This window comes from Lethenteron reissneri, chromosome 46 (genome assembly GCF_015708825.2).
Source record: "Lethenteron reissneri isolate LAM-NWPU_2019-01 chromosome 46, ASM1570882v1, whole genome shotgun sequence".
In the NCBI taxonomy this organism is placed as follows: domain Eukaryota; kingdom Metazoa; phylum Chordata; class Hyperoartia; order Petromyzontiformes; family Petromyzontidae; genus Lethenteron; species Lethenteron reissneri.
In genome coordinates, this window is record NC_083824.1 from 11,554,433 (window position 1) to 11,779,161 (window position 224,729).

Sequence of the window (224,729 nt, forward strand, 5' to 3'; positions counted from 1 at the left end):
GGGAGAGCTAATTTAGAGAGGGAGGGAGAGCTAAATTAGAGAGACAGGGAGAGCTAAATTTAGAGAGACGGGGAGAGCTAAATTAGAGGGGCAGGGGAGAGCTAATTTAGAGAGGACGGGGAGAGCTAAATTAGAGAGAACAGGGAGAGCTAAATTAGAGAGACGGGGAGAGCTAAATTAGAGAGGCAGGGAGAGCTAATTTAGAGAGGCAGGGAGAGCTAATTTAGAGAGGGAGGGAGAGCTAATTTAGAGAGACAGGGAGAGCTAATTTAGAGAGGGAGGGAGAGCTAAATTAGAGAGACAGGGAGAGCTAAATTAGAGAGACGGGGAGAGCTAAATTAGAGGGGCAGGGAGAGCTAATTTAGAGAGACGGGGAGAGCTAAATTAGAGAGACAGGGAGAGCTAAATTAGAGAGACGGGGAGAGCTAAATTAGAGAGGCAGGGAGAGCTAATTTAGAGAGACGGGGAGAGCTAAATTAGAGAGGCAGGGAGAGCTAAATTAGAGAGGCAGGGAGAGCTAATTTAGAGAGACGGGGAGAGCTAAATTAGAGAGACAGGGAGAGCTAATTTAGAGAGGCAGGGAGAGCTAATTTAGAGAGACGGGGAGAGCTAAATTAGAGAGGCAGGGAGAGCTAATTTAGAGAGGCAGGGAGAGCTAATTTAGAGAGACGGGGAGAGCTAAATTAGAGAGGCAGGGAGAGCTAAATTAGAGTGACAGGGAGAGCTAAATTAGAGAGGCAGGGAGAGCTAATTTAGAGAGGGAGGGAGAGCTAAATTAGAGAGGCAGGGAGAGCTAATTTAGAGAGGCAGGGAGAGCTAATTTAGAGAGGCAGGGAGAGCTAATTTAGAGAGGCAGGGAGAGCTAATTTAGAGAGGCAGGGAGAGCTAAATTAGAGAGGCAGGGAGAGCTAATTTAGAGAGGCAGGGAGAGCTAATTTAGAGAGGCAGGGAGAGCTAAATTAGAGAGGCAGGGAGAGCTAATTTAGAGAGGCAGGGAGAGCTAATTTAGAGAGGGAGGGAGAGCTAAATTAGAGAGGCAGGGAGAGCTCACGAGACAGAGAGAGGGCGAATAGAAGCTGGGGTCAGACAGAGAGTGCGGCAGGGGGAGTGAAAGGGGGGGTAGGGGGGGGTAAGGGGGGGAGTGAAAGGGGGGGTAGAGGGGGTAAGGGGGGGCATCATTAGGGGAGCAGGGAGAGTGCAGCTGAGAGTGCAGCTCGCGTGGAGAGTCCCTGGGGGGGGGGGGGCTGCTGCTGCTGCTGCTGCCTCGAGAACGCCACAAAGACAAAGATCCCCGTATAGCCTTTGTCAGGGTGTTAGGACAAGTGCTGTTAGAGAGCTCGGCTATGCAGGGCTGGAAGGGAGGATATGTGATAGTGGTGGGGGTGGCCAGCACCACACCCGGCTCTGCTGCATCGACCCACACCCTCACCCTCACCACACCCTCACCAGATCCTCACCACACCCTCACCCTCACCACACCCTCACCACACCCTCACCCTCACCACACCCTCACCACACTCTCACCCTCACCACACCCTCACCAGACCCTCACCAGATCCTCACCACACCCTCACCACACCCTAACCCTCACCACACCCTCACCCTCACCACACCCTCACCAGACGCTCACCCTCATCACACCCTCACCACACCCTCACCACACCCTCACCCTCACCACACCCTCACCAGACCCTAACCCTAACCCTCACCACACTCTCACCCTCACCACACCCTCACCACAGCCTCACCCTCACCACACCCTCACCAGACCCTAACCCTCACCACACCCTCACCAGACCCTAACCCTCACCCTCACCACACCCTCACCACAGCCTCACCCTCACCACACCCTCACCAGACCCTAACCCTCACCACACCCTCACCACACCCTCACCACACCCTAACCCTCACCCTCACCACACTCTCACCCTCACCACACCCTCACCACACCCTAACCCTCACCACACCCTCACCAGACCCTAACCCTCACCACACCCTAACCCTCACCACACCCTCACCCTCACCACACCCTCACCAGACCCACTCCCAATCACACCCGCCGAGCACGGCCATTCCTCTCTCCCCCTCGTCTCCCTCTCGCCTCCCCCGTGTCCGTGCGGCGGGCGGGCGCCGTGGCCTTCCCCCCGTAGGCCTTCTCCCCCCGTGGCCTTCCCCCCCCCCCACCCCCCCGTGGCCTTCCCCCCCCCCCCACCCCCCGTGGCCTTCCCCCCCCCCACCCCCACGTGGCCTTCCCCCCCCCCCACCCCCCCGTGGCCTTCCCCCACGGGCGAGCGCTTCCCGCGGGCCGGCGGCCACTGTGGGTGTGGGGGGGGGCTCGTCTCGCAGAGATGCCAGCGGCGGGCAAGTGAGCGTGAGAGAGCGTGTGTGTGCGTGTGTGTCTGTGTGTGTCTGTGTGTGTGTGTGTCTGTGTGTGTGTGTCTGTGTGTGTCTGTGTGTGTGTCTGTGTGTGTGTCTGTGTGTGTGTGTCTGTGTGTGTGTGTGTCTGTGTGTGTGTGTCTGTCTGTGTGTGTCTGTGTGTGTGTGTGTCTGTGTGTGTGTGTCTGTGTGTGTCTGTGTGTGCGTGTGTGTCTGTGTGTGTGTCTGTGTGTGTCTGTGTGTGTGTGTGTGTCTGTGTGTGTGTGTGTGTGTCTGTGTGTGTGTGTCTGTGTGTGTCTCTGTGTGTGTGTGTGTCTGTGTGTGTGTGTCTGTGTGTGTGTCTGTGTGTGCGTGTGTGTCTGTGCGTGTGTCTGTGTCTGTCCTGTGTCTGTGCGTGTGTGTGTGTCTGTGTGTGTGTCTGGTGTGCGTGTGTCTGTGCTGTGTGCGTGTGTGTGTGTCTGTGTGTGTGTCTGTGTGTGTGTGTCTGTGTGTGTGTCTGTGTGTGTGTGTGCGGTGTAGCGGTTAGCGCGCTGCGCTACGAACCCCGCGAGACCCGAGTTCCATCCCGCTCGCGCCCCTCATTTCAGCGGCGAATATCTGAACCCGCCGCGCTCCGAGATGTCAAACACACATCAGCGCCGCTGGGGACACAAAGGTGGCCGGGCGTTGTACTATCCGCCCCACCGACCCATCGGTGCAACTCGCTCACCGGCACTTGCCCCAGCAGTCCGTTAAGGGCTATACGGGTGACCTCTGTCTTTACGTTCGCATCTTTGCAGAGCGCCTCCTCGTGTGCACGTGGGTGACCCACTGAGGCTGCCCGCACTGCGCGTGCCGATCTCGCCGCCTGACGCCGACGTCTCGCGACTCGTCGTCGTCGTCGTCCGCTCTCTTCTGGCCGTAGCGAGGCTCGCGTGGTCGCCCCGTGGCTCATTACCGGAGGGGAAACAGCGGCAGCAGCAGCAGCATCTCGGGTGTCCCTGACAGATGCCTCCCTTCTGACCTCCCCCTTCCTCCTCCCTCCTCCTCCTCCTGCTCCTCCCCGTCGTTATTTTGTTTGAAACCATTCGCACATCTGCCGCGCACTCCTGGGCGGTGTGGCCTTGCGGCTCCCGCGCCGACCCATTGCGGCAGCAGCAGCAGCGCGGCCACAGCTCCCCGCCCCGCGGCTCTCGGTCTTGAGGACGCCGCCGTGCGAGGCGTGAGCCCTGACCCCACCTCCCCCCCTCGGGGGCGAGCCCCGCGGCGGGAGCGGAGCGAGAGATCGGAGCGAGAGATCGGAGCGGAGGTCCCCGTCGGGCGAGGGGCGGCCACACCCTCGCTCCCTCGGAGCGGGGAGGAGGAGAATCCCCGCGTCCGCCGACATCGCAGCCGCTGCTGGACTCAGGGACCTGCGCGGATTCCAGGGCGCGCTCGGCAGCCCGGCGGGCTGGGCACACCGGCAGGGGACGGGACCGAGCGTGAGTTTGGACGGCGGGAGAGGTGGACGCTTTTGCCGGGTTGGAGCGGTGGGATCGGGATTTTTTCTGTTCGGTGGGTCGGCACCTCTCGGTCGGGCGGTGAGCGAGACGCGGTGAGGATCGGGGTCCGGTTTCGTCGTCGTGCCCGATGCGGATCGCCACCTCTCCGCCCGTCTGAGCGCTGGGGTGCAGAGAGGTCCCGCGGAGGGCGGTGAACGCGATCGATCTACGCGCGGATAAAAGAAAATTATCTGAAGCCAAGAGATGTTGAAGAAGGGCCGGCCTCTGAATTGATGTTGCATGTTCAGCCGCGAGTTCAAACTGGCGTTCAAGTGTAAAGGGGCCTGCTTGTGCACCCGTGGGCCGTGTTTGTGCCGATTTGAGATCCATATAACGACCCTGACGATCTCGGAGACCTGCGAGCGGCTTAGTGACCAATTAAAGAGACGAGCAAGACCACCGGGAGCCTCTCTGGGCAGGGCAAGAGGCCACCTGGGTTTAAATAATCATCCGGCACGGCGATCGTGACGTCTCGGCTGCCCGTACGCTCTTGGGAACTCGTCCTTGTGGCTTGTGGAGAAGGAACTCCGTCGTCGCAGTCACCGCCGCTCACGCTGCGCCCTTCAAGGTGGCAACGCGCGCGTGACGGCCGCGGTCGGACGGCTTCACGGTCCCGCACGCTTGGCCGTCCGTGCCGAGTGCTCTCTGACGAAGGCGGCCGTGGGAAAATATTAAGATTTTCAAATTTTCTGAAATTTCCGGCCATCGGTTTTACGGGACCGAGTGCGACGACGTCCGTCACGCGTCGCGCGGGAAAAAATATCGACGAGCCGAGCGGGAAGATTCTTCGACTCCAACGAAAAGCATCTCGTGGCCGTCCTGCGTCTCGCTGAGATAAACACCGCGGGTTTCTGGGCACTCCGGCCCCGCGATGCGCTCGTCCAGCTTCCCACGCGGCGCGAGCGGAGGCCGCGTCGTTTAGGCCACGTGCGGACCCCGCAATCGTCGCCGCGAGCGCAAAGCCCCCGCCCGGGCGACGGTCATTGCCACCGCTCCGGCTCCAAATGCTCCACCGGCCCAAGTACAGCCGCTTCCGTAACGACTCCGTGACCTCGGCGGACGAGCGGACGAGCGGCGGTTCCGCCCGCGACGGCCCCGCGCCGCTCGCCGCTTGCCCAGAGATGGACGGCGGCGGCGGCGCCTCCGCCGGCCCCGGTCCAGGACCGTTACCCGGACACGGCGCCGCCCCCACGATCGTGGCCGCTCCGGCCTCCTTCCCGGATCGCTCGCCTCCGCCCATCGCGGTCCACGCCGGCGGCACCGACAAAGGTTTCGACGCCGCCAACGACGACGAAGAAGAAGACTCGGAAAGCTTCAAGGACAACGGCGACTACCTGACGCAGTGCAGCGACACGGACGAGGACGGCGAGGAGGCCGCCGGCGCCGGTGGCGGTGGCGCCGCGGGCCAACTCTGCGGCCTCCTGCCGCGCGTCAAGCTCCCCGGTTCGGCCGTGCTCTCCGAGGCGGCGGCGGGCGGCCGTGGCGGCGCGCCGGCGGGGGCCTCGCCGGGTGGGGGAGGGGAGGTGGGGGCGAGCGCGGGCCCCAGGGGGAACGATGACGGAGCGACGCGACCCACGGACGCGGTAACACCACCTCTACCACCTCCACCACACCCACCCCACCCACTCTCCCTTGACGCGGCCGCGCCGGCCACTCTCCGCGCTCGTCCACAAGCGGCACACGATCTGAGGGACGACGGTCGAATCGGTGGTAGGGGCAAATCTTAGTCTCAGGCCGCCCAGTCTCCAACTCCCATCGTCCACTCCATCTCTATAATTGACCTCTGTTTATGTGCCATGAAAAAGGTTAATTTCCCAAAACATCACTGATTTTAAATAAAGGGTGCTTCAAAAAAATGATAACATTTACATGGGAATATCGTATTTTAATGGAAAAATAACGGATAATGCACTGTAACATGATAACAAATGTATGTTAATAGCTTCAAAAAGTCAAAGAGTCTCCACTTGTTCGCAATAATTGTCAACACGTGCCTGGAATCTTCTCCAGGTGGTCTCCAAAGCCAGAGGCACATTTCTCGTGGTCTTGTTGCAAATTCTCAGAAGTGTTCACATTTTTTTGAAGCACCCTGCGTATATGTTTTTTTTAAGCTCACGGTGTTGACGAGTGCGTTGGATTTTTGTTCCATCTCAAGTGAGAGCTGGATATCGTGCTTGGGTTAGGGTTATGGTTGGGGTTAGACTTCATGACTATTCACAAGTATAACTCTCCTCCTCCGTGGTCGAAAAGTCCAAACGCCTTCTCTGACACCGCTGGGATTTTCGATCCGAACTCTGAGAAGTTTGACCCCAAAAAAACGAGTGAACAACGAAATCCCATGATGTGACCTCACGAACTTTAACAACACAAAACTGCTCCCCCCCGCTTCCACTCTTTGTGATTGTGGTGTTGGGGGTTGCGGTGATGGTAATTGTGGTGTTTGTGGTGCCAATTTTGGACCAAATTGGCAAAAATTTCAAAAACATAACCCACAGAATTACTCAATGGAAATGTGCATGGCAAATCATCGCCTGCCACCCCCTCCAATTCCGCAAAACTTTACCGCGCGCAAAACTTGCCAGGACGCTCGTGAGAGAAAAGTGTCGGGACGCGGTGAGACTCTCCCTTGGGTAGCTGGGTAGACGAGCACGCCATTTGAAAAATTCCAACTCCCCTGCCCCTCGGATCAAATCGTCGCGAGCGAGGGTGCGCGAATGTCCGTGGCAGTCAAGTCATGGCGACGCGTGTAACATCGGCAGCGTTCGTGAAAATTTTGAGAGAAAATATTGCGAGAAAATTAAAGACAATTGGATTCAAGTTGCGCGATTAAAGGTCACGTCGTTGAGACGAGCAAATTTCCACTTCCAACTTTCACCTCCGCGCGGAAGGGAACGACCGTGGAAGTTGTCATCACGGAACTACTTCTGGGGTCACCTCAATCGGGCGATGTGCATTTTGTCACGCGCCCTTCTAGGCCGCGGGCGTGTTGGGTCGGGTCATGTGGCTATCGAACCTCTGTTTTTGTGGCTATTGGAGCCGAAATTAAAATGCTAAAAAGTATATACATATATAACAGTTGACGTTTCGGGCAATGACCCCTTGTTCCTGGATGACGGGGGATCGGTGGACGGGCCGAGACCATAAATCCGCTCGACTCGAGATCCGGGTCTAATCGCGGGCAGCGGTTGTCATCCGATTTTCGAGCCTCGCGGTCCAAGCGGTGCCGGCTCAGCGACCCCCGGCGAGATATTAACTCGGCTAAGACTTCCGGGCCACCGTCCCCCCCATAATCTCCTGATCATGGTGATGATTCTCTGAGATGCCCCGCCGTGGTAGGTGGGCAATTCCGTTACGAATTATTGGGTGGTGGGGTGGTGGCACCGCAGCGGTGATGCGCGTGTGACCTCGCACCAAGCAGGGTCTGGGTTTGATTTCTGACTCGGGCCCTTTTCTGCGTGTGGAGTTTGTACGTTCTACTCCTGATCTGCAGAGAGTGTGAGTGTTGGTGAGAGCGTCAGCGTGAGTGAGAGTGTGGAGTTCGTATGTTTTCTCTCCCCATATTCCCCGTGGGTTTCCTCTGGGTACTCTGGAGGTTTCCTCCCGTAGCTAGAAAACCCCACACACGGTGTGACCGCTGTTGGCCCAAAAAACATCCCAATGCTGAAAAATTACCGGCAAATTACTCAGAATCTGAATATTTATTTTATACTGGAGGAATCCGATGAGCTATTAAGCTCTTTTTTGCAGATGTCTAGTAAGGGCGGGAAAGAACGTCACAACAACAAACAGGGCAAGAACACGATAGTAGCGCAAAGTACAAGAAAGTTAAACAAATTACCCAAACACAAACAAATAAAACTAAACCATCCCCGTCCGAGTAGGCAAAACCCACTTAGGTGTTAACTTAATTTTCAGAAGCGACCTGGCCACAAATGATAGCTCAACAAAGTGGAAGCCATCATTTGGACATTCATAGCAGCAAAATTATCTAACTAATCTCAATGCGTGTTTCAATTGGGCTGCCACTGCAGCAGCAGCAGCAACAGCAGTAGTAGCATCGTGGCCCCGACTGCAGGACCCCTCCTGAACAAGCGTCTTGAGGCTTGGCGATGCCCTCTCGGCTGAACGAGTGGAATAATAATAATCATAATCACGGTTATAATAAGCACCGCGACAATTGTACCGTCCACTTTTCGTCAGCATCGGTATATATCGCGATGCTTACATACCGATCCTGGCTGTCCGCCTGATGAAGTTAGTTGTAATTACTGGCGAAACGTCGTCCTCGGATTGTAAATGTCGTGGATTTTCTCTCCAACACACAGCCGGTTTTGTGCTGTACTAGTAACGAATTGGCACGTTCTGTTGACGTGACAAACCTTACTAGTTGGCTGTGTCGGGTGGTGGCAGGTTTAATGACACATTTATATATTTACGGCATCTGAACCCCAACAAACCCTCTTTATTATCGCAATAACCATTGCTTCGTTTTTTTCGTCCCCTAAAATATTTTCCGTACCGAGCTGTAAATAAATAATCGGCTCCCACCGATTAAATTCGTGCTTTGCTAAAGGCCTTTAGGAGTAATTGACTGCGGCAATTACATGGCAAATAGTTTTAGTAATCGGATTATTTATTTTCGTGTAACCGCCAGCACGTGTATTGTTAGCATGATATGTAATACGTATGTCAAAATCAGCTCAAAGCCTCCCGTAAGTCACTTGACTGAACCCCTCCCCTCTCCCCGCTGCCCGCTGTGAAAACAAACTCTGCCGCTCCTTCTCTCTCCCTCTCTTCCCTCCCCTCTCAGCATCATCATCATCACTCTCTCATCCCCCGGGCATTCATTCTCTGCCTCCTCCTCCTCCCCTTGCTGCACCGTCACTCCTCCTCCTGCTGCTCATCTTGAGCCGTGCCCTCCTCTTCGACCATCTCGGGCACCTCCAACCGGGCATCGTCCCCTTCCCTCTCCCACGCATCTCACACCCCCCCCCCCCCCCCCCGCCTGCTGCCCGCTTCTCCTTTCCCAGACATTCTATCCTCGACTCTGCTGCCACGTCCCGTGGTGCACCGTGGTTACGCGGCGTCGTTGCGATGATCATGAAGGGGCTCACGGCAGGAGGCCGATGTTGAGTGAACTGCAGTTGGTGAAACTCCGCTGCAGGTCGCCGGCCACTCGGAGCGAACATGGACGACGTTTCGAAATGTCGGCCTTTTTGTTCGAAGCGTTACCGATTGTACGCTTGTTCCATGTCGGGCCACACACAATGGTGTGTCATGGTGGCAAGGTGTTAACTACCTCGCCTGGTATGCAGGAGGTCGTGGGTTCAATCACGACCATGACGCCTGCTGCATATTTGGAGTTTGCGTGTCTCTCTCCCCGTGGTCATGTGGATTTTCTGCAGGTCCTCCGCTTTTTCCCTCCACATTTAAAATCAACATCAGGCGTTTTGAGTATTTGGCCGCTTTACATTTCCACACGATGATGAGCCACTTAATTGGGCTATCATTTGTGATAACCAGGTCGCTTCTGGGCCTTACCTGGCAGAATACAAAAATAGTTTAGTTTAATAGAATGTGTTGCATTTTATGAGTTGTGCTTTGTGCACCACTGCCAACACAGTATCACATACATTTTCTTACTCATTAATTTAACGGTACAGACAAATGTTGCGATTGTCAAGTTCCGTGGCTCAAGTCGTGATCCCGTCGCAGAGAAACTGATCGAGCGATCTCCACCGCCAACTCCCAGGATCCTCCGCCGTCAGACATGGACCTCCGTGCCGCGCTGGCCTCCAGGGAGACGGAGGCCGCCGCGGTCGCCGCCACGACCACGGCGCTGGGCGGGCGGCCCGGGCCCTACGGGGCCGACCCGGGGCCCGCCGCGGGGACGGCGGCGAGCAAGGCCGCGGCCGGGTGGCCTCACCCCGTGGAGCGGATCACCGGAGCCGGAGTGTCCTACCTCGTCAAGGTGAGAGTCCCCGCTGCGCCATGGGGCAACTCCGTCTACGGGGGCATGCTGCTTTTATTATTATTACTGATACTACTACTGCGCCTCGTACTGCGCGACGAACCCAGCGACCCAAGTTCGCTTCTCGCTCGCGGCCAACACCGGTGACGAATATCTGAACCGGTCCCGTACCTCCACTAGGTCGACTCATCCTCAAATGACTACCCGGTGCAGTGTCGTGTAAACATCATCATTGGGGAGACTAAGGAGGCTGGGCATAATGTTGGCCGGCCACCCCCTCGTGTGCCCTGCCGGCGTTCATAGGTGGCCGTTAACAACCCCTCGTCCTAACGATGCGTTAAAGGCCACGCGGCGGGGGACCTTTGTCTTTGTGCGCAGTATCTGGGCTGCATGGAGGTGCTGCAGTCCATGCGGGCGTTGCCGTTCAGCACTCGCACTCAGCTGACCCGGTGAGTCTCCACGGCAACCGCGCCTCGCCGCCACGGCAACCGGCCAGGGGATCCTGCGCGAGAGACGTTAGCGGCTCGCGATCCATGCGGCCGCGGTGCGGACGGAGCGGCGGCCGAGGTGGAGTGGGGGGCGGGTGGGGTGGGGTGGGGGGGCTCGCGAGTGGGAGGTGAAACTCCAAGGATTCCACCGGTGCAAAGTTCCTTCAGTTCGTTTCCCGTGCCAGATTCGCGAACCAGAGGTCGCCGGTTCGATTCTGGCGGAAGTTGCAACAGTGGATGCGAGTTTTCTCGAATTCCAAATTCTCCTCCCTCCCCACACCTCCCTCACCACATCTGTCTACCCAGCCAGCATAGAAAATGGGTAACACCACGGTTTGATCGGCAGGGTCACGGGCGGTGGGGTCGAGAGTGGGTACGCCCATCTCTTCCAAGATGTGTCTGACCATAAGGTTGCCACCTGTCCCGGGTTTGACCGGGTACAGTCCGGAAAGTTGGCATTCGTGTTGGGGCAGCAGCGGTAAATTGGTTTTGTACCGAGATCTGTCACCGTTCTTGTTGTGTTGAACTGTTGTGGCAGTGTTGATGGACCTCGGGATTTAGTCTGTGGAAAAAACCCTAACCCTAACCCTATCTAGCCAGCGTCGGACGAGTAGGCCAAATACACTCTAGAGAAGCCTTCTTGAGCTCCCTCGAGTTAGGAGCTGTTCCGCGAGCGTCAGCACCGCACCAGTGATTGCGTGGCTGCGCCTTTAGGTCGGAGCAAGTTGAGGGCGATTGTTTTGCCGGGGACCACCACACATCGTCGCCGCGCCGTTTCCCTTTTATTTTATTTTCCGTTCAACAGCGAAGACGAACCGTGCCTACGCGCGGTTGCTGTCATGCTTTCCCACGCGCCCCGGGGAGTGCCGTAGGCCACTGTGGGACCTTGGGGCTCGCATAGCGGCTCTGCCCGGGAGGGGGGGCGTTTTGACCGGTAGGGTCGGGGCCGCCGAGGCGGGGTCCTTTAGCGCTCCTTTGAGTCTCCGCGCGATCAATGTAGCCGGCTTTCGATGGGTAACATTCCCTATATCAACGCAACTTTATACTGCACTACAGTTTGGTTCGTATTGGATCTGTACGTGGAGCCGCCCCTCGGAGTACGGCGAGTTGGGGCGACCGCCCCGGGCCCCGCGGTTTGGGGGGCCCCGCACTTTGACATCACGGTGTCTGATCTAATTCTTCCAGTTTAGTTTGAAGTCATTGGAGTGGGGGAGGGAGGTCCACTCGCTGTGGGTTGCCCCGGGCCCCGCACTAACCACGGGAGGGGTCCCGTGGTCAGTCTTGTCTGTACGGCAGTTATTGTGACGATCCGTTTACAGGCGGACGGAGCCGAGACGTTGCCGCTTTCAGCCAGAGGGGGAGGCCAGACGGTGTCAATGAGACTGCAGGAGAGGTCTGTGAAGGGCGTGCGTGTTGACTCCCGCACAGTAGCAACGCAGTACGCCAAACAGAGTCTCAAGGCTACATTGGGATGTTTTAAAAAAATATTTAGCGATGGGAGGAGAAACTGGAGAACCCGGAAGAAACCCAAGTAAAACAGGGGGGAGGACAAAACTCCACGCACACAATCAAGGAAAGCCTCACTGAGTCTCAAGGCTCATTTTCAGGAGGGTCCTACCTAGTGTTTGCAGTAGAAGGGGCGATGCTGCTGCTGTACATAACCCCAATTGAGAAATTTGCAGGTAATTTTAATAATTGGGATGTTATGGCCAATAGCAGTTACATTGTTTAGCTATGGGAAAAAAAGAACCCAGAGGAAACCCTTGCAGAATAGGAGGAGAACGTGCAAACTCCACTCCGAGTCGGGAATCGAACCTATGTCCTTCTTGCGGCAAGGCGCCCTGCCGCCCGACGAGCAGACCGCGTAGTTCGTGCGACGTCCACGGCGCCGGGCAGAAGGAAGGGAGCGAGGGCGCTGCGGACAGTATCCTGCGTGCCGAGCGTGGCACCGCCAGCGGCAGTGGCCCTGACGACCTCGCGACCCCGTGACCTTGGCAGGGTCACCCCTTAACAGCGCCGACATGAGTCACCCCACTGGCAGACCGGTGGACGCAGAGAGGCGGCGAGAGGAGCCCACCCTCCTCCACCCTCCTCCTCCGCCCTCCTCCGCCCGTCATTGTTCTCCTCCGCACCCCACTCAGCCTCCCTCCCTCCCGTGGAGCCTCCATCGATCTCGTCGTCCATTAGCCGGCCTCGTCCTCCCCCCGGCGACCGTTAATGGCCGCAAGCGAAGCCGGTGGGTCGATGAAATCGGAGAGAAAGCCGAGCCGCCGAGCCGCGGCGCCATGGCTCCGTGCCACCCGGCCGCGCGGCCCTCGGAGGAGGGGACGTGGGTGGCAAGGGCGATGGGAGCGCGGCGGTGACGCTCGCGCCGGGCAGCGTGGAGGGGCCCGAGTTCCATTCCAGACTCGGGCACCTTTCGACAACAACAACAACCTCGCTCAACTCTAGAAACGTTTAGACGATTCTTATCTGTGACAGCTTTGACCGTGCTGCCTTGCTGCTGGACGCGTGGCGTTATGGGGCTTTTGGAATTCCCTCCCGTCGTCTCTTTCCCGAAGATTATTCGGTTAATTCTAGAAACCTTACCGAGCCCCTAGTTTCTTTGTTTCTGCAGTAGGAGGCGATGATGCTTCTGCTGCCGTTGCTCCTGTGTGTGTGTGATCCCAACTAAGTAACGCGCTGGTGATTTTTCAGCGATTGCACGTTTGGCCGAACACAGTCACAATGATTGGTGTGGCCATGGTAGGAAACCGGAGAAGGCCAAGGAAACCCATGCAGAGCAGAGGGAGACAACACACAAACTGCACACAAGAAAGGCCGATGCCAGTTGCATTGCATTCTTTTTCCAGCTAGAACTTCGATGGTGCTGTTCGTGTGACGTTTTTGGCCCGTTTTGCGCCTGTGCTCAACAACTCTGTTACATAGTACACCATTGAGACACAGACGTTATTTTCGTGATGCTGCTCAGTGCCGGATTAAGCAAAGTGTGGGTCCTGTAGCATATGTTATAAAGGGGCCCTAAATAAATAAGAAACAAATATAAAAAAAACAATTTTACTCGCATAGTAAAGTAATTGTATTTTTTCATTTGCTATACAGCCAGATAATATGACAAATCGCTAACCTTAATCACCCAGTCGTTCATAAAAGTTGAATGCAGTATAGTACTATAGTAACAGAGCAAGTGCAGAATCACTGAACCGGAATTGATAGCTTGAAAGCCCTTGAAAGTGCGGGGCCCGTAGCTACTACACATGGAGTTGTACTGCTGCTGCAGCATTGGCAGTGGCGGTGCCCCAAGCGCAATTTACGACAAGAAACCCCGACAACGTTTCTCGCACACGGGTTTTGTTATCTCAGCTGGCGAAGCCCCGCTGAGCCACGCAGATCTGTGGCAAGGTCGGCCACCAGTCCAGAACCATCGCCGATGGCTGCGGTTACAGGACATTGCAGCTACACAAGAGTTACAGAGAGACCCATAGAGTAATATAGAGACCCATAGAGTTACAGAGGGAACCATCGCGTTACATGAAGACCCACAAAATTACATAGAGACACAGAGAGTTACATAGAGACCCAAAGAGTTACATAGAGACCCATAGAGTTACATAGAGATCCATGGAGTGTGGAGGGAACGTGCAAACTAACGCGATCTTAAACAATAAATTATCCACAGGGAACCCCTGCTAAAACTTGACACTCGTCAAAAAACAGTGGCCTTAGAAGGAAAACAATATATAATATATATAATAGGCGACGTTTCGGGCAATGGCCAATACTTCATGGCATGTAAACGGAAAGGTCAGAAAAGGTTTAAAACGACTGGATGCACAGAGAACGGTGCGGGGGCGTGATAAAGCCGCACGAATATCCAGGAAATACGAACAACGCTGCTGCTGATGCCGCTGCTGCTGATGCCACTGCTGCTGCTGCCCCTAATCCCATGCATTATTTACGTGCCCCTGTTGTGCATCTCACGTGACAGAACCTTCCCGAAGCTGGTAGCTTGCAAGGACCATGTCCGTCCGTATTCATCATCGCCCGTTCGTATTAATCGCCCCAGTTGTTTGCTCTGCGGCGAGATTGTGAATGGCCTGGGCCGCGTCATGGGAACGTGACATTTCCACCGCTGCCTGTTCAGGGCTGGAAACGTGAGATGAGAAACCAACGCCTTGATGGTCATGTAGGCAGAACATAACTTTTTACTTTTTGTGTGTGTACGTGTGTATCTTTGTGTATCTGTGCCTTGTGTGTATCTTTGTGTATGTGGCGAGCGGCGGTGTCGCGGTTCTCACGCTGCACTACGAAGCCGGCGACCCGAGTTCGATTCCCGCTCACGGCCAACACCAGTGACGATTATCTTAACCGGTCGTGGACCTCCTCCCCTAGGTCGACTCAGCCTTAAAATTAGTATCTGTGCGATATGTGAACATCACCGTTTGGGAGACAAAGGCGGCTGGGCGTGGTTGCTGGCAACATCGCCCCCTCGTGCGCCGTACCGGCCTTCATAGGTGCTCGCAAACAGCACTCGCCCCAGCCGCCTGTGTAGACTACACGAGAGATCTTTTGCCTTTGCGTGTGCGTGTGTGCGTGTCCCAGGGAGGTGATCGCGCGTGTGAGCGACGTGTGTCCCTCTACCAAACCCGGCCTCAAGAAGCGCAAGGCGAGTATACTGACCGAGTCCAGCATCATGCAGCAACACGAAGCCTCTTTCCCTAAACCTGCTCAAGCCTCCCGTGCAAGCTCCCTTCTGTTCGCTCCTCTCTGCCTCTCTCATCATCGTCGTCATCATAATTTCCCTCTCATGGCCAGCATGTACGTTGAACTTCTTTCGCACCGTACGTAGCTAACCACGCTAATCGGAGGTGCGGGGGAAGGACAACAAACTAAACACAAAAAGCAGTTCTAGAGAAATTAGTTTTCAAACAACATTTAAAAGTGCCTACTAGCTCCAGTGGATTCCTAATGTCGGAAGGAAGAGCGTTCCAGACGGCCGCAGAAGCGCACGATGCGCTTTCAGATGATCAGCATCGCCACCTACTGCAAAAATAAAGAAACTAGGCAGGACCCTCTTCAAAAGGATCTTGAGACTCAGTGAGGCTGTAGTGTAAACAAGCGACATTATAACAATAATCATCCACGTGTGGTTTGGACTGTTTGTGTGTGCGGCGCCCCCTGCAGCCTGTGGACAAGGCCGTGGAGGAGGCCCTGGGGCCCACCAACCAGAGCTTCTCAGGCCGCAGCATCACCCTCACCATCAGCCTGGGCAACGTGAGCCTCACCACCGTGGACGGAAAGCAGGTTCGGGCCACACACCGCCAGCCTCACCACCACCGGCCTCACCTCTCCGGCCTCACCCGCAGTCGCCTGCCAACACAATCAGCCACACCGCCAGCCAGAGACATCGGCAGCTCACCTCCGGCCTCACGGCCAACTCATCGTCAGGCAGCCATATCGGCAGTTCGCCTTCAGCCACGCTTCCAGCCACACCGCCAGCCTTCCACGAGCACACCACCAGCCAGCCACACTTCCAGCCACACCTCCAGCCTCTCACCGCCAGCGTCGCCGCCCTTCGGCCATGCCGGAATTTTGCCGCCAACCGCACCGACAGCCAGAACCGTCCCTAGGGGTACCGGCGAATCGGCGGCAATCATCGCTCCCTGCTGCTAGACCGAGTCGCCTTGCGCCACTGGCCGTGCCCTCGTCGCTGCTCGTGCGTCACGTGACCCACCCCCGTCGGAAGCCGTGGTGTGCGGTTTGCTATCGCCCGTCGCCGGGATTGCACGAGGAAGCCGGGACGTACGGCCGTGGGACCCTCAATCGGCCCTTTTGTGTTTGACGCCTGCGCTGCCACCCCATTGGTGCTGCCGCCGTTCCTCCGGTGCGACGTCCCGTCCCAGCAGGGCCCTCCGCTGCTGTCGTCCTCCACGACGGTCGGCGTGTCATCTTAGCCGAGCCGGTGGTCGGTGCGATCGAGCCCGAGCGCCGGTTCGTGTACCAGTGTCCACGGCCTCGCGCGCCTCCGGTTAGCGGTGGGGCTGTAATAGGTGACGCGATCTTCCCAAGAGTGTTCATCACCTCTGCCCGTTCTGTTCGCAGATCATCGCCACCCATCACATGCAGTCCATCTCGTTCGCGTCGGGAGGCGACATGGTGAGGACGAGGAGGCTCGTGTAAGGCAGCGGCTGCCGATGGTTCTCTCTCGCGGAGTGCTCGGGTCCCGTTGTGGAGGAGCCGAGAGGCCACCGCTGGCCGTGGAGGCAGCTGAGGGTTGGCGGATCACACATTTGCGAAAGTCGATACCAGCGGGAGTCGGGGCCGCTGTTTCTCCCGGCTTGCAAGGGTGCGATGGTAGTCCAGCAAGCGGGTTAATTCCCAGCTGTACGGGGATCGAGGGTTACCCCCCTCCCACTTACGGGGTTTTCTCCGGGTTGCTCCGGTTTCCTCCCGCATGTATAAACACTCATTCATTGAGGGCCCAAAAATCTCAATATAGGATTCAATCCCAGCTGTACGGGGATTGAGTGTTGCCCCCTCGCACACGTGGGTTTCTCCGGCTACTCAGGTTTTCTCCCACGTGTATGACCACTCATTACAAATGAAATTGGCCAAACATACCAATATAGGATCACGCAGCTTGGGCAATTGTTGCCACTAACATTCTGGCTGCCTTCCCGACACTTGCCCGTGATTTTCCACATCTCTGAATCAGTCTTTTCTCTCTCTCCCGCTCTCTCTCGTTCACTCTGAGAGTGAACGAGCGTCGCGCGCGACACAGCTCGCGAGTGCCTTTGACGCGCGAACGATCTCGCGCCAACCGCCCGCGTTTTCTGTTGCCGCAGGACATGGCCGACTACGTGGCGTACGTGGCCAAGGACCCGGTCAACCAGAGAGGTGAGTCCAAGGCCGGGCCCCACGCCCGCTGTCTCCCCGGCACCACCTCGGTGCCGGGCCGCCGCGCCACCCGAAATCCTCCTTGGGAATAAATGTTTTTATCTTAAACGTGGTAGATTTAGAATTGATACGGTGAGTCCTATTTACGTGGAGATGCTCCCCGCAAAAACGAGATTTTTGGCGAAACGACATAAATTGAAACCTGCTTTACCGTTGACTTAATGGTTAAAATTTTAGGATGTGTTCCAGGGTGGGTATTTTTTTCGTTGTTAAAATTTTGCTGACAAAAAATATTAAATTAACACCGAAATCAATATAACAAATATTACCCAAAAATATGTAATATGAGAAGTTGAAATAAATAATATAACGTTTTATGGAGTACAGCGACTCCTCTACTTATGAACGAGTTAGGTTCTAGAGATCTGTTCGTTAGTCGATTTGTTCGTAAGTACAACTTTACTCCTGTCGATGCCAAACGTGTAGTTCGGCATGTACACTAAACACGGGGAATGGATTTAAACGTTATATCATCTCCTGCAGATGTAGATGCCACTGGTTCCTCACGTTCTGCAGATGTAGATGCCAGCACCGCCAACTATTGCGCGGTGGTTGAACTTATGAATATTGTTCCAAACAGGGCATTGGACATACGGACCAGGTTGTTTGTATCTCTGAAAGTTCGTAAGCAGAGGAGTCTCTATCATCACCGGGACATGGCAGCGGAGATGACATTCAGAGAAGGGGGAGCAGTGTTCCAGTGTGGCGATGTTGTCACCGCTGAGTCCGAAATGCCCGCTTGGGGGCGCTGTAGCATTGTCCGTCACCGCACGCCACCCAAACACACCGCGTTATTTTCTTTCACATTTTAAACGCAGCGAGTCCAACGCATTGCGAATCGAATTGCGTTCCCTAATTCGTTGGCGACGTTGTCGTGAAGCAACGTAAATGGGAGCAACGTAAACGGAGAACTTACTGCGATAGTTACTCTTTGGTTTTTTTGGTAAAGTCACGTAGGTGAAAATAAAATAAACTTCAAATCTAGAATTACTGCGATAGGTTTTAAAAAGAAATTGCGCTGGTCATTCGGTGACCAGGCTGGCACCACCACCAAGACGCTGCGCTAGGCCCAGCGGTATAAAGAGACGCTGCGTTTCCTTCACGTACAATCCGTGAGTCCACGTAAAAAATAAAAGCCTTTCTCACACAAGCCATCAGCCACGCGGCCTTCGGGGAGTGCAGAATTTCAGCAGCATCGATTCAAGATAAGCAAACACTGGACCACCGATTTTAACACTTGGTGTTTCATCAGCAGAGTCGGGCTTGGCTTGAAGCAACGCTCGTGAACTGCCGATCTTAGAGCCGAGTAGCCTCTGTTTACGCCATGTGCCCTAGTCCTGGTTACAGGACTAGGCTTCGGGCCAAGCGGAGCGAGTTAATGCTCCCTCCTTCTCTCACACTTGGACATCGCCCTGCGTCTCCTCCTCCCCTCCCCCCAATCTCGTCTTCCTCTGACCGCGGACACGGTCTCCTCGCCCCCCGTTTATCACCCGTCTGCCCGCCCGCTCGTCAGCGTGCCACGTGCTGGAGTGCGGGGAGGGCATCGCCCAGCAGGTGATCGGCACCATCGGCCAGGCGTTCGAGCTGCGCTTCCGGCAGTTCCTGCAGAGCCCCGGCCCCATGCGCACCGGTCACGACAGGTGGGCGGCCGCACCGCCACGAGAGAACGTCGGTACGGTGTAGCAACTGCGCGGCACGTCGCAGCGCCGGTTTCACCTGCGTTGTGCGCGGCAGGGGCTCGGAGGACGAGCGGGACCCTCGCTGCAACTACTACAACAGCGTGCTGGGCAAGGAGCCTCCGGCAGGGGGCCTGCTCGACACTCGCCTGCAGGTCCGTCCGTGCGCCGTCTATTTCACAGATGTCCGGTAGTTCACCCATGCAGCACAGGGGCGAACACACAAACGCCACACAAAGATCCCCCGTATAGCCTTAGCATACTGTTGGGGAAAGTGCTGTGCTGGCACAGCACACGACGGGGTGGGTGGCCAGCACCACGCCCGACTGCCTTTGTCTCCCCAGTGGTGATGTTTACACACAGCACGAGGTACTCATTTGAGGCTGAGTCGACCTCGGAGAGGCCCAGATATTCATCACTGGTGTTGGCCGTGAGCGGGAATTGAACTCGGGTTGCCGAGCGCAGTGCGCTAACCACTGCACTACCGATCAACCCACTCCGCACACGCATACATTCTCACTCCACAAACACCCCCACTCCACACACGCACACTCCCTCACTCCACACACGCACACACTCCACACACGCACACACTCTCACTCCACACACGCACACTCACTCCACACACGCACACACCCCCACTCCACACACGCACACATTCTCACTCCACACACACACAGACCCTCACTCCACACACGCACACTCTCTCACTCCACACACACACAGACCCTCACTCCACACACGCACACTCTCTCACTCCACACACACTCACTCCACACACACACACACACCCTCACTCCACACACCAAAACCCACCGCGCGTTCGCAACAACAATAAGCAAGCATCACAGGAGCTGTGCGTGTGCCTGTTTCTTCTTCCTCGGTCCGCGTGGACGCAGCTGAGTGTGGTGCACACGGAGGGGCTTCCCTTGCTCGAGATTCCGGTCAGCTGCAGCCCGGGCAGGAGGAAAGGCAAGTAGTAGTCAATGCTAAGATTTACTATCCCAGTTATTGTTGCGTTTTTTTTAATTCTCATGGGTCCCCCTGAGTTATGATCCCCGTTGCGCGATCGGCACCGTGGTGTCGTGAGACCGAGATGGAATCGGAAGCCGCAGTGAGCAGTGTATCACCCCGTTTCTGAGGAATATCCCTAGAAAAACGATGTCACGGAATTCCTTCTGGGGCTCATCGCCGATATCAAAATATGTTTGTAATTTGTAACGTGTGCAGTGTCGCGCTCGCTCTCAAAGAGACAAGGAGAGAGAGAATGATTCGGAGGCGTAGGACACCACAGACTGACGCTGCCAATAATTGCCCAAGCTCTCTGGCCCTACATTGGGACGTTTGTCCAACTCCACGAGGGAGCGTTTGTACAGCGACAGGCCTCCTTATCTCGACAAGGGCCGTGGCCCTGTACACGCCCCGTGAGGAGTGCCTGCCGCGTGCCGGTTTAAACCGCTTTACATCTCGTGCGGCTGGAATTTGGCCTTTTGAGTGAAAGAAAAAATGTTTGCGCTTAAACTTGCACGATTCTATCCCCCGTCGCGCCGTCGGTGCTACATTGTGGGGTGAGAAGGGTTTCCTCCCGTACAAGAATTGGTTGACACCTCAATAACACGTGTATTTATTTACCAAGTGAAGCCCACTGAGCTATTGGCTACATAAAGGACCACAGAGGTTGGGCAACTGTTGGCAGCGAAAAATCCGCGGTGGCGCGTTCGTGTCGTCACTCTTACGATAACGGGGGCTACACGGGGGGGTGGGGGAACCTCCGTGTTTGTGAGTGCGCGCAGGCGTGGGCCTCGTGTCGTGGGACCGCCCGACCATCCCCGAGCCCCCGGCGGCCGAGCCTGGAGGCCGCTGCTACGTGAACACGAGGCTCGGCGGTGGGGCCGCGGCAGGGGACGCCGCCCAGCGGCGCCCGTTCGCCGCCACCGCCGCGTCCCCCCGCGACGCCTTCGACATGCGTGAGTGGCGCCGCAGCAGCAGCAGCAGCAACATCGGTTGGCAGCTCGCTGGTTGCTCATCGTGTTTCTGAAGGCACGGGGTGCTGATGGCACGCCCCTGTCTCTCTCGACGCCGACGACTAACGCAAAACCCGGCGGCGTCCTGTCCCGGCAGGGCCGTTCCACGACGCGCTGGCGCCACCGCAGGGGGTCCCGGCGAGCGGCGGCGGCGTGGACGCCGCCCTGCGCGCTGAGACTTGGTACCACGGCCCCATCGCCCGCAAGGACGCCGAGACGCTGGTGCGACGCGACGGGGAGTTCCTGGTGCGCGCCAGCACCAGCAGCCGCGGACAGTTCGTGCTCACGGGGTCGCAGGGAGGCCTGGCGCGGCACGTGCTGCTCGTGGACCCGACGGGCGTGGTGAGCGCCGGTGCCGCTTGGCGGAACCCCGATTGAGTTTTAGAACGACAGCTCGGGACGGTGCGGAGAGAGACGCGGCGCGTGCGGGTTGCCGGAGCAGCCCTGGAGGCTACGGCGGGGCAGCAGCGTGGAGGCAGCGACTCCAGTGCCTCTCTGTGGAGTGCTCTGTGTTCTCTGTCTCCCCCTGTTCCGCATGGGTTCCTCCGTGGTTCCCCGGTTTCCTCCCATGGCTAAAAAACATCCAATATCATTCGTGTTGGCCAAATATCCCAATGTTGCAGGAATCTCCTGAAAGTCTTCTGGACTCAATGGTGGCTTTCGTCGCTTGATGGTTGGTGAGCCACATGTTCCTGGGAGGCTCAGAATTGTGAGCGCTGGGCTGGCAACCACTGAAATGGTGGATTCCAACCTCGATAGCCACCTTGGATTCCAACAGAGCAGCAGCGACTCTTATGATTTTATTTGTATAAATCGTGTGGTGTTTCACGACTGTGGGTGTTGCGTGCGTGTGTCTGCGTGCGTCGGCGTGCAGGTCCGCACTAAAGATCACCGCTTCGACAGCGTGAGCCACCTGATCCGCTACCACCGTGACTTCCGACTGCCCATCATCTCGGCCGGCAGTGAGCTGTGCCTCGTGTGGCCCGTGGAGAGAAGGCAGCCGCTGCCATAGCGCCCGCCCGCCACCAGCCAGCCTGCCAGCCAGACCAGCCACCCTCTCGCCAGCCCATCCCCCTGCAAGCCCACCTGCCCGCCCGCCTGCCCACACACATTATCGCGACCTTGCCTGTCTGGCCAAACACACGAGCACACCACACACACACGCGTGCGCGCGCACATGCACCGGCAAGTATGGCCGTGCACATTTCGAAGGGCCTCACAACGTGGCCTGTTTTTGTCGTTCACCGATGAATAAGGGAGGGGTGGGGGGGGGCACTGAGTGGCATCCCGTCTCAGGATCCTCTGGGCAGCCCCGCTGGCAAGGGAGGTGTGCGTCAGGGGCAAGCTGATGATGGCAGTCACGACACGGCCACGCTGCAGCATGCACAGTTGGGGGCAGTCGCCGCTAGCGAGCGCCTATTAACGTCTGCACGGCACGCGCGAGGTGACGGCGTGGCCGAGGTCGTACCACACGCCCCCCCCCCCTTCGTCTTCCCAATTGCGATGTTTACACGCCACCAACAGGGGCGCCCTTTTTAAGGTCGAATCGACCTGGGGGAGGTCGACCAGCGATTCCGATATCGATCACCGCCGACGAACTCGGACTACCAATATCAGGGATATCGCCCTGCTGTCGCTTAAAGGCCCCGCCTCTACCTTACAGGCCCCGCCTCTACCTTACAGGCCCCGCCTCTACCTTATAGGCCCCGCCTCTACCTTACAGGCCCCGCCTCTACCTTAAAGGCCCCGCCTCTATTTTATAGGCCCCGCCTCTACCTTACAGGCCCCACCTCTACCTTACAGGCCCCGCCTGTATTTTATAGGCCCCGCCTCTACCTTACAGGCCCCGCCTCTACCTTAAAGGCCCGCCTCTATTTATAGGCACCGCCTCTACCTTAAGGGCCCCACCTATACCTTACAGCCCGCCTGTTTTTTATAGGCCCCGCCTCTACCTTAACAGCCCGCTCTACCCTTAAAGACCGCTTACCTATAGGCCCCACCTCTACCTTATAGGCCCCACCTCTACCTTACAGGCCCCGCCTCTACCTTACAGGCCCCACCTCTACCTTACAGGCCCCGCCTCTACCTTATAGGCCCCACCTCTACCTTACAGGCCCCGCCTCTATTTTATAGGCCCCGCCTCTACCTTTAAGGCCCCGCCTCGACCTTATAGGCCCCACCTCTACCTTAAAGGCCCCGCCTCGACCTTACAGGCCCCGCCTTTTTCGCCTGGCCTTTGAGCGACACCGAGCTTGGCTCCACGCATCAGACTCGCCGTCTGCGAAATGTATCGTGCGTGTTACAGAATTGCATTATCATTGTTATAAAAAGGTCACTTGGACTTTCCGTCACCATATAAAGAAGATAACGTGGCGTCGATTACAGGGACTCCTCGACTTATGAACACTTGACTTAGGAACTTTCGAGGGTCGTAAGTTCAACCGCCGTGGAATAGATGGCGGTGGTGGCATCTACATCTTCAGAACGTGAATAACCGTGTGGGATCTACACCTACAAGAGATTATGCAAATTTTAAAGACATTCCCCGTGTTTATTGTACACGCTGTCCAACATTTTTGGAATCGACAAGAGTAAAGTTGGACTTACGAACAGACCTCTGGAACCTAACTCGTAAGTAGAGGAGTCCCTGTCCTCATCGAAATCCATTCCGAGTCTCGCCCGTCTGTGCGTGGTGAAAAAAAAAATATCGTTTAAAATGTATGCCATTTATATGCGAGCGCTATGCTAACGCAACCCCGAGGCTAATGGGGCAAATCGATTTGTACATACGAGACGGAACGAATGGGAAAACGATGCAGACAGTACGGTAAAAATTTCACGAAGATTGTCGTTGCTTGAATGAAAATTGCGACCCTCTATTTATCTCTATCTAGATTAGCTCAAGCCTCCCATAAATCACGTGGCTTCTGTGTGGCCACCCCCACTCTGAATCGCCCCCCTCTCCTCCCCGCCCACTGTGAAAACAGACGCCGCTCGTCCATGCAGTAGTGACACGGACCTTGTGTAGCCTCTTCCGATCATATTTCCTGATCCTTTCTTCCCATGTCTCTGTTCCTTTTCCATCTTTTTCCTCTTATTTGCCATTATTTCAATTATCTCTTCCCCTTGCCTTGAATTTCCTCTCCTCGCATGCATTGCATCATCGACTCTATGAAAACAGAGTCGATAGTCACGACAATTTGTCTAAATGCCAGAGTTTTTGTTTTCATTCATCCCTCGGGATGTGGGCGTCACTGGCAATCCAGAAATTATTGCCCATCCCGAGTTGCGCTGAGAAGGCGGCGGTGGTGGTGATGGATCTCAGTCTTCTCCTTGAACTGCCCTTGTGTGGAGGGATGCCACCCCCACAATTCCGCTTGTGCCTGGGAGCTACAGGATTATGACCGAGCCTATGATGGAGAGGCCACAGATGTAATTTCGTGACTCTCACAAAAGCAGCCGCACTAAGGACAGTATTATACACACGTTCTTCGCTTTAAAATTCGGCCGATTATTAATGAGCAGCAGCAGCCAGCCTTTGGACTCAGATAACAAGGGGGGCATGTCGTAGGAAGAGAGGGGAACCACATCAGGTGCGGTGAGCGTAGAATAGGTGTGCCACCTTTCCCACTCGACCAACCCCGCACATGTTTCTCAGATGGCACGAGGCCCATCAACAACTGTGCAGGGTAACTGCAATAAAGTTCACCACAATACCGGTATCAGATCTCATTACAAATCAATTCCTTCCGCCCGAACTCTCTCTGTGTGAGCCGTGACCTTTCTCAAAGACGTCAGCGATCATGGCCTTTCCACCATTTATCTCTGTCCGTGATGCTCATCCAAGGACTTGGCATTCGATCCTCCCAGTTGCATCCAATTATTCAAATTGCTTACGTAACTGAACTCGCTGTCTTTCCTGGCTTCTTGCGGGACCTCTGATGTTAACCGTCAAAACCACATTTACATTCATTCTCTTGTTCTCACATTAAACATCCAACTTTGCCTTTCTATCATCAATTTTTATTTGCTATTTTTGTACGTTGCTGCTATCTGTATTATGGACACGGATGCCAATTCCAGAACTGTCCCCGGTCAAACCCAGACAGGTGGCAACCCTGTGATGGAAGGACCAGGGGCAGGTGACCGAGGGGCAGAACGAGAGAGGGGTGGTGGGGAGTGGTGAACCGGTCTACGGGGGGTTGTGGAGGGGACGTGGGGATGTTGACACAGGACAGGAGTAGAGAAAGAGGATGAGGGAGACAGATCCCACAAGCATGGGGGTAATGCCATCAAGAATGGCCAGCCCTGTCGACTGCAAGTGCAGTCGCGTGGCGGGGTCGACATCGGCCCTGGTGCAACCAATTAAACTGCCCCCTGTCCAATTTCTCCCTTCGTAGCCCGGTGCCTGGGACCCCTGCGGTGGCCGCGTGTGCCCCGGTGCAGTTGCACCGCCTGCACACTCGATAGCCACGCCAACTGCCGCAGCGCAGTGCCGCATTTCCCTGCGGAGCCGCTCGCTGCCAGGGAGGCAATCTGACGATGTGCTTGGGCAGGGTATTCACCTGCCACGACAGCCCCCCCTCCTCCTCCTCGATATCCTCTCTCTCTCTGCCATCATAGGCCACCACCGCAAACCCGATCACCGGGCACCCGAGACACGTTTACACCCTCGTCAATCCGGAGCGGTCGGGAGTGGAAATTAAATATTTAGCAACCGGACCAGACCTCGTTATTTAAACCTCGATACGAAGTGTTCCGGCTCAAAAGCACAAAACTCCTCGAGCCGCTATTCTTTTGACAAAAAAGAATTACGTAGGAGAAACGGGCCGCTCGCGAACGCGGTACTTTGAGTTTCCAGCTGGTTACGGCCACTGCGGCCAGCGATGGGGCCAGCTCACAGCACTAGTAAGTGCCTTGGTTCTGTGAATATGAAAGAGAGAAGGGAAAAAATTCCGAGTCAAGCTTTTGTACAAAGGTTCGAAACGGTCGATTTTTTTGGGCTGTGTTGGAGGTCAAATTCCCACCAGCCTGGGCCTCAGCTGGTCATCGTGCTCGCCTTTAAAACCTGGAATAGTAAACGTTTAAACTGGACAATGTACTTACACGGACATGTATGAATTTCTTAAATAAAATTACTCGTGGAATGTTTTGTGAACGCGCGTGCGTGCGTGCACGAGTTGTTGATTTGTTTTCTTAGTGCGTACGAAAAGGAAACCCCCAAAGCGTTCTCGTGGAGGACTTGGCACGTGCGGCCCCCGTGTCAATCCACTGCTGGATGAGGGCCTCCTTCCCCACGCCGTGCGCGTTGTCCTTGAGCAGAGAGCAAGTTTCACGGTGAAACTCTTCACCGGTGGTTTCACACCACTGCCACTCTTGCTGCCCAACCCATGGCATCGGCAGCTGCCCTCTAGCAGACCGGTACGTGCATGGCGGTTGCCCTAGAATGGTGTCGCTGGTAGTTTTCCACAGCGTACGGGGATGTATTTAAGTCGTAGGGCGTACGCCAATGTGATCGGTTTAGCCGGTGGGTTCTTAACCTTTACTGCAGCCTTGCACCCCCTTTGGTTCTCAATCTTAAAACAAAATGTATAATGTTCATAACTACACGGGGTTTGATGAAACAGAGTAGTTGTATTTACATACCCCGTGTTTAATTTGTGTTTAGATGATGTACCTTCTTAAACAAATCTGGCCATGTCACGCACCCCCAGAAAGAGCATCTCGCACCCCAGGTCAAGAACCTCTGGGTTACACAATCGGGCTTCAAAATTTGTTCCATTTTGGAAATTTCAGGTAATGGTTATAATCATTGCTTTTTTGTTATTTGAAAATTGAACCTGACCTAAATAGTGCAGTTTACCGAGCGGTCGCCTTCCATCATTTAAAATGTCAAGGTTTATTGAAACGTAACATAGAATACCAAACTGGGCAGCACAGCATAAGACACAGTGGCCTTGGACACTGCCAGCGCCCCCAAGCTTATCGCGTTCCCCACCGACATGGAATCAGAATCTTTATTTTATTCATACCAGAGGAATCTGATGAGCTATAAAGCTATTTTCACACACGTCTTGTAAGCCCCCTTAAGGCGTGCCACCTGTGCAGCAAGGCCACTCGGGAGATAACCACTCCCAATGGACTCAATCTCCCAATTATTTAGTATCATTCTAGCGGGCGCAGGTTATCAATGCGTGCCACGACGCGTCTCCAACAAAGTACACGCAGCACAAATTGTCGACTTAACCCGTGATTGTATGTGCATAATCCGCACGTGTGGCGAGAAATGCATCAAACGTCTACAACCGTATTACCGTGACGGCATCGATGGTGGCGGGCAACGTTGCACGTGGCTGTAAGTCACCGCTGTGTTGTGGAACAGCAGCAGCGAGGGGTTGGTGAATCACATGCAGATGTTACGAAACGCCCTGGCTCGCCAGAAGGCGGGGCAAGTGTAGTGACATCGCTGGATGTCACCAGACTGTGGGTGCAGTGCCAGCCCTACAGGTCAGGGTGTGTGGGTGCCCACCAAAGGGGAAGGTCAGGTGAGGCCATGGCACTCTGGTTGACCCGGGAGGACACGTGACCGGTTAAGTCTACAAAGAGGCCCCAAGAGGGGGCTAGGGGGGTCACGTGATTGGGGCCCAGGGTGCTAGAAGGTGGGCGTGGCCAAGGGCGGAGCCGGCCACGCCCACAGAGAATATCAGCCGGGTCCCGAGAGGGACCGCCGGGGTTGTTGTTCATCCCGGGAAAGAAACCCTTCGTCTGCGATCTCCGTTCTACGAGTCTTCCAGCACGTGGACCCGGGCAGATGCTGTTGGTCCCGGGTCCGTAATAACAGTTACGTGGTAACTAGTGTAGTAACTAGTGTAGTTAGCCAGGTGGTCACCACCCGAGGTTGTTATTCTGTTAAGGGGAAGTTACCCTGTGTGTTGGAACTAAATAAAATGCGTTACCTCCAAAGTCTACGTCTGCGACTCTCACAAGCAACAATGTGGACTCCATCTGTTCCATCTGGAAGGGGATACAGCGTTTCCCCCTCGCACGAGTGGGGTTTTCTCCGGGTGCTCCGATTTCCTAACACGTGTATAGCCGACCGATAATTGGGTTAAGAACTACGGCACAAGGGGCTGTATGATGTCCCTCAAAGTCCACATCCTTGATGCTCCTCTTGATAAATTCAAGGAGAACATGGGATCGTACTCGGAGGAGCAAGGCGAGCGCTTCCACCAGGATAGACTGGACTTTGAACGCCGCTACCAAGGACAGTATCACGAGAACATGATGGGAGACTACATTTTGGCGTTGATTCGTGAATTTTATTTACAGTATAATCGGAATTCTCGAAAAACAACTCAACTTCTAAATCTTTAGTAGTATTGTTTGTATTACTTTTGTATAAATACGTGTTAATTTTGATTCATATCTAGTTTTTTCTGACTTTATGTGAACGAAAAGAAACAAATTCGCCCGTTTTCTCATTGAAAATAGGTAAATTTCAAACTGTTCTTTGCTTTTGTGTCCTGGTCACAAAAGCAAACTTTGTGGGGAATAATAGTCATTTTATATACCTTTTATGCATAAGCGATTACGAAATAACACTTATTGCCCAGGAACAAGACGAGATCCGTGGCTGTTGCGAGGGTTGGAGGTGGTGGGGGTGAGAGGTGGGGGGGGATGGGTGGGGGGGGAAGGGGTGGGGGTGAGAGGTGGGGGGGGATGGGTGGGGGGGGAAGGGGTGGGGGGGAAGGGGGGGGGGGGTGGGGAGGGGTGGGGGGGGGAAGGGGAGGGGGGGAAGGGGTGGAGGTGCCCCCGCGACTGCCGCCACCACCACGCGCTGCGCGTGTGCTGCAGTAAGCGCTGCTGCTATTGGCTGAGACGGAGGGAGAAAGAGAGGCGGGGGGAGTGGGAGGGTGGCGCTGGACCAATCGGCGCGCGCGTCTCTATCCGCGCGGACCCGGCGAGTGGTGGTGGTGGTGGGCCGCGGCGTCTCCCCCGCGAAGCGAGGCCACAACAACAACCACCACCACCACAACAACCACAACAACAACCACCACCACAACAACCACCACCACAACAACCACAACAACAACCACCACAACAACCACCCTCACCCTCTCATCCATCTCACGCGAAGACGACCAAATCCTCCGGGTAACAGTCGCTACAACCATCGTGCCGCTCGCGTTACACTCGGACGCGTCGTCGTGGTGGCGGCGGTGTTGTGTTGTGTGTGAAGTGGTGGTGTTGTGTGTGTGTGAAGTGGTGGTGTAGGGTTGGGTGTGAGGTGGTGGTGTAGGGTTGGGTGTGAGGTGGTGATGGTGTAGTGTTGTGTGTGGTGGTGGTGGTGGTGTTGGGTTGTGTGTGGTGGTGGTGGTGTTGGGTTGTGTGTGGTGGTGGTGGTGTAGTGTTGTGTGTGGTGGTGGTGGTGTAGTGTTGTGTGTGGTGGTGGTGGTGTTGGGTTGTGTGTGAGGTGGTGGTGTTGGGTTGTGTGAAGTGGTGGTGTAGTGTTGTGTGTGAAGTGGTGGTGTTGGGTTGTGTGTGAGGTGGTGGTGGTGGTGGTGTTGGGTTGTGTGAAGTGGTGGTGTAGTGTTGTGTGAAGTGGTGGTGGTGTTGTGTGAAGTGGTGGTGTAGTGTTGTGTGAAGTGGTGGTGTAGTGTTGTGTGAAGTGGTGGTGGTGTTGTGTGAAGTGGTGGTGTAGTGTTGTGTGAAGTGGTGGTGGTGTAGGGTTGTGTGAAGTGGTGGTGGTGGTGTAGTGTTGTGTGTGAGGTGGTGGTGGTGGTGTAGTGTTGTGTGTGAAGTGGTGGTGGTGTAGGGTTGTGTGTGAAGTGGTGGTGTAGTGTTGTGTGAAGTGGTGGTGGTGTAGTGGTGTGTGTGTGGTGGTGGTGTAGGGTTGTGTGAAGTGGTGTTGTGTGTGTGGTGGTGGTGGTGTAGGGTTGTGTGTGAAGTGGTGTTGTGTGTGAGGGGATGGTGTAGGGTTGTGTGTGAAGTGGTCAGAATCAGAAAGGGTTTTATTCGCCATGAAAGTTCGCACAGACAAGGAATTTACTTTGGCAGGAAGGTGCATACATTCAACATATAGGAATCTTAAATAAGTGGTGTACAAGTCTAACCATACTTAAGGTACAAATTCTAACTAATACTAAGGGGTTAAAGTATGTAAAAACGTTGATTAAAATAAAATATAAAATGTCTATAATATACAATATAAAAATGCAAATAGGGTAACATAGTGCAAATATGGCAAGGTGTCATTGCGCAGCCTCAAAGCAGTAACCCGGTGCAGCTGTGTGTAGTAGACATCGCGACTAGCGGGAGACTAAGGCGGCCGTGCGTGGGCTGGCCACCCACCCCCTCGTGTGCCACAGTGCCGGCCCTCACAGGTGCCACTCGCTAACAGCACTGGCCCCCCACAGTCTGCTAGAGGCCACACGAGACGGGGGGGGGGGTCTTTGGTTATTGGAGTCGGCGCTGTGGGGGATCGTGGCGTGTCCCGTGTCAGCGGTGTGGTTTGGGGTTAGGGTCGTGTCGGGACCAGGGTTTGGGTGGTGGGTTGGGGTTGTCAGGTGTCGGGATCGTGATTGTGGGCCCCCTGGGGTCCAGGCGTGCTGACTTGTGCTTCGTGTAAGCGTTATGGTTTGGCGGTCGGGAGTTCAGGCGATATGGTGAGATTCGGATGAGTAGTTTGGTTGATGTTAGTAAGGATCTGGGTGACGGTTGATGTCAGTGTGGGTTAGATTCGGGTGAGTAGTTTGGTTGATGTCTGTAGGGATCTGCGTGAGGGTGAATGTAAGTGTGGGCTAGATTGGGGTGAGTGGTTTGGTTGATGGTAGTAAGGATCTGGGTGTGGGTTCGGGGATTAAGGTTGAGTTGATGTTAGGGGTCAGGGTTTGCGTTGAGGGTTATGGTTCGGCTAACGTTTTGGATCTTGGACGAAGGTTGAGGCTGGGAGCGACGTTTATTGTTGGTTTCGAGTTGTGTTCGGGATTAGTCGGGATTAGGGTCGAGGTTTCGGTGCGACGTTTGTGTTACGGTGGGAATCCGGACTCGGATTGAGGTCGGGATTAGGGTAGAGACTTCGTCGGTACCGTGAGTTGTGATTGAGGCTGGCTTACTGTATATTGGAGGCGAGTTCAGGGCCGTTATGTGGAGAAAAGTGTGGTTCCAGTCGAGGTTTTGAGGTCGTGCTTGAAGACTGGATTTGGGATCGGAGTTAATGTTTGGAGTTGGATTCGAGGTGAGGGGTGGAGGTTGCCATTGTTGAGTTCTCCATTGAAATTAAGTTTGGGTTTTTGGGTCAGTGTAGAGTTGAGCTTGGAGCATGCTTGGATGGGTGGATCTCCGTGCATTTCAGTTGTTGTTGGCTGCCCGGGCTATGTTGTGAGCAGTGGTGGGCAGTGCAGCCACATACAAAGGTGGACTTATATTTGTTTTTGCCCTCCTCTTTAAATTCAACACTCACGTCTGCGCAACCTGCACTTAACCAGCGTGGTGAATATTGGTCACGGAAACCCCCCCCCACCCCCCGACACGACCCGGAGGGCGTGGGGAGGTCCTCCTCCAGTAGCGAGCCGATACAAACACTTGGTGACCGCGCACACAGATGTTTGAGGTCTGCATTGCTATTGAGGTTATCGTTGTTTTGTAGATCGCCGTTTGCTCCCGGAGAGTCCTCTGCACGCCCCGCGCACCCACCCAGTCGTCTCTAAAACTCAACGTCGAGCGATCCTCTCCTTCACGCGCGTGAACACATCGCCGTGCGCTGCTCGTCACCTCCGATCGCGTCGTCCACCGCCGGCAGCAGCGGACGAGCGACCCCCCCCCCCCCCCCCCAACGCGCCATGGACAGCGACGGGGAACGCGCGGTCGATGATCGGGGAGGCAGCCCCGGCGAGCGGGGGAGCCCTGACAGGGACCGCGACGAGAGGATCAAGACCGGTGAGAGGGCCGCCCCCTGCCCACCGCGCAGGGTGGCACGCGGCTACAGGCGAACAAAACCTGCACGGGCCCTGGTGAGGTGTTGCCGTGGGTAGAGGAGGGTAAAGGGTGAAGTTTGGGTTTCAGGGTACGGTGCGGGTCAGCGGGGAGAGGGCTTTTACCAGCGGCAGGTTTAGGGTCAGGGATAGAGTTGCTACTCATGCTTGGTTGAGGTCATTGAGAGGACAAGTCGAAGTGGTTGTTGTTGGTTCGTGTTTGGGGTAATGCTCGTACTGTGGTCACGTTTGTTGGGTTCGGTGAGAGGGCTGATAATAGTGGCTGGTTGGCCTCTTGGCTCAAGGTAGGCCTATTGGGAGTGGCTGGTTGGCTAGGGCTCGTACCATCAGGTTAATATCTCTTCAAGTGAATAAGTGGCAGTGCTATCCTGGTGGTCCTGAGCCAGAAGGAGAAACTCCACATTCCTATGCCTGGGGTCAGTCTATCCATAGATAACTACTGATGGTATCTATAAAAGTGGTAACCATATAATTGACTCCACAGAGATGATTTGCTGAGTTGTGCCAGCTCAGGAATTGATCTCGCAACCTTCCGATTGTGACACACGCCAAACCAACACACGCAATGTAATTGGCCAAGCACCCCAATGCAGTACTCCGACTGAACAATTATATTGCGCCTCAGTGAGGACGGTGATGTGGCCTAGCAGTAGCGCGCGCATTCTCCCCTTATGTCTGGAACAAGCGGTGAATACGCACCCGCTGTACCACAGTTCGAATCCAGCGCACGGTTCGATTTCCTGATCAATACTGCAGATGTGTTTATGACGACAAACACGCGCAGTCCCATTCACAGTGGGCCGGTAAAGAACCCGTGACGTTATTCGCGAGAGTAAGGTCACCGTATGCCCGAGTCGCGGTCCGTCCAAATTTGCCAAAAAATAAAAAAAATGCACCACGAATTACTCAACCGGAGCTATATGGGAATCATCGACCCACTCATGCAAACACTTGGCAGGGAAAGTAGTCACGTGACTGAGAGGGAGGCTTTCCCAGGTAAACAAGCATAATAATCATGATGATTGAGGCTTTCCTGAATCAATGTGACATATTACGGTCATAACCAAAGCACCCCCCTCCTCCTGCAGCCTATAACACCTGGTATGCTTGGTGGTCGCCCATAGAGCAGTGCGGCAAAAGTCATCATCGTGTCCTCACTGGCCTGCGCGGTGTAGTATGGTCAAACGACCACCACAACCCGCTCAGCATGTGGAGGCCCCCTCATCCAGCAGTGGATTGACAAAACGAACTGTGCACATAGAACCCCAGCGCTTCCAAGCCAGATTAAATAGTAATTATAGACGATCGTAAGTCACCGCTTTACTAATCTGTGCCCACGAGTGTTCGTTGCAAGGATGGGGGAAGCACGAATGTCTTTTTGAAGCCACGTTTACAAACAAGAACTCATGGCTTCGAACACAAAAAGAAATAATCGAAAACCGTCTTTGAAAGGCCGTGCGAGTGGCTTTGAAAGAAAATCGGCGCAATGTTTTAAAATGTGAAAAAAAAAAAAGTTGGAGGTCACGGAAGGAATGTTTTCCGAGACTGATCCGGCCACCTCCTGGGGCTGCGCGACCCGGGACAGTGGTTAAGGTCACGCTGCCCTTGGGCCATGCGGGATTACTGTGCCGCTGTCGCTGATTCCTGTTTTAAGTGGCGTTTCCCCCCCCCCCCCACTTCTCTCTGGTGCTGCTCAGTACGGGCGGATTAGTGTGCAGCTCGCTCTGCTTTGTGGTTTTATTGGAGTTGGGTTTTTTTTCTGCTCTTTGTGTTTGGTTTTGGGGGTTGGCGTGCGTGCGTGGAAGATGAATGCCACGTCGGTTTACGCCGCCGTGCCTTTGCACGCGTGGGTGTGGGCGTGAGTGGATTTTCTTTTCTTCAAGGCTTGTGCAGCCAAAGTAATGGGCCCAGACCTTGAGTCACTTTTCATCATCACTTGGCAGCTTTGGCGACCAGACCAGACTGCCGGATAATATTAAAGCAGTAGCTGCAGTAGCCATAATTATGGCTGCTGCTTTTTATAATCATAAGGCCTTGCCAAGCCGCCACTGTTGCCACCTTCCACGACATTGCCGCATTAAATTACAGCAGTCGCATAATATTAGTATGATTTATTATTGATAAGCCGTTATCAAGCCTTTTCTTTTTAGAAGGGGCCCTACTTTGAGATGCTTGGCCAATCTCTTTGTTTGAACACGTCCTGAAATAAAACCGAAAGAGCCTGGAGTAAACCCACTTTCACGAGAGGTTGCCATGTAAAACACTGCAACGAATGCCACGGCTTTTCCACTTGCTCCACTACCTCCTTAAGGCACCTCGTGGTTTTCCACTCCAGTTACAACCACATAAATTATCAATCGGGAATTGACCAAACGTTCCACTGCAGGCCGCTAGTCCCGGCTCTAAGTGAGGCTTATTCCTGTCTTGATGGGCTGCTGTTTGCAAATGTATTGGGTGCCACAATGGCGAGATGTTAACTCCCTCGCCTGGTATGCAGGAGTTCATGGGTTCGATCCCGACCCTGACGCCTGGTGTATATGTAGTGCCGTAGATGGGCCACGCTTACTGGCAGTGGGAGACGAGGTGCATCTGCAAGGGTACCCCGTACCGCCAAGGGGGGGGCTGTGGGGGGTCTACGATCCCACGCAACGCCACCCCTCGATGGGCAAAGGGGCATAAAAGGGGACCTCCCCAGCCGATCGGGGCCAGTCGCAGCTCAAGACCTAAGACCAGACAGCTTAGGACCCTGGACAATCTCGCCCCGCTTGTCCTTGTAAGGGCCGGGATGCTGTGCGGGCCAGTGGTGTGACTCTGGGACTCCCGGCTCTACACCCTTGTAAGGGCGAGGTCCGAGGAAGCCAGAGTCTAGACCCGTACCTTGGCTGGGTCGGGTCAGGTAGCCTCCCCAGGGTAATTGTAGCCGGAGGACCCGAGAGCGTAGCCAGTGTCAGGCACGCTAGAAGTAGGCTGTGTATCTAGGCTGTAACAGTGTATCAGGACTGTTGGAGTGGTGTGTTGTAATAAAGAAGTTGCATCTACAAAGTGTCTCCGGAACCCATTACATATATTTGGAGTTTACGTGTCTCTTATCTCCCCGTGAATGCGTGGATTTATCTCCGTGTCCTCCGTTTTTTTTACTCCACATTTAGAAATATGAATTTAGAGTATTTGGCTGATGTAAATTTCCACGTGATGATAACCCACTTCATTGAGCTATCGTTTGTGGCAGGTCACTTCTGAAAAAGAGCTGCGTAGCTCATTGAGCCTTTACCTGGTAAAATAAAAATAGTAGTTTTTAAAAATAGCTTTAACATTGCCCGGGTCTGCGCCGCCATTGACAATTGTGAAGAATTGCAACCGCCAGCTGAACGATGCCAACCTGAGGCGAAATAAATTTCTGCGCTTTCTGCGATGCCTTTTAACCCGCCAAGTCGTGCTCTCTGGGCCCGCGACATTTTGGCCACCGTGCCAGAGGGGGGAAGGAGGGCGTCGTCTCAGCCTCGTTGTGAGGAAGGGCAGCGTTGCATTGTGACCGGAACCATCCGGGAAAAGCAAAGTGTGAGGTTTTTCTATTTTTTTTTATCTACATACTCAGAAGCACAGGTGATCGGGATCTAAAATTTGGTCTAAAGGGATCAAAACAAACATACAATGGAACTCTTTTGATGAGAAAGAACGGCACCCAAATCCTCGTTGGAACATTTGCTTCCAACTTGAGAGAAAACCCTACGAGATAGATAAAAAAAACCTTCTGAAAACTCTCGATTGCTCACGTGCCTGCAGTGTGAGCCAGAGGTCACCTGAAGAGATCTCGGAGGCAGCTCGGTGATATCTGCTTCCTTTGGCCGTTCTCTTATAAGAACAATGGCCACACTGCTCTTCGGGAGTTCTGAATTGATACTTTGTCTTGTGAAACGATGCCGAAAGCACAATCGGGGATAAAATAACAATGCCAATCTTCCATTCCCCCAGAGACAAAGATCCCTCGTATAGCCTTAACAGACTGTTGGGGCAACTCCTGTTAGCGAGCACCTTCGAAGGCCGGCACGGCACACGAGGGGTTGGGTGGCCAGCACGACGCCCGGTCGCATTTGTCTCCCCATTGGCAAAGTTTACACACCGCAACGGGCACTCATTTGAAGCTGAGTCGACCTAGGGGGAAGCCCAGGTTGATAATCATTACTGGGTGTTGGTGGCCCTGAGCAGGAATCGATCTCTGGTCGCCGGCTTTCGTGGCGCAGCGCGCTAACCACTACCCCACCTCCACACCCAGAGCCCGAGGATGAATGGACGGAGGCGCCGCTGATCGAGGAGTCTCGCGGCGGCGGCGATGACGATAGCTTGGCTGCGCTCGATGGAGCGTCGACGTCGCCTGGGACTGGCGAGGGCCCCGCCGGGGACGGCGGCCGCGGCACGCCGGGTCCCGGTGACGGGGCCGGCGCCGCTGCTTCACAGGCGCAGGCCAGCACCAGCTGGTCCGGCCTCGTCGACTACCTCATCAAGTCAGGTGCGCGTGCGCAACGATTCGTGTTGTGTATTTTTGTTGTTGTTGTGTGAGGTTGTGTTTAACCAGGAAAGAGTCTTTTTCAGGAGGGTCCTGATAAGTGTTCGCAGTCACGTGCTATCGATTGCTTAGGCATTTCATAATCAAGTCGTTGCGAGCATTTTTTTAAATTGGGCAAATGTGGCCCACGGTGCCGGTACACGACGTCCCCCTTCTCTGGACGAGGGAACAGGATCTCAAACGTCCGCGGCGAGAGTTTAATAAACCCGCAGGACTAACCAGGGCGGCCTGCTGGAGTGAAACCATTCACTTCTGCAACGTGCAGTGATTAATTGATTGATATAAATACTTTCCGCTCACCACGCGTCCATGAAATCATGCATGCAAGAATCTACTATTTCCGAATGATATCTTCAATATCGCACGTGCACGGTGGAGTCTACATATCCAAGAAAATGCTTTTTTGCTTTTATGACTCTAAAAATTATGACCTCCATTGGTTTCACCCGTAGGGCAGAGTCCTTCTTCCGGTTCCGTTGCTTAAGTCTCGTGCTGAACTCTTAAAATTGTGACCCGTGTCATTAGCGAACCGAGTAACTTGTCTCCTGCAGAGTGGGAGGCAGCGAGAGGCGACAGGTGTGCGGGAAAAGTCCACGAGCAGCTGCAAGAGTGTTTACAATTTTTACACAGTATTACATACCTCGGAGGTGTACAATTTTTAATTGTACAGATGCATAACTTCTTAGTCAAAAGTGAATTCCTGTGCTCGCACGAGCATTGGCGCATTGGTGCTCATCGCCTGTTTACAGCACTGAACCAGTGGTGGGAATTCCACATTCCTATGGTGGGGGTGGGGTAACTTCACAGGGCAACCATTGTTGACTTCCCCCACAAAGTGGTGGTATCTATTTTATTGACCCCGGAGGGATGATGGGCCAAGTCAACCCCCGGCCACGATTTGAACTCGCAATCTTATAATTGCAAGCCGCTCGTTCTACCGCTGAGCCACCTAAAACACATGGACACCCTCTCGACATTTTCAGTCCCTTGTAAATTGCCCCTGTTCAGGCCACTGTAGCTTATATACGTTCAAACCATGATAGATCACGCAGAGTCCTTAACTCTCAAATTTTCAGATGCTGCGAATTATTAGGAAGGTTTTAGCCCTGGCACAAACACAAAGAAGGGGCGTAGAGTCAATGATACAGTGTGTGAAGAAAGAGAAAGGAGCGGGAGAGGGACGAGCGAAAGAATAGGGAAACAAGGGATGGAAAAGGAGCGGAGAAATGAGAGCACGGGGGCCAGGAGAGATGAGGAGAGGGAGGAGGAGGCTGCGTGAGGACCTCGACGCTGCTGCTGCTGCTGCTGCTGCACGGAGGAGCGACGTTGGTTTTTACAGCGGGCGGCGTGGACGGGGGGAGAGGGTTCAAGAGTGGAGGTGGCCACGCAGAAGCCACGCGAAGCCACACGGGAAGCTTGAGCTAATTTAGATACTTTGGCAGTGCAGTTCACACAGTTATGTATTCTGCAGAGTTATTACTTTAAGATTACATTCCACTGCAGATCCTGCACATTCACCATCGAGTGCAGGCAGCCGTGGATAGTTCTGCGACGGCTAATATGTCGGCATGCCCTCGTGCTTGGCCATTTCATTATTCATGAGATTTTTGGCACCAGAGTAAAAAACACTCGCGTTGGAAGGGAATACCGCTCCAAGCGCGTAATTTACCGGGAAACGGCTCGTGTCCGTGGCAAGTTATTTCTCGAGTGGTCCTGAGCCCCATGGACGACACAGCGTGGGGGGTGCCCTAATTCAGCAATGGTGCGACGAAGAACCGTGAATAACTGTCCACCTACAGACGTTTCGTCAATCCACTGCTGGATGAGGGTCTCCCGTCCGGGTCGTCAGGGCTGTTTCACCATACTTCCCCGCACCGGGCAGCGTGGGTTTGCGTGAATGCGGGAAGCGTAGGCTTTTGGAGGATGGTACGGTCCACCGATGGATTTACTTGTGTGATGACGTGAGTTGTCGTTGCTCGGCCCGTGCAGAGCTGCAGAAGTGGCATGGATCGCCGTCGAGCTCGCCGGGGCTGTGCGTGCCCTCCGGCCCGAGTCCGTCTTCCCGTCACTTCTCCCCCTCGCTGGGCGGCGGAGGTGCCGGCGGGAGTGGTGGAGGCGGAGGTGGCGGCGGAGGCGGTGGAGGCGGCGGAGGTGGCGGCAGCGGTGGGCACCGCGGCGCGGGTACCGGCACGCTGCTGCTGTGTGAGGTGTGCGGAGACCTGGCGTCGGGCATCCACTACGGAGTGTACGCCTGCGAGGGATGCAAGGTATGGAGGGAGGGATGCAGGGAGGGTGTGAGGGAGGGAGGGGGAGGGATTCAGGGAGGGATGCAGAGAGGGAGGGAGGGATGCAGGGAGGCAGGGAGGGAGGGATGCAGGGAGGCAATGTCTAAGAAGGGTTCTGGCTAACACGTGCACGTCATTTTAAGGGGATCTCATTCCAGGTTTTCACCGTGCCTCTGCCACCCGGTCTGCCGTCGGCGTAAGATTCATCTTTGTTGTAATTTGCACTGGCGCCGTTCTAATAGTATACGTGGGGTGTCCATTTAAACTTCCGCACTCAGATCACTTATTGCCTTCTTGTGGATAAGGCGTGTGCTTTGACACAGGCACGGACCTGAACACGCAGTCGCCATCCCAGCGTGGGTGAAAATGTCACGTTGCCCCACTCCCCTTGTGCCCCCCCGCACCCTCTCTCTCCGCTCGGCAGGGGTTTTTCCGGCGCACGGTGAGCACGCAGGTGCAGTACGAGACGTGTCAGATGAACTGCGTCATCCAGAAGACCAACCGCAACCGCTGCCAGTTCTGCCGCTTCCAGAAGTGCCTCTCCGTCGGCATGTCCCGCGACCGTGAGTGCCGCACGCACACCACAAAGGTTTCCACGTGTAACCTTAACAGAATATCGGGGCAAGGGCACCTATGAAGGCCGGCACGTTGGCACACGGCGGCGTGGGTGGCCAGCACCACGCCCCGCCGCCTTTGTCTCACCAGTGACTATGTTTTTACGCATTGCACGAGGTACTCATTTGAGGCCGAGTCGAAATAGGGAAGGCCTTGGACCGGTTCAGATAATCGTCACTGTTATTGGTCGTGAGCGGGAATCGATCTCAGGTCCGCCGGGTTCGTAGCGCAGTGCGCTAACCATTGCGCCACTGCTCCACACTCACGCAGCACCAAGCCCCCCATTCGCCACTAAGCAACGGTGATGTCACCACGGTGCTTGTCTTATCTCATTTTATATTTGCAGAGCGCCTGAGCTCAAGGCGCTTAACATAGTTCAATACAAAGTAACCAAATAGAATGAGATCGATGGCAGGGGCGTGCATGGGCTTAGGAATTGGTGACACCGAGAGACGGTGCCTAGGGGTCTCGAAAGGGTCGGGGAGGGACGGGAAGGAGTGGAGGGAAGAGGAAGGGAATGGCGATAGAGAAGAGGTGGGTCTTGAAGAGAGGAAGGAGGTTAAGGAGGGGGGAACCGCTTCATGTACAGGCGAGGTTCACTTTGAGCCTCTTACGTGAAGTGGCATTGAAGGCTCGCTGGCAGAGGGTCACGGGACAGCTCCAGGTGCTGTGAAACGACTGGCAGACGCGCCACCTGCGCACCCTCACTGCGCCACCTTGGTGTGTTTTAGCCGCCCGGCGCTCTGCTCGCATCGCTCCGCCGCCCTACATTGTTTGAGGGCGGCAGCTCGCACCTGCCCAGCAGCGTCCTTAACGAGTCTCCTGCACAGAGGCGCGTGGCAAAGTCTCGGCTTCATTAGGCAACCGCTCTTGGTCTTTAATGCATTCGTACTTGGGGCCCCCCCTTACACCTCATCTTCCGCCCCCCGCCCCGCAGCTTCTCGCCGGGGTCGGGCCCCCCAAGCGGCCAAGGTGCGTCCGCTAACGCGGCCTTCGAGCAGGAGCCCCCACCGGCCCCTCGCTGGGCAGGCCCTGGGAGAGGAGATCACAGGTACCGCACCCTCACCCCCCGTGCGGCATCCTCCGCCGCTGGCACTCGGAATTCAACTCTGCCCGCTTGGGGCTCGTGCTGCTGCAGGTCCTGTGACGTCGGTTCGAAGGAGGGTGGGTGATGTGGGGGTGGACCTTGTGTGCCGGCATCACGGTGCAAATTTGCCAATTTTTTTTATTTTCCGTAATTGAGTGATATCGCGTGGCTACAACGCCCCCTTCCTGCGACCCGACTCCGATGAGCACGGTTGGCTACGTACGGTGCGAAAGAAGTCATGACATATGTTGCGTGGTAGAAAGGACGCTGAAGCCGGTCGTGTCGGGGCTGACGCCAAACTGTTTATTCAGGGCTTACACCTAACTCGGGAGAAGGGGTTAACACAAGAGTTCTTAACTAATCTCCCCAGGGGAAGGGTACTGGGAGTTCCCTACACCCTACCAGGCTATCAGGCTCTTCCCACAGCACTGACCGAGGTTTCAGCCGGGTAAAGCAGCCCTTTAGCCTGGCTCTCAACCCTCTATCCCGGAGCCCCCTACTCTCCTAACGCTCACTCCTCTGACTCCCGGCGAAGACCTCGTCTATGTCACGGGTCTTCCCTCAAATTCCCCGGGGGGCATGACATCACTTTACCTTGACGGCATTCCCCCCGAGGCGAGTGTGACCTGACGTCAGCACTCCTCAACATATACATACACTGCAGGATGCATCGGTGGAAAACTCAATCGCTCTTCTGAGTGAGACTTAACTACAAACACGAGACCATAGAGAACATGACTTCTTCCGGTCTCAAATATACAAGTGAAGGTGGTTGGTGAGCGAATGAGTGAGTGGGTGAGTGAGTTGGGAGCAGTTGAGTTGTGGTTAGCCCGCTGCGCTAAGAACCCGACGATGACCCGAGTTCGATTCCCACTCGTGGTCGACACCAGTGACGATTATCTGAATTGGTTCTCAGCCCTCCTCAAGGTCGATTCAGTCTAAAACGAGTACCTGGTTTTGTTTTATTTGGATTAACCCAGACTTGCTAATCAATGGAAATTTGAAATGCAGATTCTTTGGGATTGGCTGGATATGTGAATATGTGAGCCAGTGAGAGGCTGGAGACACCAGGATGCCGAAGGCACAAACTCGACAAGGACAATGCAGCATCGCTCCGTAATGTCTCTTGAGAAGCAATCGTATCCAGGCTCGGTGTAAATCAACGGACGCTGCGTCACAGCCATTGATCGCTGTTAATGGTCCCTCTCCTCCTCCTGCCTACCGCTGTGGCTGCTCTGGCTGCTGCCGCTGCTGCGCTTGCTGCTGCAGAGTTCGGGACCTATGAGACCAAACCCTTGCCGCTGTTGACGGCACGTTCGACGCTGGCCGACATGCTCACCTCGTCCACGCTCTCCACCTCGTCGGGAGGAAACCGCACAGCCGCCTCCTCGTCGCCGGCACCCATGTGGGATGGGCCCCGTTCCGCCTCCGTACGTCGCCCACCACCCCCTGCGCGTTGCCGCCCCCCTCCCCCCGTCCGTACCGATCGGAGTCGAGGTTGAGTTGCATTGCTGTGGCCGCCGAGGCCGTGCGGCCAAATGTCCTTGGGACGCCGCAGGGCGGATGTGAGATCTGTCCTAGCCGCAACATTTGGGAAGTATATCCGGCATACCGCAACTAAATAAAATGGCGCAAAACCACAGACTTTTTCAAACATTTACACGCAATTGAGGATAGGGGTTGGCGCTTTGACCCGTTAGCGGCGGTCGAACGCCGCGTGGACGATGCGAGGGTGACGTGTTGACGGGCGTCGCTCTCGTCGCGCCGCGCCTTCTCCGCAGCCCGTGTGCCTCGACCTGCGGCAGCACCTCCCAGCGCCGCGCCGCTCTCCTCCGCGCCCGTGGGACGGCCGCTCGTGCGGCCCAGCCGCCGACGCCCCGTCGCGCTGCCGTGCCTTCGACCTGCACCCGCACCGCGACCTGCACGACGCCTACGACGGCCTGGAGCCGGCGGACGACGACGGCGGCGACGACGACGACCTCGACGTCGGGGGGGTCGGCAGCGGCGGCGGGGTCAACGCTCGCGAGGAAGTGGACGCTTGCGGCAGGGCCGGCCCCGGCGGGCTGCGCGCCGCGGAGGCCCTGCGCGTGCTGGCGCGGCACACGCAGGAGGTGTGGCCCGTGTCGCGAGGGTCCGCGCCGGCAGAGGCTCGCGCACGCCCGCCCGGCGCCGCTCAGCACGCGGTACGTCGCGGAGGGACGGACGCGCCGTCGCGTGCCTCGCGGGGTTTGGTTCGCAGCCGAGTCGGGCGCCAAATGGAAGAGTAGAACTCGGTTTCAAGGTTATTTTGTTTTTAACAGGGTAAGAACTCCAGAGAGCAGTACAACGATAAAGTGATTAGAAATCGAGAGTACAAGAGAAAGCGGAAATGTTGCAAGTGTCGGAATATTGCAAGGGGGGACCATACCTTGCAGGTCAGGCATCGGCTTTGAATTTCACAGAAGGGAAGGGAGCCGCGTCATGGCGCGGCATCGACCGTCGTAACCCTCGGCTGACCGTTTGGCGCGGTCCCCCACAGCCCAACGCTCGCGACGAGCTGCGGCGCGCGGCCCGCGATCTGCAGCGCTTCGCGAGCCAGCAGGACGTGCTGCTCAAGGGCGCGCTCTACGACTGCAGCCAGGGCCAGCCGGCCGACGCGGCCCGCCTGGTGCACGAGGCCCGGGACCTCCTGCGCTGCGTCCGCGATGGCCTTCGTGCGCGCCTCGACGCGGTCGCCGACGGCCTGGACGCAGCGACGGCCGGGCCGCATGGCGGCGGAGCGGAGGGGGCGGCGGAGGGGTCCGCGCCGGCCTGCGCCAGCCCCGCGTCGCCCGAGTGGAGGCTCTCTTCCGAGCTGGGCGCGGCCGAGAGGGGGCGCATGCTCTAGCGGTGCCGGGCGTGCCATTCGTTGACGAGCGACCGGATAAATAGCCGGTGGTGGCCCAGCGGCAGCAAAGAGTCGACGTTTGTCAAATGGATCGAGCCGATGTTGTTAAGTGAAAGGCACGACAAGCAAAAAATATTAATTATAATCGAGGATTATAGGATTTTTTTTTTACTGCCAACGTGAAAGTTGTTGACATACCTGGCTGCCGCATCCTGAAGAGGTTGAAGCACGTGTTTTTTTTGGTTAAATCGCGGTGCTTGGCATCAACGATGTTTGTCGACATTTGTTCGACGTTGGCAAGCGAGTGACCCCGGCGAGTTCCCTGCCGCTGCCGTGTTTGCTCCCCCATTCCCCCCCGCCCCCCCCCCCCCCCCACCTCGCTGATTTGATGGTCGTGGCTTCGCAGTCCTTTTGGCCGCGATGGCCGGTACGCAGGGTGCTAAGCGATGTGGGGATGAAAGATATCCTTGGCTCTCGTTGTTTTTTTTATATCCCTGGGACTGCAGTTGTCTTCCCCGGGAAGGATAAATGTATCCTTCGCTGGATAAGAGATGTTGCCTAGAAGGGTAAAACACCAATTATCATGTTGCGTAAGAATTGTTATAATTATTTTTATTCCTCCGACCTCGGCATCTCTGGTACCCCCAGCCCTCTCGGCTCAAGTCTTACCTTCTCACGCATCTCCGTATCCTCTCCCTCCCCCTTTCACTGGCGGTGTTTCGCAGGGGTTGGTTCAGGGCCCCTAACTATTCCTTCTGTGTATTTCGCCCCTTGAATCTAATATCTCCTCTTTCTGCTTTACTCGCCAAATTATTTGCTGATGACACCCAAATCTTCTCCTTTTCCCTCTTGTATCCCTGACCTTTCCTCTCGTATCTCCAACCTCTTGCCTGGCTGCCATCCAATCCTGGACGCCGCTTCACTCTCAATCCGTTCAAAACATAAATCGTTTTCCCACCGGCCTCTCCCTCTCCTCCTCCCGTCCCTACTATCTCCTTCCCTGCTCTCTCCTGCCTCCTCTCTCCTCACCCTCCGTGTCGTCTTCCCTCGCCTCCTCCACCCACTGCCCCCTTCGTCCGTTCAACGTCAGGAAAAGCTGCCCTCGTTTCACTTTCTGCCGCCAAACTCCGGGCTCGCGCTCCGATCTTTACCCGGTCCGGATGACTGCAATTCCCTTCTTCTCCGTCTCACTGTCTCGTCCCTCACTAACCCCTCCAACAATTCAAAATCCTTCTGCGCAAAGTTATTTTCAATCTCCCCTTTTTTAATTATCACACTTCGTTTCTCCGTCATACCCAGTGGCTTCCCATTTACTACACCGCTGTCTTTTTAAATACCTGATACAGGTAGTCCTCTACTTACGATGGAGATGCGTTATGACGACCCCATCGTAAGTCAAAAATATCGTAAGTCGAGATGGAGTCTTAAAGAATGGTGATAATTTAGCAAAACAGAGCAATTTACAGTACCGTACTGTATAAACTATATACTGTAAGTATTTATTCATTACAATACTGTATTGCACAGTAAAATTAAAGTAAAAAAAGTTAAATTCTTAGCCTACCTATATGAACTGCAATTTAATAGAAAGTTTTTTCAGGAAACAATCCTACCTGCTATAAAAGGTGGGAGATGCGTACATCCTGGCAGCGTCCCAACGTACAGTATTGTACCTCGTACGCTGCTGCGTGTTCCTGCCGCGTGAAATGTTAAATATTTTACAATTTTGTATCGCCATCGTAAGATCTAAATATCGTAAGTCGGACCATCGTAACTCGGGGACTATCTGTAGTTAGGAAACACAAATATGATCTGATCATGAGTTTGATACACGATGAGCTGCACTGGCTACCTATGAAATACAGGATTGCGTATAAATTATGCCTACTCGTTTTTAAGAGTCTCCAATTTGCTCCATCCTCTCTCGCCGATCAGTGCGTATCAGCTTCAACGGACCCAAATCCACTCCGACTACAATCCGCGGTTCGCGGCGACCTGCTGCTGTACCCCACCGCGCGATGCGGCCGGCGCAGTGTCCCTGGCCCAGCGACGCTGAAACACGCTGCAGCTCACGCTCGGGATCCAGCCCCGAGTCTGAGCCAGTTCTGCAAGAGACTCAAAACGGTGTTGCTGCTGTTGTTTCAGAGACGACTTCAATGTGTGATCAATGTGTGATCAGTATGTGATGGAAGTGTGATCGATGCGCATTCGTGATGGACTGAACTCATAAGAGTGCGCGATAACAAATGTTCTTACTTTAAATCTCTCCATGGCCTTGCCCCACCTCATCTCGCCTCTCTCATCTTCTTCCATGTGTAATGTTCTTGTATGGAGACGGAGTCGTCGTAGAGGCAACACGGTTTATTTATAATATAACAAGGTACACAATCCCTAACACAAAGGGGTAGTGGTCCTTTTCACCCACAACCTGGGGAGGTACAGCCTCCGGGCTATCGTACCTAGTCACTCTGACTTCTCTAGCCCTCCGGCTGGCTAGAACTAGGGGAGGCTGACCCACCGCTGGTCCGGTGGGTCCCTGACCACTGGCCTGTCCCGACCTGGCCCTCAGAAGGACATCAGGCCGAGGGAACCTCAGGGTCCTAACCTCCGACCACTGGCACCGCACTGAGCCCCGGCCCTTAAAAGGACGTCGGTGGCTTGGGGTCCAGGATCTTGTTTTCAGGCGGGCTTCTGACTTCGGCTTGAGGCAAACTGCCCAGCGCTCTCAAGAACCCGCTTTATATACCGTTTCCCACTGAGGGGCGGGGCTCTGTGGGATCGCACGCATCCCCCAGCCCCCTCCCCTGAGAGGGGTCCTGGCCAACCGTTGGCCCAACCGGTCCGGACCGGTTTCTACCGCTTCCCACCGAGGGGCGGGGGTTCTGTGGGATCGCAGACGCTGCCCACAGCCCCCTCCCCCCGGCGGGTCCCGGCCAAGAGTACACAACCTCCCCGTACCGGTAAGTACCCTGGTTCTGGCGCGCGTGTGTGTCAACATGACCACCCCCCCCCATACAGCACGCAGCCGTCCCAGCTGCAACAACAACCAACAACACCAACAACAACAAAAAAACCAATGTGAACCAGAAAATCCTCAACGCAACAACAACACAACCCAACAACACCCGCAATAATTTACCCCAACCCACCTGAAAATATGTTACACTGATTGGTGTGGCCATGGTAGTAAATCGGAGAAGGCCGAGGAACCCCATGTGGAGCAGGGGGAGACAACACACAAACTGCACACAAGAAAGGCCGATGCCAGTTGCATTGCATTCTTTCTCCAGCTAGAACTTTCGTGTGACGTTTTTGGCCCGTTTTGCGCCTGTGCTCAACAACTCTGTTACATATTACACCATTGAGACACAGACGTTATTTTCGTGATGCTGGTCAGTGTCAGATTAAGCTAGTGCAGGGCCTGTAGCATATGTTATAAATGGGCCCTAAATTTAAAAAAACACGTAAATATAAAAATACTAATTGTTTTAACTCCCGTAGTAAGTAATTGTATTTTTCATTTGCTATACGGCGAGATAATACAACAAATCGCTAACCTTAAACACCCAGTCGTTCATAAAAGTCGAAGGCGGTATAGTACTATAGTAATAGAGCAAGTGCAGAATCACTGAACTGGAATTGATAGCTTGAAAGCATTTAGCGCGGGGCCCCTGAAAGTGCGGGGCCCGTAGCTACACGTGTAGCTACTCGTGCTGCTGGGATAATCCGGCACTGGTGCTGCTGCTGCAGCATTGGCAGTGGCGGTGCCCCAAGCGCAATTCACGACAAGAAACCCCGACAACGTTTCTCGCACGCAGGCTTTGTTATCTCAGCTGGTGAAGCGCTGGTGAAGCCCCGCTGAGCCACGCAGCTCTGTGGCAAGGTCGGCCACCAGCCCAGAACCATCGCCGATGGCGGCGGTTACAGGACATTGTAGCTACATAAGAGTTACAGAGAGACCCATAGAGTAACATAGAGATCCATAGAGTTACAGAGGGAACCATCGAGTTAAATAGAGATACATAGAGTTGCATAGAGACCCATAGAGTTACATAGAGTTGTAGAGGTGCTAGACACTCTATTCGGTAACCTGCGGGTCCACTATGTATCAGAGGGGCAATGCAGTGTTACTGCGCTGGGATCAACGGCCGGGATCAGGGAGAGGTGAGAGCGGATCATAAACACAGATTCCCGCCAGACCAACGGCCAGCGGTCAGATGAGGTAAAAGAGGATCGAAACGACGGATTGTAAAGAACCAATCAGAGGGTCCCACGAGGGAGCGTGTGATTGGATAAGGACCGTTACAAACGGGTATAAAAGGGCGAGCGCGGGGAGCGCGCGGGAGTTCTCCACACACGAAGACCGAAGCCCGGGCTGAAGAAGATAGGACCCTGGCTCCCCAGCCTTCCAGCTCTTCTAAGAGCTAAGGCTCTGCGCGACCAGTGGTCAGGGAACACACCGAGCCAGCGGTGGGTCAAGCTAGCCTCCCCTAGGTCCCAGCCAGAGGACGCTAGGGTAGCGGGTAGACTGGGAATAGCTCCCGCCAGTTCGGAGGCTGTACCTCCCTAGGCCAGCAGTCAGACCCGTCTATACGTCCCGCCAGTTCGGAGGCTGTACCTCCTTCGGCTACGGGTGAAGAACCGTATATCCCTCCGTGTGTGTAGGGACTGTGTCGAAAGAAAGACAAACCAGTGTGTGCCTTAAGGAGTTTATTCATCTGTTATTTACAACACTACAGAGTTACAGAAAGACCCATATAGTTACATATAGATCCATAACGTTACATAGAGATCCATAACGTTACATAGAGATCCAGAGAGTTACATGTAGGCCCAGAAAATTCCATAGAGACCCATAGAGTTACATAGAGACCCATAGAGTTACATAGAGATCCATAGAGTGTGGAGAGAACGTGCAAACTAACGCGAGCTAAAACATAAATTATACACACGGAACCCCTGCTAAAACTTGACACTCGTCAAAAAATAGTGGCCTTAGAAGGAAAACTATATAATATATATAATAGGCGACATTTAGAGAGGTCCGAAAAGGTTTAAAATGACTGGATGCACAGAGAACGGTGCGGGCGTGATAAAGCCGCACGAATATCCAGGAAATACGAACAACGCTGCTGCTGATGCCGCTGCTGCTGCCCCTAATCCCTTGCATTATTCACGTGCCCCTGTTGTGCATCTCACGTGACAGAACCTTCCCGAAGCAGGTAGCTTGCAAGGACCATGTCCGTTCGTATTAATCATCGTCCCAGCAGGGCCCTCCGCTGCTGTCGTCCTCCACGACGGTCGGCGTGTCATCTTAGCCGAGCCGGTGGTCGGTGTGATCGAGCCCGAGTGCCGGTCCGTGTACCAGCGTACACGGCCTCGCGCGCCCCCGGTTAGCGGTGGGGCTATAATAGGTGACGCGATCTTCCCAAGAGGGTTCATCACCTCTGCCCGTTTTGTTCGCAGATCATCGCCACCCATCACATGCAGTCCATCTCGTTTGCGTCGGGAGGCGACATGGTGAGGACGAGGAGGCTCGTGTAAGGCAGCGGCTGCCGATGGTTCTCTCTCGCGGGGTGCTTGGGTCCTGTTGTGGAGGAGCCGAGAGGCCACCGCTGGCCATGCAGGCAGCTGAAGGTTGGCGGATCACACATTTGCGAAAGTCGATACCAGCGGGAGTCGGGGCCACTGTCTCCCAGCTTGCAAGGGTGCGATGGTAGTCCAGCAAGCGGGTTAATTCCCAGCTGTACGGGGATCGAGGGTTACCCCCCTCCCACTTACAGGGTTTTCTCCGAGTTGCTCCGGTTCCCACATGTATAAACACTCATTCATTGAGTTGCCAAAAATCTCATTATAGGATTCATTTACAGCTGTACGGGGATTGAGGGTTGCCCCCTCGCACACGTGGGTTTCTCTGGCTACTCAGGTTTTCTCCCACGTGTATGACCACTCATTATAAATGAAATTGGCCAAACATACCAATATAGGACCACACAGCTTGGGCAATTTTTGCCACTAACATTCTGGCTGCCTTCCCGACACTTGCCCGTGATTTTCCGCATCTCTGAATCAGTCTTTTCTCTCTCTCCCGCTCTCTCTCGTTCACTTTGAGAGTGAACGAGCGTCGCACGCGACACAGCTCACGAGTGCCAATTCGTCACGGCACCTTTGACGCGCAAACGATCTCGCGCCAACCGCCCCCGTTTTCTGTCGCCGCAGAACATGGCCGACTACGTGGCGTACGTGGCCAAGGACCCGGTCAACCAGAGAGGTGAGTCCAAGGCCGGACCCCGCACCCGCTGTCTCCGCGGCACCACTGTTCTGCCTCACGGCAGGTGTTGTGCTCCGTTGGAGGAGTGGGGTGTTCGCATACAGGAATTTCCTGTTTTGATGCTGAGTTTGGTCACGTAACCAGGAAGTTCCGATTTGACAGTCTTTCAGCCACGAGGCTGGAGGCAGCCATTACACAGAATTCAAGATGGCGGCACAAATCGCGTCTCAGTGAAGACAGCTGTAATTGTCCATTGTGGGACTTTAAGAAGCATTGTCTGTAAGTTCGTTTATGTTCTTATAATACTGGGAAAGCTGTTATAATGTTAGAACGACCGTTATAATGCTGTAAATGCCTTTATAATGCTATTAAATTGTTATGATAAATACGAGGCCTAGTTAATAACGAAGCCTGCAACTTTTCTTATTGTGAATGTTACTTGTAATCGAATAAGTCGAGTCAAACTTGTACCCAAGTAACTATATTGCGATCTTGAGAGCAAGGATGACAAAATGTTTCATCCACAGTTAAGTGTTATATGTAGTGCGGTACATTTGGGGTGCAGTGTGATGAATACACGATGTGCCTTTATGTAACACAGTAGCTTATGCTCTTGTATAGCTATTGAGTGGTAATGTAGGTGTCTGGTCCTTCCAGGATCTATTGTTGAGAAACATGTTATCTAAGACAATGTTATGATGCTGTGGTGTTCATTCATTGTGTTGGTGTTTCCGGGTATTAACAGATGCTGAATCTGTGCTGTTTTCTTACCAGTTTTACCTCGTTCAATTCAATAAATGACGTTTGGAGTTGGATGTTCACCCTGGCTCTGAGGGTTTATTGGATGCGAGGTTAACTACTCAGCTAGCGGTGCAATGCAGCGCACAGTGAGGCCGAGACAACCACCTCGGTGTCGGACCGCCACGCCGCCAAAAATCCTTTTTGGGAATAAATGTTTTTGTCTTAAACGTGGTAGATTTAGAATTGATACGGTGAGTCCTATTTACGTTGGGGATGCTGCCCGGAAAAACGAGATTTTTGGCGACGGGGCCGACGCTGCTCTTCCCTCACCACCCCCCGCATGAACACACACACACACCCCCACATAGAGCCCCGAGGGGAGGTCACCTGGCCGACAGGTTTTCATCCAGAAGCCCTCTCACGGGACTAATCTTCACGGTTTCCTGCGGCCAGGGAATTGGGCGATCTCCCCCGATGCGAACTCACACCTTGGCGCCGTGACTTGGGTTGTAATTACATGGTCACGACGGGGTTGCCCAGCCACCGCGGTTAAGACACACACCACACACACGGGTCGGCATGCAGGTAGGGGGCGGAACCACGAACGACGGGAAAACAGGGCAGGCCCTCTGATTGGTCGGGAGCTTAGCGGCAAACCTAGACGCGGACGTCGCTGAAAGCAATGGTCCGTGGCGGGAAATCCGAGCGATCTGATTGGCCGGGAAGTCCAGCGGATCAGCGGCGAATTCTCTTTGAAGTCGGTAACAATAAAAGGCGAGAGAAGGTAGAGATAAGGCAACCGTGTTCTTCTGAAGTCGGGGATCGGAGTAGTCACCTTGTCGGCCACTGGATCGTCCGTGAGACGCGTCTCAGCGCAGCCAGGCCCCAGGAGAACTTTGTCCACGGCTTCCCGCACCTCCGAGCCGAACCCGCCGAGCTATGCCCCTGAAGCAGGAGTCGAGGACTCGAGGGGCCGGAGGGCGGCAGCCCTTCTCCCGCGGACGAGGAGTTCAGCAGCAGCGGCTCTCACACGAGTGAGGGGTCTGGAGACGGCGGCCCCCCTCTGGCCGGCCCCACGCCCGGGGAGGACCAGGGGGCCAGCGGCCTCAACAGTGTTGTATTACTTTAGTTTCATTACATGTTCATTTTGATTCATATGCAGTTTTTTCTGACTTTACGTGAAGACACAAATTCGCCCGTTTTCTCATTGAAAATAGGTAAATTTAAAACTGTCCTTTGCTTTTGTGTCCTGGTCACAAAAGCAAAGTTTGTGGGGAATAATAGCCATTTTATATACCTTTTAGGCATAAACGATGACGAAATAACACTTATTGCCCAGGAACAAGAATTGTGTTACAGAGTGCGACCCGTGGTTGTTGCGAGGGTTGGAGGTGGTGGGGGTGAGAGGTGGGGGTAAGGGTGGGGAGGGGTGGGGGGGAAGGGGAGGGGGGGAAGGGGTGGGGGTGCCCCCCGCGACCTCCGCCACCACCACCACGCGCTGCTCGTGTGCTGCAGTAAGCGCTGCTGCTATTGGCCGAGACGGAGAGAGAAAGAGAGGCGGGGGGAGTGGGAGGGTGGCGCTGGACCAATCGGCGCGCGCGTCTCTATCCGCGCGGACCCGGCGAGTGGTGGTGGTGGTGGGCCGCGGCGTCTTCCCGCGAAGCGAGGCCACACCACAACCACAACAACCACAACCAACACCACAACCACCACAACAACCACAACCAACATCACAACCACCACCACCACCCTCTCATCCATCTCTCGCGAAGACGACCAAATCCTCCGGGTAACAGTCGCTACAATCATCGTGCCGCTCGCACGCGTCGTGGTGGTGTGTATGAGGTGGTGGTGGTGGTGTAGTGTTGTGTGTGAAGTGATGGTGTAGTGTTGTGTGTGAGGTGGTGGTGGTGTAGTGTTGTGTGTGAAGTGGTGGTGGTGGTGGTGTAGGGTTGTGTGTGAGGTGGTGGTGGTGGTGTAGGGTTGTGTGTGAGGTGGTGGTGGTGGTGTAGGGTTGTGTGTGAGGTGGTGGTGGTGTAGGGTTGTGTGTGAAGTGGTGGTGGTGGTGGTGTAGGGTTGTGTGTGAGGTGGTGGTGGTGGTGTAGGGTTGTGTGTGAGGTGGTGGTGGTGTAGGGTTGTGTGTGAGGTGGTGGTGGTGGTGTAGGGTTGTGTGTGAGGCGGTGTAGTGTTGTGTGTGAAGTAGTGGTGGTGTAGGGTTGTGTGTGAGGTGGTGGTGGTGTAGTGTTGTGTGTGTGGTGGTGGTGGTGTAGGGTTGTGTGTGAGGTGGTGGTGGTGTAGGGTTGTGTGTGAGGCGGTGTAGTGTTGTGTGTGAAGTAGTGGTGGTGTAGGGTTGTGTGTGAGGTGGTGGTGGTGGTGTAGTGTTGTGTGTGTGGTGGCGGTGGTGTAGGGTTGTGTGTGAGGTGGTGGTGGTGTAGTGTTGTGTGAAGTGGTGGTGTAGTGTTGTGTGAAGTGGTGGTGGTGGTGTAGGGTTGTGTGTGAGGTGGTGGTGGTGTAGTGTTGTGTGTGTGGTGGTGGTGGTGTAGGGTTGTGTGTGAGGTGGTGGTGGTGTAGGGTTGTGTGTGAGGCGGTGTAGTGTTGTGTGTGAAGTAGTGGTGGTGTAGGGTTGTGTGTGAGGTGGTGGTGGTGGTGTAGTGTTGTGTGTGTGGTGGCGGTGGTGTAGGGTTGTGTGTGAGGTGGTGGTGGTGTAGTGTTGTGTGAAGTGGTGGTGTAGTGTTGTGTGAAGTGGTGGTGGTGGTGTAGTGTTGTGTGTGTGGTGGTGGTGGTGTAGTGTTGTGTGTGAGGTGGTGGTGGTGTAGTGTTGTGTGAAGTGGTGGTGTAGTGTTGTGTGAAGTGGTGGTGGTGGTGTAGGGTTGTGTGTGTAGTGTTGTGGTGGTGTAGTGTTGTGTGTGAGGTGGTGGTGGTGTAGTGTTGTGTGTGAGGTGGTGTAGTGTTGTGTGTGAGGTGGTGGTGGTGTAGTGTTGTGTGTGAGGTGGTGGTGGTGTAGGGTTGTGTGTGAAGTGGTGGTGGTGGTGGTGTAGGGTTGTGTGTGAGGTGGTGGTGGTGGTGTAGGGTTGTGTGAGGCGGTGTAGTGTTGTGTGTGAAGTAGTGGTGGTGTAGGGTTGTGTGTGAGGTGGTGGTGGTGTAGTGTTGTGTGTGTGGTGGTGGTGGTGTAGGGTTGTGTTTGAGGTGGTGTAGTGTTGTGTGTGTGGTGGTGGTGGTGTAGGGTTGTGTGTGTAGTGTTGTGGTGGTGTAGTGTTGTGTGTGAGGTGGTGGTGGTGTAGTGTTGTGTGTGAGGTGGTGTAGTGTTGTGTGTGAGGTGGTGGTGGTGTAGTGTTGTGTGTGAGGTGGTGGTGGTGTAGTGTTGTGTGTGAAGTGGTGGTGGTGTAGTGTTGTGTGTAGTGTTGTGGTGGTGTAGGGTGATGTGTGAAGTGGTGGTGGTGGTGGTGATTGCAGCCGACTTGGCCGCCTGTGTGTGTCTCTTGTGCGAGTGGGGAGCGGTGGTGTCGCTGTTTGCGCTAAGAACAGCGACGATGATCTGTGCCTGGGCCTCCTCCCCTCGGTCGTGACCCGGTGCAGCTGTGTGTAGTAGACATCGCGACTCGCGGGAGACTAAGGCGGTCGTGCGTGGTGCTGGCCACCCACCTCCTCGTGTGCCACAGTGCCGGCCCTCACAGGTGCCACTCGCTAACAGCACTGGCCCCCACAGTCTGCTAGAGGCTACACGAGACGAGAGGGGGGGGGGGTCTTCGGTTATTGGAGTCGGCGCTGTGGGGGGTCATGGCGTGTCCCGTGTCAGCGGTGTGGTTTGGGGTTAGGGTCGTGTCGGGACCAGGGTTTGGGTGGTGGGTTGGGGTTGTCAGGTGTCGGGATCGTGATTGTGGGCCCCTTGGGGTCCAGGCGTACTGACTTGTGCTTCGTGTAAGCGTTATGGTTTGGCGGTCGGGAGTTCGGGCGATATGGTGAGATTCAGGTGAGTAGTTTGGTTGATGTTAGTAAGGATCTGGGTGTGGGTTGATGTTAGTGTGGGTTAGATTCAGGTGAGTAGTTTGGTTGATGTTAGTAAGGATCTGGGTGTGGGTTGATGTCAGTCTGAGTTATATTCAGGTGAGTAGTTTGGTTGATGTCAGTAAGGATCTGGGTGTGGGTTGATGTCAGTCTGAGTTAGATTCAGGTGAGTAGTTTGGTTGATGTTAGTAAGGCTCTGGGTGAGGGTTGATGCTAGTGTGGGTTACATTCTGGTGAGTAGTTTGGTTGATGTCAGTAAGGCTCTGGGTGAGGGTTGATGTCAGTGTGGGTTAGATTCTGGTGAGTGGTTTGGTTGATGTTAGTAAGGATCTGGGTGTGGGTTCGGGGGTTGAGTTGATGTTAGGGGTCAGGGTTTGCGTTGAGGGTTATGGTTCGGGTAACGTTTTGGATCTTGGACGAAGGTTTCGGCTGGGAGCGATGTTTATTGTTGGGTTCGAGGTGTGTTCGGGATTAGTCGGGATTAGGGTCAGGGTTTAGGTGCGACGTTTGTGTTAGGGTGGAAATCCGGACTTGGATTGAGGTCGGGGTTAGGGTTGAGACTTCGTCGGTGCCGTGAGTTGTGATTGAGGCTGGCTTACTGTATATTGGAGGCGAGTTCAGGGCCGTTATGTGGAGCAAAGTGAGGTTTTGAGGTGGTGCTTGAAGACTGGATTTGGGATCGGAGTTAATGTTTGGAGTTGGATTCGAGGTGAGGGGTGGAGGTTGCCATGGTTGAGTTCTCCATTGAAATTAAGTTTGGGTTTTTGGGTCAGTGTAGAGTTGAGCTTGGAGCGTGCTTGGATGGGCGGATCTCCGTGCATTACAGTTGTTGTTGGCTGCCCAGGCTATGTTGTGAGCAGTGGTGGGCAGTGCAGCCACATACAAAGGTGGACTTATATCTGTTTTTGTCCTCCTCTTTAAATTCAACACTCACGTCTGCGCAACCTGCACTTAACCAGCGTGGCGAAGTATGGTCACGTAACAGGACCCGGAGGGCGTGGGGAGGTCCTCCTCCTCCAGTAGCGGGCCGACACAAACACAAGGTGACTGCGCACACAGATGTTTGAGGTCTGCATTGCTATTGAGGTTATCGTTGTTTTGTAGATCACCGTTTGCTCCCGGGCAGTCCTCTGCACGCCCCGCGCACCCACCCAGTCGTCTCTAAAACTCAACGTCGCGCGATCCTCTCCTCCACGCGCGTGAACACATCGCCCTGCGCCGCTCGTCACCTCCGATCGCGTCATCCACCGCCGGCAGCAGCGGGCGAGCGACCCCCCCCCAACGCGCCATGGACAGCGACAGGGAACGCGCGGCCGAGGATCGGGGAGGCAGCCCCGGCGAGCGGGGGAGCCCTGACAGGGACCGCGACGAGAGGATCAAGACCGGTGAGAGGGCCGCCCCCTGCCCACCGCGCAGGGTGGCACGCGGCTACAGGCGAACAAAACCTGCACGGGCCCTGGTGAGGTGTTGCCGTGGGTAGAGGAGAGTAAAGGGTGAAGTTTGGGTTTCAGGGTACGGTGCGGGTCAGCGGGGGGAGGGCTTTTACCAGCGGCAGGTTTAGGGTCAGGGGTAGAGTTGCTACTCGTGCTTGTTTGAGGTCATTGAGAGGACAAGTCGAAGTGGTTGTTGTTGGTTCGTGTTTGGGGTAATGCTCGTACTGTGGTCCCGTTTGTTGGGTCCGGTGAGAGGGCTGATAATAGTGGCTGGTTGGCTTCTTGGCCCAAGGTAGGCCTATTGGGAGTGGCTGGTTGGCTAGGGCTCGTACCATCAGGCTAATATCTCTTCAAGTGAATAAGTGGCAGTGCTATCCTGGTGGTCCTGAGCCAGAAGGAGAAATTCCACATTCCTATGCCTGGGGTCAGTCTAGCCATACATACTGCTGATGGTATCTGTAAAAGTGGTAACCATATAATTGACTCCACAGAGATGATTTGCTGAGCTGTGCCAGCTCAGGAATTGATCTCGCAACCTTCCGATTGTGACACAGGCCAAACCAACACACGCAATGTAATTGGCCAAGCACCCCAATGCAGTACTCCGACTGAAAAATTATCTTGCGCCTCAGTGAGGATGGTGATTTAGCCTAGCAGTAGCGCACGCATTTTCCCCTTATGTCTGGAACAAGCGGTGAATACGCACCCGCTGTACCACGGTTCGAATCCAGCGCACGTTTCGATTTCCTGATCAATACTGCGGATGTGTTGATGACGACAAACACGCGCAGTCCCATTCACAGTGGGCCGGTAAAGAACCCGTGACGTTATTCGCGAGAGTAAGGTCACCGTATGCCCGAGTCGCGGTCCGTCCAAATTTGCCCAAAATAGAAAAATGCACCGTGAATTACTCAACCAGAATCTATGTGGGAATCATCGGCCCACTCCTGCAAACACTTGGCAGGGAAAGTAGTCACGTGACTGAGAGGGAGGCTTTCCTGGGTAAACAAGCATAATAATGATGATAATTGAGGCTTTCCTGAATAAATGTGACATATTACGGCCATAATCAAAGCACCCCCCTCCTCCCGCAGCCTATAACACCTGGTATGCTTGGTGGTCACCCATAGAGCAGTGCGGCAAAAGTCATTATCGTGTCCTCAAACATCGATGCTCTCCACTTTCGCCAAGCCCGCACTGGCCTGCGCGGTGTAGTATGGTCAAACGACCACCACAACCCGCTCAGCATGTGGAGGCCCCCTCATCCAGCAGTGGATTGACAAAAGGAACTGTACACGTGGAACCCCAGCGCTTCCAAGCCAGATTAAATAGTAATTATAGACGATCGTAAGTCACCGCTTTACTAATCTGTGCCCACGAGTGGTTCGGTGCAAGGATGGGGGAAGCGCGAATGTCTATTTTTGAAGCCACGTTTACAAACAAGAACAAAAAAATCGCTACGATCCGACGTTTTGCACGCAGCACAACAGTGGCCCGGGTGGTCGTGCCTTAGCGCCTCGCGTCATGGCTTCGAACAAAAAAATAAATAATCGAAAACCGTCTTCGGAAGGCCGTTCGAGTGGCTTTGAAAGAAAATCGGCGCAGTGTTTTAAAATGTGAAAAAAAAAAGTTGGAGGTCACGGAAGGAATGTTTTCCGAGACTGATCCGGCCACCTCCTGGGGCTGCACGACCCGGGACAGTGGTTAAGGTCACGCTGCCCTTGGGCCATGCGGGATTACTGTGCCGCTGTCGCTGATTCCTGTTTTAAGTGGCGTTTCCCCCCCCCCACTTCTCTCTGGTGCTGCTCAGTACGGGTGGATTAGTGTGCAGCTCGCTCTGCTTTGTGGTTTTATTGGAGTTGGGTTTTTTTCTGCTCTTTGTGTTTGGTTTTGGGGGTTGGCGTGCGTGCGTGGAAGATGAATGCCACGTCGGTTTACGCCGCCGTGCCTTTGCGTGCGTGGGTGTGGGCGTGAGTGGATTTTCTTTTCATCAAGACTTGTGCAGCCAAAGTCACTTTTCATCATCGCTTGGCAGCTTTGGCGACCAGACCAGACTACCAGATATTAAAGCAGTAGCTGCAGTAGCCATAATTATGGCTGCTGCTTTTTATAATCATAAGGCCTCGCCAAGCCGCCACTTTTGCCACCTTCCACGATATTGCATTAAATTACAGCAGTCGCATAATATTAGTATGATTTATTATTGATAAGCCGTTATCAAGCCTTTTCTTTTTAGAAGGGGCCCTACTTTGAGATGCTTGGCCAATCTCTTTGTTTGAACACGTCCTGAAATAAAACCCAAAGAGCCTGGAGTAAACCCACTTTCACGAGAAGTTGCCATGTAAAACACTGCAACGAATGCCACGGCTTTTCCACTTGCTGCACTACCTCCTTAAGGCACCTCGTGGTTTTCCACTCCATTTGCAACCACATAAATTATCGATCGGGAATTAACCAAACGTTCCACTGCAGGCCGCTAGTCTCGGCGCTAAGTGAGGCTTATTCCTGTCTTGGTGGGCTGCTGTTTGCAAATGTATTGAGTGCCACAATGGCGAGACTCCCTCGCCTGGTATGCAGGAGTTTGTGGGTTCGATCCCGACCTTGACGCCTGCTGCATATTTGGAGTTTCCCCCTGATCGCGGGGATTTTTCTCCGTGTCCTCCGTTTTTTTTACTCAACGTTTATAAATATGAATTTAGAGTATTTACTGGGTGTTGGTGGCCCTGAGCAGGAATCGATCTCTGGTCGCCGGCTTTCGTGGCGCAGCGCGCTAACCACTACCCCCCCCACCTCCACACCCAGAGCCCGAGGATGAATGGACGGAGGCGCCGCTGATAGAGGAGTCTCGCGGCGGCGGCGGCGATGACGATAGCATGGCCGCGCTCGACGGAGTGTCGACGTCGCCTGGGACTGGCGAGGGTCCCGCCGGGGACGGCGGCCGCGGCACGCCGGGTCCCGGTGACGGGGCCGGCGCCGCTGCTTCACAGGCGCAGGCCAGCACCAGCTGGTCCGGCCTCGTCGACTACCTCATCAAATCAGGTGCGCGAGTACGCAACAATTCATGTTGTTGCTTAATTTTTTATTTTGTTGTTGTGTGAGCTTGTTTTTACCCAGGAAAGAGTTTTTTTCAGGAGGGTCCTGATAAGTGTTCGCAGTCGCGTGCAATCGATTGCTTAGGCATTTCCCAATCAAGTCGTTGCGAGCATTTTTATTTTTTATTGGGCAAATGTGGCCCACGGTGCCGGTACACGGCGTCCTCCTTCTCTGGACGAGGGTTCAAGAGTGGGGGTGGCCACGCAGAAGCCACTCGAAGCCACACGGGAAGCTTGAGCTGAATTAGATATTTTGGCAGTGCAGTTCACACCGTTATGTATTCTGCAGAGTTATTACTCTAAGATTACATTCCACTGCAGATCCTGCACATTCACCATCGAGTGCAGGCAGCCATTGATAGTTCTGCGACGGCTAATATGTCGGCATGCCCTCGTGAAGGTATCCGTCCTTGTGTTCGCGTGTCCTCGAGTGTCAAGGGTACAGCCTCCAGTGAAGGTTGCTTCCGATTAAAAGTGCAGCGTCATTGCTGTCGGCGCCGCCGCCGCTGTGCCCCTGGCACCGCCGCCCGGCGATGATGGCCACCGCCGCAGCTGTGCTTCTCTCTCTGGCGCGATTTACCGAATGGGGAAAAATAATTGGCGAAAACTTGTCGCCAGTTTATCCCCCGAGAAGGCCTCGCCGAGACTCTCGGCAGAGAACCCGACACGGTCGTCAACAATCCTGTGTCGCCGTATAAGATCAACAAAAAAAGAAAAGTTAAGGCAAAGTTTCGGGCAACGGTCCTTCTTCATGGCACACCTTTGAGTTTGGAACTTAAATAATATGTTTTTAAACCTTTGCAACAAAACAAATAAACGCAGCTCGATTCTTGCGCACGATGGCAGCTGTACGCTCAGGAGCTCGGTGTTGGGCCATTGTTGAGGTCTGCTGCCGCTGGGCACGACGAGAGGGCTTCGGGAGAGAGAGTTTGCGTCGTTTTGCTGTTCCTCCTGCGTTGGAGGAGCGCAGACCATAGTGGTTTTTACTTACGCGGGCCATAGTTTGGGTTTCTTGGCCGCAATCGCACTGTGGCTTGTCTTTAATGTGTCTCTATGTATCTCTATCTTCTTGCGTGTGGAACTATGTCCTTGGGCTGGATGCCAATGTCGGGGTCCGCTCGCCATGACGAGAGGTCTTCGGGAGAGAGATGTAGCGTATCGTCGGACCTTTTGTTTGCCAGTATCAAAGTATGAAAATTAAGAATAGGTTTTAAAATCTATTCTTATTTTTCTGATTTTGCGTAGTTTTTGTTTGTTCCTCCTCCGTTGAAGGAGCACAGACTACAGCGGTTTACTTATACGGCCCCTACAGGAGTTTTATATTTGGTGGGAGATGGGAGGTAGCCTTCCTGCTGCGTTCCCACTTGTTTCGCGTCTTAGCGCTACCTTCAACGCAACCAGTTACCATCATCCAGGCGAGATGAACGCCGTCGAATTCGGACATGATCAGTGGAGCTAAATGAATGCAATCAAAACATCGCGGAGTCCCGTGTCGATATTGTGGGGGCGGGGGGGTTTGGGTGAGTTTGCTGGGTGTGGGGGGGGGGAAGAGGGCGGTGATGGGGGGGTCTGCCTGTCCGTGCACTCTTGGGTCGAAGAGGGCCCTGCATTGCCGTGCTTGGCCATTTCATTATTCATGAGATTTTTGGCACGAGAGTAAAAAACACTCTCGCGTTGGAAGGGAATACCGCTCCAAGCGCACTGCGCGTAATTTACCGGGAAACGGCTCGTGTCCGTGGCTAGTTATTTCTCGAGTGGTCCTGACCCACGCCCCCCCTCCCCCCCCTGACTTCGCCAGCTCATTGGCCGGTGTGGTGAAGTATGATCAAATAAGCCCCATGGACGACACCGCGTGGGGGGTGGCCCTAATTCGGCAGTGGTGCGACGAAGAACCGTGAATAACTGTCCACCTACAGACGTTTCGTCAATCCACTGCTGGATGAGGGTCTCCCGTCCTGGTCGTCAGGGCTGTTTCACCATACTTCCCCGCACCGGGCAGCGTGGGTTTGCGTGAATGCGGGAAGCGTAGGCTTTTGGAGGTTGGTACGGTCCACCGATGGATTTACTTTTGGGATGACGTGAGTTGTCGTTGCTCGGCCCGTGCAGAGCTGCAGAAGTGGCATGGATCGCCGTCGAGCTCGCCGGGGCTGTGCGTGCCCTCCGGCCCGAGTCCGTCTTCCCGTCACTTCTCCCCCTCGCTGGGCGGCGGAGGCGGCGGTGGAGGCGGCGGTAGCGGTGGGCACCGCGGCGCGGGTACCGGCACGCTGCTGCTGTGTGAGGTGTGCGGAGACCTGGCGTCGGGCATCCACTACGGAGTGTACGCCTGCGAGGGATGCAAGGTATGGAGGGAGGCAGGGAGGGAGGGATGCAGGGAGGCAAACACGTGCACGTCATTTTAAGGGGATCTCATTCCAGGTTCTCACCGTGCCTCTGCCGCCCGTTCTGCCGTCGGCGAAGGATTCATCGTTGTTGTAATTTGCACTGCCGCCGTTCCCCAGAGTGGGCGACCTCACAATCAAAGTCGTCGTTTAATTAATTGTTCCAATAGTATACGTGGGGTGTCCGTTTAAACTTCCGCACTCAGATCACTTATTGCCTTCTTGTGGATGAGGCGGGTGCTTTGACACAGGCACGGACCTGAACACGCAGTCGCCATCCCAGCGTGGGTGAAAATGTCACGTTGCCCCACTCCCCTTGTGCCCCCCCGCACCCTCTCTCTCCACCCGGCAGGGGTTTTTCCGGCGCACGGTGAGCACTCAAGTGCAGTACGAGACGTGTCAGATGAACTGCGTCATCCAGAAGAGCAACCGCAACCGCTGCCAGTTCTGCCGCTTCCAGAAGTGCCTCTCCGTCGGCATGTCCCGCGACTGTGAGTGCCGCACGCACACCACAAAGGTTTCCCCGTGTAGCCTTAACAGAATGTCGGGGCAAGGGCTGTTGGTGAGTAGCACATATGAAGGCCGGCACGTTTGCACACGGCGGCGTGGGTGGCCAGCACCACTCCCCGCCGCCTTTGCCTCACCAGTGGCAACGTTTTTTACACACTGCACCAGGTACTCATTTGAGGCCGAGTCGACCTAGGGGAGGCCCGGAACCGGTTCAGATAATCTTCACTGTTATTGGTCGTGAGCGGGAATCGAACAAGGCGCTTCACATAGTTCAATACAAAGGTAACCAAATAGAATGAGATCGATGGCAGGGGCGTGCATGGGCTTAGGAATGGGTGACACAGAGAGAGGGTGCCTAGGGGTCTCGAAAGGGTCGGGGAGGGACGGGAAGGAGTGGAGGGAAGAGGAAGGGAATGGCGATAGAGAAGAGGTGGGTCTTGAAGAGAGGAAGGAGGTTAAGGAGGGGGGAACTGCTTCATGTACAGGAAAGGTCCACTTTGAGCCTCTTACTTGAAGTGGCATTGAAGGCTCGCTGGCAGAGGGTCACGCGACAGCCCCAGGTGCTGTGAAATGACTGGCAGACGCGCCACCTGCGCACCCTCACTGCGCCGCCTTGGTGTGTTTTAGCCGCCCGGCGCTCTTCTCGCATCGCTCCGCCGCCCTACATTGTTTGAGGGCGGCAGCTCGCACCTGCCCAGCAGCGTCCTTAACGAGTCTCCTGCACAGAGGCGCGTAGCAAAGTCCCGGCTTCGTTAAGCAACCGCTCTTGGTCTTTAATGCATTCGTACTTTGGGCCCCCCCTTACACCTCATCTCCCGCCCTCCGCCCCGCAGCTTCTCGCCGGGGTCGGACCCCCCAAGCGGCCAAGGTGCGTCCGCTAACGCGGCCTTCGAGCAGGAGCCCCCACCGGCCCCTCGCTGGACAGGCCCTGGGAGAGGAGATCACAGGTACCGCACCCGCACCCCCTTGTGCGGCATCCTCCGCCGCTGGCACTAGGATTTCAACTCTGCCCGTTCGGGGCCCGTGCTGCTGCAGATCATCACTGGTGCAAATTTGCCAATTTTTTTATTACTCGCGTATTCCGCAATTGAGTGACATCGCGTGGCTACATCGCCCCGTTCCTGCGACCCGACTCCGATGAGCACGGTTGGCTACGTACGGTGCGAAAGAAGTCATACATACACACACTGCAGGATGCATCGGTGGAAAACTCAATCGCTCTTCTGAGTGAGACTTAACTACAAACACGAGACCATAGAGAACATGACTTCTTCCGGTCTCAAATATACAAGTGAAGGTGGTTGGTGAGAGAATGAGTGTGTGGGTGAGTGAGTGGGGAGCGGTTGTGTCGTGGTTAGCCCGCTGCGCTAAGAACCCGACTATGACCCGAGTTCGATTCCCACTCGTGGTCGACACCAGTGACGATTATCTGAAATTGGTTCTCAGCCCTCCTCAAGGTCGACTCAGCCTAAAACGAGTACCTGGTGGAGTGTGTAAACATTGCAACTGGGGAGACAAAGGAGGCCGGGCGTGGTGCTGGCCACCCTTCCACCCCCTTGTGTGCTGTTCCGGCCTTTATAGGTGCTTCTGGCTAACACCACTGACCCCTACAGTCTATTGAGGATATATGGCGGGGGTCTTTGTGTTTGTTGGGGTAAGTATATCTGCAAAGTCGACACGGACAATGCAGCATCGCTCCGTAATGTCTCTTGAGAAGCGATCGTATCCAGGCTCCGTGTAAATCGACGGACGCTGCGTCACAGCCATTGATCGCCGTTAATGGTCCCTCTCCTCCTCCTGCCTACCGCTGTGGCTGCTCTGGCTGCTGCCGCTGCTGCGCTTGCTGTTGCAGAGTTCGGGACCTATGAGACCAAACCCTTGCCGCTGTTGACGGCACGTTCGACGCTGGCCGACATGCTCACCTCGTCCACGCTCTCCACCTCGTCGGGAGGAAACCGCACAGCCGCCTCCTCGTCGCCGGCACCCATGTGGGATGGGCCCCGTTCCGCCTCCGTACGTCGCCCACCGCCCCCTGCGCGTTGCCGCCCCCCTCCCCCCGTCCGTACCGATCGCAGTCGAGGTTGAGTTGCATTGCTGTGGCCGCCGAGGCCGTGCGGCCCAATGTCCTTTGGACGCCGCAGGGCGGATGTGAGACCTGTCCTAGCCGCAACGTTTGGGAAGTATATCCGGCATACCGTAACTAAATTAAATGGTGCAAAACCACAGACTTTTTCAAACATTTACACGCAATTGAGGATAGGGGTTGGCGCTTCGACCCGTTAGTGGCGGTTGAACGCCGCGTGGACGATGCGACGGTAACGTGTTGACGGGCGTCGCTCTCGTCGCGCCGCGCCTTCTCCGCAGCCCGTGTGCCTCGACCTGCGGCAGCACCTCCCGGCGCCGCGCCGCTCTCCTCCGCGCCCGTGGGACGGCCGCTCGTGCGGCCCAGCCGCCGACGCCCCGTCGCGCTGCCGCGCCTTCGACCTGCACCCGCACCGCGACCTGCACGACGCCTACGACGGCCTGGAGCCGGCGGACGAGGACGGCGGCGACGACGACCTCGACGTCGGGGGGGTCGGCGTTGGCGGGGTCGGCGCTCGCGAGGAAGCGGACGCCTGCGGCAGGGCCGGCCCCGGTGGGCTGCGCGCGGCGGAGGCCCTGCGCGTGCTGGCGCGGCACACGCAGGAGGTGTGGCCCGTGGCACGAGGGTCCGCGCCGGCAGAGGCTCGCGCACGCCCGCCCGGCGCCGCTCAGCACGCGGTACGTCGCGGAGGGACGGACGCGCCGTCGCGTGCCTCGCGAGGTTTGGTTCGCAGCCGAGTCGGGCGCCAAAGGGAAGAGTAGAACTCGGTTTCAAGGTTATTTTGTTTTTAACGGGGTAAGAACTCCAGAGAGCAGGGCGCATCTCATTTGCCGGAGTGACCAAAAAGGCAATACATTGAATAAAGTACAACGATAAAGTGATTAGAAATCGAGAGTACAGGAGAAAGCGGAAATGTTGCAAGTGTCGGAATATTGCAAGGGGGGACCATACCTTAGCAGGTCGGGCATCGGCTTTGAATTTCACAGAAGGGAAGGGAGCCGCGTCATGGCGCGGCTTCGACCGTCGTAACCCTCGGCTGACCGTTTGGCGCGGTCCCCCACAGCCCAACGCTCGCGACGAGCTGCGGCGCGCGGCCCGCGATCTGCAGCGCTTCGCGAGCCAGCAGGACGTGCTGCTCAAGGGCGCGCTCTACGACTGCAGCCAGGGCCAGCCGGCCGACGCGGCCCGCCTGGTGCACGAGGCCCGGGACCTCCTGCGCTGCGTCCGCGAGGGCCTGCGTGCGCGCCTCGACGCGGTCGCCGACGGCCTGGACGCAGCGACGGCCGGGCCGCATGGCGGAGCGGAGGGGGCGGCGGAGGGGTCCGCGCCGGCCTGCGCCAGCCCCGCGTCGCCCGAGTGGAGGCTCTCTTCCGAGCTGGGCGCGGCCGAGAGGGGGCGCATGCTCTAGGGGTGCCGGGCGCGCGCCGTTCGTCTCGAGCGATCGGATAAATAGCCGGTGGTGGCCCGGCGGCAGCAAAGAGTCGACGTTTGTCAAAGGGATCGAGCCGATGTTAAGTGACTGATACGACAAGCAAAAAATAAAAATTATAGGATTATTTTTTTCCTGCCAACGTGAAAGTTGTTGACGTACCTGGCTGCCGCATCCAGAAGAGGCTGAAGCACGTGTTTTTTTTGTTAAATCGCGGCACTTGGCATCAACGATGTTTGTGTCGACGTTTGTTCGATGTTGCGAGTGACCCCGCGAATTATCTGCCGCTGACGTGTTTGCTCCCCCATTCCCCCCCACCCCCCACCTCGCTGATTTGATGGTCGTGGCTTCGCAGTGCTTTGCGCCGCGATGGCCGGTACGCAGGGTGCTAAGCGATGTGGGGATGAAAGATATCCTTGGCTCTCGGTTTTTTTTTATATCCCTGGGACTGCAGTTGTCTTCCCCGGGAAGGATAAATGTATCCTTCGCTGTATAAAAGATGTTGCGTAAAAGGGTAAAAAAACAATTATCATGTTGCGTAAGAATTGTTATAATTATTTTTATTCCTCCGACCTCGGCATCTCTGGTACCCCCACCCCTCTCTTGGCTCAAGTCTCACCTTCTCACGCATCTCCGTATCCTCTCCCTCCCCCTTTCACTGTCGGTGTTTCGCAGGGGTCGGTTCAGGGCCCCTTACCATTCCTTCTGTGTATTTCGCCCCTTGAATCTATTATCTCCTCTTTCTGCTTTCCTCGCCAAATTATTTGCTGATGACACCCAAATCTTCTCCTTTCCCTCTTGTATCCCTGACCTTTCCTCTCGTATCTCCAACCTCTTGCCTACCTATATGAACTGCAATTTAATAGAAAGTTTTTTCAGGAAACAATCCTACCTGCTATAAAAGGCAGGAGATGCGTACATCCCGGCAGCGTCCCAACGTACAGTATCGTACCTCGTACGCTGCTGCGTTTGCCTGCCGCGCGAAATTTTTAATATTTTACAATTTTGTCGTATCGCCATCGTAAGATCTAAATATCGTAAGTTGGACCATTGTAACTCGGGGACTATCTGTAGTTAGGAAACACAAATATGATCCGATCATGAGTTTGATACACGATGAGCTGCACTGGCTACCTATGAAATGCAGGATTGCGTATAAATTATGCCTACTCGTTTTTAAGAGTCTCCAATTTGCTCCATCCTCTCTCGCCGATCAGTGCGTATCAGCTTCAACGGACCCAAATCCACTCCGACTACAATCCGCGGCTCGCGGCGACCTGCTGCTGTACCCCACCGCGCGATGCGGCCGGCGCAGTGTCCCCGGCCCAGCGACGCTGAAACACGCTGCAGCTCACGCTCGGGATCCATCCCCGAGTCTGAGCCAGTTCTGCAAGAGACTCAAAACGGTGTTGCTGCTGTTGTTTCAGAGGCGACTTCAATGTGTGATCAGTATGTGATCGATGCGCACTCGTGATGGACTGAACTCATAAGAGTGCGCGCTAACAAATGTTCTTACTGAAAATCTTTCCATGGCCGTGCCCCACCTCATCTCTTCTCTCTCATCTTTTTCCATGTCCCCCCCCTCTTCATTCCCAATTCTCTTTCCGTCTCTCTCTGTCCCTCCTCCCCGTGCCCAATCCCGTGTTCGGCCCTTCTCCCTCCCTGTACCCTTCCCACTCGCATCAACTCCCCCTGGTACATTGAGCAGCAACCCCCCCCTATAGACTCAACACTACTCACAGACTCAACACTGCACATAGACTCAACACTGCACCATAGACTCAACATTGCCCATAGACTCAACACTGCACATAGACTCAACACTGCACCATAGACTCAACACTGCCCATAGACTCAACACTGCCCATGGACACTTCCCATCGACTCAACACTGCCCATAGACTCAACACTGCCCATAGACTCAACACTGCACCATAGACTCAACACTGCACCATAGACTCAACACTGCCCATAGACTCAACACTGCACCATAGACTCAACACTGCACCATAGACTCAACACTTTCCCTGCATATGAAGCAGTCCACCTCCTTAACTTCCTTCTATTCCTCTCTTAAAGCGTCACCTCTTCTCTATTTCCCATTCCCTCCCCTCGCCCCTCCACTCCTGCCCGTTCCTCCCCTGGCCTTTCATGATCCCTAAGTGCCCCTATATCGCTGCTACTCATTCCTCAACCCTTGCACCTTGCCCGCCCCTGCCATTGAAATCCTCCTATTCCGTCGCCGTTTTTGAAAACCATGTCAAGCGCCTTGAGTGAAGGCGTTCTATAAATATAGATGAGACGAATATTATAAATAAATAAATAAATACTGATGACATTAGATGATCCAGGAAAGCCATGCCGGGTCCAACGATTTTTCCAGGAGACTGCTACGTTGGGTTCTCATTTTAAGATTTTTTTTCAGGCAATTAACGATGAAATGTGTGTACTTGCGGGAGAAAACCGGGGCAGGGGGGTGGTTCAACAACCGTCGCCGTACAGATGGGAACAGACGGAGACATTTGCCATCCCACATTCCCCTGGCACCTCCGACGCCCGCAGCAAGGGAGTGTTCACAGCGTATTGCGCGATCCCAGCAACCCTCGCCTCCGATGGCACGTACGGAGCCACCGCCGAGTTGATGCCGCGGTTGAGCCTGGGTAGCGCTTGGAATGCATGAGAGGAGACCGCAATGCGTGCCGGGTTGTCTGCAGATTCTCCGGTTTTCTTCCCACAAGAAGCCAAACGCTCGTTATTAGAATCCCTACGCAGCAGCATCAGCATCTTCCTGCAGAAGTGTTTTGAGACTCTGAGGCTTCACATGGTAAGCATGTAAAATTATTATTTCCAAGTACATATTAATCATTTGCACTTAGGCGCCTTTTATTAAATGCTGTAAGGTGCCGTGCATGAAAGACGAAGGATAACGAGGCTGGAGCAGGGGCGGAGCTAAGATTTTGACTTCAATATTCTGAGATATACAGTGTATGTTTTCCAATGGGCGCCACAAATGAATAAAACACATTTTTTTTGTATTGAGCGCGGCGAGCTGACATGCTCATGAACTGCTGGACAATATCGGAGAGATCGAGGGACTTCGCGATAGCCTTCTCGATGTATTTCACCATCACGTCGTCGCCCCTGCTGGTGCGCAGCCGCGTCTTCAAGATTTTCATGGCGGAGAATGTTTCGCTCGGTGGTGGCCGTAGAGATCGGGAGAGTCAGGATCAGTCGAATGAGCTTATACAACTGAGGAAATACGCTTACAAGTTTGTGCTTGCAGAAAACGATGCTCAGTTGCTTCAGATTAGATTTGACTGGCGTTCTCCTCGTCACCGGTGAACATGACAAACTCAACAAGTTCCTGTTTAAGCGAAGTCAGATCCAGCTCTCGAAACCGGCCTTGTACATAGCCGCCAACTCAATGATCTGCTCTTGATTTAACTGGTACGATTGGAAGTTGTCAACTGGGTCGAGGTAAAGGATCGTACTGAGCAGTTCACAGGCATCGGGAGAAAAGCCATGGTTGAGTTCAGCTAATGTGGAGTCAAGAACAGCATTAAACAAGTCAATGCGGTAATGATCTTTGATGGTTCGCGGCACATGACCAGGAGGAAGGTGACGAGGACGACCTCGCGCTAGCGAGATGTCAGTTTATTAATAGGTCGGAGCCGCTGATGTGGCTAATAAGTTTGAAAGGCCGCCGCTCAAGCAGCCAGCATTTTGCAGCAGCTGGATATCCGGTTATCCCGATTATCGACTTTCCCAAAATTTCAGGGGGGGCTGAGCCCCCCCTGTGGCTCCGCTCCTGGGCTGGAGGCAGAATAGGAGCAGAAGAGGAACCACGCTGAACCAGGGCAAACGGATTATCACTTTCATAACAGGACTTGAAGGTGCCACCATTTATCTGCAAGCCTGGTCTCCATGTGTAAAGGAGAGCGGGCCATCAGTCGGGAGTGGCGGAACGTTTTAGCTCCATTCCACTAACGAGCCGTCGTGATGTCGGGAGGCCACTGGAGTGCACCCTGGTACGACCCCACGCGTCCCAGAGAGGAATGCTCGAACCTTGCGAAATCATCCTGGTTTTTTGTTTTTTAACCCCATCCCCCCCCCCCCCCCCCCCCCCCCCCCACTGGAACGTTGAATCATTACACCGCTGCGATCGTGTGGCATTTGGCTGCATTGCTGCCGCTGGATCCGTGACAACGACATTGAATAATGGACAAGAGCGGCGTTAGGTTTCAGCTGGGGGGGTGGGCCCAGCTGGGTGGGGGTCTGGGAGGGTACGATACGAAACATCTTGTCGATCTTGCTCGGATTCAAAGAACGTTGAATACATATTGTGGGTTCATTCTCCAATACACCGGTATGCGGAGCTAGCAACGAATTGGCATGTTCTGTTTACGTGACAAACCTTACTAATTGGCTGTGTCGGGTGGTGGCGGGTTTAACGACACGTTTATATTTACGCGATCTAACCCCCAAAAAAAACCCTCTTATGGATCCAAAGACGATGGACAACATCGACTGGGATCCAGAATGCGCACCGCGGGAATTCCGCGAAGCGAGGAAGCGGGCGAGAAAGGAGCGCTCAGTGGCCCGCAGGAACACGGCCCGCCCGTGTTTCCTCCGGAGGAAGCCAAAGGGCCGTCTTTGAGGCGTTCGTGCGGTGGTCGCGACGTTTTAATTTGTGTTCAGTTTTCGTCCGGGGCGACTTGGCCGCATACGTATCCCCGACCGCGCGATCCGTATTGTTGTCCAGCGCCCGAAGGGCAAATGTTTTTGTAATTGCTCGTTGAGCTCCCGCGCGTTATTCCTCTCCGGCGAATGGCACGGAAACTAAAAGTTTTGCGAGCGGCCGGGGCTCGACACGAGACGACCTCTGCGTACCAGCGAGGCCCCGGAGGGGGTCGCGGACGATTCCAGCCTGATCGCCGGGGCCGCTGTTTTGATGCCCCAGCTGAAGGCCGCGTCTCGGCAGGTGTCATTCCGTGCGCTTGGAACTCCGCGGCACGCAGAGCCACGGCGGCGCCGCTGCGGCCGCCCGGGCCTTGGCCACGTCGCAGCGTTGCTCCAAAGCTGCGCTGCGTCCAACTCGTCCCGCAGAGGAAAAAAATGGACAATGCGTCATTGTTGGCTGAGAGCCATCAGGCTGCGAGAACTTGGTGGGATTTGGTTGTTCTCTGCCTGTCGCCACAAGACTGCTGGGTGGCAGGGGGAGATAATTTTGTTTTGCGCCGGGAGAGACGTCACCACCTCCTGGCCTTGTTTTCTAGACTTCGCGGGTGACTATTGCGCCACGGCTATAAGACCAAAGGGCTGGTGTGGGGTCGCGTTCCGAGCGAGCGTGCGAGCAATTGACCGATGTCTAACCACAACCCGCTGTCTTGCGAATGGAACGCCCCTGATGCTTCGATGCAGCGCCGCAACCATCGGAGCGAAATGGTACATCCAGAGCGGGCGGCATATTGGACCAGTGGTGATTCTACTGGGGGCCTAAGAGGGACTTGTGTCCCACTAATGAACAGCTGTGATTCCCCCCCCCCCCCGAACCTTCCCACCGCCCCCCTCCCCCATGAACAACGATTCAGAGGCACTATGAGTGATTGGGGAGGCAGTCGACTTGAAGTGGTGGAAGAGTTCATCTTTGCCGAAGTGGTCGACCGCACTTCGCCATTGCTCCCTTCCAGTTGCAGTCAACACCTGACCTCTCAGGACCGCTGTCAGTCTCCCACTGGTGGAGTGTCGTGCCGTGGATGTTGTTTGCCTCTCCCCCCCGCATGTCCCCCCGCATCTCCCCCTCCTAGGGGCCCCTCCATTTACCGTGCCCCGAGGATCGCCACTGTGACGCCACTGTGACGTCACTGTGACGACGTGACGTCACTGTGACGCCACTGTGACGACGTGACGTCACTGTGACGCCACTGTGACGTCACTGTGACGACGTGTGTCTGTGCGGTCGAGGCCGCCGAGTTCGCCGCCCGCTGTTGAATGGGAACGAGGCCGCAGCGCGAACCGTCGCGTCCCTGCGCTCCGCTACTCGCTTCTAACGGGAAACATATTTTGTTTGTCTCCCTTGAAGGCGATTCCTCGCTTATTCCTCAAGGCAATTCGACGCACAAGCGAGTTTTTTTTTAATATCCCTAAAGCAAGATGTGTGATGCGTCCTTACCCAGAAGGGGGAGACGCGCGGCGTCATCGTCGTCCCCTGTTTGCTTGTAAATTGAAGGGTGGCGTCGATTGACCCCCCCCCCTCCTGTTCAATGTGAAGAGTAGAGGCCATATCCGGGGAAGTATGGACCTTTGCCGGCGACCGCCTGGCTTGGCTTGGCCGCCGACCTCTCGGATCGCGCTTTCGTGGCCTCGAGTTTTCTCTTAATTTTTGTTAAATGGTCCGAGGGGTTTTAGTCCACGAAACGTCGCATCTGCGAACCAGAGAGCAGCGTCTGGTGCGCTGCTCAGTGGCCGCGAACGACCTCTCGCGGCCTGCGGAAGAGCCGGTCGTTCTTCTCGTGACCGTGGCCGCACTTTGGCTCAAAAAAACCTTTAAACAAAAGATGTTTCTCGTTCGCGGCCCCTTTTGACCTCGGCGAGCAGCAGTGGCGAGGCGCGAGCCGCAGCGCGAACGAGTTCAAGAGTTGTCGAGAGACGCACCCCCCCCCCCATCGCTCCCACACAGGGTCATAGGCAGCGTATTTGTTTGTGAGCTCGGAAGCGGGGGGCTGGTGGCTCCTCTCTGCGTGGCTCCGTGCGGAGCTCGGAGAGGAAATCGCCGGCAAGCTTTGCGAGGCCAGTCCACTGTGGCGGCGGCGGTGCTGGTGGCGCCACAACTGTGCTGCTAAACCGGCGACCCGAGTTCGATTCCCGCTCGTGTCCAACAGCTGATGAATACGTGACACACGTGTTCTGGCTTTCCTCCGAGACCGACAATGGCCTTCGATGAGCGCCTGGCGCTGGGGGGGGGGGGGTTGAGGCGGCCTGCCGGGCGTGGTGTTCGCTAACGGCGCCAACACGAACAGCCTGCTCAGGCTGTCAGGGGGAAGAGGAGGAGGAGGGCATCCCCTTAGTCTGTGTGTTTGTCTCGGCGGGTTTCAATAGAAGATGGGCGTCTGCTAATCCGATCCGGCTGAAAGCCTGGAGCCCTTGAGGACCACGCTGCACGGCGCGGCGTTAGCCGGCAGCCACGTGCGAGTCCACGAGGGCTGGAGTTGAGCGGACACCATCGCGCCAGCGTGCATCTCGGCTTCAGGGTTCGGAAGGCGTGATTGCGTCCACATGCCCAGCGTCACACGGGCGGGTATCGCGTGTGCATCGCCTAATTACACGCGCGTTCGTTGTTTGTAGATGTTTTGGTTAATAAAATGAAGAGCCTCAAGGTTAAATGGGTGTCGCGTGCGCGCCTTGTTGTTGTTGTCGCGATGGTCGTTCGCTCTGCTGGATTCCCCGACGGCCGGCACGGAACGACCCCCTCCAGTTCCGAGAGTTCGTCGGTTCGAGGCCCAGCTCCGTCATCGACCGTCACGCTGGCCACAGCCTCGCGTCGACAGCGCCACGGGTTGTCGATTCGTCGTCATCACAACCCACGTGGGCACGTGTCCACTGCACACATTTCGTAATTTTTTGTCGCCAATTCGAAGTCCCCCCCCCCCCCGCCATGTACGGCCCGCGACGTCTCACGTGGCTCGCAGCCCTTCCAGGTCTCTGAACTCGATCAGCGCGCGTTCGTTTTCGCATTTTGATTCTTGGACAATGCCAAGCCGTGTTCACCGTGGCCCACCGAAAGACTGCAGTGTTTGGAAGTCCTATTCGGCCCGTAGGTTCCACCGCCTGTGTGCTGCTTTAGATGATGTTCGGGTCTCCGCAGCGCACCACACGCACCGCGGTCACACGGCGAGGTCCCAACATCGCGACCGCCCGGCAACAGGACCCGAACCTTCACCCCGCACACTGACCGTCCATGCCACCCGGCACACACTCAACAACAACAACAACAACCAAACTACAGCGGTCGTGGCAGGTGCGCACGTCTCGTCATTCCGTGCCCCCCCCACCGCTCGCCAGCCCGAGACGATCATCGCGTCCGCCGTCTTTCTTGTCGTGCGGTGACGCCAGCAGCCGCCCGCTCCTTTGATGGTGGTGGTGGTGGACGGTGCCTGTGATGGGTGGACCCCGTGCGTGTGCGTGTGTCCGTGTGTTTGTTCCGCACTTAAAAGCCGAGGCGGGTTCGAGGCTGTGCCACACGGACGCGTGAGCGCGAAGAGGTCGCGGTACAGCGCGGCACGGGTCGGAGCTGTGGACAGTCGTCCGTGCTGACCCGGCATGAAGGGGCAGAGCTAACGGCAGCAACAGCACAGGTATAGATACACACACACACACGCGCGCGCGTATACACACAGGCATGTAAAGATCACAAAGCTCACCCGTGTAGCCTTAACCGTCTGTAGGGACAGGCGCTGTTAGCGAGCACCTGTCAAGGCCGGCACGGTACACGAGGTTTTGGGTGGCCAACACCACGCCCGGCCGCATTTGTCTCCCTTGTGGCGATGTTTAGACACCGTACCAGGTACTCATTTGAGGCCGTGTTGACCTAGGGGAAGCCCAGAGCTGGTTCAGGTAATCGTCACTGGTGTTGACCGTGAGTGGGAATCGAACCCGGTTGACACGCATGTACACATGGCTATGTACTCAGATGTATGTGTTACGGGTGCACATGTAGTAATGACACGCATTTCGTGTACAACAGCACATTTTAAGAAGAGTGGCTTTTATGTTTTCATGCAGCAAAACAGGTAATGTTTTTATATACGTAGGTTATAGTTATTGAAATGAAATAGAGTTTTGAGATTCAACGATAGAATTCAAACGGACATTAGATATTGAACCATTGAAAATAATCAGCTTTACCAATTTGCCCGACTGGTGATGACTAATACATTGGCAGAATATGACCAAATATCTAAACCGGACCATTTCGCCCACACGGGAATCCCTGATAAAAAAAAATATATTTATATTTGTTCCTGATGCTCAAAGGAGCGGTGGGACAGCAGTCGTCGCTGTTGGCAACCCGGAGCCGGTGTTGGAAATGCCACGTTCCTATGACGGGGGAAGGGTGTGTGGGAAGAGGCGAGTCCATAGAAGGAAGATTTCTCAAACGCACGCGCCTTGAATGCGTATAACGGGACCCTGAGTTCAATGGCGCGTGGATTTGGAAGCGACGTCTCGGTGTGTCCGCAATCTCAAGAGGCCGCGACAACGGAGTATGAATATTGCGGAATTCCTGCGAGAAAGTTGTCGGAAGTTTATTTTGTTTGCGTGTAGGCGGGGTGAGTCTCGCTTGCGCGACCTCGTAAACGTACAAAGAGCAAATAGCGTCAACATACATTACAATTAAACTGCAAATAATACAGTTACAATGAAATGTATGAAGAGAAAATAGCGTCAACATACATTACAATTAAACTGCAAATAATACAGTTACAATGAAATGTATGAAGAGAAAATAGCGTTAACATACATTAAATTACTACTAAATTACAATTGATTAAAATTACAAAGAGAAAATTGCGTTAACAGATATTTGTTTAATTAAATTACAATTAATAAAAAAATCATTTATACAGAAAATAGCGCTAACATACATCAAATCACAATTAAATTATAGTTAATTAAAACGTAGAGCAAGCGAGCAAATGTCAAGCGGAGCAACAACAACAACAAAAACAACAACAACAACAAAAACAACAACAACAACAACAACCAATCGCTTTGCCGAAAGACGTTGGAAACGGTTCACAAAACAGGATTCCGATATTCACATTTAACAACAACAATTTGCTTTTTCCTGTAACGAGAAGTCGGCTCGGACACGTCGCCTGGGAGAGAGCGATCGGAGTTGAGTTCAACACATTCGCAATATTTTGGCGATGCCGCTTTGGCAGTGATGGTCAAAAAATATAAACACAGCGTGGTACTTCAAAAATTGTTTAACACTTCTGAGAATTTGCAACAACACCGCAAAAAATGTGCCGCCTCCGGGCTCTGGAGACCACCTGGAGAAGGTTCCAGGCACACGTTGGCAACGATGGCGAACAAAGTGGAGACTACATTTTGATTTAAATCAAAATGTAGGGATTCATATTCTTGGTTCTTTCGGTAAAGTCACGTAGAGGGGAAATAATAAAATAATAAAGAAACTTTGATTTACTTATATTATGACCTTTTGAATCCATGAACACTACATTTGTGATCACGTTACAGTCTATTGTTCTTTTTGCCATTAAAAACGAAGGTCCCGTATAAGTGTTACCATCATTCTGAAGCACTCTGTGTCTACACAGTGTATATATAATCGGGAGATTGGCCCTTCTGCATCGCAGTGGGATTTGGAGCGATCGTTGCGCCGGGCTGCACACAGACAGGGGCGGTGGAAGTGATGCACTCTTCTCTCTTCCTTGCAGAGCGGCGGGCGGGTCGCGTCCCGCCGCTGAATCGGACATGGAGCTCAACTCGTCCCAGCTGTGGGAGCGGAACGGCAGCGGAGACGGATTTGACGTGGCGCGCACGGACACCGCCCAGGTGAGGCGCCACGGTGGCTAGTAGACGTTACCGACCTCGCCTGGGTATGCAGGAGGCCGGCCCTGACGCCTGCTGCTGTGTATTTGGAGTCTGCGTGTGTCTCTCTCTCTTCCTCGCTCCCCCGTGGTCGCGTGGATTTTTCTCTGGGTCCTCCGGTTTTCCCCCTCCACATTTAGAATCAACGTCACCACGCGTTTAGAGTGTTTGGCCGCCGCTATACATTTCCACGCGATAGGCCACTTGGTTGAGCTATCATTTGTGGCCAGATCGCTTCTGGGGAAAAAAAAGAGAGCGACATCGCTCAGTGTTTTGCTGCCTTGCCCAAGTTTGCATTTAACGTTGGAAAAAATCTGTAAATTTGTCTGTACAGTACTTGTGCAATTTCTACTTATAAACTTCATATGTATTTGTGTTGCTCATGTTCAATGCCTCGCTTTGCATTTTTATCTACTTTGCACTCCTGTGGTTGTTTCGTATTGTTTGTTGTTGTCGTAATTTATTTACCCACCCCGACTGGACAAGCGTTAAATAAGAGCTTCATGGCTCATCGGATTCCTCCAACAGTCGAAGCTTAGATCCTGATCCCCCCTCTCTTCTCGAGCGAGCGACATCATCAATGAAGGACATTGCATCATCATCATGATGGTGCAACGTCCTTCATTATTCGAATCAAAATAATGATTTATGCTGGAGCAGTACAAAGCTCTTTTTTTCACAGATGCCCAGTAGCTTTTCACAGATGTCCACCTCCGATGAGCACGGTTGGCTCCGCACGGTGCGAAAGAATTTCAACAAACACACACGTGACAGCTGAGCAGGCGCTCCAAGCTTGACAATCACGATTATGATGACTTTGCAAAAAATCCTTCAATTCTTCACTCCGCTTTGCACTCCCCCACACCCCTCCCCTCGCCCCCCCCCGCCCCCCAACCTGCCCCGTTGCGTGCAGGCGGTGACCTACGACCGCAGCAGCCGCATCGCCACGCTGGCCACGATCTTCGCGCTCTCCGTGCTGGGCAACGCGTGCGTCCTCGCCAAGATCGCGTGCGGCGCGGCGCGCGGCCGCCGCAGGGCCCGCCGCGTGGACGTCCTCTTCAGCAACCTGGCAGCCGCCGACCTCTGCGTGGCCCTGCTCACGCTGCTCTCGCAGATGGTCTGGGAGGCGCTGGAGGACGCGTGGCTCGGAGGCGACGCGTCGTGCCGCGTGCTCAAGGTGCGTGCGGCACGAGTGGCGGCGGGGTGGGTCGGTGGTGGTGGTGCCGGTCACCTCGGTCAGTCAAGCCGTGGCTCCCGAGTCTGTCCCGTGACCTCCGGCCGGCAGCGAGTCTTCGACATTTCACGTGACCTCGATGTGCACCTAGCCTGGCGCAAGCGTTGTGGTGACGTCACCACCACTGAGTGGCGAGCGGTGGCAGGTTGGGTGTTGGTAGTGTGGAGCGGCGGCGCAGCGGTTAGCGGATTGCGCTATGAACCCGGCGGTGACCCGAGTTCGAATCCCGCTCACAGCCACCTCCGGTGACGATTATCTGAACCGGTCCTGGGCCTCCCCTAGATCGACACAACCTCAAAATGAGTACCTGGTGCGGTGTGTAAAAAAACTTCGCCACTAGGGAGACAAAGGCGGCCGGGCGTGGTGCTGGCCACCCAATCCCATCGTGTCTCTTGGCGGCCTTCATAGGCGCTCACTAACAGCACTTGCTCCAGCGGCCCGTTAAAGCTATACGGAGGAACTTTACCTTTGCGGTGTGGTTAGTATGGTGTTGTGTGTGTGGCAAGTGCGGTGTGGTTAGTATGGTGTTGTGTGTGTGGCGAGTGCGGTGTGGCGAGTGCGGTGAGTTCCGTGTCATTGCCGCTGTCGCCGCTTCCGCCGCCCCCCTCGCCGCCTCCGCCCTCCACCCCGCAACAGGTGGCCCAGATCTTCGGTCTCATGGCCTCGTCCAACATGATCGTGGTGATCGCGCTGGAGCGCCACCGCGTCATCCTCTACCCGCTGGAGCCTCCGCTGCCGGCGCGCCGCCTCTGCCTGTCGGCGTGGCTGTGCGCGCTGCTCTTCTCCGCGCCGCAGGCTCTCGTGTTCCGCGCCGTCCACCCGGACCCCGCGCAGTTCTCGCTCTCGTTGTCGTCACCGTCGTCGTCGCCGCCGCCGTCGCCCTCGCCGGCCGCGTCCGGCCGCTGCGTCAGCACTTTCTCCGAGCTGCCCCGCTGGCACTTCCAGGCGTACATCATCTACGGCGCCACGGCCGTGTTCATCGTGCCCTTCTGCGTGCTCTGCGTCGCATACACGCGCATCCTCTACACCGTCTGGAGCAAGGAGCGCTACGCCTCGCCGGCGCGCGCCGTGCCCGGCACCCCGGCCGACTCGCGCCGGAGGCCCAGCAACGGCGGCCGCGCGGCCAAGGGCCCGGCGGCGGCGGCGGGGCCGCTGCGTGTGAAGCCGGCCAACAGCGCGCTCCCCCGCGCCAAGGTGAAGACGCTGAAGATGACGCTCGTCATCATCCTGCTGTTCATCGTGTGTGGGCTGCCCTACTTCGTGCTCGAGATGAAGTTCGCGTTCGGCAGCGCGTCGCGCGCGGACGAGCAAGTCACGGCCGTGCTCGGCATCTTCGTGGCCTCCAACTGCGCCGTCGACCCCTTCGTCTACCTCTTCTTCAGCTCCGACAACCGCTATGTGCGCTACTTGGAGACCAGCCTGTGCTTCGCGTGCCTCCAGGCCAGGGGCCGCGGCCGTCGCGGTGGAGCCGCCGGCCTCGGCGGCGGCAGCGCGGCGCTCGCCGACGGCCGCCGCCAGAGCCGGCAGCAGGGGCACGCGAATGGGCGCGCCGGGCTGCGCCGGGACCGGCAACGGGACCGCCTGCGCTGCGCGAGCCGGCAGCCCGGCGCCGCCGCCGGTTGGACGCTGGGGCCCGCGCTCTGGGGCTGGGGCGGCGGCGCCGCCTACTCGGAGGCGGAGCGTGGAGCGCCGGCGGGCCGGTGGAGCCGAGGGCGCCGCGGGGAGCCGTCCAGCTCGTCGTCCGAGCTGGAGAGCGCGGCGTGGTACGGCACGTCCTTCTCGCTGGGCCACAGCGAGGGGCGATCCGCGAGCGACTACTCGGTGTGCGAGAGCAGCTTCTGAGCTTCGCTCGCACTCGGGCACGTGTGGCCGGGCCACTTTGCGCGCGTGCCCAGCCACCGCATGCCCAGCCACCGCATGCCCAGCCACCGCATGCCCAGCCACCGCATGCCCAGCCACCGCATGCCCAGCCACCGCATGCCCAGCCACCGCATGCCCAGCCACCGCATGCCCAGCCACCGCATGCCCAGCCACCGCATGCCCAGCCCACCGCATGCCCAGCCACCGCATGCTAAAACAGCTTCTGTTTGGCCAGATAGAGGGGGCTAAAGGAGCGCAGCACAGGCTGGAGAAAGCAAATACTGATGCGGTACAGGAGGATGTGGAGCTGAGTGGACTTGTCGATGACCGGTACTGGCAGTGTTAAGATCAGCCTCTGTGGAGGAGGCTCCTGAAAGACGCTACTCTGGTGAATTGGAGGCAGTGGCTCTCCAACAACGAGCTGAGCGTCCGGGCATATTAACAAGCAAGTTGGCAACCCATGGCACCTGCGTCTGTCCCGGGACCTCCTGCCAGCGAGCCTTCGACACTTCACGTGGCCTCAAAGTGCACCTGGCCATGCCCCGGTGGCTTTACAGAGTGATCGCATTCGTGCTGCCAGTATGCCGCAGTGGCCTGTGGAACGCTGCGATGGTGCAGGTTTCCCTCGCCCTATGCGGGTTCGGTGTGTGGGGAAGTATTCAATAGGCGACGTTGCGGGAAAATGGCCTTTCTACACATGGGCCCCCTTGACCACTCCACACGTGTCCCCTTGGTCCCTGTGCTACGGGTGACCCAGTGGTGTTTGTTTCAGAGGCCACGTCTCCTTCTCCTCTGCTGCGCCCACAGTCTTCTCCTCCCTTCTCACAGCCGCTCCCCGTGCCGTTGACTCCCTGCCGCTGTGACTCATGCATGCTGCATAACGTGTACGGCTTTCAGGCGTTTTGTGTCTACGTGGCTTGTTTATGATTCCCGCTCACGGCCAACACCATTGACGGTTATCTGAGCCGCTCCTGGGTACTCAACTAGGTCGACTCAGCCTCAAATGAGTACCCTGGTGCGATGTGTAAACATCGCCACTCGGGAGGCAAAGGCGACGGGGGCGTGGTGCTGGCCACCCACCCCCTCGTGTGCCGTGCCGGCATTTATAGGTGCTTGCTAACAGCACCCACAGGCTTATATATGGGAAGGGGGGGGGGGATCTTTGTATTTGTGTCACTGGACACCGCTGGGACGGCCTCGCAGGTGACACGTTTGAGTGAGAAATGCTCTTCAGTGCGGCTGCTCCGTCGGGACAGCCGTGGCGACGTTTCACCTCGCACCTTGGAGGCATCTTCAGGCATTGTGAATACACCCGAGGCTTTGCCACTGCTCATGGGAGGCCATTCATTTGTACCATAGACTCATAGATTCATAGGATCCATAGATTAATGGGTTCCATAAATGTATCGATACCATAGATTCATAGGTACCATAGATTAATCGATGCCATAGATTAATCGATCACATAGATCCATGGGTACCATAGATTTGTCGATACCATAGATGTATCGGTACCATAGATTAATTGGGACCATATATTCATCGATACCATAGATTAATCGGTACAATAGATCCATGGGTACCATAGATTCATCGGGACCATAGATCCATGGGTCTCGTAGATTAATGAGTACCAAAGATTAATCGGTATCACCGGTACTTATGAATCATTGTGCAGTTTCCGGTCACTAAATTATCGGGTGCATGTGTAGACTGTTTTTTTTGTTTGCTGTGGAACAAGATGTGATTGTAGATCGATTAAAATGAGATGTCGACGTTTGTTGCACGTCTGTGTAGGTTTCGTTTATTTTCAAAACACCTGTCCATACCATGCATGAATGATGACAGCACACAGTGCAGTCAACGTGACGTTACAACACCACTCATGCAGAGCATATGATCAACTCACAAACTCATCGTCGGCCACGATGAAGGCCTCAGCTCGAGGACTGGACTGGTGTCACGCCTGATGATGCCGGATGTAACGCGCCTGCGAAACGTCGGACGAAAATCGTCAAAACGATGCTTTGGCTTTTGGACATCCCTCCCCTCGAGTATTGCTGATGAACTAAATCGATCGGAATATCGTCCGTAGATCACGTGACAACTTGATGAGATTGGCACTGCCGGTGTTGGAGGGTTAGAGTGACACATCGAGATTGCAGCGACACGGCGATCTAGCCCGAAATGAACTCGCGATGAAGCGTAAATCCACCGCTGGACGTGGTCTGTCCCCTAGGCACCATCTCTCACAAGCCCGGTGTTGGTGTTGTTGAGTTTTGTTTACACGTTTGCTGGACACAGAACCCAAAACGTCCAGCAGTGTCAGCAACAAGCAGCACGAAGTATCAGAGTTGTAATGTAACACGGGGCCACCACGCGTGTCTTCAAGTGAGCAGGCCGCTCACAAGAGATCGGGGGAGAGGAGAGGCCGCGCGCGCCTGTGTTTGTGAACTCGCTGCCAAAGCAGCAGCGGCGGCAGCTCACGTGGCAGGCGCCATTCACGGCTTCAACCGAGCCCCGAGTGTGGGTCAGGCCACGTGCTCCATTCATGCACCACCCCCATCAACCCCTGCACCCCAAAACATCCCAACCCAAGCCCCCCCCCCAACCAAGCCCCTCCCCCCAACACAAGCCCCTCCCCCAACCAAGCCCCTCCCCCCAACCCAAGCCCCTCCCCCCAACCCAAGCCCCTCCCCCAACCAAGCCCCTCCCCCCAACACAAGCCCCTCCCCCAACCCAAGCCCCTCCCCCCAACACAAGCCCCAACCCAAGCCCCTCCCCCAACCAAGCCCCGCCCCCCCCCAAGCCCAAGGCCCCGCCTGCCCCGCCCCCTCAGCGTCGCGCGCGCCGCATCCGGCACCTGGAGCCGGCGTCACGTGACTGCTGCCGGAAGTGTCGAGGGGAGAGGCGGCCACGCGTGGCCCGCGCGCGCCACACTCGAGGTACAGACGTGGACATTGGCCACCGGCTCGCGGACGGGCGAGAATAATGAAACAAAACCTCAATACAGATTATTGTCATCATTACTATCGTCGTCGTCGTCGTGCTCGTGTTGCCGCAGCTGTCGCGCGTAAATGAGCACGAGCAGACGGACGGCAGCAGCAGCAGCAGCACTGTCATTCACGGCACATCGGGTCAGTCCCCCGCTGCTGTGTGAGTGCTTCGTGGGGTTGTGTGGCCATACTTCACCTCGCTGGTCAGTGCAGCTTGGTGAATGCATGGCCGGGTGGTGGTGGTGGGGGGGGGGGGGCTGGGTGGGGGTGGAGGCCCCACGACCCGTTCAGATTCAGTTCCTCTCGCCACTGATGTTCGCCGTGGCGGGGAATTGATTGCAGGCCACGAGATGTGTTGCGCAGTGCGCTCGCCACTGCCTCGACAGCCACGCGACGCAGCGTCACGCGATGGTTGATGACAGAGACTATATATACTGTATATACAGTAGTGTATATACAGTAGCACAGTACGGTGTCCGTGGTGCACAGCGCTGACCAGCGCGGTGAAGTATGGCCAGACAAGCCTCGTGCCTGACGCGGCGTGGGGAGGCCTCATCCAGCAGTGGATTGACAGGGCCCCCTACACTGCCGCAGCATTGTCAGTGCGTGCAGCTGACGTGCCCATGCTTAAGCAGTGTAGGCTTTACAAAGCCGCCTTGCACACTTGGCAATGTGTCCCCGCGGTCTGGAGAGCGGCCTGAGTTTGCATTTGTTAGCGCAGATGAGCACCACTGAGCTAGTGCCAATGCACTTGCACTCTTACAATGTATCTTGCGTTGCTCATTTGAATGTGAACCCGAGTCTTTATTAAATGAAACGATTTCAATTTAAAGCTTTCGTGACTGCAGGGATTCATCTTTTTGGTTCTTTCGGTAAAGTTACGTAGAAGGGAAGTAATAAAATAATAAAAATAAAACATAATAAAATAATTCTTACAACGTTTCGGCCACAACGCAAACAGCCGTCCTCACCTTTACCGAAAGAACCAAGAAGATAAATGAAACGACTTAAACAAATACATAATTTAATTATGAGCGCATTGACAAATATAGTCTAGGCCGAGAGCCGTATTTGTCACTCCACTGCTGGATGATGATGGCCCCCTCCCTACGCAGTATTTGACAAAACCTCATCACAATGGTCACTTGTGGGTTGGTGGAAAACGAGGGGGGGGGGGGGGGGCATAGAAGTACTGTACTACTCCACAAGGCTGGACGTTACTGCGCTGCCCTCTGCTGCCCACCACGCAGGCGTGCAGCAGCAGCAGCAGCCTATACCACCTTGTTGTGCACGGCGGTGGTCGTGCGCTATCCGAGCGCTATCGGGGCCCGAACAGCGAGGGATTTGAACCGATGCTTTGGCCCACACGACATGAGCCGGGTACAAAATGGGACATTTTTGCCGGTATGAAAGTGTCAAGACGACTTGCCACACTTCTCTTGAGATGGCACTTTATTGAAGACACGTTCACTTGACACAGGCGGAGACCCCCACCGCAACAGCCCCGAGTCTCCCGCGTATCTCCCCCTTTTATACCGACACGAGGCCACGCCCCCCTTCTCGATCATTCTCGCCGACTCTGGACGCTCGCAGACTCCACCGTCCTCTTCCGTCGCTTCACCACGCTCCCTTCTCGATCATTCCCACAGCCACCAGTCCCTTCGCACTCGCGACTGACTCCCCTGTCATTACCTCCCGTGGCCACTAGTGCACTCAGCGCATGTAGACTCTCCTGTCATTGCAAAAAAATAAGAATCGGTTTTACCCTTTATGGCAATAAAACAGGTGTCAAGATGTTCAAACACCAAAGAGATACCTTTTGCAAGGAATCAAACCTGCATTAACCACACGTTAGTGCAGGCTTGGTTCCTCTTCGAATTCAAAGTGGGTGGGGGAACATTTTTGAATCAATCCGCAATCAAATTGTGGACCAACGTCTGCCCAATGTGAAATGTTTCCTTCACAAAAATTATGGAGTTTGCTCCACAAGGTAAGTTACTGTGCTGCCCCCTTCCCCTGTTCCTGCTCACAGTCCCCCCTCTCCGTGAACCAAACTCAGTTTACATTCCCTCCGTGTGGCGGTCTATAATCTCGGGAACAACCAAGTGAGGATGTTTTGGGATCACAACCTCACCATCCTTGTGCTGCTTGAAATCACTTTTGCACCTCAAATTTCTTTCCAAGCGTGTACTTAGAATTGAACGCTCTGCTTTGCAGACTTTTAAGTTATGAATGGGTTTTTTTTGGTATGTGATGCGTTGTTAGCCTGATATTTTTACGTGCAAGTACCATGTTGTTAAATCTTGATTTGAAGCTTTCGTGACTGCAGGAATCCATAATCTCTGGTTCTTTCGGTAAAGTCACATTGTTGATGTGCGACCTTGCCATTCGGAACGTGACGATTAACACAGTTGTGTTCATGTGTTTGCGTTGCTGTAACCAGGTTTCTGTCACCAGGTCCCTATAGAAAATGAGCATTTATTTTCCACTGGGTTTCATCCTTGCTAAAATAAACCCAAATAAACCTCAAGTAAACATTGTCCCCTCCTACTGGCAGACTGGGTGCTGGTGTTCACCTTGTACCGCACAGGGACAGCTGCCATTGGGAAGAAGGGTCCCCTTTAGAAAAATAACGAGAATAAAAAACCTGTGCTCTGAGATGTTTCGTTACGAAATGGACGCAATACAAGTGTAAGTCGCGTGAGGGGTCATGTGACTTTGTTGTTGTTGTTATTGTTGCTGTTACGGTGAGGGGTGAAGAGGCCGCGAGATGGCGAGCAAGGAGGTGAAGGTGGCCCTGAAGGCGGCGCGTGAGGCCATCAATGGCAAGGACTTCAAGGAGGTGCTCAAGCACTGCAAGGTTTGGCGCTCACTCACGGGGGACTCAACGCAAAATCTGACGTCCGCCGTTTCAATTACATATTCTTAATCAACTCGAGCCTCCTGTAAATCTTATTGGTTCTTTCGGTAAAGTCACGTAAAAGGGAAATAATAAAATAATAAAAATAAAACATAAAATAAAATTCTCACGACGTTTCGGCCACAACGCAAGCAGCCGTCCTCAGGTGAAGAACTGTAAATCACGTGACTTCTGTGTGGCCGCTATGGTGTGGACCGGAGGCCACTTGAAGGGATCTAAGTGGTAGCTCTGTGATGTCCGCTTCCGTGAGCCGTACTGCTCTGCATGAGACCCCAAACAGATCTCATGACACTACACCGATAGGACAATTTGGGAAAAAATTGGTGGAAAAGACAACAAAAAAAATCTAACAACTTTTTTTCCTGTACTTGCAAAACTGGTAGCTCATCTCCGAAACGCCATCTTATCGGGGTCGTGAGTTCACATTGTGAGTTCAAATTCTGGCCAGGGTTGATGGACATAGTGCCAAAATGACAACCCAAAAAACACATCGCTAAAGGTTTACTTGTTTTGTTTTTATTTTGCGTGATATGGCACAGCCGGATCGTGAGCGCGCGTGTGCGCGCGCGTTTGCCATCAAACGGCGCGTGCGTCGCATGTCGCGTCGCGAGCGCCCTCGCGCCCACGTCGCGGCCGTGATGTCACGGCCCCATGCCGGGCGTTTGAAGCGCGGGGATGCAACACCCGGCAGTCGAGCTGTCGCAAAAGGGCGACCACCGCCACACTTGAAGTTCCGCACATCAAACAAAACCCTCAGTCGCCCGCCCGCCCCGCTCACCCGCCCGCTCACCCGCCCACCCGCCTCCATAGGATGTATACAAATAACGACAGCGTGACTCGTAGCCTCTTGACTCCGCGACGCTCGTGGAATTTTGCTGGCGACCAAATTAAGCCGGATGGGTGTTTACTAGCGTTTCAATCAATGAACGCAGCTGCAGTCCGGCGCCGGTTTTATTTTCGGAAAGCGCCGTGCGTTCGAGTTGAGGTTTTGCCCCTCGTGCCGGCAGAGTCTTTCCGCCGGGTAAAAAAAAAAATGTGTACTCTCTTGCCATTTCGCTGTCTGTTTTCCGCTCGGTGTGCGAGCGATTGAACTCGGCGATTTGTCCGATTCAAACGAACTTGAGTCATTTTGACGTGCGGTGCGTGAAGGTGCGCACATCACAAGGTTAGGGTTCCTTTCACCGCGGCACATGCGTTTGTGTGTGTGTGCCTGTGGGGAGTGGTGGCGCTGCGATTAACGTGCTATGAACCCGGCGACCCGAGTTCGATTCCCGCTCACGGCCACCAACACCAGTGACGATTTTCTGAACCGGTCCATGGCCTCCCCTCCATCAACTCAGCCTAGAATGAGTACCTGGTGCGATGTGTAAACATCACCACTGGGAAGACAAAGGCGGCCGGGTTTGGTGCTTGCCACCCACCGCCTCTTTTGCCATGCCAGCCTTCATAGGCGCTACACACTAACAGAAGCACACGAGTTGGATTGACGTTTTTTGTTTATTTTGCTGTGCGAATTTGTAAAATGAAGCATGGTGAGCATGAATCAGGACAAGTTCCCACATACATACAGTTCCTCTTCACAAACACGGCCCTGAATCAACACCCTAAATCAGCATGCTCCACATGTTGAAGTGAGTAACAGCAATTCTCCCGGTCAACAAGTCAAGCGAAGGCCTTACACTAACACCCCTCACCCGCAGTCTAACCTGAGCTTCAACAACTTGACCAGCCTTCGTGCTCTTAGCGAGCGTCGATCTCTGTCGGTGATCCTGAGCCAGTGGTGAAAATTGTACATTTCCATGACGAGAACGGGTCCATCCATAACAAAGCCAGCCTAACGTGGTGGTGCTCATGGGACGGAGGCAGGAGAGATTGATGAGGATTGATGATGGTTGGTGATTGTGATGAGGATTATGCGGATGACGTTGATCGTGTCTGTTGTGGTCATGATGATGGTAATGATGGTGGTGACGATGGCCGTGATGGCGATGGTAAAGGTGATAGTGTTGGTGGTGACGGTGGTAGCGGTGGTGATGGTGACGATGGTTATAATAATGATGGCGGTGACAATGGTAATGGTGGTGGTGCGTAAATGGCAGCGAGAATGGTAATGATGGCGATGGTAATGATGGTAATGGTGGCGGTGCGGCGATGGGTGTGGCGACGGTAATGGTGGCGCCAATAACAATGGTAACGACGGTGGTGGTGGTGGTGTGGTGTGGCGCTCAAGGCGGTGTTGCAGGCCGACAAGGAGAACTACACGGCGTGGGTGTTCATCGGCGTGGCGGCCGGGGAGCTGGACCAGCCTGAGAAGGCCGAGGACTCATTCCGCAGGGCCGCGCACATCGACCCAGCGCAGCCACTCGCGTGGCAGGTGTGTGCGAGCGTGTGCCTGCGTGTACCTGCGTGTGCATGCGTGTGCATGCGTGTGCATGCGTGTGCATGCGTGTGCATGCGTGTGCATGCGTGTGCATGCGTGTGCATGCGTGTGCATGCGTGTGCATGCGTGTGCATGCGTGTGCATGCGTGTGCATGCGTGTGCATGCGTGTGCATGCATGCGTGTGCATGCGTGTGCATGCGTGTGCATGCGTGTGCATGCGTGTGCATGCGTGTGCATGCGTGTGCATGCGTGTGCAAGCGTACGTGTGCATGCGTGTGCATGCGTGTGCATGCGTGTGCATGCGTGTGCATGCGTGTGCATGCGTGTGCATGCGTGTGCATGCGTGTGCATGCGTGTGCATGCGTGTGCATGCGTGTGCATGCGTGCGTGTGCGAGTGAGAGCTTTCCCCCGACTCGCGTGCGTTGTTGCTGCTGCTGCCGTGTCCAGGGACTGGCGAGTCTGTGTGAGAAGTTGGAGCAGCCGCGCTTCAAGCAGGCCCTCCCGGATGTCTACGAGAAGCTGCTGGGCATCTTCGAGAGGTGAGGGTGAAGCGATGCTACGTGGGAGTAAGTGACGGTGCTGTGTGGGGGTGGGTGACGGTGCTGTGTGGGGGTGAGTGAAGGTGCTGTGGGGGTGAGTGACGGTGCTGTGTGGGGGTGGGTGACGGTGCTGTGTGGGGGTGGGTGACGGTGCTTGAGTGGGGTGGGTGACGGTGCTGTGTGGGGGTGAGGTGACGGTGCTGAGTGGGGGTGGGTGACGGTGCTGAGTGGGGGTGGGTGACGGTGCTGTGTGGGGGTGAGTGACGGTTGCTGTGTGGGGGTGAGTGACGGTGCTGTGTGGGGTGGGTGACGGTGCTGAGTGGGGGTGGGTGACGGTGCTGTGTGGGGTGGGTGACGGTGCTGAGTGGGGGTGGGTGACGGTGCTGAGTGGGGGTGGGTGACGGTGCTGAGTGGGGGTGGGTGACGGTGCTGAGTGGGGGTGGGTGACGGTGCTGTGTGGGGGTGTGTGACGGTGCTGAGTGGGGGTGGGTGACGGTGCTGAGTGGGGGTGAGTGACGGTGCTGAGTGGGGGGTGGGTGACGGTGCTGAGTGGGGGTGGGTGACGGTGCTGGTGGGGGGTGATGAGTGGGGGTGAGTGACGGTGCTGTGTGGGGGTGGTGACGGTGCTGTGTGGGGGTGGAGTGACGGTGCTGAGTGGGGGTGGGTGACGGTGCTGAGTGGGGGTGGGTGACGGTGCTGATGTGGGGGTGGGTGACGGTGCTGAGTGGGGGTGGGTGACGGTGCTGAGTGGGGGTGGGTGACGGTGCTGAGTGGGGGTGGGTGACGGTGCTGAGTGGGGGTGGTGACGGTGCTGAGTGGGGGTGGGTGACGGTGCTGAGTGGGGGTGGGTGACGGTGCTGAGTGGGGGTGGGTGACGGTGCTGAGTGGGGGTGGGTGACGGTGCTGAGTGGGGGTGGGTGACGGTGCTGAGTGGGGGTGGGTGACGGTGCTGAGTGGGGGTGGGTGACGGTGCTGAGTGGGGGTGGAGTGACGGTGCTGAGTGGGGGTGAGTGACGGTGCTGAGTGGGGGTGGGTGACGGTGCTGTGTGGGGGTGGGTGACGGTCGGTGCTGTGTGGGGGTGGGTGACGGTGCTGTGTGGGGGTGGGTGACGGTGCTGTGTGGGGGTGGGTGACGGTGCTGTGTGGGGGTGGGTGACGGTGCTGAGTGGGGGTGGGTGACGGTGCTGTGTGGGAGTAAGTGACGGTGCTGAGTGTGGGTGGGTGACGGTGCTGTGTGGGGGTGGGTGACGGTGCTACGTGGTGGTTGGTGCCGTTGCAGCAGCGACCGCGTGAAATGGTGCGACATCTGCAAGAAGCTGGCGGAGACGCAGGAGGCTCAGCAGCGAGTGGACGAGGTGACGCCACCGTGCCGCTAACGGAGCGCCGTGCGTGAGGCCGGGCACGCGACGACGGCGCGGTTGCACACGAGCATGCGCGCGAGCATTTTATTACAAAAACCCGAGCCCGATACGGCATGCCGCGTGGCTCGCGTGACCAGGGTATCGCATTGTAGCCCATGTGAAGGAGTGGGGATTGAGCAGCTGTTTTATATTTCAACTCGCGGCCCGACGGCCTGTGACGCAAGGCTGATCGCTTGGCGTGCCCAACGCGCACAACGTTAACAACATCGGTGCGTCCGCGATAAAATTACAAATACATGAGAGGCGACGTTTCGGGCCAGTGGCCCTTTTTCATTTGCCCGCTGCGAGGGAGGGCCATCATCCGAAACGTCGTCTGTCCACGGTTTTCCTTTTTACGGCCACGAACGCAGCGTTGTTGACGGACCCCTTGAGTTGATTGTAACGCAAAGCGGGCGGCAACCAAGAGGCCTTGTGGTCCCGCAGGAGACGGGAACCCCAGCGTGTTTCGTGCACGATGAGCCTGGAGATGGAAAGGTGGGAAAAGAGATGGTGGGACAGAGTTCCAAAGCCAGCGACGGGGAACACGATTTTCTTCCTCGTCGCCGCTGTGTCTCCCGTCCAACCTTTTATTGGTCTTTGCCCAATATTCTGCACTGGCCACTGCTTCTGGTGTTGGCGTTGCCGAATCTTGAGGAGTGCATTGCGGTGCTGCAGGGCATCTCAGGAGATGATCCATGTGCTTTGCTTCTCCTGACAAGCACACTGGGGAACGTCATGATATCAGAGCAGATTGGTGCTTGCACGATCCGCTCCGTTGATAACTCAACGAATTTGTAAATCGCTTCCAACGTTGGACCCGTGCCTCAACCACGGGAAGCGGGGGGAGCCGTCGAGGATGTTGACGTGCAGAGAGAGAGAGCGGAACGGGTAGAGAGGGAAAAGATGGAGAAGCAGCGGAGAAACGGGAGCAGAGGGCTCAGGAGAGGGAGGAGAGGGAGGAGGCTGCGCGAGAGCCTCGTCGCTGCTGCACGGCGGAGCGTCGGTTTTTCACGGGGCGGCGACAGGTGGAGGGGTTCAGAGTGAGGGTGGCCACACAGAAGTGACGTGATGTACGGGAGCCTGCAGCTGGTTTTGAGGCGTGGACATAACCTCACTTGAGTTGTCTTTCAGCTCGACTCCGTACTCCTCCGATTCCACAGTTTTTCCGTCGACTCTGCCGTGCCGGCCTTCATAGAGGCGCTGGCTCACGGCAATTGCCCCAACAGCTCGCTAACGGCTACGGGGGCGGTGGGGTTCTTCACCTGTGCGTGCGTGCAGGCCGTGCGAGCTTGGGCACGTCTCTACGAGTGGAAGCGCCGGCAAGACGGGGCCGACGGGGTGGAGCTGCGCGTGCTGTGGGGCCGCGCGACGTCCGCGTTGGCACGCGCCGACGCCGCCGGCCCGGCCGCCGACGGCGGGGTAAGGATCGGGTTGTCGGTCAGTGCCACTGCCGGTGACTGCGCCGCTGGTGGCCATGCCGCACCGCGCGGTACCGGGGGCCGGGCGCGGTGCTGGCCACCCACCTTCTTGTGTGCCGTGCCGGCCTTAATAGGTGTTCGCGAACAGCACTTGACCCAAAAGTCTGTTAAGGCTATACGGGGGATCTTTGTCATTGTGTGCAGCTGGAGTGTGCATACGAGCGGCTGTTGGAGTTGGGTTCGGAGGACGTTGCTGGGCTGGAAGAGGAGAAGCTCCTGGTGAACTACATCACTTTCCTGTCCAAGGTGACGGTGATGACGATGACGATGATGACGATGATAATGAGGACGATGATGACGATGACGACGATGACGAAGACGATGACGACGATGATGACGACGATGACGAGGATGACGACGATGATGACGATGATGACGACAATGACGATGATGATGACGACGACGATGATGCCGACGATGATGACGATGATGACGACGACAATGACGACGATGATAACGACGCCTCCTGGAACGCGACCGTGCTGATCGACGGGTTGTGGCTCCGAGGGCCGCGATGACCCTCGGAGCTCCTAACCGCGCGTCGAGACACTCCACCAAACCCCATCGCTCTCTCGCTCCAGTGGGACGAGCTGCACACTCAATCCCGCAGTGCGTTTGTCACCCCGCAAACCGCCGGAGGCTTCGATGCACGGTTCCGCGATTTTGAACGTCCACTTCAGACGTGTTAAACATGCGGGTGATCGGAACCGTGATCGCAAAGTGGCTTCTTTACTTGGGGCGCAGAGTGCCAACCGATGAGCGCGCCGGCCAAATAGCGCCGTGATGCTGCATTGGGGCAGACGAGGTGCGACTTGGTGTCGTGCCGACCACCCGGCCCCTCCCCCGACGGCCTTGTTGGAGGCTACACGGGGGATCTTTGTCTTTGTGCGTGGTCTTGGCGCGCGGTGCAGCGTGCCGGCGCCGAGGAGCGTCTACGTGCCACCTGCGCCGCGGCCCTGGCGAGGGACGGCGCCGGCCGGGCCCTGCTGGAGCGCGTCGCCTCCGTCTACGTCGGCGCCGGTAACCGCACCGCCGCCACCGCCGCCGCCGCATCACCGCCGCCCATTGCAGCAACGTGAATGACGCACGGCGTCGACGCTCTACGCGCAACGACGGGTGAAGACTGGCGTGTGTGTGCGCGTGTGTGCGCGTGCGTGTGTGCGTGCGTGCCGCAGGCGACGCGAGCGAAGCGGCCGTGCGCTGCTACGAGCGCCTGCGAGCCGTGGAGCCGCGGAGCGCCGCCGCGCGGGTCGGCCTGGCGCTCGGGGAGCTGCGCGAGCGCCGACTCGGCGAGGCCCGGGAGGCGCTGCGCAAAGGTGAGGGGCGACGCCACCGCCACACAGCCACGCACAGCACCCATGCACAGCCACCCACGCACAGCCACCCACGCACAGCCACCCACGCACGCACCCACGCACGCACCCACGCACGCACGCACCCACGCACGCACCCACGCACGCACCCACGCACGCACCCACGCACGCACCCACGCACACCGTGGGGGTTACACACGTTGTGTGCCACTGATGATAGCCGTGGCCCCGCAATTGAATTGCAGGTGGCCGGTTTCGTAGCAGTGCGCTGAACAATGCAGTACACAAACGTGCGTACGCAGGCACTCACAAAGACAAAGATCCCCCGTGCAGCCTGTTGAGGCAAGTGCTGTTAGCGAGTAGCACCTATTAAGGCTGACACGGCACACGAGGATGCGAGTGGCCAGAACTACGCCTGGCCGCCTTTGTCTCCCCAATGCCGATGTTTACACGCCACAATCAGGTACTCATTTAAGGCTGAGTCGACCTCGGAGAGGCCCGGGACCATTTTAAATATTTGTCACCATTATTGGTCATGAGCGAGTATCAAACTCAGGTCGCTGGGTTCGTAGCGCAGCACTCACCATTATGCCACTGCACCCCCACAGCCCATCAACCGCTCACACACACACCCCCACACACACACACACAGCCCCACACACACACACAGCCCCACACACACACACAGCCCCACACACACACACAGCCCCACACACACACACAGCCCCACACACACACACAGCCCACACACACACACAGCCCCACACACACACACACAGCCCCACACACACAGCCCCACACACACACACAGCCCCACACACACACACACAGCCCCACACACACACACAGCCCCACACACACACACACAGCCCCACACACACACACAGCCCCACACGCACACAGCCTCACACGCACACGCAGCCTCACACACACACACAGCCCCTACACACACACACACAGCCCCTACACACACACACACAGCCCCACACACACACACAGCCTCACACACACACACACAATAATTGCATCACTCCCTGCCGAGCTTGAAGTAGACTGCTGTGTCCACGTAAATCCGACCAAGGCAGATTTATAATTGCAGCTCGCGGAATCCCGATCCGTGGTGTAGGCGGGGGTAGCAGCGTCCCTGCGCAGTCTTCAGTGCTGTGGCAGCAGGAAGCGCCGTCACCCAGCGCTCGACTGGTTGAGAGGAGCCTGCAGTCCAGGGAGTGGACATCGCGAGGAGGAGGAGGACGAGGAGGAGTGGAGGCGTGAGAGCAGTTTGCCGAGCTAGACGGGCGCCAGACCCCTCAAAGTCGCCTCGTAGGGTTAGGAACCTAATTCGTTTTTTTATCGACTCGGAAATTCCACCAGCAGCCAGTGCCAAGATGCCACGTGCGGTGTAACGTGCTCGCACCTCGTAGATCTGGTCAGGAGTCGCCAGCCTATTGACGGTGTTCACGTTACCGCCGCTTGTGCCGTCAGTAAGCGCCGAGGAGCCGGGCTTCCTGCCGGCGTGGCGCCACCTGTCGGACGTGCTCCTGCGCACCCACGACCGCCACGGCGCCGCCGCCGCCACGGAGCACGGTGAGGATGCTCGCCGTCTCGACGAGCGGCCACCGCCACCCGCCACCCGCTCGCTCTGTCACCCCACCCCCACCTCCCCGCTCTGTCGGAGCGGTGCATGTGGACTCGCCGCTGCACGCCGAATGACCGTCGTCGGATTCCTCGCGGTGATTGTGCTGTTGTGTTGGATCGTTGCGTAGCTATCGTGTCAGTTGTGTTCACGGTGGCTAGGAGATGTTGACTACCTCGCCTGGTATGCAGGAGGGAGTGGGTTCGATCCCGACCCTGACGCCTGCTGCTGTATATTTGGAGTTTGCGTGTCTCTCTCTCCCCGTGGTCCCTTGAGTTTTTCTCTGGGTCCACATTTAGAATCAACATCACGCGTTTAGAGTATTTGGCTGCTATACATTTCCACGTAATAATAAGCCACTGCGTTGAACTATCATTTGTGGCCAGGTCGCTTCTGAAAAAGAGCTGTACAACTCAGTGGGCTTTACCTGGTAAAATAAAATATAAAAAAGTAGTCGACTCGGCACATCAACGAGTGTTTGTATAGCGCTGCTGCTGGCGCTGCTGCCAGTGCTGGCGCTGCTGCCAGTGCCAGTGTTGCTGGATCCTGACGCCGGTTTGCCGTGACGTGGGCCGGACATCGTGGCACATCCGACAAACGCTCGCGCTCGCTCGCCGCTCACGCACGTGACTCGGCCGCCTTTGAACTTCGGCTGAACGGAGTCGTGCCATTGAAAGGCCAGAACCCGCCTCCTCTCCGGTCTCCCACGCACCTCCCACCCACCCCGCCCACCCCAATGCCCTCGTGACCTCTGTCCCTAGCCCTAACCTCCCGCCCACCCCCTGTGCCGTCGTGACTTTTGTCCCTAGCCCCAACCTCCCACCCACCCCCCCACCCCAGTGCCCTCGTGACCTCTGTCCCTAGCCCCAACCTCCCACCCACCCCCCACCACAGTGCCCTCGTGACCTCTGTCCCTAGCCCCAACCTCCCACCCACCCTCCCACCACAGTGCCCTCGTGACCTCTGTCCCTAGCCCCAACCTCCCTCCCACCTCGCTCACCCCAGTGACCTCGTGACCTCTGTCCGTAGCCCCAACCTCCCTCCCACCCCGCCCACCCCAGTGACCTCGTGACCTCTGTCCGTTGCCCCAACCTCCCTCCCACCCCGCCCACCCCAGTGACCTCGTGACCTCTATCCCTAGCCCACTGTGATGGGGCCGAGCGTCGGCACTCCGTGACCTCCGTCCCCTCGTGCCATGTGGGTTTTCTCCGGGCACTCCGCTTGTTACCTCCCACGTGAAACTCGTTCGTTTTGAATGTTCGGACAAACATCCCAATGCAGCAACATCCTTTCGGGGCCTCCTGCGCTCCCACTGCTGTGCCCTCCCCTTGCCTTCGCCAACCCCGCGATGCCCAGCGTGGTGAAGTATGGTCACATACCATCCCACTCACACGTTGTGAGGAGGTGCTTATCATCCGGCAGTTTGTTGGCAGGAGGGCTGTGTGTGTACACATGCGTACCGCCCAATGTGACCGGTATCGGCCAAAATATCTAAATGCTGAAACAAACCACCTGAAAATGGTTGGGATCACACGCAGGAGGAGCAGCAGCAGCAGCAACGTCGCCCCGCTACATCGACAGATTGGCAGGATCCTCCTGCGCAAACAAACGCAACAACGATAATGACAATGGCAATGATTGTCATCCGCAGCGCTGCAGCTGCTGACAAAGCAGGAGGCGGGTTTGGTCGCGAGCGGAGCGCAGCGGAGGGCGCTGCTCCGGATCCGGGCGGAGGCGCTGACGGCGAGCCGCCCGGGGGAGGCGGCGGCCATCTTCACGGAGGTGCACGGACGCCCGCGTGCATTTTGCTCCGAGTCGACCTCGGGGAGACCCGCCGAGGGTCGCCGGGATCGCGGGGCGTTGCCGAGCATCGCACACCGGCAACCTCGCTGTGTTTGAATCTAGATCGGAAGTTTTCGTGACTGCAATGATCCATACTGTCTGGTTCTTTCGGTAAAGTCATGTAGGTATAAAATAATAAAAATCACGACGTTTCGGAAGCAACACAAGCGTCCATCATCAGGTGGGAACACCACAGCAGCAACAAACTTGCTGTAGTTGGCAAAAGAGTTGCTTGTGACAAGAGATTATATAAGATGAGGGGGGGGGGAGGAGCCAGGGAGGAGAGATGGAGAGGGTGTTTGCTCCGACGAAGGGCCGTTGGGGCCACGGCGTTGCCGAGGGCTGCGTCGAGGTGTTTGTTACGTGGGCCGGTGGTGGCCATATCTGTGGCTCGTGGCCAATACGTACGGCTCGGTTTGAAAGAGGAGAAACCTGCCTCGGGGCGCTCGCCCCACGCAGCGGAGCCGGACACGAGCACCTGCGGGGTGCTCCCCTGCGAGTTTCTGAATTCACAACACCTATACGGCCAACCGGCACGAGCTATCCGGCCGTGTGAGCACCCCACCTGACCTTGGATCTTGCAATCCGATGCACGATGCCGCAGTACGATGCACGATGCTGCAGGAGGATGCGTAATCCTGCAGTCCGATACACGATCGATGTGTGTTGGGCCGATGTGTGGTTGTGTTGATGTGTGGTTGTTTTGATGTGTTGATGTGTGGTTATGTGGTTGTGTGGTTGTGTTGATGTGTGGTTGTGTGACCGTCCCTTCGTGCCACAGCTTCTGGTCGAGGCTGCTGCGGACGTGGATCTCAGGGTGGGGCTGGCGGACGCCCTCCTGAAGGGCAAGCGGCTCCCGGAGGCGCGGCAGGTGGGTGACTACTCGTGCACATACGTTGAACTTCTTTCGCACCGTACGTAGTCAGCCGTGCTCATCGGAGGTGCGGAGGCTAGCGGTCAGGCGGTGCGAGGCACCCTCGTCCCGCAGGTGGGTGACGTGCGGGCGTCCCGCAGGCGAGACCACAGCGGCGGCGCTTTCCCACCCCCCCCCTCCCCCCGCGTGCCGTAAGTTTAGTCGAACCTTAATGGATGGGCACCCTGTGTGTGCGTGTGCTCGTGGGGGGCGGTGGCCCGGTGGTTATCGCGTTGCACTCCGGACCCGGCGAATGGGGTTTAATCCCCAGCCACGGCGATTATCTCAACCGGTCCTGGGCCCGTCCGATGTCGACTCGGCCTCAAATGAGTACCTTGTGCGGTGTTTGAACACCGCTACCGGGGAGACAAAGGCGCTGGCCACCTGCGCCCTCGTGTGCTGGGCCAACCTTCGTAGGTTACAGCACTTGCCCTAGACGGGGGACATTTGTCTTTGTGTGTGCGCGGCTCCAGGTTGTCGAGGAGCTGCAGGCGTCGAACGCGGACTCCGTCGCCGTGCTGGCGCTGCACGGCCGCCTCGCCCTGGAGGAGGGCGACCTGGCGCTCGCCGAGAGCCGGTGAGAGCCCACGCTGCGCGCCGCTCACGCCGATTATGATGATCGTGTCGACTTGTGACGCCGCACGGCATTCACTCCTCGTTCTCTACGACAGAGAGGATGACTTGTGCGGTGTGTACTTGGTAGGTGCAGCTTGCTAACGGCACTCGCCCCAGCAGTCTGTTAAAGGCTCCACGGGGGGTTTGGGGGGTCTTTGTCTTTGTGTGTGGGGGGCAGCTCGGGGGCGGCGCTCGCGATGGAGCCGGAGAACGGGCGGCTGCAGCTGCAGCTCGGGCTGGTGCTGTGGGAGGGCGGCGGGGAGGGCCGCACAGACAAGAGCAAGGCGTGCGCCCACTTCCTCAAGGTGACCGACCGCTCCTCCCCCCCGCTCTTCATTCTAGCTGCTCTCTTCCTCCCCGCTCCTTACCCCTTCCCCCGACTTGTTTATTAACTTATTCGCGGTTATTTTTCTAGATTTATCAGATTTTTGTGTTTGGTTTGTTGTCCTTCCCCCGCATCTCCGATGAGCACGGTTGGCCACGTACGGTGCGAAAGAAGTTCAACGTACTGTACATACCTACCTCGTGTTGATGGGTGGTTGTCGTGGAGATGGGTGGTTATCTTCACGATGGATGTTTGTCGTGGTGACGGCCGTCCTGGAGATGTGTGCGGCTGTCCCCGACGTTGGACGGACGTCGTGGAGATTGCGTGGTTTCCATGCCGTTGGACGGTGGTCGTGACGACGGGCGGTCGTCGTGACGACGTGCGGTTGCGGTGGCGACAGGCGGCGCGGTGCGACCCGTTCCTGGGCGACGCGTTCCTGCACCTGGGCCTCTTCTACCGCGACGTGGCAGGGGACCTGGGCCGCGCCCGCGGCTGCTTCCGCCGTGCGCTCGAGCTGAGCCCCGCGGAGCCGCAGGCCGGGGCCGGCGCCGTGGACTGCAGCGTCACGCTGGGTGACGAGGTGCGTGCGTGTGCGAGTGCGTGCGTGTGTTCGTAACATTTCTGCCTTCACAATAGATGCAAATTAAAACCTCGATGATCATTTAGCAGCGTCGATCGGCCACTTCAGAGGGACCACGACAGCACCACAACAACATCACGTGAACAAAATAAACCGGCCTACTAACGCAATATTTAATCGGTCATTGTCACAGCAGCTCCCACCGCTTGACCAAATCGCCCAGAATGCACCCGGATTCTCAGCCGCGTCTGGGAAGTCGAGTCGCGCCGGGCCTGGTGGCTGGCGAGCGAGCGTGCGTGCGTGTGAGCGTGCGTGTGAGCTTACGTGCGTGGTTAAGCGCGGAGCCGTTGACTCTTTCCCCCTTCCCAGGACGCGGCTCTGCAGATCCTCACGGCCGTCACGGAGCAAGCGGTGGCCGGCTCGGCGCAGTGGGCCTGGCTGCGGCTCGGACTCTACCACCTGAGGCGGCGCGACCACCCCCGCGCCATCACCTGGTACGGTCCGCCCACCCCGCACCACCGCCCCCCCCACAGCCCTACCCCCTCCCGCCACCCCCCGCCGCTGCCGCCACGGCTTTGCTCGTCTTGAATCAGCACTGCTGAAATCATGCATTCCCAGAAGGTCGTGACCCTGATGAGTTGTGTAAAATAATCATATTTAATTATTATTTTTGTGTAGCGACGGATACTTTAAGGTGACGGTATTGTCTGCCTATTTATTTTGCTATTTATATTATTCGTGCACACTCATGATTAGTTTGCTGCATGCGAATAAGAGGTCACATTTAATGGTTCTCGGAAGTAGTTCTGTGACATCTGCTTCAGCGGGTCACAGAACTACGAGCGTCCGTAGCAGTGGCACAACCGGCAGTTCAAAGGTAACAACTGGGTGTCGATTATCAATGTCACCGAGTGGAGAAGTGAGACTCGTCTGGCTCTCTGGCTGCCTCTTGCTGCCGAGGCCTCCCTCACCGCTTCGTGACGCCTCGGACGCCCCATCGCCCGTCATGGTTGTGGCGGTTCATGGGAGCGTGCGTGTGATGTGCGTGCCGTGCCATCGCCGCGTTGCGCTACGCCGTCTGTCACGGTGCCACGACGTGTGGCACTGTGCGGCGCCACGCGGCACGACGTCGTGAGTCCGCCGTGCCTCGCGGTGCCACGTGGCGTTGTGCGGCAACTACACCACATGCTTCTCCACCACAACGTACCCTGACATGCCCTGACTATCCTACGTGGCGTTGCGCCGCACTACGTCGCGCCGTGCTCTCCCGCGCAGCCTGCAGTCGGCGCTGCGGGCGGAGCCGCACTGACGCCGTCAGCTGGGAGTGTCTGGGCGAGGCCTACCTGGCACGCGGCGCCTACACCGCCGCCGGCAAGGCCTTCGCACGTTCCGCCGAGCTGGCGCCGGGCCCGCAGTCCACCTACAGCCGCTACCAGACGGCCGCCATCAGACAGGTGGGAGCGCGGGGGCGGGCGGGCCGCGCGTAGCCGAGGAACTCGAGGTGCTCGTTGTGACACGTCGTGACGCGTTGTGGCCATAATGCATTGCGATGCGTTGTGGTGTCATGTGACCGTTGCGTGCAGTCCCTGGGCTCGCACGCCGAGGCCGCCCGGCTCTACCAGCAGCTGCTGTGCGACGACCCCACGCACGTGCCGGCCCTGAAGGGTGAGTGTGTGTGTGTGTGCGTGTGTGTGTGCGCGTGTGGGGGGCGAGAGTGCAACTGTCAGCATGCTGCGGTACGAAACCGGAGACCCGAGTTTGAATCTGCTCACGGCCTCCTCTAAGTCGTGTCAGCCTCAAATGGGTCCCTGGTGCGGTGTGTAAACATCGTCATTCGGGAGACAAAGGCGGCCGGGCGTGGTGCTGGCCACCCACCTTCCCTCGTGTGCTGTGCCGCCTTCATAGGTGCTTGCTAACAGCACTTGCCCCAGCGGTCTGTTAAAGGCTATATGGGGAATATTTGCCTTTGCTTGTGTATTGTGGGCACCGGTTGAGCGGTGGTCTAAACGCGCCGCGCTGCGAGCCTGTTAACCCAAGTTCTCGTGACGATTTGTGCTCGTGACGAATGTGTCGGGTAATAAATAATTTGCGACCCTGCCGCGGCCAGGTCTGGCCGAGAGCCACGTGGCGTTGGCACGCGCCTCGCTCGCCGATCACCTGGACGGCCGCGCGGTGTCGCACGCTCAGGAGGCCCTCGCCGCCCTCGCCAGGTGACCCCCCCCACCCCAACCACCACCGGCACCGCCATCGTCGCCATCGTCGCCATTGTCTTCAGCCTCATTACGATCGCGCACTCCATCTAGAGACGCCGTAGTGGAATCTATAACGCATGCAGTTGTCGACTCGAGGCGCGGGAAGGCCGCCAGAACTGGCGTAGAACAATGGCCCAAGCTCTTTGGCCCTAAGTTGGGATGTTTATCCAACTCTATCAATGAGTGTTCATACATCAGCAGCAAGATTGGAGTCATCACACGCATCATCATCATCATCACACATCGTCACCTGACGCATCGTCACCACCCTCTTCGTCCCCCACCAAAACACCCCCCTCCTTCCCCCTCTCACATCTCCCTCCCCCACCACCCGCCACCACCCTCTCCGCTCGCGTGCAGCGCCGTGGTGCTGCGCCCCGACTTCTCTTGCCTGTGGAAGCTCGTGGGAGACGCGTGCACGGCGCTGCACCACCTGCACTCCTCGAGCGTGTCCCTGGGAGTCCCCGCGATCCTCCTGGGCCCCGGCGACGGGGGCCTCCCGGCCGGCACGACCGCCACGGTCGGCAAGCGGGCGGCGCTGGAGCTGGGAGCCAGGTACTGCACCGCCGCGTGAGCCCCGCTCCGCCGGCTCGATGCCGCGCCGTGGGCTGTGCCACCCCGGTGCCAGGACGCAAGCCGTGTGAGCGCGCGCGTGTGAGCGTGCGTGTGAGCGCCCGTGTGAGTGCGCGTGTGAGCGCCCGTGTGAGCGTGCGTGTGAGCGCCCGTGTGAGTGCGCGTGTGAGCGCCCGTGTCAACGCCCGTGTGAGCGCCCGTGTGAGCGCCCGTGTGAGCGCCCGTGTGAGCGCCCGTGTGAGCCTGGCATCCGCACGCAGCTCACGGCAGAACTCTCCGCAGCAGCAGCATCACCAGGTCACCCGCTGAGCTTCTGAGATCTGATTGAGAATCGGAAAGTCTCAACGCGTTGGTCACTAACGCATCTGCGGTCTTAAAAGGAAATATATCGTTTCGGGCAATAGCGTGCTGTGCAGAACAGCGTGCTCTGCAGAAGGGCCGCAACAGCGTTATTGACAAACGTGATGAGTGTTTTTTCAGGACTAAGTTCAGTTTTCCAAAAGCGCCCCAGCCTGCTGTCGTCCACCTTACCAGTTCATCACCTTGAACTTTGACTCTTGTCGCCCCCCCGCCCCCGTCCAGGTGCTACGGCCGCGCCCTGCGCCTGCTGCCCGGCTGCTCGGGCCCTTGGCACGACCTGGGCGTCAACTACTACCGCCAGGCCCAGCACCTCCGCCAGGAGGCGGCGCGGAGCCCCAGCACAGAGCTCGCCCAGGAGACCGCCGGTGCGGCCATGGAGGTGCTCGACAAGGCCTTGCAGGTGCCCGCCCGCTGTGGTGAATGCGGCGCCGCTCTTGCCTGGAGGGGCCGCCGTTGCGTCCTTGCGATGTGACCCTCCACCTGCTCCCAATCCGACCCCTGATCCATTCGACTCCTCACCGCCCGCCTGTAGGCCCTCCATGTGCTTGTGTCAGCCAACCTCTCATCTCACTCTACTCCCCTCCATACCTCCCCTACCTCTCCTGCCTCATCTCCCTTTACTCCTCCTTCCAGCGCCACTGCACCCATAGTAGGCGCTCGCTGACAGCACTCGCCCCGCCAGCGGGCCGGTTCGAGGCTCGGCGTGTCCGTGTGTCCGTGCTGCCCCCCCCGCAGAGCCTGAAGAAGGCGGTGATGCTGGACAGCTCCAATCACCGGCACTGGAGCGCGCTGGGCGTGGTGGCGGCCAGCGAAGGTCCGTGCAGGGGGGGGGGGGGCGGCACCGGTTTTTATTTTTCGGATGAAAGCTCCGTCAACTGAAACATCCATTTAAGGACGGAACGTCTCGTTTGGTACCTGACCAGGGTGTCAAGTGGCACGCGGCAAACATGCAATGACGCATGTACGTGCAACAAACTAAACACGAAAAGCAGATCTAAAGAAATTACTTTTCAATCTAAAATGAGTTTTCAATCTAAACGCTCAACAACGACAGCCGCCATTCGGCACCATGTGGCGTTGATGTCACCACAGCGCTTGTGCCGAAGGCTCGCTGACAAGAGGTCACGGGACAGATTCAGGTGTTATGGGTTAACTGACTGTGATGACTGGCAGATGCACACAAACACAAACCAACACACACATCAACTAACACACACGTAAACTGCGCTTATGCAACACACATCGCTTCCAGTTAAAACGTAGAGGTGAGAACACACGTAATTAAATGGTGCATTCCGTCAGTTGAAGTGTTGCCAAAGTGAGTTTTAATGAGACACCTCGAGGTTCGACAGCGTTGTTCAGTGAGGCTGGGAGATCGTTCCGTGCTGAAGCCGCTCGGCGTGTCGGATCGAGCGTTGCTCCCTGGCGGGTTTTTATTACTCGCGCGGGGGACGGTTTTAGTTGTTGTGATTTGGGCGCCCGAGAGCAAGGTGACGACCGATGGGCTAAAACGATCGTCGGTCGAGTCGAGCGAGGGGGTTAATCGCCGGCGGCTCAACCCGCCGGGCCAGCCGGCGGCACCCGGCTCCGACGGCGGGGCCAGCCGGCCAGCCGGTGGCGATGGCGCGAACGTGCTCAGCTCGGCCTTTGTGAACGTCGCCCGCAGGTGTGAGGAACGAGGCCCTGGCCCAGCACGCCTTCATCAAGTCCATCCAGGCCGAGCAGAACGTACGTCGCTCGCCGCTTGCGTTCCCAGTCCCGGCTCGCTCTCCTCGTGCCCGGCTCTGGCTCGGGCGAGCCGCCGGCTCAAAGCCGCCCTTAACCTGAGCCGGAGCTGACCACTGATATCCTTCACCAAGGCCATCGTAACCATCAAAACCATTATAACCTTCAAAACCATTATAACCTTCATAACCTTGAAACCCATCAGAACCATCAAAACCATAACCATCACAACCATCAAATCCATATCCTTCATAACCTTCAAATCCTTCATTACCATCAAAACCATCATAGCCATCGTGACACGTTGCAATCACTCTGCTTCCTTGGCTCCAGCCGACGATAGTTTTTGTCAGCCCTCCGTCACAAGACCCTGAGTCTCTGTGTGCCCCTGTGTCTCGTTCTGCACGGCCCTTGCCAAGCCCGGGGTTTCCTTGAGCTCACAGTCGACCGGACTTCCAGAAAAACAAACGCCCGTGCTCGTGTTTTTAGACGATAACCCCCTCGGTTTGATTTCCCTGGAGGGCCACGGGTCCCTCGGCACGAGTGAGCGCCGACATCGACGCGGGTCGTCGCCACCGCTTGCCATTTGAACCCTGACTTGTGCCACGCACGCACGTGTATATGTGAGGAGCGGTGGCGCAGCGGTTAGCACGCGCTACGAACCCGGCGACCCAAGATCGATTCCTGCTCGCCACCAACAACTCGTGGCGAATATTTGAACCAGTCCTGGGCTCCCCCTATGTTGATTCGGCCTTAAATGGTGCAGCGTGTTAAACATCAGCGCTGGGGAGACAAATGCGGCCTGACGTGGTGCTGGCCACCCACCCCCTCTTGGTCAGTGCCGGCCTTGATAGGTGCTCGCTAACAGCACTTGCCCAACAGTCTGTTAAAGGCTACACGGGGTGGGGGGGGTTTCATCTTTGTCTTTGTAGAACGTGGTGGCGTGGACTCACCTGGGTGCCCTGTACCTGGGCAAAGGCAGCATGGAGGTACGGTACACGGCGAGGCCACGCTCACTACTACTCCCCTCCACGCACTCTCCTACCTCTCCCTCTCATCTCACTCTACTCCCCTCCACGCACTCTCCTGCCTCTCCCCTCTCATTTCACTCTACTCCCCTCCACGCACTCTCCTACCTCTCCCCTTTCATCTCACTCTACTCCCCTCCACGCACTCTCCTGTCTCTCCCCTCTCATTTCACTCTACTCCCCTCCACGCACTCTCCTACCTCTCCCCTCTCATCTCACTCTACTCTCCTCCACGCACTCTCCTACCTCTCCCCTCTCATCTCACTCTATTCCCCTCCACGCACTCTCCTACCTCTCCCCTCTCATCTCACTCTACTCCCCTCCACGCACTCTCCTACCTCTCCCCTCTCATCTCACTCTATTCCCCTCCACGCACTCTCCTACCTCTCCCCTCTCATCTCACTCTACTCCCCTCCACGCACTCTCCTACCTCTCCCCTCTCATCTCACTCTATTCCCCTCCACGCACTCTCCTACCTCTCCCTCTCATCTCACTCTACTTGTGTGTGAGTTTCCCTGTTGCTGTGCCCCCCCCCAGCTGGCCCACGAGGCGTTCAAGGTGGCACAGTCTTTGGAGCCGTGCTACGTCGCGTCCTGGATCGGCCAGGTGAGCGGAGCACGGGGTGGGGGTGGGGGTGGAGTAACGAGCCGTGCCAACGTCGCCGCCTCCTCTGCCGCCCCTGCTGCAACCTAAACAACAACAACATTTTAACGTGCAGGGTGTTGCAGCCGCTCGTCGTCCGAGTTTAGTTTTCCGTGCTGAGCAGTCCTCCTCTCGAAGCTTGCACCGCGCACCACTGCGGGGGGCGTCTTTGGGCGTTTGAGATGCCCGCGGTCAGTAGTGCGTCATGGTCGGGGGGTCGGCGGCAGCCTGCGGCTCCGAAGCCGTCTCGTAATCACATGGCATTGGAGCTCTTGAAATACTGAGTATATCACAGAATTCTAAAGAAATGGCTTTTGTTCATTTGGTTGCTGACGCCTGGCAATGATGATAACAAGAATCGCGATAACAATTCACGGCGCTCTTGTCAGTCCCACCGCTCATTGCTGGCTCAGCGGGAGGGCAAGCGGCTCGCAATCCGAAGGTCAGAGAGGTCAAATCCTGCTTGGGGGTTGGCTCGTCCCATCAGCTCGATCTCCGGAGTCGATAAAAATAGCACCACTTTGTGGAGAATTCAGAAGCCGGTTGTCCTTGAGCTAGACTTGCCCGCCGTCACATGAACGTGGAATTTCCGCCACTGGTTCTGCGGGGCTGTTGACGGGAGATGGGCAGCGATGCCGCGACGTGGCTCCCGCGAGCGGCAGGAGCTCCCCGTCGACTCTCCTTGTTTTTGTCCTTCCACTGCCATCTCACGACCACCCCCACGCCGCGTCAATCGTGGGGGTTGTTTGACCGTACTTCAGCACGCGAGGTCAGCGCGGTTTGGTGCGGGCGGAGGGCCCAGCAGCACGCGGTTTGCGTGAATCGTGGCGAATCGGCGCGTGCGTCGCGAGCGCCGTGCTTCGGCGGCGTGCGTCGCGAGCGCGGGCCCCCGGTCGTGATGGAGGAGCCGTCGCGCCACTCGCGCCACGCCCTACAAACCGCCGCCGTCTTCCTCGGCAGGCCCTCATCGCCGAGACGATCGGCAGCGACGAGGCCATGGACCTCTTCAGGCACACGACGGAGCTGGGCATGCACGTGCGTAGTGCAGCACGGCGCGCACACGCACACACAGAACCACGTGTACAGGAACACCTCGCTTTACTATCACCACACTTAGGACCCATTATGAATATATTAAAGCACAAAAATAAGTATTTTACAGTAATCACAAAAATAAGCACAGTATGAATACTGTACAAAGAACTATGAACACTGTTATAACAAAAATAACTGTTAATTGTTTGCAGTATAATCACAGAAATAAGAACAGTATTAATATTATATGATTAAAGACAAATATAAGAGATGCTCACTGAACAACTTCTATTCAAAGACTGAACGAAAAAGACGGCACGTGGCGCGAACGTCGTGGAAGGTTTGGGATGAAATCGGACGAAAGAGGAGAGCCGCGTGGACGCAGTTTGAAAAGCGGTGATAGTTGAGAACGGCCGAAAGAGCGAAGCGGCGAAAGTCAAGTGGGCGAGAGTCGAGGTATCGCTGTATCAAAGCAAGCGACCCGAGTTCGATTTCTGCTCACGGTCACCAACACCAGTGATGATTATCTGAACCGGTCCTGGGCCTCCCCTAGGCGGACTCGGCTTTAAACGAGTACCTCATGCGGCGCGTGTAAATATTAGTAATGGGGAGACAAAGGCGACCGGGCGTGCGTGGCGCTGACCGCACCACCCCCTCCGCTTGCCCGACAGTCTTGTTGAAGGCTGCGCGGGCGACCTTTGTCCGTGCGATTGCGCCAGGTGGAGGGAGCGCTGGGCTACGTGCACTGGGTGTGCACCACGCTGCACCAGCAGCAGCCCGGCCGCGGCGGCGCTGCCGCCGCCCCCCCCGTGCCGTACAGCGTGGAGCGCATGGGAGCGGTGCCCAGCGCACACCTGGCTGCCTGCAAGTACATCGGTACGGGGGGCGGGGGGCGAGGGGCAGGGGGGGTGGGGGCCGGGGGGCGGGGGTGCGGCGTCACGTGACCCGTGCTTGCAGTGCGATGGAAACACGACAGAAACAACAACAACAATGAAACTCTTCATGCCTTCTGCTTAACCTGGACAGCCTCACCGAGTGTCGACGCGACCCGACGGCTGTGTTAGTCCGCCTGTAACGGGGCGGCAGTGGGGGAGGGGGGGGGGCGCCTGCGATTACGCGGCCGGTGCGGCCATCGCTCGATGTACGGAACGGACGAGTTGCACGTGAAGTGGAAGTCCGTTTATCTGAGCCCTGTTTCCCATTTGACATCCAGTGTAGAACTGGGGATACGTTCCTACGGAAAAACAATATTTTGGCTCCGAGACCTTCATGAAATCATACTTAGGCATGCAGCAAGCATTATGTAAGCACATATTTTTTTTATTTTTTTATTTTATTAATACATAATAATACTCACAGGAAGCCAGTACAGTGTGAAAAGTGCCACGCAAACCCATCCCTGTCAACCCCTCATCAGTGCCCTACCTTATTAGAGACCAACTCAGACCTTACTGGTCACACCCCGTGACCAATAAGGTATAGACAAAATTTTTTCCCATATTGAAACCGCTGTACTCCGTATGGACCTGAAAACTCAATTTCCCCCGTGTAAGAATACGGGGTAAACCGTGTGGGTTGACAGGCGTGCAAACCAATGGAGTAGCAGCAGCGTGAAGTACACGCTCGGACAAACGACACCGTGCATTGTTCAATCTATTCCCCGAAAAATGTTTTTTTTTATTTAGATAAAACATTTTTACCTAAAGTATATCGAATTAGTTCCCTAATTTATAAGTTGACGTTCTGGCGAAATTCTGTACAATGAGTTTCCGTACAACGAGGTCGGACTGCGCGAGTGGCACTATCGTGCGAGGTTCCATGCCCGCGTTGGGCGTTTGGAGAGCGTCAACTTTGGAGGTGCAAACGAGAGCTGACAAAAAACCACTTTGCACATTTGTAGAAGGCCAGACGGCGTGGCCAGCCAAGCAGCCAAGGGAGAAGGGGGTCGACTTCTCACAGTGAACAACCCCGTGTCTCTTCCCCCCCCATGCCCCCACCCCCCAATGCCCCACTACCCCCCATGCCCCCCCACCCCCCACCATGCCCCCACCCCCCAATGCCCCACTACTCCCCATGCCCCCCCCCCCCCCCCCATGCCCCCACCCCCCCCCCCATGCCCCCCACCCCCCTTGCCCCCCGCCCCCCCATCAGAGAGGCACCCGGAGGATGCCGTGGCGCTCACCATGCTGGGGCTGCTCAGCGAGCACCTGGACCTGCACAGGCAGGCGGTGGACGCCTACCACAGGTACCCGCCCCTCTACCCCCCTACCACAGGTAACCCCGCCCCTCTACCCCCCTACCACACCTCCCTGCCTCTACCCCCCTACCACAGGTACCCGCCCCTCTACCCCCCTACCACCCCTACCTACCTCTACACCCCTACCACACTGACCTGCCTCTACCCCCCTACCACAGCGATTGAATCATTGGGGTTTATTAGTCATAAATCGGCCTTTTGCGACCCCCCACTGCCACTGTGTAGCATATTATTATGTGCCAGGGACTCTATGAGATGATAGGACAATAGTCTGAGTCCATAATTGGCAATAAGTAACGGCAAAGCAGTTATAAGTGACTCGCAGAATTGAGCGCAGTTGCGTATACAGTCCACGACTTCCCTGAAGGCAAACACCTTCAGCGAGCGCGATGCCGATCACACATGGTTCGAATTCGACCCTCGATCGATGGCTGCGCCATCGCCGCACACGCGTCGAATAAAAAGCAAGGGACAAGTCCTTACTTACTCAATGGCTCCGCCATTGAGTGGGCGGCCCGCATTCGGCAGGTCTCGAGTTAACATCCCGTTTGGCAGAGGGGGTTGACTTAACCCATCTTCTTTACCTCCGGGGTCAATAAAATTAGTACCAATTTGTGAGGAAGATCACCAGCGGTTGTCCTATGGATAGACTGGCACCTACCCCAACGATCTGTTACGGCTACACGGGAGATCTTTGTCTTTGTTTTGTCTGCAGGGCTCTGGAGGTCATTAGGTCATCGGGTGAGCAGGAGAAGCTGAACTGGGCTCTGAGAAACTACGGCCGCGCCCTGCAGTGAGTGGGGGCTCCCTCCCCCGCCCCCCCCTCCCCCCGTGGACTCGCGCCCATGGTCACGTCACGACGTCCAGACGGGAGCGAGACGGTCGTGGGAGGGATGCCGGTGATGGCCGCGCTGGCAGCGGCGGCTGGGGGCGGTGTGGGCCGACGGGAGAGTTCACGGAGCGCCGGCCGGAAGGCGGCAACGCGCCCGGGAAGGACGTGCCCCCCCCCCTCCCGCCGTCGGAGACGGAGTGACGGGATGAGCTCGTGCGCAGCAGGAGCCGGGGGGATGTTGTGGGATGTTGTGCGATGTTGTGCGATGTTGTGGGATGTTGTGGGATGTTGTGGGATGTTGTGGAATGTTGTGGGATGTTGTGGGATGTTGTGCGATGTTGTGGGCGATGGGGGGGGGAGCGGTGGCGCGGCGGTTTGCGAGCTGTGCCCACCGAGTTCGATTCCCGCTCACGGTCAATATGAAAACGAAGAAACATCGCCTATTATAGATTTAAGAAAATTATTTTCTCTTTATGGCAATAATACAGTTAAGATGTTCAAACACGAAATAGACAGCGATATTATAAGGCACCAAATCAACATCAGCCACACATGCTCGTGGTAAAACATGCAGACAAACATGCTTCGATAATGTACGCATTGTCCTTGGAACTGATTGGCCTCCTTCCCGTGGCCTGTTCTCACCGGTGCTCGACCAGAGAATGCCAGAAGGCGAACAGCACGAAGATGATGCCAACGCATGAATGGCTCGGGTTGAAGCAGGAAGGTTAAAGCCCTTTCTTCTTCTGTGTTACCATGTCAATATACGTGCAATAAGGGTCCCGGAGATAAAACTGCTTCATCGGTCAGGTTATGTCCGAACCGGTCCTGGGCCTCCCATAAGTCGACTCGGCCTCAAGTGACTTCCTGGTGCGTAAACATCACAACCGGGGAGATGAGGGCAGCCAGGCGCGTGGTGCCGGCGACGCCGCCGCCCCCGCGTGCGCCTTGCTCGCTTATTCGGCGCTTGCCCGAGCAACCCGTTGAAGGTCTACGCGGGGTCCCTCTGTGTTTGTGTGTGCGTGCCGCAGCGCCGCGGGACGCTACGGCGAGGCGGCCGCCACGTTCAGGGCGGCGTCCCCGGCGCCGGCGCACTTCGACGACGCCGCGGGGCTCGCACTGGCGCTCTTCAAGCTGGGCAAGCTGGAGGAGAGCATCGCCGGTAACGCCGATAGCGCCGATAGAGGTGATAGATGTGATAGATGTGATGATAGAGGTAATGATACAGGTGATGATAGAGGTGATGATACAGGTGATGATACAGGTGATGAAAGAGGTGATGATAGAGGTGATGATAGATGTGATGATACAGGTGATGATACAGGTGATGATACAGGTGATGATACAGGTGATGATAGAGGTGATGATAGAGGTGATGATAGAGGTGATGATACAGGTGATGATACAGGTGATGATAGAGGTGATGATAGAGGTGATGATAGAGGTGATGATAGAGGTGATGATAGAGGTGATGCAGGTGATGATAGATGTGATGATAGAGGTGATGATAGAGGTGATGATAGAGGTGATGATAGAGGTGATGATACAGGTGATGATAGAGGTGATGATAGAGGTGATACAGGTGATGATAGATGTGATGATAGAGGTGATGATAGAGGTGATGATAGAGGTGATGATAGAGGTGATGATAGAGGTAATGATAGAGGTGATGATACAGGTGATGATAGAGGTGATGATAGAGGTGATAGATGTGATGATAGAGGTGATGATACAGGTGATAGATAGAGGGATGAAGGTGATAGAGGCGATAGAGGTGATCGAGGCGATGCGTTGCCATGGGGAGGAGGAGCGCGGCGAGCAGTGCTACCCCAAGCCTGGCCCTGCTGGTCGACTTGCGTCTGCAGCGAGCCGCCATTACTCGCTAGCCCCGTTGCTCCGAGCCAGTGACGGGATGACATGCGACGCGTGACAGTGTGACGCGTGACGGTGTGACGCGTGATGGTGTGACGCGTGATGGTGTGTCGCCCGTGCAGCGTACGAGCGAGCTCTGGCCGCCGCGGCTTCCGACGCCGACCGCTCGCTGGTGCTCACGGCGCTCGCGGCCGTGGAGTTCCGGCGCGGCCGCCACGACGCCGCCAAGACGCTGCTCTTCCGCTGGTGAGCACGGGAGCCGTCTGTCTCTCTGTCGGTTTATCTGTCCGTCCACTTGTCTGTTTGTCCGTCTCTGTACATTTATAAAATCTGTCTTGCTGGCTGGCTAAATCTATATGCGTGAATCTGTTAATCCATCTTCTACATTCCCTTCTCTCCTCCCTCGCCTACTTCTCCACTCTCTCTCTCTCCCCTCCTCCCTTTTCACTCCGTCCCCTCCTCCCGGACCGTGCCGCCCGCAGCTCCCTGTCCAAGGAGCCGTGCGAGGAGGGCCTGCTGGCGCTCTGCGCCCTGGGCCTGGCGCTGGGCGACCCCACGCTGTCGGCGGCCGCCCTCTCGGAGCTCGCCAAGCCGCGGGTGTCGGCGGGTCGCGGCGGGGTCGCGCGGGGGGCACGCGGGGGGCGGGGGGCGGCGCGCGCCTCCCGCGTGTCGCTGCTCACAGTCGCCCTGCTGGCGCTGCGGGGCGACGGCGTCGCCGTGCAGCGCCAGGCCTCCAAGGCCGTGCACAGGTAGCCACCCGAGCCACCACCGCCATCCCCACCCCTGCTGCCGCCCCCACTGCTGTCCCTACCTCCGCAACGCATCTTCTGCCTCCCTCGTCCCACCGATGGCCTCTCATTTTACTCCAAGGTGGCTGGGCCTCGTGGTGTTGGCCACCCACCCCCTCGTGTGCCGTTCCGGCCTTCATAGGTGCTCGCTAATAGCACTTGCCCCAACAGTCTGTTAAGGCTATACGGGGGATGTTTGTCTTTGTGTGCGCGCGGATCGCAGGAACCCGGGAGACGCGTCGCTCTGGGAGTTCCTGGCTCGGGTGGTGCCCCAGTTCACCCCAAACAAAGCCAAGGTGGGGTCGCCACCACCACTGTATCAGCAACACCACCACTACCGTATCAGCAACACCACCACTACCTGTCACCAACTACCACCACCACCACGATCACCAACACTCCCACCATTACCACCACCACCGGCCGTGCTCTCGGGAGTGGGACCGGAATCGGAACGAATGAGCGGCGGAGGAGGGAGATGGAGAGGAGGAGGAGAGGTTGGAAAGGGGAGGAGGAAAAAGAAGGGAGGAGGAGACAGAGGGGATGGCGGGTGAGGTCACGCAGTTTGGGAAGAGTCGTGATCAGGGACGATTCACGGGACCCGGGCTCCGTGACGCAGCGCTCCGACCAAGAGACAGCACCGCCATATGCGTACATACGCACGTACGTGTATGTACATGCATACGTACGCATACGTGTGTACGTACACATAGGTGCACGCATACGTACACGTGCGTGTGCATACCCTAATGTTTGCCCAAACGTCCCCACTCCCCATGCTCCGCAGGGAGGAGCCACGGCCGCCCAGGTGGCAACCATTTTGGACTTCTCCGTCGCCAAGGTAACCGCGTGACCTCGTGACCCCTCGCGATCCCACGCCGCCCTTTGCTGCCATTCGACGGTAATGACGTGTCGTCCCCCGTGCGTGTGTGCGTGATGACGTGCCGTCAAGCATGTGCTTGCGTCATGACGTCCCGCGTCCGTGTGTGCGTGCGTCCTGCAGCGGGCGCCCCGCTACCTCGCCGTCAATCTACTGGCGGGGGGCTCCGGCCTGCGGGGGCTCAAGGCCTCGCAGCGGGCCGTGCACCTCTACCCAGGTGAGCGGCGCCCCCACCTCCCCGGTTAGTCCCGGTGACCCGTAGAGGTAAAGGCGTGGCCCCGCGGTAACTTGCCCGCACCGCTGCCGGCGGGGGTCCCCCCCCCCCCACGAAGGGGGAGCCGCGAGGGATTCTCTCACAGATTCGTTAACCGGCCACGTTCACCAAACGGCGGCGGCCGCAGGAAGCCTGCGCTCGTTGAAGCCGCCGCTGAGTCGTTGCCCCTGTGCGGACGGAACCTGCAGACGACGCGGCGAGCTGGGCCTGCGTCCTCGCGGCCAGCCACGCCGACGCGGTGCGGCGCTGGGCGGACGCGACGGCCCCACGGCCGCGCCCGGGCCTCAGTGACGCCGTGCTGGACATCGTCGCCACGCGAGGTGAGCTTCGACGCCGAGAGGCAAAAACGCAACCCAGTACGCGTGCAACAGTCGGGTCAACGTTGCCCCGACGTGGTCGGCGCCTGCCGAGTTAGGTTCTATCGTTTCTTCTCCTCTGCTGCACCCCCCCCCCCACTTCCTCGTGTGGAAGCCTCTCAGGCCTGGCGTGGTGTTGGCCACTTACCACCTCGTGTGCTGTACTTGACCCAAGTCTGTTAAGGGCTATACGGGTGGGGGGCATCTTTGCCTGTGTGTGCGCGTGTGTGCAGTGAACGGCGGTGGCGTGGAGGCCGGGCTGCATGACCTCGGCGGCTGGGTTCACTGCCAGGCGGCCTCAGCCGAACTCTGGGAGGGCCGAAACAAGGCCGCACTCAGAGCCTGCTTCAAGGGCCTCGACTCTGTACGCACACAACACACACAACACACGCAACACAACACACACAACACACACAACACATGCACACACAACGCACACATCCGCACGCACACAACACACGCACACAACACACGCACACAACACACGCACACAACATACACGCACACAACACACACACAACACACGCGCACACAACACACACACAATACCTGAAACACACGCTCACAAAACATGCACACAACACACGCACGCACATAAATTATGCCTCTGAGTCGTCCCTCCTCCCCCCCCCTCCCTCCGAGAGCGAGGAGCGAACGCCGTGGTGGCGGCGGAGCGGCGTGCTCATTATTTATTCATTTAATTCGTGGCGACTTGCTCATCTTCCGCCCCCCCCGCCACCCCCCCCCCCCACCACCACGACGTTGCCCTCTCAGCTGGGCGACGACGACGGGGCGCGATCGACGCTGAGCTTCGTGGCCGCCCTCGTCCGCTTTTGCGAGGCGCTCACCTCGGGCGGTCGGAGTTGGGGGGGCGCGCTGGAGGACCTCCGCTCCGCCACGCTGGACGCCGCCACCCCCTACGCCTGGCAGGTACGAGCGGGGGAGCGGGGGGAGCGGGGGGTGGCGGGGGGGGCCTGCTCGAGGTTGACTCGGCCTTAATTGAGTGCCCGGTGCGGTATGTTAATGCCTGATGCATTAAACATCGGCGCTGAGGGAGACAAAGGCGGCCAGGCGTTGTGCTGGCCACCCACCCCCTGGTGTGCCATGCTGGCCTTACCGGGTGCTCGGGAACAGCATTTTCTCCAACAGTATGTTACAAGCGATACGGGAGATGTTAGTATATTGTGTAAATTGGGGGAGAGGTGGCACGGCAGTTGGCGCACTGCGCTCCGGATGTGGCCACCCGAGTTGGATCTCCATAAAGGCCTAACTATATTGTCATCCAAACTGACAACACAGCCCCTTAAAACATTTGTGATTTAACAAAGCGGCGACGTGGTTTTAATGTGGAGTAGCTCATCGTATAAACGGTAGAGACACAGTTAACGTTGCTTTGGCAATCCATGTTCTCTGTTACCGTGTGGCACACCGGTTCCCATCGCCAAACCACTTCGACTCCAGCAAAGTGATATCGTGACATCGTACAATGTAGTCAGAGTAATGCTGCACCAGTTCGTGGTGTGGTTAGTGGAGTTAAGTGTGTTGAACGCACCGTACGTAGCCAACCATGTTAACTGGCGGTGCGTGCGTGCCACGCAGGCGCTGGCCGGCGTGTACCTGCGCGCCGGGAGGGCGCTCGCCGCCGAGGTTTGCTACCGGCACGGGCTGCAGGTGGCGGCGCGCGTCGGCGACTTCTCGGGGAAGGTCTCCTCCCTGCTGCGCCTCGCTCACCTCGCCGTCGTCATCGTCGCCGTACGGGGGGGAGGGGGCTCGCACGCACGCTGCGTACACCCGCACGCTGCGTGCACACGCACGCTGCGTACACACGCACGCTGCGTACACCCGCATGTACACGATTGTTGCCGTGCTGCGAGTCAATGTACGGTTCTTCCTCGACGCCCCCGGGATCAACGGGGGATCTTTGTCTCTGTGGGTGCCACAGGCCGGGGTGAAGGAGGAGCGCTGGGCGCCGCTGGCGCAGGAGGCACTGGCGACGTTGGCGAAGGCGGCACCGGGGGAGGCGGTGACGCGGCTCCTGCAGGGGGCGCTGCCCTTCTGCATGAACCCCGGGGCAAGGTGGCGCGCGCACGGGGACACATCTTGAAACTGACACACACACTGACACACACACTGACACACACACACACCACTCACTGAGACAACAAAGATCTCCTGCATAGTTTGAACAGACTTTTGGCGCAAGTGCTGTTGGCGAGCACCTATGAAGGCCAGCACAACGCAGGAGGGGGCGGGAGGCGATGTTCACGCACTGCACCATGTACTCGTTTGAGGCTGAGTCGACATAGAGGAGGCTCAAGACCGGTTCAAATATTCGCCACTATTATTGGTCGTGAGAGGGAATCGTAGCACAGTGCGCGACCATTGCACCACACAAACGCACACAAGTGCACACACACACGGGTACACGCCCGCTCACAAACGCACGTACGCGCATTAACAGACGCACGTTTAGCGGACACGCACACGAACGCGCGCACGCTATCAGGTGGGTACGTGAATGGACGGCCGTGACCGGGAACTCCGGTCGCCGGGTTCGTAGTGCGGTGCAGCGCTAACCATTGTGCCACCGCTCCGCGCACATGCATCAGAGCAAAAAACAAGGAAATAGAAATCGGGGTAAAACAACGTGACGTCAGCGCCCCACGCGCCTCCCCCCGTCTCTCGCTCTCGCTCTCTCGCGGCCTCACGCCCTCGCCAGGCCAACGCGCAAGGCCCTGGAGCGAGCGTCGCGCGGCGCCGGCACCGAGGCCTCCATCGCGCGCTGCCTCCTCGTGCGCCATCTGCTGCTCAAGAGCGATGACCACCTCCTGCAGGTACGCGGGGCAAGGACGAAGGGTGGCCTTGACCGGACTCGCGGGGCAAGTGCTGTTTGCGAGTAGCAGCACCTATGAAGGGCGGAACGGCACACGAAGGGGTGGTGTGGTCTGGAGTATTCGTTAAAAGGCTAGGTCGACCTAGGAGGGGGCCCAGGACCGGTTCACATATTCGTCACCGGTGTTGGCCATGAGCAGGAATGGAAGTCGAGTTGCCGGGTTCGTGGTGCATGCAGCACACTAACCACTCTGCCACCGTTCCACACCTGGCATAAACAAGACAAAGATCCCCCATATAGCCTTAACATATTCTTGGGGAAAGTGCTGTTTAGCGAGCACCTATGAATGCCGGCAAGGCACACGAGGGGGCGGGTGGCCAGCACCACGTCCGGCTGCCTTTGTCTCGCCAGTGGCGATGTTGACACACCGCACCAGGTACTCATTTGAGGCTGAGTCGACATAGTGGAGGCCCAGGACTAGTTCAGATAATCGTCACTGGTTTTGGCCGTGAGCGGGAATCGAACTTGGCTTGCCGGGTTCGTAGTGCAGTGCGCTAACCATTACAATACCGCTCAGACACGCTTGCGTATATGTGCGCACCTATGGATGCCGTGCCCTACGCCCATGCGGCGATGGCGGTCACTCTTGACTCCCGCTTGCTGCTGCTGTTGCGATCGCAGATCTTGCTGGAAGACGTGAAGACGTGCGGGGACACGAGGACGCTGGCGCTGCACGCGCGTCTCTCCGCCGGAAGCTAGAGGACCGCCCGCTCACCTGCCCGCCAAATCTCCAACCAACCCCACCCCCCGCCAACCTACTTTCCCACTCGCCTTCCTGCCCCTTGGCCTGTGAACAGGGTCACCGTGCTAACGACCAGCGAGCGATAGCATTGTTTTGCGTAAGAATCAGTGGTTGTGGATACGTGGAAATTACGAGCGAACGATGTGCGCGGTGCACTCTCCTACCTCTCATCTCACTCGCAAACCTCTCCGCCCTCGTCTGCCCGTTCATCTCAAGTCCTCGCTCGAGGCTTTGTGTTGCCCTCGGCTATTCACGGCCTCTTTCTCTCCCAATGAATGCGACCCCTGTCCCTGTGCGGCATCTTTGAGAAGCTGTCGCCATGCGTACCCCATAGACCCGGGCTGCAGGGGGTGGAGGCAGCGCAGTCGTGACACTCTCGCACCTCGCGGCAGAAAGGACCTGGGTTCGACTCCCATCTTGGGCGACTTTCTGTGTTCTCCCCGTGACCCGCGTGGGTTCCCTCCGGGTTTTCTCCCACGGATAGAAAACAACCCACACCCAATGTAACTATTGGGCAAAAACGTCCCGATGTTGAACAATTACCTGCCAATGACTCAACTGAGATCACACAGCAGCAGCAACGCAGCTCCCCTCCCGCAACTGAAAAGAATTCTTGATACTCAGGCCTTTGCTGGGTTTAAAAAAAAAGCGTGAAGGTAATAATATAATACAATATTAATGAAATATAAAAATGCACAATGTCTTGTATTGCATTAAAGCACGGGTCCGGCAATGACCCTTGCTGCCCCTTGCTGTGCATGCTGCCCGTGCTGCCCGTGCTGCCCGCCGGGGCGGGTTGGTGTGGCTGGCGCAGAGCAGCGTTGCCCGCGACGCCCTCTGAACCGCGTTGTGCCTCGGGAGTGAAGCCCACCGATTGCCTTACCGCACCCGCTGTCGCGATGGAATAAACTCAGAGCTGCTCACTCTCAGCCGCCTCTCCGCCTTTATTACAACACCGCAGTCAGTGTGGGGGGGGAGCGGCGGTGCAGTGGTTAGCGCTACGCTGCGCTACGAAACCGGCGACCCGAGTTCGATTCCCGCTCACGGCCAACACCGGTGGATCACGTTTTAGGCCACGGCTCGACAACAGTCACAAGTGTAACAGTTCATCTTGGGTGCACAACGTAAACACAGATACGTGGCCGTGATTGATCACGTTTTTGTACAAAAAAACATCTCCATCGCATCGCGGGCACAAGCAAAACATTTTAAAGTGAAAATTCACCGCGATACAAACTCGCGCACGAACGCATTCATCGCCGAATTGTAAGGCGCACTCTGAAATGTAAAAAACGTAACGATTGGGGAAGGCATTGCTGGGACCTGACATGGAGAGACGAGGCCACTGCAAACAACGTCATCTGCTTAATATTTACATGAATCTCCGGTGCATCTTTACTAATCTCTGCGCAACTGTGCAGCCAATCGGTGTGGACACGGTGGGAGGGGGGGGGTATCTCATAGCTCGTGTTAAACCTCGCAGTGCCACGGGCAAGCGCTGTGGCCAGGAGACACGGGGAGGTGGATCACCGCACACGTGTGGGGGTGTCGAGGGGGAGCCCCATACCCTGAGCTCGCAAGGAGAAGCCGGGGACAGCAATGTGCAGACTAATCTCCATCCCTCCCGTACGGGATACGCCGTGCCCCCCTCGCAGGCGTCGGTTTTCTCCCACGTGTAACACGCGCTGATAAATTGGCTGAAAACATCTTAATGTATAGAGGACCGCAGAGCTTGGGCGATTGTTGGTAGCGCCGGCTCGCCACCCGCCTGCTACATTCTGGCTCTCGTGTCTCTGTGGTTCCTCGGCGATTGTGAGAGATGCGATCCGCATGAGCGGTGGAACCCCGACACTAAATGTAAAACTAAACATCAACATCGTCGTCGTCGGACATGGACGTGCGGCCCAGGAACGGGCGCTTGTCGACGCTCGGCAGGCGTCGGTAGCTCCTGTCGGCAGAGAGCTGTAAAAGTGAACTTCACCGAGTCGTGGGAGAGACCTCGCGCCGGCAACAACAGCGCCGGACAATTTGCCGAGCAGCGGTTGTGCGTACAGACAATCCCCGGGTTGTGGAAGAGCCAACTTACGGACATCCTATAAATCATGTAAAAAAATGTCAATGTGCGGAAATGTTTGCGTGAGCTACGTAAGCTTGAATAGTGCAGCATGGTGAGGTTGCAGAGGAATACCGTGGAGCCAGGTGAAAGGCAGGGCAGCCTTACGAGGCGGGCAGCCTTACGCCTCACTCGAGTGTCACTAGGATTAAGGCAAATGGCATTTTTCTTGATTTTTGGGGAAAATTGTTCAGTTTCCGAGATATGTAAAATGCGGGTTACGGATCGTTCTCGGGAACCTAACCCTTCCGTAACCCGGGGACCGTCTCCTGTATGTTAACATTATTTTGAATTGCGCGTGGCCAAGCGTGCTGATCGGCGTATTGCGTGTGGCCTGCGTGGGAAGAGAAGGCCAACTGCCCTCCAGGGGGCAGCGAGCTACAGCTGCCCTCTCTGGTGGAGGCACTTGCGCCAGCAGTGGCATGAGCAAGCAATTGCAGGGCTGCACCTTTACCTGACACGGAGTATGCGGATACGAGATTATTCATGGCCGGCAACGTTTTGTCTGCGGCGAAAGTCACGAGGTTTGCCGCGAAGTCACTTCGGCGGACCTGTGCGTGTGCGGGGAAACCCCACGAATGTCGTGAAAGGACACGGATAGAATGATCCGAGTGAGATGCTAGAAGAGATGTAGACGAGAGACAGATGCCACCAGACGCAAGATGGAGGTGTAAATAGATCAGGAGCCATCCTGATCGGAGACGGGGCTGTCGTGAGACGAGAGAGGTGTAGATAGAGATGATGGGAATGTGAGGAAAAATAAAGATGAGAGAAGAGAGATTATGGACAGAGATGTGGTGAGACGACGGGAGAGCAAAGGAGATGCGAGGAGGGAGACACCGGCAGGGTCGATTTGGTTCAGCCCTGATCACTCAGGAATCCGAGGCCCCTTTCGCTGCTTGATAGTTAGATTTTGCTTCATTTGATTTTAGTTCGCTGATTACCGCCACTGTCAACGCGATCCCCGTTGTACCCTGATGATTTCTGATGATCCCCGATGATCCCCAGCATGTTCCGGTGATCTCTGGTGATCGCCGGTGATCTCTGGCGCAATCTCCACCATGATTCCCAGTGATCCTCTATGATCCCCGGCATTCCCAGGTAATCCCTGGTGATCGTCCAGCACGATCCTTGGCATGGTCCCAGTGATCTTCTGTGATCCCGGCACGATCCCTGGTGACCGCCAGCACCTCCGTTGATCTCAGGAAATCCCCGGTGCGATCCCCAGCGACCCACCCACCCCATCCCCCGCGTCGGTCACTCGTCCACCATGCGGCGGATGCGCCGCACCTCCCGCGCCACGGACTCGTGTTCAAGCCGCGAGCGAGCGTCGTGCACGGCGCGCAGGGAACTCATGCTGTCGTGCACCGCGGAGAAACCTGCACCACAACACACGGGCACAAAGGGCAAAGGACCCCCGGTGTAGCCTTAACAGGCCGGAACGGCACGCGAGGGGGCGGGTGGCCAGCACCACGCCCTGCCGCCGTTGCTGGCGACCAACATGGTTATTGCCCGGCATTGGGCGCGAACGACCGCGCAACTGCCCGCCTGCGCGTCCGCCCGCGCGTCCGCCCGCGCGTCCGCCCGTGTGTGCGGCGCGCGCACGCACCGGCCTGGTACTCTGCACGCAGGGCGGCGACCTCGTCGTGCCGGCGCTTGTCGTGGCGCGTGACGCGCGCCGCCAGCCGCTCGGCGCTCTGCGCGGCTTGCGCCGACTCGCGCTCCGCGCCCGCGCGCCACTCCTCCAGCCGCTCCAGCCGGGACACCACCTGCTGGAGCTGCAGCTGCAGCCGACGCTCCACCTGCTCCTGCGGCGCGTGGAGGGGCGGTGGTGGGATGAGTGTCGGAGACTGTGCGAGAGTTGCCAGAGCAAACCCGAAGCATCTCTTTTTACGCGCCCTAGGCCAGGTTGTCGGGCAACCGAAATATTTTTTTTCGAATATTTCAAGAGCAGCAGTTGCGTGCAAATACGAGACGGTGGCGGCCCTTGACAAATGACGTCACGAAGCGGTCCTTAAAGAGCCGCACGCGGCTCCGGAGCCGCGGGTTGCCGGCCCCTGCCCTCGGCTGTCGTCGGAACTGCACAGGTTTCATTGCCGAGGTCTCTTATCAGTACTGTGCAGTGTAACGCAGGGAGGTACAATACTGGTGATGGTGTGTTTATGTGTGTGATGGAGGGTGATGGTGGGTGTGGGTGATGGCGAATGGGGTGATGGTATAGCTGTGCTTGGCGGTAGTCCTGGGGAGCGGGAGCAGAACAGTTAGCGCTACGCTGCGCTATGAACCCAGCGGCCCGAGTTCGATTGCCGCTCACGGCCAATACCAGTGACGATTATATATCTGAACCGGTCCTGGGCCTCCGCTAGGTCGATTCAGCCTCAAATGATTACCTGGTACGGTGTGTAAAAACATCGCCACTGGGGAGACAAAGGCGACCGGGCGTGGTGCTGGCCACCCACCCCCTCGTGTGCCACAGTGCCGGCCTTCATAGGCGCTCGCTAACGGCATTTGCCCCAACAGTCTGTTAAGGCTTTACGGGGGATCTTTGTAGCGAAGGTGCGGTGAGCGCTCAGCGCGGGCCGCCGCCCCTCACCGGCCGCTCGCGGACGGCGCCCGCCAGCTGCTGCAGCTGCCGGGCGACGTCGTGCTCCACGCGCTGCCGCTCGTGCTCTCCGTCGTGCTCCGCCACGTTCAGCGCCGCTCGCAGGTCCTCCATCCCGGCCTTCACCCTGACGCACGCACGCACGCCACGCCGCCACGCCGCGGGGTCACTCTGCCACCGCCAAACCAGCAGCGCCTCTGGGGTTGTTGGTTTGCCTGTTCACCTATTTGTCTCTCTCTGTCTCTACGTTCTCCCATTCGTCAATGTTTACATCTGTCCATCCATCCGTTTGACAATTTGACTGTTGTCTATCTATCCGTTTGTTTGTCCATTTGCCCATTTATTCTTCATCTGTCGGTCCGACGGTCAGTTGGTCCATTGGTCCATCAGTCTGCCTGTTCGTCCGTCAGTCCATCAGTCTGCCTGTTCATCCATCGGTCCATCAGTCTATTAGTCTGACTGTTTGTCAGTCCATCAGTCTGCCTGTGTATCTGTCAGTCCATCAGTCTGCCTATTCCTCCATCAGCCCATCAGGCTGCCTGTTCATCCATCAGTCTGCCTGTTCGTCCATCGACCCATCAGTCTGCCTGTTCGTCCGTCAGTCTGTCCGTGGATCTGTTCTTTCTCACCTGGAGTCGAGCATCTCCACCTGGTGTCCGCACTCTCCCTGCAGGAGCCTGAGCCGGGCCTCGTGCTCCGCACTCTCCTTCTCCAGCCGCGCCAGCACCTGCCCCACCTGGCCGGCGCCGCACAGCAGGTGAGCGCGGAGTCATCCCTCCTCCCGCGCTACGGGTAAGCTTGCGGAGTCATCCCGGTCGGGGTTGGGTTAGGGGGGCGAGGGCGGAGCTCACCTGCGCCTCCACCTCGTGCAGCTTGAGGTCGAGCGCGGCACGCGCGGCCGTGAGTTCGCGCGTGATGCCCCCCAGCGAGTCCTGCAGCGTGCGCGATTCCCCCGCGAGGCGCGCGATGCTCGCGTCGCACCTGCAGCAGAGCAGACACCGCCGGCATCGCCGTCGTCGTCAACAACGTCGTCAACAACGTCGTCGTCCCCGTCGATTCGGTCATTATTTATCGCGCCCGTCAAGTCATCGTTGCCACACCTGGCGACCCGGCCACGCAGGTCGCCCACGCCGGTCACGTGGTGCATCTCGAGCGTCTTCACGGCGCTGCTCGTGCCCAGCGCCGTCGAGTCGCGCATGCGCACCTCCGCCTCCAGCACCTGTGGCAGAGAGTGGGGAGCGGACGGTGCTGGGTTACGGCCGTGGCTCGCTTGGTGGGGTTAGCGATGCCGTTCGGTGGCAATGGAGAAAATGCTTTGTTTTTGGGGGGCTCTGTGAAAAGCTCTTATTTAGCCACCCTCCCACCTGACCACCACCCACCATTGGGTAAGTTTCTCCTACCGCCACTCGTGCCAATCAATCAATTGATCAAATTAATTTCTAAAAAGAGCAGTTTGCGAAATGTATCAAAGTGCTTGTGCGCAAAAACATAATCGGATTTTTACATCCAATCATAATTCTAATTCATCATCTTATCCGAAATGAAATGCATTGCTCCGCACCCGGACAGCATTCATCGTGACAATGATAATAGTCATACAAACTCAACGCAGTCATCAGAAACGTGCCTAGAATACAGCGAGGTGGTACATTGGAGACCCCAGGTGATGCACCTGCCAGTCGTCTCAATCAGTCAACCCATGGCATCTGTCCTGTGACCTCCTCCTGCCAGCGAATCTTCCACACTTCACGTGATGGCTATTAAGTGCCCCTCGGCTGGCACAAATGCTGTGGTCATGCCACTGCCACTTAGTTGTGAATGGCAGCTGCTGCTGCTGCTATTCATGCACACGTGATTGCCCGTGCTTCTGCGTACACGCGGACAGATAAAGAGGCCTACGCGTGCATGCGTGACTGTGGGAGATGGCGATGCCTCGGGGAGGCCGTCATTCAACAGTGACTGCTGATGATGAGGCGTGCGTGCGTGCGCCGTCGCGCCAGGACGCGCCTCCACTTCACGTCCCAGCCGGTGGACGATGAGCGCGATGCTGCGGATGTGTTCTTCCAACATGCGCCGCGCCTCCCTCTCCCGCTCCCAGCCGGCGCCCGACGACGCCGCCGCCGCCTGTCCCGGGGCCCAGGGCCCCCCGGTGCGCAGGCTCAGCGCCACCTCGTCCCGGATGCGCAGCGCCTGCTCCAGCAGGGCGCCCAGCGTCTTCTCCTGCTGCGCCACGCGCCCCTCCAGCACCTCGACGCGCCCCACCGGCGCCACCAGCGCCATCGGCAGGGCGGGCAGGCGCGACGAGGAGTGGGGCGGCTGTGGAGAACGCTGCTCGCGTCTCGACGGCCCCTGCTGGCCGGACGACGGCCGTGACCTGCGGAGGGGTCACGGGGGGACAACGGGCGATGAGGAGGCAGGGGAGCGGAGGTGGTGTGGGGGGAGGGCAGGGGGGTCAGAGTTCGTAGTTGATCTTTGGGTGTGGACACGTAATGATCTGGACAAATTACTGTTGTGGGACGCTCCGCTGCCCTACACAGCCAAAGGAATTAAATGGTCACATGGTGTACAAGCGTTAGGGAGGTCGGCTCAAGTGTCAGAGTGCCAAGCCAGCACCGTTAAGACGTTGGGTTGGCGAGGTAGCCAGGTGGATGGAGGTTGGCGAGTGGAGTTGGGCCGGTGGGGGTGACTGGGTGGAGGTGGCCGGGTGGAAGGGGCCAGGTAGATGTGGCCGTTTGGAGATAGCTGGGTGGAGGTGGCCGGGTGGAGGTGGCCGGGTGGAGGTGGCCGGGTGGAGGTGGCTGGGTGGAGGTGGCCGGGTCTCTCTTTGCAGTGGGGTGCTCGTCACTAACCTGTCGGCAACGGGGATGACGGGGAATCTGTGGCTGAATTCCGTCATTTTGCTCGGAAAGACCTGTACAGAGACAAAGAACCGCCGTATAGCCACAGAAGTAACGTGATTTACCGGAGGCTTGAGCTGGTTTTAGAGAGAGAGATATTATAGATGACAGATGCACAGACGCTCGCGTGCGGACGCGCGCTGCATGGTGACATCCGACACCGGACCCTCGAGAACGAACACTGAGATTGGCGGAACGTGACGCTGAATCCCCTAAATTATGCAATATCTGAATGCGCCAGTACAATCCTAAGCTCCTCCACAGGACCCATACATTGCAAGATATCAGAGGCCTCTCTTAGTAAGATATGAGAAGCCTCATTTAGTAGGATATCAGAGGCATCACTTATTAAGGCATCATAAACCTCACCTGGTAAGATATCAGATGTCTCGCTTAGATATCAGAAGCCTCACCTCTTAAGGCATCATAAACCTCACTTGGTAAGATATTAGAAGCCTCAGGAGTATATTAACATTTTAATCACTAAGCTCCTTGTGAAATGTCACTGGGCAGGTTTCACAATTCAAGAGTGGACTCTGTGGGAGGAAAGGGGTAGAACATTTACAAGTGATCGGTAACGCATTACACATTCCAAAACTGTGAGTCTGTGATTTTAAATATTTACTTTTTCTTTTTCTGTGGAACAATGCGTGACCTCTAACAAACCCTTCAACTGCTGCACTCAGGCGTGGGGTTGAACAACCCCACAAAACCGAAAGGTGTATGGGCAGTGGTTTTTATCCAGCAGTGGGTTGATGGCCAGTGCTGTACATACAGCCCACACGTTGCCTCGACAACGCCATGAGCCAACACAAGGTCCACCTTCGGGAACTTACAGTTGTATCAGGGGCGCCACGGTGGCCAGGAGATGTCTACTACCTCGCCAGGTCGTGGGCTCGATGCCGACCCTGACGCCTGCTGCTGCTGCTGCATATTCCGAGTGTCTCTCTCTCTCTCCCCGTGGTCGCGTGGATTTTTGTCCGGGTCCTCCGGTTTTCTCTCCACATTTAGAATGAACACCACGCGTTTAGAGTAGTTGGCTGCTAGACATTTCCACGTCATGATAAGCCACTTCGCTGAGCTCTCATTTGTGGCCAGGTCGCTTCTGAAAAAAGATCTGTACAGCTCAGTGGGCCCTACCCGGTCAAATGAAAATTAGTTTATATATTCTTTCCCTTCGTCGTGACTTTACCGAAAGAACCAAGAATATGAATCCCTGCAGTCACGAAAGCTTTAAATCAAAAAATAGTTTAGTTAAATAATAATAATTAAATCACGGTCGCAGACCGCTGCACGAACCAAAACACATTGCGACCAGTAACAAACAGCACCGCTGAAGGCGCCACGACGGACGAGAATGAAACATTTGGGCGAGTTGACACGAATCTTCGCAGCAGCAGCAGCAGGAGGCCGAGGCACGAAGTCGACTCTAAGAAAGTGAACTCATCTTGGGAAGGGTGAAAAAGCGCGGCAGCCCCAGCGCTTTCTCTCTCTCTGTTTACCTCTCGTCATGCCGACAGCGAGACCCGCCTTGCGTTCTAAGGTGGCGACGAGGAGGAGGATGAGGAAGAGGATGAGGAGGATGAGGAGGGAGACTTACCTCGCCACGCTGGCGCCAGCTGCTCCGTTCGCCCACGACGCAGGCGGCTCCCGGTCGAGGCGCGGGGTTTGTTTACCGCCGTTCCCCGGGCGACCGGGCGGGCGGCAGCACAAGGCAGGCGGGGGGGGGGGCTGCCGGCAGGGGGGGGGCTGCCGGCAGTGGGGGGGGGGGCTGCCGGCAGGGGGGGGGGGGCTGCCGGCAGGGGGGGGGCGCTGCCGGCAGGGGGGGGGGCTGCCGGCAGGGGGGGGGGGGCTGCCGGCAGTGGGGGGGGGGGGGGCTGCCGGCAGGGGGGGGGGGGGCTGCCGGCAGGGGGGGGGCGCTGCCGGCAGGGGGGGGGCTGCCGGCAGGGGGGGGGGGCTGCCGGCAGTGGGGGGGGGGGGCTGCCGGCAGGGGGGGGAGGCTGCCGGCAGGGGGGGGGGCGCTGCCGGCAGGGGGGGGGCTGCCGGCAGTGGGGGGGGGGGCTGCCGGCAGGGGGGGGGGCTGCCGGCAGGGGGGGGGCTGCCGGCAGGGGGGGGGGCTGCCGGCAGTGGGGGGGGGGGGCTGCCGGCAGGGGGGGGGGGCTGCCGGCAGGGGGGGGGGGCTGCCGGCAGGGGGGGGCGCTGCCGGCAGGGGGGGGGGCTGCCGGCAGGGGGGGGGGGCCGCCAGACGTGGCGTGTGGGGGGAGGGGGCACAGGCGGCAGGGCGGTGGTGGTGGTGGCATAGCCAAAGACACGTGGTTCGCGTGTGGGGGGAGCGGTGGTGCAGCGGTTAGCGCGCTGCGCTACGAACCCGGCGACCGGCAGTGCCCGCGGCCAACACCGTCTGAACCGGTCCCGGTCCCGGTCCCTGCAAGAGCCTCAACATGAGTAGCCCCGGTGCGGTGTCGTAAAAAAAGCCGCGCCACTGGGGAGACAAAGGCGGCCGGGCCTGGTTGTTGCTGGCCAACACCACCCCCGTTCCCAAGACGTCCAATGGTGTCCTTCACTCAATTGGGATCGCGCATCGCAGCGGCAACACCGCCGCCTTGCGGCTACAACCCGGCACGGACCCTGCTGACGAACAATGGAGAGACATCACGGTCCATTGGGGCACATTGACATTTATTGTGTTATTGGGCGTAACAATTCAAATCTTGACCAATTGTGTCACCCGTTTGTTGTCTATGTTTTCGTGTGTATATGGGTACTACTCTAAGATGTTCTCCGTTGGCTGGCTCCAGCAGCCACCGCGTGCCACAAGCAGCTTCTGTTTGGCCGCATCGAGGGGGCTCAACGGGCACGGGCTGGAGAAGAGATGGAGCTGATGCGGTACGGGAGGACGTGGAGCTGAGTGGACTTGCCGGTGTCAAGATCGGCCTCTGTGGAGGAAGCTTGTGAAGGACGCTACTAGGGTAGTGCCAGGCTAGGTGCACAGTGAGGCTACTGTGCAGTTGGAGGCAGTCGCCCTCCAGCAACAACGGAGGGCAGAGGAGCGACGCTCACAACAACGAGCGGAGCGCCGGGCAGATAAAATTGGCACATTTAGGGGGTTCAGCCATCTCAGTCGGCCAACCCATGGCACCTGCTGGGTCTGTCCCGAGACCTCCTGCCGGCAGCCAGCCTTCGACACTTCACTTTCACGTGGGCCTCAAAGTGCACCTAGCCTGGCACAGGCGCCGTTGGTGACCTCACCGCCACTTCGTGGCGAATGGCCACGTGTTGGTATTGGGAGACAAAGGCGGCCGGGCGTGGTTGCTGGCCTTCATAGGTAGCTACTCGCAAACAGCACTTTTCCCCCAGTAGTCTGTTAAGGCTGCAGTACGGGGGGATGATGAATCTGCCGGTCAAATCATTCAGGCAACCTCGGGGGTCTGGTCCCGTGACCTGAAAGCAGCGAGAGCCTTCGACAAAGTGCACCTAGCCTGGCACAGGCGGCGCTAGTGACGTCACCGTCACTTCGTGTCGGTGTTATTGGTGGCACGGGGGGGACTCCATTCCAGAGTGGATGGAACGCGCCCGATGGGAGATCTTACTGAACACACCATTTGGTGATGTACAATTAATAATGAAAAAAACCACTCAACACATTTGTCAATAGTAACACTGTGTAATAAGCGACGTTTCGGACAATGACCCTTCTTCACAGCCAAATGAATGGCTATGAACAAGGGCCATACGCAGAATGTTTCTGCTTTTACAAAGGGGCCATGAATGTGTTGATGTGCTATGAAGGGCAATTGCCCGAAACGTTGCCTGTTGAATCGTGTTCCCCCACTTACGGCCACGTTTTCATTGGCGAGTTCCTAGCGGTGCATGCGCATTCGGCAAGCGACATCGCGATACAGTGGGCGGGGCGGGGCGCCACTCAACGCGCGATGCATATCCAGTCGTCGACGCACGCTCCGAAGGCGCTGAGGAGGGGGGAGGGTGAAAATCCGTCCCAAATCTCGCGAGACGCGGCCGGACCCGCGCGCGCTCAGATGAATGCGGAGGTCGGCAAACGAGATCTCGCGAGACTTTGCGCGGTGGCGCCCCCTCCCCACCCCGTACGGTGGTGACGCTGGCGATGGTGGTGGTGGTGGTGATGGTGCGAGTCTAAGTGGCGGCGGTGGTTAGCGGTGGGTTAGCGGCGTTCTGCCCGGACATCGTCGGCGTTCGCCATGAAGCTGCACCAGGTGCTCACGGGCGCCGTGAACCCCGGGGAGAACACCTTCTCCGTGGGGCTCCTGGACGGCGCTGCGTTCACGGTGAGGCCTGAGGCACCTTGGCCCATTGGGAACCTGGGGTACATCAAACGCACAAATAACACTCCACCAACTACACTAACTAGCGTAACTACACTAACTCGTGTAACTACACTAACTCGTGTGGCTGCCTTGGCTCGGCTACAACACTCACTGGCAGGGCATTGCCACGGGTCCGTTGGTCATGTCGCCGTGCTTGACTGTCGTGTTGTAGTCAAAGTCGCGGTGGTTCGGCGGGAGGGAAACGTAACATTGACGAGTGTAACTTCATTAACTTACCTTGACTAACTGCGTCTCTCGCTGCCACAGCTTTACTCCGAATACATTGACTATAGCGCCGGGCCTTTGCTGTAGTTAAAATCCGAGTGGTTACTAGGCCAGTGGGGGAGTCGGTGTTTAATAACATTGACGAGCGCCTCCGATTAATTATCACACTAACCACACCACGAGCTGGTGCAGCATTACTCTGACTACATTGTACCATGTCACGATATCACTTTGCTGGAGTCCAAGTGGTTTGGGCGATGGTAACCGGTATGCCACACGGTAACAGAGAACATGGACTGCCAAAGCAACGTTAGCTGTGTCTCTCCACCGTGTATACCACAACACGATGGGCTACTCCACATTAAAACCGATTTGTTAAATCACAAATGTTTTGAGGAGCTGTGTTGGCAGTTAGGATCACAATATAGTTAGGCCTTGATGGAGTTTTTTGGGGTTTAAATCACGTAAATATCAATGTGTCGTTAAACCCGCCACCATCCGACACAGCCAATTAGTAAGGTTTGTCACGTTAACAGAACGTGCTAATTAGTTACGAGCACAGCACACATCGGTGTGTGGGAGAGCAAATCCACAACATTTACAATCTGAGCACGACGTTTCGCCTGTAATAACAACTGGCTTCATCAGGCGATAGCCAGATTTGTGGCTGTGTCGGGTGGTGGCGGTTCTTAACGACATTTACATTGACGCGATCTAACGCAAAAACAACACGTATGGATAATATTGGTCGCGAAAGCCTGCTACGTGTTAAACATAGTCCTCCATTAGGGGTCATGGCCTTTTGTTAGGGTCACCGTAAGAATGGGATACTCTTAATGCAAGGCCGTAGCCATGGAATCAACATTGGGGGGGAGCAAATCTTCCAGGGTGTCTGGGGGTCCCAACCCAAAATATATTTTAAAAAATCACTCGCACATGGGATGGACTTTTTATTTCTTTTTTACAATAATGTCGAATAGTGTATTGCATTGCTGTTTTTACTTTTTTTTACACCATTTCTTGTTTCATTGTATGTAATGGCAGAGATTAGGGATTAATAAAGTACAACCATAACCACAATCATATTAACAAAAATCTATGCATTGATTTATATGAAGACAAGTCCAGATATTGTGGCCAAGGTTTAGCAAATTGTTGTTTTTATTTACATAGCATAGCAAATTGTTTTTAATAGCAATATATTGGGGGGACATTTTGAGAATATTTTAATATTTTGGGGGGGTTTGTGGGGATGTGTCCCCCCCAACATATATTGTCATTACGGCCTTGCTCTAATCTATGAATGATCATTCTGAAAAAAACTATTATAGAGCGCCTGACCATAATTTTCAAGTTTTTTCTTCCCATGAACAAAGCTTTCATTTTGATATCACACAATCCGGAACACAGTATACGTTGGGTTGTCTGCAATGTTTGAGACCTGATTAGTTGCTTGGGTTGGCGTCATTTTAAATCGGCTTTAACGAACTATAACTTAAACGCACGTTACCGGGCGGGGGTTGGTGGGTCACACAAAAGTTGTGAAACTTCCATTCCCGCGAGGAGAAGGCTGTGGAACAGCGAAGTTGTGGCCTCATGCCTCACCTGCTGCTCTCCCTCCTGTGTGGGATAGCGTGTTGCCCTCTCGCGAGCGTGGGTTTTCGCCGAGTGCTCCGGTTTTCTCCCACGTGTGTGTGACCGCTCATTACTTGGCTGAAAGCATCTTAATCTATAGAGGACTGCAGAGTTTGGGAAAATTGTTGGCAGCGCCTCGCTGCGGCCTTCCAGCTTGGCTGGCTCCTCAATGTTGTACGAGATGCAACGTGCATGACTGACGCTATAAGATAAATACAAAAGATAAGCAATACCTAAACGAAACGCACTGGCTAAAGTTTAGGTTATGCGTCAAGGTTAGGATTGATATCGCACTTGCGATGTTTGTGGGGAACGTGACGACTCATTCTGCAGCTCTAAAAACTGACACTGACACGCTAATGCATTCTGCCTTGGCATCATCTGCACGTGCTGCTGTCAAGTTGATTGATTTTATTTGTTGACGCCAGTTAAGAAACATTCATCCTTAAGCTGTTTTACAATAATGACCCGCGGGGAGGACCTTGCGGAAAATATAGGAAGTTACAACTAATGACGTGGCAGACAGTGAGGGGCATCATATTCTGTAGAGAACCCAACAGTAACATACTTTAACTCATACCTGTCAACCCCTTATTACAGACAAATTCAGACATTGTTGGTCACCCCGTGCCGTTATAAATCTCAACGTTCATCCTACAAATTCCCATCACAGGGGAGAAATGCAAACACATTTTTGTTTGTCCGTATTGAAAAGTTGTGCGCCTTATGAACCTGAAAACTCAATTTCCTTGAACAAGAATATGGGTAAACCGTATGGGTTGACTCATGAGACACGTGCATAGAGATGCCGTTTTGTTGAAACATCTCGACAAAACGTTGGCATGGTCATCTGATTTGAGATGCCATCCCTACAATTTGGATTTTTTTTGTAATTTCCTGTTTTCAAACCCATGATCTCAGTGCTCTTGACTTCTGAGCCACCCAGTCATCCCATATCGGGGTCTCTCTTATTAGTGACCATATGAAGCCAGCATATTATTTGGTGATGCTGCTGTTGTGTTGGCAGTGGTGCAGAAGCACACGTAACACGACATTTTTTTACAAATTCATGAATGACACTGCCTTTAGCAGGAAAAATATATAATAATGTTTATAGTAGCCTATAATGCCTGTTATGCATGGCGGTTGCCCGTGATAGCACTTTCTCGGGTCAACAGCTCGTCTTAGATTCTGAGGGCCGACGGGATGAGCTGCATTCTTTCCAGCGCGAGCATTTTAATCAATGCGCCGGACAGGAATGCCTGGCGATTTCTCACCACCACGGAGCTGGCGGAGCCGGCATGGCATCTTAATTTTAAGAGCTGCGATCGGGTAGACTTCACTCTCACAGCTAACTTTTCAGGCACTTGAGCCATCGGACAAGGAGAAACGTGAGCTGTGATGGAATATTTGTGCTCCGATACCCAGGGCTGTTGCCTTCCAACACCACCACCACTGCAACCCACACCCCCTTAGCCACAGGCACTTGTTGTAATTATGGACAAGGTGATGTCAGATATGGCTACAGCATTCATAGCACCCCATAAATTAATGTTCTTCCTCCAGTCGGGTTTCAGTTACTGGGGGTGAGGTTGTGTGGTGGGTGGCCAGTTAGCTTAGTTTACATGAGGCACCTTTGAGTGTGGATGATGTAAAAAAAAGGTCAAACTGCTGGTTGGAAGGCTTCACCACACTGCAAGTCGTAGGTGTCATTTAGTCAGTGCGGGATGGTGAATGAAGGTGAGGGGCATAGACATGGAAGTCTAGACGCAAAGTACAACAACGGATTTATCTGCAGCACTCTTGGCTTCCCACAACTTGGCTCAATCCTACAGACTGACACCTGCTTGCATAGTTGTTGGCCATCCAAGCGTAATCCATGCTCAATGCCTGATTAGCTTCTGAGATCCGGTGCGTTCCAGGTGACTTGGTTACAGAATGTGGAGAATGGTGCTCGAAGACTGAATATGTGGACTTCTATTTGCACGTCCTTGTTTTACAAGCCGGGGCCTGGTGAGCTGGGCTGGTCGGGTTCTGAGTGTAAATACACGAAAGCCCTGCAGCGGTTGTGGCGTTCCGCGTTAACCAGGCTATGTCCTCCACGCTGTCGTCATAATGTACAGTGACAATCATGCACAGCCCTTTTGTTTCGAGTGGCAGTTTCCGATTTTATATATATAATCGATTTTTCTAATTTGTGTCGCTGTGCCTCTGACTTGTGTGAGCGACTCGCTTGCACGTGTTACAAATCAGACTTAAAATTATCACCCGTTATTGGTCAGACTAATCGGAAAACACAATAATAGTTTGAAGAATGTATCCTCACCCCTGTTACCACGTGTGCCGCTGGATGGGAGGTGATGGACGAAGCTTGGCGATGTCAGCATCGTCGCACTGGACGTGGCTTGTAGATGAAGTATCACTTTGGGGGGAAAGTCAACAGTGTTCTGTCCTATGCCTAGACATGCCCCTGCCATAGAAATGTGGATTATCCACCACTGGCTCAGGGCTCTAAACAGGAGATGAGCAGCACTTGTCTCATTTGATCAGGGAAAATGAACTCCCTTTGACTGGTGTCAGTAGCGTGTCCTTGTCAAGGACGGGTCCGATCTGGTGTGGTGCCGAGATCAAGATGTTCCCGTTTCATGTTGTGGTTGAACATCATGGGAAACGATCGCTGCGATCGAGGTCGCCTCTCGTGGCTCCGCATTTTCCAGCCGCTGAGCTGAAATGTTCGATCAAAACTCCAGGCGTTTTTTTGGCACCAACCGATAAAAAAAAACTAAGCGGTCGAAATGTATGCCCTGTGCAAGTGCGGGAGGTTACGCGTGTCGTTGCTCAGAAGCCCGTTCGTAAAACCAGCGCGAGACCATTTTTATTGACGTAGCAATCGTCAAAGTTAGTTTGAGAGCGGTAGGTTTGTTTCTGCTCGTTCAAGGTTGGGAAGTTTTGCTGAATTTGTAGCGTTTGAAGGGATATACTACGATGTTATACAACCATATTTTTTAAAATTATTCTGGTGAGTGGTAGCACCTCGAGTGGCTGCGAGAAATGAAATAAATCCATTCCATATACCACAACGTCATCATCAGTCATGAGCTATCTGCTGCTGGATGAAGGCCTTCCAAGATGCCACCATATATCGCGCTGCTGAGATGCTGTATTCCATTCCGGTTTCTGCACGCGAGGCGATTTAATCGCTCCAACTCTACAGTAGACGTTCTCTGTTCTCTCAGGCGTGTTCCTTCCTTTGACTGCCAATCCGTTTGTAGTTTCAACTCCCGTCCTGCATTGCGCATACTTCGAATGTGGGGTACTTCGCTTCGTTTGATAATCATTCACAGGTATCATCAATTACCTACAAACATGAGCAAGGCCCAGCAAGGTGCAGCCACATGTCCCAACCTAGTTTCATAGATATTATTACCATGACATCCTGGCCTTACCGCTGCTAGGAATTTGTGGGAGGCTTGTGTACATTTCTCGTCCTTTTGCAGTCGTTATCTTGCCTGCCTCCTTGGTGAACCTGCAGGTTCGACATTTCAAATGTAACCCCCCGCCCACTAGCAGCGACGCGCCAGTGGTAGATGATTATCAAGGCAGGGCTGGTAATTTGTCCACCTTGTGATGTGGTCACGGTGCCGAATTACCCAGCGCGGTTATTAAATGACCAACTCCCTGGCGAACACTTGTTGGTAAACGATGGCCCAGGCGCATTTTCTCTTGGGCCAAACTGCTGCAAGGGCAGTGTTTGGCATATGGATAGTGAAGGTGTCGGTGTTTGGGATAAGTGTGTCTTTATGCATCGTGTGCGTTTGAGAACGATTGTTTGAGGGTGCTTTATTATTGTGCATGTGCTCGTGTACAGTACACGTGTTTGTGTTTTTTGTATATAAGCTTGTGTGGAGGGCGGTGGTGTAGTGGTTTGCGCTGCTGCGCCACGAGCCCAACAACCCGAGTTCGATTCCTGCTCATGGTCAACACCAGTGACGAATGTCTGAACCGGTTCTGGGCCTCCCCTAGGTCGACTCGGCCTCAAATGACTACCTGGTGCGGTGTGTAAACATCGCCACTTGGGAGGCAAAGGCGACCGGGCGTGGTGCTGGCCACCCGCCCCTTCATGTGTTGTCTGGACCTTCATAGGGGCTCACTAACAGCACTTGTCCCAACAGTCTGTTAAGGCTAGGGGTCGGGGGTCTCTGTCTTTGCGTCTTTTAAGGAGCGGTGGTGTATCGGTTAGCACGCTGCACTATGAACCAGGTGACCTGAAATTGATTCACGCTCACGGCCAACACCAGTCACAATTATCTGAACCGGTCCTGTTCCTCCCTAAAATGTGCGCACTTTGTGTCTTTTAATGTGTTTATATAGGTAGGTCTTAATAGGCGTGGAGCCTTAATTTATGGGTGTAGGATTTATAGTTTGTGTGTGTGAGCGTGTGGTATTGTTGTGGTTGACGCACTGTGCTTTGAGCCCGGCCGATTCTTGGCCATGGCTAGCATCAGTGGTGAGCAATATATGGCCTTTATCTTGGGCCTCTAACCGAGGTAAACTCATACTTAATGCGTACCAGGCGCAGTTTGTAAACGTGAGCAGTGGGGAGACAAAAGCGGCTGGGCATGGTTCTTGCAACCCACCCCCTTGCACCCTTTGCTGACCTCCATAGGTGCTTGCCAACAGCACTTTTCCCAACGGTCTGTTAAAGGCTTTATATAGGGAGGAAGGTGGTCTTTGTACTCCTGTGTATCAGTTTATTCGACACGCAGTGTTTTACTTGCCCAGATAACTGATGAATTGTCAGCGCAGGTTGGCAACTAGATTGAAGAATTAATCTCTCTATTGTTTTCGTTTTTGATTGGCCCAAGTATACGTTTGTCTCTCTTTCTCTCTCGTTTGCACAACTTTGTTTGCTCCCTTTAGGCTGCGTGCAGCATTAGCGGCCCGTTGGCATTTAGTTTGCATCCATTGTAAAAATCATGATTCCCTCGTCTCGCAATTGGGTGCTTGTGCAGTGAGGGTCGGAGTCGAGTTGACTGGAGCGGTGCGTTGTCACAATGCAGTGGCGGTCTCGCTCTTGCCACATTCACCTCTTGTGTTTGGGTTCTTCTCTGAGCCGTTTTCTCAAAAGACCGCAGAAATGTGAAATATCGGGTAGTCATTTTAATGCTGCGTGGCATTCGTTTATATGCCTAACTGCATATTCCAGGGAGTCATATTTGATGATTAATTGCGAATGTCATTTAAGCAAAACATGACAAGCTAAAAGTACTTTAATCATATTAAGCATACAATCTGATGTGTTTTTATCGTAGGTTATTGATCTGCATGATTAAATGTTTTTGTTATTCACAATGGCATAGCAAGAGGCAGTAAACTCATCATGCAAAGAGCATGTCCTGGCATCTGAGAGGCCCTCTTGCTTTGGCAACGTGAATTTTAATTCCTCTTGAGAGTTTGGCCAATGGCTGGGGCACCACCGCCACCCCCCACGTTCCTACCCGCCTCTCCCGCCCAGCCCAGCATCTCGTTTGCCGTCACATGCCAGCATGCACGCGCTGCCATTGTGTTGCCAGCCTGCGTACGTTGGCGTGCGTGCGCGTGTGTGCACGCACTCACCTTGTGTTGCGTAAACACGGCCCAGCCAAACTCGTAATTTTCTCCGGCGCCATGCATACAGTGTGACACCCGTTGTTTAGTGGCCCAAACCTGCCTGAAATTGTTGGCTAAACAAAGGTTACAACTGTGTGATGGGGTCGCTCAGGTGTTTGTGTGTGTGCTTGAGCATGCGAGCGTGCGTGCGTGGGGAGCAGCGGCGGCGGCGTGATAAACGCCACGTGCTATCGAACCCCGGCAACCTGCATTCTTGCCCTGCTCACGACCAACATCGGTGACGAATTTATGAACCGGTGCTGAGGTTGACTCGGCCTTAATTGAGTATCGGCATGTAAACATCAGCGCTGGGGATACAAAGGTGACCGGGTGTGGTGCTGGCCACACAACCCTGTGCTTGTGCCGTGTTGGCCTTCAGAAGCGTTCGCTAGTAGCACTCGACACAATAGTCTATAGGGGGTGGGGGGGATCTTTGTCTTCGTGTGTGCATGACCCCTGGTTATGGGTCACGCGTTCGTCAAGTGACGTTTGCATGTAAAGTAACTCATCTCCCCCACCCACCACCTACCGCAATAAATGAGTGGTGAAGAGGTTGGGTTATTGGCCACCAATGGCTGCTCATGCCATCCTTTCGCGTGTGTGCAGTGTGCCATTCTTACATCTGTGTGCAGTGTGCCGTTCTTACGTGTGTGTGCAGTGTGCCGTTCTTACGCGTGTATGCAGTGTGCCATTCTTACGTCTGTGTGCAGTGTGCCGTCCTTACACGTGTGTGCAGTGTGCCATCATTACATGTATGTGCAGTGTGCCATCATTACATGTGTGTGCATTGTGCCGTCCTTAAACGTGTGTGCAGTGTCCGCTTGTACATCAGTTAACACGTTATATTGAAGTGAAAGAGTGCCTTTCTCCATCGCAGGATTTACAGTTCCAGCCCTGCTTCCTCTTTGTACATTAAATGCCGGCACATGGAGTTTGATGCACGGCACTCACTTGAGTGGCTCAGGGGTCAGAGCGCTGAGCCGCTGAGTTTCTGGGTTCCAATGCAGCTTTCATCTGCCCTTCATTAAACTAGGTTGTCGCTTGTCACGAATTGATGGTCTTAGCCCCATCACAAACAACTGCACAAAAAAGATTACGTTAAATGTGACTTTGCACCACGTAAATGTGACTTTGCACCACGTAATTCAGCTGAATTGCCAGCTCTAAGAATTCGAAATATCAGTTTGGCTGCCATGTGACGAACATTTCTCTCTCGAGCAGGGCAGGTGAGAAGGTGCTGCTCGTAGTGGAGATAAAAGGGTCACTTGAAAGAGATTTCACAATTCTATGATATATCCTTCCACAGGCCATCCCATTACACGGCGGTGTTGTATTGCTTTGAAAATAAACTCCAAATGGATTATTCGTCTTATTTTACGACACCAGCGGTGGAATTGGAACCAAACTGGGGGGGTGAAACCAGCACGTGCAACATTCGGTGTAAGCCCATCCAGCACGAGAGCGTCATCGTTCTGCCGGTGTCGCAAGCGACAGCTAATCGCAGTGATGAAATGGGCTCGCTCACTCGCTCCCATCTTGGCAAGACCAACCCTCGGCATCCTCTGTTTTTGCCTGCCGGGGACTTGGAACCGGTGCTTCAGAGACCCGCGACTCGTGCCACCATCGTTGAGTTCGTGGCGGATGCACCTGGTGGCCTTCGAGGCTCCGCCGTTAAACAGTGAACAAAAGTGCGGCGGCTTTTATGGCACCGTTTAAAAAGTGCTGCCGAAGCAAGTTTGGGAACGTTTTAGTTTTTTCACCAACGTGGTGAATACGAAGCAGTCCGATTAGGATTTGTGAAGTGTCTTAAAAATGCAGTCGTGTCTCGAGACGCTGTAAAAATAGATAGGGGGGTGGGCATGTACACTCGATGGGGCACTTGGCAAAGAGCAGGGATTAGTGAGGCCTTGTATGCATGTTGAACTTCTTTCGCACCGTACGTAGCCAACCGTGCTAATCGGAGGTGCGGGGGATAGACTGTAAACTAAACGCAGAAAGCAGTTTCTAAGAATGACGATGGTGTGGCAAAGTGTCAATAAATACCCTCCGTAGAGTGTTAGAGAGTCACTGGCAAAGATAGGTGGGGTTGGTAGTCAGGACGGATATGCTGGCAGGGCTAGTGAGCTCACTGGACTGGGTAGGCCTGGGAAGCACCTTGCTTGGTGAGCTATGTGGTTTGGGCACCGCGGTGGCGAGATGTTAACTACCTTGGCTGGTATGCAGGAGGTCGTGGGTGCGATCCCGACACTGACGCCTGCTGTATATTTGGAGTTTGGATGTCTCTCCCTGTGGTCGTGTGGCTTTTTCTGTGGATCCTCCGGTTTTTCCCTCCACATGATCCTAATAAATACAAAATGGCCGAGGCAATTCAATATTTTATTTCTGGGAAACTATTTTGCCAGGGGTGCACTTAACTCCGTGACTAATCAATCCGAAATCAGTGCGACTCCACAATGTCGAAACGCAGCGAGGACTATTGCGCTGAAACCCTGAACGCTCGTACGCACCGTGGTGGTGCATTGTGTACAGCTCGTCGAGATGAGTCGATTGCCACATTGCCGACCATCAACAGGCTAAAAATGACTGCATCACAGACATTATGCGAGAGCCGGGGTACCGCCATGAGGTTCACATGTAGAAACACACGTTTAGAGTATTTGGTTTTAATAAATTTCCACATGATGATAAGCCACTTTGTTGAGCTATCATTTGTGGCCAGGTCGCTTTTGAAAAAGAGCCATATAGCTCAGTGGGCGTTTCCCTGGTAAAATAAAAAATCGTTTTTAGTTTAGTTTGTGCAGTGCCAGTGGGCTACGCTGGGCCCGAAGGGCTCCGTGGGCCAGCCAGATGACCTGGGCTGGCGGCGTACCTGATCGGCTGGGCTAGAGAGGGCTTTTGGCTTAAATGTGAGCGTGCACATTTTCCTGCTGGATGGCGGTGACTTGGGGGGAGGTCTTCATCCAGCCATGGATTCATCATGGCTGATGATGATAATGATTCTATTTAGCAAAGTGGAAAGTTCTGCCGGCCGTGCAGCCACGTGTGAAATGCGTTTAGGCATGGCTCAGTCCGTGCTATTTAACGCAATGCGTTTTTTTCTTCAGAATAGGGAAACAAAAATGTCCGTGTCGTGTTTGGTGTGTGTTTCTATATATGTGCATATTTATGCGGTGGTAAAAGTCTCGCGGTTTAGTGTGCTGTGCCACAAATTCGCCGACCCGAGTTCGATTCCCGCTCACGGCCAACATCGGTGTTGGTTAACTGAACCGGTCCTAGACCTCCTCGAGGTCGAGTCGGCCATCAATGAGTATCTGGTGCGGTGTGTAAACATCGCCACTCGGGAGACAAAGGCAGCTGTGCGGGGTGCTGGTCACCCACCCCCTCGCGTGCCGTCCCATAATGGTAAGCCAATGCTGGTAGATGCCAGGACGATGCCACGTAGATGCCATGCATCTGCTGCCAACCCGTCGGTGACCCTTGCACCTCGATATTTGCCTGAGCATGCATGTGACTGTCACCTTCGTACGCGAAGCCGTGGGACGAAGATTCATTCTTCTGTGTTGGAGATGTTGTCGGGTGGCACAAACGTCAGAGCGCTGAGCTGGCGTTGCCGAGAGGGATTCTTGGGGTTCAGATGCAGGAAGCCGTCTGTGATTAAACGGGGTTCTTAAGTGTAGCGAGTTGTTGGCCTCAGTGCAATCACCAATGGAAAATAAAAAAACATATTGCGTTATATTAGGTCCCGCACATAATTAGACTAAATTCCGGTACTGAGATTTAAAAACAAATCTTGATTTTTCATGCGACGAACGTGATTCTGCAGCGGCGCGGGTGGAAAAGTGACGCCCCCTAAACTGTAGATCAGAGGTCCATTGGAGGCACCTCGGAAGTAGTTCTGTCAAATCCTCTTCCCATGCACCGTTCTCCAACACGAAGGATTGTCCTGCTTCGTGAGATTTCCGAACAGGTTCTTAACTCTGTCTCACGACGTCACGCCGCCAAGCGCACAATCGTGATCACATTCTGGAATAAGACAAAAATTAATATTTGTAGTGCTTGTCGCTTCAGTGGGGGGGGGGGGGGGGGTTTGGGGTGGGGCCTAGGCCGGGGGTGCTCCTGGCTGTGTCGAGTTTGGCCAGGTGAGGGGTGTGTGCCCTTGTGGGGCCGCCTGCCGCTTGCCCCAGCAGTGCAAGTGTTCTGACTGCGACCCGTGGCCACATCTGACCAGTTTACAGAGGGCACCTTTCATCAGAAACCACCCACCCTGACCGTAAACATCCTCTATCAGCTGCAAGGAAGAAAAAAAATGGCGTGGGCCTGAGTGGAATTGCTATCTCATACTGGCCGAAGTGAAAGGTATCTACGAGTAGGCAGAAGGTCAAAGTTCTGTTTGTTGCTGGACACTTGACGTGTTTGGCCTTTGCCCAGCAGCTGTGTAAAAAAATACGTAAAAAAAATCAGAAGCTTTGTTAACTCAAATTACACTTCCCATTAGCATGGCAAACCACAGGTTAAGTGGGAAGGCAGCCAGGACCAGCGCCCATAACTGCCCAAGCTTTGTGATCCTGCATCGGGATAATTGGCCAACTCGATGAACAAAACATGTGCGGCTGAATAGTTAGAGTTGCTATTCCGGGTCCAGCTGGGCAATGCTGCGATTGATTAAATCCGATTCGTACACATACGATATTTCTGCTGTATAATGCATGAGCTATGATTGATTATGATTTGTGGTACACGTATTGGCGCACTGCACTATGCACAATGCTCTCTCGCGTGAATACGCTTGCTTGCCGGTGTGCGCGTTTGCCATGACGCCGGTCACCGGCTATGCGGCGTAGGCCTTGATTCAACTCTTGATTTAATCGATGTCTCTCTCCGCTGCTCCACGCAAGCACGAAGCGGATACAAACATAGACTTGCTCTCCAGTAGATGATGCAAGGTGAAGGCAAGTGCAGTCCACTCCCACCCCATCTCCCACCCCAGACAGACTTGAACCCAACTGTTGGTGGTACCACCTTAGGCACGAGAATGCAACGATTCATTTCAGTCAGTGTAGTCTATTTTGGGTGGAGTCCATTGAGCCGAGAAGCTCTTTGTCAATGGCGATCTGGCCAAAAAGGCTGATGCGACGGTAGCCAGCGCATTATATGAGAAGGGAGGGTTTACAGGGGCTGCATAGCACGGCTGGTACGATGGTAGCCAGCACGTTACATGGGCAGGGAGGGTTTATACATGACATGTACACAGTGGGGAACGGTAGCACATACGTATGCGAGACTGCAAAGATGTGAAAAAGTTGATTGCGTCAACTTTTGAATGGTTGCCGTCCCATAGATTTTGAGTAATAATCTTAACTTGTAACTCGCCAAAATACGGTATTAGCTCACTCACAAAGAGAGGGAACGGCTGAAGGGCCCGAGGAAGAACCACAGATGAGCAGAAAAGGCAGCAGCCAGGCGTTGGCTCAGCGCCAAATTCGACCCCAAGCTCTGCGGTCCTCTATGTATTAAGGTGTCATTGGCCAATTAATTCGCGTTTACATGTGGGAGAAAGCGGAGCACCTGGACAAAAAACCCACGTGTGTTCAGGGACAACACTGTTCCGTACAGATGGAATAGGTGGAGTCCACGTTTTGCTACATGGCCTTCTGCTGGCGAGCCAGGGTACAGCCCCTTCTTGACAACGAAGGGAAGGGGATTTCGCAGCATTCGAGAGTTCCACCAACCATCGCCTCCACAGTTGTGGATTACGGGGCCACGTGCGCCACCAATCCATTGCTGGATGAAGGCCTCCCCCCTACACACTCTGAATGGGGGGTTGCTGTGCACAGCTGTACTGCCATATTCAATACTTGATATGTTTTTGTATCTTGAAGGGTGCCTTAGTTTGGCTCAAGAAGTGTTAGCCAATTAAACTGCATTGTGATAAAACCATAGTGCCCTAATCCAGTAATTCTACGTATTCCGATATGCATTGGGTAGTGGACATTTCTTTTTGGGGGTCTTAATCAGTTTTTGATATTCCACATTCCTTTGGTTGAGCCCAAATAAGTGGTAGTTCAACCACTGTTGACTTCTTCAAAAGTGATGCTGATTGTATCACCCCACTTTCAAGGTGACGGGCCAGGTCCATGCCCACCCAGGAATTTATGACCTTCCTGAAGTGAGTCATACTCTACCCGGCTGCATAATCGTAAAATACCCAATCAATGTTAATAATAAGACATGCCTCAATCATAAACCGGTTTTACTGCAATGTGACGAACATCTTTTAAGCAGGCCACATGGGAATGTGGCGAGCAGTGGCCAGTACATTGTGCTCTAAAGCTTGCGACCTGAATTCAGTTCCCAGCTGCAGCTAACGTCAGTGGCAAGTGGTGTCTGAACTGGTCCCGAGGTCCCAATAAGCAACCCGCATTGACCAGTATGGTCGAAGGATGTTCAAGCGAACCCCCCATCGCCGACACAGTGTTGGAAGCGCCTCCATCCAGCAGTGGATTGAGAAGGGGTCACTAGAACGGTTTCTCAGAAGTAGTTTTGTGATATCGCTTTCCACGGAGCTTTTATATACCTTGCCGTGCGCTGCTCTGCGAGCGTTATTAATGATTACAATGTCTTATGAGACAATGCCCACATTGGGGGAGCGGGGGGGGGGAATGACTAATCAATCTATCCCTATGCACTACGACCTTTTGTCAACTTTATTGCAATTATATATTAGAGCCCGTTAAGACCAAGAGTACCTTTGTCAACACTGTGTGTACATGTACACTAACAGAACAGCGGTCGAAACATAATTTATTGTGATTTGTCAATGACCAAATCATCTGGACTTGCCCAATCTCATAAGATCCCGGTTGGTCCGTAGCAGGTGTTTTATGGCATTGAGGGCGAGATGGCGGTACAGCAATGGGTGCTGTCAGTTTGGGCCACCTACCGGATTGATTGTGTTATGTGGATTGTATAATCTCTCCTTGCGGCGCGTTTGTGTATTATGATAATAATTACATGTATATAGTGGCTTTTCATCAAGGCTCTTAAAGCGCCATACAGGACACAGCAGCAGCAGCAGGCACTCGGCATAAAAATTTTATTATAAATACATTTTAAGAATAATTGACTAAGAATAGATTTTTCCCCTTTTTTCTGGCAACAAAACTGAAACCTTTTTACAAGGAATCATGTCTGCATTAACCACAATACTTGTGGTCTAGCACCGTTTGAGACGAGGCTCAAAAGAAAGCCGTCTCTGGTGTGGACCAATCAGTTTCAAGGACAATGCATATATTATCAGAGTGTGTTTTTTGTTTGCATTCTGACCACAAGTATTGTGGTTAATGCAGACATGATTCCTTGTTAAAAGGTTTCAGTTTTGTTGCCAGAAAAAAGGGGAAAAACCTATTCTTATATTTTGGTACCGGCAAAGGAGGTCTCATGAAATAATTTACTAAATGAACTAAATATTTAATAAGCTGGAAATCAAAACTGATCAATGGGATTGACCCAACATACCAATGTGGGACTGCTGAAAGAGAGGTGAGACTCGGTGAGTATTTCATGGAAAAAAAAAGATCTTCAGCTGCGTCAGAGAGGCAGGATGCGGAGGCGGCCACCGTTCTTTAAAGGGCCACAGTAATCGACCCCAAAAAGACATGGACAGTTATTATCTTTAGTCGATTAATTTACATAATCAAATCATGGTCCCTGCTGTGTACTGTATGGTGACGACTATCCTGAGCCCGCCACATTCTATCAGTAGGTGGCGGGGTGGTGAGGGGGGGTGGCACGTTGTCGCCGACCGTCAGAACAAACGACCGGCCGAAGAGACCCGTCGCCGGTCCCTGCCGGTTCTCGCCTGCCGCCCGGCGCGATCCTGTTTGGAGAGCTCCGCTTGCCTCTTATTTTGGTCTTGTTTCTGTTTTTGGTCACGCGTTGCGCCACACGATCGTCTTACAGTGGTAAACGGGCGCAGTTACGGTTTTTACCCAGAGTGCCCGGTTAATTGAAAGCAATAAGGGTTCTCCTGTTTAAACTGACGGTCCTAGTAACTTCTCGTGCTTAATTAACCTCTCATGGCACTAGCTTACTGACGCTACGGATCGTACGTCAATTCCTACTTAGTTTAATTTGGGGTAGATCATGTAGGATTGACCCAACATACCAAAGACCCAAAGAATATGAATTCCTGCAGTCACGAAAGCTTTAAGTCAAGATCATGTAAATGTGTTGATGATAACCCTCCACCACCCAACAGAGCCAATCAAATCGAGTTGTCACGCCATGGGAAAACGTGCTGATCGATTTGGTTCATCAGCAAACCAGAGGGGGAAGTGATGTTGAGAAACCCAAGCATCGTTTTGACTGTTTTGTCTGACATTTCGCTGGGAGATTATTCAGCATCATCAGGCATTAATAGGAGCTAAGCTCTCCCGATACCTTTATACCATATTTAAAATTAAATTGGATTATTCTTTAAACCAAAAAAGAGTTGCAACCCGCAAAACAAATAGATATTATCTTTTGCATATATTAAACTGCTTGTACTTAAATATATCTTTTGTTACGGATTCAATATTTATCTTGTTGATCATTTTAAATGACTCAATAGGGATCACACAGCAATCTCGTCCCCTTGCTGCTGCTGTAAAACGACCGCGGATTGTGTCAGAGAAACACTGCGGTGCTTTCCTTGGCGGTGATGGCTTTGCCCACTAAAAGAACGGCGCAAACAGCAAATTTGTATCACAATCAGTCGGCACATTTGTTCACGGGACAACTTGATTCGTTTGTCCATGTCGGGTGGTGGAGGATTCTAGGACTAACTGAATTCTCTCCGTCTCGACCAGCTCAAGCCTCCCGCAAATCGCGTGACTTCAGCGTGGCCACCCCTCTTTGAACCCCTTCCCTCTCCCCGTTGCCACCCACTGTGAAAACAGACACCGCTCCTCATGCAGCAGCAGCAGCATTGAGGCCCTCATGCAGCCTCTCCCTCTCCTCATGTCTTCTGACCCCTGTGCTCCCGTTCCTCTGTTCTTCTCCATACTTTCCCTCTTCATCCCCATTCATTATCTTCCCTTTCCCATTCCTCTCTCCGTTTGCATACATCAACGTCCGAGACTCTTGCACCCCTTCCGTTGGTGTGTGACGGGTAAAAAAAAAAGTCGCTCGTTTGCAACTACGCGATCTTACCAGAAAGAAACTAATATTAATTGTTTATTAATTGCGTTTTGTCACTCCCGCGGTCGCGTTTCAGGCCTACGCGTCTGGCTGTGACATCGTGATCCTCGGCAGCAACTTTGAGCGCGTGCAGATCATCCCGGGCTCCAAGCATGGGAACATCCAGGTCGGCTGCCTCAGCTGCTCCGCGCGCCTCGGCAAGGTGAGCATCGCCCTGCGGGAACAGCGCAGCGGTAACCCTTGTCGTGTGCCGAGTGGCGATAATAGTGCAACTTGAAACGCACGTGATATTTTGCAGACATCATGAATGACGGTGACTCTGAGGTGCGGAACCAAGCTGAGTGTCACTCAAAAGCCGGGCGGGAGAGGTGGGGGGCCTTGAAGAGAGCGATATAGTGCCCCCCTGAGTGTCTCTTGAAAGTCGGTGTGAATTGAACACTGCAGCAGTGACGATGATAACCACATTCCACATGGCGGCGGTTGCCACGGAGAAACGACCTCCGGCAGTGACCATCGTCCCTGTCCTTGGTGTCCAGAGGAGGAGGAGGAGGAGATTCTGAATCGCACTGCAGATGGGGGCCAGCCGATTGCGAAGACAGGCATCGTAGTGATGTTATACTGGACGTGTGAATTAAGGCACTTGACTGTGCGAGAGGGTCATTGGCAGAAGAGAAGAGGGAGGTTTGGAGCCTGGAATGGGGCGTGGTTCTCGGCAGTGCCTACGGCCACAGGAGAGGAATTCCAGACAATGGGAGCAGCAGAGTAGAAGTAAGATCGGAGCGGCCTTGATTCTAGCAAAGTTTGAGAGTTTTGACAGAAGGCATTGGTGGATGGAGTGGGGAATGCATGAAGGGGAGCAGAGCAAAATGAGAGCATTGAGAAATTTTCGTTGGATTGTGTGCAGGGTGGGCGAGGGCTCACTGCAGAGACAGGCGTTGGAGTGGTCTCCGTGGCCCGGGCGACTGAGTGGGAGACCTCGGGGCGGATGCTGGGAGACTGTGAGGCAGATTTCGGAGGTCGCTGTGTGTCAACTGCGCAGCAGCTGCGTGCGGAGGGTAGAAATAATTTTCTACGTGTGGTGGCATCGGATCTCAATCTTGATGCAGGACTGCCATCTGAGCCGTGCTGGAGCCATGCCGAGCCAGCGTGAAGCAGCTTAGGAAGCACGAGTTGCTTTTCCACTACCAAAACTGAGCCGTGCTGACGTTACACACAATGTGTGACGTCCAGATTCCATATCATGAGATCTTCTCCATTTGTGTGTTGTGTGCGCTTGCCTTCCAGATTGCAGCATCTTATGGAGACACCGTTTCCATCTTTGAGCCTTTCCCGCTCATCAACAAAGCAAGCAACCCCGTACGTGATGCGCCGTTCACACATGCGAAGAGCCGACTCGTAATTTGAAAATTGACGACACGTCCACTGTTCACCAGTAATTATGAGCTTCTCAGCAACGCATGCCAACCTCCCTATGTTCACAACGCAGCCCCATAGCAGCCTACAACATGCATGGTGGGTACTTATTCAAGCACTATACTGGCTCCACTACGCTTAGCTTATGACATGTGACGAGTTCTGCGGTATGCCAGGTGATTTGGCCAATGTTATATCTTGGCACTAAAATGAATGAGCGTGCATTTGCAGACTTTGGTGACTGTGAATGGTTCATCCATTGTGTTGTTTATGTGATGAATTACATCGAAGTCAACAATGTAACCCTCCTCCCCTAGAGTAGAAACCCATGCAGGCACACTCTCGCTCAAACATACAGCTGCTTCAGCAAGGAACGCTCTCTCCCAGACCGCTGGTCTCGGCAAATCTAAATATTGTTCCGTCTCAAGGGATTATCCTTCATTCCCCAGGTAAAACATTTTGGTAATAAAAACGTGCTCCGTTTCTGCGTGTGCCCACCCAGCTCGGCTTGCAGTGGCACAAGACAGGGCAGCTCAAGGTCCCATCCGCGGTCCTGGATCTGGCATGGGACCCTCAGGGTGAGAGAGCAATCATGTGGTTTGGCGGGTGGCGTGATGGCCACGCATGCTAAGGGATGGTGGGGATGGCATGGAGCCAAGTTACGCCTGTGCTTGCGGTCATTGATTATGCTCGGTTGGTGAAGAGTTTGTGAAAAATGTGAAACCATGGGGCTTTTGTTCATAACGAACGAATTAGGGAGACGGTACAGCAAACTATACAGGCGGTATCGACGACGTTGGGGACAGGTTAACTCTGGACACGCAAGGCAGACAACAGACGAGACGGCACAAACAAGACGCAAACAGTACACGGGAAGATGCCTTGGTACGATGGAAACAACTTGCGCTTTCGTGTGGTACTAAACGGGACGGACAATTCAGACAGGACGGTGCATATGAGACTGTTAAAATGGGACGGTGCTAACAAGATTAAAAGAATCAACTGTAATTTCAAGCGTGAGCTCCAATCGTGACAATCAAATTGCGAAGGGGGCGAAAGATTCGGTGGCGAACTGGTGCATGCTCAGGTGCGTGAGCGAGGAGGAGCTTGTAACACATTGTGTCTGGGTGGTGGTGTGTGTGTGCACGCGTGTCAGTGTATGTATGTGTATCATGTGTAAGAGGAGTGCTGGCTACAAATCCCCGTGACCCAAGTTGGATTCCCGCTCACGTCAAATATAAGTAGCAAATATTTGAACCGGTCCTCGGCCTCCGCTTGGTCAACTCCACCTTAAATGAGTACTTGGTGAGGGTGTGTAAACTTTAGCATGGGGGAGACAATGGTTTCTTGTCATGGTGATAGCTGCCCACCTTTGCGTGTGCCGTGCCGGCTTTCATAGGTGCAACTCGCTAACAGCCCTTGCCCCAACAGTCTGTTAACGGCTATATGGGGGGGGGGAATCTCTGTCTTTGTGTGCTTGCACAGCCGATTCTCTGCTCACCGCCTCCAGCTCTCTGCAGCTGTGGTCGTGCTCCCCGGGGTCGGAGGTCGCAGTGGACAGCCCCACGAGCGAGTCGGCGCTCACGGGCTGCGTCTGGGCGGCCGTCTGGACGTGCAGGTTTGGGGGAGCGCGGTTTCTCCGAGCACATTGATCAGGGGAGCGCGTAAAAAAAAGCCGCGCTTGTTTAAGGGTGCTAAGTGCATACCCGCAGCAGCGCGGCAAAACCACGCTCTCGGTGAAGTGTGATAAACATGTGCTCAAGGGAGCGCGTCAAACCGACGGCCAAGAGTTTGTAGTTACCCATATTCAAGGGAGAGCGTCAAACATATACTGAAAGCCGTTCACCACAAACACACGTAAGCTTTAATCTCACTGAATTGCTGCTCCTTCCCACTGATGCTGCCTCCTTGATCCCCTATCCTCTGATCCCATGTCCCCTGGGTTTGGCTCAGCCCTCCGCCCCGGTAAGCCACGGCTTCCTCATGCACTCATTGCTCTGATTCTCTCTCTCTGGCAGGACCGCGCTTCCTGTCACGCAAATCAAATTCTCTCCGGATGGATATTTTTTCGCTACCACTGGCAAGGTGAGCTACAGAAATTCTGCTAGAAAATGCTTTTTTGTAAAAATTGTCTCGTCCCAAATTTGTCCATTTCTCGGGGCTGATAAATTCTACAACTGGGCTGAAGAGCGAGGCTGCTTGTGCGTGTGTGTTGTGGTGAGCAGCACTTTCCCCAACAGTCTGTTAAGGGGGGGATCCTTGTCTTTTTGAATCCTGATTGGTACGTGGCACCTTAAATTAATAATATTTGCGGTTAATGTTTTCGAATTTGCCATATTGAAACCGTGACGCTGGCACACAATAGCCCCTCGTTTCGATTGACATCGGGGGATCTCTAATGTCCAATTTGAAGCGGGCGGCGTGTCGTGTTTTATGGTTTATTTACACCACAGCGATAACCAGGACGGCCGCCGGGCTCGAACTGCAAATCTTTGAAGCGGTGAACGCACCACCGCCGGGCTGGATTTTTTTGTTTAGTTTTCACCGAGAGCGTGTCCTGCCATCTTAACGCATGTGGTCTCCGTGTGTTTTTTGGCACGTGTGCCACGTCACCAGAACGACTGCCTAGGTGAAGGTGTGGTACCGCACGGATGGGTGGCACGCGTGCCGGGTGGTGGGCGTCTCCGGCGGTGGCAGCTGTACGGACCCTGTGGTGATGCCGACGGAACGGCCGGCGTTCTCGTTTGCGTACCTGGCGCACCCGCGTGCCGTCACCAGCCTCTCCTGGAGGAAGACCAGCACGTACCTCCCCAGGTGCGCGCGCGAGTAACGCCTTGTGGTCGCCACGTGCCGTTGGGAACGGCGTGAACCGGCTCTGCTGCCGTTGTGGATCCCTTGCAGTCCCTGACATAATTCCGCGTATTTCAGAAAATTCCCGATGCTCCAGTGATTCAATTAAAATATATTTTTTCACCCCTCAATTTTGTCTTGCCCCTAAGGAAAACAATACGGCCTTGTGGCTCAGCGGTAAAGCGCGTGACTCGCCTTATCCACCAGCAGCACTGGCCCCAACAACTTGAAAAACCTACACTAAGTATCCTTTGTCTTTGGTCCATATTTGTTTTTGGGCGAGGCCAAGCTTGGTGCAATAATTCTAGTCATTATTCCGTCACCATTAACCCTTAACGACGAAATTTTTGGTGTAAAACTGCCACGTGCCTGAACCTAAAAACAAACGCAAATCGTTTGTACCAGCTCTTTTGCAACCTACGTTCCATCTATAATAGAGGTTTTTTGGGGGGCTTTATCACGAAAATATAAATGTGTCGTTAAACCCGCCATCACCTGACACTACCAACTATTAAGGTTCGTCACGTAAACAAAACATGCCAATTAGTTATTAGTTCAGCACACCCGTGTGTTGGAGACTTAACCCACCACATTTGCAATTCAAGTACGACGTCTCGCCGGTAATTACAACCGTCCCACCTGTTGTGTGCGTTGCGCGCGCAGGGGCGCCGCCTGCAACACGCTGCTCACGTCGTGTCGCGACGGCATCTGCCGCGTGTGGCTGGAGACGGTGCTGCCCGAGGACTGCCTGCAGGAGTGCCCGGCCGTGAGCGGGCACGGCGCCCGCGGGGAGCCGCCGCCGTCCGTGCGGCTGGCTGCGGCCGCGGGGCCGCGCGGGAAGGCCCAGCGGGAGCGCATGCATCACGTGCTCGGGGTGGGTGGCGCATGATGGAGCAAACAAAACTACGCAAACAGGACGATCGTGGGCAAAATTATTACAACCCAGATGGCACAAATGGAAATTGGGCTGTTGACCACGAATCTAAATAATGAATGCGAATGGCTGCGTAAGGGTGGGTGAGCTGTGAATGGTGGAGGTGCGTGCTTTGTGGATGAGTGCATGCTCGTGTGACGTGTGTGTGCACGTTCGGGCGCAGTCGTTCCAGCAGCTCAAGATGCTGAAGCGCAGGAAACGCACGCTGCAGAGAGACGGCCTCGGGTCAGTCCTGGCCGAGGCCCTGCCAGGGTCGCCCGCGTTACCACGGCAACCGCGCATCCTCGCCCACTTCCACATCGCCGCCAGCATCAACCCCAAAACAGGTGGGTGACTCACGGCGAAGGGCTATTAATAATGTTTCGTTTTATAGACAAGACTCCTCTACTTACGAACGAGTTAGGTTCAAGAGGTCTGTTCATAAGTCGATTTATCCGTAAGTGCAACTTTATTCCTGTCGATTCCAAACATGGACGGCGTGTACACTAAGCACGGTAAATGGCTTTAAAAGTTGTATAATCTCGACTCTTTGGTTCTTTCGGTAAAGTCACGTGACTTTACCGAAAGAACCAAAGAGTATGGATTCCTGCAGTCACGAAAACTTCAAATCAAGATTGTATATTCTCCTTTAGATGCCACTGGTTTTCCATGTTCTGCAGATGTAGATGCCACCACCACCATCTATTGCGCGGCGGTTAAACTTACAACTCTTGGTCCAAACAAGCAACTGGACATTCGGACAGATTTGTTCGTATCTCTCAAAGTTCGTAAGTAGAATGTTTGTAAGTAGAGGAGTCCCTGTATATATAGTGTAGTCCTGTAAATTGCATCTCACAGTCGCTGAGGAACCACAGACGAGTTGGAAGACAGCAGGCAGGCGGTGGAGCCGGCGCTACCAACAGTGTCCCGAGCTCTGCATCGCGGCGCCGTGAGCACGCCCAACGCCGCTCGTTCTCCGTGTTTGACCTCCCGAACCTCTCGTGCCGATGCAGACATCCCGCTGATGCCGGCAATGGGATGCCCGGGAGTGGACGGCGACGGGCCCCCGTTCGTAGTGCACTGGCTGAACAACAAGTACCTGCAGTTCACGCTCTCGCTCGAGTGCCTCCTGCAGCAGCTGCAACCGCCGGCACCGTCGGGGGGCAGCAGGGGCGGCAGCGGCAGGGCGGCCGACGCTGGGTCACGGGGGTCACGGGGGTCGCAGGAGGAGGCCAGCGGAGAGGTCGGCGGCCGCGACGCCCCGGACGGCAACAGCGACAACCACAGTTCGTCCCGCGGTGCGTATCGAGCGACGGATGCAAAAATTGGGGACGTTGTCGTAGACTATTAAGATAAGTTTGGGGTGATGATGGCCATTGGAATTTACCTTGGGACGGAATGATAGTCGGGGGAGAGTAGGAGTCGTTTATGATATGTGGGAACGGCTGCATTCAGGAATTGCGTGTGTTCTTGATGACGACAGCGATGGGTTTGGTGGGGGTGGGGTGGCTCAAGACAGGTTTAGATATCACTCAACGCTGATGGTAGCCATTGTCTCTCACCGAACACGAGTCGCTGGGTTTGCAGCGCAGCGTGCTAACTACCAAGCCACCCCTCCACCACCTTTGTTTGACCGCGCAGAATCCGAGGACGGCATCTGCTCGCTGGACGACGGCTCTGAGAAGGAGAGCGACACCCCCACCGGCACGGCGCCGCGCCGGCCCCCAGGCATCAGCACCACCACCAACACCACCCTCACCGCCACCGCGGCGGTGGCGGCGTCCACCCCGGCAGACGGCTCGGGGCCGCCGGGCGGCACCGGGAAGCCCAAGCACGCGGGCGCGGCCGGGGCGGCGTGGCAGGTGGAGAATGGACTTGACTGGCTGGTGAGGGACTGGCAGAGCGCGCCCGACATGCTGTACAGCGTGCACGCGCTGGACGGCTCCTTCCTCGTGTGGCACGTCGACTGGCTCGACGAGAGCCAGCCCGGCGTCTTCAAGCAGGTGCAGGTGAGGTTGCCGCCAGCGTACACGCCGACACCGCGGCCGCGCGTCGCCTATACGGTCACCGGTCGGCGTCGTCGTCAGCCGTGATCAGTCCGCTGGCGGGCGAAGGCTTTGGCGAGCCACCGCCGTGGTTTTACGTGGTCGCGCAGTGCGACGGTCCGTCTCACGCTGCCCAGCAAAAGTTGATTTCACCGCCGCTCCGTCTCAACCTCTCGGCTATCTTCCATCCTTGGGTTGCCATTTTCAACAATTGGATTCCACCGCCGGCCGTCATCCCCTCCAGCGATGTATCCTGCCCAACTACTTTTCTTAAGTGAACAGTCATTTCTGTTTGCTTATTCCAGCAAGTACACAATGCTCCTCCTGTAAGCGTTCTTATTGGCACGTAATGAGTCGCCTACCTCCTCCTCATTCCATGAATTGTCAAGTTGTGGGGGTGGGGGGTCTAGATTTGAGGCAGAAATCGATGTATTTTGTAAGGTTTTCTTCGAATGGTTTCTCGTTTGCCCTGTGTCTGCTCTGTTCACCATGAATGTAACGTTTGCATGGAGTTTATATAATCCTTAAACAAATTATGTTGCCTCAGTGAGTGCCGCTTTATCACCTGTGCACGTAAGGGAATCGTACTCTTTCTTGATCGGGCAAAAACCAACTCGCTGTGCTTTGCAATGTGTCCTTGCCCAAAAACATTGCACGTTAAGTTTTCTTTGATTATATGATACTCTTGATGTTTTTTTTTCTCTGACAGAGTCTGATCAACATACCTAGTCATACCAAGCGGAAACATAACGCGGCCTAATATACGTGATAACAACGAAATGTATTTACCCAGGGTTTGGTGCGTTGATGTAACAGTGTCGGTGTGGTGCTATTGATTTGTTGGTGTAAATCTGGTGGTGCTATAATTATGCTGATGTCGTGGTTCTCAATCTGGTGTTGTAGCCTCAATGTCGTAGTTTTAATGTGGTTGTGATTATGTGGTCGTGTTAATGTGTTCATGCGGGTGTGTTAATGTGGTAGAGTATCAGTGTGGTGGTGTTAATGTGTTAATGCGCGTGTGTTGACGTCACCGTCACTATGTGGCGAATGGCGGTGTGGCGGTGTTTATGTGCTCGTGCTGATATTTCATGGGTATCGCTGTCCCTGGCCCCAGGTCTGCTTCTCCTCGCGCATCCCCGTCGCCTTCCCCGCTGGCGACGCTCACTCCATGGGCAAGCACATGTACCTGTACGCGTGTCCCAGCGGCGCCCGGCACGCCGGAGACCCCACCGCCGGCACCAGCCCTCACCACCCGCGCTACTACTCCTCCTCCTCCTCGTTCTCCTCCGTGCCTCGCAGCTCCTCCGGCCACCTCATCTCCTCCAGCCTCGGCCGCAACCTCGGCAGCTGCGGCAGCATCGGCAGCATCGGCGGCGGCATGGGCGGGCCCTTTGGCGCGCTGCTGGTGCCGCCCTCGGTGAAGCTGGTGACGAAGCACGCCGACGGCTCGCTCAACCAGTGGGCCGTCTGCTTCGGCGAGGACGCCGCCTTCCGCACCGTGCTGGGCATCTCGCACCAGTCGCGCTACTGCGGCCACCGCTTCCGCCTCACGGGGCAGGCGTGCCACGCCGTGCTGCCGCTGCTGCTCACCACGGCGCACCACGCCCCGCGCGATGACGCGCCGCCCGACGGCCGCTCTTCCCCTCGACCGTCGCCTACGGACGACGTCGCTCGGAAGCAACCGAGCGGTCGCTTCGTGCGAAGGGAGGCGGGCGGGTCGTCGGGCAGGTCGCCGGGCGGGTCGCCGGGCGACGCGTTTGCCGGCCCGGCGATGACTCGGAGGAGCCGGCGCGGCGAAGGCGGCGGCGGCACCTGCGGACCGCCCGGCCGGCAGCTGCGGCGGTTGATGAGCGACTGCGACGTGCTGGCGGTGCGCAGCGAGCTCATCCTGTGGCGCGTGGACCCCGTGGGGCCGCTGTCCCACACGGGCGGCGTGCTGGAGCTGGCGCGCATCAACTGTGCCAGCGAGGACGCTTTTGCGCACATGGCGTGGCTGCCCACCACCGTGCCGGGGTACTGCCTCGGTGAGTGCGGCGCCGGCAAGGCAGTGTAGGCCGCGGTGTGTATGTGTTCATTATTCGTCGGTGTTGGCATCCGCAGGACTTTACACCTTTAGCAATTCCCGTTGGAGCCACGGTGTGGGGCTGCCCATGCCACCTACCTCCTCCTCGTCACCTACCCGCAGTGCCTCTCTTCGGTGCATGTCACGAGTGTGAATTATTCTCCCTTCTTGAGAGACGGGAGAGAAGGTGCCGGCTCTCCAGCTGACGCGGCTGGGAGGCTCGCAACAATCGGGGCAGCTGACGTGTGTGTGTGTGTCTGTATGTGTGTGTTTGTTATTGTGTCAACTCAGCCTCAAATGATGACCTGCTATTGTGTATAACCATCAGCACTGGGGAGACAAAGGCTATCGTGTTGCCCACGCACCACTCGTGTGCCGTGGCCGGCATTCATAGGTGCTCGCAAACAGAACAGTCTGTTACGGCTATACGGGCGGATCTTTGTCCTAATATTTTATTTTAAGGTGAGCACACCGGGAATTAAGTTAGGAAATTTAAATAAAAGAGGGGGGGGGGGGAATAGCACTTGGAGTGTACATAGCGGAACGTCTGTGTGTGTGTGCTTGCATGTTGTTTGTGTTAATCTGGTGGTGTGTTGATATAATGGTATTCATGTAGTAGCCTCAGTGTCGTTGTTTTAATGTGGTTGTGGTGATGTGGTAGTGATAATGTGCTAGTATTAATGTGCTCGTGTTAATGTGTAAATGCGGGCGTAGCGGTTAGCGAGCTTCGCTACGAACCCAGCGACCCGAGTTTGATTCTTGGTCGCGGCCAACACCAGTGAACCGGTCATGGGTCTCCCCTAGGTCGACTCGGCCTCAAATAAGCACTTGGTGTGATATTTAAACATCTCCACTGGGGAGACAAAGGCGGCCGGGCGTGGTGTAGGCCACCCACCCCCTCGTGTGCCGTGCCGGCCTTCATCGGTGCTCGCTAACAGCACTTTCCCCAGCAGTCTGTTAAGGTTACACGGGGGATCTTTGTGTGCGTGCTTTGCGTTCGCACAGGGACGTACTGCAACTCCCCGAGCTCGTGCTTCGTGGCGTCAGACGGCTGGAATCTGCGCCTGTACCAGGCCGTGATCGACGCCCGCAAGCTGCTCGACGAGCTCTCCAAGCCGCAGCTGTCGGTGAGCGTGCCCACGTCTCGTTCTGCCGTTTTTATTGCTTTTTGGTCCGTTCTCCGGTTTTACTCCAATCGTGCTAATTGGCGTCGGATCATTCGGAGCTCCCCCTGCATGGCAGTGCCGCAGCCCCGCGTTGACATACTGCTCGCAGAAGGATTGATATTCCTTCAAGTGACACCTTATCCTCGATAGGGTTGCAGCCACCTTCTCATGTGACCCGCGATACAGAAGTTTGCGGGTTGGACAGATATTTTTTATTCTCAGAGCTTTTAATTGATCAACCATATTAGTTTTTTGTCTGTGTGTCATTGTCGGCGATGGGACTGGCACCATCGACTAACTGCACTTAAGAACCTGGTTTAAAAACGGGAGGCTGACACCCAGATTTGAAGCCAGAATCTCAGCCGTGCTGGTTCATTGCCATGAGCCACCCAGCCACCTCTGCATTCATTATTCATGAAGATAGATGCGGCCCAATTAACAAATTGACCCTTAATGTGTAAACACGCACCTCGGCTGTGCGTCCCAAGGCTGCTCTCCGGACACTCTAGTTTCCTCCAACGCGAAGCCAAAAGCTCATTGATCACAACCAGTTATAGACGGCCTGGTGCTCAACACGCAGACCCAACTCGGAAAACCACACTAACATTATATTGTTTATTATTGTTATTATTATTCCTTTGAGTGCCACTCACTGGCTCGCTGTGCTGCTGCCGTGCTTGCGCTGCATGTTCGCCGCCGCGTGCAGCGTCTGGTGGGCGACGTGTTCAGCATCGTGAGCCAGCAGTCGACCGCTCGGCCCGGCTGCATCATCGAGCTGGACGTCATCACTGAACAGGTGCCGCCCCCCCCCCTCGCCCGCCCCCTTTCCCTCCTCGCCACCCATCATTTATTGTTGTGTACGGCGGATCGAATAGCAACACTTGAAGGGCTTTACCCATCTACGACCCATATCGTAAGCTGCCTGCCAATACAGGCAGCGGAAGCAGCATCACCGACATAATTTGTGTAAAGCTAAAGTTGTGTTGTGATTGTGACCGAGCCGAAGTGCTTGGATTAACCGCCGCTTCCCTGTGCCATGCGCCGTGTCCAGTGCCCATCCAGCACGCAGTTCCTGCACGTCTTCTCGGAGGAGCTCATCCTCGGTCGGCGCTCCAAGGACACGGAGGAGGGAGACGGATCCAACCCGGCGAGCGGTGCCGGTGAGCCGCCATAAAACGCCGCCTCGCCGCCAAACAAAAACAAGAATTGGGCGAAGCTCCCATCGTCGCGACGGCGCCCTTTCGTCAGGGGCCGCGCGACGCCTCCTCCCCCTCCTCCTCACCCGCGTCATAATCAACGCGTGCGTTTGCGTTCGTGCCATGCCGTACGCAGGTCCCGGCCGGGCGCCGCAGTTTTCCGAGAGGTTCTTCCTGGTGTCCATCGAGAGAGCTGAGGGAGGGCAGTCGCTGCTCAAGATGTGGAGCCTCCACCTGACCTCCGTGCAGGCACTCGCCGGTACGCGCCTCCACAGGTCGCACGGTCGATCAAGCAAGTCTGTGCGGATACTCGCCGCACAAGAACTGGGTATCCCCACACTTCTCCCCACCAGCCTGCCCACCACACCACACTCACTCACGCCTCCTCCCCCCCCCCCCCCTTCTTCCACCGCCCTGTCGCACTCAGCCGAGATGCCGGCATGGCAGAACTCGCCCGGCACGCCACAGTCATCGGGCACCGGCACTGGCAGCGGAGCTTCCTCCTCCTCGTCAACGTCGTCGTCCGCTGAATCCCGGCCGCCCTTTGGCAGTGGCGGCGGCGGCAGTGGCGGCAGCACCACGCTGCCCCGCACGGCCTCCAGCGCCAACTTGCAGACGGCGAGCCGGCTCACCCTCGCCTCGCGCCTCCTCCACTCGCAGCCGCTCCCGCTGCAGCTCGGCGTCGAGATCATTCACGCCACGCCCGCCGCAGGTAACGCGCCGTGTTCACAGGCGTGGTGTTTGTGCCGCCGGGTTCCGGTGTGGGGGCGGCGGTCACGCCCGTACTCACTCCCCACAGAAAGGATTGCATTTTGGCCCCTATTCCACATTTTATTAAATGGCTGAAACCCTTCACCCCCAACCCCCCTCCTTGTTGGTGATGTCTATGAGAGCCGGTGATGATTTGGGGAGGCCTTCATCCAGCAGCGGATTGATTATGGCTGATGATAATGGTGACGAAGACGTTGGCAAAATTCTGACGTAAAGGAAAAAGTGCCACCTGGCACGAATCGAGCGTAGTCTCGTTGCTGCGCCTCTAGTTCTCAGCGGCTGCGTTCGTCTCGTGAACAGCGATTTGTTGTTGGGCCGCATCTGCAGGCCACCTGAGCTCCTCGTCCATCTACCCCGTGTGCCTCGCTCCCTACCTCATCGCCACCTCCTGCTCCGACGGCACCGTCCGCTTCTGGCGCTGCTCCGTCTCCGATGCCAAAGCCTCGCAGCAGCAGCAGCAGCAGCAGCAGCCGGGCAGCAATGGACCGCAGGTTCGGTGCCACCTTGCGCCCGCGTTTAAAATATGGCGCGTCCCAATTGCGCCGGATTCACCGTGAGCAATGTACGAGCACATTTTTTTGGATGAAATGGATGAGTGAGTGTCCGATTGAGATGAGTGAATGCGTGGGTTTAGGAGTGAATGAGCGGGTGTACGATTAAGGCGAGTGATTGAGTGGTGGAGCAGGCAAATAATGTAACTAAGTGGGAACTCGCACAAAGCCAGGATAGAGTCTCACTTACAAGAATGTCCTGGGGCATTGGCCGGCCAGTAGGGGGCGATGATTATGTACAATCCCGATTAAGTGATTTGAGTGGATGTGCGAGTGAGTGTCTGTACGTGTACGTATGTACACTGAACGTCTTTAGCACCGTAAGTAGCCAATCCGCGCGAATCGGAGACGAGGATGGTGAAATGAGCTGGTGTGCGCCGCCCTGCAGGACGCCAGCTACTCGTGGGAGGAGTGGCCCCTGCAGTGCGACGAGGCGGCTCCCAGCGCCATCAGCGTGCCGGGCCGGCCCGTCGCCGTCAGCTGCTCCTACCCGGGTTGCGTGGCCGTCGCCTACCGGTGAGCGTTGCTCCGTGATGCGCCGTGATGCGCCGTGCGCTCCCGCATCGCGCTCACAAAGTCGGCGTCCACTAATTGAAATACGCTCATGAATCCAGCTTCACACTTGCAAAACACTCCGATCTGCACGGTTGCCTACGTACGGTGCGAAAGAAGTTTAACATATATACATAGGTACATTCGCAACACACTCACCAACTCATCACCACACTCACAACACACTCGTGAACCCACCCTCACCATCGCTCGCCCTCCCTCCGTTCCCCCTCCCTCGCCAGCCGTGAGGAGCACAACGCGAGCAGCGCGCGCGACTCGAGCCTCTACGTGTCGGTGTTCGAGTGCGAGTCGAGCGGCGGGTCGTCGTGGCTGCTCGAGGAGACGCTGCCGCTGGGCGGCGTCGGGCGCCGCCTGCACCCGCACCACGCCGTGGACAGCAACCTCATGGTGTACAGCCACCCGCTGGGCGGCGACGGCGCCGCCTCCTCCGTCCACCACCGGCACCCGCACGGCCCCACCGAGCGCGCCCTCCTGCGCCACCACCACGACCACGCCAAGCACCTGCTGCACATCGACTGGGTGTCCAAGGAGGATGGCTCCCACATGCTCACGGTGGCCGTCGGGGCCCGCGTCGTCATCTACGGCCGCCTCTCCTGGACGGCGGGGGAGCCGTTGTCGAGGGGCGCGGCGGGCGGCGGGGCGCCGGCGGTGTCGTCGCACGGCGCCCTGCCCGCGTCGTACCGCCCGACCAAGACGCGCTGGGTGCCGCTGCGCTGCGTGGGGCTCGTGTCGGCGTTCGACGGTTCGCCGGCGCTGCCCGTCGAGCTGTCGTGGGTGCGCGACGGCGTGCTGGTGGCCGGCATGGACTGCGAGATGCACGTCTACTCGCAGTGGCAGGACCCGGCCGCCGCCGCCTCCGCAGCAGTCTCCGTCGCGGACGAGCAGGCGCTGCTGCTGACGCGCGAGTTCGACAAGATCTCGTCGTCGGTCGCGTCGCGCGCTCCCCGGCACAGCGCGAGCGCCGGCAACGTCCGGCAGGCGGCGCAATTTGGCGGCGCCAAAAAGCAGCCGCTGCCGTCACGGAAGAGCCTGTCCAAGTGCCCGACGGCGCTGCGTCCGCTGCTGCACGAGCAGAACCCGGCGTTGGTGCTGCCCGAGGCGGTGCGGGGGTGCGGGCTTTTTGAGGCGGCCGAGGTGCTGTCTCCCACGCTGCCGCAGTACCACCCCCTGCAGTTGTCCGGGCTGCTTGACCTGGGCAGAGTGCGTCAGGTGAGTGTGTGGTTGGCGTGCTGCGCTGCAAACCTGGCCACCCGAGTTCAATTCCCACTCACGATCAACACCAGTGACGATTATCGGAATGGGACCTGGGTCTCCCCTAGGTCGACTCAGCCTCACATGAGTACCTGGTGCGGTGTGTAAACATCGCCACTTAGGAGACAAAGGCAGCCAGGGGTGGAGTTGGCCACTAACCCTCTAGTGTGCCGTGCCAGCCTTCATTGACACTGCTCACTAACAGCACTTGCCCCAACAGCCTTTTAAGGCCATATGGGGCATCGTTGTCGTTAGGGTGTGTCTGCGTCTTTGTGTGTGTGCGGTGACTAAAATTTCAAACCAGTCCCAGGCCTCCCCTCGGACAAATCTGGTACCTGGTTCGGTGTGTAAACATCGCCACTAGTGAAACAAAGCGGCCAGGTGTGGCGATGAACACCCACCCACTCGTATACTGTGGCGGCCTTCGTACTTCCCCGCTAAAAGCACTTTCCCTGAAAAAGTTTGTGAAGGCTATACGGGGAATCTTTGTCTTTTTTTGTGTGTGCTGCTGTTGCTGCTGCAGGTGAGGGCGGTGCTTGCTCACCTGGTGCGTTGCGTTGCCGGGGACCTGGCCTACGTGGCGGAGGCGGGCGCGGAGCTGAGCACTCGGGAACGCAAGCACTCGCAGCGCCGGCAGGTGTGTGTGTCGTGTGTGTGTGCGTGTGTGTTCAAGTGTTTGCGCAGGTGGAGCGGTAGTGCAGTGGTTAGCGCACTACGCTACGAACCACCCGGCGACCCGAGTTCGATTAATAACAGTGGCAAATATTTGAACCAGTCCTGGGCCTCCTTTAGGTTGACTCACCCTGAAAAGAGTACCTGGTCTGGTAAACATCAGCACTGGGGAGACAAAGGCGACTATACAGGGAATCATTGTCTTTGTGAACGTCGTGATGTGCCGTGCGGCGTTCAATTACGTGCGTGAAAATCGATTCTTCGCAAGGTGACTTTGGCAGGAGATGGCAACGCACCGGATGGGTTCGTGAATCCATCCGTTCAGACGGTTGAGCGTTCACCCTCGACCCCCGCGTCGCCAAATCTCGCATGTCCGTCTGTCCGCCTTGCTCGTGGTGCCCAGCACGAGTAGCGGCATGCTCGCTGGGCGGGAGGAGGCGGGAGACTACCCGCAGATTGACGCCGTGCCGCCACTGCCCCTCTTCAGCCTCCTGGCGGCCGACGGTGCCGGCTCGATGGGACCAACGCAGCACAACCCCGGGCAGGTGGGTGGTAACCCTGCGCGTGACGTTCCCCGCCGTGCTCCGCTCTCTCCCTCTCCGCGAGCTGTAGCAGGCTCCCCTGTGCGCGCTCTCCCACCTCCTCGTACCACATTGCCTGCTTTTCTTCGCCTCTCCTAATTATTTTCGTCGTCGTCAGCAGCCATTGGTCCATCCACTGTTCGGCTTCCCCAAGCCTTCGCCGCCTCTCGCGAGGTTGACGCTTCACCTTGCAACCTTCACCCGAGCTGATTTCGTCCTTCCATCTCTGCAGCGGATGTTCCGTTGGGCGTCAACCCCCGCGGCTGCTGCACCGTTGTTTTTGTCGTCATTACTCATTTAAATTGTTTTTGCTCTGGATTTCTTCACCCCTAGGTGCCGGAGAAGGAAGGGAGGCGCGTGGGCGGCTCGGCCGACACCGACCAGTACGGCGACCTCTTCGAGGTCCCGTCGCTCACCACCGCTGACGACCTGGACGCGACGGTGGACGGGGAGACGGAGGGCGACGAGCTGGCAGGCGCCAACCGCGTAGTGGACCTGTCGCGCTTCGGCGCCACCTACTTTGGGCCCGAGCAGGCGCAGGTGCTGGCGGGACACCTGGTACAGGCCAGCCTGCCGGGCCTGTCGCGCCTCGAGCAGATGCACCTGATGGCACTCGCCGACACAGTGGCTACCACCGCCAGCCAGGGCAGCATGGGTGAGCGGCGTCGGCGCTTGCTGTGTGTGTATGTGGGGAGCGGTCGTGTAGTGGTTAGCGTGCAAACCAGTACACACCCGAGTTCGGTTCCCACTCGCCGTGCTAATTCACGACCACGGCCAACATCACTTTACGTGCCCTGAATTGCATCGCTCGCTGAAATGCCGATCGTGCGGCGTCTCTCTGTGGGCCGTGCAGAGAGCGTGGACGCGTGCGGCCTGCGCTTCCTGCTCGCCGTGAGGCTGCACTCCTTCCTGCTCTCCTCCCTGCCGCCCCTGCACCGAGCTCAGCTTCAGCACCAGGGTGAGAACACCGACCCCACCAACCCGAATCCCAACCACACCAACCCGAATCCCACCAACACAATCTCCACCAACACAATCTCCACTAACACAATCCCCAGCAATGCAGACTTTATCAACATAAGCCCCACCAACACAATGCACACTCATGCAGACTTTATCAACACAAACTTTACCAACGCTAATCCCACCAAGGTCACAACCCGATCAACCCAACAGACTCCTCAACCCTCTGCGACATGCAACCTCCCCGACGAAAACCTCTCCTGCAAAAAAACTATCCAGCGCCAACCTCGTAGATTCATTGCCCACCAACACCATTCCCCCAACAATTCATTCCACACCAATGGAAACCGCACATGGTAAACATCAAACAACAGCAACTCAATCAATGTAATTACCGCCAAACATTGCATAACTTCTGGCTTTGACATTCCTCCTCGAAGACACTAGTGCAACCCATTAACCACATCAGAACATCATCAATAGAAAATTCAAGACAAAGCCACAGCGGTGCGATTGCGGCCATACAACCCAAGACTATGGACCGTATAGCAAATTGCTCTCATCTGCGCTATTTCAACGTAGGAGGAATAGTAAAACTACACAAACTCTCTCCTAAAGCCCCTCTCGTCATGGCCAGCAGCAGACCTCGACATTGACATTTAGCTCCTGAACCACACCGCCATCGCAGGCATGAATGAAATAGAATTGGTACCGACCAGAACTCCGACAACACAATTCCCCCCCCCCCCCCGATGCAAACCTCCTCCCACGTCCTGACCATACACCCGCAACGCTCTACAAGGACAAGCTGTTAACCGACAGCGCCGGCGCCCTCTGCCGTCGCCATCCTCCCGCAGGCCTGTCGACGTGCCACTTTGCGTGGGCGTTCCACTCCACGTCGCAGGAGGACCTGCTGGGCCTGCTGCCCACGATGCAGAGGGCAGACGGCCCCACGTGGGCAGAGCTGCGCGCCATGGGCGTGGGCTGGTGGCTCAGGGGACGCGCCGCCCTGCGCCTCTGCATGGAGAAGGTTTGGCACCCGCGTGTGTGTGAGGGTGCGTGTCAGGGGAGCGGTGGCGCAGTGTTTAGCGCGATGCGCTACTAAACCGGCAACCCGAGTTCGATTTCCGCTCACGGTCAATACCAGTGATTATCTGAACCGGTATTGGGCCTCCTCTAGGTCGACTCGGCCTTAAATTAGTACCTGGTGCAGTGTACAAACATTGCCACTAGGGAGACAATGTGGTGCTGGCCACCCACCCCCTCGTGTGCCGTTACGGCCTTCGCTAACAGCAAAAGTCTGTTAAGGCTATACGGGGGATGGCCTAAATTGTCCATCCACTGCTGGAAGAGGCCCTGTGAGTCGTGGGCATTATTTTACCGTAGCAAGTGCAGGTTGGTGAAGGAGAGGAGCGTCAACTTTTGTTGCTACAATTGAGTTGTCTGCAGTTACCCTCTGCTGCCCATAACTCGAAAGAAGGTTTCAAGTACAGTGGTTTGCCAAAATGCTCAAACTGTATAATTTTTTCAAAAGTTTAATTTCCCACCGCTACAGATTTGACTCTGATGATGATTACACATGGAGATGGGCAGTAATGTCTCTAAACGGAACGTGTCCTGGAACGGTGGGGGACTCCTTGCTGATGAGCACACGTCATCACACATGCTGGCTGTGCTTGGCGTGGGACTCCCCCGGGTTGACTGAGCGTTAATTCCTGCCTCACTTGCTACGCTGCACCCCGCCGCCACTGGGAGGATCAGGGCAAGCAGGCCAAGCAGGCTGTGCATTTTGTTCCCTCTCCCACAACCTTCTACAAACCCCAAAGTTATTTTGTGGGTTGGTGGGCCTCCCCTGGGCTGGCTCAGTGGCGAATGATAGCGCGACGATTGATAACGTGGTTTATCCTCCCTTGGGCAGCTGGCGAAGGTGGCGTTTCAACGCAACAACGATCCCCTGGATGCCGCCCTCTACTACCTGGCCATGGGCAAAAAGGGGGTCCTGTGGGGTCTGTTCAGGTGAGGGACCCCCCACCCCTTCCCACCCCTTCCCACCCCTTCCCACCCCTTCCCACCCCTTCCCACCCCTTCCCACCCCTTCCCACCCCTTCCCACCCCTTCCCACCCCTTCCCACCCCTTCCCACCCCTTCCCACCCCTTCCCACCCCTTCCCACCCCTTCCCACCCCTTCCCACCCCCGCATTCGCACGTCTCCTCTGACCGTCCGCCTGTCCCCTGGTGACCACAAGCACTGACCGACGGCCCGCCGTTGTCTCTTGGTGCTTCCGTGGGGCCGCGCGTGCTCCGGCTCGGCGTGTCGCAGGTCGAAGGGCGACTCGAAAATGACCCAGTTCTTCAGCAACAACTTCACGGAGGAGCGGTGGCGCAGCGCCGCGCTCAAGAACGCCTTCGCGCTGCTCGGCAAGCGGCGCTTCGAGCAGGCGGCCGCCTTCTTCCTCCTGGCCGGGGCGCTGAGGGACGCCATTGAGGCACGTGGTGCACCGCACACGGCCGCCCCTTCGGCTCCGCCGCCGGGCAGTGGGAACGCGTGGCCAGCGAATGGCGGGAGACGCCGAGGTGTCAAGATTTCCCGCATTCAGGGAGATCTTGACACCTCGATAGTTAATGTTCGCTTCACCCACTGACTGTAGGGATGTCTGGCAGTTTTTAACAGCAGAAGTTTAAAGATCACACCGTGTCATCCTTTTTGGTGGGTAGCAGGCTGTTGTGTGACGTTGTCTTAACTCAAATCCCAAGTAAAATTTGACCGCAAATCCACGATACCTTGAAAATGTAGTTATTGATTTAATCTGCTTGTGCCGTGGCATCTATATTTATATATGGGCGTCACGGTGGCGAGATGTTAGCCACCTCGCCTGGTATACAGGAGGCCGTGGGTTTAATCCCGACCCTGATGCGTGTATATTTGGAGTTTGCATGATCTCCCTATGATTGCGTAGATTTTTCTCCGGGTCCCCCGTTTTTTTTTCTGGCTGCTATAAATGTCCACATCATAAGCCACTTCACTGATCTATCATTTGTGTCCAGGTCGCTTTAGAAAAAGAGCTATAGTGCTGAGTGGGCTTTAACTGGTACGATAAAAATAGTTTGGTTTGCCAACGTATGGTGAATCATAAATGCTGGGTGGCTTCAGAGCAGAGGTTCCCAACATTTCAGGGCCTGCAGACCACTTCTCAACCCTCGGCCAGGTGTTGTGGAACTCCCTTCCTGTGGGCGTCGAGCACGAGCCGTACCCTGGCTTGCCGGCAGCAGGCGGTACAGCAAGTGGGCTAATATCATCTGTCCCTTCTGCGTGGGATAGTGTTGCCCCCTCACATGCGTGGGTTTTCTCCGCCTGCTCGAATGTCCTCCCACGTATAAATACTGATTAATTGGCGGAAAACATCTTAACATGTAGAGGACCTCAAAGCTTGGGCAATTGTTGATTGCGTAAGCTCACAGCCTGGCTGCTGCTTTCCCGCTTGCTTGTGATTTGTCGTACCTCCGAGTCATTCTCTCCCTTGTTGAGAGTGAGCGAACACTGCGTAAGTCGAAATTATTCATTGTTATTAGTACATTTTCGTGGACCACCGTGCAGTTTAAATATCTGGTGTATTGTCAAATAAATAACACGTGCAACGAGTTCCGCAGGCCACTTCCCACGGCCTTGCAGAGCACAGGCCCGGGAGCCACTGCCATAGCAAATCGGAACCCTCAGCTCGGCGTGGACTGGCACAGTGGTGAACGCACTCGCACATTTCTTCACCTGCCTAAGTCGACCGCCTAACCCGCTCCCTAACTCCCACGCAGGTGTGCCTGGAGAAGCTGAACGACATCCAGCTGGCGTTGGTCGTCGCGCGACTGCAGGAGGCCAACACGGACGCACCAGCCACCTACCAGTCCATCCTGGGGTGCCGCGTTTTGGGCCGAAACGAGGTGTCGGGGGCCGATGCCGCCGCGACGCCGGAGCTCGCCGAGCTGACGAGGGCCTGCGAGCTGCGCAAGGACCGCGATCCCTTTCTACGCAGCATTGCATGCTGGGTAAAAAGCGACTACTCCGGAGCCCTGGACGCGCTGCTGGAGCAGCCGGATTCTGCTTGCGACGCCGGTAAATGAGCCGACTAAGATAGCGGTGCCAAGTTTTGTCAGCTCTACGCTCTTAATGAATCTCAAGTCTTGTCTTGGAGAATGTCCCACTTGACGAGCGTTTGGCCGGTTTCCTGTTTGGAGGATGTTTGTTGTGTGGGAGGAGCGATGTTATCTCTAGAAAACCCACGCACTGCAAATAATATTTCGGGAGACCAATTAAATGTTTTGTTTATATTTTCATGTAAAAAAAATTCCCCCAATCACCATTATTTCCTGTACATGGTATGTGCGCTCACACGATTAGAGGATTGGGATTGGTTAAATGACTGAATCAATGTCAAATTAAACTCCATGGTTCAATTTCTCTGCACAGACGAAGACGGTGGTAGCGGCGGCAGCGGCGGCGGTAGCGCCTCGCCGGGCCTGTGCAGCCCGGGCGTCTTCAACTTCTACAACTTCCTGCGCGGCCACCCGCTCATCGTGCGCCACCACATGCTCTCCCACGGCGGCGCCGGCCAGCGGCCCGCCGATACCATCAGCCTGCGCGAGCGCCGGCTGTTCTTCGCGACGGCGAGCACCCACCTCAAGTCGGGCTGCCCGCTGCTGGCGCTTGACGTGCTCCGGCGGATGCCGCATGCCGAGAAGGAGGTGGTGACCGTCGCCAGCGCCAGGGGCGGCGGGAGATTGCCATTGGAAAATGGACACGTGGTGAGCGCGCCCCAACGCCGCCCCTTCCCCCACCCCCCTTGCACTCGGGGTTAGGGTTGGAGATTCATGGGTAGGGTGGCCAGGCAGGTCGATCAATGATGCATAGCTAGAAATGTATGTATGTCGCTATGTATGTATGTTTTGAGAGTAAAGGCTAGATAGTTCAAGAGTTGGACTGATAGATGGAGGGGAGGGTCCATAGGTTGGTAGGAATGGGGTAGAACTGCTCGCCTCTACTCCCGCTCTGCTGACCAGCACGGTGAAGTTTGGTCAGACGAGCCGCACGACTGACACTGCGTGAGATGGCCGTTGTTCGTTGTGATGAAAGAGTATTATTATCCCATAGACCTATATTTAGTGTGAGAGGTGTGGAATTCCAGATATCGCTCCTGTCATTGCTTATCCGCTCCACCATCCCAACTTACTTCCTGCGACTGGTTTCCTACTTTGTTGTCTAACCGGTGAGAGTCGGGTGATTGGTGACTGGTGAGTGGCTAGTGTCACTAGCGGGTAGCCCACTAGTGATGACTCACCTCGGCGATGGAATTTGCACGTCTGCTGTGCAGCAGCTGCGGGATCTGGCAGAGGGCACAAAGCGTTGGCGACGTGTGGTGGCCTTAAGCGGTTTTGGCCACGATCGTATCTTGACCTTGATCGCTCGTAGACAATCAACGAGATGCCTCAATGCTGTAGGCCCCTTAAGTTTGACCCGCGACCCCTTCCCCCCCCCCCCCCAGCACGGTGGCGGCAGCGCGTGGGGCACGGCGGGCGCCCACCCGTCGAGTGGGCACCACACGGCGGAGAGCGCCGACTGGGCCAGCTCGGCCATGACGGTGGCGGACGAGCCTCTGGAGCTGAGCTGGGACAGCGAGGAGGACGAGGAGGAGGAGGAGGACGAGGAAGACGACGACGACGAAGACCAGGGGATCACCATGAAGAAGACGAGAGCGTTCAAGAAGGGCACCGCCGACGTCGTGGAGAGCGACGCGGAGAAGAGGTGACGTCAGCGTTTTGTTAGGGACGCTCCCAGCGGGCTCGCTCGCTCGCTCGCTCGTTGCCGTTGGGAGAGAGTGCTCCGCTTGGCTGTCAGGTTACGTTCCCTAACCTCCAACCCAGTGGGCTAGGGTTGTTCCAGCACTCTTTCATGAAATTATTCATCACGGATATGAGCAGATAACTCGTGGTGGGGTGCAAAGATTGGAGTCCAAAACCATTTCGTTGAGGGCCCACGCCCAGGTTTTTCAGCTGACCCAGGTTTAAATGCTGCAGTCACCCTCACTCCTGCAGGAGTGTGTTGTGCGACGCTTGAATTGCAGACTTCCTGAGCAATAACCAAACACGTAGTAGGCTTTAGCAGCCAACATCATGGCTCAGAAGCGATATTTGGCAGAGGCTGCATTACATGGCCTCACCCAAAAATCAATACGTGGCATTTATTTTTGGCTACAACACTGACACAATAACCATACTTGATTGGCAAACCCGCCACTGATCGACCGTTCTCTCTCTCTCTTGGCAGGCCGGAGTCTCTGCCGCCTGCGCCGCCCGGCACGGACGGCTACGTGGACGTGATGGCGGAGCAGATGAAGTTCCGTGCGTGCCTCAAGCTGCTCGTGGACGAGCTGCGCACGCTGGCGACAGGATATGAGGTGCGGGCAGCCCCCGGGCCGCGTCGAGTGCCGTCCGCGGTCTCCTGCCTGACTCGTTCGCTTACCCAAACGTGCAACTCGCCCGAGCACGCAACTCGTCCTAGCATGAAACTTAGCCGAGCTCACAACTCACCTGTACACACCGACTTGCCTGTGCCCCCAGGTGGACAGAGGCAAGCTGCACGTGCAGCTGTGCCACTGGCTGGAGCGCGAGGTAGCCACGCTGCAGGAGGTGTGCGGTTACCCCGGCGACCTGCACGGCACCGCCGCCGGCTCGCTGGATACGGTTGCCGAGGACGCCGGATCAAAGTTGTCCGGCGCCACGGACGCTTGTCCCTTTATTGGCGGTGGTGGGAGCGGCGGGGTGACGCCGGACGACACGGAGGCTTGGCGCGAGCAGCACAGCCTACGTGCCAGGCAGCTGCACGCGGCGCGCCGGCGCCAGTGGCTGTGCGCCAACCTGCCGCTGCTGCACATGTTCCTGGGTTACTGCAGCCTGCACGGCGCGCAGGGCGGCGGCCTGGCCTCCGTGCGCGTCGAGCTCCTCTTCCTCATACAGGAGTCGCAGCAGGTGACGCGCGTGGCCCGTACGTGTGTGTACGTGTGTGTACGTGTGTGTACGTGTGTGTACGTGTGTGTACGTGTGTGTGTGTGTGTGCGAACACGTGTGCATGGAGAGGTGGCGCCATGGTTAGCGTTTGCACTGCACTACGAACCCGGCCACCTGAGTTCGATTCTTGCTCGCGACCAATAAAAGTGGTGAATATTTAGGTCGACTAGGGAGGCCTTCATCCAGCAGTCCAGTGACCAGGGCAACCACGTGTTGTCTTTACGTTGCGACCAGGAGGCGGTGCTGAAGCAGCTGCACTCGCGGCTGCCGCTACCGACCGTGCTGCCACTCATCTCGGCGTCGCTCGCCACTCTCAAGACTGTCATTTCCAACCCGGTGCTGCACGTCGCCAATCTTGCGCACGACATCCTGCGCACCGTCAGCGACATGCCGGCGCCCCCCGAGCCACCCAAGGACAACCCGCAGGCAAGCTGGGGTGTGGGTGGTGGGGGTGGTGGGGGGTGGGACAGTGGTGGTGGTGATGGCGACAGTGTTGGTGGCGATGCCAGCTCGGTGCGTGGCCATAGCCCTATACCACGGTTCCCGTGACCGCTGGGAAGCGAGCCGACCCCGGCGAGCGATACTGCGGCCCACATTAGTCGACGTGCTGGGCCAAACGAGCATCGACCGGCCCATGTGGCTTGAGTGTAGTGGGGCCACCTTGCTCCTGATCATGAGAGAGCTGCGTGCTTCTTAGCCTGGCCACCCACGGAACCGGTTGTAATGTCGCAGGGCGAATGCACGGGGGAGCGTTGTCACGGCGGCCACCGGCGTCTCTCGCTGAAGACAACTTCAGGGCGGAGTTTAAACAAACACTCCGCTCACGGCACTACGATTCCCGCAGCCTGGATTCGAGATTTCTTCGTTGTTTGTCAGTGACGAGGCTACCAGATCCTGTCCTGGACCTCTTCTAGGTAGACTCGGCATTAAATTAGGTCTGTTGTGATGTGTAAATCTATTTCCTTCGTCTCATCCCCTGCCCGACAGGTTCACATGATCTACGTGCTGGCCGCGTCGCTCTCCGCGTGCGTTTACCAGTCCCTCTGCGACAGCCACAGCTTCAGGTAAGCGCTGCCCTTCATTTAAACCTCAGTGCGTCGGTCATCGTTGCAACTCGTGCAGCGGGCGGAGCAGTGCATCCACTCACCAGTGAAGAACAATCCCCGCGACCAAAACTTCAACGACTTTTTGATTGAGACGACGTCAGGCGTCGTCGGGACGAGATCCAGGAAGTCAGAAAGTCGACTACGTGTTATATTGACAGATCAGATCGTTACAAGGCCCGGCCTAAAAAAAAAAAATCGATCATGAATCATGACATTGGCTGCGAAAACACAGCGCGTCTCGTCGAAAGAGGTCACACAATGGGCGGACGTCGTCTCTGTGTTTGTGTGTGTGCGTGTGTGTATGTGCATGCCGGTGCGTGCGCGCATGTGTGTGCGCATGTCCGCATGTGTGCGTGTGTGTGTCCGTGTGTGTGCGTGTGTGCGTGCGCGGAGATTAGCAGCGAGGCTGCGAGCTGCCCCTTCACGGGGCTCTCCTACAAGAGCTGCCTGCTCCGCGAGCGCCTGCGCCAGCGCCATGAGAGCACCAGCAACCTGCAGTCCACCTCCTTGCCCTCCCAGTGGCCGGGTACCTCGCGGCGCGGGCGCACGCACGCACACACGCACACACGCACACGCGCACACACGCACACGCGCACACACGCACACGCACGCACACACGCACACACGGAGGGGGGGGGTGGAGGGTGACGTGGCAGTGCCACATGGCACAAAGTGCATTTATGCTGGGTGGTCCAACAAGTCAGGGCACATCGGGTTAATTAATTTATTTGAACATTTTAATCGTTTATTCTTTAAGTAAATATGTTATTATTATTATCAGTATATATTTATTGTTCCTGTGGGATCACCTCAAATCCTCAATGAACTGTAGACTTTTGAAAAAGTCCTAAATTCGTTTCATTTAAAAACACACGTGCAGATTATTTGGCTGCTACTATAAATTCCCACGCATGATGATGTCAGCCAGCTTGATCACGTGTGGCCAGGTCGCCTCTGAAAAATAGCTCGTAGCTCAGTGGGCTTCGCCTAGTTAATAAAATAAGTGGTGTCCCTCCTCCAACTGCTCCACCCCCTCTCCTGCCCTCCTCCCCTCCTCATCTTCCCCCTCCTCTTCCTGTCGGCAGGCGTGACGCAGCTGCTGTCCCAGCTGCACGCGTGCCGCGACGAGGAGCAGCCGCCGCTGCGCATGCTGCTGTGCGAGGCGCTGCTCGCCGTCTTCCTCGGGATGCTGGCACGCGCCCTCGCCACCAACGCCGCCGGCCGCCTCTACCGCCTGTCGGCGCGCCCGCTGGATGCACGCTCGTGGGCGTCGCTGTTCGGCGGCGCCGCCCGCGTGCCCCAGTGCGCCACGCCCTCACCGGCGCAGACGCTGGCGCCGCCGCAGCAGCAGGCGCCGTCGTCGTCGTCCTCTAAAGGGAATTCAACGGCGGAGGCGGTGAAGACGCAGCAGGGCAGCACGCGCAACCGTGCGCAGCAGCAGTCGGAGACGTCGTCCTCTGGTGGGTGGCGTTTGAGCAAAAGGAGCCGGCAGCGTCGTGGGGTGGATGTGGGGGGAGGAGAGCAAGCAAACTGATTTTTCTAAAATGTGTCGGCTATTCGAGTAAAATCGGTTCGTTCCTACGCTCGTGGCGCAATTCACCGTACCGTGGGATTGAGAGCGTAGTTGGTTGTTTGCGATCTGTGCCAAGTAATGTAGGCAAGGCGTACGTATGGGAAAGAGTTGATGGATCGCACAAATTTGCAAAGCGCCCAAACGTGTAGGCCCCAACGTGGCTCCTCCAGGAAGCAGGTGGCAGTAGAACAAATGCGGATGTGAGTTCGTCCAATCGGTGTGGCCACCTTTGTCTAGGGTGAGTCCCTAATAGCAACACAACTTCATTCTAAAGTTTCATGCAAATTGGGTCATCATCTTTACAAGAGTTACTGTGCCCACCTCCCCACCCCCACCGTTACCGATGGCCAGACGGACAGAGACAACACGTGAACGCGAAAACGATTTTGGAGACTGATTACATGAGCGGACATTTATCCTCTTTCGACATAGAAGATGGCTTATCAGAAGTCTTAGTAATAATCATTGATTTTACACAAAGGTCACGTGTGAATGTATGTATGCTGAACTTCTTTTGCACCGTACGTAGCCAGCCGGTCCTGATCGATGTGTGACGGCTACTGCTCGTGCAGGTGGCCGGGTCCGGGCAGACGAGGCCAGCAAGCACCGGCACCGGCTCAACATGCGCATCCTGGTGACGTCGCCGTCGCCGCCAAGCACGGCCGCACCCACGCAGCGCGCGGTCGTAAGCACAGTGTCCGGCAGCAGTGGCGGCGGCGGCGGCGCCGGCGGCAGCGTGGAACTGGGCGGCTCGTGGGCGCAGTCGCCGCTCACGCCGTGCGCTAACTTCCGTGAGGTGTTTGTGCCACCCGAGCTCAGCATCTGGGACTACTACATGGCCAAGGTGAGGCTGTGGAGGAATTAATCTGTGTGTGTGTTCGCACGAGAGCATGTGTCCGTGGCGAGCGGTGGTGTAGCGGTTGGCGAGCCGCGCTACGAACCCGGCGACCCGAGTTCTATTCCCTGCTCACGCCCAACACCGGTGACGATTATCTGAAACGGTCCTGGGCCTTCCCTCGGTTGTCACAGCCTCGAATGGGTACCTGGTGCAGTGTGTAAACATCACCACTGGGGAGACCAAGGCAACCAGTTGTGGTGCTGGGCACCAACTCCCTCGTGTGCCGTGCCGGCCTTCATAGCTGCTCGCTAACAGCAGTTATGATGAACAGAAGGTGCCCGGGCATGTGCCAGGCGGCTCTCTGCCTGGCTGCTCTATTCTTGTCTGTGGTTTTGCCTCTAAGTCGTCCTCTCTCTGCGAGAGCGGCGGCGACGTTACAAGTTGTAGTTATTATTCCTACTACGATGCTAAAGAGTGTACAATTACAAGGGGGGGTAGGGTGTTGCCGTGCCTGCGTCACATGACCCGTCTCCCGTCCCTCGCCTCTCGGTGGGCGCCCAGCCATTTGTGGCGTCCGACGACGGCTTGGGCTACGACTCTGACGAGAGCGAGGAGAGCGAGGAGGAGGAAGAGGAGGAGGACGAGGGAGACGAGGAGGCCGACTACGACCCGATCCTCGACAAGGACGACGAGAGGGCGTCGCGGCGCCGCTCCCGCGAGCGCGAGCACTCGGACCCCAACTCCTACAGGTACCGGCAGCACCGGCGGCATGAGGGCCATTTCCACGAGCGAAGAAACGTGGAATAACAACCCTGGCGCCCGTGCGAGTGCGACGTCAACAACGTTATTGTCGGCGTGTTGGGGGCATCACCGTGGAGTCCCGCAGTGGGGAGGTGTCAACAGCGGGTTGTGTCGTATAGATAGACTCGCACCCCCCCCTCGCTCCCTCCACCGCCACCTGCGCCATTGGAATGTGGAATTTCCATCATTGATTCACGGGTTGAGTCAAATGGTCTCAATCGTTTACATTTCTCGTTGGGGGTTGGCTGAGGCCATAATTCCTCTGGAGTCAATGAAACCAGTACCGTAATAAGGTTTTTTTGGTTATATTGCCTATATATGAATGTGTCCTTAAACCCGCCCACCGCCTAACACAGCCAATTAGTAAGGTTTGTCACGTAAACACAACATGCAGTTCGTTACTGGTACAGCACACCGGTGTGTCGGAGAATGAACCCACCCTCTCATGTGCCGTGCCGGCCGTCACAGGTGCTACTCGCTAACAGCACTTGCTCTTACAGTCTGTTAAGGCTACACGAGAGATGTTTTTCTTTTGTTTTGCACCACACATGTCTGTCTTTTAACTTTTTACAACTCAGGTTGAATACGTTCGTGCGTTAGTTCTGTCCATCTGGCCTTCCCCAGCAGGGGTAAGGTCCTGTGTGATAACCCAATCTGAACGAAATTGTCACGTAAAGTTGTGTTGCTATTCGGGACTCACCCTGGGTAAAACCAGACACACAGGTAAAACCACGACCCAAAAACTTGGGACACACAAACCGGAGCAAACCCGCCGACCCGAGTTGGATTCCCTCGACCAAAGTTAGCCGTCAAGTTTTGTACCGCTGGTTCAAAGCTTCTGAAGACAAACGCGTGTCAGAACGCGTATCGTAATCCGTGCGCGTGCCGGATTTTTGCAAATCGTCTCCCTTGACTTGGCTGCCGCCGTGTGCCGCAGCTGGTGTCTCATGAGGCTGGTGGTGGTGCGGCTGGCCATCACAAACATGCGCGGCTTCTTCCCCATGGCCGGACTCGAGATGTCAGGTGAGCGGCTCACTGCCTCTCCGTGCTGGTGATTGTGCGGTGCGGGTGCTTGTAGTGTTGGTGGTGATGCGGTAGTACAGCGGTTGGCGTGCTGCGCTATGAACCCGCTGACCCGAGTTCGATTCCCTTGACCAATAATGGTGACGATTAGCTGAACCGGCCCTGTCGTATTTTTAAAGGTGTTTGAGCAACCGATTGCAAAAAGTATTAATTTTAATCTTTGCCGATTTTATTTTTATCACTATTGACCAATCATCCCAGCTCGAGTCGTTATCAACTTACGGTTATCAATTAAACCCACCGTCCCCACTCTTTCATCGGTGCGCCCCTCGACCCCTGACCCCCTCCCCTCCCCGCGCCACCCCGCAGACCTGCCGTCGTGCTCCCCGTTGTGCCACATGGCGCTGTGCACGCTGAGCCAGTGGGAGCAGGCGCTGTGCGCGCGCCTCGAGGCCACGCCGGGCCCTCCCGACGACTACATCCCCACGCTGGGGGCTCACACGGGCGACGGGCCTGCCGGACCGGCCATCCTGCGCTACAAGGCCATGCTGGAGCCAGGCAACACGCCCTTCAGGTGGGCCGTGAGGGCTGCGAGTGCCATGAGTCCTCACAGGCGAGGGCATGGGAGAGATTATTCTGCATGTGGTGGTGATGGTAGGGTGTATGTGTGTGTGTAGTTTGGTGTGTGTGTAGTTTGGGTGGGGAGCGGCGGCGCAATGGTTACCGTGCTGCGCTATGAACCCGCTGACCCGAGTTGGATTCCCTCGACCAATAACTCTGACGATTATCTGAATCGGTCCTGGGGCTTCCCTAGGTTGACTCGGCCTCAAATATGTACCTTGTGCATTGTGTGAACGTCAGCACTGGGGAGACAAAGGCGGCAAGGTGTTGTGCTGGCCACACCATCCACGCATATGTCGTGCCAGCCTTCATAGGTGCTCGCTAACAGCACTTGCCCCAACAGTCTGTGAAGGCTATAAGGAGGGGGGGTCTTTGTCTTTGTGTGCCCGCAGTTCGCATCGCCGCTCGGCACTGGCAGCCAAACGCTTGTGGCAGTTCCTGGTGCGGCACGAGTCAATGCAGGAGACCTTCATCAGGCACATCTTCACTCGCGCGCACCACCGCCACCAGCAGCAGCAGCAGGTTTGTACAACCATTGCACCGCTTCCCCACAACGTCCGACACCAACAACGGCACCAGCATCACCGCTAGCAGCAGCAGCACTCCCGCTGTACTGCATCCCCACTAACCCGTACAATAATACCACCACCACCAAAACCACCACCACTGCCACCAGCAGCAGCTGTGCACAACCACTGCACTACCTCCCTGCTACCTCCCACAGCAAGAAATCCACCAGCAACAGCACGGACATCGACAGCACCAACACAAACACTAACGTCAACACCACCACTGACGCCCATCAACATCATCAAAAACTCCACCACCAACAACACCATCAGCAACAGCAGTAGCCGGAGGTCTGAATCAACAGCAGGTCACTACCAGCATCAGGTCATACCCAACACCACCTGTACCGTGGGTTACAGGCCAAGGGTTGGCGAGTTGTGTTTGGGCAGTTGTTCTTTGCGTTGAGACGCCCGGGTTGATATTCTTAACGCCTTATTCTCCAAATATAATAGCCGCCGCAGAGAGGGAACCACCAAAGTTGTAGATTAACTCACCACCACGACATCGTGAGCCATCGTGGTGGGGAGTTAAGGGTGGCGGCAGTCGGGGTGAATTCGCGTGACACGCAATTCCCTGACTCGTTCTTCCCCGGAACACCGCTCTCCTCCACAGGAGGAGGAGTCCTCCTCATCCGGGAACCTCAACTACGTGACCGAAGACCACGGAAGCAACAGGGTGAGTAGTCCGATGGCAGTACTGCCAATACGCCACAGTGATCTCGATGTTGGGCTCGTACGGTTTCCCAAACCCGGCACTGAGAGCCGTGCGGTTTCGTGAGACTGGTATTGAGAGTGCAGCGGAGTGGTTTGAGTGAGTCGGTATTGCGACTGGGCTGGTTTGTAAATGCACGTGTACAGCCTTGTGCCAATCCACTGCTGTAGGACGAGGGCCACTCCCCACCCCGTGCGGGTCGCGGGGGTTGTTCGACTGTAATTCGCCTCGCTCGCAAACGCAGGTTTGTTAATGCGGGGAGCACAGACGTGTGGGCGTAGTGCAGTACAACGATGACGAGAGCCGCGTGGTTTAGTTCTCCACCTTTGGGGTTGGCGGAGCTCGTCGTACGTGGAGTTGCGTGGCGAGTCTCACGCCGCCGCCGCCGCCGTTGTCGTCTCCGTGATTTCAGACGGAGCTGAGCGCCGGCTCCCCCATCACGCGAGCGCGGATCGTGCACAAGGAGACTGACATCATCACCGCCTTCGCCATCAACCGGGTACCCCGAGCCTGACCCCACCCTTCGTGTCTCTCGGAATACATATGGCCCCCAACATCACGTTCCGTGTTTGTGTGGTCGTGTCAGCTGTAAATTATTCAGTATCCTACTATCGTCATCATTGGCCAACGTCAATCCACTGCTGGATGAAGGCCTCCCCAAGCTGCCGCAAGCTCTTGACCGTGTTGTACAAATAAAATTTTTACGTAAATAATCGTGCAGTCTCCACCCTCAATTCAAAACAAGAAGCCGTTTCATTCTTTCATGACTTGGCGTTGCACGATGTGCACTCCCGTGAGAATAAATATAACATTAGCGCATCATTTGCATAAATTATAGATGATCAATGCTGAAACATATCATGAGAATCAGAATTAGATGCGAATCAATGCGTCGCTGCTACATGCCCTTGTTTCTACCATGTGGGCCTTAAAACGCAAACAACGCTTTGCTGAAGAGGCCACGTGAAGTTGAAGCCAACAATCTGGGATTATCTTTATCAAACCAATGGCACCGTGGCCAGCACTCATCTGGCCGATTGCACGTAGGTTAACGCTCCCCGCCCAAGTGGTGTTTGTTGCGAAGCGACCCAGCGGATTGCCCACGCGTCAACGTGTGGCTAACGTTGTTTGATCGTGCTCGGGCAGGCGAATCCGTCTTGCCTGGCCGCAGCCTCGGCCCACGAGGTGCTGGAGCTGGACCTGTCGTCCATCTTGTCGTCGAGCTGCCAGGCCTGGGTGGAGGAGGAGTCCGAGTCGGAGGGCAGCAGGTGACCTTTGACCCAGCCACCCCACGGCCAATCGAGTGGCGCGTGCGACGTTACCGCCTGTCGTGTTGACCCGCGAACGCCCGTCCACCGCCCGTCAGCATTGCCCGAACAGTGGCAACCTCGACCAAAACGCTCGAAATGAGTTGGCGCTATGACCGTGGTAAAGTTAATGGCACTCGGCTTCACTGGCTCGTCGGTAAGACCTGCTGGGCTCTGTTCACGTAGCTTTGTCGTGAAATTTCATCATCAGTCTCGGTAAATCCACTGCTCGAAGAGTTCCGCAGGAGATAATGCCAAACTGCTTCTGAGATCACTTAAAGTGACCTTTTTTTATCGACACACTAGGGACATGCACATGCTTTTGCGCATCTGTTGCATAAAAAGTTTATTGAGATGAAATAACACTTAAATCTTGCGGAACAAGTGCTTCATAGTTCATTGGATTCCTCTAGTCTAAAGTTTCTGACTGATCCACATTAAGCGTAGGCCTCATTTGATGCCGTGTTTTAATTTATGGCCTAAAGTCATCAATTCGGTGCACTCGAACCCTGGTTTAATCACGGGCGGCTACAATTGCACTTTTGAACCCAGGGTCGGCGCTGTGACCTCTGAGCCCCACCCGGCGCCACCTCCGCGGGATAAACTCATTGACATCAGCGTTGTTGTCACGTTGACCCCGCAGTAACGAAGACTTCCTGGTGGTCTACACGAAGGACGACGCGTTCCGCAGCCCCAGCATCGGCAGCTTCCACACGAGCAGCCCCTACACGCCGAGCAGCACGGGCACCACCAGCTCAGTCGGCGGACAAACGGGCAGAGGGCCCACCATGGTACGGTTCTACTCTAGACAAGCCAGACATTCTACCACTATGTTACGACGTGGATAATAGAGGCAAGGCAGCCGTCTACGGTACGATGTGAATTCTAGAGGTCAGACGAGGGAACGCTGTACGGTGTGAGCTGCATTCTGGTCCTCGACGGCATCACCCACCTCGATAAACCTCATTGCACTACCTTAGAGGTGAGGGACGAGGGTCGTGCAGTCCACTGCGTATGCGCCCCTTGGGTCTGCGGCCGGTGAGTTGTGGTGTGCGGGGCAAGGATAACGCACGCTCGGGCCGTCTTGGTGATGTGTGGGTGCCGTGACGCCGCCTCCTCCTCACTGTCGTCGTTGTCGTCGCTGCCCCCCCCCCTCTGCTCCTTTCCGACAGCTCCTGCGGCGGAACCTGAGCAACGTGCGGAGGATGGCGAGCCACCCGATATTGCCGTACTGTGAGTGGGCGCCACCACGCACGCACCGCACTGCACTGTACTGCACTGCGCAAAGCCGCGTGCCCACGGGTTAACCGAGCGGCCACCCGCACGTTGCCGCCCTGGCTGCCCGGTTGGCCCCGGCGCTCGTTGTTGATGGTGCCGGGCAACCCACTCGTGTCGTTCCAGGCTGTGCCTCGGCATTGCCCTCTCCCCACTTTCCCCTGCCTTGAGTGCCCCTCACCCAACCCCCTTCACCCTGAATGTAGTTTTAGTGTTCTTTAATTTTACAAAGCGTCTTGAGATGCGATTGAAATTAGTTGCCACATGTGCACTCGTATTGTTGTTGCGCTACCGACTCGTTGAACGTAATCGATTGGTTTGTTGTTGCCCCCCCCCCTCGCCGCCGCTTGTCGTAACAATGCTCCCGTGTGCCGCGCCGGCCTCAATGGGCCGCTCGCTGACGACGCTCGCCCCGACGTGCTGTGTGATCCCCACGGCCGGCTGCGTGTCTTTGCAGATGTGACGGGCGGGCAGGACGGCAGCGTGCGCGTGTTCGAGTGGGGTCACGCGGAGCAGCTTCAGGTCATGAGGCCTGCGCCCGCGCCCCGCGTCACCCGCTTGCGTTTCTGCGCCCAGAGCAACCGGGTAAATCTCACTTGGTTTGTTCGCGCACGTGCGATTCGATGCCTGGATCGCGGGCTGGAGGAGTGTATTGTAATTGATCGAACCATTACTGGCCGACCCGTTGCCACCGCGTCCCTGGCTGTGGCTTTCCTGCCTCCCTCTCTCCCTCCACGGTCCTCCGCTATTCCTCGACGTTTCTCTTCCCTCCACCTCCCGCTGATCTCCGAACTCGCCCGCTATGACACTCGCTGCGTGATCGCAGTCCCCTCCAATTCTCGCCTCAAGCCGCCGCTCGGCCTAACGATGCTCCCGTGCTTGTGTGTGCGTGCGTGTGTGCGTGCGTGTGTGCGCGTTTGTGCGTGTGTGTATGTGCGAGCGTGCGTGAGCAGAAGTTTGGGGTGACCGATGGTGATGGCTTCCTCAGTCTGTGGCAGCTCGACCTCACCAACAAGAACCCCAAGCCCTACCTGGTGCGTGCCCCACAACCAAAACAACAACAAATACGGTGTTGTACTGTTGTTGTGTAGCAGTTAGCGTGTTGCGCTACGAACCTGGTAACCCGAGTTCGATTCCCGCTCACGGCCAAAGCAGTGACGATTAAACGAACAGGTCCTGGGCCTCCCCGAGGTTGGCTCGGCTTCAGATGAGTATCCGGTGCGGTGTGTAGTAAACATCGCCAATAAGGAGACAAAGGCGGCTGGGCGTGGTGCTAGTCACCCTCCTCCTCATGTGCCTTGCCGGCCTTCATAGGTGCTCGCTAACAGCACTTGCTCTTACAGTTTGTTAAGGCTACACGAGATCTTTGTCTTTGTGTGTTCATAAATATCTGCACGTTTAGTGGCGCTTGTTTCAATGCCGCGGCTACTCATAAGCACCTTGCGTCAAATATCAACACCGTTCCAATGCCCTGCGGCTGGCTATAGCCCCGGGGGAGGGGGGGCACCCCCAGTGGCAACCATCTCTGCACAGACGGCACAAGCTGTACGCAGCACCGGCCTGCAAGCGGGCATAGAGCCTGCCTATCGGCGGGGCGGTGTTGCCCCCGTGGTTTTCCGAGTGATGTGCGGGTGACCTGTGCGTGTGCGTCACCGACAGACCCTCAAATGCCACAGCCGCGACACCTTTGACTTCACTTTTCTGGGCTCCTCCAGCGTCGTGGCAACCGCCGGACAGTCGTCCGACGGCCGGTGAGCGACCATCGCTAACCGTTACGACCGGGATCGTTTGTCCTTTCGTTCGGTCATTAGTCCGTGAATTTGTTAATCAGACTTGTGTAGTGACGTTGATTCTACGCGGTCACCGTGGTAGCAAATGGATATAACTGCGTTGTGCGTTTTTCCTGCGTAGGAACGTTCGCCTGTGGGACACGCTGGTGCCGCACAGGAGCAGCCTGGTGCACGGTATGCCTCGTCACACCCGCGATACCTAGCGGCAGCGGCGCGTGTGTGTGTGTGTGCCCGCTCACTCGCACGGTCTCTCCTGCTGCCCTGCCGCGAGAGTCTGCGTGAAGAGCTACATCGAGGTGATGTGAGCCACGTACCCAGTAAACGTGGAACTTTGGGGTAACGTTGAGGCAACTTTGACCCAACGGTTCTACCCACATGCCAACGTTGCATGTGTTTTCTGGATGAAGGCTTCGGCCGGTGATTTCGTAAAGAGGTCTCCTGCGAAGCGTTGCTCAGTCTCCCCCCGGTCACATTGATCTCTGATCTTCCACTTGTGAAGTAATTGCACAGTTGGCAGCAGTAAATAGACTCGTCCTCGCCATGGGAACGAGGAATTTCCACCACTAGCTCAGGGCTTATAAGCATGAGATGAGGGCCACCTTGCACTCACTGGAAATGTTGACGTTAACCTGAATAATAATAACAACAGGAGGGCCCGGCCAGATACTGGCCGGGTATCGGAGCGGCGACGTAGTGATCGGCGCAGTGTGTGGGGGGGGGTATGGGGGGTGGGGGGGGTCGGTGGTCGCTGATGTTACTTCCCTCGCCGCCGGCGCAGGCTTCCAGTGCCTGGAGGCGGGCGCCACGGTGCTGGGCTACGCGCCCCGCAGCCAGACGCTCATCGTGGGCGGCCGCAAGGGCCACGTGACGCTGCTGGACCTGCGGCAGCGCGTGGCCCGCCACACGGTGCAGGCCCACGAGTCGGCCGTGAAGGCCATCGCGGTGCACCCCGGCGAGGGCTTCTTCCTCACCGGCTCCGCCGAGGGCAACATCAAGGTGAGGGGCCCGTCGGCCGAAGTCCCGTGGCCAAGGCGAGCATTGACCTTCACGCCGACCCCCAACCCAACCCTGACCTTCATGCTGACCCCTAACCCAAACCATAACCTTTACGCCAACCTCTAATCCTGACCTTCATGCTGACTCCTAACCCCACACCCTGCAGTCTATGACGACAAATGGGAGGGCGCTTTGTTTTTTTATAGTGCTCATGGATAAACTATAAACTAAACTATTAACTATTTATATTTTTTGCCAGGTAAGGCCCACTGAGCTATATCGCTCTTTTTCAGAAACGACCTGGCTTTCGCAAATGACAGCTCAACGAAGTGGGCTTATCACGTGGAAATTTATCGCAGCCAATTTCACTAAACTCTGTAAATCTCCGCCCACGGTGCCAGGTGTGGTCCCTGCCGGCGCCCACACTGATCAGCACCTACGCCAACGAGCACGCCCGCCAGTCCATCTTCCGGCACCTGGGCGCCGGCGTGATGCAAATCGAGACGGGGCCGGGCCGCCACGTCTTCTCCTGTGGCGCCGACGGCACCATCAAGACGCGCGTGCTGCTGCAGCACTCGGGCGGCTGGTGACCACCGCCACTCTCGCCTGCCAGCCCGCCCACCCGCCCGCCCGCCTGCCCAACTAACCCCATCCCACCCACGCATCACACGCACAACGTGGCCACTCGTGCCGGAGTAAAGCACGAAGGGGCACTGTGCAGGGTCGGGGCCCCCTGCACTACAGGGGACGGGCTCGGCCGACACTGGTTCGGCGTTACCGCCGGGTGCCGGCCGATCTGAAGCGTGGTTGGCGGGGAGGGCAGGCACCCTTCTTGTGCCCCGAAGCGTCCTACCGAGCGTCGGTTAACCGCAGCGCCTACGCGTGCGCCCGGCTGCGGCCCCGGTAAAAGCACGGCATGCGCTGCGTGTAAGGCGTCTTCCCGTCTTGACTGTGCGCGCACCGTTCATAGGTTGGATATAATAACTGGAGAACAGCGGGAACAATAACAAAAAAATTCCCCAAACGCAGCTACGCGGTTTATTTTTCCTCTGTTTCGAAGTAGTTTTTGTTGTTGGTTTTTTGTGCAAGCGGACTTTCCGCCGCCGCCAGTGACGGATGCTTTATCCCTCCTCGAGGGGGATATTGATGGGTTCCGCGCGGGAGAGCCCGAGAGAGTCAATGAGCAGGGTTCGCGCCCCCGTCACTTTACCAGCCTCCTCGTGATGTTTTATCGCTTGTAAAATATAAATATGGCGTGTACGAGACGACGAAACGAGGGTTTTAAGGGCGTTTGACGAACAAACGCAAGTACGGCAATCGTGTGTGAAAACCGCAAACGTGTGTGTGAGACGAGCTTCGGGGGGACATCTCGTACAACCTATAGCTTGAGCTTGAACACACCTACGTGTAAGCACACCCCTCACCTCAAAGGCCTCGTTAGGGTATTATTTTCTTGTTGTGACGGTCGCAAGCTGGGATAAACAAAATATATATGAGGAGACATTTACAGAGATGTAAAATAAAATATAAATATGTGTATATTGCTCTGGCTGTTTGTAAATGATTCCACTTTGAAGGCGTAAACTTGAACCGACGGGAGGGGATGGGTCGGAGCATCGCCGTTGTTGGTTTGCATCGAGTGGCCATGCTCCCGGACATTCTTTTCGCCCGTTTTTGTGGGCAAAGGCGGTGCCGTGCTGCGGTCGCGGGTAATCCGGGCGGAAATGTGATTTGTTTTTTGTTTTGCAGAAGGGAGGGAGGGGGGCGTTTGTAAATTTCGTTGCGTTTCTGTGCAAAGCGTTTGACGGGTACAGGGCATGATCGCCGTGATTCAGGTTGGGCGCGCACCGCTCGTCGCTGTCGAGAGAGCTGCATGCAACGCGCGTACCTACGTACGTGAACTTGTTTTCGCACCGCCGTACGTGGCCAGCCGACCGTGTTAACTGGAGGTGCGGGGGAAGGACGATGCGCAGTGCCCGTTGTGACCTCGTCTTCGCCAATGGTCGTGTGTAGGCGCTGCGGGTTCGCGAGCGCGAAATGCTCGTACAGTGCACGTGATCGGGTGCAGTCTCTCTCAGCCTGATGCCTTGTTCGGGGGTAAGGGTGGTGTCACTTTGGATCATGATTGTAATTATTATTGCTTTTAACGTTTTTCCTATTTTGTTATTAAGCTGCGGAGGTCACGAAGGAGAATTGCTGATCAGACCGGATTGTTGCAACACTCCCATATTTGCGTGCGCGCAGCTGGCGCTGGCCATCGTGTTCCTTTGGTACTGCGCGAGGGTGACGGAACACGCGCGACGAACGAACAACGACGGCGTTTAGTCGAAGACCGGTCTGCCCTTTACAGCAACATGTCGTGAGGTTAAATATCGCTTTAAAGCGATGCCGTGACCTCAAACGCTCGATCGCTATTGGCCGCTGGCTCGTAACATTTTGTGCCGTTGTTGTGTTTGGCTGATAGGGCATCGGTTCTCGCCATCGCTTCTGCGTCACTCGGGTGTTCTTGTCTGCGTTGGTGGGAGATGACTTTTGAATCTGAACGCATGATCGTGGCGGGACAGGCTAGGCCGCAGAGCCCGAGGTCGCATCATGGAACTTGAACGAGCCTTTCCCGACTTTCCTCCTAAGGCATTATATCGGTAATTTTTTGGCAGCTGTGCTGGATGACGGCATCTCCCCCCGCACCATGTGGGTAACGGGGGGCCGTGACCGTCGCCACGCTGGTTGATGCGGGTCGGTGAAGGGCGTGGGGCCCTTGAGCGGTTCCGGATGTCACTCGGCACCGCTGCCGGCCACGGCTGAGAACGACGGGTGCGGCGCGCTAAACCGCTGGCCGCCGCCGCTGCTCCTCCCAAGGCATTATCGAGTACGGGAAATCTTCCCTCGGGGTCTGTTTGTGCCCACCGGCTGCTCGGAGTAGTTTGTAGACGAATCGTATTTTCTTGCCTTGGTGCTTGAATGTGCTGCTTTGACCGGCTCCGTTCGTGTGCGGGAGGAGCCCGGCCGGGCTGCGGGCGGCGACGCCTCTGCGGCGCGCCCGACTCCCGCATGGACGAACGGACCAAGCCGCGGATTCGCGCGTCGCCCGTTGTCAACTTGGCGCACGCGCAATGCGCGGCGCTGGGACTGGAAGGGCTCTGTGCAATGGCCGTGTTGGAGACCGATACATTTTTGCCAAAAAACCTGAACCCGCTGAGAACACCGGATAGGTCTACCGCGCCGCTTTGGCAAGACGATTAGTCGTTTTTATTTCTGCCTGGCGCTGCTGATGAGTAATGCAAGCGACCCGTTTGGTTTGAACAAAACACGACTTACCCGAGTGTTGAATTAATGAAACGTGACACATGGGGTTTTTTTGCCAATTTTTGCACAACGCCTGAACAGGGCGAAGGCCATCGGTTTCCGCGCGCGTTCGCAAATCCAGTTATTTATTTAGTTTTTAGCCTCGCAAAATGTATTTTTTAACATGCCCCAATAAAAATCATCGCATGATTCTCGAGTCGTTCGGCCGGAGGCGAAGGGGGTATCTCTTTTAGTCCGAAGCGTCGGCGTTTTCGACCACGACCTTGCACAGAAACAACCCCGATTGTCACAAACGCCTCGACGAGGAAGGCACTCCTCTCGGTTCTCGTCCGCAGGGCGGCTGGTGTACCGAACTCGTGCCACGTGCGCTACCCCGGGTGTGAGGAACGCGCCGACGTTTACACGCGGAGCCGGCGCCTTGTCCGCCGCTTGCCGAGCGTCGCTTTTATTTCCTTGATCGCGATCTGGAAACGCCGCGCCCACGCGCGCGTCGCTCCAGACGCGGCCCCGGGGGGCCGTTCCCTCGGCCGGTCTTGTCAGCCGCGCAGTGAATCGCCTGCCATTCCTTCACTTTTGATGTCTTAATTGTCGTTGAGTTTTTTTGTTCCGTCAAGTGTTGTGTTGTTATTATTATGACGGCCGAGAGCCGCGGAGTGGCAATGCGGAACGTGGATGCTGTATTCCGTTGCTTGTGAGCTTCGGGTTCTAGAGGCCAGTTTACTCATTCTGGGTGGGTGACGCAATCCGCCCGCCCGCGTGGTGCAATCTCAGCGTTCCGCTCAAATATAAAACAAATGCCATAATTTAAACAAGCATTACTTTAATTGCATTTGCCATAAAAGGTCTGTTCTTTATATTGTAATCGTGTTATAATGGCAGGATGCTACCTATAACCATTGTGAAACCGCGACCTTTGTTTGCAGCGTGTACAACTGATGTATAGAGGACGGCACGCGATAGTAGTGGACTCCTGTTCTCACAGGAGCAGGCTCCGTGTCGACAAAGGCGCTCCTCCCGGACACTGACCTGCATGGCTGACCACGGCCAAGTGACCCGTTCACTCTGCGTGTGTGCAACTCGCAGGTTTGCGAGGTGATGAACGCTGCCGTTGTGCGTGCTGCCACTCCGCGTGGCCCGGCATGTCCCCCTCGCTACACCCGCCAGGCGCACAAACAGCAATGCGCGCGGCCCTCTCAGCGAATGTGCGGCCGCTTGGCACGATTGGATTTCACGCCGGAGTTGAGCTGGCCATGATGAGGAGGAGGGAGAAGGGGGGTTTCCGTGATTTTTTATTTTCGTTACATTCTACCGCACGTTGCCAAGCAGCCTGCTCACTTGATTGTGTTTCGTTTGGTTTGTTTACTTCTCCTGGGATACTCACCGTCGTAGGTGACGGGTGGCTCTGGCTGACGAGGGCTTGGCCAAGCACAACAAAACCATTCGCCCACCAGATTTTGCATCCAAACCGAGCCAGTCCCGTCCCGCTGCAGCTCTTGGAGCGTGCCGCACTCGGGGAGAGATCCCCACGCCTCGACGGGCAGGGCGCGTGGGAGACCGACGACATCCGCGGACCCGAGTGGGTTGGAATTTGTTGAAAAAAAAACTCTCAAAACAAGAGGGCCCACGAGAGACGGATGTGACCGGCGAGCCCGGGGATCCTTTGCGCTCCCGAGTCGACCACGTGCCCTGCTTGCCTGGGGCCTTGCGATCTCTCTCTCGTTCTTGATTATGACTCATTTAATTTAATACAGAAATAATAACATTTTATAGCAAAAATGATTTCAACTCCCGCCCCCTGTGCTCCGTGCTGACCACGGTAGCGCAGTTCACGCGGACCCCCCCCCCCCGCGGTCGTGGTGGGGGGGGGGGGCTGACGCCAAATCTCGCCACGCGCCCGGCGCTCGCTCCGGGGACGCTCCGGGGAAGCGGCCCCGGGAGAGCGCCCGGCGCCAACGTCGCCATCGATGCCCCCCCCCCCCAATGATTTGTTGATTTTAAAAAAAATGTGTTATCATTTGTGTTCCTGCATCGTTTGGAAAAAAAGATTATTTTACAGTCCGTGTGGAAACTCACACCCTGCTGCTGCTGCTATGCACATGACTGACAGCAGACATGGTGACGTAACAACAGCTGGGTGGTGACGTAACAACAGCTGGGTGGTGACGTGACAACAGCTGGGTGGTGACGTGACAACAGCTGGGTGGTGACGTGCCGGGGTTGTTGAACCGCCGCTGCAGTCGGGACGGATCGCATCTCTCGCCGCGTGGCCGTGCCTCTCACACTGCACCGGGGGGGGGGGGGTGTAACGTTAAGCTATTTTAATCTGCCCTTGTTGACGTTTCGTTCATTTTAGTGCAGTGTGGAAATTTGAGCGATGTTGCTGCAGGGCCGCGTCTTGATGTGGGAGGGGAGGGGGTGTAATTACGTGGTCATTAAAACCCCGTTACAGCCGGGCTCGGTTCACCGTCTCCGAGAGGAAAGGAAGAGATTGAGTGGAGGGGGAGCCGAGGATTCGGACATTGCCGTGGTCGCGAGCGGTCGTGGGGATCACGGCGGAGCTCCTCCCGCGTGACTCACATTCCAGTGCACGATGAACGCGCGGTCAGCTTGAGGGTCAGTCGCCAAGTGTGGGAGCACACACACACAGCCTCCGCCGCATACCCCCCTAGGGTCCCTCCTAGCAAAGCCCCCCCCCCCCCCAAGTCAGCCCCCTTCCTAGGGATCCCTCCTGGCGGTTCCCATTCTATTGCATTGTTCACAAGCCTCGTGTGAGGTTCCTGCAGTAGCCAAGCCCAGGAGACGTTCATATTGACGATGGCCAGTTGGCGACTCGGTGACAGTGAAAAATAATAATAATAATACATCTCCCAATCTTTTGGGGTCCAGTCGGGCAGAGTAAGTGACATTGAATTAGAATTAATGCATCTCAGGGGATTGGCGATTTAAAAAAAAAACGACTGGGATCGATGTCTGCGATGCACGTTGCGCCAGGGAACCGCGAGGCTGGTTGCGAAGCTCCCCACGCGGAAGCCCCGATTCACGAGTTGGGTGGTGGCTGCGATGCACGTGGCGGCCTGGAAATCCGGCACTGTGGGGCAGCAGCAGCGAGGGGCTTGGTGGGTCGCAAGCGGATGTTGTGAGACTCGCTCCCCCGCGTGCATCGAGGAAAGTGCCTTACCCCTGGCTCGCCAGGAGAAGGCGGCCCAGCAGAATGTAGACTCATCTCGACGGGATAGAGCGTTGCCCCCTCGCACGCGTGCGTTTCTTTTGGGTGCTGCGGTATCCCTCCCGCACGCATCATCGCTCGTGGATTGGCTGAAAGCACCTCAAATATCCCTCCCGGGATAAACAAGTGATTGGTATTGTTATTACGAGCCCATTTTTGTAACGTACGTTGTTGGTTCATCGGTGAATTCAAGGTCGGATTTGCCGGACTATATTTGACATTCCAGTGATGCTTTTGTGAAAATTCATCTCAACCGTTCTCACACCCCCCCCCACCACACACACCAACACCGTGTGCCGTATTAGTGTTATATGGTGTATAATAATAATAATAATGAGACCCTGTATGGCATCGTACTAGGATATTAGGCTGTGTTAAGTTAAGTGCAAGGCTTGTAGTCCAGGTGCTCGGGGTGGTTATACGCCACTGCGCTCTGTCCAGCTGTCTCAAGTAAAAAATAGCGGACAATAAATGGTAAGGACTGCCTTTGCATTTGTGGGGCATACGCCACAATTTGTCATTAACACTGTCGTATAATGAAGAAGATATATCGAGCAGGCTGACGTTTGAGGCAATGGACCTACTTCAGAGCATAGAGAGAGAGAGAAAAAGGCATCGGCTGACTGCAGTTGAGAGATGGCACCTTTCTCGGGTGGGGAAATGTTTTACTTTTTAAAATGAAATGTAACATCCTTTTGTCAACGCCACTGCCAGATGAAGGTCTCCGCGGGGCCGCGCCGGTCATCGGGATTGTTTGACCATACTTCACCACGCTGCTTACTCACTGCAGGGTTGGGGGAAGGCGGGTGGGTGGGTTCCGGTTCAGATATGGCTCGCCACTCATGTTCGCCGCAGCTGAACATCAACGCTTGGGTCACAAGTTCAGAGGGCTAACCACTGTCCCAGCACTTTTCCTCATTGATACAAAAAAACAATGGACACGCAGTCGCAGGCTTTCGCGACAAATATTATCCATAGTCGAGTTTTTTGGGGGGTTAGATCGCGTAAATAAAAACGTGTCGTTCAACTCGCCACCACCGGACACAGCCAGTTCGTAAGGTTTGTCACGTAAACACAACGTGTGCCAATGCGTTTCTACTTGAGTAAACCCGCGGTGCAACACACAAGCGGTGTGCTGAACTCGTAACTACGTGACAAACCTTGCGAATTGACTGTCGGGTGGTGGCGGGTTTAACTTCGAATTTATATTTGCGTGATCAAATGGATAAAAAACACGAATACTGTATTAGGGTTCGATACTTATTGTCTGCGCGTAACAAAAGAGTGCTTGCCCCCGTCAATCGAGAACCGATGATTTGTCATCTTCCTTGAAATGTCTCGATCCAGGGGGCCCCCGTCGTGCGACGTGCGATCTCCACCTCCGAGCGAGAGACGTGAACACTTTGGGTTGATGCGGACACGTGACCGCGGCAGGGTGCGGAGCGCCGAGCGCGAACGTCATCGCGGAATCTCGGCCGAGAGGAAGTTCCCTCTTCACCTTTGGGGTTGTCGAGCAGAGCGCGCCGCCTGCTGCTGTGTAAAGTCGCCGTGGGATGGCCGCGTGATGGCTCTGGCAGAAGGGGGCCACTCTCAGAAAGCCGCGGGGTCAAAATGTAAATAAATAACTCCAAAGGGGGTGGGCTGCGTTCTGTGGATCTCCCCGCTCAAACGAGCATCGGCGGCCTCTAATCTTTATTGGCGGCCTTGAACCAGTGATGGAAATTCCACATTCCCATGGCAGGGACAGTTCTATCCACGTGAAAGCTCCTGGTACTCGGTTTATATCCTGCAGAGTCTCATCGCTATAGACGATGGGCTGAGTCAGCCGTTGTATGATTATATTATCACCACGTGACCAGTAATCGTCCAGAAGAAGCAGCACTAGCTTTCTTGGGTTTACCGAAATATATATTTGTGTTCAAGGTACTTGCTGCTTACCGAAGCAGCAATGTTTATAAAACCCTTCTAACCAGCCAAAGAGTCTCGTTAACAAGATATTTAGATTGCAAGCCCGGAGGTTTTGTTTGAAAGCCCCGACTTAAGAATAAGGCTTCACTTATGTTCGTCCTTCACCACCAAGTGTCAGCTCGCAGTACCTTGTCACGTGTAAATCGTGTACTGAAATTACAATTACAGCTGAAATGGATCGTTTAAATTCCCCGCTTAAAACCACCGCCAAAAAAAACACAACTCCACAAAAGCGCGACGACTGCAAAAAATCATAGCCCTATTATTTTTATTTTATCGTTAACGCTGGCGGTTTATTGGGTACTGCACACTATAGCCACGGCATCTGAATCAGCTCAACTCCTGTAAACCACGTGGCTTGTGTGTGGCCACGCCCACTCTGAACTCCTCTCCTCTACCCCGCCCCCTCTGAAAACAGACGCCGCTCCTCCGGTGCAGGAGCGTCGAGGCCCACGTGCAGCCTCTTAATACATCTTCGTTGCGCTCCTGACACGTTTCTTTCGTTTCTCAGTTCCTTTCCCATCCTTTCCACTCTCAGGTCCCATTCTTGGTCTGCTCGCTTCCCGTGCCCATGACGTTCTCTTTACCCATTAATTGCGTCCTCGACTTCTCGTAGTGCGCCGCCACGGGCTATACTAGTTGCTAGTGCAGTAGGCCGTACGTTTGTGTCACGTGCTCTCGTCTCACAATCGAAGGCGCCCGCTGCACTGATCCCAGCTGCTCGCGATCGTGCACTGTGTACAATGTACCTCTGGAGGAGTGTCTCTTGTGCAATTTGGGGAGCGGTCGTACGGTGGTTAGCGCGCTACACAAGGAACCTGTCCACGAGAATCCGGTTCCCGCTCACGACCAACACCAGCGACGATTATCTGAACCGGTCCTACCCCCTCCTCCTTCCCGAGGTCAGCTCAGCCTCAAATGAGTACCTGGTGTGGTGTGTAAACATCGCCACGAGGGAGACAGGCGGCCGTGCGTGGCTGGCCACCCACCCTCGTGTGCCGCGCCGGCCTTCATAGGTGCTCGTTAACAGCACTTGCCCCAAGAGTCTGTTAAGGCAACACGGGTCATATTTGTGTCTGTAATGGGCTGAATCGGAACGAAAGGAATATGTCATATTGTTATACTTTCTCCTTGAGCGTAATTGTCTTGTTTTGGGGGGCAATGGGGCTGCTATCTATGAATATATATATCCAAGCGCACACCTGTCTGTAAATCCCACCTGAGTATACAAATAAATCTAATTTGCGTATCCCGTCGCGTTATCTGCTGTAGATGTGTGTTCCGCGGCGTGCGTGGCGCGAGTCGATTTGCTCGACTCTTGCCGCTCCACTGGCTGGTGACCGGCACCACCCCCTCCGCACGCCCAGGCGGGTCTCGGGGGGGGCTGGGGGGTTATCTGAGCCGTCACCTCCATTCACCACGGCCGTCAGTGTGGGGTTGCAAGCGGAGAGAGCTTTGGCCTGGGTGCATCGTTACGGTACACCGCCACTATTCCAAGATGAGCCCTAACTGTACAGTGACGAACAACATCGTTTGTTTGATTACAGCACACACACTACAAATAACTTAAGCAGACAACAACACACACCTCTTTCACATATCTGCCCATCCACATGAAACAAAATAGTTATATTGTTTTATACATGCCAGCGTTGGTTCAAAACAAGCAAATCGTCTGGAATAGTGTTGACAGTGTCTCATCATTGACTGCTGATCATCAGCAGAGTGAGGCTCGCTTGAGCGAGCCCTGGTGAACTGCAAGATGTTTATTGGCAAGGACCATCAATGTTAGCTATGGATTTTAGTCACGGCGCAAACTTGTACAAGTGTAGTGTTCAACACGGAGGCACACACTCTGGACTGGGAGGCAGCACTTGCATTTAACATCTTCCCTAGCGGGTAACACTGAACGTAACTCGGGTTCTATAGGAGGCGATGTGGCTCACGATGTGAGTAGCGAGTTAACTCGAGACGGAGACCCGGAGACGACGAGACGCAGGACCCAGGCGAGATTCCATAGACGAGCCCAGAACAATGTAATGATTAATACAATGTATAAGGTAATATACAGTATCGTAATTGTATAGTGAATTTCGATTTAAAGCTTTCGTGACTGCAGGGATTCATCTTCTTGGTTCTTTCGGTAAAGTCACGTAGAAGGGAAGTAATAATTCTATGTCGCAAAAAATATAATATGCTTCCAGCTAAACTTTTTTCCTTTACATCACACGGGTCTACCCCGTACTATATACTACCATAGACATTACTTCCCTTCTACGTGACTTTACCGAAAGAACCAAGAAGATGTATAGTGAATATACAGCAGTGTGGTATACAGTAGGGTAGGTAGAATAATACTTAGGGTAATATAGTCGAAGGTATAGATTGTGTATAGTAATACAGTATATAATTTAATGTTGGGTTTGTCTATGGTAGTATATAGTACGGGGTAGACCCGTGTGATGTAAAGGAAAAAAGTTTAGCTGGAAGCATATTATATTTTTTGCGACATAGAATTGTAATGTATGACTTACTGTTAGTAGCTCAGCTTATTGGAGAGTATATTTAGTATACTGATGATACTATGTAGTTTATACTTTAGTTTTTTACGTGGTGGTTTTAGTTACTGCAGCTACATACTATTAACATCCCTTCCCTTTGTTAATGCGACCCCCTACCCCCTCCCTTTGATGCTGCTGATCCTGCATAATGCACGGGCATAATATGACTTTGAAACCCCCCCGCCCACCTCCTACGCATTTCCCATAAATATGCTAAATTCCTCTTCATATGCAAATTATTTTGTCAAGGCGCTCTTCTTCCCCCCTCCAACCCAGCTTAAATATACGCTCCAAGCTTGGTGGTGTTTCATTCTTCAACTGAGGACGGCTGCTTGCGTTGTAGCCGAAACGTCATGAGAATTATTTTATTCTGTTTTATTTTTATTATTTTATTATTTCCCTTCTACGTGACTTTACCGAAAGAACCAAGAAGATGAGCCAAGAACACTTTCGGGGCTGCCCCTTGATGCTCCTGAGCGTGGCCTCGCTCCGCCTTCGACCTTTCCCGAAGGATCCCGACCGAGCATCACGTGCCCCACTCGGGCTGCCACGACCTCCCTTGCCCTCTCTGAGGCCATCACCAGGACGATGCCCCCCTTGGGCTGGCTGACACGCCGCGCTTACTCTGGTGCTGGAGAGAGGCTCCAAACGCACAGTTACACTCCTGTAACCACAGAGACACATAGAGATACAGAGACATATAGAACCACAGAGACTCGCAGAGATACAGAGACTCATAGAGACCCACGGAGACCCATAGAGATGCAGAGACTCACAGAGACCCATAGAGACCCAAACTCATGTTTGACTTCTTTCGCACCGTAGTAGCCAACCGTGATAATCGGAGGTGCGGCGGGAAGGACAACAAACTAATCACAAAATTAACAAAACTAAACACAACATTAGTAAACAAAGCAGATCTAAATAACAAATAAGCGGGAAATGTGCCTCCGTTCCACATCTGTCCCTCTGTATAATACCGACTAAGTAGCGGGACTACTCCGCTTGCTTCTGATTTACGTGCGAGTTAGATCAAGGGCCATTGCCTGAAACGTTGCCTGTTAGATGTATTCACTTGTCAAGGGCCCACCAGCAGCGTGCTGGACGTGCGTGTCGCGTTCTTAGGCCGTGCTACGCACCGCTGCCAACGCAGCAGCAGCAGCATCGCCACCAGAAAATTTGTTTAAGTCTCGAGCGTATTTGTTTAACCGCAATTCTCTTGTCTGTTATGTATGTCAATGCACATCAATTTATCCGGTGATAATACTCTGCTTTTGCCCGTATTGAAACGGCTGTACGACGTATTGACCTGAAAACTCAATTTCCCTGTACAAGAATACGTCTAACGGGGTATGCGCTCTTATCTCTCTGCTGGCCTCTCCACGTGCCCTGCAGAAGGGCCATTGCTCGAAACGTCTCCAATTGTGTTGCGCCCGAAACGTCGTGATTTAAAAAAAAATTTACCAACGTGACTTTACCGAAAAAACCAAAGAGTATGAATCCTTGCAGTCACTAAAGCTTCAAATGTATAATAATTTGTTATTGTTTTATCTTTATATTATTTTATTATTTCCCTTCTACGTGACTTTACCGAAAGAACCAAGAAGATGAATCCCTGCAGTCACGAAAGCTTTAAATCAAAATTTAATTATTAATCGTTAAGCCCGCAAACCGTGGCCCCGTCTCGACTCTGATTGGCCGCCCCGGCAGCTATCCCCGCCCCTCAACGTCTTGGCCCCTCCCCCTTTTCTCGCCCCTCTCATCCGCACGTGACGCGCAGCTGACCAATCGCGCGCGAGCCGTGCGCTTGAGCGGATCGCGCGGGCGGCGCTGGGCCGCGCTCGCAGCCTGCGGACTTTCCTGGCGGGCGCCCCCCGCCGGTCTCCCCTTCGGCGGGAGAGGGGGGCGGAGGTTGGTGGTACAATGGCGAGCGGCCGGCGACGTCAAAAGCACTCGTCCTCCACCTCGTCGTCGTCGTCATTGTCGCCGCCGTCGTCGCCCGCCATCTCCATGCGCGACATGGGGCGGCCGCGCGGCGCGGAGAGGGCGGACGGGGCCGGCGCGCGGCCTCACGCCGTGGTGCGAGGGGACACCCTGGCGGGGCTGGCGCTGCGCTACGGAGTCACGGTGAGTGAGGGTCGCGGTGAGTTAGGGTCGCGGCGAGTGAGGGTCGCGGCGAGTGAGGGTCGCGCTCCGAGCGAGAGAGCGAGTGGTGCTGCACCCCCCTCCCCTCCCCCCGCACATCGCTTGCGCTCTCTCCACTGCTGGATGAGTGCGCAAAGACGACCCCCGGGGGGTTTCGTGTGCGGGTTTGTTTGACCGGTGGCGCAGTCGGTCAACTCGTGACAGCCCGGGTCCTCCTGCCAGCAGCGAGCCTTCCACCGCTCCACGTGACAGCCTCGACGTGCACCTAGCCTGGCACAAGCGCCGCGGTAACGTCACCGCCACTTAGTGTTGTTGTTTGACCATACTTCACCACGCTTGGTCAGTGCGATAGGCGTAGTAAGGAGGGAATGGATGCACCGGTTCGGATGTCCTCTCAGCCCCACCACTGACAGCAGCCCCCACTGACAGCAGCCCCCCCACCGACAGCCCCCAGTGACAGCCCCCCCACTGACAGCCCCCCCACTGACAGCCCCCCCACTGACAGCAGCCCCCCCACCGACAGCCCCCAGTGACAGCCCCCCCACTGACAGCCCCTCCACTGACAGCCCCCCCACCGACAGCCCCCCCACCGACAGCCCCTCCACTGACAGCCCCCACCGACAGCCCCCACTGACAGCCCCCCACTGACAGCCCCCACTGACAGCCCCCCCACTGACAGTCCCCAGTGACAGCCCCCACTGACAGCCCCCACTGACAGCCCCCACTGACAGCCCCCCCACTGACAGCCCCCACTGACAGCCCCCACTGACAGCCCCCCCACTGACAGCCCCCACTGACAGCCCCCCCACTGACAGTCCCCAGTGACAGCCCCCCCATTGACAGCCCCCACTGACAGCCCCCACTGACAGCCCCCCCACTGACAGCCCCCCCACTGACAGTCCCCAGTGACAGCCCCCCCACTGACAGCCCCCCCACTGACAGCCCCCACTGACAGCCCCCGCTGAGAATGGGACTCGAGTGTTTGTGGTTCGTAGCGCTGCGTGCGATGTGGATGAGCTTGCGAGCAGTCGGCGTGGGTGATGGTACCGGGCAGTGCTCTCCCCTATTACAGAACAATTCAGACCTTGGTGGTCACCCCGTGTCCCCTATAAATCTCAAGGTTCATCACACAAAGCCCCTATTGAAACGGCTGTACGCCGTATGGACATGAAGACTCAATTTCCCTGCACAAGAATACGGGTAACCCGTATGGGTTGGCAAGGTCTATGCGCTCTCGATATGCGCCATTGATGCCCCGAAATTGACACCGCAACATTGGAGCTTCACGAACGCCAACAACGTTAACGCTCAACAGCATTGGCTGTTCATTGACCTGTTACATTGGCACTGACATTTCATCGGTGCTGGAATATAAATATTGTACTACACCAGCATAATTAATGCTGAAATGTTAATTATTCAATATTGGTGCGTCGTCAAAAAAATTATGAGAGGGCATTGACGATTAATCCCCACATTAATACATTAAAATACAAGTCACGGTGCGATTGTGGACATGCAAAAAAAACTGGACTTTAAAGTAAGCCCCTGTTGTCTGCGCTGCTTCAACGGGGGAGGAAGAGACAGAAAAACGACACGAACTCTCCCTGCTGAAGCCCTCTCTCGTCGTGGCCAGCAGCAGACCTCTGCATTGGTTGGCATAGAACTCCTGAACATATTGGCACACGCAAGACTATAATGCCAACAGTATTGCCACTCGATTGATAGTGGACTGCTGTGTTAGTGTAACCAGCATTGCAACTACAATATTCTCTACGATACTGCACTGAAATAGTAATGGCACAGCAAGCATTCATACTTCATCAATACGTGCACATTTGTGACGGACTCATCAGAGTGCGCGATAACAAGTTGTTCGAACCAATGCAGTGCTATATAACATGTATGTTGGTACCTTTTTTGCCAGTATCAAAGTATGAAAAATAAGATTTTTACCCTTTCTGGCAATAAAACAGGAGGTGTTTAAGATGTTCAAACACCAAATAGAAACCTTTTTACAAGGAATCAAGTCTGCATTAACCACACACGGTACCAGTGGTGAACATGCAAACAACAAACATGCTCTGATAATAAATGGCATTGTCTTTGAAACCTTTTGGCCATGGATTTCCAGGCAAGGTAATTCCCTGCACAAATAGGCATCGAGGAGGTGCTCATCTCCTGTTTTATAGCCTGAGCCAGCGGTAGAAAGTTCCACGTTTTTATTCCTTTGGCAGGGTGCGAGTCTCTCCACAGGATAACAGCTTTCCATAGTCGCGAAAACAATGTGGTGTGTTCAACTTGCATAGCTAGCCGTCCCTCCCTCGACCAGGCCGCGAGATGGAACGATCCCAACTCCACAGGGCTCCGTCTTGGACAGCGCTCGCGAGGAGCTGTCCCCCACGCGGAGCGCTGTCCAAGCGTCGCCACCCCAGACCTCCTCTGGGCAACCCAGCCCCCTCTGTGCCACCCAGCCCCCTCTGGGCCACCCAGCCCCTTCTGGGCCACCCAGCCCCCTCTGGGCCACCCAGCCCCCTCTGGGCCACCCAGCCCCCTCTGTGCCACCCAGCCTCCTCTGGGCCACCCAGCCCCCTCTGGGCCACCCAGCCCCCTCTGGGCCACCCAGCCCCCTCTGGGCCACCCAGCCCCCTCTGGGCCACCCAGCCTCCTGTGGGCCACCCAGCCCCCTCTGTGCCACCCAGCCTCCTGTGGGCCACCCAGCCCCCTCTGTGCCACCCAGCCTCCTGTGGGCCACCCAGCCTCCTGTGGGCCACCCAGCCCCCTCTGTGCCACCCAGCCCCCTCTGTGCCACCCAGCCTCCTCTGTGCCACCCAGCCTCCTGTGGGCCACCCCAGCCAGGGCTCGCTCCCCTTGCCACCGCGAGTATCCGGAGCCTCCATCTCCTCCCAGTAGCCCCCGGGGTTCCGCAGGAAGCGTCCCAGGAGTCGCCGTCTCTCTCTTCTCTTCTTGATCAATTAGGACGACTGCTGTTGACTTTTCCACGAGTCACAAACGAGTCACAAACCCCTAACCAGGACTTGAACTCACAACCTTCTGATTGCGAGCCGCTCGCTCTACCGCATTGACACTTAATTAAGATTACAATGTGTATACTCGAGCACTGACCTCGATGACATTGTGTTATATTTCGATACGTCTGCTCATCTGTATATGGATTTGACTATCAAGTACTTGCGTCAAATGTCAGCTCTCGAGCCCGTTCAGAAGATCACATCAGTCACCCATCTCTATTGCCCTTCCAGGAAATCATTAATCTCACGAAATCGAAACTGCAGCATTGACACTTCACCATCAGCATCGTCGTCATCATCAACCATGCCGGCTTAACAATTGGAGACTTCGGTTGGAGGAACGTAGCTATAAAACAAAGAAGATTGTGTGCTCGGTACCTGGGACAGTTATTCAAGGAGGACCGAGATGAACATGACGCTGCATTAATACAGCAACATTATCACCACAGTCTTGTGCACTGTTACGACAGTATTGACACTTGAGAAAATTACCATTTAAACCAAGCCAGTCGTGGTTTAAATTACCATGCCAGTAATAGTTACCCTACGGGGCGACTGGTACCTCGCATGCAAATGTCCAATTAGCACCGTTGCCGTACGGGACCGCCAATGGACACGAACACCCCTGCTCCCCCACGTGCGTTTGACCGAAATGTCACCACTTGGTAAGAAGAGCACAGAATGGTTGAGAGCAATGCCTAAAATTGTTTAAGAGGCCACTCTCTGCTGAAGAGGCTTCGTCAAAACCAGCCCGGAGTGTGCTTGATCAAGCCAATGCTGCTGGAGTGCCTCACTGCAGCAAGCCCCATGGTTTGGTGGACCGGCAAAAAGACAAAGCTTCCCCATATAGCCTTAACAGAGTGTTGGGGGAAGTGCTGTTAACCAGCACCTTAGAAGGCCGGCAAGGCATTTGAGCGGTACGAGTGGGTTCACCACTGTTCGTCAATCGGCGTGTGGGGAGAAGTGTGGCTGCTCTCACATCTTCCAAGACATCAAGCCAGCATGGAAAACGTAGAGGGGCTCTCAGTGAGCTCGCCAGCGGCGGAGTGAGCGAGTGATTGCAGGGCTGCACCTTTACCACCTCTTTGACAAAGACACAAATCGCCCGTATAGCCTTAACGGAGTGGAGTGGCAAGCGCTGTTAGCGAGTAGCACCTATGAAGGCCGGCACGGCACGCGAGGGGGTGGGTGGCCAGCGCCATACCCGGCCTCCTTTGTCTCCCCAGTGACGGGGAGGCCCAGGGCCGGTGCATTTAATCGTCACTGTTGTTGGCCGTGAGCGGGAATCGAACTCGAGTCGTCGGGTTCGTAGCGTAGCGCGCTGAACGCTGCACTACCGCTCCCCGCACGGTGTGACACGCCCATCGTCGCTTGCTTCGTGTTTACTCTACGGAGGTGCGAGTGTCGCTGTTGGACTGTTTCTTCACGTCGCTGCGTGCGCAGGGGAACAATCTCGGCATGCGGCTGAAGCTGCCGACGTGCGGGGAGAACTGCCGAGGGCTGCAGAGAGCGAGTGAGAGAGCGAGAGAGCGAGAAAACGAGAGAGCGAGAGAACGAGAGAGCGAGTGAGTTTCTGTTAAGGCAAGACATGACCGAAAAGCCAAATGTCTCTTCATCTTGTAGGTGGTGCATGTGCACTCGTAAAAACACAGCTGTTTTGTAAATCCACTGCTGGATGAGTGCCTCTACCACACATTTCGATTATCATTGGTGACCTAAAGATCGTCTCTTGGGTCTTCATCTGGTTTAAACAAATCTCCTTGAAACTGGCTACATTAACAACAGGGGGCTGTGCGCAACAATCTATTGTTGTACTCTACTATGCCGCAACATTTATGCTCCCCGCTTTCAAGTTGACTTTGTTTAACCTTGGTGGTGAACTCATTTGCAAGAGTAGGCCCGATTCCTGGGAATGGCGTGGGGCGATCTTTACCGGCCGCCGTGTAGTACGGTTGTCACCGCCGTCGTCGTCGTGCGTGGCTCTCGGGGCGTGGCAGTCCCCACAAGCCGCCACCAGGCAATGCTATCCTGCGCTCGCCGTCACACTGAATGCAAGCCAAGCCGTGGTGTCGAAGATCGGCCTCAATCGCGCGTGTCCACGTCAGGCCGTGGTCTGCCCCGGGGACGCCTCCAGTCCCGCGGTGGGCCATCGACGATCGCGCACAGGGCTCTGGCGTGATCTGTCGATGCGTCTGCCCGGGGCAACCACCGCAGTAATAACAAGGGCGGCCGCTGGGTTCGAACCACGAACCCCTGCGACGGGCGGCGAACAGGAAACTGCGCGGCCGCGTCAACCAGCACGCGCTGACTCGCGTGGTTAAGTATGGTCAAACAACCTCCGCGACACGCACGGCGTGTTGAAGGCCCTCGTCCAGCAGCGGATTGACGAAAGGGGGCCGCACGTGCTCGACGTGACGATGCTACTGGAGTGCTACAACGCTGGTTGATGTCACCGAATTTGTTGTTGTTGTTGATTTAATGAGTGAAGCGTAGAATGTGCGTCGGACAGCTCGGCGCACGCAGCCGTGAGGACGTGCACTGCTCGGCCATTCTTTTGAAGCGCATTTCCCTTGCGGGGAGCATTACACGTGACATGGCTGCCACGTGACGTGCCAGGTCACGTGACAGGCAGCCTGCGTGCGCGGGCGATTGCCAAACGCCTTGTCATCTTATCGTTCACGGAGAGCCCGCCACACCGTTGGGGGTCCTGACGAGTGTCAAAGTCTGTTTGAGAATTTACCTCGAGCTGAATCGCTTTTTGTAAAACGTCGTCGTCATCATCATCATCGCACAATCAACGACAGTGCCAAACGTCCCTTTGGGCATGACAATGATGAAACGCCTTTGGCTTTTACCCGGTGAAATGTCAGCGTAGTCGGTGTGATATGCTCTAGTTAAAAGAGTGATCGGTATAACATTTCTGCTGCCACTCGGAAGTCCCCGATGCTGCAGGAGCTGCTGCTGCTGCCGCCGCTGCTGCTGCTGCTGCTGCCGCTGCTGCTGCCGCTGCTGCTGCTGCCGCTGCTGCTGCCGCTGCTGCTGCCGCTGCTGCTACTACCGCTGCTGCACCAATGAGGCTTTTTTCCCCGCCGCGCAGAGTTACGTTCGCCGATTTCTGACGGCGGCGCCGCCGCTCTTGAATCGTTACGCAAGCCTTTGATAAGTCTTGATTTGAGGCTTTCGTGACTGCAGGAATTCATACTCTTTGGTTCTTTCGGTAAAGTCACGTAGATAGAAAATTAAGAAATTAAAATAGATCACGATGTTTCGATCGCAACAACAAGCCGTCGTCTTCAGAACCTTTGATAAGTGTTGTTCAGTATCGCGAAGCCCTGCTGCCGAGTCCGAGCACTCGGCCCTTGTTTGCTTTGCTTTGTCTTCCTCCGTACCGGCATTGGTTCCAGTAACTGGTCTCCAGGGCATTTGTTCTCCCATAGGAAGCCGACTGATGTGCCAGCAAAAAAAGCGGTTATTCGAAAAACCAAACAAACAGCCGTTGTGTGATTCAGGAAACGGAAATTCCCGTTGGTTTTGTGGTTTAATGAGGGTAGCAGAGGAAGCATTATTCTGGCCAAATTGCCCAGAATGCACCCAATCTCGTCAGGCCTCCAGGAGCACAGCGGGTTGGAGCCGGCAGGGTGCTCGTACGGGCGATCACCATGTATGTATGTTGAACTTTTTTCGCACCGTACGTAGCCATTGGCATTGCAGCGAAATCTATTGTTGAGCTGCACTCTGCTCCAGCTTCATGATTAGTACAGTACTGTGCTCCATCGTCTGTGCGCCCGCCTTTACTCCATACAGACCAGCCTGGTGAAGTATGGTCAAATAGCCCCCATGACCCATTGCACGTGCAGAGGCCCTGATAAGGCAGTAAATTGTCCAGTCGGTTAAGGGAAATTTACAAACGAAGGTGAGTGATGCAAAGGATGCTGTCCTGTCCATAGCCCCGTGCAAATCACATCTCCTTGACCAAAGTGTACTCTCTTCACTCGAATAAGAATAATAATAATTCACACTTCTAAAGCGCATTTCACCCGGAGGTCACAAGGCCATCTACAAAACACACCAATACCAACAGCCGCCATTCGCCACTAAGTGACGGTGACGTCACTACGGCGTCTGTGCCAGGCCACATGCACTCAAAGGCCACGTGTAGTGTTGATGGCTCGTTGGAAGGAGGTCACGGGACAGATCCAGATGCCATGGGTTGACTGAGATGACTGGCAGATGCACCATCTATGCCGCCCACTGTGCCCAATTGCTGCATTTTTGGCGCCCGGCGCTCCGCTCGTTGTTGTGAGCGTCGCTCCTTCGCCCTCCGTTGTTGTTGGAGGGCGACTTCCTCCAGCTGCCCAGTAGCATCCTTCACGAGCCTCCTCTGTAGAGGCCGATCTTGACACCGATGGTACCAGTCTTTGGCAAGTCCACTCAGCTCCACATCCTCCCGTACTGCATCGGTTCGTCTCCTCCCCAGCCCGTGTCGTGCCCGCTTAGCCCCCTTTATCCGGCCAAACAGAGCTGCTTGGGCCTGCGGTGCCGGAGGAGCTCACTGATGGGAATGTGTCCAGATCTTTCAAGGATTTGTGGGGTCCTCGCACAATCCAGCCTGGTTAAACTCAGGATGGATCGTCGGCAGGCCAGCCTGAATGCAAAACACCAATACCAATACCCGCCATTCGCCACTAAGTGATGATGATGTGGAATGCAAAACACACAAACACACGCAGACCGACACCAATGAATCCAACCCCAAAACAAACAGATTTAAGAAATAGGAAAAGCCCTTCAAACATAATTGCGTGTTCAGGGCACGATTTGAATGAAGTGAGGAGGGGAGACAGCGGAGTGACCGTCCAGTGGAAGTGAATTCCACAGCCTGGGGTGCCCCACGAGGAAGAGGCCCTCGGCCATCGTCGTCGCACAGAGACGCCGCCTCGGCACGCACAGCGGGCCACACTCGGAAAAATTCTTGTTGGAACGTACAGGAGGCGAAGGAGGAGGAGCTCCTGTATATATCGTCATTGAGGGAGCAGCATCATTGAGGGCCTTGTGGGTGAGGATAATGATCTTGGAAACCCCACCGGCAGCCAATGGAGAGATTCGAGCGCACGGCAGTTATAGAGACGCTGCCACGTCGCCATGTGAAAGCACACCACTTAAGCGGTTGTGCTTTCGCTAAGTGAGACACCACTTAAGCGGTGTGCTTTCGCTAAGTTGTCTCCACCTGAAGAAGGATGCTTGTGTTGCGCCCGAAACGTCGTGATTTAATTTATTTAAATGTTTTACCTACGTGACTTTACCAAAAAAAACAAAGCGTAGGAGATGAAATACCCTTAGCGCGGTGAACTGCCCCCCCCCCCCCCCCGCCCAGCGTGTCGGCAACGGTGGCCACGTAGCCACGAGCTTCTCGCTTCTTTTTATAGACGGAGCGCAAAAATCCCCAGGCGTGCTTAAGTTTGGAGCAGCACCGTGAAAGTCGCCGTTTAATTAGCGCCTCGTTTTTTTTTGTTTGCCTGCCGGCTGTGCGAGAGGTGTGGCGGAGAGCGAGATGCACACGTGGAGGCGTCGGCAAGCACCCAAGTGTGACGCGCGCTACGAGATCCTGGATCTGCGATCGTGCCTTCAGCCCCCCGTGATTAAACCGGGGTTCGGGAATGTAGAGAGTGTGATGGGCTCGGCCCAGTTGCTACTCAAGTCAGCCGAGTTTATTCCGTACGAGGCCCATTGCGTTTAAGAAGATCTCATATCAATGCCCACCAATGACTGTGCACAGAATTAAACAGCAGATCACATTTGGCGTCTCACCTAATTGTCTAAATTCCAGCTGTAAGAATAGACACAAATATTACTTTGATATTTATCTGTAGCAGGGCATGTGGGGGAACTTTGCTGGTCAACAACCCACCATGCGAACAATTTGCGGTTGGGCTTTCTAACAATGTCTCGCAGCGCTTGCCCCATAGTCGAACCAGGCTAACTGGAGGACCTTTATCTTCGTGTGCATGTAAATACAGCAGTGTTTGCTGTGTGCGCGGTGTCTTAAGTGTTGTGTGTACGCATGGCTTAAGTGTTGTGTGTAAGCACACACGTTCAGTGTACCTGTGTGTTGTGTAAATTGCAGTAATAATCGTAGCTTAGATCTGGAGGCCACACTGCCTTTAAAATGCTCTCTGACTGCACCGCCCTGAAACCAGGCTGCGCTGGGTTGCCTCTCAATGTCTCTGGTTGCTTCAACAACCTCTGCTCTTGGACAAAACCATCCTGAACGCGCCCCGATCTCTTCGGATCGTAGAAACGGCGCGGGCGGTTTGCCGACGTGACCCGCTCCGTCGCCAATCGCTGGAGCGGGTCGCAGCATTCGCCGATGCGGATCGTGGAGAGGTCGATGGTGCCGGTCTCCCGTGAGCGTTCGCATTCCTGCGTTGATCAGACAGGCGGCTTCATGCCCAGCCTACTGTCTAAGATCCGTGACTTATTGGTACCCCACTCGCTGTTGTTTGTCTGGAGCAGTGGTCGCCAGCCGGTCCTCCGCGGACCGCTGGTGGCTCACTAGTGGTTCACCGGTGGTTCACCGGTGGCTCACCAGTAGGCCCCACTAGTGGGCCACTGTTGGGCCCCACTGGTGCTACATCAGTGGCCCACCGGCGGTCCTCCACTTGTGCCCTCCACATTTAGGAACACTCGTTTAGATGATTGAGCCGCTACTATGAATTGACTTGGACGAGCTTTCTATTGCTTGTGGCGAGGTCGCCTGTGAAAAAGACCTCCTAGCTCGGTGGGCTTCACCTGGCAAAATTAAACAGTTTCAAATTTAGTTGTGCACGCCCGGACTCATGAGACCGCTCACGGTGGCGGACCCCGGGGCCGTTGGGACCCCGCCCATAACGCCGGCACGCCCGCCGCCCTCTGCCCCTCCCAGACGGAGCAGATCCGCCGGGCGAACCACCTCTTCGCTAACGAGTCGCTCTTCCTGAGAACCACGCTGCTCATCCCGGTCCCGGGGCCTCCCGACTGTCCAGACAACGGCAACGGCGGCGGCGGCGGCCGCACCGCCGAGCCCCTGGCCAACGGTGGGGAAGGTACCGCCGGTGCCGCCGGTTCCAACGGTACCGAAGGTCCCATCGGTGCTGCCGCTCCCGCCGGCACGACCTTCGCCGCCGGTACTGGTGGCGGAGGCGGGAGTGGAAGCGGCAGCAATGGCAGGGTGGAGGCTGCACGCGAGGACGGGCGTCCGGACGCGGCGCCGGACGACGAGGTGACGGCCAGCGACTTCTTCAGCCGCATCGACGCCCGGCTGGAGAGGACGCGCGCCAACCTGGGCCACGGCGGCGGTCACAGCAGCCCCGCCGTCACGGCCAAGCGCGGCGCCACCGCCACGTGAGCTTGTCTGTGTGCGTGTGTGTGTGTGTGCGTCGTTGTGCATGTGTGTCTGTGTGCCTGTGTGTATGTCTACGTGTGTGGGTGTCTTTGTCTTTTTGTGCCTGTGTGTGTGCGTGCATGCGTGCGTGTGTGCTTGCGTGTGTGTCTGTGCGTGCAACTTCTTCTCGTGAAGAGAACGGCCCACAGAAGCGGATATCGCAGAGCTAAATCCGAGATCCCTTCTTGAAGTGGTCTCTGGTCCACACACGGTAGAGGGCAACACTTGACCACCCGCTCTGTCATATGAGAGTAATGTTCGTAGCGTGACATTCAAATGTATTTAAAATTCTCAGAGTTGGAATTCAGCCACATTAAGTTCAGAAACCACATTTAACCTGTTCGTTTTTTATTGTGTGCGGTAATTGGTGATCAGGCTGAGACAATGAACTCGCTACACTTGAGAACCCCGTTTAATCACAACACCGTCTGTGAGTCTCTGAGTCGATGGGATCTCTATGGGAGAGTATGGGATCTATATGTGAGTCTATGGGTGTCTGTGTAAGTTTATGGGAGTCGATGGGCCTCGATGTGAGTCTACGTGGGTCTGTGATCTCTACTTGAGTCTGTGGGTCTCTATGCCAGTCTGTGGATCTCTATGTGAGAGTACGGGACCTCTGTGAGTCTATGGGTCTCTACGGGAGTCACTGGTGACCAGGCTGAGATCATCAACTCACTGGGCTTGAGAACCAGGTCTAATCCCAGGCGGTAGCCCGGATTGGAACCCAGGTTCTCAGCGGCACCACCCCTCGCGCTCCTTTACCTTCGACCCCCACCCAACGGGGATTTTTTTTATTGGGGGGCGTGGGTGGGGGGCTGAAGTGAATCATTCACCCCCCCCGCACCACGGTCTGCCAGGTAGGGGGTGCGACATTCCCGTTGGCCGAGCCGCTCCCGGGCGGCGCCGTCGTGCGTTGCGCTCATCACGCCGCGTCGTTTGTTGGCCACCAACACGAGGCGTGCCGGCACCGCGGGGTTGTCACGCGGTGGGCGAGGAGGAGTTGGGTGGAGTTGGGTGGAGTTGGACGCACGCGAGGTGTTCGTGTTTTTGGGCGGGTGGAAGACGTGACGACGGCGGGAGCCGGTCAGCGGCGGCTTCAGCGGCGCTCTCGCCGGGTTTGGCCGCACGGCCAACGCCGGTGACGAGTATCTGAACCGGTCCTGGGCTTGCCCTAGGTCGACTCGGCCCCAAACGAGTACCTGGTGCCGGGCGTCGTGCTGGCCAGCCCACCTCCTGGGGTGCCGTGGCCGCCTTCATAGGAGCTCGCTAACAGCACTTGCCCCAGCAGTCGGTTAAGGCTATGCGGGGGATCTTTGCCTTTGAGGGCAAGGGTTAACATCGTGGTAATGAATTTTGCCGGGAGCTGCGAACTTAAAATAGAGAGGAGTGGCGCGGCGGCGATGGCGATGAGCGATCCCCACGGTGCCGCAGAGGAACATCGTGCGGCGATTAAAGCGAAAAGGATTTGAGTCCATTCTGTTGTGTTTTTTCACAATCGTGTGTGCGCTAACCGTGTGCGTATACGGGGAGCGGCGGCAAAGTGGTTCGCGCACCGCGCTGCGAATCCCCGTGGCCTACCCTAGGTTGACTCGGCCTCAAATGCCCACCTGGTGTGCTGTGTAAACATTGGCGCTGGGGAGACATCCGGGCGTGGAGCTGGCCACCCACCCCCTCTTGCTGACCTTCATAGGCGCTCGCTAACAGCACTTCCCCCAACAGCCTCTGCAGGCGACGTGGGAGATCCTTGTCTTTGTGTGTGACGAGGCCATGCGTTACTGTGCATGTTTATACACGGAGAGAATTCGTCTTGCGTGGCGGGACGTTTGTGCTACGCCTGTTAAGTGTCGCAGGAGGTGCGTGTTGGTGTGTAGTGCGTGTGGGTGTGAGCTGCGTGTTGGTGTGAGGTGCGTGTGGGTGTGCGGTGCGTGTGGGTGTGCGGTGCGTGTGGGTGTGAGCTGCGTGTTGGTGTGAGGTGCGTGTGGGTGTGTGGTGCGTGTGGGTGTGTGGTGCGTGTGGGTGTGTGGTGCGTGTGGGTGTGTGGTGCGTGTGGGTGTGAGCTGCGTGTGGGTGTGTGGTGCGTGTGGGTGTGTGGTGCGTGTGGGTGTGTGGTGCGTGTTGGTGTGAGCTGCGTGTGGGTGTGAGCTGCGTGTTGGTGTGTGGTGCGTGTGTGGTGCGTGTGGGTGTGTGGTGCGTGTGGGTGTGAGCTGCGTGTGGGTGTGTGGTGCGTGTTGGTGTGTGGTGCGTGTGTGGTGCGTGTGGGTGTGTGGTGTGTGTGGGTGTGAGCTGCGTGTGGGTGTGTGGTGCGTGTGGGTGTGTGGTGCGTGTGGGTGTGTGGTGGGTGTGTGGTGCGTGTGGGTGTGTGTTGCGTGTGGGTGTGTGGTGCGTGTGGGTGTGTGGTGCGTGTGGGTGTGTGGTGCGTGTGGGTGTGTGGTGCGTGTGGGTGTGAGCTGCGTGTGGGTGTGAGCTGCGTGTGGGTGTGAGCTGCGTGTGGGTGTGAGCTGCGTGTTGGTGTGTGGTGCGTGTGGGTGTGTGGTGCGTGTGGGTGTGAGCTGCGTGTGGGTGTGAGCTGCGTGTGGGTGTGAGGTGCGTGTGGGTGTGAGGTGCGTGTGGGTGTGTGGTGCGTGTTGGTGCGTGTGGGTGTGTGGTGCGTGTGGGTGTGAGGTGCGTGTGGGTGTGAGGTGCGTGTGGGTGTGTGGTGCGTGTTGGTGCGTGGTGCGTGTGGGTGCGTGGTGCGTGTGGGTGTGAGCTGCGTGTGGGTGTGTGGTGCGTGTGGGTGTGTGGTGTGTGTGGTGCGTGTGGGTGTGTGGTGTGTGTGGGTGTGTGGTGCGTGTGGGTGTGTGGTGCGTGTGGGTGTGTGGTGCGTGTGGGTGTGAGCTGCGTGTGGGTGTGAGCTGCGTGTGGGTGTGAGGTGCGTGTGGGTGTGAGGTGCGTGTGGGTGTGAGGTGCGTGTGGGTGTGAGGTGCGTGTGGGTGTGAGGTGCGTGTGGGTGTGAGGTGCGTGTGGGTGTGGGTGTGTGGTGCGTGTGGGTGTGTGGTGCGTGTGGGTGTGAGGTGCGTGTGGGTGTGAGGTGCGTGTGGGTGTGAGCTGCGTGTGGGTGTGAGGTGCGTGTGGGTGTGAGGTGCGTGTGGGTGTGAGGTGCGTGTGGGTGTGAGGTGCGTGTGGGTGTGAGGTGCGTGTGGGTGGGTGGTGCGTGTTAGTGTGTGATCCTGTATACCTGGTGAGGTAGTTAACATCTCGCCACCGTGCGACCCTGAAGCCATCGGTAAAGTTGCCACGACTTCGTGTGTTTGTGGGCGTGTGCTTGCCAAGGGGCGGCCCAGCACCGGTTCAGAGAATCGTCACCTGGTGACGACTCTGCCTCAAATGAGTACTTGATACGATGTGTAAACATCGCCACTGGGGAGACAAAGGTGGCGGGGCGTGGTGCTGGCCACCCGCCCCCTCGTGTGCCGTGCCGGCCTTCATAGGTGCTGCTCGCTAACAGCACTTGCCCCAACGGTCTGTTAAGGTTATTCGGGGCATCTTTATAATTGTCGCGAGCCTATGACCAAATCAGGTAATGTGCACCGGATCTTATCAGATCTCATAAGCCAAGCAGGCGTTAAGCCTGGATATCGTTGGGATGCACAAACAGGTTGTTATCGGCTGCTATTGATAGGGATTTAGTACATTTGGCAATCGTGCCATTGTTCTAGCGCAGGGCTGCAGTCACGAAGAAGGGCGCCGCTGTGTTTCACGGACGCAGTCTGCGGTAGTTTCACACGAGGGGCGATTATGTTGGTTGTCAGCCCAATTACTTGAATTTGACAAATTGGCACCGTGACGCATAATGGCCAGCTGCTCTTCTTCGAACGGCGTCACGGGATCTCTAATAAGGTCCACCGTGAGTGAAGCAGACCCAGCGTAGAATTTCGACCGTCAATACGCGCACCGTAGTCATAACCGGGGGGCGGCTTGTCGGGGTCGAGCTCGCGGCCCTTTGCAACGAGCGGCGATCGCGCTGCCGCCGCGTCACGTGACCACCCCTTCCCGCCCCTCCCTCTCGTCGCCGTGGCCGTCCGTCGTTGCCTTCCTGTTGTCTCCATCCTCCCAACTTCGTTCTCCTCGTCGTCCTCCCTGTCCAGACCATCCGGCGGCCAAGCGAGGGCGTCCCCTGGGTCGGCACGTGGCGGCGGCGGCACTAGCGGGGGCGGCACCAGCGGGGGCGACAGCACGGGGCTGCTCGAGGTGGACGACGAGCTTATCTTCAGCGACGACCATTTCGGACGTTTGGACTTCCACTCCCAGCAGCAGCAGCAGCAGCGAGCGCATCACGAGCCCACGGCGTAGGAGCGCGAGCGACGCCGCCGTGGCGATGGAGGGGAGCCGCCGTGGCAAGCGGCAGCGGCGTCGGCGTGCGCGGAGGCCCTCGGCCAGCGGGCGGCGGTGGCGGCTGAGACGCCGGCGGCGTGCGCCGCGACAACCCGTCGCGTCCCCGGCGTCGTTCCGTAACCGCGTCGTGGCGCGGACCGAGGTTACGTCGACCGTGGCGGTGCGGTGGCCGGCTCGGACGAGCGGTGACTCCGGCCGCAATTGACGGCGCAGATGGGAAGCGGATGGAACTACAACTTGATTGTTAGTGGCGTGGAGCGAGAGAGATACTCGCCTCTAAAACAAAATAATGCGGCGGTTTGGATGCCCGTCTTAGAAACATCCTTTTGAGAAGTAAGCGGACTTAGTGGCATTTAGTTTGTGGCGGAATTTTAGGCCCGCAGGTAGACTCGTTTATCGTCGCAGCAATACCTGTCTGTGGTAGTGAGCACTTCCCTACGGCGTCGAGCCGCCAACTCCCGTGCGACTCGTCCCAATCTCGATGTGGTTTATACCGTGCCTCAGTGTGGTTATACCGTGTCTCAGTGTGGTTATACCATGCCTCAGTGTGGTTATACCGTGTCTCGATGTGGTTATACCGTGTCCCGTGTAGCGTGTGCGTCGGCGCGCTCGTTTACACGGACGCTGTGCACGTGCTAACACATGCACGTGTGCGTTGGCGCCTCGCTGTGACGAGCGCTGACCGTCGGCCGCTTGAGCGGTAGCGCCACCGCGCTCAGCTGGGCGACACAAACTCTGAGCCCACGGGGGCGACCGGTAACTGACGGGTGACCGTTTGGCCGACGGTTGACGGATTGACGGTTGGCTGTTTAACCGGCGGACGATTGTTTTGACGGTCGAGCGGTGGACCGACCGACTGCTGTAAGTGACGCACGAAGCCTGACCAAAGATGGAGGGACGTGGGTTCCGCTTGGCGCCGCTCGCCAACGCCCGACCCTGCGACTCGCTGACCCCAAACTTCGACCTAAGCCTCGGCTTCCGCGAGCGTGGGTACTCGCGCGAGTGCGTGTCTGCGTGCTTAAGGGTTGTACGCGGAGCGGTGGGGCAGTGGTTAGCGCAGCGCGCCACCAATGCCGACGCCTCGGTCACGGCCAGCGTCGGTCGCGAGTGATCTCTGAACCGGCCCTGGGCCGTCCCCAGGGTCAGCGTCACCTGAAACGAGTCCCTGCTGCACCGTGTACGCGTCAGCACTGGGAGAGACGAGGGTGGCCAGGCGTGGTGGCTTGGTCACACTGGACTCGGCCCTGATAGTGTCTCGCTAGCGAGACAGAGGGGCATGTTGTGTGTGTGTACGTGCGTGCGTGTATGATCACACTACATATATTTATTTGAGAGGGCGTGTGTGTGAGCGCGTGTGAGCGCGTGTGGTTATGTTTGGTTGGATGTGAAAGCGTGGCCACGCTTGCACGCGTGTGGATTTTTCTCCGAGTCCTTCGGTGTTTTTTTTTCCCCCTCCACATTTAGAAACATGCGTTGAGATCATTGGCTGCTATCAATATCCACATGGTCTGCCGCCACTTCATTCAGCTGTCATTCGTGATGGCCAGGTCACTTCTGTGGAAGAGCTACGTAGCTCAGTGGCGCCTTACCTGATCAAATGAAAAAATTGTTTTAAAAAAATCGTTTAGTTTATCGTAATGAGTTAACGATTGGGCTTATTTATTTTTTCCCGTGGCCCTCTTTAAAACTCTCCTCCTTGTATGAGCACAGAGCAATTCCGCCTCTCACACTCCGCCCCAGAGAACGCACTTACTCATATCGGTACCGGAGAAGCGATGATTTGCGTGTTCACGTGCGTCCGCTCCGCGCGGCGCGGGCATCGTGTTCACGTGCGTCCGCTCCATGTGACGCGCCCGCTCGCTCAACTCGCGTTGATTTTGGAAAACTCGCGGCGCGTTCCCATCGCCAAAAGGCGGGGGGGGGGGGGCACCCCTTTTGGCACGAGGGAACGTCACGCGCGTGTCATCCTGCCGACGAGCCGTTTTCATGGCAGGTCGGTTTTAGTCGCGCGCATGAACAAACCCGCAACCGCCTCCGTCCCGGATGTTATCCACCGAACGATCTTTTACGGTCGGATTAAGCCGCCCCCCGCCGCCATGCCGCAATGTTCAAGTTGTTTGACCATACTTGACCGCGCTGATCGGTGCGGGTTGGTGGTGGGGATTGCTGGGGACCGGTCCGCGCGTATCGCTCGCCACCGCGGCTCGTTGGGATTGAACCCTCGGGTCGCTGGGCTGCCCGGCGCACTCACTCCTGCGCCACCGCTCTCTCCCCCCCATTCGAGTCGTCTTAAACACAGGATGTAGGTACCGGTTTTGCACACTTTGCTGAAGGGCGTCACACCATGAAATCTTGGACTATTTAAGTACGGTGTAATTTATTGAAAACGTCGCGGTGTTTTAGGTTTTACAGAAAGACCGATATATTTTGGCATTAAGTGGGATTAACGTCACGTGGTCGCGCTCCGCTCGTGTCACCGACGCTCGGAGACGCTCACTGAGCACACGGGAGCATCTTCACCGTCGTCACCATCGTCGTCACCATCGTCATCATCGTCGTCTTCATCATCACCGTTATTGTCACCATCGTCGTCATTGCCTTGGTCGCCTCCACGGGCTCAAACACGGCCGTTGTCGCCGCTTCACGTACTCCGTTCGCTCGAGACTCGTTCACCCATCGGCGTTACTGCGCCCGGCGCTCGCTTCACGTCGGAAAGAGACGTACGGCACTTCTGCTCTGAAGATTGAAGCGGCTTTATGCGCACGTGTGTGTACGTGTGCGCGTGCGAACGTGTTGAAACGAGAGGCGGTCAAAAGTGTTTTGAGAACGGGACGCACCTGCTACCCATCATTGCGTCCTTGCGACACGTGGTCGTGCGACGAGTACGAGTTAGTTTATTGAGAAAATCAAAGCACCAATGTGTGAATGTCGCGAAGCTGGCTCCTTTCGCAACAAATGTACAAAGGGGCGATCGGTGAGTCGAGACTTAAGGCAGTTACGGTTATATTGAAACGTCAATATTAGTCTGCTTTCATCATCAGCCCGTCCTCAAACATTGTTTTGATCGCCCCTCAAATGTGTTTGCACGCACACACATGTACGCACACACACACGCGCACCTACACACACACAAAGGCATACGCGCAAACACACGGGCACGCGAATATAAAAAACACAAATTATTTGGACTCTGCGGTGCCGACTTAATTCATTTTGGGCCCTGCAGCCATTCAATCCCCCCGGACCTCGCGACCCCGCACAGCATGGCCCAGATGGCCATCGAGGTTCACGGTTCGGCTCCAGCGGGCCGCCCCGGTTACTGCCGAGGCGTCGACCGCGGTGCGGCGCCAGAGCGCGCGCGGTGCGCCGCATTCACCGTGGAGGTTGAAAAGATCTCTTGGATGAGGTCATCGGCGAGGTCGTCCGGGAGAGAGCAAGGGGGCCCGTGGTGTGCCGGCCACCGGGGGGGGTGCAACATTGGCCAGGTCGACACCGCGAGAGACTCGGTCGGGATTGTCCACCGCGGCGATCATCGCACCCCGCCCCCACTGGCACACTCAGGCCCCCAGCTCACTCTGACAACTGAGACTCACATCCTGGTGGCGGGAGTTCTCACCTGGGCACACAGGTGATTCAGCTTGATACGTGAAGCAGCCCACACGCCACGAACACACAACAGTGCTGTAGACACAACACAGTACTCACTGCACACAACAGCACACACTGCACACGCAACACTCACACGTGTTCATACGCACACGCGTCGGCTCGTGTGTATGTAGTGTGTGTATGTAGTGTGTGTGTATGTAGTGTGTGTGTATGTAGTGTGTGTGTATGTAGTGTGTGTGTATGTAGTGTGTGTGTATGTAGTGTGTGTGTTGAGCTTTCGCACCGTACGTAGCCAACCGTGCTAATCGGAGGTTTGTAAGAGTCCACCATTACCACCCTTACCCCCCATTACCCCCCACCCCAATTACCACCTCCCATTACCACCCACCATCCTCCCATTACCCCCATTACCACCCTTACCCCCCATTACCCCCCACCCCAATTACCACCTCCCATTACCACCCACATCCTCCCATTACCCCCATTACCCCCATTACCCCCCACCCCAATTACCACCTCCCATTACCACCCACCATCCTCCCATTACCCCCATTACCCCCATTACCCCCCACCCCAATTACCACCTCCCATTACCACCCACCATCCTCCCATTACCCCCATTACCCCCATTACCACCCACCCAACAGCTCTGGGGAGGGGGAATGCTCCACCTGCACCACCTGCACCCCCTCGTGGTGGTTGCTCATGTGTGTTCGCTAACAGCACTTTGCCCAAAAGTACATGAAGGTTTTACGGGGGGTCTTTGTCTTTGGTATTTAATCGGCTCTCGTGATCCGGCGGCCAATGTCGGCCGCCCTACCTGCAACAAAAATGCCACGGAGATCATTGACGTCTTGATGGAATCGTCGCCCACGATTGTCACACCTCGCCTCAAACCCGTTCGCCGTAATTGCGTAACGTTTATTTACATGAGAATTGTTTCCCGCATAATTATGTCTCGCGCATATTCGCCCGGCGAGTCACCCACGAAGCGAATTCGAGGAAGGGGAGATCCACCCCGAATGTGGGCAACTCCGGCCCGGGGTGCCGCAACTCGCCGTGCCAACCAGAAGGAATTCCCCCAAATCTCACCCCAAATCTCACCCCCAAATCTCACCCCCAAATCTCATCCCCAAATCTCCCCCCTCCCCCATCCCAGAACTGAATACGGAGCAACCGACGACGCTGTCAGTTCGATTCAGAGAATATTTATTGATCTTGGAGGAATCCGATGAGCCGCAAAGATCTTGTGCAGAGAGATGTCCCGGGTCAAAACCGACGAACCAATGGCGGAGCCAGGATTATCAGGTAGGGGGGGGGGGGCAACCCCTCCAGCTATGAAAAATGAAAGGAGTTGTTGTTAGTAAGTAAGGACTTGTCCCTTGCTTTTTATTCGACGCGTGTGCGGCGATGGCGCAGCCATCGATCGAGGGTCGAATTCGAACCGCGTTGTGTGATCGGAATCGCGCTCGCTGAAGGTGTTGATGCCTTCAGGGAAGTCGTGTGCTGTATACGCAACTGCGCACAATTCTGTGAGTCACTTATAACTGCTTTGCCGTTACTTTTGCCAATTACGGACTCAGACTATTGTCCTATCATCTCATAGAGTCCCTGGCACGTAATAATATGCTACACAGTGGCAGTGGGGGTCACAATTACTAATAAACCCTAATGATCCGATCGAAATTAGGGATTTCGATCGGATCATTGGGGGGGGGCACGTGCCACCCCACCCCCCCTACTGACTCCGCCAGTGCGACGAACCCGCGACTCCCTGCCCCGCGCAGCACGCCGAGTCTTGGGCCACACAGCCGTCCGTTGTGAATGAACTGCAATAACAACAACAGTCGTAGTAGTAGTACAGTGCTCGGCGTAATAATCATAATGACGACGATGATAGATTTTTACGAAAAGTGCACAAACTATTTAAAGTACTTGGGGGAGGGGGGGGGGGCGTCACGTGGCTCTTCACTCGGGGTTCGCTCTCTGACCGCGTGTGCGATTAACCAATGAGAGAGAGAGAGCGCGAGGGATGAGCTTGTGGGGGTTTGGGCTGTGGGTTGTCCACGCCACTGCTGCCGCAGGGTGACCACCTGCAGGCAGTGCCGGGGACAGAGGCCCTGAGGCGTCCGTGCCGCCCTGGGCAGTCACGTGGAGTTTGCTGTACCGATCCGTTTATAGATACTCCAAAAGTGAGCTCCTGGCTCAAATGTGGATTGGCGGCGTTGCTGCTGGTCTCCCGTTTACAGCCCTGCTGAGCCAGTGGTGGATACTCCACGTTCACATGGCGGAGGAGAGTATATCCATAGGACGGCCACGGTTGACTTGCCCACAAAGTGGATAAAATATCTTATCGACCCCCGAAAAATGATGGGCCAAAGACAACCCCCACCTGGATGTGAACTTGGCCAGCCTTCAGATTGCGGGACGCTCCCTCTACGCCTGCACCACGTGGTTGGCGATGTTGACCGCAATCTGCAGAACTCGTATCGAGGTCCTCATTTTAATTGTAGTTTAAAGCCTCGCCACGCCTCCCAACGAACCTCAATCCTCACAAGCCCGCGGCTAGCAAGCCATGAAGGAAGCCCTCTCAAATCTCAATGCTGTTCGCTTGCAAACTCGCGTTAAACACTTGTGTAGAATTGCGGAGCTGTCGCCCGAGTCGCCGCAGCAGTCGCTACGACCGTTCGAGCGACGTTTTCGGAATTCGAGCGTTTGCCGGGGACCCACGAGCCCCAAGGCAGGCCGCCCTGCTGCCCAACAGGCAGGGCCTGCAGCACCCGGCTGGGCGCGGGCCTTCACTGGGGTGGTGGGGCCCACGGTGGACCGTACGTAGATGGCCCCTGACGGACACGCATCAGCTGTTGGAGGGTAAAGTCAAGATGGTCATCAGATAGCAGCGGGGTATACAGGGTGCATGTGCATTAAATTTGTTTTTAACACTTCTGAGAATTTGCAATAACAGCACAATAAACGCTGCGACTCCGGGCTCTGGAGACCACCTGGAGAAGACTCCAGGGCATGGTTTGACAACGATGGCGAACAAGTGGAGGACTTTTTGAAGCTAATAACGTCACACTCGTCATCATGTCACAGTGGTACATTGAAAACCATGGTCCCGTAGTCAGTGTCCACATCTCGTCTGAAGCGCCCTGGGCGTGTGGATCACGCCCCGACCGCGGTGTCTCCCTCCCGTGCCCGCGTGCGCTGCGGACCCCCCCCCCCCCCCCCGGGATGTTCCCATCTCCACCCCCCGGGATGTCTGGGAAGTGACGCCTGACCCCCCCGCCCTCCCCCCCCTGCTCCTCGCCCTGTTATCATTATCGATGATGTCCGCGTGTTTAGACATCGTGTGAGTGACCGCGGCCCCCCTCCCCAATCCCCCAGGCCCCCCTCGCGTTTACGGGACCCCCTGAGCCCCCTTGTTTGTATCAGCGGGGGGGGGGGGGGGGGGGGGCTGCGCTTGGCAGGGTGTGGGCCGTGTCACGACTGCGAGCTCCGGACGCCGCCGTCACCGCCACTCGTCTCGACCCGGGCTTGGTTCGTTCGCTCTCCTCTCGCCTGTGGGGTCTTTCGTTTCCTTGTGAGGCGCTTGGATGTGTGCTCAAAGCAAAGTGCCAACGACAGTGCTTCCTCGCGTGAACCCCAGTGCTCTTTGACCCACCAGTTTCCTACGTGACTCCCAGCTGATATGAGATTAAAACAAACCCAAGTCTTCACCCTGAGCACGCGTGTGTGTGTGCGTGTTTGTCTTTGCGATGAGTGCACTGCGCGACGAAACCGGCAAATTTCCACTGACGATTATATGAATCGGTCGTGTTGACTGGGCCTCGAATGAGTACCTGGTGCGGTGTGTAGACATCGCCACTGGGGAGACGAAGGCGGCCGGGCGTGGTGCTGGCCGCTCTCGTGCACCGTGCCAGCCTTTATAGGTGCTCGCAAACAGCACTTTCCCCAAATGATGGTTCGCCTACACGGGGGATCTTTGCATGGTGGGTGTGGTGGCGCAGTGGTTAGCACATGTCAGCAGTACAGTTACATACCCTCAGCACATCATCACTGGCGGGTCGATACAATGAATTCTATACTCTACCACATTGTGAGGCAGCCAACGGTGGTTATCCTATGGATCAACCCCCCGTGTCAATGTGGAATTCCCACGGTCACTGGCTCAGCAGCGCTGCGGGCGGGAGAGCGCACGCACCGCACTCAACGTGGGGCTGTGCCCAGGGGTCACGTGGGCCAAGGGGACTCCACGTGGGGCCGTGCCCAGGGGTCACGTGGGCCAAGGGGACTCCACGTGGGGCCGTGCCCAGGGGTCACGTGGGCCAAGGGGACTCCACGTGGGGCCGTGCCCAGGGGTCACGTGAGCGCCGTGACACCTCAGGCGCCGTAGCAGCGCTGTCCGCCAGGTGGCGCTGGGCACCCTCGCACAGCCGCGCATCGCCATGCGGGACGAGGTCGTAGCTACTACACGTGTAGTAGTACTACATGTAGTAGTACTAGTGCTACATGTAGTACTACTACTACATGTAGTAGTAGTACTACTACATGTAGTAGTACTACTACTACCACACGTGTAGTACTACTACTACACGTTTTCAAGCTATCAATTCCGGTTCAGTGATTCTGCACTTGCTCTATTACTATAGTACTATACCGCCTTCAACTTCTATGAACGACTGGATGTTTAAGGTTAGCGATTTGTCGTATTATCTGGCTATATAGCAAATGAAAAAATACAGTTACTTTTCTATGCAAGTAAAATTTATTTTATCATTTACGTGTTTTTTTATATTTAGGGCCCCTTTAGAAGCCCACATGGTACAGGCCCCGCACGAGCTTGACGCGTCACTGCGCAGCGTCAAACCCAGCCGCAACGCAGCGTCATGCTCAGCCGCCACGCAGCGTCAAACCCAGCCGCCACGCAGCGTCATGCTCAGCCGCCACGCAGCGTCATGCTCAGCCGCCACGCAGCGTCATGCTCAGCCGCCACGCAGCGTCAAACCCAGCCGCCACGCAGCGTCATGTGGGTTTTGTTTTATTCAAGAGACAGTCGCGGGATCTTCACGCGAGTTTGAACTTTGCCTGGAACTTGCGGCTCACGCAACGCGATGTTAGGGGGGGGGGGGGCGGTGTTGGGGGGGGGGGGTGTTGGGGGGGCAGCTCGAGTCGACCTCGACAAAGGCCGGGGGCCAAATGTTTCTCGCGGTTTCATCGCTGACCTCTTCACCCTCTCCCCCCCGGACCTCGACGCTTGCGTTTCCTTTGAGTCACTCCCAATTACAGCCCCGAGCGGTGCCCATTTGTGGCCCTGTAATTGAACGTCGAGATGAAAGGACTTTTAACGCCGCACACTCGAGCGTTCCGTGGACAGCTCAAATGGAAGGGGTCCCGAGAGGGGGGGGGGGGGGCGGTGGGCTCGCAGAGCCGCCGACCACGAAGAGGGGAGAGACGGCGACGCGTGGACACGTGTCCCTGCGGAGCCCCCGGCTCGCACTCGTCGCACACAGAGAGCTTGCCACGAATGAACGACGATGCCACTTTGGTGATCCGGTCAAGGAGCACAAATCGTCCTCCGGTCCATCCTCGCAGCAGCAGCAGCGACGGCGGCGGCTTTTGGCTGCTGGACATCGAACGGAGACGGCCAACCCATCGCTGTGCTTTCAGATGCGTGCTTCTGCGGCCGTCTGGAACGCTCTTCCTTCCGATATTAGGAATCTACGTTTACATCTCATTTCTTTAGAACTGCTTTTTGTGTTTAGTTTGTTGTCCGTCGACCGCACCTCCGATTAGCACGGTTGGTTACGTACGGTGCAAAAGAAGTTTAACATACAGTACACGCACACACCGGGAGGCTGCCGGGAGGAGATGGAGACTCTTCGTACTCTCGGCGCCAAGGGGAGCGAGACCTGCCTGGGGTGGCACACAGGAGCCTGGGTGGCACAGAGGGGGCTGGGTGGCACATAGGAGGTTGGGTGGCACAGAGGGGGCTGGGTGGCACAGAGGGGGCTGGGTGGCACAGAGGGGGCTGGGTGGCACAGAGGGGGCTGGGTGGCACAGAGGGGGCTGGGTGGCACAGAGGGGGCTGGGTGGCACAGAGGGGGCTGGGTGGCACAGAGGGGGCTGGGTGGCACAGAGGGGGCTGGGTGGCACAGAGGGGGCTGGGTGGCACAGAGGGGGCTGGGTGGCACAGAGGAGGCTGGGTGGCACAGAGGGGGCTGGGTGGCACAGAGGGGGCTGGGTGGCACAGAGGAGGCTGGGTGGCACAGAGGGGGCTGGGTGGCACAGAGGGGGCTGGGTGGCCCACAGGAGGCTGGGTGGCACAGAGGGGGCTGGGTGGCACAGAGGGGGCTGGGTGGCACAGAGGAGGCTGGGTGGCACACAGGAGGCTGGGTGGCACAGAGGGGGCTGGGTGGCACAGAGGGGGCTGGGTGGCACAGAGGGGGCTGGGTGGCACAGAGGGGGCTGGGTGGCGACGCTGTCTCTGCTTGGACAGCGCTCCGCGTGGGGGACAGCTCCTCGCGAGCGCTGTCCAAGACGGAGCCCCGTGGAGTTGGGATCGTTCCATCTCGCGGCCTGGTCGAGGGAGGGCAGGCTACCTATGAATCCTTGCAGTGACGAAAGCTTCAAATCTAGAACTAGCTATGCAAGTTGAACACAGCACATTGTTTTCGCGACGATGGAAAGCTGTTATCCTGTGGAGAGACTCGCCCCCTGCCAAAGGAATGAGAAACGTGGCATTTTCCACCGCTGGCTCAGAGCTGTAAAACAGGAGAGGAGCGTCAATGTTAGTTTGAGCAGGATATTATTAGCCTGGCTGCTCGAGTCGATATCTGTGGCTGTGTGGGAGAGTCCACGGATACAAACCCCTGGGGGGGGGGGGGGTCGGAGTGGAAACGGTCGCTGCTGTTATCGTTACGCGGCATCACACACAAAACACAAAGATGCCCCGTATCGACTGAACAGACTGTTGCCCCGCCCCCCATGCTGCTGACACACTTGGGCCACGAACATCTCTAAACCTTCATAAACAGTTTGCCTTTCGAGGCTAACCCCCCTTTTCCTGATGACAACCGCTTGTGTTGCGTTATCGAAACGTCGTGGTGTTTTTACTGAAAGAACTAAGAATAAGTCTACATTATAGACTGCCGGTGCACTCACCGAGGTTAAGAACTAGGCTACAGTCTACATTAGTGGTTTTTGTTATTTATTATGTGTATTTTATTTTTATTATTTTTATTCACTTAATTTTTTATTCTTATTTTTCTTCAATCTACGTGACTTTACCGAAAGAACCAAAGAATATCAACCAACGTTGAACCAACGTCAACCAACGTTGAACCAACGTCAACCAACGTTGAACCAACGTCAACCAACGTTGACCCAATGTCAACCAACGTGATAAACACTCGGAAAGCGCACATACGTTGTGTGTAAACGTTGGAAGCTCATACAAGTACAACCATGTACACTTTTAAACACTCGTGTGTGTGTGTAAGCGGCCTAGCAGATCACTTTACACACACCCACTGTTTTCACTCCAAGCACACGCGTGTAACATGTCGTTACCACAACGTGTCCCCCCCACGGTTGATGTGTACATGTAACTACAAACACGTGCACGGGTGATGCATTGCACAAAGACAAAGATCCCCCGTATAGCCTGCAACACTCTGTTGGGGCAAGTGCTGTTAGCGAGCAGCACCTATGAAGGCCGGAACTGTGGCACACGAGGGGGTGGGTGGCCAGCACCACGCCCGGCCGCCTTTGTCTCCCCAGTGACGATGTTTACACACCGCCACTAGGTTCTCATTTGAGGCTGAGTCGACCAGGGGGAGGCCCAGCACAGGTTTAGATAATCGTCACTGGTGTTGGCCGTGAGCGGAAATCGAACGCGGCACACACAGACAAAGATCCCCCGTAAAGTCTGAACAGACTGTTGGGGCAAGTGAGCGGGAATCGAACTCGGGTCTGCCGGGTTCGTAGCTCAGCGTAGCGCTAACCGCTGCGCCACCGCTCCCCACACTAACAACACGCACACAGCAGAGGGCAGTGCAGCCAAATATGTCAATCGTCGCACTCCCCTCTCACCCTCCCAACTTCACCCACCGGCACGCACTGACCAGCGTGGTGAAGTATGGCCAAAACATATCCACCTCTTGTCCCATCCAGCAGTGGATTTGACAAGAGGGCATCCGCATGCACGCTCCACTACACACCCCGCGTGTGTTGTAGTACAGTGCGTACAAAGACAAAGATCCCCCGGATAGCTTTGGCAGACTGTGTGGGGCAAGTGCTGCTAGCGAGCAGCACTCGTGAAAGGCCGGTAGGGTTCAACACACACGGCAACATACACACACACATACACGTGAACATACACACACGGCAACATACACACACGTGAACATACACACACACGTCAACATACACACACGTTAACATACACACACGTTAACATACACACACACATGTTAACTTACACGCACACGTCAACATACACACACGTTAACATACACACACGTTAACATACACACGTTAACATACACACACGTTAACATACACACATACACGTCAACATACACACACACGTTAACATACACACACACGTTAACATACACACGTTAACATACACACACACGTTAACATACACACGTTAACATACACACACGTTAACATACACACACGTTAACATACACACACGTAACATACACACACACGTCAACATACACACACGTTAACATACACACACGTTAACATACACACACGTCAACATACACACACACATCAACATACACACACACATCAACATACACACACACGTAAACATACACACACACACTCGTGGTCACTTTAAACAAAGATCCCGTATAGCCTGAACAGACTGTTGGGGCAAGTGCTGTTAGCGTGCACCGATGAAGGCCGGAATGGAACACGAGGGGTTGGGTAGCCAGAACCACGCCCGACCGCCTTTGTCTTCCCGGTGGCGATGTTTACCACACACCGCACCAGGTAATAATTTGAGGCCGAGTCGACCTAGGGGAGGCCCAGGACCGGTTCAGATAATCGTCACCGGTGTTGGCCGTGAGCGGGAATCGAACCCGGGTCGCCAGGTTCATAGCGCAGCGTAGCGCTAACCGCTACAAAGACAAAGACCCCTTACACACACAGACACTCGCTCATAAACACTCGACTATCATGGGCCAAGAATGTCTGTGTGTCCCGCGCGTGACGTCAATCCACGTCGGCCAGCCCCCCTCATTAATATTAATTAGCGGCTGACGTCACTCCACGTGGGGGGGGGGGCGAGGCGCCTCCTCCCCCCTCCTCAGCATCAACTCACAACCCTCACTACAAAGGCAGAACCCTCACGTCACGCGATCTCCCTGACGCTGTTGAGACATCAGAGTAAAAAGGACGTCTTGATGAACAAGGAATTATAACCTCTACATGCAATAGGTCTGTGTCACCGCGCCCGTACGAATTGCACACGAATGGATGCAATGAATATCTCACGTCGCGCTCTGCTCTTCGCTTGCAAGTTTCACATTTACTTACACACGTGGACAGACACACACACACGGTCACACACGTGGACATTAAACACACACACGGTCACTTTGAACACACACGCACTTTCACACAGGAGGACATTGAACTCTAAGCACACACACGTATACTAGTGGTAACTTTAAACACACGTTTGAGTGTGAGTGTGTACACACAGTGCTTGCGTGTGAATTGTGAAAACACGAATATCTCCCCCCCCCTTAACCTAAACAGAGTGTTGGGGCAAGTGCTGTTAGTGAACACCTATTAAGGCCGATGATGAAGACACGTGTGTACACAGCACTGTATGAGAGAGTTCCGTTAGAATGTGAGTGAGTGGTGTGAGTGAGTGGTGAGAGTGAGTGGTGAGAGTGAGTGGTGAGAGTGAGTGAGTGGTGTGAGTGAGTAGTGAGAGTGAGTGATGAGAGTGAGTGGTGTGAGTGAGTGAATGGTGTGAGTGAGTGGTGTGAGTGGTGTGAGTGAGTGGTGTGAGTGAGTGGTGAGAGTGAATGGTGTGAGTGGTGTGAGTGGGGTGAGTGAATGGTGTGAGTGAGTGGTGTGAGTGAGTGGTGAGAGTGAGTGAGTGATGAGAGTGAGTGGTGTGAGTGAGTGAGTGGTGTGAGTGAGTGGTGAGAGTGAGTGAGTGGTGTGAGTGAGTGAGTGGTGTGAGTGAGTGGTGAGAGTGAATGGTGTGAGTGAGTGGTGAGAGTGAGTGGTGAGAGTGTGAGTGAGTGGTGTGAGTGAGTGGTGTGAGTGAGTGAGTGGTGTGAGTGAGTGAGTGGTGTGAGTGAGTGGTGAGAGTGAATGGTGTGAGTGAGTGGTGAGAGTGAGTGGTGAGAGTGTGAGTGAGTGGTGAGAGTGTGAGTGAGTGGTGAGAGTGAGTGGTGTGAGTGAGTGTGTGAGTGAGAGTGAGTGAGTGGTGTGAGTGAGTGGTGTGAGTGAGTGAGTGTGTGGGTGGTGTGAGTGAGTGGTGTGAGTGAGTGGTGTGAGTGAGTGGTGAGAGTGAGTGGTGTGAGTGAGTGGTGTGAGTGAGTGGTGTGAGTGAGTGGTGTGAGTGAGAGTGAGTGGTGTGAGTGTGAGTGAGTGGTGTGAGTGAGTGGTGTGAGTGAGTGAGTGTGTGGGTGGTGTGAGTGAGTGGTGTGAGTGAGTGGTGAGAGTGAATGGTGTGAGTGAGTGAGTGGTGTGAGTGAGTGGTGTGAGTGAGTGGTGTGAGTGAGTGAGTGAGTGGTGAGAGTGAGTGGTGTGAGTGTGAGTGAGTGGTGTGAGTGAGTGAGTGGTGAGAGTGTGTGTGAGTGGTGTGTGTATGTGGTACTAAGTGTGTGTGAGTGTGTGTGAGTGTCTGTGAGTGTGTGTGAGTGGTAAGAGTGGTGTGTGAGTGGTAGTGAGTGTGTGAGTGTGTGTGAGTGGTAAGAGTGGTGTGTGAGTGGTAGTGAGTGTGTGAGTGTGTGTGAGTGGTAAGAGTGTGTGTGTGTGTGGTACTAAGCGTGTGTGAGTGTGTGTGAGTGGTGTGTATGTGGTAATAAGTGTGAGGATGTGTGTGAGTGGTAAGAGTGTGTGTGTAAGTGTGTGAGTGTGTGTGTGAGTGGTAGTGAGTGGTAGTGAGTGTGTGTGAGTGTGTGAGTGGTAAGAGTGTGTGTGTAAGTGTGTGAGTGAGTGTGTGTGGTAGTGAGTGGTAAGAGTGGTGTGTGAGTGGTGTGTATGTGTGTGTG

The 224,729-nt window shown here is 55.8% G+C and overlaps 8 protein-coding genes across 9 annotated transcripts; 7 read left to right on the forward strand and 1 right to left on the reverse strand.

Annotated features, from left to right (window-relative positions):
• The first annotated feature begins 3,019 nt into the window (after positions 1–3,019).
• Positions 3,020–22,870, forward strand: LOC133354191 (SHC-transforming protein 1-like). Its single transcript, XM_061570835.1, has 14 exons — positions 3,020–3,031; positions 3,156–5,479; positions 9,649–9,867; positions 10,246–10,316; positions 14,958–15,021; positions 15,540–15,659; positions 16,458–16,511; positions 17,201–17,252; positions 18,826–18,952; positions 19,047–19,143; positions 19,888–19,960; positions 20,782–20,955; positions 21,110–21,354; positions 21,887–22,870. The coding sequence occupies exons 2-14, from the start codon at positions 4,901–4,903 to the stop codon at positions 22,022–22,024; spliced, it is 2,013 nt and encodes a 670-aa protein (XP_061426819.1). The 5' UTR covers positions 3,020–3,031; positions 3,156–4,900; the 3' UTR covers positions 22,025–22,870.
• Positions 22,871–28,976: 6,106 nt separating this feature from the next.
• Positions 28,977–45,711, forward strand: LOC133354286 (zinc finger protein chinmo-like). Its single transcript, XM_061571018.1, has 9 exons — positions 28,977–29,166; positions 31,661–31,950; positions 36,280–36,513; positions 38,560–38,837; positions 39,280–39,418; positions 40,408–40,521; positions 41,827–41,987; positions 42,339–42,740; positions 43,076–45,711. Exons 2-9 carry the CDS (start codon positions 31,854–31,856, stop codon positions 43,421–43,423), a joined length of 1,773 nt encoding a protein of 590 aa, XP_061427002.1. The 5' UTR covers positions 28,977–29,166; positions 31,661–31,853; the 3' UTR covers positions 43,424–45,711.
• A 6,344-nt stretch (positions 45,712–52,055) lies between these two features.
• On the forward strand, positions 52,056–67,724 carry LOC133354287 (uncharacterized). 2 transcript variants are annotated; one of them, XM_061571019.1, is made up of 9 exons: positions 52,056–52,224; positions 55,545–55,825; positions 58,676–58,912; positions 61,072–61,304; positions 61,696–61,834; positions 62,687–62,800; positions 63,706–63,866; positions 64,218–64,613; positions 65,000–67,724. In XM_061571019.1, exons 2-9 carry the CDS (start codon positions 55,729–55,731, stop codon positions 65,342–65,344), a joined length of 1,722 nt encoding a protein of 573 aa, XP_061427003.1. In that variant the 5' UTR covers positions 52,056–52,224; positions 55,545–55,728; the 3' UTR covers positions 65,345–67,724. The 2 variants fall into 2 exon arrangements, with proteins under 2 accessions (XP_061427003.1, XP_061427005.1); XM_061571021.1 differs by lacking the exon at positions 52,056–52,224 and having other exon boundaries at positions 55,769–55,899.
• A 5,629-nt stretch (positions 67,725–73,353) lies between these two features.
• GPR150 (G protein-coupled receptor 150) lies at positions 73,354–80,272 on the forward strand. The gene is made up of 4 exons (XM_061570629.1): positions 73,354–73,719; positions 75,826–75,943; positions 76,893–77,156; positions 77,850–80,272. The coding sequence occupies exons 2-4, from the start codon at positions 75,863–75,865 to the stop codon at positions 79,053–79,055; spliced, it is 1,551 nt and encodes a 516-aa protein (XP_061426613.1). The 5' UTR covers positions 73,354–73,719; positions 75,826–75,862; the 3' UTR covers positions 79,056–80,272.
• Positions 80,273–81,928: 1,656 nt separating this feature from the next.
• SKIC3 (SKI3 subunit of superkiller complex) lies at positions 81,929–117,604 on the forward strand. The gene is given in 43 exon segments (XM_061570628.1): positions 81,929–82,018; positions 84,822–84,929; positions 87,220–87,363; positions 87,819–87,910; positions 89,190–89,265; positions 90,589–90,729; positions 90,933–91,034; positions 91,700–91,808; positions 91,964–92,104; positions 93,584–93,685; positions 95,386–95,516; positions 96,358–96,447; positions 96,963–97,066; positions 97,283–97,409; positions 97,830–98,009; positions 98,379–98,503; positions 99,285–99,315; positions 99,317–99,463; positions 99,593–99,674; positions 100,117–100,219; positions 100,622–100,816; positions 101,417–101,594; positions 101,930–102,008; positions 102,861–102,922; positions 103,852–103,908; positions 104,485–104,553; positions 105,550–105,624; positions 106,344–106,500; positions 107,776–107,869; positions 108,597–108,674; positions 109,745–109,875; positions 110,708–110,831; positions 111,068–111,334; positions 111,597–111,669; positions 112,161–112,214; positions 112,377–112,470; positions 112,716–112,847; positions 113,117–113,247; positions 113,658–113,813; positions 114,483–114,635; positions 114,826–114,959; positions 115,603–115,717; positions 116,398–117,604. Coding segments are annotated over 42 exon segments (4,803 nt in total). The 5' UTR covers positions 81,929–82,018; positions 84,822–84,839; the 3' UTR covers positions 116,476–117,604.
• A 2,272-nt stretch (positions 117,605–119,876) lies between these two features.
• FAM81B (family with sequence similarity 81 member B) lies at positions 119,877–125,802 on the reverse strand. Its single transcript, XM_061570741.1, has 9 exons — positions 125,731–125,802; positions 124,083–124,144; positions 123,241–123,607; positions 122,334–122,452; positions 122,085–122,214; positions 121,863–121,969; positions 121,225–121,360; positions 120,241–120,439; positions 119,877–120,010 (listed from the first exon to the last, which is right to left on the reverse strand). Exons 2-9 carry the CDS (start codon positions 124,127–124,129, stop codon positions 119,889–119,891), a joined length of 1,227 nt encoding a protein of 408 aa, XP_061426725.1. The 5' UTR covers positions 124,130–124,144; positions 125,731–125,802; the 3' UTR covers positions 119,877–119,888.
• A 2,395-nt stretch (positions 125,803–128,197) lies between these two features.
• LOC133354168 (dmX-like protein 2) lies at positions 128,198–191,582 on the forward strand. The gene is given in 46 exon segments (XM_061570795.1): positions 128,198–128,434; positions 145,239–145,364; positions 146,447–146,518; positions 147,078–147,153; positions 148,061–148,193; positions 148,594–148,660; positions 149,192–149,203; positions 149,205–149,389; positions 150,089–150,299; positions 150,523–150,685; positions 151,352–151,636; positions 151,980–152,347; positions 153,498–154,407; positions 155,451–155,572; positions 156,318–156,407; positions 156,663–156,771; positions 156,944–157,072; positions 162,060–162,164; positions 163,027–163,199; positions 164,088–164,185; positions 164,490–164,655; positions 165,977–166,274; positions 166,629–166,963; positions 167,701–167,960; positions 168,483–168,612; positions 168,776–169,183; positions 169,457–169,648; positions 170,210–170,286; positions 170,727–170,854; positions 171,414–171,788; positions 172,474–172,745; positions 173,301–173,488; positions 174,478–174,563; positions 174,933–175,137; positions 175,577–175,706; positions 176,364–176,429; positions 176,878–176,964; positions 177,612–177,733; positions 178,416–178,563; positions 178,945–179,005; positions 179,505–179,632; positions 180,001–180,081; positions 180,707–180,798; positions 180,959–181,011; positions 181,616–181,833; positions 182,235–191,582. Coding segments are annotated over 46 exon segments (8,016 nt in total). The 5' UTR covers positions 128,198–128,347; the 3' UTR covers positions 182,424–191,582.
• A 3,093-nt stretch (positions 191,583–194,675) lies between these two features.
• On the forward strand, positions 194,676–217,196 carry LOC133354088 (PE-PGRS family protein PE_PGRS4-like). The gene is made up of 3 exons (XM_061570659.1): positions 194,676–195,021; positions 204,994–205,451; positions 209,616–217,196. The coding sequence occupies exons 1-3, from the start codon at positions 194,818–194,820 to the stop codon at positions 209,818–209,820; spliced, it is 867 nt and encodes a 288-aa protein (XP_061426643.1). The 5' UTR covers positions 194,676–194,817; the 3' UTR covers positions 209,821–217,196.
• The last annotated feature ends 7,533 nt before the right edge of the window (positions 217,197–224,729 follow it).

Excerpts from the sequence above, each read along its gene's own strand:
- FAM81B (XM_061570741.1), bottom strand. The coding sequence starts at position 124,129 with ATGACGGAATTCAGCCACAGATTCCCCGTCATCCCCGTTGCCGACAG. Across the intron at positions 123,608-124,082 it reads GTCATCCCCGTTGCCGACAG|GTCACGGCCGTCGTCCGGCC; the intron begins GTTAGTGACGAG and ends ACCCCTCCGCAG. Across the intron at positions 121,361-121,862 it reads GTGGAGATGCTCGACTCCAG|GGTGAAGGCCGGGATGGAGG; the intron begins GTGAGAAAGAAC and ends TGCGTGCGTCAG.
- GPR150 (XM_061570629.1), top strand. The coding sequence starts at position 75,863 with ATGGAGCTCAACTCGTCCCAGCTGTGGGAGCGGAACGGCAGCGGAGAC. Across the intron at positions 75,944-76,892 it reads CGCGCACGGACACCGCCCAG|GCGGTGACCTACGACCGCAG; the intron begins GTGAGGCGCCAC and ends CGTTGCGTGCAG. Across the intron at positions 77,157-77,849 it reads CGTCGTGCCGCGTGCTCAAG|GTGGCCCAGATCTTCGGTCT; the intron begins GTGCGTGCGGCA and ends ACCCCGCAACAG.
- LOC133354286 (XM_061571018.1), top strand. The coding sequence starts at position 31,854 with ATGGACAGCGACGGGGAACGCGCGGTCGATGATCGGGGAGGCAGCCCC. Across the intron at positions 38,838-39,279 it reads ACGCCTGCGAGGGATGCAAG|GGGTTTTTCCGGCGCACGGT; the intron begins GTATGGAGGGAG and ends TCCGCTCGGCAG. Across the intron at positions 40,522-41,826 it reads CCTGGGAGAGGAGATCACAG|AGTTCGGGACCTATGAGACC; the intron begins GTACCGCACCCT and ends TTGCTGCTGCAG.
- LOC133354191 (XM_061570835.1), top strand. The coding sequence starts at position 4,901 with ATGCTCCACCGGCCCAAGTACAGCCGCTTCCGTAACGACTCCGTGACC. Across the intron at positions 10,317-14,957 it reads ACTCGCACTCAGCTGACCCG|GGAGGTGATCGCGCGTGTGA; the intron begins GTGAGTCTCCAC and ends TGCGTGTCCCAG. Across the intron at positions 21,355-21,886 it reads TCGTGGACCCGACGGGCGTG|GTCCGCACTAAAGATCACCG; the intron begins GTGAGCGCCGGT and ends GTCGGCGTGCAG.
- LOC133354287 (XM_061571019.1), top strand. The coding sequence starts at position 55,729 with ATGGACAGCGACAGGGAACGCGCGGCCGAGGATCGGGGAGGCAGCCCC. Across the intron at positions 61,835-62,686 it reads CGTCGGCATGTCCCGCGACT|CTTCTCGCCGGGGTCGGACC; the intron begins GTGAGTGCCGCA and ends TCCGCCCCGCAG. Across the intron at positions 64,614-64,999 it reads CCGGCGCCGCTCAGCACGCG|CCCAACGCTCGCGACGAGCT; the intron begins GTACGTCGCGGA and ends GGTCCCCCACAG.
- LOC133354088 (XM_061570659.1), top strand. The coding sequence starts at position 194,818 with ATGGCGAGCGGCCGGCGACGTCAAAAGCACTCGTCCTCCACCTCGTCG. Across the intron at positions 195,022-204,993 it reads CGCTGCGCTACGGAGTCACG|ACGGAGCAGATCCGCCGGGC; the intron begins GTGAGTGAGGGT and ends TGCCCCTCCCAG. Across the intron at positions 205,452-209,615 it reads AAGCGCGGCGCCACCGCCAC|ACCATCCGGCGGCCAAGCGA; the intron begins GTGAGCTTGTCT and ends CTCCCTGTCCAG.